This window comes from Schistocerca serialis, chromosome 6, assembly GCF_023864345.2.
Source record: "Schistocerca serialis cubense isolate TAMUIC-IGC-003099 chromosome 6, iqSchSeri2.2, whole genome shotgun sequence".
NCBI classification, from domain to species: Eukaryota; Metazoa; Arthropoda; class Insecta; order Orthoptera; family Acrididae; genus Schistocerca; species Schistocerca serialis.
Window position 1 is genome coordinate 718,415,639 of NC_064643.1, and position 288,358 is coordinate 718,703,996.

A 288,358-nucleotide genomic window follows, 5' to 3' on the forward strand; every position below is an offset into this window, starting at 1 on the left:
TTTTCAGAACATGAAAAATGCAAGAGACTTGAAACAAGACAGTGCAGCTGCTGCGAAAAGTTCTAACCCCTTTTTTAAAATAAAAAAATTACAATCTATTTACTGCGGCATATGCCCTTATAACAAAAGTTATTTACACGAGTTTCCTTTCAATACCAGAAATCCATACCTTGTATAGTAATGGAAAGATGATTTCATATCAGTTACGCTCTATAAGTATGTAATTTATGTGCCATTCAAGCTACTGAGTTGAGAACTCCTGGGATCACTTTCCTTCTTGGGGTTTCATAAAAAAAAATTTTTAAAAATCCAATGCATTTTTGCTTAGCACTAATGTAATGTTGTTTCTGATATATGAAGGAAAATTCCACATTTTAAATGACAGATAAATTAATAGTTTCTTACAGACTACACATATTATTTACTTACGCAAACTATGAACAGCCATAGGCGGATCACCTGATCCTGTATCAAAGGATTTTGCATCATTCAGCAAAGGAACATTTCCAATAATGACAGGAATCTTTATAGCAACATTTTCCACTTGAGACACTTGGACTGCTGTGAACTAAGAAGCAAAAGAGATATAGCACTTCTGGAAGCAACGCACTTCAAATACATGGATTACATTCATTAAGCTACAAATTAGTATTGAAAAGTTAATCTGAAATCTCATTATGTGAACAGTTGGTAGCAGCAAAATGGTAAGCTTTATCACATGCCTCTCGCATGCAACAGCATATAAGCAGGACAGTTCTGAAATTAAATATAGACTGCAGGGTAGCTTTTGAAAGACAAAAATTCTGCCTGGATCAGAGACAAAAATAAAATGATGGGTAGCACCTTTAACTTTTGTTATCCTTTCAACCTCAGTCATGAGTAATGTTCTATTTATTTGTTTATTTATTTATTTATTTGCAACGTTGGATTATAATATTTGTAATACTGCATATATGTACTGTGTGTGTGTGTGTGTGTGTGTGTGTGTGTGTGTGTGTGTGCGCGCGCGCGCGCACGCAGAGTGGAGTGTAATGTTTGTGTTGTATGATTACGATGATGATAGATAGGAGAGAGCAAAAACCTGGTAATGACACACAGATGCACTCCTGGCAAATAGCACCCCAAGGGCTACCAAGCTTAGCGTCCCCATCTGACGGACGGATCACCGTCAACAGTGTCACATACCCTCACTTCATGAGACACTGGGGACAGGTTTTGTATTTAAACTAGGTCATTGGTGTGGGTTGGTGATCAGGAACTTTATGCCACGACACCTCCTCCCCTTGCCAGCCAAATTCTGACTCTGAACATTTTTTCCCACTGCCAGGGTTCGAAGCAGCTTATCCTCAGGTCGAGCACAAGCATGCATTAGTGACCGTGACCACAGGAGTGGGGCTGTGTGTAATATTACATTGATAATTATGACTTTGGATTGCAACTGAATAAAACAGATTTTTCTTTTTCCTGTTTAACAACTGTTCTTCCACTGCTTATTGCCATACAAAATTTAGTCCCCACAGTACCAGGGAATGAACACTAATTTACTTGTTCAGTATTCACAGAAGAGAGTAATTTATCCTTCACTAAATTTCTATTCTAGTCAGTTCCTTCACTACCAGAGGTTCCTGTACTAGCTTCTGATATCGCAAGCTGTGGTTCCATTTCATTTTTAAATCCTGTAAGCATATCAACACTCTTATTTGTGACTTTGCACTCTATTCACTTGAAAATCATTTACTGATTTACTGGTACATAAATGCTCAACTTTTGTTTTTAAAATTTCTTCCACCATGTCTAGAAGATCATCTAAATCTTGAACGTATTTTAGCCCTCACTGCAGTCTTTTTCTAATTTTTTCATCCTTCACGTAATTGGGAACCCACATCAAGTTGTTTATCATCTGTGCTACAAAGTCTTCCATCCATTTTAATAATCTGTTACCCATTTCAGAAAATCTGTTATCTATATGTGACAATATTTGTATAATTTTTTCGATTGCTTCTTTGACCACTACAGGATTCACGCTCATCAATCTCCTCACAAATAATAATTAAAACGTCACAGAAGTTGTATTGACATTATTTAAAAATGTACTCAGAGTGAATGATATATGCCTTTTTATCTGTCATATACTAAGGAAATCCACTGACCAAGTTTACTCTCTAAACTGAAATTCATCTAACAACCTCACTGTATAATTTGAGATTCAACTAGCAAAGTCACTGAATAGACTGAAATTAATGATCCACTGCACAATAAACAGTTTCCTATCCAAACAGAACTCACTGGTATGAAACTTCGTGGTAAACTGTGTGCTGGACTGAGACTTGAACTTGGGATCTTTGCCTTTCAGGGGCAAGAGCTCTACCAACTTAGCTACCCAAGTATGACTCATGACCCATCCTCACAGCTTTACTTCTGCCAGTACACTGTCTACTCCTTCCAATCTTCACAGTTCTCCTACGAAACTTGCAAGACTAGCTCTCCTGCATGAAAGGATATTGGGAGACATGGCTTCGCCACAGCCTGGGGGTATTTCCAGAATGAGCTTTACTGTTGTCAGTACCTCACCATCTACCTTCCAAAGCTGTGAGGATGGCTTGTGAGGCATGCTTGGGTGGCTAGGTCAGTAGAGCACTTGCCCATGAAAGGCGAAGATCCTGAGTTCAAGTTTCGGTCTGACACACGATTTTAATCTGCCAGTACGTTTCACATCAACAAACACTGTGCTGCAGAGTGAAAATTTCTTTCTAGAACCTACTAGTTTTTGATAAAGTGAATCTAGAGTTCGTATAGGTCGCATCTGCAGGTCAATGCAGAGGCAACGTGAGCTCAACTGTCACTGGATGTCCCTGACATCTGGACGCAAATTGTCACGAGACAGGTGTAGCACACCCACTGCACTCTCTGTCACTGCTGTCCCGAACTATTGTTGCCAGAAAACGAGCTATTCACCTGTCATGCTGATAGTGCATACAAAGTTTATGTATGTAGCTCTGATTTTTAGCTTTTGTTGTCTTCATCTCTCAAGACCATTCAAATTACATTAAATTTTCAGAGAATCTCCTCTGTATTTAAAAGTGGCCACTAACTACTATGGAACAACAGTTATTGCTTTTTCTATTGAAAGTCTTGATGACTCCTTGTTGATTACTGTAGCCATGAAAAAGTCACTGTTTTATATTCCATGAATGTAATAATAATTACTTGCAAAATTACTACAATTCAAATCATGAAGTTTTTAACAACTTCTTGATTTATCAGTTAAGCATTAATCTAACATGGTATCATGTCCCATGGCTCATTCACATGATAAATCATAATGATGTGAAATGAGTCATTTTATACTCACATCATACATTATTTTGTAAGTATGGCAGCTACATGCTGATTTCTTTTACTTTTGTGGGTTAGTAAGTCCTACCCAGCATCTTTTACACATCACACTAACAGAAATTCTTCTGCAGAACAGGAGTTGCCAAGGAGAAACTTTTTCAGCTTGTTTTTCAATTTTACTTTGGCATTTGTCAAATATTTTACCTCAAAGAGTAAGTGATCAAAAATTTGGTTGCAGCATTGGACACCTCTTTTTGTGCTATAGACAACCTTAATATGGTGAAATGAATGTCATTTTTCCTTCTGGTATTGTAAGTATGTATATCATTGTCCCTTTTGTACTGCAGTGGGTTATTTACCACAAATTTCAGAAAGGAATAAATACACTGTGAAACAGCAGTCAAACTGCACAATTCCTTAAACAAACCATCATGGGTAAGGACCATTTATTATTCTTACAGACCATTTTTGAGCAATGAAGTCTTTGTTTCTTAAAAATGGTTATCCCAAAACACTACTACACATGATTTTGAATGAAAATATGCAAAATATGTCTAGTTATGGATTGTCCCTCCCCAAGACTTTCATTGACTCTAAGTGCAAATGCAACTCAATTAAGTTGCTTTAGGTGTTCCAAAACGTGCTTTTTCCAGTTTAAATTCTTGTCAGTATGGACATCTAAGAATTTTGAATTTTCCACCCCATTTATCATTTCCTCACCACGTGTTACATTTAGCACTGGCCCAGAACCCTTAGAAATGCAGAACTGAATATGCGGACTCTTTTTAACACTGAGAGTGAGACCATTTGCAGAAAACCAGTCAATGATACTTTTCAGAAAAATGTTTATCACTTCACCTATTGCTACTGTATGTTTTTTGGATTGATTACAATACTAGCATCACTTGCAAAAAGTACTAATTCTGCTTGTTGTGTATTAGATGGATGATTGTTTACACATATGAGGAACAACAGTGGATCAAAGATTCAGCCTTGGGGAATCTCATACGTGATTTCTCACCAGTCACAAGAATCTCCCCTGGCTACTTTGGTGTAATTATTAAGTACACCTTTCTGCATCCTTTTGATTGGGTATGAAACCCATCAGCTGGCTACCCCATTAATGCCAATAAAACCCCAGTTTAGCTAGGTGACTGCTGAACTGCACTATTTCATTATTTAATGCTTTTAAGATTTGATGAGTGAACATGTGAATGTCATTCCGAATACAGCAACTCTTCTGAAATCCAAACTGTGATTTATTGAGGATATTATTTTTGCTCAAGTGCAATAGTATTCTAGAATACATCACCTCAAAAATTTCGGAAAATGATGTCGACAATGACATCTCTTCTATCACCTCCCTTATAGAGAATTTAACAAGGGCACATTTCAATTTCTCTGGAAAAATACTTGAGTTAGTGATGCATTACATATCTGGGAGCAAACTGTTAGTAATCTATTGGAAAACCATCAAATCCAGATGACCTTTTATTTTTGAGAAAAATAAATAATTTTCTTAATTTCAGATGGAGAAGTTGTTGATACATTCATATGCTTGACTTTTATGAGAGATGCTTTTTTACCATACGGCTGTGATTTTTTGTTTGAACTGTTTGTCACTCTATTTTCTACTATATTTAGGAAATGATTGTTAAACATATTCACTACCTGACACTTGATTTGTGGGGAGATGCCTGTACAAGGTGGATGCTGTGGCTCTCACTGCTCTGATCTGGCAACTGAGTAAACTGTGATCTATCATGGTGCAGAAAAATTGTTGTGTTTGAAGAAATTGAGTACATGGCAACTCATCATGGTGCAGCATATTTGTCGTGTGGAGGAACTAGGCTTTGTCCTTTCATGGTGCAGCTGCTGTCAGTCAGCTGTCAGTGTTGTGGCTCTGAAAGTAGAGCTGTTTTTCGTTGTGAGTCATCTGGTCTGCTACCAACAAGTACCAGACAGAAACTGCCACAGGGTATCATCCCTGTTCCTCCCAGAATAGGGAAATTCCTACACCAGGGCCTGTCATTCTACCCGGATACCCACACGTAGTCTACGGTAGTCCTGACACTGTCGGGGCAACCTGATGGTGCTATCAAACAAGCAATCAGTGCCCTTGAGCAGTGAGAGCCTGAAACTGGAACCCACCAATGACAGACTGAGTAAATCCAAAGCCCCAGCCTTTGGATTCCTGCAACCAATGCAATACAGGTACAACCAAGGCTTTGCCACTATCCAAATGGGATGATGAAAATTATCGAAGAATTTTCCCCACACTTAAAAGGCAGCCTCAACACACCATGTTATGGCGCATAATTAAAATAATTTCAACCCCACCCCCTCCCCCTGATTACAAGTACCTGTGTAAATATAACACTGAAAAGAAAATCCCATTCCACACTTACCAATAATGGTAAGAAAGACCTATAAATTAGAGTTGAAAGGTCTCCATAGGGACACTGATCCTACAGAAATTAAGATGGAACTCTTCTGCAAATTCAAAGTGATAGGGGTCAAGTAACAAAACAAACCATTTGACCTCTACAAACCTGCTTAAAACCACAAAAGCACACTTCTTTCCCTTCACCATGACTAGAAGAACAGTTAGTTATACAAAATAGATTACTTCATGCACTGCAAGCTAATGAAGGCTACCTGATGGCCCTGTTCCCTCTTTCACAGCACAGCTCAGTGCCATCACTCTCCAAAATGTGCCAGCTAACTACGGCAGCTGCCCCACCAGAATTAAGCTCACGGTGAGCCAACCCTCACGGTCTGTTCCTGTAGCCATGAGAGTGGCCATTGGCAGCAGCAAAGCAACTGTGCCAGGGCCTGCTTCTTTCCCTATGCTTCCCCCACCAGGCACTAAGATGGCAGCCTGGATGTCACCCTCCCTACCACAACCTGGATCTACCAGACACACAAGAGTATTGAGGCTGCTGATGTAGAAATCAACATACATCAAAATCTCTGGCAAATCATTTTGGCTTAGCCCCCACCCTGTTTTCCACTGCCAAAACTTCAGGCTCTGCTATGTACAGGCTTTGCGTAGTTATAGGAAGGGACCTAAGTTCGAGGCATAAGAGTCTGAGACTGCTGCATTGGGAACACAAGTGGTGGGAGGCTGTTTCAGCTTATTGAGAAGCCTGCCACTCTTAGTGTCATCGCACCTGACAAGCCTACCCATATTCTCACAGATGTAAATAAAAATCCAGACATCCTAGACATTTGTGTAGCAAAAACCTTGGACACCAATTGGCAACCATGGTACACTATGAGCTGGAGTGTGACCACAGTCTGGTCGTTATGGAATTTGCCAGTCTTGAAGATGATGCCTGGAGGATGGAAAAAAAAAAAAAAAAAAAAAAAAAAAACCACACACAAACTGTAATGAAATGGGTCAGGTACAACTACCTGGTGGGGGACACATGGAAGAAATTCTGTCAATGCAAACAGAAAGTGGAACACTTTACTGGAATCCTCCAATTTTTTCTTAACCATCACTCAAAGTTTCAATGGTTCATAATGCAACATTATCATACCTGTCAATGACAGCTACTGATCATGTATTAACAGATTTAGATAAAGAAAACTAGTGTGGATATAGTAGATCTAGGACTGTCTAACCACTTCAGCCAAATTACAAATATGGAAGTGTCTGTAGTATAAACAATGCTTATATATATAGACAAATATTTTCTAGAGATTAGATTAGAGTAGTACTTGTTCCATAGATCATGAATACGACACTTTGTAATGATGTGGAATGTGTCAGGTTAATAAAAGGTGTCTACACAAGATATTACATTAGACAAAATATTACATGACACTCAAATTTTTTTTTTTTTTACTATATCAAAAAATTCACCTAATGAGTAGAAGGAGTTGCCATTAAGAAATTCATTTAATTTCCTTTTAAATGCTATATGGCTATCTGTCCGACTTTTGATGCTATTAGGTAAGTGACCAGAGACTTTTGTGGCAACATAATTTACCCCCTTCTAAGCCAAAGTTAGATTTAACCTTGAGTAGTGAAGATCATCCTTTCTCCTAGTGTTGTAGCCATGTACACTGCTATTACTTTTGAATTCGTTCAGATTGTTAGTAACAAATTTCATAAGTGAATATATATATTGTGAGGTACAGTGAAAATTTCTAGCTCTTTAAGTAAGTGTCTGCAGGATGATCTTGGATGAGCTCCAGCAATTATTCTGATTACATGCTTTTGTGCAATGAACACTCTTTTACTCAATGATGAGTTACCCCAGAATATGATGCCATACGAAAGCAGAGAATGAAAATAGGCGTGGTAAGCTAATTTACTCAGATGTATATCGCCAAAATTTGCAATGACCCTAATAGCATAAGTAGCTGAACGCAAACGTTTCAGCAGATCCTCAGTGTGTTTTTTCCAGTTCAACCCCTCATCAATGCATACACCTAGAAATTTTGAATATTCTACCTTAGCTACCGATTTCTGATCAAAGTCTATATTTATTAATGGGGTCATTCCATTTACTGTGTGGAACTGTATATACTGTGTTTTGTCAAAGTTTAATGAGAGCCCATTTGCAGAGAACCATTTAATGATTTTCTGAAAAACGTCATTTACAATTTCACCAGTTAATTCTTGTCTGTCGGGTTTGATAGCTATACTTGTATCATCTAAACCAAAAAGGCATGAGTTTATCAAATAAATAGCAGCTCAAACATGGGAAACAGTATACAAAGAAGTAGATACAAATGAAAAGTTCAAGAATTTCATGACTCTGTTCAAACTAAAACTTGAAGACATTTTTCCTAAAGTATTATGTCCATTGCCTAAAGTGGAACAAAACAAATGGGTGACAAAATGCATCAAGAAACATCAAGAAATCGTCTCAAACACTGAAGTACCTAAGTTCCATTAAAAACAGCCAATCTAATCCAACGTTCTCACACTTTTATAAACAGTATAGGCAAGCATACAGGAAAGTTCTGGTTGCAGCAAAGAAAGCTCATAATTCCAAACTGATACTGCATAAAACAAAACACAAAGCAGTAAGGATGACTGTAAAGCAGGAAACAGGTACATTCATCCTGTCAACAACAAAGGAGGAAGTCTATAAAGCAATTCAGTCTAGTGCTCTGATACATCTATGGACTCAAACTGAATACTGTTATTTAAGTACATCGCCACTCCCTCACTTCACAAGGAACTCCTTGAAAAACAGCCAGCTAATCTGTATCCTGGTAAAAGATGCCTCTGAATTGTCAAATTATTTAAGTGGTGCTACAATATACCAACAGAGTGATTCCTTGGTTAGAGGAACTTTCTTTAAGCAGGTATACTATCAGCTGACTTCAATCTAAAAAAGGTGCAGCTCTAACATCAAGTACTACAGAAATTTTTCCATGAGTGATCCCACCACCACCCACTAAACTGTCACCTGTAAGCTTTGCCAGCCGTCCCTTTCCATACCTACTGAGGTTCAGGCCACGCCTAGTGAAACTCAATCTACTGATAGACTCAACTGGCATCACTGCAATGTTACCCATGCTCTCTGCCATCAGTCCCTTCTCCAGCCCCAAGTTAACATGCCTAACAGCCGCATTCACATGGGGCCGATCATGATGCTGAAACAGTTGCACAAAATGTACACTAGTGCCACCAGTTTGAGTAGCTATCTTTACCAGGTCACCACCTATATCATGTTTCCCTTCCCTATCAAGACTATTCCCTGCTCCACCCACAATAGCTAGCTGATCCTCTGTACCTTTGACTTATGGCATATGGCAGTCACACCGGACGCTGGCCACCTGGCACCATTTATCCAAGCTGCGTTAACACGGGCACAGACATCCAATAGACTTTCACCGTCACTGCACATGAATGAGCCAAGATATTTGAAATGCTCCACTTTCTTCAGGTCTTCTCTAGTGACTTTGATGGTCCCATTGGTTTGAATACCACACTCAATGTATTCTGTCTTCTTGATATTTAGTTGGAGGCCAAATTTACCAAGTCATTGATTCCACTGCTGTGTCTGTTCCTGGAGGTCCTTATGGTGTTTGCTAGCCAGTAAGACATTGTCATATAGGAATGACCAAGGGTGGGGTGACTGTAGGACACATGTCACAGTGCCCATACAGAGGGTAAAAAGTAGAGGTGAAAGTGCTGAACCTTGAGATATTCTGACATTGATAGTAAAAGGGGATGATGTTCCTCTGCACATCAGAGATTGCTGGAGACATTTTGATACAGCAATTGGACCTATCGGACACAGGGTTCAGGGATATTGTGAGATCATAATGCTTGCCAAATAAGCTGATGTGGGACACAGGTGAAGGCAAAGCAGTTGGACCCATCTAATGAAGGCTTCAGGGACATTGTAAGATAGTAATGCATGCCAAATAAGCTGTTGTGGGACACGTTCGAAGGCCTTTTCCAGATCTAGGAATGACATATGAATATCCTTCTTCTTCTCAAGGCATTTCTCAGTAAGTAACTGAGTGGCATGAATGGCATCTGTGATTCCACTTCCTTTGGTACACATGGATTATTTTGGGTAGTAGAAACAACTGCGCTGAGCCGCTGAGCCTGGTGTCTATAACCCGCTCAAAGATCTTCGTAGTGTGACAAACCAGTCGAACTAGTCAATACTGCTAGTATACTGTCACATCACTTATTCTCTTCCTGACTGGCAGTGTGCCACTAGTCCAGATTGCTGGGACTATATCCTCATCAATGATTCTGTTGAAGAGGGTAGTGAGAATTGTGGCACCTGCATGGCCAAGGATCTTCATACTTCGGCTGGAATGTCATCAGGGCCAGTAGGCTTCCCATTCTTCATCTTCTTGACCACTCCCTTGACCTCTTGGATGGTAATTGGTAGTACAGGTCCAGCAACTGAATCAGCACTCAAGAGTCAACATCCTCAGTGCCGATTTTGGAGAAGTAATCACTCCATCTGTGGAGAATGTTGAAGGGTCTCGAAGGAGTCGATTGTCATTGTTCCTTATGTGTCTGATGTGACCAATGTCCTGCGTGGTTCAGTGACGAACCAATAAATTTTATTTACTCCTTCAAGTATGTCTAGTTCATCATATGTATGGTAGTAATAAGAAGATTTGGCTGTTGCAACTGCTCTCTTGGCGCCAATTTTTGCGTCCTGTAGGGTCTTGGACTGGAACATACTTGGAAAAGCCCTTTTCTTCTCCCTCAAAGCCGTCTGCACACCTTCATTCCACCACTAGACTTCTTTATTGATTGCTCCTTTTCCTAGTTTTATCCTGCCAAGAATGTTATTCGCAGCACAGTGGGCTTGGCTGGTAATGCTGTCCCCTATGCCTGATACTGGCTGGTGTGTGTCTACGTTGATAGCCTTAAGAGCAGTGGTGAGTTGAGCTTTGCATTCTGACATACACCACAATTTGATTCTCTGCACTCCAATGATCTGGGCCGATTTTGGTTTTGGATATTCAACTTGAGGACTATGACAAGAGGTTGATGCTGAGGGGCCACCTGATTCTGGGGGGGTTACTTTTACATCAGTTACCAGCTTCAGGTTGCGTCTTCTTGAAGAATGTGTTGTTGTTGTGGTCTTCAGTCCTGAGACTGGTTTGATGCAGGTCTCCATGCTACCCTATCCTGCGCAACCTTCTTCATCTACCAGTGCTTACTGCAACCTACATTCTTCTGAATCTGCTTAGTGTATTCATCTCTTGGTCTCTCTCTACGATTTTTACCCTCCACGCTGCCCTCCAATGCTAAATTTGTGATCCCTTGATGCCTCAAAACATGTGCTACCAAACGGTCCCTTCTTCTTGTCAAGTTGTGCCACAAACTCCTCTTCTCCCCAATTCTATTCGATACCTCCTCATTAGTTATGTGATCTACCCATCTAATCTTCAGCATTCTTCTGTAGCACCACATTTCGAAAGCTTCTATTCTCTTCTTGTCCAAACTATTTATTGTCCATGTGTCACTTCCACCCATGGCTACACTCCATACAAATACTTTCAGAAACGACTTCCTGACGCTTAAATCTATACTCGATGTTAACAAATTTCTCTTCTTCAGAAATGCTTTCCTTGCCATTGCCAGTCTAGATTTTATATCTTCTCTACTTCGACCATCATCAGTTATTTTGCTCCCCAAATAGTGAAACTCATTTACTTCTTTAAGCGTCTCATTTCCTAATCTAATTCCCTCAGCATCACCCGACTTAATTCGACTACATTCCATTATCCTCGTTTTGCTTTTGTTGATGTTCATCTTATATCCTCCTTTCAAGACACTGTCCATTCTGTTCAACTGATCTTCGAAGTCCTTTGCTGTCTTCGACAGAATTACAATGTCATCGGCGAACCTCGAAAGTTTTTATTTCTTCTCCATGGATTTTAATACCTACTCTGAATTTTTCTTTTGTTTACTTTACTGCTTGCTCAATACACAGATTGAATAACATCGTGGAGAGGCCACAACCCTGTCTAACTCCCTTCCCAACCACTGCATCCCTTTCATACCCCTCGGCTCTTATAAATCCCATCTGGTTTCTGTACAAATTGTAAATAGCCTTTCGCTCCTTGTATTTTACCCCTGTCACCTTTAGAACGTGAAAGAGAGTAGTCCAGTCAACATTGTCAAAAGCTACCTCTAAGTCTACAAATGCTAGAAACGTAGGTTTGCCTTTCCTTAATCTCTCTTTTAAGATAAGTCATAAGGTCAATATTGCCTCACGTGTTCCAATATGTCTATGGAATCCAAACTGATCTTCCCCGAGGTCGACTTCTACCAGTTTTTCCATTTGTCTGTAAAGAACACCTACTTTCTTTGGGATTGGAATTATTATACTCTTCTTGAAGTCTGCGGGTATTTCGCCTGTCTCATACATCTTGCTCACCAGATGGTAGAGTTTTCTCAGGACTGGCTCTCCCAAGGTCGTCAGTAGTTCTAATGGAATGTTGTCTACTCCCGAGGCCTTGTTTCGACTCAGGTCTTTCAGTGCTCTGTCAAACTCTTAACGTAGTATCATATCTCCCATTTCATTTTCATCTACATCCTCTTCTATTTCCATAATGTTGTTCTCAAGTACATCGTCCTTGTATAGACCCTCTATATGCTCCTTCCACCTTTCTGCTTTCCCTTCTTTGCTTAGAACTGGGTTTCCATCTGAGCTCTTGATATTCATACAAGTGGTTCTCTTTTTTCCAAAGGTCTCTTTAATTTTCCTGTAGACAGTATCTATCTTACCCCTAGTGAGATAAGCCTCTACATCCTTACATTTGTCCTCTAGCCATCCCTGCTTTGCCATTTTGCACTTCCTGTCGATCTCGTTTGTGAGACGTTTGTATTCCTTTTTGCCTGCTTCATTTACTGCATTTTTAAGTTTTCTGCTTTCATCAATTAAATTCAATATTTCTTCAGTTACCCTAGGATTTCTACTAGCCCTCGTCTTTTTACCTACTTGATCCTCTGCTGCCTTCACTACTTCACCCTCAGAACTATCCATTCTTCTTCTACTGTATTTCTTTCCCCCATTCCTGTCAATTGTTCCCTTATGCTGTCCCTGAAACTCTGTACAACCTCTGGTTTAGTCAGTTTATCCAGGTCCCATCTCCTTAAATTCCCACCCCAGTTTCTTCAGTTTTAATCTACAGTTCGTAACCAATAGATTGTGGTCAGAGTCCACATCTGCCCCTGGAAATGTCTTAGAATTTAAAACCTGGTTCCTAAAGCTCTGTCTTACCATTATATAATCTATCTGATACCTTCTAGTATCTCCAGGATTCTTCCATGTATACAACCTTCTTTTATGATTCTTGAACCAAGTGTTGGCTATGATTAAGTTGTACTCTGTGCAAAATTCTACCAGGCGGCTTCCTCTTTCATTTCTTACCCCCAATCCATATTCACCTACTATGTTTCCTTCTCTCCCTTTTCCTACTGTCGAATTCCAGTCACCCATGACTATTAGATTTTCGTCTCCCTTCACTATCTGAATAATTTCATTTATCTCATCATACATTTCTTCAATTTCTTCATCATCTGCAGAGCTAGTTGGCATAGAAACTTGTACTACTGTAGTAGGCATGGGCTTCGTGTCTATTTTGGCCATAATAATGTGTTCACTTTGCTGTTTGTAGTAGCTTACCTGCACTGCTATTTTTGTATTCATTATTAAACCTACTCCTGCATTACCCCTATTTGATTTTGTATTTATAACCCTGTATTCACCTGACCAAAAGTCTTGTTCCTCCTGCCACTGAACTTCACTAATTCCCACTATATCTAACTTTAACCTATCCATTTCCCTTTTTAAATTTTCTAATCTACCTGCCCGATTAAGGTATCCGACATTCCATGCTCCGATCCGTAGAATACCAGTTTTCTTTCTCCTGATAACGACGTCCTCTTGAGTAGTCCCCGCCCAGAGATCCAAATGGGGGCTATTTTACCTCCGGAATATTTTACTCAAGAGGACGCCATCATCATTTAACCATACAGTAAAGCTGCTTGCCCTCAGGAAAATTATGGCTGTAGTTTCCCCTTGCTTTCAGCCGTTCGCAGTACCAGCACAGCAAGGCCATTTTGGTTAATGTTACAAGGCCAGATCAGTCAATCATTCAGACTGTTGCCCCTGCAACTACTGAAAAGGCTGCTGCCCCTATCCAGGAACCACATGTTTGTCTGACCTCTCAACAGATACCCCTCCGTTGTGGTTGCACCTGCGGTGCGGCCATCTGTATCGCTGAGGCACGCAAGCCTCCCCACCAACGGCAAGGTCCATGGTTCATGGGGGGAGGAAAGAATGTGTTGGTCACCACAAAATCCAGAATCTGTGTCCCATCATCATTATCCATTTCCACCATGACATTGGTCACACCCATTTCTTATTGATCCTACATGACCATTAAGGTTGTCTCTTATTATTAGATATTCTTCAGGGTCAGTAGTGCATAGATGGCTATCTGAGTCCAAAATTCATCCTTCTCTTCATCAGGGTTTCCAGGTAGGAGCACATAGCGGGACACAATTCAAAATGTTGATGTCCCAGACTCGATTTTTACACTTATGAGTTGATAAGAGATTTGGTATACATTTGTGACACTGTCCTGATACTTATCATTAGTCACAACACCTACGCCACTACGAGTGCTGTTTGCGTCATTATAGCACAGTTTGTATGCACTGCCGATCTCCTGGGCCTCTGCTCCTTTCCAGTTCATTTCTTGGATACATGCAATATCCATGTGCCAGTCCATTTCTCACGTTTTCTGGGTGATGGGAGCGTACGTTGCTTGTGGGGTATGCCCTATCATTCATACCCAGTTTTTGAACAGACACACTCATTTGATGTGACTAAAATAGGCTCCAGCCGATGCATTGTTCCACCTGTTATTGCAGGCCTTTTGTACTTGCTGCCAAGTATCACAGACAGGCTGCTCCTCTGGAGAACAGATTCTTTTCGCAGCTGCCTCACTGAGGTACAGACGCTGCTGGATGAAGACAGTTCCTCCGCTTTATCCACTGATGGAATTTAGACCTCTTCTGCCTTCAAAACTGTTCACCATCTTCACATGTAACCTTTGGTAGGGGCTCTCACAAGGTACTAGGAGCCAGGCAAGCTGGGCCAAGGTTTTTTTAAAGAGGTGTTGCTCTCTTATCACTCCCCACTTTGTGCTGCCTTGTGACAGGCAGGGCTGGGCTTCCCAAATTTTGGGTCCAATTTGGCAAATCTGTGACATCCAAGTTTATTATATTTTCAATTTCCTTGCCCATCAAAGTATCTTTCCTCCAGCAGTCATCACACATTTTTTGGTGTGATACACAGCACTTCAAATCTTCTACTACCACATATTAAAAGCCAGTGTAAAGCAACAAAAGCATACTAGCCTCATGGGCTAGCTAGTGGGTAGCGATTTTGGTTCATATCAGCAACACCCTGGGCTTGATTTCTGACGGACACTTCAATTTTTTGCGGTGCACTGGTCTAGAAGGAGGCTCATGCAGCCTTATGATGGCAAATGAAGAGCACTGGAACATAAAAGCAGCATAATTTATGTGTAAGTCACTGAAGCAGCATTACATCGACAGGCTTTATTCATAGCAGCGAAAGCACCTGCCATTACTCTTTAGCATTAAAGAGTGAGATGCTTGATGATATATTATGGCTTTGGATATTATTCTAGAACAGTTGCGCGGGGTTTAGGTGTGCATTATATGGCAGTAGTAGGTAAGTATTCTTGTAAAATTATATCAGTGGAAGAAAGACGAGAAGGTTGGCACTTCTTACTTGCTGCCAAAAATTCGACTTTCCTCATCTCCATGTATTTTTAATTATTTTTTTTTTGTCCGCTTCTACAAAATATAGTACAAATTTGCCAGCTAATAATACATCTATCTATGTCATCAATTAAATGTGTATTGCATGCATTTTATTTGTTCTGCTTTGTGCCAGATATGTGAATCGCTTTAAACTCGGTAGCCCTCCTTCCAGACCTTTACATCACAAAAAAATTGAAATGATTGTCAGGAATTGAACCTAGGACCTCAGTGGTAACTAGCTGAAAACACTAAACACTAGACCAGTGGTTCCCAACCTGGGGGTGATTATCCCCTGAGGGATAAATGAAATTTTCTGAGAGTTAAAAACTAAATCATTCAATTTTGTTTCAGTCATGAAACTAAATTGTTTTCAAAAGATCATTACTATTATCACAATTTTGTAAGACTCTAATACTGATTTTATAAGTCATCAATAATTATTTTTTCTCAATTAGTAACATAAATGCGGTGGAGGTTATAGGTTCCTCACATAGTCCACTTACTACACACATATGTCCCGTACATTGCTGATGATAAAAGTGAGACATACACATAAAAAATAATAAATATCTCCAGAAAATGTCTTCTACAAGTTGTAGATAGTACCTGCAGTAGTCCATAAATTGCTTCATTACTCACTTCGAAACAGATAAATGAATTAATTGATGGTATGACACAGCAGTAATTACATAAGGGCTGCTGTAGTGCTGTATACAGTATTATTTATTATTATTATTATTATCAGAGTGGTTAGATACAAAGGATTAATAGTGTGAAGTCTTCCAACTGCTGCCATTTCTGAAGTGAGGAGTGCAGCAATCATGTGGTTTATGAACAATAAGTATACTGCACACATCTGAACTTGTTTTACTTTAAATGGGGTTGCAGCATGCAGATGAAGCAAATGGCACAATGGAGAAGAGTAATGCTGAGGAAGTATGTTTTGTAACAAGTGTATACCCTCACTGTGGATAGTTAGCTTTTCTATTTGAGAAGGAGTTGTGTGTAGCATTTGTGGTGCACCATAAATTCCTTTCTCGTTCGTTATTAACGACCACCCTCACCCCCCCCCCCCCCCCCCCCCCCCACACACACACATAAACTAAATATGATTATCTATCATAATTTTAAAAATAAGAAAAGTTTTTCACTTTACAGTTTAATTGAGAGCTATAGCTGGTGTGGTAATGCAGGGGACCAAGGGGGATTGTAACAGACAGTGTGTGTGTTTTTTTTTTTGGGGGGGGGGGGGGGGGGGGGTGTACTAGCTAAAGTCTGACTGCACTAGACCAACTGTCAGATCAATTTTACCCCTGTTATATTAGATTTTATGGTTGTGACATTAGAAGATGTGAATGAAAGACCATGTATCATGCTATAAAGATGTGTGCTGAGTACTATAGTAGAGGTACTACAACAGATGATGAAACTGAAAATATATATCGAAATCGGTCAGCATTGCGACCCTCCTTTTGTAATTTGCACGCCACTGACTTAGTTAACTTTTGCCTGTAAACATTTGCTTGCACCTTCCAGGGCCTACTCTGTTGGCACTATTACATCTTTTTAATTCTGACTGTCAGTAAAATTAATGACATTAACAGGATGTTGTCAAGGCTTCCCAAGAAGGTATTTTCCGCATTAGCTTTCCGTAATCACTTTTCATGCTCATACTGCGAGGTAACAATGCGCTTTACTTTTGAACTGGGGCATGACTGTACCTATTCGCATTGCCAAGTAGTTCCTACAACAGCCTAGTAACCATTTCACCTTGCCAAGGAATATATCGTTCTGTCAACGAATGTCAACCAGTTTGGTGACAAAACAATTTTGCAAAAGCCGCCAAAAATACATTTCCCGCTTTACTGTACAAACCAGTGTGGACACGTATGCACATAACACAAATGTAGGCATAGAAATGCTTAAAAGATAAAAGCAGGCAACTGTTCCATGCAAGTCCTTAAAGAAATATACAAATATAAAAAACAAACTGTGCAAACATAAAGTACAGAGTTCCCTTACTAACACACAGATTACAGTTCAGTTTCTTTTAACTGTACATGTTCTACCTTTTTTCCTGTAACTGTTTAACAGTCCATCAACATAAGGCAAATTACCATTAAAAGAATATCTTACGGCTTTAACTCAAAATATAACTTAACATTTTCTGTCTAATTTAATCAAAACAAAGAAAAGCTAAAGACAGCAACTAACCTTACAATGCGCAGAAAGAACAGCAGTCCACCATCTAAAAACTGATACCGACCTTATAATCCTATCTGCAGACAAAGGCTCCACTACTGTTGTTTTGAACCACAAGGACTACCTGGCAGAAGGACTCTGCCACCTGTCAGATACATCCACCTACAAATTTTGCCATAGCGACCTCATTCCAGAAATCCAGCAGGAACTCCAGTCACTCCTCAAATCCTTAGGCCCATCCCAGAACCTCTCCCCGGAGTCCATCTCTCTACTCACCCCTACCATTCCCTGTACTTCTACCTTCTACATGCTTCCTGAAGTCCATAAACCCAACCACCCAGGACACCCCATTGTGGCCAGTTACTGTGCCCCCATTGAGAGAATCTCTGCTCTTGTAGACCAATCCCTTCAATCTATTACCTGGAACCAATCCTCCTATATAAAAGATAGAAACCGTTTCTTCCACCAAATCTCTACAGTTCCTGTCCCTTTACCACTCGGTGTCCTGCTCGTCACTATTGATACCACCTCCCTTTACACTGACACCCCAAAGCCCATGGCCTTACCGCTATTGAACACTATCTTTCCCAATGCCTGACAGATTCCAGACCAACAACCTTCTTCCTAATCACCATGACCAAGTATATTCTCACGCACAATTACTTCCCCTTTGAAGGCTTTACCTACAAAGAAATCCGAGGTACAGGTATGGGCACCCGTATGGTACCATCCTATGCCAACCTATTCATGGGCCATCTAGAGGAATCCTTCCTATATGCCCAGAATCCTAAACCCCTCATTTGGATCAGATCTGGATCTAGGATGAGGACACCCTATCCACATTCCTCCAGAACCTCAATAACCTTCTCCCCTATTTACTTCACATGGTGCTACTCAACCCAACAAACCACCTTCCTAGATGTTGGCTATATCAGTACCTCCATCCATATCTAAGCTACTAACAACCAGCAATACCTCCACTTTGACAGCTGTCACCCATTCCATACCAAGAAGTACCTTCCATACAGTATAGCTACCCGTGGTCATCGAATCTTCAGTGACGAGCAGCTCCTCTTGAAATATACCAAGGTTTCACTGAAGCCTTCACAGACTGTAATTATCCTCCCAACAAAAGCAAATCTCCCATGCCTTATCTTTCCTGTCTCCCACCACCTTCCGAAGTCCCACTGTCTGGTTACAGAGGAGCATTCCCTTCATAACTCAGTAGCACCCAGTATTTGAGCAACTGAATTACATTCTCTGCCAGGGTTTTGACTACCTCTCGCCGTGTCCTGAAATGAGAACTGTCCTGCTCACTATCCTTCCCGCCCCTCTCACAGTGGTATTCCGCCGTCCACCGAACCTACACAATATACTTGACCATCCCTACACAACCACTGCTCCCACCCTCTTACTTCATGGCTCATACCCCTGTAATAGACCTAGATGCAAGACCTGTCTGATACATCCTCCCACCACCACCTACTCCAGTCCGTAACAAACATCACCTATCCCATCAAAGAGAGGGCGACCTGTGAAACCAGCCATGTGATCTACAACCTAAGCTGCAATCACGGTGCTGCATTCTATGTGGGCATGACAATGGACAAGCTGTCTGTCTGCATGAAAGGGCACCAACAAATTGGAGCCAAGAAACAAGTGGACCACCTGGTTGCTGAGCACGCTACCAAACATGACATCCTTCAATTTCAGTGACTCCTTCACAGCATGTGCCATATGAAACCTTCCCATCAACACCAGATTTTCTGAATTGCCTTCCAACCTGCCTGTTTCTATTCCACCACTACACAGCCCTCGTTCCACCATCACACCCAGTCTTTTTACTTCTCTCCTTTTGCCCTACCCTCTCTCCACCTCATCCCTTCACACTCCCCAGCAGCACTGCACTATCCACCACCCCTAACCTACTACCTCTCTCACTCCTGCCCCAGCATCCTCCTTGCCCCCCAGCCAGTCACCACTCCCATCATGCACTGGTGCTGCTGTTTGCAGTGTGGCTACAGTTGCCTGAGACTGCAGTCGTCTATTTTTGATGAAGGTCCTATGGGCCGAAATTTTTGTTTGCGACAGTCTTTTTGTTGTGCCTATCTGTTACTCAGCATATCTGCTATATGGTGAGTGGCAAATTTCCTTTTCATAATATTCTTACATTCAATCCTGCATTTTCCATTGTTTGAAAGTCTAAAGCACTTACATAATCAAAACATAAATTATGATGTTTTACTACCTTATCTTCTACTTCAGACTATTTAATATGAAACAACTGATCATTAAGTCTGAACAGTCTTTGTCCCTTACCTATAGAGTTCTAAATCAGCAGGAACTGATTCAAAATCAGCAGGAACTGAGAGACTTCTGATACAAGGTGTGCTTGACGACTTTTGCAATCCCACAACACTTGCTGCTGCAGTGCAATTAATTACTTGATTTTGAGCACAGAAACTGTTCCTAATATGTCATTAATATAGTTTGCAATGCACCTTAGGTTTCAGCTCCAACTGAATCAAACATTTAACATTTGCTACCTCTATGTGGCAGTTTCAACTCATTAGTTGCTTCGTAAAAATTGCAAAACAAATCTATTCTTGATGATAGATGGAAGTGAAGGTTGCTGTTTCTACTCACTGGAGACTTTTCATCAGAGGTGGAGCTTCCTTTCCCTGCTTTCTGCTCTGTCTATGATGCAAGACACTGATCACAAGAGATCAACAAATACATGGGTCATCTTTCAATTTTTACCAACAATCGCTAGGCGGCACCACTGAGATACAACATTAATACTGTTTTAAAATTTGTCATTTGTTACTGTTAAAACAATGGAAACTGGACAACTATTTGTTTATACTGAGCATTTAAAGGAACAGGATTGTGAAAATAATTTTCATAAATGCTTAACACAAGAACAATGCCTTAAATCACTTTGTTCAACTTTCAGTAACCCATCACCGACAAAAAAGAAGATTTGTAATCGGGTTGCATGATTTCATCAGTGATGAAATTCATGATGGCTGACCAAAATTAACCGCTGTTTCAAAATACTTATATTGTATATACAATATGATACAAGAGGATTACCTTATGATAGAAGAATCCTTAGGCGTATAAAAGTCTACTGTTCATTTGATTATGTATGAACATGTAACTGTGAAGAGGTTATATCCCTGATGGATTTCACAGTCTCATCAGATTATGTCAGTATTGGTGTAAGGAAATGCTCAATATATTTTCTCAAGGAAATCCAAAATCCCGTTGTTAGCAGGAGCTTGCCGTGGCCTACATGTCAGATAACATTAATACGTTACTGGGATTTAAATTAACATCACAATCAGTCTTGACCAAGGAGAGCACTGACTTCATGTCTACTTACATGGGATTCCTGATTAATCAGGAGACTGAGGTAGGTAGAAAGGCTAAGGATTGAAACTCCCTGGTAGATTAAAACTATGTGCTGGAATGAGACTTGAATTTGGGATCTTTTCCAGATAAACGCTCTGCCAACTAAGCTATCCATGCACAACTCATGACCCATTCTCTCAGCTGTACTTCCCTCCCTCCTTCCAAACTTCACGTAAGTTCTCCTGTGAAACTTCCATGACTAGTACTCTTGGGAGGAGGATACTGTGAGACATGCCTTAGCCACAGACTGAAGGATGTTTCCAGAATGATTTTTCACTCTGCAACAGAGTGTGCTATGATATGAAACATCCAGGTGGATTAAAACTTTGTGCTAGACTGATATTCGAATTCAATACCTTTGCCTTTTGTGGGCAAGTATCTACCAAATGAGCTACCCAGCAACACTCACTACCCATCCTCACAGCTTTACTTTTGCCAGTACCTCATCTCCTTTCACACAAGTTCTCTTACGAAACTTAAAAGATTAACAGTGGGATATATTCTGAGATTAGAGTAATAAACATTGAGCCAAGAGCAACCTACACTGATCAAGAACTAATACCAATTTACACAGAGTACATCAACAAAGACCTAAATGATAAATAGTCTCTACATAAAAAAAACCTACAATGGATGTATAACACTAGAATGGCAGAGTTTCTGACGTCCCTAAAACAGTTGATAGGGATCATTTTTACATACTTTGTTTTAGTGTTTGTTGATCCTTACCTTTTTTCTAGGAATCAAAATAATTATTTGACATGATAATTACTAATTACTTATTTATTTCAACAACAAAATGTCTCTCAAATTTATTGTGGCTAATGCTAACAAGTTTCCTAAACTATAGCTTTTCATTTATGAACTATTTGTACAACCTTCTAGACACGGTGAGTATATTTGGTCCATATTACTCTCGTATGTGTTCTACACACAGCTTTGTATTATTTTTCACTCAAGTCACGGGAATCTGCTACAGCTCTTACAAGGTGATTTCTGTTTCATTTGCACATTATCCACACTCGGCATTGTGGCACTTCACACACTGTTTGCTGGTCTTGTTCCTTTGCAGAGACTGATTGGACACTTCCCCCACTTTCTAGGTAATTTCAGTTCCGAATCCTCTTCCTTTGCCTGAGATTCTTGTTCTTCTGTTCTGTTGAACTCATTCGCCGGCTGAAGTATGAACTTCTTCCTTTCCATTTTCTTATTCATTACTATGTTGTAAATGACCCACGCATTTATTGCTGCCATGTCCACATTGCTCATCTCCTACATGCAACCTTTGTGGTACATTTACAGGTCATTTGATCAACCACTTCAACCCCACACTTTGTTGCATTGTGGAATGTTATGGTTTCAGGTTTCTTCTTTCCTTCATGCTTATTGCTACTTCAGCTTGCAGTGCGCTCAGAAGAATATTTTTATCCTTTTTCCCTTGGTATAGAGTCATGATGCTATCTGTGTTGCTATTATGGTGCAGAATTATGGTGGAGTATATTTCAGCATTCGGCTTCCTTACTTCATCCAGGATTTCATGACAGATCTTGTTCATTGAACCAACTAATGAAGTTTTCTTTTCTTTGAGTTTCTTAGTAAAATGAAGAGATGTGAAGAAGTTATCAGTCATCACATTTCTTCTTTAATTTGCAAATGGCTCCAAGAAAAGAAGAATGATGTACTCTCCAAGTGGTTGCTTCTCTCTATGCGTCTCCTCCTTGATAATGTATGGGAAAGCACTGCATGTGTACTTTGTCTCAACAGCCAACCAGAGTCTGAGACCATATTTGTCTGGTTTGTTGGACATGAATTGATTGAACCTGCAACTTGTTTTGCTTGGTAATAGTTGCTTGTCAATGGTTATTTTCTCCAGGCCAGTAAGAACAAATACTGTTTACAATTAACTTTCTCCAAATTTCAGATAGAAGAGCGAATTAGTTGGCTACCAGGCATTCAGCTTGGGTACATTTTTCATCGAAACAGATAAATCTGAGAAGCTCCTGAAGTCTGTCCCTTGGAATAATGTCCTTCATAAAAGTAGGGACCCATGAGTGTGCCAGAGATCACCCACAGACATACTTTTAGTACAATTGACATCATGAACATATATGGAGTCTATCAGTTTCTCCAGTTCTTCGAATGACACAGTTCATTGTTTTTAGTACTTTCTGAGCATTTGATTCTGTGTATTTCTTTATGCGATGTAGCATTGCTTCATCCAAAATACAACAGAAGGCACTTGTTTACTCAGTGGCAAGCACAGAGAGTGGGATCTCCTCCCTCCTTCAGAATGTTCACAACCGACATTCTTCCAGCAGATAAAAGATTGGCAATCCCCCACATGGCTCCATCCCTCAAAACCATCTTTGTAGATGCTTCCAACTGTGCCTGCTGTGATGACAGAGGTGATGATTGATGTAGATCAGCATATGACACCTCTTCCACTAGTCGCCACTTGTTCACAATGTCATCATCTTCACTTGTCTCAGGTAGATAATCTTCACCTCCATCAGTGAAGTCAATTTCTGACTGAACTTTGGAAGTCTCTAAGAGATGTAACACTTCTTCATCAGAAAGTCCACACTGATGAAACATGTTCCAAAATATGTTTTGTGGACAAAGATAACTACCTGAATAACATGATATAAACTGTGTGATAATGTACAGAAAGTTGAATATTATGAATTATTTAGTAATAAAGGAGTTGACTGACCGAAAGGCAGATGTGCTGTGTCGTTGATAGGCACACAAACAAAAGGTATGTAACTTAGGTAGCTTTCAAAATGCACTTCCTTTTTCTAGCTGTAGGATAAACACGCACACAAACACACCCACCCACTCACATTCATGTATGAGCTGGCAGTCGACTGAGCACAATATAGCGAGACAGCCATGTGTGTGTGTGTGTGTGTGTGTGTGTGTGTGTGTGTGTGTGTGTGTGAGCGCACATCTTTCCTACAGCTAGAAAAAGGAAGTGCGTTATGAAAGCTAGCCAAGCTCCAAACCTTTTGTTTGTGTGCCTATTGATGACACAGCACCCTGCTTTTCGATGAGACGTCTCCTTCTTCCTAAATAATAAAATATAAGCTGCGGTAGACTGCAATTTACATGTGTCAAGTTGCAACAATGAGCAGCAACACTCTGCATGGCTGCTGAATGTTGCCACTTCTTTGATGGATAATTTACATATATTCAGAAGAGAAACTACAGTGGGGTCAAACTGATTCCTTCCATTGTTCCATGTATATCGAATGAAATGTTGAAGAAAATGTAAATATTTTGTAAATCCTAATACAGCACTGTAAAGAGGAGAAAAAATTAGGAAAAGTAATATGATTTCATTAACAAAGTAAGTGAACTGGATATGACAATGAAAGAAAATAATATGAGGGTCATTTTGACAACTTCGGCCATTCTAGTGTTAAACCAAATCCACACTAGTAATGGATCTGACAGTGTGTGCATGAATAGTTTCTATCATGCTGGAGAGAGTACTGAACAAATGAGTTCGTGATCGAAGTGACAGTAGAGGTAGTTACTGTGATTTCCTACCACACAACTGGTACTGTTGGTGTATAGTTAAGGCACAATGTAATTGCATTTGGTGAGTAAAATTTATAATGTCTGAGCATGAATGGCATAGAGGCAATCTGCTCAAATTAATGAGCAGGCAAACTGTTTCTAGCAGAAAGGCAGCGAATGCCAGAAATAAAGCATGTCTCTGTTGGATGATCTGACTGCAAGCTAACAGCTGAGAGAGTGAGGAGGCTGCACTCTGGATTCTTATGACCTTAGAGATGTTGCACTTTGATGAGCTTTCAATCCTAAAAACTAGGACTGTTGCCAAACACAAGGAGGAGAAGAGGCCAAGGATTATCTGCTGTGGCAGAGGGAACTCACAGTGCCTGTTACAGACTGAAGTTTCCCGTTCTGCATCAGCTGTATCTATTGAAAACAGTTTGCCTGTATCCATGGCCTCCAACTGGGAAGAGAAGAAGCAGTCTGAAATTTTATGTACTTTTTGATGGTTGTTGTCATTTTGAGCAAGTTATGTAATTTTCTCTGAATGACCCCATTTAACACCTGATTTCGAATTTCATTTCCTTGGCACATGGTGACAGTTTATTCCAATCTTTCTTCCCTTTAAATTTTTATGAACACTTTGGAGACAAGCAATGTAGCTCCTGCATCACAGGGGTTATATTCTATAAACACAATTGATGTATCACCAATGTCAACAGTTTATCAGCTTTGTAAATGATTTCCAATGTTTGCCCTATGTCTGTTATCTGTGAATTGGGTACTCTATGGCACTTGTAAAAATGAATAAATAAAATTAAAAAAAAAATTCAAAATAAAAGGAGTAAGTGGGGCAATGTCACAAGGAAATCAGACAACATTTGGTGTTACTTGCTTTGCAGCATTCACATTCACCTTGTTGCCATGCAGAGTGCCTCATAATGTCACACACAGCACAAGGTGACTCAATTGATGTTTGCTACAAACTAAGTATTTCTTTTCAAAAAAATCACATTACAATACAGTACTGAAAAAAAACCTAACTGCCCAGAAGCTGGGAAATAAAAAACTTTCATTTCAATGTTAAAAGCATTTGCTGTTTGTGCAATGGACTGGCATAAGAATGTATTTCTTTTGATGGCAAAACATGAAATTACTGCATGAAGTGACAATGTCAGAACAAATATCGAGAAAGAAAGAGGTGATGAAACCAACCTATATTTTGAATTATAATAAAAAGGCTGGTGTGGCCCACAGGAATCAGCAGTTATTGAGTTACTACCCTTATGAGAAGAAGCAAATGAAGTGGTGGAAGAAACATTTTGTTTCACATTTTCATGGTGATAGTTGTATTTACAAAGGTTTTATATAAAAAGTTGAGGCCTACTACCAAAATTTATTGAATTTATTACTGAAATGGCAGAGCCTCTGGCGAGCAAAGAAGGCCTGGTGGAATCAACTTCCTTTCATTCAAAATAGTTCTTCTATAAACTGAGTAAGGGGAAGACATTTTCCTAAAATAATCGATTCAAGTTATAAAAATGTCAAGATGGTCTCAGAGGATATGTAGGGTTTGTGCAGAACAAAGCAAGTGGGATCTGGGAAGTGGTAATACAAGACACCAGTAGTGCAGTGAAAAATGTGATATAGGACTTTGCTTTCCAAGCTACTTTGAAATTTTTCATATTGGGGCAAACTTCACTGAGTTATATTCAATTTAAAGAACAAAAATTCAAACAGTATTATTTTTATTTCCAGTTAGGAAATAAAAGGTGAAAAATGTTTGTTGTAGAAACAACACATTTTCATTACAACAACAAAAATTGTCACTCATGTAACTGTAGTAACAAGGTAATACATGAAACTGATCCAAGTAAAACAAATATCACTTTATTCATACACCTCTGAACAATAATGGAAACAAGCCTCTCTTGACTACACACGTTACAAGTCAAAAGAATTATACAGATGGTGCATCATAAGTGATACACAGAGCAACTGTTAGCTGTAATATTAATCAACATGCCGAAAAGGAAGGTCGGCTATAAATGCCATAGAGCTCTTAGTCAGAGAATTTTAGCAGCATTCGAGGACCACGCTCACACACAGGTAACCTTATGTGATCTGAGTAAAGCCTTTGACTGTGTTGACCACTCACTTTAGCTCTCTACACTTGAGTACTATGGAATATGTGATAAAAGTTTAAAACTCATCAAATCATACCTCAATAAAAGGAAACAGGTGGTGAGTTCAGGAAGTCATCTGTCAAACACACTCAAGGTTCAACACCAAGTGCCGCAGGGATCTAAATTGGGACCACTTCTCTTCCTTGTACACATAAATGACTTACCAGGAAATGTAGACGTAAAGATGTATACGTAAGCAGATGATACAACTTTTCTATTTGTAAACCATGTATTTGATAACCTTGTAAGTGGTATAAAATTGGCAAAAGAAAATGCAACATCATGGTTTAGTGCAAATGGTCTACCATTAAATGAGGAAAAGACCCAGCATATGTGGTTCAGTCTATCAAAGACTACAAAAATAGAAAAACAAAAGGCAAAGTTTTTAGGTATTGTACTTGACAACAGTCTAACATGGAACTCTCATGTTGATCACATAGTGGTTAGGTTGTCAAGAGTTATATATTTGTTGAAGAGACTGATGTGCTGTGTGACATCTGAGTAGGTAAGGACAGCGTACTTTCCCTTTTTTCAATTTGTTTAAAGATATGGGGAAACAGCAGAAAAATAAATGAAATTATGGTGATCCAGAAGAAAGCAATCAGAGTAATGGCTAAGGTAGATAATAGGACACATTGTAAACTATTGTTCATTAAATATAGAATTTTAACAGTTATTAATTTATATATTCTTGACAGCGTTAACTACATACATGCTGAACTAAATATTTTAAGTGTAACAAATCAAAGGCATGACTACTGTACAGGAACCTGTACTTCTCTGCTGTTGCCACAAAATAGATTAGCTAAAACTAACAATAGTCATAAATATATGGCAATTAAAATATATAAGAAACTGTCTAAGAATGTGTCAATCAAGCCTGACAAATTATTTAAAGAAAATGAACATAACTTCTTGCTAACTAATCCATTCTATTCATTAGAAGAATTTTTAGAAATGCCCAATATCAACTTAAATATGTAAAAATTTATTTTGTAAAATTAATAGGTTAAGTGAACTGACGAAGTCTATCGCATGTAATAATGCCGAATGACCAATAAAGAGTCTGAATCTGTATTGTTACAATAAAGGTATCAATGGGATCAATATATTCAAAATAAGAATCTGAATAATGGATTCCAGTGAAATTCAGTTTCAATAAGAACATGAGGTTTTTATGTAAGATAAATGTACTTAAAATGAGATAAAAATTTGGTTATTAATAGGAGTAGAGAAACATAACTGTTGGAGAGAATCTACCTGCTATGTCGCAAATTCCACAAAGAACTGAAAGCAACAAAAGTGGTTAGTTCATGAAGAAATTCCAAGAAAACCACCAGTTCTTTCCTAGGTACACTGAACATGTCATGGTAGTGGGTTTAGAAAGAAAGGAAGGGAGATTGGGTTTAACGTCCCATTGACATCGAGGTCATTAGAGATGGAGCGGAAGCTCAGATTGTGTCAAGGGCTCGGAAAGAAATCAGCTGTGTCCATCCCAGCATTTGCCTGGAATGATTTAGGGAAATCATGGAAAACCTAAATCTGGATGGCTGGGCAGGTAGGGGATTTAGAGGATGGAAGAACAGTTAATGGTAAATGGTATACAACAACGTTTTCTACAAGTTAACTGAAGAAAGTGGTGAACACAACTGAAAATCACACATCATCCTTCATCATGATAACGCTGTCACAGAGAATATCAAATATTTGATTCTTTAGGGAAGAAAAACATCAGATTAATCTCTCATTGCCCATAATCCCCTGTTTTATAGTCAGACTTCTTTTTGCCCCCATATCTCAGGCACAAAATGTGTGGGCAGCAATTTTCAGTAATTTTCGTCATCCCAAGGAGCTGCTGAATCCTTTCAAAACAGAGTTTTTGAGATACCAACAACAAAACTTAAAAAAAAGTTTTTATAATTGCTTCAAACATATGGAAATATGTACAAATTATAAAGGTGAATATTATGAGAAACAATATGTACAAAAATTTTTCTCCCACTGCTTTTGTAAAAACTTTAAAAAGGCAGCCCTTACACTCCACATACTGTCAGTGCTCCTTCGTCAATGGAAAAACAGACAGTTACTAATGTTCCACAAGCAATTACCAAGTAACCCACTAGCATTAACAACACTTGCCCCAGTTTACTGTCTCTACACTTCGTTTCTGTTTGAAGACATTAACTTAAACTAAGCCATCTGAACCGTATCTAACACTTGTAGTACTGCATTCAAAATTCTAGGTGCTCTACCCGATAGAAACCTGTGGTTATCGATGGTTTTACCTTTTATTCACTGCTTTTATTTACCTTATATTACAAAATAATGCTCAGAAACTTATTGGTAGATTAAAACTGTGTGCCAGACCAAGAGTTGAACTTGGGACTTTTGCCTTTCGGGGGCAAGTGCTCTACCAACTGAGCTACCCGAGCACGGCTCATGACCGCCCTCAAAGCTTCAATTCTACCAGTACCTCATCTCCGCATTGTCCATATTCCCGAGTTCGAGTCTCGGTCCGGCACGCAGTTTTAATCTGCCAGTAAGTTTCATATCAGCACACACTTAGCTACAGAGTGAAAAATCTCATTCTGAATGCCCAAGCTCTTTTGCATGTTGGAGAGACATGTAAGAAAAGGGGAGAGGGGTTACAGGAAACTGGCCAGAGAATAGAATTTAGTGCATGATGTAATTAAGGATGTAATGAAGCAGGTAGGACAGTTAGGCAAGTGAAATATATGATAGAAGTAACACAAAGTTCTTTACTGCACTACAAGAGGCAATAAATAACCAAAATAATGACCTAATGGAAGATAAGTAAATGTAATGGTCGAGTTACATGCACTGTTTTATTTCCTGCTAAATCTCAATAAATATTAATTTCAAACTGTTGCTAGGTGATATGAGACACCTGGTTTAGTGAACTGGCACCAGAAGAGTACAGTATGGGAATTCTGAAGCTCGTGACCAGGTATGTAAGAGGTGATCATTTACAGAAGTGAAGGAAGGTTTATGTATGTAATAGATTTTTTATGTTTCCCCAATGAATATTGTGTTTCCCATTTCATATCACGATGTGGTATTTATTTTCTCAGTGATGCTTGCATATCTTCTCAATGTGACAAGCTACAGTGGCTAGCATGGGTTCAGGAAAAATCCAACCATGGGCATAGTTTCCTGATCAATGAATCACAGAACACACTGGGACGTACAATGAATGGGTATGAGTATTTTAAAAACCACAACACATGATACCTACTGCTTGCCAACGGGGCACTGTTCACACAAGCGGAGAAGATATTCTCCCGCGAGAATGCTTACAAGGAATGAAATGAGGCCACCGATATTCAATCTGGTGAATGATACAAAAAACATATTGGCCAATCATGTGAATCTATTTATTGGCACCACCACTGATGTGTACCTTTCAGAAAGGCACTTACCACCCTTCCACTTTCAAATTTGCCGAAATTGTTAAAGGAACAAACAATTGCTTCTATGGTATCTCAAAGCAACCTAACCAATCCCGTCCATCCAGCGCTGGCCATCTTCGTGGGATGTGTGACGGTTGTTTAGTGACCACGGATCCATCTTCCCAATGTTTTCAGTGTCTTGTGGAGTAAATAGTCCATATCATGATCTGCTGGCAGTATCATCACAGTAAAATGGAGTACTAACTGCTACTAGACTGATGTCTCTAAATTGCTTTCTCATATGTACTTCCACCTCTAAACAGTTCTACTTGGTGAGTGGTTATCTTTCAATTATAACTGACATTTGCTAATTTCACTGAAATATTTATCCTGATTACTGAAGCAAATATGTAATTATGCATGTTTCTAACAAACTGTCATCACTCCATATGGTTACAGGATAACTGGAAAGTTTCTGCTAAGTACTACAAGACTTTTATACAGTTTCCACAACTCCGACTGACAACATGGGTCTGTTATATACTTTTAACACACTTCCCACTTAGAACTAATGACAGACTTGCTAATTACATCTAATTTTTACAATTCAAATGTGCATAATATCACCAGACAGACTAAAACTAAATCTTAAGATGAGTGTTCTGATATTTTGTAACACAAAGTATTCATTCCAATGGCGAGTGAGTATCTAACCTCCAACTAGAAGAAAATATTCTATTTTGAGGTATTTATCTGACTGGTACATTTAAGGTATGATTTTTGAATGTTAATGACCAGCTATTAGGAATTCAACTACCCTATGAGATCTGCACTTGTTACCTCCATGTGATCTTCTTTTTTGTGTACCACATTTATCATCTACCAAGGAATCCACTTCTTTTTGAATAATTCAACAAAGAAAATCTTCTGCTACAAAATGAAGTCTTTCCTTAAGGCTTCATCTCTAACCAACAACCAGTACACCTGTTAGTTCTGGATATCAGCTCAAAGCATGAGCTTCACTATCATTCGGTATACATAGCCTGATGACTACCATTTCACCTGCTTAAAAGGAGGATATCTTAGTGATTTGATGCAATGTCTCACAATGAAAACATGTAACTACGCTGAAACTTCTAAATACAGAAAATCTGTGTACCAGCCAGCCAAATTTGGCCCCATGTTTCTTCTGCAGAATTTGTAAATTAATGGGTGAGGTAGCACATTTGCAAAATGCTTGTCTTGTATTCAGGAGGATCTGTGTTCAAATCCTAAAGCAGTGATACGTATTTATCTTTGTCAAGGCTTCAGTGATACTCTTCAGATAAAAGATATGAGTCCTCAGTAAGTCATTTCATTTCAGCTGAGAGAGAGAAAGAGAGAGAGAGAGAGAGATAGAGAGAGAGAGAGATATGATATGAGACATGTAGAGACATGGACATCTAATGGAAAAGTTCAAAAGATTAGTTTGTTCATCATGACTTCCAACTCAATATCAGACAGTAATACTACTACAGGCAAAAAAATATGGCTTACACACACCTTGTGATCAACATTAATGAGGTTCCCACATATATATGACATGACACATGCATATCTGATGATAAAGTTCAAATGATTAATTTGTATACTCTGATTTACAGTTAAACATTAATATTACCACAGGGAAAAAAGTATGACTTACACACATCTTGTAATCGACATTAATGAGGTTCCCACTCAGCAACTGAGAAGTTACAACTGGTGGAATAAGAAGTTTCTCATTTCGCCATATTTGGGATTCACAGGGCATAACTGGCCCTCTAACAATTTCTGCTACTGTGCCCTTCAGTTCACTTGAATAATTCTTGAAATTGTATTTCACTCTCTGGAACAGTCCATAAGCATTAAAAAAACCTTTGTACGCATTGCGACTTTACTGTAAAATATAACATTTCATCAATAAAAAATTTTTGCAAAGCTGGTGGAATCACTGAAGAGGATAAAATATAACTGCCTATTGTACATTCAATATAATAAACAAGTAGAAAGAAGTCACAACAATGGTAAAACCTGTACTTTGCACAGTCTTTTATACGCTCCTTATTCATACTTAGTTTCTTCTTCTCATTACGGAATGTTGGTAAATTCCTGAGGTGAGAATGTATGTTAAAAGAGAGGATGAATGGAGATGATGTACTGATTGAATTATTCTTCTATTGCATTGAGTAGATAGCTGAAAATGTAGTTATCTATATAACATGATGTGTACTGACTCATAAAGACTACAAAAACTTTGGTTAGCTTACAATCTAAGTGAAGAAGTTAAGTAGAGAAATTATAAGCAGTGCCACACTGCATGGCTTGCTATGCTGTTTATATCTGTCATTTTGTGTGTGCATATGTGTGTTTGTGTTATGTTTCTACTCACCAATATAGCGGAGATGCTGAGTCGCAGGTAGGCACAACAAAAAGATTCTCACATTCCATCCTGAATTTTCCATTGTTTGTATTATGTTTGAGTGTCTTCGATTACATATCTTTGGTAATATTTCCACTGCTAGGCACACACTATCACAGGGGTATTCCCTGAGGTGTGACCGAAAAGTAACGAGAATTTTTTAACTTCTTGGGCTTTCACACATCCAATTTTCAAAAAACAAATTTACACTGTTAGTACATATGTTCCCGACGTATGTTTGCCTTTTCTGCTGATTTGAGTATTTAGTTTACTGTTGGCAGCTCAAAAGGTTATATGTGTTTTCGAGTGCTTGGCAAAGTTTTACTTTCGAAAAAGATGGATCAAAGAATTTGTATTAAATTTTGCTTGAAAAATGGAATGAAATGCAGCACATCATTCGAAATGTTGACTGTGGCTTTGGACGAGTCTACTACGAGTAAGACAGGAGTTTACAAGTGGTATAATTGTTTCAAAGAGGGTCAAGAAGACACAATCAATTTTTTCAATGGGCATAAAATGTTGAATTTTGATCACAAGCAATGTAGACATTACTCAGTAACTGGTGAATGAAGTCAACATTGATCCAGTACTTCTAAACAAGGTTATAGGTACATCTACATCTAGACCATGCAATCCACTGTGAGGTGCATGGCAGACCAGCTAAGAAAACAAGGGTATATGGGTATGGCATCGAAGCTGCCTGAAGAGCCATGACTAAAAAACATATGACTTGTTTGATCACAAGTAAAGGATGTTCTCAATGTTTTCTTTGAATACAATGGGATAGTGCATCACGAATTGCTGCCTTATGGTCATATTATCAATCCGGAATACTACCTGGAAGTTATGTGCCATTTGTGTGAAGCAATCCGAAGAAAATGACCAGAATTGTAGCAAAACAACTCGTGGAAATTGCTTCATAATAATGTTTATACCTCAATGCTTGTTTGCTATTTTTTGGGAGAAAACAAAACCATTATGATCCCTTAGCCACCGTATTTGCCAGACGTGGTCCCCTGCAAGTTCTGTCTATTCCCCAGGCTCAAGAAATCCATGAAAGGATGTCATTTTGCCACCATTGATAAGATAAAAAGAGAATTTCTGAAGGAGCTGAACACCATAACAAAAAGTGAGTTCCAGAAATGCTTCCAACATTGTAAAAAGCACCGGCACAAGTGTATTAAATCTGAGGGGACTACTTTGAAGGGGACAAACTTGATGTTGATAAATAAATAAAGATTCTTTAAGAAAAACAAAAATTCCCATTATCTTTTGATCACACCTTGTATTTGTAACAGCAAGTGAAGTATCTGACGTAATTATGTGATATTGTAACTAAACAATCTAATTCATGTTTTGTAAGTCAGTTATAACTTACTAGCACTCTAGCAAAAACCAGAAATGCCAAATTCTTTTGTAACTGAATGGATTTGGAGTAAGAATTGAACATACATTTCAGAAAATTCTTCAAGTATGCCAAAGTAAATTTCAGGTCGATAGACACACAAACAAACACAAACATACACACAAAATTCAAGCTTTCGCAACAGACTGTTGCCTCATCAGGAAAGAGGGAAGGAGAGGGGAAGACGAAAGGAAGTGGGTTTTAAGGGAGAGGGTAAGGAGTCATTCCAATCCCGGGAGCGGAAAGACTTACCTTAGGGGGAAAAAAGGACAGGTATACACTCGCACACACGCACATATCCATCCACACATACAGACACAAGCAGACATATTTAAAGACCTATATGTCTGCTTGTGTCTGTATGTGTGGATGGATATGTGCGTGTGTGCGAGTGTATACCTGTCCTTTTTTCCCCCTAAGGTAAGTCTTTCCGCTCCCGGGATTGGAATGACTCCTTACCCTCTCCCTTAAAACCCACTTCCTTTCGTCTTCCCCTCTCCTTCCCTCTTTCCTGATGAGGCAACAGTCTGTTGCGAAAGCTTGAATTTTGTGTGTATGTTTGTGTTTGTTTGTGTGTCTATCGACCTGCCAGCGCTTTTGTTCGGTAAGTCACCTCATCTTTGTTTTTATATATAATTTTTCCCACGTGGAATGTTTCCTTCCATTATATTGATAAAGTAAATTTCAGTATACATTACAATTATGTACCACAATTAGCTGATGCAGATTGAAATAAGTTGTTACTGCTCACAAGCAAAGTATGTTATATATGGAAGAGAAGAGGAAATTATGGTTGATGCATTAGTTTTAGAATGAAGAAAAACAAAATGAGAAAATGAAAGTGATAAAAAGTAGATCAAATCAAAAACAGATTTAGTAGCAGTAATCAAGTGCCCTGATAAACTGATGTCTTTACAGGACTTCTGTAACCTACTACAGATACTGCTGTACAAAGGAATATTGCTAATGCAGCTGCAGTGGCACCACGTGATATCACTATGGAAACTGAATAGATGGCACAATACTACTGTTGACTGCCCTGGCACCAACAACCAAATGATATTTATCATCTGGAGCACCTGATGATAATACCACACCACACTCCTACATATAAACTGGCCCGGGGCCGGTCTTTGTCAGTTTTATGCTACCAGAGAACTGTGTGCCCATTGGTATATAGTCTGGTTTATGGTGTTTACATTGTGGACTCTGGTTGTTATTAGGAGAACGGTGACACTGCATTAACCTGGAATTGAATTGGATTGGTTTCCCTAAGACAACTTATACAGCTATAGAAGTATACAGTAACAAATCTCAAACTGGCGAATAAATCGTGGTGAGTCCCCGCTAGTCTGTGTCTAACTGCCTTTACAAAAGTGGCAACAATTTGGGAGCTGTGACACGCAAATTGGACTTTGAACATTTTTGCAATTAAATAAGAGAGTGATTCTTTTAAACTTTGGAAGAACTACAATGACTACTACTGCAAACTGCAGAGTGTTCTCACATGCTAGTGGCAGTAATATTACAGGCACTGCAAGTGTTAGCGAGTGTAACAGGTACATCTTCCATAACACTCACTGTCTATGGATTTTCCACAATTTAATGAGCAAAGTTAATAGTAGGATGCTTACTGCCAGCAATGCAGTTATAGTTTATGACATGCAAAATTTCTGACATGGAAAGACAAAAGGTCATGTTCTTGACAATCCCAAACTGTATTATCTAATACAGAAACTAGAGCTGTTCATGAATCCAGTGGAACTTGTTGCCTAGGATATTTTCTTTACCGTTAGAACATTTTTAGGCAAAGAAACACATTTTTGCAGGTATGTAAAACTTTGGCAGTGGAAAAATGGCCCCAGTCAACCTTATGTAGGCCAGACTGCTGACCTACAGATATTGAAATTTTAAATGTTTGTGTGGGGAGAACTATGCAGACGCATTAATCAGGGATCCTGTTGTGTGTCTAGTTCTAGATCCAGAGGTGAGGAAAATGCACAGAGGAAATCCAATCCTTCTCTGATGGAAGTAATGTGAATAGCTGAAGCCAATGAAACTTTCCATGTAGCTCAGAGTTTATTCATGATTACAGAAAACATTTTGGCAGTCTACGTGTGCCCTCATTAGGACACAGCAGGCCACAGGTGTGACAAAATCGGACGCTTGCTAAAGGTATGTTGAAGCAGTTTTGATGCAAATATGCACCAACCTGTGGAAGTGTGCCAAGTGAGTCGTAAATCTATGGAAGTACAGACTTCTTAATATGCAACCCAACAAATGTAGTTAGATGTGTTTGTAGACAAACACTCAGTGAAGTTTTTCCTTGATACTGCTGCTTCTTAGTCCTTGCTAAACAAAACCACTTACTTAATTGTATGAATTGGATACTGCTGTAATATGATCCACGAGAATTGCTTATTTAAATTTTATTTGGCACTACTGGTTTTGAGGAACAACTCATTCTCAAGAGGTACGTTAGAAGATCTTATATGTTATTTTTGAAAAATTATCTTGTAACATATTGGCTGAGAATGGGCCGTCACTCAAAAGCGGTTGCAGCAAATAAAATATATAACAAAGCAGCTGTACAATTATACTGAACTTACACAAACATCTTACTGACATTTGGAATACTGAGAAGTTACCAGAGGAATGGAATGTTGCAATAATCCATCCACTACACAAAAAAGGAGATAGATTGGATCCAAATAATTATAGGGGTATATCCCTGCTGGATATTACTTTTCCAAGGTTCTGTATTTCAGAATTCATGAACAGCTTGATGGTGAACTAGGCAAATATCAAGGAGGCTTTTGTACAGGACAAAGCTGTTCTGATCAAATTATTAGTCTCAAATGGATAATGAAACATCAAAGGGTCAGGGACAAGAAACTAGTGATGACGTTTGTCAATTTTAAAAAAGCCTACGATAGTATCCATCGTGAATCTCTACTGTCAATTCTTACAGAATTTGGTTTACATCAGAAACCTGTCAACCTCGTTGCAGTCACCCTTCGAAATACTAAAGCTAGAGTAAGGTTCAGAAATGAATTCTCTGAACCTTTTGAGATTCATACTGGCCTTCAACAAGGCCATGGATTGTCTCCATTATTGTTCAATTGTGTGCTGGAGAAAATCATGCGTGAATGGAACAAGACATGCCCACCATCTGTTAAGATTGGAAGAAAGATTCAACTTAACTACCTTGCATTTGCAGATGATTTGGCACTGTTGGCAAACAATATTGATGAAGCAAAGGTTCAGATAGAACAACTAGAACGATTAGCGGCAAAGGTTGGATTGCAAATTTCATTTGAGAAAACAGAAATGATGCCCAGCTTCCCAGTTGACACATCATAATGATCAAAAAATTTTGATAGTAGAAAAGTTTAAATATCTTGGTGAGTTATTACCTGGAATTTTAATGAAAGAGCATCAATAGATAGTAGAACATTAAAACGTCAGCGAGCGCAGAGAACCATGTGGCAACCTACAAAAAACGATCTCTCTCAATAAATGCTAAATTTCGACATTACTCCTCCATTGTTAAACTGGAAGCAAAATATGCAAGTGAAACACTATTCAGACTAAATACTCAAGCAACAACTGACAAATTGCAGAAAGTTGATAGAAGAATACTCCGAACAATTATCAGTAAGAAACACCAAGTTAATGGACAGTGGAGACTTTTGCCCAATTCAGAAGTGTATAAAGAAAGTGAATCCATTATTGATACAATGCAGAAAAGAAGGATTGCATTTTTCATCCACATATCTCGCCTACCAAATACTAGAATCCTGAAGCAGCTTTTTGACTACTTCTGGAACAGTAAAACCAAAAACATCTGGTTTAAAGAAGTACAAAGTGATCTGGATGAACTGGACATCACCACACACCAAATTCAACAAAGAGAAGAGAAACTGCTTCTGAAGAACAAATACACACAGCTGGCATTCAAACCATCAGAATGGAAGAAGTATGTCATATCTGCAGAAGAACGAGCAGCCAGATCACAGCGAATGAAGAAATTTTGGGAAACGAAGAAATTGCTGACTGCTAAGACTTAAACTTAATTATTGTAGACTCTGTTGTATTATGTTTGATTTTAGTGCTCCAGTATGGGCATAAACTATGTAAATAAATAAATAACAAAACAGCTGTGATGGATTGTATTACAATAGTAGGCATTTCAGACAATTTATTGAGGCTGCAGAACAGTATACATAAGAAATATCCACTTAGTGTAGTTTAGGGTCGCCACCCTCACAGATTGATGAAACAAACCTCTGGGACTATGTATGCAATCAGCAATCATGTGCTCTTGCTGGAATGACTTCAAGTTTTACTCACAATTAAGTCACCCATCCAGTAAATTTCCTTGTGACAGTGACACCAAAGTGTACAATGTTTTGGTATAGACTCTTTCCACTCTTTTGGATTTATGGTTCATGAAACATTACATACTATGCAATCCAAATTGACTTGTACTGCCCTAAGACTTTCTATGATAGATATGCTCAAATTTTCTCACCTGGATTAGGGAAGGCAACTGACTTTGAAGTTAACATTACTCTTAAGGTAATGGCTGCCCCGCACTTTATTAAAGCTTGTCCTGTACATCCGTCTTGTCTGTAAAGGAAATCTTAAAAAAGAACTGGACAGACTCACTAATGAAGACATGTTAATGTCTATTCTAGTGGGTCAACCCACTGATAAAGAGTACCGAAACCCAATGAAAACTAAAGACTTTGTGGAGATTCCGAAGTAATGTTAAGTGCACAGTCAGAACTGAAAACTTATTCCCTAACAACTCTGGACAAACTCTTTGGAAAATTGAGTCACAGCACCATATTCAGTACAATAAAGCTCACAGGCATATTTTCAAATTCTCTTGGATGCAGGATGACGAGCTTACCATACAACCTCTACCGTTGAATTGGTTGCCTTTCGAAATCTTCTCAATCACTGATGTATTCCAATATTTTATAGATCAATCACTAAAAGGTATTCATAACTTTGCTACATTCCTTGGTGATACTTTGGTTACACATGCAACCCCAGAGGACCACCTCCACAACCGCAAGCTGTGGTTCCAGAGGCTGGCAGCAAAAGGACGAAAATGCAACTTGTGCATATCTTTTTTCATGCAACCATCCTTGACATATTCAGTACTGAACTACTCAGCCAACAGATTCAAACAAATGGGACATTATACTGCAGCTGCCACCCACAAGGAAATGACGTCCGATGCCACACCTAATGTGCTCTGTGGTTTTCTAGCTACTTACAAGACACTCTGATTGAATGCCACAATCCAGTGGAGCAACTTAATGGCTTTCCTCAACAACACCAACTAGGACCTATTGCACCACCGCCAGTACATGTCACTGTTGAGGACTCTTTCAGATGGGTGTCCCTGGTAGGAGCCCTAAAGTTTGCACCCAACCTGGATCTGCTTGACAATCTCTGTCTGTCACAGATCTATGACTTATACAGTGTCCTCTGCCTACAGTCTTCTGTGGTGCTAACAAACTCAACTTTGCCCCCACAATTCTGCCCAGAAATCACCTCTTTCTCCATCCCTGGTTGTCCCTGCAGTCCCATCGGGAATTGTACTGTCTGCGCATTCAGCTGTGGTGCCCATCAAAACCAATCCACCCACCATCTAGCCATGGATCACCTATGTTTTTCTCCCATGTTGGTTGCTGCTGGGGTGGAAAGGGATGTAGTGGCACCAATTGATGTCAATATGGAAACTGAGTAGCTGACCCAAAATGCAATAAATGAACTGCACACTAATCAGTATATTGGGTTTAGTTTACAGAGTTTACATTGCAGACTCTAGTTTTTATTGGTGGAAGTCTGATAACGTGTGAACTGAACTTAGACTGAATGACTTAAACAAATTTGCAAATAAATGATAGTGAATATGTGCTAGTTCATAACTCACCTTTGACAAGAGCTGACTAATGAACAAAGGACAATCCACAGAGTTTCTGCCAGTGTTTAGAGACCACATGAGAGAGAACTTCAGGTGTGCATTCCCAGGGGTATTTCTAGTGCCTTAAATATGTGAGACTTGAATTGTTGTTTTATCTCATCCATGACATGCTGAAATGTTTGTGCTGGACTACAAAGTCCTTATGGGATTCAGGTAAATTAAAATAGTCTGAATGGTGTGCAAACAGTAATAATTGAAGGTCCTACAGAGCTGAAGAAGCAAATGAGACTGACTGTTTAAAGTCTCTGGTTGCCATAGATACTTACGTCTAAGTCCTCAATGAGCAAGATGGTGTGGTGGTCTGGTACTGCAGCTTTTAATTGTCTCTGCCACAAGGGCACTGACCCTCAAGATGTTTTGACCCTCTCTGTCACTGGTGATAGTGTCTTCACCTTTCAAAGTTCCTATTAACACTAGAACCGCAGCTGGGTCACTCGTGACCCACTTGATAATTCCTTTGTTTGTCACTTTTTTGTATTACTGCCTAGAGCATTACATTTCTGTGACTTTTTATGAAATAAGGTAATTAGTGATTATACTTCATTTCACATTTTATGGTGAAAACACAAAAGAAAAATATGAAGATTCACCTAGAACTGCGGAAGGGTCAGTTCTGATCCGCCTAGCGCACTCGCTATAACAATTGTATTTTTCATGTAGCTTCATGCCTATTGTTAGAGTGTGTTTGGTCAACAATCGCAAAACTCATTTTTACTTCACTTCCGGGCGACGTTCCAGTTTTCAGCAGGGGACGAGAGGGAGAGAGGTTCAAACGAGTCTGACCTTGTATGCAGATATTGCGTACCCAGAGTTTTGTGCCATGAAAACGGGTTTCGTAGTGCATTCTGTCTGTGTAGATAGTGCTTGTAACTTATGAATATATTATGGCCAAATTTCTATTCTACGCACAGCAGAGGACATTATAAATGCTCTAAATGAGATTTTAGATAATGAATCTGAGGGCGAACTGCTGGAGTCTTTATCTGAGGAAGAATTTCCATCACCAATAGTTCCGGATTCTTCATCAGAAGACGATGTTACTCCTGAGAAGGTTCTACTGAATGCTGATGAGAAAGGTATGCTTGTTTATGTATTTGTTTTATAATAATTTTTGTTTATGTGTATGTTGCGTAGACACTAATTTCAATTGCAACACTTATGTTTATACTTTGTTTCGTGTTGAATTTTTACAAGTTATATATTACATTTATGAAGGTGTTTTTTGTTCTAATATTACACAATATATTCAATATTAAATCGCTTTCTAATACGTATAACTACTATTACAGGAACAGCTGCCACACTAGACTAAGTCAACTCAAGGAAGTGGACGTCCTCAAGGTCGGCGTGGACAACAAAATGCCCAGGGTTCTGGACTACTTCAGTTTCCTTCAGGTAGCGATATTGTAGCACCCGATGGAACAACCTGGAAAGTTGGAGTAATAGGTGACTGTTCAGATGGAAGATATGGACAACAGAATGTTTTCAAAGATAGGACAGGCCGGCCATGGTGGCCGTACGGTTCTAGGCGCTGCAGTCCGGAACCGCGGGACTGCTACGGTCGCAGGTTTGAATCCTCCCTCGGGCATGGATGTGTGTGATGTCCTTAGGTTAGTTAGGTTTAAGTAGTTCTAAGTTCTAGGGGACTGATGACCTAAGATGTTAAGTCCCATAGTGCTCAGGGCCATTTGAACCATTTTGATAGGACAGGACCATCTCCGCAAGCAAAACGAAATGTGAATGAGACCTGTTGCAGTGCATGGCATCTAATGATAACGGACAAAAGTTTGAAACATACTGTAAAATGTACAGAAACTGAAGCACGTTGTGTACTGAGCTCAGATGAGTGGACTATAAAAATTGAAGAACTGGAAGCTTTTATAGCTATATTGTACGTCCATGGTGCTATTGGAGCTAAGAGCTTAGAACTAGACACATTGTGGTCAGTGAAGTGGGGAAATAATTTTGTGAAATCAACAATGGCTCATGACATATTCAGAGAGATAATGTATTATCTCAGATTTGACATTAGATCCACAAGATCAGAACGACTAAGAGAAGACAAGTTTGCTTTGGTATCAGAAATCTGGAGTGAGTTCATTGCTAATGCACAGTCTAGCTAAATACTGGGTCCATATATAACAATCAACGAACAGCTTTTTCCTTCAAAGTGCCGTTGCAGATTCACACAGTTTATGGCCTCAAAACCGGACAAATATGGGCAAAAGTATTGGATGGCGGTAGATAAAGACTCAAAATATATTGTGAATGCTATCCCTTATCTAGGAAAGGATGACACTAGGCGGAGTGATGAGCATCTTGGTGACTTTGTTGAAAAAAAAAAAATTGATGCAACCTTACCTCAACAAAGAAATAAATGTCACATGTGACAATTTTTTCACCTCCTTAGCGCTCTCTGAGACACTGAAAGCTAATTCTATGAGTCTTGTGCACACAATAAATCGATCTCGCAGGGAAATACCAGTCTGTATTAAGAAGGCAAGAGAACAGTTATACATCACAGTATTGTTGAAAAAAAATGATACCACACTGACTGTTTATCAGGGTAAGAGCAACAAGATCCTGATTCTGAGCACTATGCATCCTTATGTGATGATTGAGGATGGTATAAAAAAGAAGCCAGATACAGTTTCATTTTATAACTGCTCTAAACGTGGTCGACCAAATGGCTCACAAATACTCTGTCAAAGCACCATCGAGACGTTGGCCTGTTCACACATTTTACAACTTGCTGGATTTGGCTAGGATAAATGTGTGGGTATTGTTCGATTCTCTAAATGATAAAAAATTGAACCGCAGGGATTTCATCCTGCAGCTGGGGGAGGAGCTTGCTGAGAAGTACGCAGCAACTAGAAAGACTAGCATCCATGTCAGACCTGAAGAAATTCCTGACAGATAAAAAAAGCAAACATGTTGCCTAGTAAAATCTAACTGTGAAGGAAACAAATCATTTGTAAAGTGTCACATCTGCAAGAAAACTGTGTGCAACAAATGTACATCAAAAGACTATTATTTGTGTTCATTATGTAATGGTAGCCAGTAAAAACACTCAGCAAATACATGTAAGTTTTAAAATATAAAATTGTAATTTGTGTAAACCTTATTTATTTTTGTTAATTTCATTCTAAATTTCCTAGTGCTTCTAGCTATAGATTCATTGGCAGTAACAATAAGCCATTGACATAGGGGAAATAAAGGAAAAGATTGCGGGTCATTAGTGACCCAGCCGCGGTTCTAGGTATCCCCAAATATCAGTGGTTCTAGTGTTAAGGAGTGGATGGGTCTTTAGAGCTCCTTTACCCTTGCATAAAAATTATTTTTTTGGGTGACATTTGTGTGCCAGCTTGTAAATCGCAAACGTTTCCACATCACATTGTGAATTAGTGCAACTAAATTCTATTCACAGATTCTAACAACTGATGAAATTATAAATCAAATGACCACAATCATAGGTTTATCAGATGTATATATGTGCACAGACTTAATATGTAAATCTCTTCCAATAAATTAGTTGTATTTGATATTCTGAAACTACTAATGTGTTGTGGAAAGATAGGACTATCGGACAGTGATGCCCAAATATTTATGTGATTACAATGTATAATTTTCATTAAAAACCGAATATGGTATTGATCATTAGGAAAAGATGTTTCCACTCAAATCTTGTTTGTGTCCCACAGGATCGGTGAGGGAGATAAGTTATCTATTTGTCCTCTCACTGGCGCCATATTAAGTGGGCAATCCCACATCAACAAAAGTCCTCACCCATGCCATAAAGACATACTACGGTTAAGTCAGTGCAGCTCCTCTACAGGAATGGGAATGCAGACTATGTTTTTGGCTGTGGAGGCACACTACCCAGGTGATAAAGTAACGGAAGACACCATGCGCCTGCAAACATGTCTGCTTCAGAGGGTGAGTCCCGAGCAAAAGATAGACAGGCTGCTCTTTTGATACTAATGAGAATAATAAATTTATTATTACTTTCATTAAACAGTTATGTCTTTTCAGCTGATTATATGATGATGTTCCAAAGTGTGGTCAGTTATATTTACTTCTTGACTTAAGTGGGTGGTAAGTCAGCTGGTCTAAAATATTATTATCAAGAGGGCTTCATGGAACAGATATGAGACTCTTGGTGGGTAGGAAACTCCAAGTGTTACTTTACCTTACTACCAAAATAACCTTTGCAGCTAATTCGTACATGACATTTTCAATGAATGGGGTTGAAGCATGGGTCCATGGCGTTCAGCTTAGAAAAGAAAGACCAATGTCAGTAGAATATTATGTTCAGATGGTCAATTAATAATTGCAGCAGGCAGAAAAGGAGAAGCAAACATGATTTATCTGATAAAACAATCCCACCAACATATCTAAGTGCTAAGCACATCTTTATCTACATACACACTCCCCAAGCCAATGTATGGTGCATGGTGGAGGGTACCTTGTACAACTACTAGTCATTTCCTTTCCTGTTCCACTTGCAAATACAGTGAGGGAAAAACAACAGAATGTATACCCCAATGTAAGTTCTAATTTCTCTCATTGTGTCCTCGCTGCCCTTAAGCGGAATGTAAGTTTGGGTTCACAAAGCATCTTCACAATTCTCATGTGTCAATCAAGCCTACTGGCAACAAATCTGGCAGCACGCCTCTGAATTGCTTTGATGTCTTTCTATAATGTGACCTGACAGGGATCCAAAGCACTCAATCAGTGTTCAAGAATGGGTCGCAATAGTGTTCTATAAGCAGTTTCCTTTAAAGATGAGCTACACTTCCCTAAAATTCTCCCAATAAACCGTAGTTGACCATTCACCTTCTGTACTACCATCCTCATGTGCTTGTCCATTTAATATCACTTTGTAACATTACGCTCAGACATGTCTGCTGATAAAACAATCCCACCAACATATCTAAATGCTAAGTACATCTTCATCTACATACATACTCCCCAAGCCAAGCAGCACAGCAAAACACTGTTTTCAAAAATTACAGGAGTGTTTTTCCTACTCACCTGCATTAACTAACATTTCCTGCATTTAGAGCAAGCTGCCATTCATCACACCACATAGAAACCCTGTGTCATCCTATATCATACTAAAATATAACTGGATACATAAAATATAAGGTTGCAGTAGGTACTGGGAGATGAAGAAGCTTGCACAGGATAGAGTAGCATGGAGAGCTGCATCAAACCAGTCTCAGGACTGAAGACCACAACAACAACAACATAAAATATCTACTCACCAAGTGTCACCAGGAGAACACACATACAAAAGGTATTAAAAGTTTGCAAGCCTACCAAGCCAGTGGCTCGTGGCAGAAGGGTTGAAGGGGAGGGAAGAGGTCTAGGAAACAGGTAGAGTACAGAAAGTCGGATAGAACCCTGAGTCAGGGGACACCTACCAGATGGGATATACAAGGTGTGACAATAAGGTAATGAGACTGATGTGAGAAAAAAAAAAAAAAAATGTTGCTTACCATTTTAGTCAAGTTTAGTGCTGTCTCCTTCAAAGTAGTTTGTTTCTGATTGCACACACATTTTCCAGCGCTTCTGCCATTGATGGTAACATTTCCGGAACTTATCTTCTGTAATATCCTCCAAGACCCTCGTCACAGCTTTTTGGACATCTTGTGTTGTTTGAAAGTGGTGTCCCTTGACCACCGTTTTGACCCTTGGCAATAGAAAAAAGTCGCACGGAGCGATATCTGGTGAATAAGGTGGCTGTGGTAGTACTGAAATTTGTTTTGTGATGTAGAATCCAATTATTAGCAATGTTGGCACGGACACGAAGAACTCTTTTATGAAGTCTTTCAAAAATTTCTTCGTAGTAATATTGGTTAACTGTTTGTATAGGAGGCACCCACTCTTTATGAAGAATTCCCTTGGAATCAAAGAAGCACATAAGTATGCATTTCACTTTTGACTTTGACATGCGAACTTGTTTTGGTCTGGGTGATCCATTTGAGCACCATTGCGAACTTTGGCATTTTGTCTCTGGATCGTAAAAACCAACTTTCATCACCAGTGATAACACAGCTCAACAATTCTCGATTGATTTCCGTTTGTTCTAACAGATCGGCTGCCACATTTTTCCATGTTTCTCGCTGCTGTGGTGTGAGGTTTTTGGGGGGCAATTTTGCACAAATCTTTCTCATACCAAGATCTTCAGTTATTATTAGACGAACTGTTTCTTGATTGGTGTTCAGTTCTTCTGCAATCATTTTCATAGATAATCTTCAATCAGATTGTAAGAGTTCATGCACCCTGGCCAAGTTGACATCCGTCCGTGAGGTTGATGGTTGTCCACTGCAGTCTTCATCTTCAACATTCGTTCTGACTTCACTAAACATTTTATGCCAACAAAAAACTTAGAGCTTTTGACATAACCTCCTCTCCAAAAGCCTTCTGAAGCTTACCGTAAGTTGTCATCACGTTTTCACCCAATTTAACGCAAAAAGAAATGGCATACTGCTGCGCAACATTATGCGGTTCCATTTCCGTGACGTGAGACATGAACACGTGTTAACTTATTACAGCATAACTCACGACTGAGCAGTTGCATCACTGTGCCGCTTGGACTAGAAGCAGCTTATAGACCAAGGTCAAAGATATTGTGCCAATGCAAGCCTGCAGGGTTGCCACATCTTGCAAAGAAAATCAGTCTCATTACTTTATTGTCGCACCTCGTACACACACACACACACACACACACACACACACACACACACACACACACAGAGTATTCGGAGTGCACTTTTCTGAACTGTACCCCTCTTCTCAAACTTCATCAATCCTTTTTCTTTACTCCTCTTCCTTCCTCTTCAACCCTTCTGCCAGAAGAAGGAGCCACTGGCTCCGAAAGCTTGCAAACTTGAATAACTTTTTTATATGTGTCCTCCTGCTGCCATTTGGTGAGTAGATTTATCTATTCGGTTACATTATATTTTCAAAAACTGATTATTTTTATTGACATATATCCTGCTACAGTCACTCAATGATGATACTTTCCTGTGTATTACAGCATCATCAGCAAACAGTTGCAGATTGCTGCTCAACCTATCCATCAGATTATTTATGTATGTAGAGAACAAGTGGTCGTATCACACTTCCCTGGGAAATTAATGATAATATTGTTGTCTCTGATGGAAACTCACCACTGAGGACAACCTATTGGGTTTCATTATGTAAGAAGTCTTCGAGCCACTTACATATATGGATATCTATTCCATACGCTCAATGGGGCACCATGTCAAATGCTTTCTGGAAGTCTATGAATATGCGATCTGCCTGTTGCCCTTCATCCACGGTTCGCAGGCTATCATGCAAGAAACAGGCAACCTGAGTTCTGCACAAGTGATGCTTTCTAAACTCGTGTTTATTCATGGACAGAAGCTTTTCTGTCCACAGAACTTTATTCTTCTCAAACTTAGAATATGTCCAAGAATTCTATAGCAAACCAATGTTGATGACAGTCACCAGTGATTTTTTTCAGTCACTTGGATTCTTGTGCTAGGCACGAGATTCACAATAAAAGCAAATCAAGTAATAGGCCAACACTGTAGTGTACTCTCTTTAAAACTGGCCTGGGATTTGATCCGAATATGGTGAAGAACAATAAACTTAATAGACACAGTCTAATGTAAGTGGATGAAATAGCCGTGACCTGGTCTGATGGATCAGATGACAACTACAACTATTTTACACAGAATATGGATGTTGATGAATGTCTATAGAAAACAAAACTCTTGTCAACACCCCTCCTCCACATGTCTCAAACTCGCCACACATGGAGAAAGATAAAGAGAAGAACCCCATCACTAAGATTGACCGCACTGTACAGTGAAATGGAAATGAACTCATGGTACACATAGGTGAACTAAGGCTTCTAGCACTTCACCAATGTTGTGGGTTTGCTCTCCACCTTCAAACTGTTGTTATATGCTCCAGCCCACATACAAATTGATCAGCATAATGCAGCCATCGATTGACACTCCAATAACCACTTCTCAGTCTGGGAACATTTGTCAGAGTAGTGACTGGAAGTAATCTGAGGTGGTCAGAGAGGCAAACTGGATGCTGTTATAGCCAACCGAACAGTTGAAATTTAGAGACACCAGTCAATGCTGGGTGGTTCATATCACCAACAACATCCACCAAGCTGATGAAGCATTCTTTAGGCAGATTTTTAGTCAGTATGGATTGGTTAGCACCTGTCTGCAGTCTAAGAGAGGTAGATGGCTCTGCTGAGGTTAAAGTGCAAACCAACTGCTGAAACCTTGCTGGCAGTTGGATGATAAAACAAAATAATACCATATAACAAAAGAGAGCAAGAAAAGATCGAGAAATTCTTTAACTCTACAAATCCTCATTTGTATTAGAATGTCAAGTGGGCATTAGGAAGAAGTGCAAGGTGCTGTGTTAATGCTGTAATGAGAAATGAGATTGAAAAGTGGCAATGTGCTGTGCATGAATGACCACGCTTCAGATATGCAATAGTTTTAAGAACTTCATGCGATACCTAAGGATACGAGGTGGCTCCATAAAGAATCCTGGTGGTTGTACATGTAATAAAACTAGAGTTCCAGCCTTTTTTTAATTAAGCAAGCACCAATTAGAACGCAGCAGGATGGCAGACAGACAGCCAGAGTAGAGGTAGCATGCAGAAGGGTTATGATAAGAGCTGAGTCGAGCGCGGTAGGTCAACATGGTGAACTGCATGAACATGAAGGCAGAAGGACACAGATAAGCCAGGGATAGCTTAGAAATACGACACAGCATCCACAGGCAAATAACCCTTGGGGATGAAGAAGGTGAACTGGTCTGACAAGAGGCCGTCAAGGGTAAAAAAAGTAGTTTATTTGGAAAAAAACACTAAATTAGAGCAGAGGGCCAGAGTAAAATTTGCAGAAGAGTGAAAATCAAAAATTTATTTGCACAAAAAGGAAATGGGAAAGTATAAGGTAAAATGTGTCTGTTTTAAGGGCAGAGATAGTGGCTGATATCACAAGCAGTTTAGTGTGGGAGAAGAAGCGCACAGCTCACCATTGTTGAGGACTAGCGGTTAGACCGGTCAGCAGTACGGATGGCCACAAGAATACCAACTAAGCTTTGGTTTTTGTCTAAATATGCATAAGACCGTGACAAAGTAACGTTCGTGTATGAGGTGAAGTTATTTTGACTGTGCATGAATGATTATCTTAATTTGTGACAATTACTGAGGTATAGACCAAACCGATAATTGAGCAAAGCTTAGTGCATGCAACCACATGACAGTCATTGAACAGGGTAAGTCAGCTGCTGTGCTTGTTCTTGCTGTTGCAATTCTGTTTTTGTTTTCTGGCAATGATCATTATGACCAAGTGGTTACGATCTTGCTTATTTTTATGGGGATATCATGTGTATGTACAAACTGAGTTTCATGGCAGCCAGTCAAGATCCTGGCCTTGTGCACTAAAAGACCCACGTGGCAGCTGAGTGAATGATATTAAAACCATCAAAATTCGGATTAGCCTGATTGAGACAACTGCGTAAGCAGGCACCGCAGTCTGGTAAGCTATGCTGGGCGCGACGAACTGCTGCACAAAGAGGAATGGCAGCAGCGTGCGGCGGAAGCAGAGTACCAGCAGACAGCAGACCATGCGAAGTTGGAGCCACCAGGCAGTACACTGGAGAAGTCGTCGAAAGCTAAGAAACCGAATTCTCTACCCACTGTTGAACAGCATTTTAACTTCAGAAAAGAGAATGTCTGAGCAGGATAAAAGTAGCACAGCAGGGAAAACCGAGGGTGATACTGACGAGGTTGTTAAAATGGGAAGTATAACGAGGGAATTAGACAGTGCAGAGGTGTTTAGCCGAGATCTGCATTCAGGGAGAATTTTATTGGCAGTTGAGTGCAAAGTAGAGACCGAACAGACAAAAGAGGTACCACTGAACTAGAGTGATTCAATCTCTGAAGTGGTTAATGCTACTCAAGGCAGGCCAGAATCAGAAGTAGATCAGATGATTTTGGCAGTACTAGGGGAAGAGAAAAATGTCTTCTTGCTGTCACTTCTTGCAACTTTGACGTAATATTGGAAAGAAATCAGTCGAGATATTAAGCAAGGTAATGGACAAGTAAGCTCCAGTATTGCATTGGAAATGTCGAATTTGCACGAGGAGGTGAAGAAAGACATCACTGAGCAGTTCACCCAGTATAAGTTGCAATTGGAGCAACAAGTAGTATATAAAGTGGGTACTGAGCTGGGCCAAGTGAAGAAGGAATGTGCTAAACGGCACAAGGAGGGATTAGATTAAGTAACCAAAGCATTGGATGAACATACTACTGCATATCACTACTTCACAACTGAGTTGGAAGTTAAAACAGAGTTATTTTGAAATGAAAATAAATACTGAAGTGGGTAATATAAGTGGTAAGATAAGATCTGAACAAGATACTAGGTTTAAGTTGTATGTTAAGGATACGATTCAGGTGTTGCCCACTAGTCGAGCAATGTGTGACTCGTTTGAGAAAATGAGCAAGCAATTGTTAAACTGGCCACAAGGGCAGGCCATGGTTTGTCGAACAATTCGACAGAAGCAGTGTTTACTCAGTGTCATAAGTTTAATATCTTTGAGCCAAAGGGAACCATTTATCCCAAAGTATTCCTTAAGGAATTTGATGGGATCATGCAAAGTACTAGACGGAACGAGAGTGAATTTTGTACATAGGAGTGATGCCTTTCAGTGGGCTCATTAGGTGGCTATTGACTGCAAAGATTTCATAGATTTTAAGAAAAGGTTTTTAGAAGAATATTGGTCTGGAGAAATTCAGCAACAATTGTTAGTGGATTTTTGGGGAGGCACGAAGTACCAAGCAGAGTGTGGCTCAATGAAACAGTTTTGTGATTGGTGGTGGCGCCGCATAAAGCATGTAGATGAAGGTAAGGTGGTCGAGTTGTTTGTCACTGGGATAGAGTGGATGTTGCCTTTTTATGTTAGGAAGAAACTGGTAGCAGCACCACGGGACAGCTATGAAAATTTATGTGAGTTTCTTGGACAGACTCAAGCATTTACATTTGTGCGACGGTAATCAGCCACAGCGGCCTTCGATGCGAGAAGGTGTACAGCCAGTAAGATTTGTTAGGAGAGGCGTTCTGGCCCAGAATGTGAGAGACAGGTGTAGGGAAAAGAAAGGAGAGAGTTTTAACTAAATTGTGTCTCTGTGATAGGCTGCTTACAAGAAAGCCCCATATAGAAACAGGTGTTCACATCTGAACTGGTGGGGGGGGGAGAAAGTGAAAGAAAAGAGCTAGAAGGCCATAAGAGATGGCCTTGGCACTCGGCAAGGTGCACTGGAGGGGAGAGAGACAGCTGGTGCTGGCTGGATGCACGTGTCAGCGGATGCACACACAGTGAATATAGAAGGAGAGAGTGAGAGAAGACTGGTAGGAGGGGATCCCGAGCATGGGGAAGAATGTGAGCAGTGGACAGGCAATCGGCAGTGCCATGAGCGCGCCGGAGATACTGAAAACACGTTAAGTGCAGGAGGTGGGCGAACTTATGGAATAGCTTGATTGTTTGAAGAGACGGCACCCAGACATGAGGGCAATAAAAATAGTAACATCCCGTTAGGTCAAAGAGTGTGGGAACCAAGGCATACAAGAGTAAATATGGAATCTGCAGTACAGATAGTAATGTTAATGTTGCATTAGCGGAACCATTAGAGGAAGGTGACAGCAGTGAAGAGCAAGAGAGCAACATTGTTTTTGAGTTCATGTTTGTTAGGGATAAGCAACGTAGACAATCCTTAAGGTTAAATGATGGAGAAGTTGAGCTCCTCGAATCTCACACTGAATGGGCAGAAGTTGAGCGCATGTGCGAACTGTCACTTCACAACAGATTGGTTGAAGGTTCCTCAGGTTGGCAGGCAGGTAAATTTCAATCCAGAAAAGTTAGAGTTGTTCCAGAATTTGGCCAATGAGAGACAATTGCCAATTTGACAGCAGAGGAGGAAGCCATTCCCATGGTCGCAGATAGTGAGTCTATTGTCGAGGCGCAGGTTGGAGGAGTGATAAGTCAGGTGTTAGTGGACAGAGGATCAAAAATTTCCAGAATTTTGGAAGAGTACTTTGCGAGTTTGCCAGGAAAAGAAGATATGGCAGTGTGGTCAGTGTCCCCAGTGAAAATATTTTGTGCTACTGGAAAGTTGTCAAAGGCTATTAGACACGAAGCAGTGATGCCAATGCAGTTAGGGGGAGTAATGATAGACCATTCCTTTCTTCTCATTCCTGGATTGAATGTAGAGTTATTATAGGGCATGCATTTCCTGAATGTGTTTAAAGGTGAATTAAATTTTGAAGACTGTGAGTTGAAACTCCAAGTAGAAGGCAGAAAACTAGTGGTTCCCCTTGTTAAGAGAAAGGAGGTATTTAATAGTTCTAAGGAGGATGAGATTTCCACTCTGCAGCGGAGTGTGCGCTGGTATGAAACTTCCTGGCAGATTAAAACTGTGTGCCCGACCGAGACTCGAACTCGGGACCTTTGCCTTTCGCGAGCAAGTGCTGTACCATCTGAGCTACCGAAGCACGACTCACGCCTGGCCACTTCTGCCAGTATCTCGTCTCCTACCTTCCAAACTTTACAGAAGTTCTCCTGCGAACCTTGCAGAACTAGCACTCCTGAAAGAAAGGATATTGCGGAGACATGGCTTAGCCACAGCCTGGGGCTGCTGTGTTCGGATGCAGGCTGAGTTGGCATCCCTTCGCTCCCAGCTTCAGGCAGTGTTGGCTTCAGTCACAGAGCTTGAGGCTGTGGGGGTCCGTATGGGGGTTTGTCGGGGACGGCCAGCTTGTCCCATGCATCCCCCGATCGGACTACAACTGTGGCTGCCCGGGATATTGCCCACATTGAGGCTGATCCCTCACCTGTTGTAGAGTGGGGGGTCATCTTGAGGTGTGGCAGGGGATGAAAGGCATTCCGGAGGGCTGAACGGAAGGCCTCTCCAGTTTGTCTGACGAACCGGTTTCAGGCTCTGTCTCCGGCTGATACTGATGTTCGGCCGGAGATGGCTGCTTGTGCTGTTCCAGAGGTTGCCCCTCAGTCTGCAAGATCCGGGCAGTCGCAGAGGGTGGGGTTACTGGTAGTTGGGAGCTCCAACGTCAGGCGTGTAATGGGGCCCCTTAGGGAAACGGCAGCAAGAGAGGGGAAGAAAACCAATGTGCACTCCGTGTGCATACTGGGGGGGAGTCATTCCAGATGTGGAAAGGGTTCTTCCGGATGCCATGAAGGGTACAGGGTGCACCCATCTGCAGGTGGTCGCTCATGTCGGCACCAATGATGTGTGTCGCTATGGATAGGAGGAAATCCTCTCTGGCTTCCAGCGGCTATCTGATTTGGTGAAGACTGCCAGTCTCGCTAGCGGGATGAAAGCAGAGCTAACCATCTGCAGCATCGTCGACAGGACTGACTGTGGACCTTTGGTACAGAGCCGAGTGGAGGGTCTGCATCAGAGGCTGAGACGGTTCTGCGACCATGTGGGCTGCAGATTCCTCGACTTGCGCCATAGGGTGGTCGGGTTTCGGGTTCCGCTGGATAGGTCAGGAGTCCACTACACGCAGCAAGCAGCAGGGGTTGTGTGGCATGGACTGGGCGTTTTTTTAGGATAGATGGCCTCAGGCAAGTACAGAAAGGGCAACAGCCTCAAAGGGTGCGGGGCAAAGTCAGGACATACGGGGACCAAGCAGCAATCGGTATCATAATTGTAAACTGTCGAAGCTGCATTGGTAAAGTACCGGAACTTCAAGCGCTGATAGAAAGCACCGAAGCTGAAATCGTTATAGGTACAGAAAGCTGGCTGAAGCCAGAGATAAATTCAGCCGAAATTTTTACAAAGGCACAGACGGTGTTTAGAACGGATAGATTGCATGCAACCGGTGGTGGCGTGTTTGTCGCTGTTAGTAGTAGTTTATCCTGTAGTATAGTAGAAGTGGATAGTTCCTGTGAAATATCACACAAAGTTAGGAAGCTACTGTGAAAGCAAAGAGAGCTTCACTCCAAGTTTAAACGCAGCGAAAACCTCTCAGACAAACAGAACCTAAACGATGTCAAAGTTAGCGTAAGGAGGGCTGTGCGTGAAGTGTTCAGTGAATTCGAAAGTAAAATTCTATGTACCGACTTGACAGAAAATCCTAGGAAGTTCTGGTCTTACGTTAAATCAGTAAGTGGCTCGAAACAGTATATCCAGACACTCCGGGATGATGATGGCATTGAAACAGAGGATGATATGCGTAAAGCTGAAATACTAAACATCTTTTTCCAAGACTGTTTCACAGAGGAAGACCGCACTGCAGTTCCTTCTCTAAATCCTTGCACAAACGAAAAAATGGCTGACATCGAAATAAGTGTCCAAGGAATAGAAAAGCAACTGGAATCACTCAACAGAGGAAAGTCCACTGGACCTGACGGGATACCAATTCGTTTCTACACAGAGTACGCGAAAGAACTTGCCCCCCTTCTGACAGCCGTGTACCGCAAGTCTCTAGAGGAACGGAAGGTTCCAAATGATTGGAAAAGAGCACAGGTAGTCCCAGTCTTCAAGAAGGGTCGTCGAGCAGATGCGCAAAACTATAGACCTATATCTCTGACGTCGATCTATTGTAGAATTTTAGAACATGTTTTTTGCTCGAGTATCATGTCGTTTTTGGAAACCCAGAATCTACTCTGTAGGAATCAACATGGATTCCGGAAACAGCAATCGTGTGAGACCCAACTCGCTTTATTTGTTCATGAGACCCAGAAAATATTAGATACAGGGTCCCAGGTAGATGCTATTTTCCTTGACTTCCGGAAGGCGTTCGATACAGTTCCGCACTGTCGCCTGATAAACAAAGTAAGAGCCTACGGAATATCAGACCAGCTGTGCAGCTGGATTGAAGAGTTTTTAGCAAACAGAACACAGCATGTTGTTATCAATGGAGAGACGTCTACAGATGTTAAAGTAACCTCTGGCATGCCACAGGGGAGTGTTATGGGACCATTGCTTTTCACAATATATATAAATGACCTAGTAGATAGTGTTGGAAGTTCCATGCATCTTTTCACGGATGATGCTGTAGTATACAGAGAAGTTGCAGCATTAGAAAATTGTAGCGAAATGCAGAAAGATCTGCAGTGGATAGTCACTTGGTGCAGGGACTGGCAACTGACCCTTAATATAGACAAATGTAATGTATTGCGAATAGATAGAAAGAAGGATCCTTTATTGTATGATTATATGATTGGAGAACAAACGCTGGTAGCAGTTACTTCTGTAAAATATCTGGGAGTATGCATGCGGAACGATTTGAAGTGGAATGATCATATAAAGTTAATTGTTGGTAAGGCGGGTGCCAGGTTGAGATTCATTGGGAGAGTCCTTAGAAAATGTAGTCCATCAACAAAGGAGGTGGCTTACAAAACACTCGTTCGACCTATACTTGAGTATTGCTCAACAGTGTGGGATCCGTACCAGATCGGGCTGACGGAGGGGATAGAGAAGATCCAAAGAAGAGCGGCGCGTTTCGTCACAGGGTTATTTGGTAACCGTGATAGCGTTATGAGATGTTTAGCAAACTCAAGTGGCAGACTCTGCAAGAGAGGCGCTCTGCATTGCGGTGTAGCTTGCTCGCCAGGTTTCGAGAGGGTGCATTTCTGGATGAGGTATCGAATATATTGCTTCCCCCTACTTATACCTCCCGAGGAGATCACGAATGTAAAATTAGAGAGATTTGAGCGCGCACGGAGGCTTTCAGACAGTCGTTCTTCCCCCCAGCCATACGCGACTGGAACAGAAAAGGGAGGTAATGACAGTGGCACGTAAAGTGCCCTCCGCCACACACCGTTGGGTGGCTTGCGGAGTATAAATGTAGATGTAGAACTTCGTTAAAGTTTGGAAGGTAGGAGACGAGATACTGGCAGAAGTAAAGCTGTGAGGACTGGGCGTGAGTCGTGCTTCGGTAGCTCAGATGGTAGAGCACTTGCCCGCGAAAGGCAAAGGTCCCAAGTTCGAGTCTCGGTCGGGCACACAGTTTTAATCTGCTAGGAAGTTTCAGTTCTAAGGAGGCACAGTACGTAGGAGAGGGAATCTTTGCAGCGCAGATGAAATTAGTAATGATACATAGCTTTAGTTGGAGTAAGGACGTGGTGCAGATGATTCAAGAGAAAATATGAGAGAGAGTGTCAGAGTTGGTGAGTTTGTCTGAACAATAGAAAAAGGAACTGGGTGAAATTTTAAAACAGAATTCTGGAGTCTTTTCTGATGCACCAGGGGAGGCACAGAATTTCGCTTGTGCATTTTAACTATTAAGCCACTTGAGATCTATGCCCCCAAGACTTATGTAATACTGTTTGCCCAGAGAAAAGCAGTACAAGAAGAGATAGACCGCATGTTGTCACGGGAGGTAATTGAAAGAGCAAGTAGTGAATATATCAATCCATTGTTTGTAGTACCCAAGAAGGATGGAAGTGTGTGACTTGTCTTGGACGTGAGGAGATTCAATGCAATTGTGAAACGAGAGAGCGATAGGCCAATATAGATTCATGAATTTTTCCAGTATTTCCACGGAGTAAAGTTTTTTTCATCCATGGATGTGACCTGTGGATATTGGAAAATAAGGTTAGCACAAAAATCTAGGAAATAGACAGTGTTCCTGCATAAGTAAATCTGTTATACTGTGTATGTTGATGATGTATTAATAGCCACAGAGATGTGGGAGCAGCATTGTGCATTATTCGAAAAAGTACAGGCGACCATTCAGAAAGGAGGTATGAAACTTAAGTTTAGTAAGACAAATTTCCTGAAGGAAAAGATTAAATTTCTGGGGCACATCATTGATAAAACAGGAATACACCCAGAGTGGGGAAAACTAAGGGCCATCGATGAGTTTTGCAGCCAAAGAATAAGAAAGAATTGAGGGCTATGTATGGACTGATTGGGTTCTATCAGAGTTTTGTGTCATCACAAGCATTTAATAACCCAACACTGAATCAGTTATTGAAAAAGAATGTGACAACACTAAATCAGTTATTGAAAAAGAATGTGACCTGGAAGTGGTCAGAGGAATATGAGGTGGCTTTTCAGGAACTGAAGACGCAACTATTAAGTAGCAAAATTATGTATCATCCAGATATCAGTACACCTTTCTACATGGCTTCTGACACTTGTGGCTATGGCATTGGAGTAGAATTGTTTCAGGAGGGAGAAAAGGAGGGAGAACCCCACAATCAGACCATTGCATTCGCTAGCAGAAGGGTTATTTGTTGTGTCATCACACAATAGTGCTTACTGACCATCGGTCATTAAACTTTATGAAGAGATGTCGTTTGCGTACTAGCAGACTGGGACTTTGGGTGATGTATCTACAGCATTTTGTTATAGAAAGTAGATACATTAAAGGAAGGGATAACATTATTGCAGATGCATTTTCCAGAATGCCAGTAGGGAAATTGCTGTAGATACATCATCCAACAGAGCTTCAGAAAAAGGGAGACTTGGATGGTTTGTGGGTGTAGATGATGAGAGGACTGAAGCATGAGGCCATAATTAGGTGAATATGTAAGGATACGAGGAGACAGCAGAATCAGGATGAACATTTAAGATGTTAAGCAAATTTTAGGGTCAAAGCAACATTGCAAAGTGAAAATATTTTATAAAATTCATCATGGGGTGTTGTTTAGGAAGAGGAGAGAGGATCAGGAGAAGTGGAAACTCTGTTTTCCGCAGTATTATGTAGATGAATTAATAGACCTAGTGCACAAAAAGTTTGGACATTATGAGGCACGAAAGTGCATTGCAAAGTTACAAGAAGTGGTAATATTTGACAACATGTAGCGAAGGGTGCAGAAACAAGTCCAAGCTTGTGATTAATGTGAAAAGATGAGAGCAGTTACGGTTCCCATTCAAGGTTTGCGACAGAATGTGCCAGCAGAAGGACCTCAAGAATTGATTGCAGTGGACTTGTTTGGACCTCTCCCAATATCCAGGATGGTTGTACTTATAGTTTTGTAGTGTTAGAGAAACAAGTAAAGTTGTATACAATGAGGACGGAAAATGCCAGGATATTGACTGAAAAACTGGAGAAAGATTATTTTGTGCAGATGGGGAAGCCAGCTGTTTTATTTCCAGACAATTGTCCTCAGTTTACAACCCACAAGTTTACAGAAATGTTGGAGTGACACGGAATTTTGTCATATTTCCCTCAAGGGAATCCCAGTGAGCGGGTCATGAAGGAGTTGAACAGGTTATGTAGGACTTATTGTCACAGGAGAAACACAACTTGGGCAAACTTTATTGTAAATTTTGAAGAGATAATCAATAATGTAGGGCATGAAGCAACAGGGGTTGTGCCATGTGAATTAATGTTTGGGCATAAACCAATGAATGTTATTGGGGGTGAAGCAGTTTCTCCAGTGAGCACAGTTCTAACTAAAGATGAAATAGTGAAGTAGGCCAGAGAAAGAATGCATCGACGGGCAGCTGAAAGATAGAAAAGGCATGATGCAAGGGCTCAGGCAACTGTGTTCAAACCAGGGGATTTGGTACTAGTTAAGACCAAAAACCGATCGAAACAGGTCTCCCAAGAGATAAAGAAATTTCTGTTAGTGTATCATGGCCCATTTTTGGTGGAGAGTTCATCACATATTAATGCCTATCGACTCATCTGTCCTGGTTCTAAACGAGTTTTTGGACTAAGGAATGTAATAGAATTGAAGAGCTACATGAGTGGAGAGAGTGACAATTAAACTTAGGGAGTCTCTCAGTCTTGGAGAGACATCACAGTTTGTGACTGTGCGCACCTCAGCACTCTGAAGTAATTCTTCCTTTTGGTGCTTTGGTCCCTTCTACTAACCATTTGTCTATCAAAAATTCTTCACAGGTGTACAAGGAGAGAGGACAATAGACCGAGTGGAGAGAAGTAGTTGTGGAAACGCAAAGTAACACAATTACATGCGGTAAAGGGGTATTTTCAGTTAAAGAAAAGGTTTAATTTTTAAGATGAAGGAAGATGGCGTCTAGTACTATATGCGAGGCACTACTGGAATGTGAGACGAACTGAAAGTAGAGAGCAAAGATGAGGAATAATGATCAGAGCCCATAGAACGCACTAACTAGTAAAGAAGTGTTATGTTTAGTTTTTCTGTAATAGTAGTTAAGAGAGCAAGAGACAATGACGTAGTTGTAAGATGTGAAAGGAGAATCCTGTTAGATGTGTGGAATGGACTGAGCAGCCATGAGTGCCAGACATACAATATAATAGTCTTGTACATCTATTAAGTATGTTAAAGTGATTCAAAAATTTAAGAGCACAAGAGAGTAAATGAAAGTGCAGTTCTGGTACACATACAAAAGTAATATGCCAGTGTGAAGGTTGTGAATAAAGGGGTATTATATAAGATAAAGTAACAAATACAAGCAAACAGAAAAAGAAGAGTAAGAGGTCTCATGAATAATGCCAAGGCGTCACATCAGTAGTTTTGTAAGTTCAAAGTTAGTGTGATACTGTTTCTGAAAAAGACAAGCTTTTTTTTATACAAATAATGGAGGCAGGGTGAAATGTGGCAATGTGCTGTGCACAAATGACCATGCTTCAGATAAGCAATAGTTTTAAGAACTTCATGTGATACTTAAGAATATGAGGTGACTTCAAAAAGAAACCCGGTGGTTTTACAGATAATAAAACTAAAGTTCTAGCATTTTTTTTAATTAAGCAAGTGCCAATTAGAATGCAGCGGGATGGCAGACTCACGGACGGCCAGAGCGGAGGAAGTGTGCTGAAAGTTTATGATATTAGCTGAGTCAGGCATGGTAGGCCAGCACAGTGACTTGCAAGTCACAAGACAAGCCTATTCTCAAGAAATGTTCTCTAAATTGCATCTGTCAATTTCCCGGATTTGGAGCAAGTAATGTAAACATTTTTCAATGAGTTGGTTAAGCGATTGACCTCTTCTATAACCCAAGGACCAGATGTAACATTGGTTTCTTGTAAACACAGCAAAACCTTAGGGAACACTTTTCCAAAGGCTGTGATGGCATATTGCGCTTTGTACGAATGTGCTAGTTGTTTTTTACTAGCAACTGCAACAAGGGTTTGTTATACTCTCTTATGCGGTAACGTGCATCGAATGTTCACCTGATACTCACATCCTGTTTAATTGGTGTTGATAACAAAATCACGATTAAAGCTGGTCATAAATGAAGACATTTGCGTGCTGAAAAGAGCCACCACTTTCTGTATATCTTCTCTATTTTTCACCTCCTTGTTGGAGACGTATTTAGTGATGTGCCAAGATAATAATGCACCAAACGTAAAATCCTTGTTGGTTGTATATTGAAGCGCTGCACTTGCAGCCCACTCCAGGAGTATTCTCATTGTTATATTTTCGTTACGATGATGAGATTTGACAAATTGGTCATATGTGAACCTTCCTTTTCAGGGATGTTGTTGCTCCATTCTTTTGCAGTATTTGTAGGTTCCAATTTGGATGATGCCTGGCGAGCGCTACCACCGTTACTTTTACTTCAAGGTGTATAGTGCTGTAGTTCAATCGTTTAGAAACAGGTTTCTAATACTCATTGGGAACAGATGGAGCACAGATTGCCTGCGTCATTGACATTTCAAAAGTGTTATGACCATTTTGCAATTCACTATTCGTGATATCTTCTACTGAATCACCTTCCACTTCGCCTTCATGGTATAGTTCTTCAGTATCAACAAAAGTCATTTCATCCGTCAGCTCCAAAAACTGTTTGACAATAGCCACTCCTATCAATCTGGAATGCTGAGAAACAGAACTGCCTAATTCTTGTAGTGCACTGATAATACATCTGTTTTGCAACTCTTTTACAAACCAAAACACAGCATCGGTAACTTCCCGCTTGCCATCATCTGTGACTGGCAAGGGTGTACATCCTCCATTATTCAGATTATGCAACTGAAAGATATGACACAACAAGCAATAACTAGTTACGATGGCTTAAACAAAGAAGCTAATTACTACAAACTACATACAGTACAAGTCATATGTTACTTACGGAAAATCACTTTAGTCTTTCACGAAACATATTTAATCAGTGGATTAATGATGAAAAATAACTACATGTATCCTCGAGCTTCGCGGCAGCCTAATGACAGAAAACAACTCTTTCTTATTGACTTCTATAAGCTTCGTGCTGCACAGCCTCATTCTTCAAGGTTCACAACTATGATATGATGAACAGGCAACTGCGACGACTTAACTCTCCCCTTGTGCATTCTGTCCTGTGCCTCACTGTAAACAAGCATCGCACGGTTGGCTATCTGTGGTCCTTCATGAGGAATTTGCAGCACTCTTACCCGAGAGTTGTTTTCATGTGACAAGGCTTAAAAGTTTAATTCTTTACTAATTCATGTCCTTTGGGAAATTAGTTTGCCTACCTTATTACTACTATTATTCCATGTTGAGTTGCATACCTTATTAATCCTCCTGTCCCTATGAATTCTGACACAAAGAACTACAATTTAAAAAAAATGAAAACCACAGTTTACTCAAGATTCGAACCTGGGTTCTCCATTTCCCAGCCAGTTACCTTGGTCATTGCGCTACCTTTCTTTTCCTTTTCTTATCTCAATTTGTTCATTTATGGTCATTGTATTTGCTTCGAGCAGACGTCCTGTGATGCTTGTTCAAGTTCATCGTTGATCCATTAACTCAGTTTTACCACCACTTTCAGTGAAAAGCATTTACAATGTTGGTACATAAGCGGCAGTTGTAAACGTTTCTTTCCTCAATTTCTGGAAAAATATGCATTTGCAGACCCCATACTTGATGATTAAAAATGCTCTATTTATGATTACCTATCGATCCCACCAATTTTGAGTCAATTGCAAATCATAACCTGTAGGGGTGATTTTCACAAAAACGGGTGGCTGTTTGCAGGAAGGGGAGGGGGGTTGAGCGGGGAGGGAGGGGGGCGCTGGGGGGTGTTGAGCCAAAATATCTTAAGAGTCCTTCGTTTTAGGTTGTACACAAGTGACCTGCCAAATTTGAGCCGAATCAATTGGCCGTTCCCCGTGTAAGGCTGTTGCGCCTACAGTCTCTGACAATCAGATCCAAACAAACCACTCCTCATGCCTCTCATTGACAGCTACGAGGCTAGCGACAAGAAGTGAAGGCAGCACTGACTGCAAGCTGAGGGAAGTGGTAGGGGGGGGGGGGGGGGGAGAAGCAGTAATAATGAGGGAGTATGGAAGCAGCACAAGTGCTCAGCTGCACCTAGCCAGCATCTTTTTTTTTTGCCCCCCCCCCCCCCCCCCATTAGTTTGAAGAACCAGTGTTGCCACAGGTTCTGTAAAGAACAACTGTGCCCCGACGTATTGTCATCCATAAAAATTCCATTGTTGTTTGGGAACACAATGCCCATGAATAGCTGCGAACAGTCTCCAAATAGCTGAACACATGCATTTCCAGTCAATAATCAGTTCAGTTTGACCAGGAGCCAGTCCATTCCATGTGAACATAGCCCACACCATTATGGAGTCTTCCACCAGTTTCCACAGTGCTTTGTTGACAACTTGGGTCCATGACTTCATGGGATCTACACAACACTCAAACCCTACCACCAGCTCTTACCAACTGAAATTGTGACTCATCTGACCAGGTCACAGTTTTCCAGTTGTCTAGGGTCCAATCGATACAGTAACAACCCCAAGAGAGGTGCTGCAGGCAATGTCGTGCTGTTAGCAAAGACTCTCGCATCTGTCATATGCTGCCATAGTCTATTAATGCAAAATTTTGCTACGGATATGTTTGTTATATGTCCTACATTCATTTATGTGTTGTCAAAATAGTTCATGGACGGAATGCTGGATATCGGTGTCCAACAGGCATATTATTTTGACAAATGACCATGTTTTCATCATCAGGTGCACTGATGAACTGAATGACAGGGGGCCAGTGCCACAGTTTTATCTCTTCCCCCTCTCCTGATCAGCATCTCCATAGGCCACATCCCTTGACCCCCTGCTCCCGATGACCCAGAGTTCCGTCCTAGGTTCACTCCTCTGATGTTCCCCCGAAGTCTGTTCACTGTCTACTATCGCATTCCTCTTCTTGACCATTCTATTAGCGGGCTCCCATGCCTTGCAAAGTATGTACCTAGTATCATGATTTATCTGCAGTTCCCTTTCTCAAATCCCAATAGATTCCTTAATGACACAGTCCCAGAATTTGAATGTCTAAGTCAGAACTTTGGAGTGGTTATAATCCATTCAAGGCAATTCCATCAGGCAATGTTCTGCAACTGTTAACTTGTTATGCTGCTGCAATCTGGTATCGCTTTGGTGTTCTCGTCGATGTTCTTTGACAGTACGCACTGTCTGACCTACGTTAAGTCTTACAACATTGCCTGGTTATCTGATAGATCTCAGATTTCCATAGTCCAAAGTCATTTTTCACACACCAAGTAGTACCTGTGTTTTGGCTGGTGGGCGGGTGATGGTCTTCATTTAGTGTTCCTGAAGAATTTGTCTTATCTTGCTGGATAATGCACAAAATGGAATAAATGCAATGGCCGTGCCCTCCTGAGAATCTCCTTCTGGTTCCTCTGGTTGTACAGAGTGTGTAGGATGTAGGGCCATCCGAATTTGCCACTCCTTATAACTGTTCTTCAGGACAATCATTGTGTTACTTTATTCAGGTGTTGCTTGTCTGTTACCACTGACAACTCTATGCAAACACCACTGCTCTCGGTTGTTAAGTGAAGGCTGTCGGCCACAGCGTTGTTCATGGTGAGAGGTAATAGCTGAAATTTGGTATTCTTGGCACTCTACTGACACTGTGTTCTTGAAGTACTGAATTCTCCAATGATTTCTGAAATGAAATGTCCTATGCATCTTGCTCTAACTATCACTCCACATTCAAAGTCTTTTAATTTGCAATGTGAGTCGGACACCTTTTCACAGGAATCACCCATGTACAAATGACCCTACGTCAGTGTACTGCCCTTTTATACCTTCTTATGCGATACTACCACCACCTGCATACGTGCATATCGCTGTCCCATGACTTTTGTTACTTCAGTGTATAGTTGAGTGTAGACTGAGGTGTACAGCATTTATAATATTTCACTGTTTTCAAACAGACTGATTTCAGCATATGCACCTGTTAGTAATAGCAACCATGTAGGAAAAGACAGATTGCTAGTTACCATAAAGACAACACACTAAGTAGCAGACAGGCACAATTAAAAGACACTTACACATAAGCTTTTGGCCACAGCCTTTGTCACCATTTATTCACACAAGCAAGCACACCTCACACACACGTGACTACCAACTCCGGAAGGTGAGCGGGTGCGTTGGTAGAGGGTGGCAAACAAAGAGTGTAGGAGACAGGAATGGGAAGGAGGCGATAAGACAGCAGGCAGTGGAAGCTGTTGGGTGGAGGCTCTGGGGACATTATGTTGAGGCAAGGATGATTATGGGAAAGGAGAACGTATTGTAAAGATAACTCCCGTCTGCGCAGATCAGAAACACTGGCCATGGAGGGGAGGATCCGGATGGCCCAAGTAGTGAAGCAACCACTGAAGTCATGGATGTTACGTTCAGCTGCATGTTGTGCCACAGTGTGGTCTACTTTGCTGTTGGCCACAGTTTGGCGGTGGCTGTCCATCCTGATGGGCAGCTGGCTGGTAGTTATACAAATACAAACAAGCCACGCAATGACTGAAACAGAGCTGGTAAATGATATTGCTGCTTTCACAGGTGACCCGGTCTCTGATGGAGTAGGATAAAGCTGTGACAGGACTGGAATAGGAAGTGCTGAGGGGGTGGATTGGGCAGGATTTGCACCTGAGTCTTCCGCAGGGCATGATCCTTGTGGCAAGGGACTGGGATTGGGAGCAGAATAGGGATGGACTAGGATGTTGTGGAGGTTGGGTAAGCGATGGAAAACCACCCAAAACTACCCTGGACTAAAACAACTTAACCACATTCTTTGATAAGGCTTTGATTACGTATTGTCATGTCCTGAAATGAGGGACATCTTACCTGAGATCCCTCCTACGCCTCCAAAGGTGGTTTTCTGCTGCCCCCAACCTCCACAACATTGTAGTCCATCCGTATACCACTCCCAATCCCAACACATTGTCACAAGGATCATATCCCTGTGGAAGACCCAGGTGCAAGACCCGCCCAGTCCACACACCCAGCACTGCCTGTTCCAGTCTTGTCACAGGTTTATCCAACCCCATCAGGGGCCAGGCCACCTGTGAAAGCAGCCATGTTATTTATGAGCTCTGCTGCAATCACTGCACAGCTTTTTGTATTGGTATGACTATTAACGAGCTGCCCACAAGGTTGAACAGCCACTGCCAAACTGTGGCCAAGAGCAAAGTAGAACACGCTGTGGCACAATATGCAGCCCAATTTAACATCCTTGATTTCAATGCCTGCTTCACTTACCTGAGCCATCTGGATCATCGCGCTTCATTACAGGATCATTTAGTAATCGCGAAAGCATTACGGAGATGATAGATAAACTCCAGTGGAAGACTCTGCAGGAGAGACGCTCAGTAGCTTGGTACGGGCTTTTGTTAAAGTTTCGAGAACATACCTTCACCGAAGAGTCAAGCAGTATATTGCTCCCTCCTACGTATATCTCGCGAAGAGACCATGAGGATAAAATCAGAGAGATTAGAGCCCACACAGAAGCATACCAACAATCCTTCTTTCCACGAACAATATGAGACTGGAATAGAAGGGAGAACCGATAGAGGTACTCAAGATACCCTCCGCCACACACCGTCAGGTGACTTGCGGAGTATGGATGTAGCTGTAGATGTAGATCCTCTCCACCACCAGCTTTTCTGTACTGCGCAGATGGCAGTTAGTCTTACAACACATCCTCTGCTCCCGTAATTATCCTCGCCCCAATCTACTGTAACACATTGTTCCTACACCCTTCACCCAAAAGTTTCCACCCCTGCTGTTATATCGCCTCCTCCCCATTCCCATCTCCTACACTCTTTGTTTACCATTCTCTACCAACGCACCCACCCATCATTTCCCGCTCCTCTACTTTTTCACTCCATTTTCCCACTTCTCTGCCCCACAATGTCCAGACGCTGCACCTGTTGGCATTCTAGTTCCTACACACTCCGCCAGGCAGTGCACCTCTCTTCCCCACTACTATACCTTCTGCTTCCCCTTCCCCTCCAGATTGCTGCTACCACCCCTTCTGATATCTGCATTCTCGTCCGAGCTGCCAGAGTTGGGAGTCATGCATTCGTGAGGTGTGCTTGGTTGTGTGAATGAAAGATTATGGTACGTGTCTTTTAATTGCGCCTGTCTGCAACTTGTCATGTTATCTTTATGGTAAGTAGCAATCTATCTTTTAGTACAGTATTCATTTTAACGTATTTTGGCACAATACTACAGACTAAAACTCAGGTGACTGAAAGTCTATTATGATCATCATCATTTACTTTCATGATTGTTACGTGATTAAACATGATATATACAAAATTAATGAGACTAAACTCAGTGTTTTACTACAGGGCGAAGTAATTAAATATTACAACAGAAAAATGAACTTGAAGTTGCAAAATGTAGTTGCTAATCTCACTCTATCTTGGATAGTAAGCACAAATATGTATTTATCGATGATGCTGCTGTACATCTGTATAGTGACAAAGTGCCCAACAATGCTTGGATAGTAAGCACAAATATGAATTTATAGAAAATACATATGCTGCCATATATCTGAGTAGTCACAAAATGACCAACAAAGTGACATGCTTTCTGGTACCTTACTGAATAAACAATTTTACCTACATTTGTATTTTCAATTTCTCTGTCCATTTCATAGGATTACTGATTTCAGGTGTTATTACTACAATTCGGTATTAAGTCATTTGTCAGGAAAATTTACACTAAAGGGAAAATACTGCTGCTGCAAGTAAAACTGTTTATACTGTGAAATCACCAGCAGCTCACTACTTCCTGTAGTGTACACCTTACATGCCAAGTGAAATGTATATACTGAGTGTTCACTTTTCAGTATTCTAAATACATAATTGAGAGCTGGATATGGTACCACACTCTGTAGCAATACTGCAACTCTTTATGTATGTTACTGGAGAAATGGTACTATGTAAGTAGTTAAATTCACTCATTCATTTAGAACAGACAAAACACAGTGGAAGAGGTTTCAACAGATAAAATAGAATTTTATCATGCTGTTTTTCAAATTGGCACATTACTAATTATTATCAACAGATAAATAAAATCAAAATTATTTTACCTGTACCAGTTTAGCTTCAACACGTGGAATTACACTGCTAGTTCCATTATAAATAACTGCATTTATTACAATATTTTCTCCAGGCACAAAGCCTCTTTTCATTAGACTAAGAACCACAGAAACAGTTCGAAAACGTATACATAAACAAGACAGTTCGTCATGTTTGAAAACAGTTTTTGGGCTCTAAACAAAAAGAAAGCAAATAATTAAAACACTGTTAGTTTATAAACAGATTATAAATAAAAGACTCATGAAGTTAATTGATTTGAGGATCAAACTGAATAATTGATACTCAGAAACTGTGATTTTTTTAAAAAAATTTCACTGCCTCGGCCAATAAACTGATTCTGAACAAATGTGCCAAAGTAACCCAAACTCGACACAGTGAAACTCCTATTTTACATTTTTGGGTGGTCCACACTTAAAAAACACAAACTTGGGGAAAATGAAGAATCAAGGAAAATAATAAAAAACCCCAAATACGAGCAAAAACACACGCAATTGGTATATACTTAGCATGAAATCTGTCTAAGTGAAGGAAATTAAATGTAAAACAAAGTGGTTAAACCATAGGCATAAATGCAGACATCTGCTTAATGATGAACTTTGTCACCATTGCTGTTATTGTTTAATGCTTTTCTTATCAGCTGCATTTCATATCCTCGCCATCATTAAAGTGTTATTTTAGGCCTGATGAGAGAAACAGTGATGCGAAAAAATGAGTTTACTTCTCCATATGACATTACAAGCTTATTGGAAGTCTGTTCAGTCAATTTCTGTACACTTTGTACAATGTCAATTTGAAAGAAAGCTCAAGTGTAACAGTTCCGCTTCATGTCCTTTTACGATCTACAGTGTGTGGTGCAGTGTATACATAGTGTATGTAGTTGTGTCAGATTTGAACACAAAAGTGCTATTGCAAAACCCTTGTTGTTATAGCACATCATCTGCACAAAAAGGTCACAAAATGCTTTCACGACTACCTGCTCTCCCTTTGTTGAAATGGCCACTCCCCCTCTCCACACATTCAGTAGGTGAGCTCATTTTATGTCTGTTAGTGTGGTGTGGTGGCTGCACTGGCTAATGGGTGGCTTAACAAGTCGCCAGCCAATAAGATTTCAGGAGCCAGAAATGGGCAATGTTTCCTATATTATGAATGAGCATATTCCTCAAGGCTTAGTGTTTGAATTTAAAAGATTAATGATTGATATTGTTGCTGAATACAGTACATCGGAATTACGTGCAAATAGATGAGACCGAGTTATATCTGACACAAGAAAAGGTGGTGCCTGGGCTTCTTCATTATGTACTGGCTCAGTCTGGAAAACTTTGTGTCAACTGTCTTGTTTTTCCGTTACTGCCGCAACCTAACAATACTTGTATCATAATTGCATGGTGGAGCTAAATATTGTAAGTCGTGTTGGCAACACTGATCATGGATTACATCACCATTTCCTCTCTCACCATCTTCCCTCTCCACAATGGCCTAAAATATTACCTTAACTACACCACCACCCATGGTGCGAACCACTGTCTTTTTTGTCACTTATAACTTGTTCAGACACATCAAATATCAATAGGAAGAAAATGAGATGAAGTCAAGCGAGATGTCAAGTAAGAACATAGAATTGAGGTAAACCTTACTAAGAAGAAACGTAAAATTGAGGAATTTTTAGCATTGGTCTGATGTGTTTTTCACAGGAGGATGGTGTAGGATTGTTAAAAACAACAAACAATAACATTAACATCATAATCTCAATTCTGCTCGAGACAACATTTCAGTATGAAAAGAGTGGTCCACTATATTTTCACTTGTAGTTTGTAAATTTTATTGTATTGTATTGTAAAATGTATTGAACAAGCAGTAAAGGAAACAAAAGAAAAATTTGGAGTAGGAATTAAAACCAATGGAGGAGAAATAAAAACTCTGAGGTTTACTGATGGCATTGTAATTCTGTCAGAGACAGCAAAGGATCTGGAAGAGCAGTTGAACGGAACGGACAGTGTCTTGAAAGGAGGATATAAACAAACGTCAACAAAAGCAAAATGAGGATAATGGAATGTAGCTGAATTAAATCAGGTGATGCTGAGAGAATTAGAGTAGGAAATGAGACACTTGAAATAGTAATAGATAAGTTCTGCTATTTGCGGAGCAAAACAACTGATGATGGTCGAAATAGAGAGGATATAAAATGTAGACTGGCTATGGCAAGGAAAAGTGTTTCCGAATGATTTGTGGAACAACCTGACTAGAAGAAGGGATCAGTTGGTAGGACATGTTCTGAGGCTTCAAGGGATCACCAATTTAGGATTGGAGGGCTATGTGGAGGGTAAAAATTGTAGAGGGAGACCAAGATGTGAATACACTAAGTAGATTCAGAAGGATGAAGGTTGCAGTAGTACTTGGAGATGAAGAAGCTTGCACAGAATAGAGTAGCATGGAGAGCTGCATCAAACCAGTCTCTGGACTGTAGACCACAACAACAACAAGAGTTTGTAAATCAACAACTAACTGAGTATGGGCTTATCTTAGGTCACAGACTGAGCACAGATGCTTCTTGTGCAATACTCCCTCAACAATATGAAAGAATGCAATGTTTTAAATTAATTTTAATTCACCAAGGTTTTATTTTGAGCACTTCTGGTACCCACACAAATGTCATAGCAAATTACAAAACTCCGTAAGATCCAACTTGTTCAATTCATGTCATGTTGCATTCCAAGCATGTAGCGCTTCTGCCTGGCTGCTACAGCCCATATACTTGCCATGCCTCCCTCCTGCATTCCTAGCTGGCAAACCAGCCACCTTCCTCTGAGCTGCTAGCCATTTACCCACAGTCCCTCTCCCTGCCACCCGCTACCCTCTCTCTTTACATATTCCACCCAACACCACCCCTCCATAACTAGTTTGCCTGCCAAAAAGTAGCACTGGCACTGTTAGTGGAGCTGGCATCATGCAGGGCCACAGGTGTGTGTATCTTTGTGTGTGTGTGTATTTTACTCTAGCTCATCAAAGGATAACTCAGAAAACTAGCATGTTTCTTTCCTTTGTGTGCTTCAACAACTCAATGGTTCTGCTTTTTTGTGAGTGGTCTCCTTTAATCCAGAACTGTTTACAATCATCTGCGTCTGTCACTTTTATTTTCTTTGATGATAATGAGTGACTTCAGTCTTAATGACTTCAGTCTTATATTATGAAAACAAGTGACATAATAACCAATTCACAGTAAAATGAAGCATAAGGCAGACCACCTGCTACAGCCAGGAAAAGAAATTTTCATTTAGTCCATGGATCCACCAAAAGATGAGGGTTAAGAGCCCTCTAAATGATTCATGGAAGAACATAAATTTGAGTGACAAAGATAATGGCTTTAATTTGTCCCGTACATGACAAGTGGTTCAAATAGTATAACAATGGAAGAGTAATACATTACCTCTACCTGAAGTGCACTGACAGAAATGCAGCTGTTCACGAGAATTGCATGTAGTTACAAACACAGTTTATTATGTGGGGCATCTTTATGATTTCCAAATTTACATTTTTCATAATATTTCAGAGTATATATAGAAAAAATACATTGTTGAAAATATTGAAGTTATGTACTTAAAGTTTGAATAAACTAGTTATTTCATGTCAGCTTGTAATGCCAATATCAACTGCCAGTGATGTTTAATGATAAGCACATGAGATTGCGATAAAATACATGTGCAAATTTCATCACAAAATCAAAGAAGCTGACTGTCACATTTTCAAATGTTACACCAGGAATGATGTATGATGAAAAAATTATCCTAAGGTGCAAGACTTTCACAGACAAGCCCACTTTTTCTGTGGTCTAGAAGTAGTGCCTTTGACTACTAATCCAAAAGTCCTAGGTTCAAACATCACCACTATTTAATTTCTGAATAGAAAACATCAGCAATGTCGGCCAAGATGCCTGGCATAAGAAGTCACACTTCTGCTGCCAACAACCTTGTCAAAGAGGGCGGAGGAACGTACGTAGGTTCAAGGCACTCTCTTGCCCTTGGGCTGGGGAGCTGTCGCTAATAGGTGGAAGAATCAGCAATGATCAATGGCCTGGGGATGCTGAGGACAATGGAAACCACAGGAGTTGGCTTTCATCCATCATATGGTGTGAACAGGCTCGGTGTGATGAACAGTGCTCCACAGGCATGCTTATTTACCTCTCTGTACACAAGACCGATGGCCCATGGAATAGAATGCTTTCTTCGAGATGCAATGTATACAGAACCGCAAAAACTGATAAGCATCCATTTGTCTATTATATCCAGCACAATAAGCTCAAAGTCACTGACTAAGCAGCCCGTGACAGACTCCTCCATCAATCTATCAATGCCTTCCATTACTACCACACTGATGGTAATGTGAGCATTGTTGCAGTTGACCATATCGATCTGGGGGTGCATACTATGCCCATCTTTGAACTCCTGTTCAAAGTTCCTGCCACCCTCACTGTTGACGTGCTGTACCCATATAGTACAGTTTAAGCCACACTAAAGAGAAATAGAATACCTAGGAAATGTATGACATACCTGATGGGGTACGGCAATTATGCATGGAATTTAAGAAGCACAGTCCATCATAAGTGTTCATTGGAGGCTGCCGCTTGATTGCTATGTATGATGGACAACTAGAAAGTGCTCAGGCTGCAGCCAGGAGGACCATGTCCAATCTGAGTGTCTGTAGCAACGTTCCATTCAGGTGCCCCATGTGGAACTTCCCCGGTGATCCACACTGACCCCACTATCATATGTGGAGGCATTACGACATGATATGATGGATGATCAAAATCTGATACCACCTCGAGCCACTATGAGTTCCATCACTGATGGTAATGCCACCGCCCCAGCCCCACATGGTGCAGAAGTTCTGAAAGCCTCTGAACATAGCAGTGCTGAGGGCACCCAGCCACTATCACTATCAGGATTGGAAGCACGGATTCATAACGTGTGGACTCCTATGAAAGCAGTCAGCCACCACTGATCTCCCACTCCTCTCCTAGTGATTAGGCAGATGACATGAAAGCAGATGACGCACAGCACACAGCAATAGTTACTCTGACACCCATAGCTGGTGTTAATTCTGGAGGGCCCTCCCTGCTGGGAGACCATGCAGCACAGTAATGCATATCATGCAGCTGGCTGGATGCATTGTTCCGACTCTGCCATGAGCTTGCACTCGCGCATTGCCCTCTGCACATGAGATGTCTCAATCCTATTGTGTGCGAACAGTCAATGTCAATGGTATTAACTCCACCGTCAAGATCTGCATATTACACAACACAATAAGAGTGGCAGACTTGGACATTGTCCTTCTCCAGGAGAGCTGCAGCTTGACCTTTATGGTAAAACAACCTACAACCTGCTGTCTGGGAATGGCGCAGATGGAACGGTCACCCTTCTCTGCGACGGCATAAAAGAGACTGACTTGACGTACTTGTTGAATGTGCGAGATGTAGCAGTCACAGTTGGCACGGTCTGCCACATATACGAGAGGGGACCCAAAAGAAACCAGATTGTTGCCATAAAAAATTTATTGATGAACCTTTTTACAAAATTACTTCAGTCACCTTTAAAATACTCTCCATTACATGCGATTCACTTGTCAAGTCTCTTTTCCCACTGTTGGAAGCATGTTTGGACCTCTTCAATGTTGATATTGTCCAGTGCCCTTTGCAAAGCTGTTTTTACCACCTCCACATCGTCATAACGCTCCCCTTTTAGCGTTTTTTTCATTTGTGCGAATAGGAAAAAGTCGCACGGGGCTAGGTCTGGCGAATACGGAACATGGAGAATGACAGACGACCTCTGAGATGCCAAATAGTGGGTCACTTGTAAGGCCGTGTGTGCTGGAGCATTGTGATGCAGAAATGAGTCACCTGATCACCAAAGTTCCGGGAATTTCCTCCTCACATCCTCTCGCAGACGCCTTAAAACATACAAGTAAAAGTGCTGGTTAACAGTCTGGCCAGGGGGTATGAATTCCCGATGCACAATTCCACAAACATAAAAAAAGACAATGATCATCGTCTTCACATTTGACCTTACTTGCCTTGCTTTTTTTGGTCTGGGAGAGTTGGGAGTCCTCCACTGGCTTGACGCTTGCTTGGTTTCTGGGTCATACCCGTTAACACCAACTCTCATCCCCTGTAATGACTTTGTTCAAGAAGTTTGGATCACGTGCAATCTCTGTTTTCAAGTCCTGACACACATTGATGCAGATGATTTTTTGCTCCTGTGTGAGAAGGCGCGGAACAAATTTAGCAGCAACACGTCTCATGTGCAAATCCTCACTCAAAATCCGCTGGCACGAGCTCCAACTGATTCTTGTCTCTGCTGAAATTTGGTCGATCCTTTGGCGACGATCCTCGTTGATCTTCTGGCGGACCTTTTCAATGTTCTACTCATTTCACGATGTTGAAGGGCTCCAGAACGAGCTTGGTCTTCAACACACATCTCACCACGTTTAAAGCGCCCAAACCACTCGAAAACCTGTGTGCGGCTCATAGCGTCCTCCTGGAAAGCTTCCTGAAGTATTTGGTGTGTCTCCGTTGCAGTTTTTTTAAGCAACAAACAAAATTTCACACACACTCTTTGTTCTTTTAAAGTTGCCATAACGACTTCGCAGAGGTAACCAGCCAACAGCCAGAGAAACACAATACCACACTTGCACGTTCAGCTCTACACTAACACCATCTGCACAGCTGTTTCATGAAGGTCTCTACTAACACCATCTAGCAGGAGAACCCCGCACTACGTCTACGAGTGGCAGCACCCTCGGAGTCCGATTTCTTTTGGGTCCCCCCTCGTATATGCCCTCCAGTACTTCACTCCATAGTGACAGGCATGTCTTCTGTTTGAAGGAGATGGTGCCACTTTTGCAGGGAAATAGTGGATGTCATGCGGCCTGAGGACTTGGTAACACATCACGTCCTGTTCCTGGCACTGCGCGCACTGGTATGTGAACTGCTACTTCAACTGGATAGGTCATATGTCTCACATGGCCTCCGCACAGTGACCAGTAGTACAGAAATCTGGCCAATAGCCTCCAGAGATCATCTGGCATATACCTGCACTGCGACCCTGCTCTGTCAACTCACCCAAGACAGCAGAGGCCTATGGATGCTAAACGCCAGGAAGCATGTTGGCAAGTGGTTGTTGACACATGGCGCAGTCGTTTCAGACGCCTGCCCACATACGCTTCCATGTTACAGTGGTGGCTAGGATACATCAAACCTGAACTCTGAAAGACTCTGATGGCATATGGATGAAACAGATCAAGCTGGCAAAGAGCGACACGGGAGTTTTACTATACAGCATTACACGAGCTTGTACTGCAACTACCGTCATCCAAATGTCATTTGGTCATGTGAAGCATCAGAGTCCGTCTACTCTGCATCACAGTGGCGCAGCTAGAGGACATTCACATCCATGCGGGAGTGTGAGACAAAATCTGACTAAAATGGTGTCAGTCTATCATAAAGTGCACCACAGCTAATGTCAGCTCTTCACAATGATCAACACAGAGGCATATGGGCACACCATGACACAAAGAGACATAGCACACATGTTCGCCTGGTACTGTGGGACATTTTACATCGAAGATCCTTTGATTACGAAGAGGCACTGCACAATTTGTCTGCTCCTAGAGTCATGTCACCTGACGATACCCTGCTGGTGCCCATCACATTCAATGAGTCGACTCTGGCTCTGGCGTGTGGACCACAAACAAATCACCAGGGCCAAATGGTTTAACCTAGGCATTCTATGGCACTTTTTACGACGTGCGCAACAAGTGGCACCCAATGTTTGAAAAACTGACCTGCCCAGATTTCACTGTCATCACAGAATTCACAGGCAGCATCCTGATCCCAACACCCAAATCGAGTGGTGGTTGTCAGTGGAAGGGCTTTTGCCCACTCATGCTCCTCAACACTGATTACCAGATCTTCACCCTTATCCTTCATGTGCGTCCCGACAGCACTATCAAGAAAGCAATTCACACTGACCAGACATGCTTAGTTGGTGTCAACAACATTCATACAGTGTTAGAAGCATACTGAGATGTAACAGCATGATTCCTACGCATGGTTTTGGGATGCATGGGACTCTCTCCGGTGTCCACAGGGGTGGTCCTTTGACTTATCTATAAGGTGCTTTCTTGCATTATGGTGAACGGTTACCAGTCTGGTCACATTGTTATTGGACAGTGGTCTACGTTGGTGATTGAAAGGCATCTGCAGATGGGATGTGACTTTCCTTTGTGGTGTACTCGCTGATGATGTGGTGTTCCTGGTTAGATCAGAGGATTGAAATACACAAAGCTTTTCAAATGCTTCAACACTACGGGACTTCCACTGGGAGGCGTGGGCTCCCCCAAACAGCAGTGCCCTTTGATAAGATGCCCACACTTAAAATGTTTGGGGGTGCTGTCCTGTAGAGTGGTTTCCATCACAGACACTCTTGTAGATGCTTGTTTCGAAAGATGGGGATCCTTACCACCACCTCACAGCATATCTTTTCTTTGTTGACTTTTGTCTGTAATAACCCTTCTATCTACACTCCTGGAAATGGAAAAAAGAACACATTGACACCGGTGTGTCAGACCCACCATACTTGCTCCGGACACTGCGAGAGGGCTGTACAAGCAATGATCACACGCACGGCACAGCAGACACATCAGGAACCGCGGTGTTGGCCGTCGAATGGCGCTAGCTGCGCAGCATTTGTGCACCGCCGCCGTCAGTGTCAGCCAGTTTGCCGTGGCATACGGAGCTCCATCGCAGTCTTTAACACTGGTAGCATGCCGCGACAGCGTGGACGTGAACCGTATGTGCGGTTGACGGACTTTGAGCGAGGGCGTATAGTGGGCATGCGGGAGGCCGGGTGGACGTACCGCCGAATTGCTCAACACGTGGGGCGTGAGGTCTCCACAGTACATCGATGTTGTCGCCAGTGGTCGGCGGAAGGTGCACGTGCCCGTCGACCTGGGACCGGACCGGACCGCAGCGACGCACGCCAAGACCGTAGGATCCTACGCAGTGCCGTAGGGGACCGCACCGCCACTTCCCAGCAAATTAGAGACACTGTTGCTCCTGGGGTATCGGCGAGGACCATTCGCAACCGTCTCCATGAAGCTGGGCTATGGTCCCGCACACCCTTAGGCCGTCTTCCGCTCACGCCCCAACATCGTGCAGCCCGCCTCCAGTGGTGTCGCGACAGGCGTGAATGGAGGGACGAATGGAGACGTGTCGTCTTCAGCGATGAGAGTCGCTTCTGCCTTGGTGCCAATGATGGTCGTATGCGTGTTTGGCGCCGTGCAGGTGAGCGCCACAATCAGGACTGCATACGACCGAGGCACACAGGGCCAACACCCGGCATCATGGTGTGTGGAGCGATCTCCTACACTGGCCGTACACCACTGGTGATCGTCAAGGGGACACTGAATAGTGCACGGTACATCCAAACCGTCATCGAACCCATCGTTCTACCATTCCTAGACCGGCAAGGGAACTTGCTGTTCCAATAGGACAATGCACGTCCGCATGTATCCCGTGCCACCCAACATGCTCTAGAAGGTGTAAGTCAACTACGCTGGCCAGCAAGATCTCCGGATCTGTACCCCATTGAGCATGTTTGGGACTGGATGAAGCGTCGTCTCACGCAGTCTGCACGTCCAGCACGAACGCTGGTCCAACTGAGGCGCCAGGTGGAAATGGCATGGCAAGCCGTTCCACAGGACTACATCCAGCATCTCTATGATCGTCTCCATGGGAGAATAGCAGCCTGCATTGCTGCGAAAGGTGGATATACACTGTACTAGTGCCGACATTGTGCATGCTCTGTTGCCTGTGTCTATGTGCCTGTGGTTCTGTCAGTGTGATCATGTGATGTATCTGACCCCAGGAATGTGTCAATAAAGTTTCCCCTTCCTGGGACAATGAATTCACGGTGTTCTTATTTCAATTTAGAGGAGTGTATAAAGATAACAGCCAATTTCATGACTACACCACAAGGACCAAAAACGGTCTGCACATTGAATTGGAAAGTCTCACTATGGTTCAAAAAGGAGCTTACCACTCCAGTATTAAGCTGTTTATTGCTCTCCCACCACACATTAAATGCCTTAACAATAGATTGCTAGCATTCAAACAAACTGTCAAGGAGTACCTGATAGAGAAATCTTTTTATAGAATTGATGAATATGGGAAAGAAAATGTATATAATCACTAAAATTGTAAGTGTTGTATAAATAGAGTAATTAATTTTGTTTTGAATAGGCGTATGAAAATTGTTTATTGGTACTTCTGTATTTCCCTTGGAATAGTGAACTTATTTGACTCCTGTATATATTACTCATCCTTAACATGTGAAACAAAACCTTTCTGTCAGTTGAATGTGTCGTTGTTTAGTTGGTATCTTATTTACACTGTATCTTTTTGTTGCATTTATGTAAGATATATTTCAGGTGTGCACAATCAAACACATTCCATATATATATATATATATATATATATATATATATATATATATATATATATATATATATATATATATATATATATATATATACAGGGTGATTCAAAAAGAATACCACAACTTTAAAAATGTGTATTTAATGAAAGAAACATAATATAACCTTCTGTTATACATCATTACAAAGAGTATTTAAAAAGGTTTTTTTCACTCAAAAACAAGTTCAGAGATGTTCAATATGGCCCCCTCCAGACACTCGAGCAATATCAACCCGATAATCCAACTCGTTCCACACTCTCTGTAGCATATCAGGCGTAACAGTTTGGACAGCTGCTGTTATTTCTCGTTTCAAATCATCAATGGTGGCTGGGAGAGGTGGCCAAAACACCATTTCCTTAACATACCCCCATGGGCTGCGAACAAATGCTTGCTGGATGCGTGCTACATTTTCATCACTCGTTCTCGGCCGTCCAGATCTTTTCCCTTTGCACAAACACCCATTCTCTGTAAACTGTTTATACCAACGTTTAATACACCACCTATCAGGAGGTTTAACACCATACTTCTTTCGAAATGCACGCTGAACAACTGTCGTCAATTCACTTCTGCCGTACTCAATAACACAAAAAGCTTTCTGTTGAGCGGTCACCATCTTAGCATCAACTGACGCTGACACCTAGTCAACAGCGCCTCAAGCAAACAAATGTACAACTAAATGAAACTTTATAGCTCCCTTAATTCGCCGACAGATAGTGCTTAGCTCTGCCTTTTGTCGTTGCAGAGTTTTAAATTCCTAAAGTTGTGGTATTCTTTTTGAATCACCCTGTATTACTTATCCTTAATATGTGAAAAACAATTTTCTGTTTATTGATTGTGCTGTTGTCTATTGATTTTATTTACATTGTATCTTTATTGTATGTATTTACACAAGTTATGCTTGAACTATGTACAATTTGACACGTTCCATATCCTTGCGATTCACTCACTTCCAGGATCTACGGAACATGAAATAAATAAATAAAAAAATAAATAAAAAAGTAATGTTCACCGCATGTACCAATTACTACTACACCAGACACACTCTCTGATACAGGGCAACAAACTGCATAGAATGCATATACTCCTATGGACACAAGATATGATATCAACACCTATCTTGTCTCAAAACTGAATTATTTCCCACATGTCCTTCCCTTGGTAGCTACGATGATCGACAGATTTCAAGTAGCATATGGACATTTAATGAGTGCCAATCTCATTTTTAAAGTCTGATATGCTACCATGACACTACCACAACGAGCAGGTGATATCGGTCTAATTCGTGTCTACAACTGCACGCAAGCTCTCTCTCTTAGCACTAAGTGTCGCCAGTGGACCTCTGCCCACGGGCAGTGGTTTAATTCTGGTAGCTGAAGTGGCAACATGCTCTCTACAATCATGGGTTTCCAAAGGACACATTTCACAGTCACTCGCTCACATAATAGAGCTCATGACTGCCATCAGCTTACTTAGTAGCAGACCTGCAATTGACATAGATACCCAACACAAAAGACTACTATTGCCTTACCAACAGTAACGACCCATCAATACGGTCGCACTGTGGCACCCCCAATTGACTGGAACATGGTGTGTATTACACATGCCTTTTTTACCTATGTCAGTGCATTAATTGTGGTACATGGTGGCGAATGGGGAATTCATTATCTATCAGAGGCTACACTCCATTTATGTGACAGATGACTCCTCCCATTTGAGATGCAAAGCTGTTGATTCAGATGTGCACTGCCTGAGTTGCGGTGACTGCTGGTGGCTCTCACAACCCATACTGGCATTACTGTTGTCAACTGCTGGAATCCATCCCTCGTGAAGATGTATTGTGCCCAGTTACAGTATATTTCCCAACAGCCAAGACAAGTGTCATTAACTGGCCAAAACGCATGGCTGTTTACTACATCTTTCATAATGCACACAAAAATACACTAGACGTTTGCTCCCTACTGATGATGACATATGTAGTTTTTAGTCACCACTCGAAGTACACGATGTCCTTCACTAATTACTTGGGTTCATTATTTGCGGACCATCCTGCTCATTCTGACGTTCTGGGTATGAGACTCAGTTATGAAGGTTCCTGGAGCATACCGATCCCCTACAGACGGAATAGGGGGAATCCCTACCAGCAGATGCTGATGACTTGGATACTCATTACTGGGGAAGGGGGAATCTGAAGGTCATGAGTTCAATCCTCACAAGGTACTGATCATAACTTTGGAATTGAACATTGGTAACTACTAGTGTGTTCAAAAGGCACTACTAGTAGTGTCCTTCAGCTCTATGCTCATGTTCTTTTATATTATACATGCATGTAAATTTCATGAAAACCTGTTATATATTGTGCTTTATATCAATGTGGTAAAAATATCATCATCTGTTCCCCTACCTGTTGAGAGGTGCTTGCCTTGCTAGGCAGCTTTTTCCTTGTAGGACGGGAGGGGAGGGGGGGGGGGGGCAGGGAGTAGCGTCTTTGACTGGTAGGCACACGTCTGAACCTCACCACTGCTTAAATTTTGAATAAAAATCATAAGCTATGGTGGTCAACGACTTCTAGCATAAGAAGTCACCCTTGTTTTGGAGGATCAGAGATACTGAGCATTCTCTTGTCCTTGGGGTGGGAAACTGCCTCTAAAAGTTGGAAGAATCCGCAATGATCAATGGTATTAGGGTGCAGGGAACAATGGAAACCACTGCATTGAAGACACATAATATGTATCCGCAGGACATGTGGCCTGTAAGTGAAAAAGTATCATGATGATCTTTCCATTGCAAAGATTCTGGAGTAAACTCCCATTCGTATCTCCAGGAGAGGACTGCCACATGGGAGGTGACCATGAGAAAAATACTGAATAACCAACAAAAGGGTAATGTTCAATAAACCTGGGTGTGGAATTTCAGACGTTTGAACTTCGTAGGGGACCTAGAAAATTTTAAAAGAGAAATGCTTAGGCTCGGTCTAGATATATTTGATATCAGTGAAGTGAAACGGAAAGAAGACAAGGATTTCTCATCAGATGAATATAGGGTAATATCAACAGCACCACAAAATGGCTAACTGAGAGTAGGACACATTATGAATACGAAGGTGGGCAGAGAGTGAGTTATTGTGAACAGTTCAGTGATAGTGTTGTTTTCATCAGAATTGACAGCAAACCAACAATGACAAAAATACTTCAGATATACATGCCAATGTCGCAAGCAGAAGTTGAAGAGATAGACAAAATATATGAGGATATTGAAATGGTAATTCAGTATGCAAAGGGAGATGAAAATCTAATAGTCATGGGAAATTGGAACGAGGTTGTAGGGAAAGGATTAAAAGAAAGGGTTATGGTAAAATATGGACTTGGTAGTAGAAATATTAGAGGAGAAAAAATAACCGTGTTCTGCAATAAATTTCAGCTAGTAATAGCAAATACCATGTTCAAGATTCACAAAATGAGAAGGTATGCTTCAAAAAGGCTGGGAAATTCCATTTAGATTACATGACGGTCAGGGAGAGATACCAAAATCAGATATTGGACTGTACAGCATACCCAGGAGCAGACAGATATAGAGTCAGATCACAATTTAGTAATGATGAAGAGTAGACTGAAGTTGAAGAGAATAGTCAGGAACAATCAATGCGCAAAGAAGTGGAATATGGAAGTACAAAGGAACGAAGAGATATGCTTGAAGTTCTACGAGCCTATAAATACTGCAATAATTAACAGCTCAGTAGGTAGTTCAGTGGAAGAGGAATGGACATCTCTAAAAAGGCCAATCACAGAAGTTGCAAAGAAAAACACACTTACAAGGAAAGTAACTGGGAAGAAACCATGGATAACAGAAGAAATATTTCAGTTGACTGACGAGAGAAGGAAGAACAAAAGTATTCAGGGAAATTCAGGAATACTAATACAGAAGTCACTAGGAAATGAAATAAACAAGAAGTGCAGGGAAACTAAGGCGAAATAGTTACATGAGAAATCAAAAAAATAAATTAATGTTGGAAGAGCTGATTCAGCATATCAAAAAGTCAAAACAACCTTCCGTGACATTAAAAGCAAGGGTGGTAAATTGAGAGTACAATGGGAATTAAACTGTTAAATGCAGAGGAGAGAGTGGACAGGTGAAAGAGTATACAGAAGGCTTTCTTGTATGGGAGCCTTGCTTGGAGATGTGATAGAAGAACGATCAGGAGTCAACATGGGAGAGATAAGGGAGTCAGTGTTACTGAGTCAGAACTTAAAAGAGTTTTGGATGTCTCAAGATCAAATAAAGCATAAGGAATAGATAACATTCCATTAAGATTTCTAAAGCCATTGGGGGAAGTGGCAGATAAATGATGTTTCACAGTGGTGTGTTGAACGTGAGGTAGAAGTTCGGGTTGGTTACACCAAACAACACCCATTTAGCAGCAGTTCATTTATTCACCTAAACACATGCACGGCTCACAAAGAACTGAACATGGCGGACCAGCCCAAAAACAATGCTCAGAGTCCAAAGACGATCGCATATCGATGCTGGTGTCGACCTCATCAGCGCCACAAATGTCACAAATTCCGTTGAACAGGGCCGACTCAAATTGTCTGCCCTGCTCAGTCGTGATGATAGCTGGACATCTGAAATGCGATACCCATGACTCGACGAAAGCTCAAGCAACAGTTTCTGCCATAATATTGGGGAGGGGGACAGCCTCGACCCAGCGAGTTGTTCGGTCGATAGACGAGAGAACATAACAAAATCCGTTAGAGGGGAAGAGAGGACCGACAATGTCAATATGAATATGCTGGAAATGCCCAGGAGGGATCGAAAAGGCGTCGAGGGGGGATGAAGTGTGCTTGTGTACTTTGCAGTGTTGGCACGCGACGCAGGAGCGTGCCCATTGCTGGCAGTCCTTGTTGACTTTTCTGCACACAAAGTGCTCCGCTACGAGGCGGGCGGACGCACGAACACCGGGGTGGGCTAAATTATGCAATGTGTTGAAGACAGCCCGATGAAGTGTGGTTGGGATGAGGGGGCGTAACGTGCCTGTGCTTTCATCGCACCAGATCTCACCAGAAATGCCAGGGAAGGTGGTGCAGACAAAGTGTAGTGAAGAAGTAGAGTCTGAAATCAGGTTCTGTGTTTCCTCATCAGTGGGTGGGAGGTTAGGCAATTCAGAGAGGCCTAACAGTAAATGGACGGCGTCGACTCATGAAAGGAAATCAGCAACTATACTGTCAGCACCCTTTATGTGTCTGACATCGGTGGTGAACTGAGATATGAAGTCCATGTATCTGAAGCGGCGAGGAGGCGGGTCAACTGGCGGGTTTGTGGCCGCAGCCAGGGCTTTGTGATCAATTAAAACACAGAAAGGGCGTCCCTCAATGCCAGTCTTAAAATGCTTGATCGCTTCGCAGACCGCAGGCAACTCCCTGTCAAACGCGGAATATTTCCGTTGCACATTGGTGAGCTTGCGTGAGAAGAACTGCAGAGGCAAAGTTTGGCCGTCAATCGTCTGGCTAAGGACAGCGCTGATGGCAGTATCATTCGCGTCTGTGGAGATTAAAAGCTGCGCATTGGGATGAGGATGCGCGATGGCGCAGGCCTCGGCAAGAAGATTTTTGAGGGCAGTCAAAGAGTCAGTCATAGCAGGGGTCCATGGAATGGGCCGAGATCCAGAAGTGTTGGTGCCTGCCAAGGCGTCCGTCAGTGGAGCCTGAATCTCCGCAGCCCAAGGTAGATGTCGGCAATAATAATTAACCGTCCCCAGAAAGCGCTGGAGCTCTTTGAACGATGAAGGTCTGGGTAGGTTTAATATTGTTTGTACTTTCTCAGGGGGCGGTGAAATGCCATTGGCAGAGACCTGAAAACCAAGAAAAGTAACAGCGGGTTGATGTAGCTGCAATTTTTCCTGGTTGGTCTCGATGCCTGCAGCTGCGAGAGTGTTCATAACAGTTTGCACATGTCGAACGTTGTCCTCGATGGAGGAGCTGAACACAAGAATGTCATCAAGATATGCAAAGCAGAATTTTAGGTCGAATAGCGCTTCATCAGATGAAGCGTTGCCCGGTTGGGTTGCGTTTTTCAGACCGAAGGACATGAATCGAAACCGAAATAACCCGATCGGGGTGGTGATTGCTGTCTTCTCGGTGGAGCACAGGGGAAGTGAGTCTTGGACGGATGATGAAACACGGTGTTTCGCACTAGGTCTGGTGAAAGTTTGTGGTGTCGCAAGAAGTCACTGCCTAGTATAGGTTTGTCAATTTCGCACACTAAAAAAGTCCAATAGAGTTTGCAGTTTGCGGAGAGTGAGACAACGTGGGAAGTTGAACCCGAGCACTGTAGTTTAGTTGAATTCATGGCTTGCAGTGAAGTATGATGAGGGCGGATGTTCGAAGACACAAAGGACGTAGGCAGCAGCAAAACATTGGCGCCTGTGTCCACTAGGAAAAGGTATCCCGACGAAATGTCTTTAATGTAAAGTCATCCACAATTACCCGGTTGTTCCCGGACAGAATGGAGCACTGGGGGGGAGAGGGGGGGGGGGTGCCTGTCATGTTGTGCGCAGGAGGCGGCACCCGCACCTACCTGCGATTGGCATTTGGGAAGTAGCAGGGTGGTCTGCAGTTCCGTGCCGCCTCACCAAACTGTGTGTGGAAGTAACAGTACGGGTAGTGCAGTTGCATTTCCTGCGGAAAGTTCATTGCTAGTGGCGGTGGCTGAGGTTCAGTGGCCGCAGCAGGTTTGGTTGCAGGAGGTGGTGTGACCATGGACGGAGCCGGTGACGTCCCAGTTGCTTGTTTACTGCTTCCCAGAGCGAGCGGAACGGTCAGCACAGTATGGCCCCGGCCGTGTCCGGCCGCAGGGCGATGACCCTGAACCTGAGACTTGTCAGGTAGGCAGTGGCTGGCGAAACAGAGCAGTGATGCATCACGTAGCTTGTCAGCAACTGTCATTCTTTGCTCGACAGCTTCAGGAAACCTTTGAGCCAGAGCAAAACGGATGTGAGGAGATAGTTTATCTGACGAGATGGTGAGGAGAGCTGCGTCAGAGAATAGATCGGCGCTGACCAGGGCACGTAGCCGTCTCCAATGCTGGGAAGGTTTGTCATTGCCTAGTTGCTCGACGTGGAGCACTTGCCATATTGCTGCCTCAGTTGAGCGTTCAAGCCGACGTAAAACTGTCTTTTTGGCTAGAGTGTACCGGGTAGATGAGTTTGGGGTGTCGACCAGGTCAACAATCAAGTCCTCCTGCTCGTGCAGGTGGGTGATGAGGCACAGAAACCTGGTTGACTCGTCGAGTTTGTAATGGTCGAACACTTCGTCCACAATTTTGAACCAGGTTGTTGCTCTGTCAGGATTAAACGGCGGCAGTGTCGGTAAGTGTTGTAGAATGTTCAGAAGAACAGGTTGAGTTGAGTTTGTCGGGGCACTGCTTGAATTGAGCTGTTGTTGCTGAAGTATTCCAGGAGAGTGTGCCTCCAGGGGATGTGGCAATGACAGCTGTTCGGGTGGCAGCGTGAAGGTGACACGTTGTGGTTGAGCGCGATCCGTCACGGCGCGGAAGCCTGACACGGGTGAGACACCGTAATGTGTCGATTGCAGTTGCAGAAGCTCAACACGTTGCGAGATGTGCCACGAACGGTGGCAGAAGCTCGACTGGAGGCGGCGCGGGGGCGACAGGTGAGAACAAGTTCAAAGTTTGAGAATGCGTGTTAGTCTGCGGAGAGCTTGACGTATGATCATAGCCTGGGCCACCTGTGTTGCAGGGAGGCTGCGGAGGTGCGGGCTGTCCAGAAGCACAGTGTGGAAAATGATGTCGAACATGGGATGGAATGTGTAAATGTTCACTGTTCATAGTCGCTCCACTCAAAATGGTGTGCGGATAAGGTGAATGTCGTGGCACAAAACACTGAGGCCTAGCAGTGGGACGGAGGTTAGGCACAGATAACAAGTTATTGTTCCTGTTGCAGGACAAGGTATCGAAGTAGGAAGGCATCTGCTGATGCTGAACTGAGGCAGGCGCGGGCGTGGTCGGATGCTGAGGAGGTAGACCTGTGAACGAAGCAGTTCTGGTCACGTGGCAGGTATCCGTGTGGTACTGCACGGATTGCGGCATGGCAAATTGTTGTCCTGGCGGTAGTAGGTTGTCCAACGAAGCATTTGCAGAAATCGGCATTGGTCCCGCACTGTACGGAGATCTGTGAGAGATAACTGCACAGTCCATGAGGGAGGGCACATGTGGCGGGAACAAAGGCGTTTGATAGCCGGAGTCATGTGCACTCCTAACCTCACTTATTGTTGCAGGCTTGAAAACGTCTGGCGAAATCGGCGGAATCATCGAGTGAGAGGCATCGTGTTGCAGTCCTGGTGGGTGTACATCGCCCGCAACACGATGCATGTCAATCACAAAATCCGGCATTAGGCACTGGACCGAAGCCATTGTTCGAATGCTGAGCTTATGAGACATATGGGTACATTATCCCATGCTGCTTCACATCCATCCCAGAGATCATTAACTGCAGTGAATGGCAAATGAAGACATGCTAGTCTCCTGGCAACCTCTTCAATTTTGGTAAATCTGGAGAACTAGCTGGCCAGTGCAAGAATCAAACTCCTTCTGTACTGAGTTGGTCAGGCTTTGGCTTACATGATATCATGTGACAAAACTGAGAGTTAAAAAGTTTAGCATGAGAAATATTTTTAGACTCCGTGATCGATGGCATGGAGGTCATTCTATTCGAGATACTCATCATGTTTAAGCTTAGAATGTGTCCTAAGATTCCAAAAAAGGAGGATGTCAAAGTCATTGGATGTTCGTTCTGTGGATCACTTCTGCTAGACATCTAGCAGACGTGTGATCTGTGCTTTCTTCAAACTACTGCACAAAACTTCTTGTATAAACGAAGGATGGCCTCCCCCACCCCTGGGGATACAATCTTGTCAAAGGCATCCTATGTGCCAGGTGGGGTGGGAGGGGTGGTGGGGAGGGGGGGTTGTGAGCTTTGAGAAGCTCTGGGCCATGGCAGCAGTAGTGTAGCTGCTGGCAGGGTCGCCCAAACCAAATTGGTGCCAGTGGAGGAGTCAGAAAAAGGGCTGACTGCACCAACATTGATTAATAGTTTAACTGTGGTTTTGTTGGCATTAAATCCCGGCTGATGTAAAATTCAACTGCACCACTTTCGGTTCAAGTTAAACGAGGAAGCTGACCATGGTTAAAGTTGACCGAGATCGGAGGCTCATTTATCTTTAACTAATCATGGTTAAAATATTAAGATGCTGGCACCTTTTGATGTTTTAAATGGCACAGAAGATGAAAAATATTGTATCTTGACCACACAAATCATAGCATAACTGTGCTAGAGTACTTGTGGAAAGGGGAAATCCTTTCAAGGATTACAGGGACTGGAAATCTGGTAAGAGATTTTGTCTTTCAAAAGAGACAATGTGATTGTTATTAGGTCAAATTAACAAGAGGTTGAAATTTCCTACTTTTTGGAATAACCCTGTCTCACTCCATGAACAGACTTCTATGTCATTAAGGGCATATGCAGCTGGTGCATTTAATACTGTTACTGGTGATAGTGCTAATGCACATGAATAAAACAGCACAAAGAATTATCAATGATCATGCAATGTCTGCACATTACATAAAGTTTCCTTCTTGAGCAGAATTACATGTTGTGATAGACGGCTTCAGCATACTGGATGGGTTTCCTGGAGTCATTGGTACAGTAGATTCCAATGCTACGACACAATGATGATCTATCAAAAGTGCATCACTTTGTTACAATTTATAATAGTTACATATCAAATAATGACATTTGTAAATATGGTCTTTACACCGTGTATATCGATTTGGAGAGATGGTTACCCTTTTGAAGTCATAGCCTAACTGATAGCACTGTGAACTGTGAAGAGAAGGGTAATAGGTTTGTGTCCACCTCCCTATAATTTTTTTCCCTTTTTTTTTTCACCTTCTGTTTTCTAACAGGTTCTGGGTCTTCCCTCTTAATTTAATAGAAGTTTCATATGCAGTAGTCGATGTGATTTATTATAAATGGTGCATTTGCTGCAATTCTTGTTGCAAAGGCCAGTGTTTGGAATGTTACCCCAGTGGCTAGTAATCTTAACGTACCAGTCGGTCCACATCATAAAGTAAACACAACTCACGCACATCATCATCATCATTTAAGACTGATTATGCCTTTCAGCGTTCAGTCTGGAGCATAGCCCCCCTTATACAGTTCCTCCATGATCCCCTGTTCAGTGCTAACATTGGTGCCTCTTCTGATGTTAAACCTATTACTTCAAAATCATTCTTAACCGAATCCAGGTACCTTCTCCTCGGTCTGCCCCGACTCCTCCTACCCTCTACTGCTGAATCCATGAGTCTCTTGGGTAACCTTGCTTCTCCCATGCGTGTAACATGACCCCACCATCTAAGCCTGTTCGCCCTGACTGCTACATCTATACAGTTCATTCCCAGTTTTTCTTTGATTTCCTCATTGTGGACACCCTCCTGCCATTGTTCCCATCTACTAGTACCTGCAATCATCCTAGCTAATTTCATATCCGTAACCTCAACCTTGTTGATAAGGTAACCTGAATCCACCCAGCTTTCGCTCCCATATAACAAAGTTGGTCAAAAGATTGAACGGTGCACAGATAACTTAGTCTTGGTACTGACTTCCTTCTTGCAGAAGAGAGTAGATCGTAGCTGAGCACTCACTGCATTAGCTTTGCTACACCTCGTTTCCAGTTCTTTCACTATGTTGCCATCCTGTGAGAACATGCATCCTGAGTACTTGAAACCATCCACCTGTTCTAACTTTGTTCCTCCTATTTGGCACTCAATCCGTTTATATTTCTTTCCCACTGACATTACTTTCGTTTTGGAGATGCTAATCTTCATACCATAGTCCTTACATTTCTGATCTAGCTCTGAAATATTACTTTGCAAACTTTCAATCGAATCTGCCATCACAACTAAGTCATCCGCATATGCAAGACTGCTTATTTTGTGTTCACATATCTTAATCTCACCCAGCCAGTCTATTGTTTTCAACATATGATCCATAAATAATATGAACAACAATGGAGACAGGTTGCAGCCTTGTCTTACCCCTGAAACTACTCTGAACCATGAACTCAATTTACCGTCAACTCTAACTGCTGCCTGACTATCCATGTAAAGACCTTTAATTGCTTGCAAAAGTTTGCCTCCTATTCCATAATCTTGTAGAACAGACAATAACTTCCTCCTAGGAACCCGGTCATATGCCTTTTCTAGATCTATAAAGCATAGATACAATTCCCTGTTCCACTCATAACACTTCTCCATTATTTGCCGTAAGCTAAAGATCTGGTCCTGACAACCTCTAAGAGGCCTAAACCCACACTGATTTTCATCCAACTGGTCCTCAACTAACACTCGCACTTTCCTTTCAACAATACCTGAGAAGATTTTACCCACAACGCTGATTAAAGAGATACCTCTATAGTTGTTGCAATCTTTTCTGTTTCCATGTTTAAAGATTGGTGTGATTACTGCTTTTGTCCAGTCTGATGGAGCCTGTCCCGACTCCCAGGCCATTTCAATTATCCTGTGTAGCCATTTAAGACCTGACATTCCACTGTATTTGATGAGTTCCGACTTAATTTCATCCACCCCAGCCGCTTTATTGCACTGCAATCTATTGACCATTTTTTCCACTTCCTCAAATGTGATCCTATTTCCATCATCATTCCTATCCCATTCTACCTCGAAATCTAAAACATTACTGATCGCATTTTCACCTACATTGAGCAACTCTTCAAAATATTCCCTCCATCTGCCCAAGGCATCCACAGGATTCACCAGCAGTTTTCCTGACCTGTCCAAAATACTTGTCATTTCCTTCTTACCTCCCTTTCGAAGACTGCTAATTACACTCCAGAATGGTTTTCCAGCAGCTTGACCCATAGTCTCCAATCTGTTTCCAAAGTAATGTTACTTTAAATCCGTCTTGATTGCAAATTTTTTTATTATTCATATGACCGGTTTCGGTTCATTCAGAACCATCTTCAGATCTGATATTTAAGTTACAGGAGTAACCCGTCCAATTCAGCAACTTTCACATGCTACGTCACAATATCAGATCTGAAGATGGTTCTGAATGAACCGAAACCGGTCATATGAATAATAAAAAAATTTGCAATCAAGACGGATTTAAAGTAACATTATAAAATCACTGATTGCTGTTATCCCATAAGACATTATGTCTGTTTTTGCAAATGTTTCCAAAGTCTTCCCACGATTTCTTCTTGGATGCTGCAATTATCTGTTTGCCTTTGTTTCTTTCTTCAACATAACTTTCTCTGTCTACCTGGGTTCTGGTTTGTAGCCATTTTTGATACGCCTTCTTTTTCCTTTTACAGGCTGCCTTGACTGTATCATTCCACCAAGCTGTTTGCTTCATCCTACTTTTACACACTACTGTTCCAAGACATTCTTTAGCCACTTCTAGTACTGTGTCCCTGTACCTTGTCCATTCCTTTTCCAATGACTGTAATTGACTACATTCAACTAACTGGTACCTTTCTGAGATCGCTGTTATGTACTTGTGCCTGATTTCCTTATCCTGAAGTTTCTCCACTCTTATCCTCCTACAAATGGACCTGACCTCCTGCACTTTCGGCCTCACAATCCCAATTTCACTGCAGATTAAATAATGATCAGTGTCATCAAAGAATCCCCTGAATACACGTGTGTCCCTCACAGCCTTCCTGAATTCCTGATCTGTTATTATATAGTCAATGACAGATCTGGTTCCCCTGCCTTCCCAAGTATACCGGTGAATGTTCTTATGTTTAAAAAAGGAGTTTGTGATTACTAAGCCCATACTGGCACAGAAATCCAAGAGTTGTTTCCCGTTCCTGTTGGCCTCCATATCCTCTCCAAATTTACCCATAACCTTTTCATACCCTTCTGTTCGATTCCCAATCCTGGCGTTAAAATCACCCATGAGCAGAACATTGTTCTTGTCCTTTACTCTAACAACTACATCACTGAGTGCCTCATAAAAACTATCCATCTTATCTTGATCTGTCCCTTCACAATGCGAATATACTGACACAATCCTAATTTTCTTGCTAGACACTGTCAAATCTATCCACATCAGTCGTTCGTTTACATACCTTATTGCAACTACGCTGGGTTCCATTTCTTTCCTGATGTAAAGCCCTACACCCCATTGTGCTATTCCTGCTTTGACTCCTGACAGGTAGACCTTGTATTCTCCCACTTCCTCTTCTTTCTCACCCCTTACCCGGATGTCACTAACAGCTAAAACGTCCAGCCCCATCTTACTTGCAGCCTCTGCCAGCTCTCCTTCTTCCCACAGTAGCCCCCATTGATATTAATAGCTCCCCATCTCATTACCATGTGTTTGCCAAGTCGTATCTTTGGAATCCCTGGTTTGTCAGTTAGAGGTGGGACTCCGTCACCTCCAAAGGTCCGAGGCATTTTGCTCTGATTGTTGCCAGCATCATATTTAAAGTACCAGGGAAGCAGGTTGCTAGCCTTACTTGCCCCGAGTCCCATTGGGTTTTACCCCTAACAGCTGAGGGACTAACCGGTGGATTTGGTAGTCTTTGCCATATGAGCACAAAGGTGACCACAACTCAGAATATGTCCGAGATGCCCAGCCTTATTCCAAAGTAACTGGTATCCCGACTGTCGGGACCACTTGCTTGGCCACTCATACGTTGCCCATGGTTCATGAACTAGGACATGACTACAGGAACCCATACCATGAACCACGCACAGGAAGTTTTAATTCTTGTGAAACGTTGTATAAAATATATTTATACCTAGTCTTGGTTGGCATGGATTGCCAATGTTTGTACCTTGTCAGAAAGTATCTTTTTTGATGGAGATGAGCATCTCTGAAAAGATCTCCTCTTCCATTCAAAAGAAATCTTAATCTCAAAATCCATGTGATGAAGCATGTTATTTCAGAGTGATGGTAGTCAATGCAACAACAGGAATATGGGCATCATGCATGTGCAAACTGACATTAGACTCTACAGTTTAATGATAAAGAATTTAAAACAAAAAATGGGACGAAGATTCTAGTTAAAGAATAACTTCTACTTGTATGTCTCAGGTTGTTCACTGTTCAAGCCATTGATGAGTCCTAAGTCTTCTTAACACAGCACCAGCCCATTTTTTTGCATTATAAAATTTTCGTATTACAGCCAACCAGCTCCAAAACGATACCAGTTTGAAATTTTGAGAAATTAGGCCTCATTTTCCTGTTCTCCACAGCACAGTAACCATACCCACATTATGATAAAAAACTGAAAAGAGCGCATCAAGTACCAAGGACAGCTATTATCATTGGCTTTGCATGTATAATGAGCACTTTCCTTTGTAACACATGGAGTCAAATTCCCTGTTAGCTAAACATGTTCCACTATCCAACATTTAATGTTGGGTGCAGTGCAGAGACAACTTAATCTTAATTAAGCTTTAACTGTGATCACGAGACCCTCAGTTATCTTGCTTTTTAATTGATGTTGGTGCAGTTTGCGAGAAGTGTGTTACGCTACAGGGTATGGGGACCTCTACAGACTATGTCGTCAAAGTGAAAGCCTGGTCCTCCAGGCTGGAGGTTGCTTGCAGACTCACCCCCACCTTGCAAAAAGTCTTTCATTGTGATAATTTAATAGCTAATGCTGGACTGCCCTTACAAAGACGAATTGCACCAAGGAACAGGAATGTGGATGTACTGATGCTTAAATTTGCAATGTGTATTGTACATACACTGCTACAGATAGCAGTTATGAACAGTATTGTGGAAGAGATGCTAAGTTATGGAAAAGGAGTTGTTACACTTTGGGAATCAGGTGGAAAGGAAGGGGTGAGATTCATAAGCATAAATTCTCCTTACATTATTCAGGAAAAGACAAAAGACAAGGGGAGCGTTGAGTTGGATTTATAGTCTCCAAGGATATGCATAGATCTGTTATTGCTTTCAGTCCACATAATAAAAGAACATGTACTCTGCACATCAAAGGCAAATTTCACAATGTGACCTTTGTGGCTGTATATGCACTAACAGCAGAATCAAATGAAGACATAGTAGATAGATTCTATGATTTTCTACAGGAGGTTTTGTGCCGGAATACCTAAACATGACCCAAAAAATAGTCCTTGGTGAGTATAATGCCAAACTGGGCAAAGAAGAAGCTTTCAGCAGCATCTTTGGTAAGGAAAGTCTGCATGATGAAATTATTAATAACGGTATGAAGATTTTTGCCCAGTTTGCTTCTGCAACGAATTACAGTAAGTACCTGTTTCTCAAGGAAAAAAATCTACAAAGGGGCCTGGGAAACATCAGGAAGAAACAAAGCAAACCAAATAGACCAAACGTGGGTGTTGAAGAGGTGGGCATCTGATCACGGTAAGCATGCACTTTCTGAAGAGCTAATTACAATTCTGGCCATTACCTATTAGGAGCCAAAATGAGGCATAAACTTGCTATGGTTGCCAAAGGAAATAGTATCAAAGTAAAGAAATGGAATATAGAACATCTGAAAGATATGTTTACTGTACAAGAGTATCAGAACAGATTGAGATATGAGTTACAAACAAAAGATGATGAAAAAATGCCATTTTGACAATGCACATGAAATACTGTGAGAGGCAAGGAGACAGAAATGAAGACTGTTATGATGATGTATGTAGGCAGACAGTGGAACAGAAAAGGAAGCAAGACTGAACAAATGAGGTGTTATATAATGAAAAAAGAATAGAGGCAGCAAAGATACGCAGGAGGGAAAAAAAGTGAAGTTGCAAGGGGAAAGAGAGGAGATGGAAGGGCACTACCAAAGGAATAAGAGCAGAGATGTTTATAAGAAAATTAAAGAACAATCTCAAGAATACAGAAAAAAACATATGCAAGGAAGAAAGAGGGAAATTAGCTGACAGATAGACGAGATGTTTTGGATAGATGGAGAACATACTTCAAGGAAATTCTGAAGGGCAGTCCTATCAGGGGTGAGCAGCTACTCAGCTACACTGCACATGCGATACAAGAACTCACATCAGAAGACGTACAGAAGGTATTGCACTGATCAGAAAACTACAAAGCCCAGGAACTGACATTGATAACTGCAGAACTGTTAAAAAATGGGAGAATTGGTCTCCATAAGTGAAAGCATAAACTCATCAAGTTGATATGGAATCAGGAAAGAATCTCCAGAGAGTGGACCTTGGAATAACCCAACCAATCCATAAGAAAAGAGACAAGACTTGTTATTCGAATTACCCAGCTGAATGTAACCTGTAAGGTTCTCTGTAGAGTTACAACAGGGTAGTTCTATATGTAGAAGAGATTCTGGAAGAATACCAGTGTGGATTTCAGCCTAATTGGTAAACAACAGATCAGATATTTGTGCTGAGGGAATATACGAAAAGTTATATGAGAATAATATTGAGCTTCATAACTGCTATCTAGAGTTCAAGCATGCCTCCGATAGTCTTGATAGGGCAGAAATGCTAAATGATTTGCTATTGCTTGGTATACCATCTCAGTATGTTTTATTTATCTAAGCAACATTGGCTCATTCCAAGGCTGCAGTGAGAGTGGATAGAGAACTCAGTAAATAGTTTAGCATCAATAAACAAGTCAGATAAGATGTCCTTCTCTGCAATGCTTTTTAATCTGACTCTTGAAGCAGCCATTCAAAAGCTTCAAATATATAAGGAAGGAAAATAATAACTTAGATAAACTATCAGCAGCTGGTTTCAATTTTGAACAAGTGCTGAACTTTGACTATCTGGGTTCTAGTATTAATAGGACAAAATCATGTCAACTGAAATAAAACAGCATATCCTAAGTGCTAACAGGTGGTTCCAAACTTTAAGAAATTGCTGGTCTCTAGATTATTAAAGAGGCAACAGAAACTTCAAACTTACAAGTTCACGATGAGAGCAGTTGTAACCTACAGATGTGAACATGGACACTAACTACTACTGATGAGCAGCAGCTCAGGATATTTGCACACAGGGTTCTATGCAAGGTCTATGGTCACTTCAGGATAGCAGTGGTTTCTGGAGGTCTAGAACGAACACCAAGCTGGACTGCCTCATGCAAGGGGCTGACAGTGAAAAAAAAAAAAAAAGTAGTGGAACAGCCTGGCATGAACTTGTCCTTAGGGTGGATACTGGACAAACAACTACGAAGTTTTTAACTGTGGCCGACTGGAAAAAGACAGAGAGGAAGACCACAAAAATGTTGGATGGATGATGTGGAAAGAGATATAAAATCCCTTAGAGTGATATAAAATATCTTACAGGGTCAGGGAGTGGCAGAGAACTGCACTGGAGAGGGCAGAATGGAAGAAAGTTGTTACATCATAAAAAGAAGAAGAAGAATGGCCCCTGAACCTAAGTGCAGATGTCATTTGCCCCAATAGGAGCCATAATTTACTTCCGAATCTCGGACAAGACAGAGTGGACATTAGCATTCCTTTATGATCTTTCTCCTATTTCCCTAAATGACTTCATCACCTGCCTAATGCTGGAGCTCCTAACACCATCAAACCCACCCTCTGTCATAATCAGACCTATTGGGAATATTAGCTCCAGTCCCAAAAGATGAGGCATCATGTGCTGCATGGGGTCAGTATCCATCTGCACCTAGGTTCAGGGACCATCCTTCTTCTTCTTCTTCTGCTTATGATGTAACAACTTTCTACAGATTCATGGCACCATCAATGTCTGTCTTGCACACTCAAGTGAATGGGGACCGTCAAGATCAAGTGCATCTGATAGTGCTGAGAGACAGGGGATCCCAAGCAATGCCTTAGGCTTCACAGGAGCCACAGTTTTTACATTCAATGTTTCAATGCCACTGCTGCCCAGGGCAGCTGCCTGCAGGCTGCTGAGAATGGCCACCACAACTTCCAACTGTTCCTGACAGATGGTGCCCAATTTCTACTGCACCTGTACACAAGCGCAATCGCTACCCATACTTAATCAACATTTGTCTGTACAAGTAATACAACACTCAACCAAGAAGTTGCTAGAAGCAATTTAAATATTGCTGGTACATTGCCTTTGGCTATCATTACACTACAAAGTCAGCTCATACAATGGAAGTGCCATAAAAATACAAGAACATTCAGAAAAAAGTAAAGAGACACTAGTCAACACAGAAACACACACCAACACTATGCATTTTTTTCATAAAAGCATGTGAGAAAACATTAAACTGAATGCTGCGTAGAAACTGGTACTGATACTGATAGTGGCATGTGCACTCTACCCCGCAGCTGGAACTCTACTTAGTACAGAACTTATTAAATAAAGAAAGTTGTGTAGAGGAGAAAACAGTTTCAGTGCACTGAGGAAATATCTGAAAGAAGTATTTTAATGTATTGGCTAGATAAATTCTCTCCAGGATCCTGTTACTATGATTAACTGCAACAAGGAAACATAGCAAATGAAAATATAGTGATAAATTCCAATAGAAGACAAAAAAAGGAAGTCATATCTGCTGGTATACTCATTTGTACTGTTTGTCTATGATAAGCTAATGATTCACAAGTGACTGTTGGGAACAGCAAGAGGCATGTCTTGGCCCCACAGTACGGCTGCCAAGTGAGGAGAGGTGAAAGGCAGTGTCATCTGCTTCCGACAATGCTGGTGCTGTTATCCTCAACATTGTGCACTGCAATGTTACACATCTAAGCTTGGGGATAAATGAATGTCTTTCACCTAGTGCCAATTTTTTCTGCTTCTGTCAGCACCAGTAAATCATCGAGTTAAGTGGACAAGCAATAATAAGGTTACTAATACTGTCAGATGGAAGTACAGATACAGACATTACGAGATCAGTGAGGCATGGTGTGATATTCTGAGTCAACACCATAACAGACACACCATAATTACTCATGCAGCACTTTCTTTTTCATGGCAGATGCTTCTAATGTTACAAAGATAATGTCAAAATACTATTTAGAATTTTATAGTATCAGTGCTTAAGAATATGATTTAATACAAAAATATATAGAAATGTAGCCAACAACAAATTATAGTCACACAAATGGCAGGCCAATATCAAAAATTAACAAATATATGGCATTCATAAATATGGACTGTAAATCATCGAGTTAAGTGGACAAGCAATAATAAGGTTACTAATACTGTCAGATGGAAGTACAGATACAGACATTACGAGATCAGTGAGGCATGGTGTGATATTCTGAGTCAACACCATAACAGACACACCATAATTACTCATGCAGCACTTTCTTTTTCATGGCAGATGCTTCTAATGTTACAAAGATAATGTCAAAATACTATTTAGAATTTTATAGTATCAGTGCTTAAGAATATGATTTAATACAAAAATATATAGAAATGTAGCCAACAACAAATTATAGTCACACAAATGGCAGGCCAATATCAAAAATTAACAAATATATGGCATTCATAAATATGGACTATTGCTTAATGTTAAGTGTAGCAAAAAGACTACTGGCTAAAGGAAGTATCCAGTTACATGTGTTGCCATGACATGACAACATTATGGAACTACACATGAACACTCCCATAGATAGTACAAGTTGCAGAAGCATACCCCTTTTACCTCATAATAGCATGGATTTTATAATTCCTTAGGTAACAGTGGCCACCACATATTATAGCAATTATGTCAGCAACATAAAAAGCAGTTAATGGGGCACTGCACACATGAAAGTTTGAAGTACCATATTAAATGAAACTTAAAGGCTGTAGTAACACTTAAACTTCTTTGTTACTGACAACTGGCCTTCACAGTGTAGCTAACTAGGCTGTGAGATTTAACAGTAAGCCTACTAACATAACTTATAGGCTGTAGCATTTTTCTTGGACAAGTGCTTGGCACTTTGTCTTTAGGTGTATTGTTTATGGTAGTCAAATGTTAAATATGTAGGCCTTATTACCCAATTAGATTTAAAAAGGTACCGGGTAGTTCTTGCTAGACTTAAATGTCAGTTATACAGCTTTTCATTTTCTTATCTTTTACCTTGTAGAATACTTGAAGTGACAGTATTACACACCATTAGTTGAACTGTAAAGAAAGGAGAAGCACTGGCACACTGAGTTAATGAAGAGCATGAAAAAGTAACTAATAAGTAGATCTCTAATAGAATGCTTCTTCATTAAGTAGCCCTACCAGTACTGAAACGTCCAATGAAATGCAAAAGTATATTCAACATCAACAAAGTTATACACACCGATATTTTGTTGATTCCATTTAAATTCAAAACACTGTTGACACAAAAGAATCTCATATCTGTCAAGTTTTGGTTCTGTGTCTCGGCAGCATCAACAAAGGCACAAATTTTGTACCTCATATGGCCATCAGGAGACTCAAATGAGGATGGGATGCCTTTTGGAAGCTTGTATGTAAAATTATATTTATGTGATCCTTCATTCCAAAGTGGATTTTTATTGTTTGCTCCTGTGGAAAAAATTGGACTTAATTGCTATAATTTCTCTGATCAAAATTTCGCGAACTGAAGCAGTAAAAATGTGCCTTAACAATTAATAAAAGAATTTATTTTAAAAAAGAAAAGAAAGTGCTCTGTATGAATGAACAATTACCACATATGTTACCCCTCGATGCACTAATTACTATAACTCAGTGGGGCTAACTATGATACCTATCAAAAAAATTCTGAACGTAAACAAGGAAATCAAATTCTTCATTCACGTCATGAAGAAGATCGAATGACCATCAATACGTCCTAAAATTACAACCATGTAGGCCAAAAGTAAATTATTCACAGGTACCGGCACTTTTCTGGTTTACCCAAAAGGGAAAGTGTCGCATACACAGGATGTTTTCAACGTCTAATCATGATTTTTACAATAGTGTGTGCAAGCTCTCATACAGTAATTCCGCCGACTGAAGTGCTCGAATACAATGACTACACTATTGGTGGTCCTCCCTTGCGGTATAGGTAGTTACGTACGCTTACAAAATATGTATCAAAATACTAGTCGGGGACCTGTCCATTACTTAATTTTTCTGAATTTACCTTTCAACTTTTGTTTTTATGACGAAAAGTGAGTTGAATATGTCAAAGTAAGTTTACATATGGCGCGAACTAAATCATACACAGGCCAGTCTCTTATTATCAAAACCTTATGTGGCATTCACATTCGTTGGCTTCGCCAATCACCTTTCAACCAAACCTCAAACTCGAGCTACGCTACATAACAGTCGTTCAACAAAAACAAAATTTCTGTGAGGATGGGAGGTCCAAAATCCCACTCAAGACTGTACTTCTGTCAAACTTTATTTTTCTGACAAAGTAACTTACATCAATACGAAAGAAATTTATAGTCCGGTTCAACGAACGAAACTGTTTAATCCAAGCAATGGTGAGCAAGAGTTCAACAAATGCGGAAGCATCTCTTCTTTATTTTTGTTAAAAAAAATCTTATGAATACTTAAATGATCCTTACCATTCGAGACGCAGCAGAACTGGAAAACCTTTTCAAAGTATACTCGAACTCGTTTATTCCGTTGAGGGCTACCTTCTGTACCATTTGTTTTAATGGTGGCAATTCCAGAAATAGATGTTATAATGACTGAAACATAAAAAGCGTTTTATTAAAATCTTTCACACGGAAAACATTGTCCCTTACATTATCCTTCATTTACCTGAGAAGCTCAGCGGTTCATTTAAATATAGTTCCACTTCACCGCGTACAACTTGTCCTGGAAAGTATATTTTCGAAGCGTTGGATAACGATATCTGGAGTTTAGAGTTCTGCATCTTCTCAAATAAACCAGATCTGAGTGTCTCGCAAGATTTAACATACGCAGCAAAGTACAACTACGACTTGAGCGCCCTACCACCTGAAGGATTCCCCAATCACGTTTCACCAAACTCTCCGACTCTCGCCGCCACTACCTATTGTTAAGGCGCGGTTATTCAAACCATCACTGCCGATTGTTGTAAACTACAATGCCTCTGGGAAGCTCACAATGAAAAACAAGATAGGCAACAAGATAGTTTTAAATTTCTGATTTTTTTACATGAATTTATGATGTGTATTTCCCATATGTATAAGATAGAGCACAGCAAGATTGTGGATTCCAGATTCGTTTCTTGACTTCGACACAAGTTGAAAGGAGTAGCATCAAAACAAATAGTTGCTTTTCCTTGCGACTGTAGTAATCTGACCACCATGTTTAATTATTTGCTTCTTTACATGTGAATCATGTATTTTGTTCTCCTTCATTTGCCATGATTTAGGTGATCACTTAAGCATATTGTATACATGTTTCATATTTCTCCTTGATTTAAAACAGTGGCCTGCGGAGCAGTTTCACATGTCTGTCCGACGCCTGCCAGGACGATATTACTGGAAAGTGGAGAACCAAAATCAGTAGGAAAAACACGAACACATTCATGTTTCGTAGCTCCCATATTACTGGGAAGTGGAGAACCGAAATCAGTAGGAAAAGCACGAACACATTCATGTTTCGTAGCTCCCATCTCGGCGGAAAGGCGGAGGGCGAGGAGTGGGGGGCAATCCATGGCAATGTGGAACAAGACAAAGTATACATAACTGCACACTTGTAACAGCGATGGGGTTCATCTGTAGATTACATTTGTGACCAGTGATGATTAAAGTCCATCGGTTGATCTTATTTATTGAGGGCTAACTTCTGTAATTTATTTTAATGGGTAATCAGTGTGTCATACAAATTTTTTGGTCAATTATTTCAGCGGAGTGAAAACAAGACTCCATAGAAATTACATAACCGTTACAGGGCGGTAGCGCTTAAGCAAATACAATAGACGCTCAGTAAGTAATGCAACACATTTTTATTCTGAAAGAGGTTTGGTGTTATTCAGGATTCCAAAACTTCATTTTATTCCCACTCTTTTGGCTACAAAACCTTATTTTGCAACATAGTCTCCGTTCAATGCAATAACTTTACGCCACCTTCGTGGGAGGGCCTGTATGCGCGCATAGCGCTACCCTTTTGGTCGACGCGTCTTGCTTTCCCTTATCTTCCACGTACTGCTTCCTTTAATGCGTCAAACAGATGGAAGTCGGAAGGTGCGAGATCTGGGCTGAAAAGTCCAATGATGTTTTGTAAGCTCCTCTCGGGTGTGCAGACCTGCGTGAGGCCTTGCGTTGTCATGGAGAAGGAGAAGATTGTTTGCCTTTTAGTGGCGGTGAACACGTTGAAGTCTATTCTTTAATTCCCTGAGGGTAGTACAGTGCACTTTAGAGCTGATCGTTGCATCATGAGAGAGGACATCAAACAGAATATCTGAATATGCTTTCATACATGTCCGAAAGAACAGAGACCATAAGCTGCCGACAGGCGTTGATATACATCAACGGCGACAGTTGAAAATGTGTGCCCCGACCGCAGGTCGAACCCGGGATCTCCTGCTTACATGGCAGACGTTCTATCCGTCTGAGCCACCGAGGGCACAGAGCATAGTGCGACTGCAGGGTATTATCCCTTGCACGCTCCCCGTGAGACCCACATTCCCAACTTTATGTCCACACACTACATTCGTAATGCCCCTGCCCATTACACTCATTACTCGTGGCAGACAATCTTACCGTGTCCCGTAAGAGTTCGGGCAATGTGTGTGCATCCGCACAGAAGAATGTCAATGGCCGGTTGGCCTTAACTATATGAAGACGCTATCTGTTCTTTCGGACATGAGCAATGCGTGTGCATCCGCACAGAAGAAGGTCAATGGCAGGTAAGATTGTCTGCCGCGAGTAATGAGTGTAATGGGCGGGGGCACTACGAATTTAGTACGTGGACATTAAGTTGGGAATGTGGGTCCACGGGGAGCGTGCAATGGATAAATCCCTGCAGTCGCACTATCCTCTGTGCTCTCGGTGACTCAGATGGAACGAGCGTCTACCATGTAAGGAGGAGATCCCGGGTTCGAGTCGCAGTCAGGGCACACATTTGCAACTGTCCCTGTTGATGTATATCAAGGCCTGTCGGCAGCTTAGGGTCTTGATTTAATTATCATTTCAAACAATAATTTCTTCTTATTCCTAGAAGACCGTCGTCATGATTTTACCGACTGAGGGTACGGTTTTAAACTTTTTCTTCGGAGGAAAGGTGATATGGCGCTGCTCCATGGATTGCCGTTTCATTTCTGGTTCGAAGTGATGGACTCACGTTTCATTGCCTGTGACGAAGTTCGACAAAAAATTGTCACGATCAACTCCGTAGCGAGCAAGCAATTCGACGCAGATGGTCCTTCGTTGCTTTTTATGGTGTTCTGTTAGGGGCGAGGAACCCAGCGGACAGACGCCTTCGAGTACGCCAACTTATGGACGGATGATGCTGTAATTTATCGTCTAGTAAGGTCATCCGAAGACCAGTATCAGTTTCAAAGCGATTTAGAAAAGATTGCTGTATGGTGTGGCAGGTGGCAGTTGACGCTAAATAACGAAAAGTGTGAGGTGATCCACATGAGTTCCAAAAGAAATCCGTTGGAATTCGATTACTCGATAAATAGTACAATTCTCAAGGTTGTCAATTCAACTAAGTACCTGGGTGTTAAAATTACGAATAACTTCAGTTGGAAAGACCACATAGATAATATCGTGGGGAAGGCGAGCCAAAGGTTCCGTTCCATTGGCAGGACACTTAGAAGATGCAACAAGTCCACTAAAGAGACAGCTTACACTACACTCGTTCGTCCTCTGTTAGAATATTGCTGCGCGGTGTGGGATCCTTACCATCGAAAGGGTGCAAAAAAGGGCAGCTCGTTTTGTATTATCACGTAATAGGGGAGAGAGTGTGGCAGACATGATACGCGAGTTGGGGTGGAAGTCATTAAAGCAAAGACGTTTTTCGTCGCGGCGAGATCTATTTACGAAATTTCAGTCACCAACTTTCTCTTACGAATGCGAAAATATTTTGTTGAGCCCAACCTACATAAGTAGGAATGATCATCAAAATAAAATAAGAGAAATCAGAGCTCGAACAGAAAGGTTTAGGTGTTCGTTTTTCCCGCGCGCTGTTCGGGAGTGGAATGGTAGCGAGATAGTATGATTGTGGTTCGATGAACCCTCTGCCATGCACTTAAATGTGAATTGCAGAGTAATCATGTAGATGTAGATGTAGATGTGTCAGCACTGCCAACAGAGACATCCAGTTGGGTAGCGAGGTGTCTGATTGTGATCCGTCGATCACCTAGAATGAGAATGGCCGCACGTTCTAACATTCAGGAGTCACAGCTGTGTGCTGCCAGCCGTCCGCGGGAAATCGGACATTTTGGGATGGTTTCAGACCCCTCGCCCAACGACTTACCGTGCTTTTGTGCACTGGCAAGTCTCTGTAGACATTCTGCAAGCGCCTATGAATATCTGCGATGCTCTGATTTCCCACCAAAAGGAACTCAATCACACCTCTCTGTTTGGAACATATCCTACTTACAGACGCCATTTCGAAGGCTACCATCTAACGGAACTTCATGAAATTAGAAGCGCTGATGTGGGAATATTCAACGATGTCCCTCAATAAATTCCTCAGTTTTCTTAACCGAAATACGCCGAGGAAAAAAATGCGTTGCATTACTTATTGAACGGCCCTCGTATGTCTGAAAAGTCAGCGCGGAGAATCGCGGTTGGGGGAGGGGAGTGGTGTCTTGGTGCCCAGTTCCTATTTGAGCTACTAACAAGGGCTTTAAAGTTTTTGGTTTAACCAGAATCAGCGGCCATTTTTGTACCTATCTGTCTTACTGGATTAAAGTATGTCGAGCAAGTTTTGAACGACGAACCTGAGCTGGCGCCCAGGCAAATTGTGCGAATCGATTGATTCCTTTGGCAAAATATTTTAATTGGAGTAGAATTAATGCTCAGCCAGTAGCACCGTTTGTATGTGCACCGTTCGCATTTTACACTGCAAACACGTAAACAAAGTTCTTCCTGGGAGGATTTTTGGCACTTATCGAGTTTAGGGGGACACCATGAAATCTTTGACGGCACTTATCGAGTTTAGGGGGACACCCATGAAATCTTTGATTTTTTTACCGATTATCGTCAATTTGACTATCCTGATCACGAATATGACATATTTTTCATCAGTTTTGAAACAGTAAAACAACACATTGTCATTTAATCAAAATATAACAATACAACAACATGACAATGTGATTGAAACAATAAAACAACATATTCTCATGTAATCGAAATATAACAATGCGTAAAGATCATTCAAGCAAGCTAAATCGCAGCATTCGGAGAAACGCGCCCGATTTGATCAATCAAATTGTGAAATGGGTTTGATCCAAAGCGTTGCCGCCATAGAAACTCGACCAAATAGTTGGACAGCATTTTGCGATGAGTTTTTATCGGGGATGAAAATAAATAACACCTTCGAGATCAACATAGTCTAACTGATCAAAGAGTGAGAAAAAATATTTTCGAAAATTTTGTCCCCCTAAAATCGATAAGTGCCGGAATTTTAAACCCGCTACTTTTATACTTTAAACTTGTTCTAATCGGTTCAAGCTTTACACGGAGGTAAAGAAATGGATAAAGTTGAAACAAAATTTTTTCATCCCATAATCTTTATCTGTCGTCTAGACACGAAGATTGAAGGTGGAGCTAAAGTAGCACGTAAATTTTGTTCTTACGTGGAGTGACTGCGCGGAAACAGTTTAAAGCAAAATCTAATAAATAAAAAATGTATACTTACGATAAAAATGAAGTCACTTTCAAAAGGTTTTCTTTCGCGTGCCACTTCTATGTCTCAAACTTGTGCGACTCGGTTCAGATTTTGTAAGGAGACAGACAGATACATGCCATTAATTGTCGTCCCATTGTTTTGTGAAAGCTTTATACGTCGCCACGATATAAGCAACATGGTTCGCAAAACAATAAAAAATCCTATACTGGATCGGTTGTTGCCCGCGTCAACAAAAAACTAACCGGCTGCCAAGCTATGCCTATCTAATGTCAAAATTATGATAGAGTAAGGGCTGGAAACGAGAATGAAAAATGTTCTTCTGTTATGGCACAAAAAAGACTAATATTTCCTGGGCAGAATTAGGGATGTAAAAGAAGGGAACTGGCTTTTCGACTTATCTCACAGCTTCAAAGATATTTAAATCGATACATCTTGACATATTCGTTCTTTTTTACGAATTATCCCTGTTTCCTGAGCCCAGTGAGCTCTCTTAGCTGCAAGGTGTTGGTACACCTGCATCTTGCAGTTGATAGGCTAAGTCCCTGAACCTGTACCCAAAATCCAAAAGATTCGCTAGCCATTAGTAAACAACGTAAAATATCATATGGCTGAAGTGCATGCGTGCAAGAACTGAAAAAGTTTTCTATGGGACAAAATTTAGGGGGGTGGGGGTGGATTTGATCCTGGGGTGGGGGAAGCAAAAATTTGGTTGCTGCATGGGCGAGCGTGAGGGGAATACACATTCCCCGTTACATGTATGGTGTGGGGTGTAAGAACAAACAGACACAAATTTATGTGCTGTTAGAGTGTGGGATGCATCTGCAATAGGAAGTATCTAAGAGTGGGGGTGCCTCTGTAAAGGGAAGTATCCCAGACCTGTGATGCATCCATCCTATGTTTTAATGACATGTTGTGTCTTATTGCACGACGCAGCAAATACCATGTTGGATGACATAATAGCATGTGTCATGAACCACGTATTGGTTCAAATGGCTCTGAGCACTATGGGACTTAACATCTACGGTCATCAGTCCCCCAGAACTTAGAACTACTTAAACTTAAATAACCTAAGGACATCACACACATCCATGCCCGAGGCAGGATTCGAACCTGCGACCGTAGCAGTCGCGCGATTCCGAACTGAAGCGCCTAGAACCGTTCGGCCACCGCGGCCGGCTGTCTTGGAACAGTTTTACAAAGAAGAGAACTGGCACGAAAAAGTGGAATAGGACAAAATACTACCGTTTAGTGACCAAAGCGTTGTGGCTGCAAATTTCTATGTAGAAATTGTGTTAAACATTTCAATTTGATCTTGTGGTCGAAAATTTTTCTGTGGAATCCCTGCAATTTGTACTTTGACCATATAAAAGCTTAGGAAACTGGACTTGTTTCTTGTGAAATGAGAAGAACTGCAGAAGACGATCAGTTCCAATCGCTACTGGTCTATGTCTTCTCTGTGTGTCTACGACTAGGTTATAGCGCTGCCAGACAACTCGCAAGTGAGAATGGTCAGATATCATGTGTGTAACCCTGTGCAAGAACCATCCAAACTTGGGTCTGTTGATCATACAGGAACAGATAGCAACCAATTAAAACGAGCATGCTCCACTATGAAAGAAGTAGACCTCTTTCTGTGTTTTATAAGACTGAATGTGATGGGGCCTTTACTGAAGTAGTTTTAAAAAGAAAGGGACAGACTTCAGTCCACACAGGCTCACTGAACTGGGAACAGGACTGGCTGAAATACTGTCCACACTACAACTATTTAACAAACAAAACCTTGTGATAACCATCATAACAACGGCCAACAAGCTCCGCGCAGCACAAGACAAAACAGCAAAGGCAGTAATCCCGCTGGAAGCAGCCATAATATTGGAACGCAAACGGCATCAAACGAAAAAAGACTGAAACCCAAGCGTTCATTACCGAAAATGATATCATGCTGGTTACAGAAACCCACCTGCAGCCATCAGACAACTTCCGACTCCGAAACATGACCTGTTATAGATCCGACCGACCAAACCAACGAGGTGGAGGCACAACAATATTCATCAAAAACACAATAACCCACGACCCGGTGAGCAGCCCAGAACTACAGCAGATGGAAGTTACGCTCGTCAAAATAAACACCGATGACGGCGCGATGCTAATCGGAGCCACATACCTCGCCCCAAACCGCCAGCTTCTAGAAGAAGACATATGAACAGCGATAGATCTCCACCCCAGAATTCTGTTGGGGGGAGACCTAAACGCAAAACATCCGTTTTGGAACTCCCGGATAGTGATCACGAATGAAATAAACTGCAATCACTAGAAGAAACGCTTCAGTTTATCGTCTATGGGCCAGACGACCCCACACATATACCACTCCTACCCCAACAGAGACCAGATGCCCTAGATATTGTACTAACCAAGGGCCCAATAGGCAATGTGACGATGACAGTCTGCAACAACCTGTCATCCGACCATCACCCAGTACTCGTCAACTTCCGTAAGATCAGGCTACCATCTCAACCCACAAACAAAACCACTGACATAAACTGGTATCAATATAGAACAGCATTAACAGCCACCACCCGACCAACCACCGACCTCACCACCTTCAACAAAGTAGATGAAGCAATACAGAAGCTAACCAAAGATATCCAAATAGCCGCAAAAAACGCCACCATACCAACAACAATGGAAAAACAGCAAGACAGTTTTCTCCCACTACTGCAAGACCTCCGAAACCTGAAAAACAAGGCGCAAAAACGATGACAACGAACTCGTGACCCTAGGGACCGGACCGAAATGAACAAGCTAACAGGAGAACAGCAAAAACGTCCCACAGAAAGGCGCGCCGAAACATGGGACGACCTGATGGAAACATTCAAGCTCCAGTCACAGGTTGAATGGAAGTTAGTCAAAAACCTAAAAAGCCAGCCAACAGGGTAAAGGGCTCTAGTGGGCCACCAAGGCATCGTGATCGATGCCCTGGCAAGAGCCGAACTACTGGCGGACACCTTTGTAGATCAAAACTCTTTACCCCAGTATGACGTTCGCACACAGGAAGACCGCGAAAAAGACAACTTAACCAGACGTGAAACCGAAGCACTCAGGTATACAGTACCAGCCATACCATCAAAACTAGCCACACCCAGTGAAATAAGAAAAGAAATACGGAAAAAAGCGGAAAAACAGCACCAGGCCTTGACAGAATAACGCACATGCATCTCAAAAACCTCCCTAGGAAACCCATGGTCCTCCTGACCAGAATAATAAACCGATGTCTACAACTAAATTACTTCCCAACAACATGGAAGAAAGCGAAACTCATAACAATTCCGAAAGCAGGCAAAAACCCCAGCCTACCAGGCAACAATAGACCAATAAGCCTCCTACAGACCATTGGGAAAATCCTAGAGAGGGTCATACTAAACCGCATACAAAAAGCTCTTATTGAAGATAACACCATCCGGGCAGAACAGTTTGGCTTCCAAGGAAAGTTCCCGCCGAGCTCCAAGTGCTTCGGCTAACAGAACACATCTCCCAAAATATGAATGCACCACAGGTGGTTGATGAAATCGCTGTTGCTCTGGCAGACAACACTGCGAGCAATTCCCGATCATCAGGCAGTGCACGTGCTGTGTCACGGCAGCTGAACATCCCGTGGTCCAGCATACAGAAGGTGCTTCGAACCATTCTCATACGGTATCTGTACAAGATCCATATCGTACAGCAGCTTGCACCACAAGACGCACAACGATGTGTTGACTTCACTGTCCACTTTCTCGCAAGGAGTGGCCCTGGAATATCCTATGGACAGATGAAACTCATTTTTTTCGCACAGAATTGCCGAGTGTGGGGATCTTCACCGTCAGTCACTGTGCATGAAGTTCCTCTGTACGGTGAACGTGTCAGCGTATGGTGTGGTTTCATGGCTACATTCATCATTGGCCCATCCTTTTTTGAACAGGTTGGCGCTCAAGGACCAAAGACGTGCTGTGTGACTGGCCAGCGTTACAGCGATATGCTTTGCCAGCATGTCATGTTTCAAGTGAATTGATTCTGCATTATTTCTCTTCCACATGTCCTTGATATTAATGCTACCAAGTTTGGTCCAAGTACAGTAATTAGTTTCCGTGTTATAACGTGTTAAATAGCGAAAGGTTAACTATAACCACACGGTATAAAATAAATTCAAATAAAAATATCTACTAAGAGAGAGAGACAGTCACTACAGTTTATATTCAGTTTTTTTCTCGGATATCATGGAAAACTACTTCCAAAATTTTACAGGAAAATCCAACTTTTTAGGATAAAGTTTGTGAAAATAATAAACGATTCACTAGACATTGACAATTCGCACTCATTAAAAATCTATTGTTAGAATCATGTGAGAACGAAAAAAAGTAGTGGCAGGGAAATTAGATCATGAGACTTGACACTTATGAGACTAAGCGCTTACTGGCTTTGCTTTCTTTTTGTTTTTGAAAGGGACTTGAGAACTTTATTTCAAAAAGGACAGCAAATCACCAGGTAACATCAGAAAATGCAAACTGGGAAAACTGAGCGTTCCTTGTATGCGAACAGAAGGTAGGGACAATGGGAAAAGAGCACGTGTGGGGCGTCTCTGGCTCGATGATATGGTGGGGGATGGAGAGGGCAGGGGTCGACCACACGAGGCCTGGTCATGGTACCCCCAATACCACCACTCAACTGGAAGTCGGCAAGAAGGCACAGTTAAAGAAGGAGACTCTCAGTTGTAACCATGGAAGTAACTGTGTTTCACAGCGGTGGTAGGAGAGCGAGCAAATCGATCGTCCACCCTTTAACCCAGACTACCATGAGTCCTAGCTGCAGGGAAGTACATGTGTTCTGGGTGAATGCAAGCATACAATTCAATCATGGATGGAGGAGCGCAGAAGAAACAGGCTACCATTTGCTGCCACTGCATCCAGACTTCATGAAAATGGGCGCAGGTCAGGCGATGGGCGTCCACTAAGTGACAGATGGAGCATAAAGGAGTGTCCATCAAACCAGTCGCGTGTAAACACTGCTAAGTGGCGGATTATCCACAGGCGACATGATATTTTGCTCAAACTGATGTTGGGAGGTTTGACTGATGAAGATTGTGCCATACAACAGTTCACCTCATTAATGGATACTTGTTGTTGCAAGGTGTGCTGTGCAGTAATTGAATGTAAAATCCTTGCAGGGTTGGGAGGCCAGTATGTACATAGCTAAGGTGCATGAAGAAGACAGACAGAAGCGAAAACAGAGTTCCTTGTGCCTGAGCACTGTTTATTCGTGGTGCTCAGATACAAGGCCGCAGCACGGCACTGGACGTTGGTGAGTACAAGTCTCCTGGCCTAAAAATGTTACTACTCTTCAGGAAGTAGCCCAGCGGCACCTGTAGGCTGCGACCAATTACTGGTGACATCAGAAGGACCTCTACTACATACAACAGCTTGGAAACTACATGGACGTTCAGATATTCCACACATGCATCAACGTAATGGATGCATTGTTGCTGAACAGTCTCTCAGGTGACTTGGAGGGCATGCTGGAAGTTGACCACTGCGATGTGGTGTTTGGTGTATATAAACCTGATGCCAAGGTAGTGGAAGTTCTGGATGCAGGATAGTGATGCCAATTCTTCTCTGGTGAGTCTGTGGCCAATTGGTGTCACTGTAGATTTGTCCATGCTAGAGCACTGCCTGCTACATCCCTGCACCTAGAGATCAGACTGGCAGCAACAGGCCGTCCGCATAGGCATGACAGTGGAATGTGTATTGCTGCAGAGTGAATCCAGACAAGTGCTTCGTAAGACTCCCAATAAGTGGCTCCAGGGCGGGAGGGAAGAGGAGTATCGATAGCAGACATGTCTGACGCAAGGAATGGTGGATTGGTACTGATCTGGCGACACAACCATTAACCTGGAAAAGGGAGTTCTCGCAGCATAGAGATATATTTCGCATCTGATCAAAAGCGCAGTGAAATCTGACAGCAACCAATGCTGTTTAGAGATTGCACATAGCCACTAGAGCGATTGCATGTCGACATTCACCAGTGGTCATCTGAGCATTGATTGGTGATCATTTGTTTGGTGGTTATCTTACTCTGAAGGATCCAATGGCAACGTGTAGCCATTATACATGTAAATATTTTGTAGTCAGCATTGAGTCAGGTAAGGGGGCAGTAATGGGCAACTATAGTCTCCAGCGTTGGATTATGTACTGGGAGGATAATGCATTTGACAAATGCCAACGGATCCATAGTGGCCATCGTCAGTACTTCTTGGAACATCGCAGTCACCCTTGGTGCCACCAAATCTTTGAATCCCAGTAAAATTTCACAGGAAGACCATGAACACTAGGCGACTTGTTTTGAGTACCCTTCACATATCCATCCTTGACATTGGTGCCCTCCATCAAGGTTTCTGCTTCGATGACTGAGATGGTGCGAGCGATATGGGGCAAAACTGGCTCCAAATCATGAACTTGTGTTGCTCATAATAGTGAATGTGGTAAAACTGTTCCACAAAGCCAGCCATGATATCTGCCTACGTAGTGGCCTGATGACCTCTGTGAGTGATGAGCTTTGAGACCAGTTGTTGCTCTCATTTCTTCCTGTCAGTCAAAATATAGAGCATTGAGTGTTTCTCCTGCCTGATATCCCCCTATGTAGTGGCCGGATGGCCCCTGTCAGCTATGAGCTTTGAGACCAGTTGTTGATCTCATTGTTTCCTGTCAGTCACAACATGGCGCACAGAGTGGTTCTCCTGCCATGCAGTGCCTTGACAGTTGGTCCTCATGACCTCTCTCTGAAGTCTGCAATGGGTCAGCACCACTGTGTGAACTTTGATCCGTTTGCAGTCCATATGAATGGTTAGAGAGGGTGGCTGCATATCAAGGTCATGGAGTAGTCTGCTGTACAGCAGTTTCATTCAGACACATCCTTACCAAACTGCATCAAGACTCACTGTAATGCAGTCTTGGCTTATCCAGCCACCAAGCCATCGTCATCAGATGTTCTGGCCATTGGAGTCTGCATTTTTCCAAACGTCTGCCACACGCCACCAACAGTCAGGACTGATAAGGTGAGTGGTGTTTAATTTCTCGTCACATGACTGTGCCACGCTGCTTGCTGTGGGAGGTAGATGGTACCAGCATTCTGCGTCTTGGATAGCACCAATGAGCTCCTGAGAGACATAAATCCTATCCAGTCGACTCAGAGAGTGGCCCTTCTGATACGTACAACCCTGTGCATTGCCATGTTGACTCTCCAAATTGGCTCAGAGGGAAAGGTTGTAGATGACGAAGCACAGTTCTGGGCAGGGGTTAAAGTGTGGTTGTTGATCCCTCTGATTTAAAACACAATTGAAGTCACTGTCAAGCAGACAATGTTCATAGCCACTGAGAAAGAGGGGAATGATCTCCTCAGAGCAAAATCGAGCTCTGTCACCCCAATGTGGGTGCCCACCATGGTGTGCGCCATAATTCTCAGGGATGGCAAGTAACTGATGTCTTCAACAGATATGCCCTCACAAACATATGCAACCATTCTGCATCTGAGGTTGTCACCAGGGGGGGGGGGGGGTGAGGTGTAGCAGCACATTCGTCAAGACATCCAAGAGCATCTCCTGAAGCAGCGTGATGTCAGTGCCAGGAGCCCAAATCAATTCTCGCTGAAGTTGGAGTTTCACCTGGGTTAATCTTATCCACATGGTACATCTAAAGGTGTGGCCCACTGTGTGGGGGGATACCATCGTCAGGCATCAGAAAAGGGGCACACCAGGTGTCCCTAGAGTCCACCACTGTTGCCATGTGTTTATTGCACCATCATGGGCACCTCAAGGCCCTGAAAGGGGTCTGGCACGTCCTCAGATGTGTCCATATGATCCATTTTGAGCGTCGCTGATGGTGTCACTGGAATAACCAAGCTTCCAGTGGGACGAAGCTGTACTAGGTCGTTGGTCTGTGCAGGCAGCGCATGAATCAGTGCTGGTCCATCGGCTGTTCTCTTCATCTTGAGAAGTCGCCAAGATGCAACCACGGTGGCATTCATGGAATCCCTGATGGAAGGCGAGCCATCCCAGTTAGAGGTCATGCAGTGCCTCCACTTGTGCTTCTTGGGCCACTGCTGCCTGTGTACCTGACCTTCAGCTCCAGAAGACAGGAGGGTTTTACGACGTTCTGAAAGAAAAGTCTACGTAGGATCGATGAGCGATGAACGTTAAATCGAATCGTCCAGCACAGCGACGAGCGTCGATGCGGTAGGGGAGGGAGGGATGCAGGCGCTTCCATTCCCTCGGACACTGCAGATAGGCGTTGGGTGGCAGAGTGAGGGCCGTCACATAGATGACAGGCAGTACCGTTGATGGAGTCCTTCTCGGCACCTTTAGTGGGCGGCAGTTGAGTGATGCGCCGTATTAGGTATTGCGAATGGAGATGACCTACCTTGCCACACCCAGAGCTGGCCATTGTTGACCGTCGTATACAACAACTGCACGACACCTGCTGATGGTTAAATAGGACGGCACGTGACAACAGCCGGCCGATGTGACCGACCGGTTCTAGGCGCTTCAGTCTGGAACCGCGCGACCGCTACGGTTGCAGGTTCGAATCCTGCCTCGGGCATGGATGTGTGTGATGTCCTTAGGTTAGTTCGGTTTAAGTAGTTCTAAGTTCTAGGGGACTGATGACCTCAGATGTTAAGTCCCATAGTGCTCAGAGCCATTTGAACCATTTGAACCAACGTGACAACAAAGATCAATCGTGATCTGACGCACCTCTTTTGTAATGGGTACGTATTGATCTGCGATTTGATCGTGAACCACGCCATAGGGCCTGAAGGCCGCTACGACATCTTTGCCGGCAGCTTGACAAGCAGCTTAAACACACGCCCAAGTCACAAGCGCCACCGAGACCGTGTCGCCGTTGCCGTCAGTGTGATGAAACTGCAGGCCATGTTGAGCAGATTTCAGTATCCTGTCACACGCCGTTTTGTCACCGACCTTGTCATGTACGACACCCGGTGGTGGTATCTTTGCTACATTCTAGAGGAAGTGTTCTACTTCCAGTGCTTATAGTCTTGCGTATTCATTATTGAAGGTGAATCGAAGTGTTGCTTTCCTAAAGCGGTTGACCTTGTTCTTGCGCACAGTCAAACGGAGAGTGTGAGTCTATGAAGTACACAGGGCAGGCGGCGTGCGTCGCAGGCTGGAACTCAGTGCATGTACGTACCTCTCGGCTTCCACAGCCAGACTGCCCGGCTACGGACTCGTTGAATACGAGAAACCATATAAAGTGTATAAACAAGCTGAAATTTTGAAACTAGATTTTCTCGAAACAACTTGACGGTTGTGTCTCCCCTTTTAAATATGTTGGTTCTAGTCATGCCTATACAACTTATCCAAATGAATCGTATTGGCGAGGGGACATTCGTATGGTATCCCTATCAGATGACACGAAAAAGTAACTGTCGATATCAACTGTGTTGCAACTTTTTAACTGGTTTTGCATCTACACGATTAGGATCTCAAAATTTGCTGACTTCTGTGAATTTGTGGATACTTGCAGTAGAGAACTTTTGTCAAACTGTCTTTAATGGCTATAGCCGAGAGAATCTCACGACTGCGGGATGCTCTGAAATTTTTTTTCTTGTCTGAAGAAAAACCACCGAATATCTTGGTACAATTTTTCCCTGCGCCTTTAAGCGAGTCTTACTCTTGGTTTATTCACCTTCACCTGAGTTTGTTCAGTAAGCAAATAAAGAAAGTTGAGAGTAGAAACGTATCTGTGATTGAAGTGAAGGTCATGATTGCGAATACAATAATTTCACTGCAGCGGAGAGAAAACGGCTATTATTTGGGTATGAAAGATTAAAAAATTTTTAAAAAATGACGAAGGTCATTGCTCTGAACTAACCACCGAAAAGTTTCTGTGACGTAATAGTTTTATGATACTACCATTACTTGTCTTACGGAATGACCTCATCAACTATCAGGTTTCGATATTTTTGAGTGGCTATTTTTGACTAAATTGCTGGAATGGGAAGCACATTGGTTTGTATAAAAGGAAACGAAGTAGGTGCTTCTGAGTCATCAATGTTTGATCAGCATGTGCATTTGAAAAATTTTCTGGCTTCAAAAGTTTCAGAGGATAATTGGAAGTCAGTATTACCAGCCCAGAACAAATGGCTAGAATCTCTCAGAAACAGAGTTCAGCGTTCAGAAGTCAGAATTAATGAAGATATGCCAGTATATGTTTTCATTTGTAGGACATAATTTTAATTTTACGAGAATTTTTTCATCGATAGGAGCTCAGTGGACTGAGAAACGTAATCTTTGGATATATCAACGGCTGAGAGCATCTTACTTCACTTATAACTTCCAAATGAGCTGTATAAACTTTTTTGATTATGAAAATATGCAAGCTGATCTTCTGAAAGCTGTCATCTGACAAGTGTGATTGGTCCATAAAATAATCTGTGTAAGAATTATTAAGTAACATGTTCTACTTCGTTCTTCTCGTACATACATTCATACAAGCATTGTGCTCAGTAGTGACGCGTTGGTTAATTTTTCCGGGCGTTTGAAGTTCCTCCTCACATGCATCTTATGGTTGTATTTATGTGGATTTTGTTCCGATTTTAGTATCAACATCTATGTCAACCCCAGCTATGCATGAACACTGAATAATCGTTTATTTTAAATTCAGAATGTAGAGCTTTCGTCGACACAAGGGTGGTAACAGGACTGTGGTCAAACTACGTATCTGTGAAACATTCGGTTCTCTCATAGAATAATATCATTGTAGCCAGACTGCAGTTTCGGCTAACGCAGTGTCCAGTAGGCATAACCGAGAACTGCCGTCTGTCGAAAAGCAGATAAGGTTGTGGTGCCACGTTGCGGCGCTCGGGCGTACTAATCCGCTCGCGCATGCGCATTTTGACTAGGGATTAACTGGAAAGTCTGGCGCCAGATATGGCACGGAAGGTTCTGGTAGTTAGTTAACGGCCAAAAGGGATCCACTTTCATGAGCTTGTGCGTGGTCAGCCAGTCACTTCACGGCACTCTCTGACGGAGCTAAAACCTTCCTTTACAAGGCACTATGCCATCGACGCGCTTTGAATTTGTTAGCTGTTTACTACAATTAGTACAGAAAAGTATCTGTTTGGTGTCTCGGTCCAACCACATGTGGCCAAGTGTGACTAGTATTAGTTTTAAATTAAATTTGCCTCCACAACTGCGCTTTTTAAGTAAATTCTTTTAGCTGCTTCAAGTCAAACTTGAAGGGACAGTTGCGTTTAGCACATAAGCCAGCAATCGATGTCAAGTTCAGAACAGATGAAGCCTAAGTTCTAAATGTGGTAATTACCCGAAAACTAGTAACCGGATTTTGAAGAGTGAAAAGTTGTTGAATTCCTCTCTCGTAGAGCTACGATACCATCAGCAGAAATTATCATAGTTTCACCTGCAAAAGCGAAGTTCATTCCATAATCTCTGTAATTAATATATCTATGGAAAGAGGCTACATGTCGTTTAGTGATTTTGTGCTAAAGAGCGCAGTTACTGATTAAATTAGCTGGAGATAATGATCTTATTCATGGATTCTTTTGTCACCTTTTTGGTAGAACAATTTCAAATTTGAGATTGAATAACAAGCACACTGTTTCTGTTCTACTGATTTTTATTTGATTCTTATTAGTTTTCGGCTTACTGCACCATCTACAGGAAACAACTGACTAGCGCGTGCATGGGATCGTAGTTCTTGGGTAACCAAGCATTAAAGCAAAGATACAATCCACTTGCACCGAATGTTATGTAGCAAACTTGTTTTTAATGTTGAAATTATACTTTATGCAATGGACAATATTAAGAGCAATAAAGAATAAAACTACTGGGCTTAATATTGTACATTGTGTGAAAGTGTAATTTCAATATCAAAAGCAAGTTTACTGCACAAATTCTTTGCAAGTGGGTTGTATCTTTGTTTATATACTGTAAGTAGGCTATGTAAGTAGGCTGTTTATGTTTTCTCTATGTAAGTAGGCTGTTTATGTTTTCTTATTGGCAACGTTACGTAGCGCTCAATATGAAAATCACTGGCTGTGCTGTGTGCAGTCTGTGGCTAGTTTGCATTGTTGTCTGCCATTGTAGTGTTGGGCAGCGGCAGCTGGATGTGAACAGTGTGTAGCGTTGCGCAGTTGGAGGTGAGCCGCCAGCAGTGGTGGATGTGGGGAGAGAGATGGCGGAGTTTTGAAATTTGTCATGAACTGCTATATTTATATATGATGATATCAAGGTAAATACATTTTTGTTCTCTATTAATATCTTTCATTTGCTAACTATCCCTATCAGTAGTTAGTGCCTTCAGTAGTTTGAATCTTTTATTTAGCTGGCAGTAGTGGAGCTCGCTGTATTGCAGTAGCTTGAGTAGCGAAGATTTTTGTGAGGTAAGTGATTTGTGAAAGGTATAGTTTACTGTTAGTCAGGGCCCATTCTTTTGTAGGGATTATTGAAAGTCAGATTGCGTTGCGCTAACAAAATATTGTGTGTCAGTTTAAGTCCAGTCATTTGTAATTGTTCAAAAGGGGACGTTTCATATGGCGACCCTGCCAGGATAACTCACTGGAATCTTCTGATTTATTTCTTGTAGTTTGTGTAATTAGTGTAGCTTTTGTTTATTGCTAGCGAGTAATTAGAGAGAGAATTTCCTTTGTAGTTGTAGTTTTTCATTGTTGTACAGTAAAGCAGTTGTGGCATGCATGTAGATTTGCAGCAAGTATTTTGCAGCTGCGCTTGCAATTAATGAACAGACGACACAGTGTTATTGTGTTTGTGCATTCTTGCTTGTTAGTTGCACGATTGCGTAACGACTATAAGGATCACATACTTAGAACATATACCGGCAACGCTAATGAGATTTTAATGCAAAATTTTGGTTTACTTGAAAATATATTCTGGATTTAAAGTACTTTCTGTGAGATACCAGATGACACAGTGGTTAGTTTATGTGGCAGCTACACGATTTTATCATGACGCTACTAATGAGTGATGATATACAATGTTGCTTTTGCAGTGTTTCTGTTTTATTTCTGCACAGTTTTTCTGTATTATTCTGGAAAGTAAAACATGTTTTAGTAGTAACTTTTGTGCTATAGCTACAATGAGACAGCCTTTTTCGTAGCACAACAATACGTTACATTATAGTACTTTCTTGATCACGGTAAGGTACGTAATAACTACGATATCCATACGCAAAGCATTTACTTTCGTTTATGATGAGGTAAGTATATTGACTTCAGCAGAACTTTGCTTACAGAGGACGATAACTACGACACTTCCACAGAATTATCTTACAGCAAGACGCACATTTAGCGCTACAGGAGACGCATTTGAGAGATTTTGTACTTAAGCCATTTATTTTTCAAGATTTTTGAATTACAAAGAAAGTTTTCCATGATATATTTCATCCCATTGCTGTAATCTGTAACACCTGAGGGTATAATTACATTAATCCTCAGGGGGGTACACGCTTACTTTGTGTACCATGTGTGTGGCAACCACAAGGAACCCTAGCTAAAATGGTATTTGCTTATACAACTTTACACATCGGTACCATATTTCTCTAACACACAAATTACACAGCTATCTGATCATGTAACTGAGAGAGACAAACATTTATTTTACTATATCAGTGACAGATGTTTACGGAATTACACAGTTGGATAACTTCACACTTACGAAATTGTATTTTGTCTGCACTGTGTGAACTCTTCATATTTTTTCGGAACCATTGTGATACTATGAGAGCTTTGAATGATGTATTTGGTATGAGATCATGATTTTTAAAGTACGTTTGAGGCAGCTGACACTTTTGACATGAGCAGAGAATTTTTTTTAGGCTTAGAAATTATTGGAGGAAGTTACGACGATTTTGAGATTTGACTGAAGTGTTATGATGTTATTATTACGACGACGATGTGTATTATGTTGTTGAGGAATGTTTATTATGCTACGTATTTCTCATGATGAAATATTGAAGAAGTGTCGACGAATATGTATATGTATGTAGTGTTTAGGGACTCTGATTTATGAAAAGGATGTTGGAAACCAAGAAACGTACTTTAAGAGTTAAGAAATGTGTGTGTATATGCGTGAATGTATTACAATGCAGACGAAAATTTTTTGGACACTGTTATATCAATAGGAGTTTGTTTCTACAGATTTGTAACGCAAATTTTCGACCTGTGAAATTTTTATGTGAGACTGTCACTGTAGCGGAAACTGCTGTTGTAAATATTTCCGTACGAAAGTTAAGTGACCACCTGCACGTAATGCGTTGTGGCGCCCAGCTGGGCCAGCCGCCCGGAGAAAAAGCCATTAGGTGGAGAAAAAAAAAAAAAAGAGGCCATTAACCTCGCTTCTGACATTCCTTTGTAGAAAACATCGCAAATACGACACGCTAATTACTTGGAAACATATCGTACTTTCTGATATTTACTGAAATGCCTAATGAAATGACAAGAAATAGTTTGTCTACACACCTGACTACGACTACTGTCTTTCTAGATGAGAGATTTTTCTACTAACTTATGAAATGTCACATGACTACTGAATGATATTTTTATGCTTTGCTTTTCATAGTTGCTTATTTCATTTGATATCTGGTTTCCAGCTGTGTTGCAGCATTGCTTTTATAAAATGAAATGCATTTGCTAATGTGAACACTTTCTGTCAACAGATCTATTAAATAATTATTTTATGATCCACATTCTTTAAAAAAGGAGCACTTGGAAAGGAAAGAACAATAAGAAGGAACTAGTAACAGTAACACATAATTTTCTTTTCAAGTACATGGTAATATTTCCTTTTACAATCAGTTGTTGTGGTGCACCACTTTAATTACATAGACATTAAGATGTGAATATACACTTCCCTTATCTGCATTGTTGTTTTTACTGTAATATCTTTTCTGCTTGAGCTATGTCATGTTTAGATATAAGTTATTTCTGCTGCTATTTGCCAGGCATAGTGCTACTAAATTTCACTTTGTATTACTCTGTTAAGCTAGTTTTACTATTGATTTATTTTTATTTTTGCTGCTCATTGCATTATATCAGTTGTAATTTATGCTGCTTGCTTTGCCTTTTGTATTTTTTATCATTGCTGTTTGTGTTACTTATTTTGTGCTGCTGCATTGCCTCGTCCCTTAGTTTAGCATCTGAGCTCAGTAGATTTAAGTTAGCTTAAGAGGGGGTAGCCTCTAAGAGAATGAGTTGCGATGAATTGGAAGAAATGCATTGAAAAAACAGGTTTAAGTAGGATTTTCTTGGAAATAAATGTTGAGGTAAGAAATGTGTGAACATATAAATACAGAAAGCATGCTTAGATAGAATTTTTTTGGTGGAAACAAAGGATGAAATAAGAGGAAAGATATATGAAGTTTTGGGTTGGACTGCAGTACCACATGTTACACTGAAAACGAACCCTGTAGTTTCCTATTGGTGTTATCCCACTATATGTTTGTGCACCCTTGTGTATTTGTTTTCTTCCTGTCTCTGTGTAGTTTCATAGAATTTTTTCTTCTTTTAATATTAAGCTACATTCACTATGATGAGGAATACTGTTATCCTCGAATATAATTGGCATTAATAATATGTTATTTACTTTGTAAAGATGTTAGACATTATTAATTCTGTTCTGTTTAATGCTCATGTGTGAAGTTGATGTTTCAAAAGTTATTGTGATCCTTTATGTATGTACTCATGTCATAATTCCACTGACGTATATGTTTATTTCTATTCTGTTGTAAAACCTGTACTACAAATGTTATCTGTATTGTTATGTTCTTTAATGATGTATTTTGTACCTTTGTTATTGTATTCTTATGTTATAAAATTGTAATTGTCACCAGTTCATGATATTATTAACTTGTTAGTTACATTTCACTGCACACGTTTCTGTTGGTCATAGTATATGGATAATATGTGAGAAGTTGGGACTGTGAGTGTTTGCACGTGTGTTACTAATTCAGCAAGGGACTGGATAACAGCATTGCTGGTTCTAAGGACAATTCCAAAAACTTTGTGAGTGCACAAGTGGTGGTTTATGGACTTGCTATATTCTCCGCAAGACTCTTTGATGGTGAATGTGCACCTGCACAATCGCAACAGATGGCTGCTGGCCATCTCTACAAGGACTACAGTGGGTCTACACCTTTGCTGACTCACCAGTACCATTATTTCTACAAGGCCTGCAGTGGGTCTGCACCTCTGGTGGCCCACCAATACCACAATCTCTACCAGGACTCCAGTGGGTCTGCTCTGTGATGACCTACCTACTAATATTCTTCAAAACTTCGAATGACACTGCTGTGGGTTTGCTCCATTGTGGCCCATTACCTGTCTGCATGTCGAGTCAGCACTGTCTTTCCGTTGGAAGGACAACACTACTTCTTCAAGACTGCATGGAAATCCACTACTTCTGTGTGCAATTTCTTTTACTAATGAGACTTTGTGAAAAAAACCTGTAATTACTATTATGATGGATGATCTGGACTATCTTTATGGACTGTGAGAAAATTTTAGCTTCTGACCAACATTGTATCAATAAGTGTGTGCATTTGATTTCTTTGTTATTGTAATTATGAAAAATTTTATCAAATCATTATTGGCCACTGCCCAAAAAAAATTTGTAAAATTTTTTTGTGGGGAGCATGGGGGCTATGTAAGTAGGCTGTTTATGTTTTCTCTATGTAAGTAGGATGTTTATGTTTTCTTATTGGCAACGTTACGTAGCGCTCAATATGAAAATCACTGGCTGTGCTGTGTGCGGTCTGTGGCTAGTTTGCATTGTTGTCTGCCATTGTAGTGTTGGGCAGCGGCAGCTGGATGTGAACAGCGCGTAGCGTTGCGCAGTTGGAGGTGAGCCGCCAGCAGTGGTGGATGTGGGGAGAGAGATGGCGGAGTTTTGAAATTTGTCATGAACTGCTATATTTATATATGATGATATCAAGGTAAATACATTTTTGTTCTCTATTAATATCTTTCATTTGCTAACTATCCCTATCAGTAGTTAGTGCCTTCAGTAGTTTGAATCTTTTATTTAGCTGGCAGTAGTGGAGCTCGCTGTATTGCAGTAGCTTGAGTAGCGAAGATTTTTGTGAGGTAAGTGATTTGTGAAAGGTATAGTTTACTGTTAGTAAGGGCCCATTCTTTTGTAGGGATTATTGAAAGTCAGATTGCGTTGCGCTAACAAAATATTGTGTGTCAGTTTAAGTTCAGTCATTTGTAATTGTTCAAAAGGGGACGTTTCAATACTAAGAACTAGTGTTTCTTGTAGACGACAATTAGTTGCTTTCTCCATTTCCTACGGTTTCACAGTGACTAAATTTGATGTGACATTCAGCTCCACTCACGAGAGTGAGCTGTCCTTGGTCTGCACTTTACCTTTTTTGACTTGAATTCATATAAAAGGCAGACTGGCTATAGCAAGGAAAGCATTAATGAAAAAGAGAAACATAATATATAAACTACTGAGTACACAGCATTGCTCGGGTAAGTGTTTATTCCATTAGCCCATCTCCGTTTCTTGCTTCCTGCTCTCTCTTTCCATCTACTCCTCTCCCCCCCCCCCCCCCCCCCCCGTGTCCATCGCCATCCCCCCTCTCTCTGTCCCCTTTCTCCACCAACTCCCTGTCCATCTGCTCCTGCTACTTTCCCTGTCCATCTCATGCGGCCCCTCTCTTTGTTCGTCTGCTCCTCCCCTCTTTGTCCATTTTCTCCATCACCCCTGCATCTCCTCCGCCCCTCTCTCTTTATTCATCTCTTCCTTCCCCTCTCTCTTCCCATCTCCTCCTCAACTCTCTTCCACTTCATCTCCTCCTCCTCCTTCCCACAGTTCAACTCCTCTCTCTGTCCAGCTCTTCCTCTTTCCTTTCTCTTTCAGCCTCCTCCTCTTCCCTTTCTCTGTGCATCCCCTCCTACACCTCTCTGTGCCCATGTCTTTCTCCTCTGTCTGCCCGTCTTGTCCCCATTCCTTTCTCTGCATCCATCTCCTCCTCTTTCTGTGTCCATTTCCCCCAACCTCTCTCTGTCAGTCACCTCCTACCCCCCTATTTGTATCCACCTCTACCTTCTCCCACTCTGTCCATCTCTTCTGGCCCATTCACTCTCCGTGTTATCAGCCACATGCGAACAGGAAGTTGCTGATTTTATTCCCACTGTGTTTCTTTCCAGACAGTAAGTAATATATGTACCAAAGTTGGTTGAAATCGATTGAGGATGAAAGAGGAACTTGTACCTGTGGCTTCACCCACCTATGCACATATCACACATATTTGACTTGTATGTAACATATTTCACACATATTTGTCCACATATCTCACCTGTATCTGTATCGATTTTCGCCCTGTTTATGACGTCATATCTCCTGAACTATGAGTTGCACAGCGAAATAATTTTGCAGCTATATCCAGTAGTATGTGTGCGAATAGAGTAAGTAACAAAGAAGTAATAAATGAGGCAGTTTTTCACGCTTTTCAGTTTTATGACGTCATCTCCTCAAGAATGTGTCGTGCAGTGACTTTCAATGGTATATGTGCATACTACTTGCAAAATGTGTCGCGAATACAGTTTGTGGCATGGAAATAAATAATAAATTAAAAAGGCGTACCCTATGCCGCAGCTTTACTGCATGAACAGCGAAAATTTAGTAAACGATAAACTTTTTTCCTTTCATCATTTTGTGGGGATTGTCAGCGAGAAGACGCTTGTTAAGGATTTGACATAATGTGTGAAGTTGGCTGAAAGTCACTAAGTCCTGTCATTCTCAAATATTGTGTGACTACAGTATGGCTACTTGTGCATCGTGAGCTACGCACTTCCACCTCCACTTCTTTGATAGGTAGGTGGTATAGGTGGCACTTACCGCCACAGCAGTTGCTTCCTGACAGTAAGTCATATGTGTACCAAATTTGGCTGAAATCGGTCCGCTGGTTTAGAAGGAGATGTGGAAAAAACGTACATATACATATTTTTTTTACTTTTTATGAATGTAGATTATATGTATAAACCAGTAAAGTTTCCGAAATGGTGTCATTTCATATATACAGGGTGGTCCATTGATAGTGACCGGGCCAAATATCTCACGAAATAAGCGTCAAACGAAAAAACTACAAAGAAGGAAACTTGTTGTCTAACTTGAAGAGGTAAACCAGGTGGCGCTATGGATGACCCGCTAGATGGCGCTGTCATAGGTCAAACGGATATCAACTGCGTTTTTTTAAATAGGAACCTCCATTTTTTATTATATATTCGTGTAGTACGTAAAGAAATATGAATGTTTTAGTTGGACCACTTTTTTCGCCTTGTGATAGATGGCGCTGTAATAGTCATAAACGTATAAGTGCGTGGTATCACGTAACATTCCGCCAGTGCGGACGGTACTTGCTACGTGATACATTACCCGTGTAAAAATGGACCGTTTATCAGTTGCGATATCGTGTTGATGTGTAGCTATGGTGATCAAAATGCCCAACGGGCGTGTGCTATGTATGCTGCTCAGTATCCTGGACGACATCATCCAAGTGTCCGGACCGTTCGCCGGATAGTTCCGTTATTTAAGGAAACAGGAAGTGTTCAGCCACATGTGGAACGTCAACCACGACCTGCAACAAATGAGGATGCCCAAGTAGGTGTTTTAACAGCTGTCGCGGCTAGTCCGCACATAAGTAGCAGACAAATTGCGCGAGAATCGAGAATCTCAAAGACGTCGGTGTTGAGAATGCTATATCAATATCGATTGCACCCGTACCATATTTCTATGCACCAGGAATTGCATGGCGACGACTTTGAACGCCGTGTACAGTTCTGTCACTGGGCACAAGAGAAATTACGGGACGACGACAGATTTTTTGCACGCGTTCTATTTAGCGACGAAGCGTCGTTCACCAACAGCGGTAACGTAAACCGGCATAATATGCACTTTTGGGCAACGGAAAATCCACGATGGCTGCGACAAGTGGAACGTTAGCGATCTTGGCGGGTTAATGTATGGTGCGGTATTATGGGAGGAAGGATAATTGGCCCCCATTTTATCGATGCCAATATAACGGTGCAATGTATGATGATTTCCTACGTAATGTTCTACCGATGTTACTACAAGTTGTTTCACTGCATGACAGAATGCACTTGCAACATGATGGATGTCCGGCACATAGCTCGCGTGCGGTTGAAGCGGTATTGAATAGCATGTTTCATGACAGGTGGATTGGTCGTCGAAGCACCATACTATGGCCCGCACGTTCACCGGATCTGACGTCGCCGGATTTCTTTCCGTGGGGAAAGTTGAAGGATATTTGCTATCGTGATCCACCGACAACGCCTGACAACATGCGTCAGCGCATTGTCAATGCATGTGCGAACATTACGGAAGGCGAACTACTCGCTGTTGAGAGGAATGTCGTTACACGTATTGTCAAATGCATTGAGGTTGACGCACATCATTTTGAGCATTTATTGCTTTAATGTGGCATTTACAGGTAATCACGGTGTAACAGCATGCGTTCTCAGAAATGATAAGTTCACAAAGGCACATGTATCACATTGGAACAACCGAAATAAAATGTTCAAACGTACCTACGTTCTGTATTTTAATTTAAAAAACCTACCTGTTACCAACTGTTCGTCTAAAATTGTGAGCCATATGTTTGTGACTATTACATCGCCATCTATCACAAAGCGAAAAAAGTGGTCCAACTAAAACATTCATATTTCTTTACGTACTACATGAATATGTAATAAAAAATGGGGGTTCCTATTTTAAAAAAAACGCAGTTGATATCCGTTAGACCTATGGCAGCGCCATCTAGCCGGCCATCCATAGCGCCATCTGGTTTCCCCCTTCAAGCTAGACAAGTTTCGTTCTTTGTAGTTTTTTCGTTTGACGCTTATTTCGTGAGATTTTTGGCCCGGTCACGATCAATGGACCACCCTGTATATAGAGTTAATGAGAAGGTACTAACCAGAACTGAGGAGAGAAGAAATTTATGGCAAACTTGACTAATAGAAGGTTTCAGTTGACAGGACACATCAAGGAATCATCAGTTAGACTTGGAGGAAAGTGTGTTTCTATGTGTGTGTTTGTGTGGAGGAAAGTGTGTGTGTGTGTTTGTGTTTGTGTGTGTGTGTGTGTGTGTGTGTGTGTGTGTGTGTGTGTGTGTGTAGGAAGGGGGGGGAGTGGGTAAGAATTTTAGATGTAGGCTGAAATTGTTATTCGGAGATGAGGAGGCTTGCTGAGGATAGAGTAGCATGGACAGCTGCATCAAACCAGTCTCCCAACTGAAGACGACAACAACAATTCTAATTCATCAGGTTCCGTGGGTCGATGTAAACCATAGCTACTTGGCCATGGAAAAAGGCCACCATGAGAATAAAAACAAAAAAGCCTTAGAACTACTTAAACCTAACTAACCTAAAGACATCGTACACATCCATGGCCGAGGCAGGATTCGAAGCTGCGACCGTAGCAGCAGTGCGGTTCCAGACTGAAGCGCCTAGAACCGCTCGGCCACAGCGGCCGGCCTCGACGATCCACGTCCATCTTAAGACCGACTCACATGCAACGATCTGTCTGTATAAATCACTGTCTACGTCACATCTGCCCAGACAGATTCCCGCGTGTGGAACGGAAATTTGCGCAGATATTAGACGTGCTCTGAAACGGAAATTTGGGTTGGAGGTTTCAACAAAATTGCTCAAATCTGTCGACGTCACCTATATCTGTGCAGACAAATCGTTGCGCGTGGGATGGAAATTCCCAGTAGTAATGGTAATTACGCAGCGATATAAATGGACGGATATTCGAAGCTAAATGTTTAGTAAACATGGGCTCTAAAATGCATACCTTCTGTCCTAGTGCTATCAGCACTTCATCTTCCATACTGTGTAACAAATTTCTTCTGCTGCAAAGTATTCTCTTTCCTTATTTTGAGAGGTGGAAGTATGCGTCAGAAGAAGAAAAGGGTGTCCAGTATACATGGACTCTAAAAAGTGCATGCCTTACGAACTGTGAACACTTGTTCGTCTTCCTACTGTGAAACACATGTCTTCTATTGCGCAAGTGCTCATAGCTCGTAACGTATGCATTTTACAAACCCATGTTTACTACACAATATATTCTTTTCTTGGTCCATACTACATCCTCCCAGAATATGGAGAGCAAAAAGCTAGTAGATATTTGTTCCACAGTATCGAAGATTAAGAAGTGTTGTTAGTCATTGAGGTACACATTTTAGAGCCCTTGTTTACTGGACGTTTTTGCTTCGAATGATCGTTCCAGTCTTATCCCTGGCTAACGACCATTTCCACTGGGAGATCCTGTCTGTAGCTTCGTGTATGTTAGGTTTTATTCCGCTCAGTGCTTACAAGAACGCTGCAGTCGAAAATTCTAAATATTTATAACTTCTTGCTGTTACCAGGATTCGTAATGTTGCGATCAGCAGCTTATATGCTGTAACTGTATTCTCATAGAAGTATTTCGCCGCATTGTGAGGAGTTACAAGCGTCAATAGAAATTTTTTAAGTCGCAACGTCCATTCGCAAATAATTCCATCAGTCGCAAGGTTCGTTCTGTTACTCGTGACGTAAATTAATATGCGAGAACTGCCGTTGTTTAAACAGCCACTGGCTTGACCCTTTGTAACACATAAAATGCAGATAAAATACTTTCTGCACCGTCCAAAACTCTCGCCGATTAGTATCCGTTGGTAACTTGGATTGTACTTCTGATTCTGAACATGTAAGCTTTATTACAGAAACTATATTTTATGTAGTCGACATACTAGTGCATTTATTTTTGACTGCATAAAATTGATTGTAATTATAATGAAAATGTTGTAACTTCATGGATAGTAACCAATGGAGCTTTATTGAAATGTATCGATAGCAACGACGAAACGGTAGTAGGTGTACCGTTGCTTAACTTTTCGTTTGAGAGTCTGTCGCGTTGCGAGCAGAGAGGAAGCAGAGCAGCTTGAATTATGAAAGAGTGCGGAAGTGTGTGTTAGACGCTCCCGCTGACGCGGTGTGCAGCTACACTATGTGATCAAAAGTATCCGGACACCCAGAAACATACGTTTTTCGTATTAGGTCCATTGTGCTGCCACGTACTCCATATCAGCGACCTCAGTAGTCATTAGACATCGTGAGAGAGCAGAATGGGACGCCCCGCGGGACTCACGGACTTCGAACGTGGTCAGGTGATTGGGTGTCACTTGTGTCATACGTCCGTACGCAAGATTTCCACACTTAGAAATATACCTGGACCACTGTTTTTGATGTGATAGTGAAACGTGAAGGAACACGTACAGCACAAAAGCGTACAGGCCGACTTCGTCTGTTGACTGACAGAGACGGCCGACAGTTTAAGAGGGTCGTAATGTGTAATAGGCAGACATCTATCCAGACCATCACACAGGAATTCCAAACTGCATCAGGATACACTGCAAGTACTACGACACTTCGGCGGGAGGTAAGAAAACTTGGATTTCATGGTCGAGCGGCTGCTCATAAGCCACACATCATGCCGGTAAATGCCAAACGACGTCTCGCTTGGTGTAAGGGGCGTAAACATTGGACGACTGAACAGTGGAAAAACGTTGTGTGGAGTTACGAATCACAGTACACAATGTGGCGATCCGATGGCAGGGTGTGGGTATGGCGAGTGCCCGGTGAACCTCATTTGCTAGCATGTGTATTGCCAACAGTAAAATTCGGAGGCGGTTGTGTTATGGTGTGTTCGTATTTTTCATGGAGGGGGCCTGAACCCCTTGTTGTTTTGCGTGGCACTATCACAGCACAGGCATACATTGATGTTTTAAGCACCTTCTTGTTTCGCACTGTTGAAGAAGGATTCGGGGATAGCGACTGCATATTTCAACACGATCGCGCACCTGTTCATAATCAACGACCTGACGGAGTGGTTACACGACAATAACATCCCTGTAATGGACTGGCGTGCACAGAGTCCTGACCTGAATCCTATAGAACAACTCTGGGATGTTTTGGAGCGCCGACTTCGTGCCAGGCCTCACCGACCGACATCGATACCTCTCCTCAGTGCAGCGCTTCTTGGAGAATGGGCTGACATTCCCCAAGAAACCTTCCAGCACTTGATTGAACGTATGCCTGCGAGATGGAAGCTGTCATCAAGGCTAAGGGTGGGCCAACACCACACTGAGTTCCAGCATTGCTGATGGTGGGCACCACGAACTTGTAAGTCATTTTCAGCCAGGTGTCCGGATACTTTTGATCACATAGTGTATGCTCGCGCCAATGTAGACGCGCTTGATTCATTAAATTGCGATTATTGAGACCACGGTAGGAGTGGACAGGCGGAGGAAGTTGGATTCCAGCCATTTATTGCCTGTCCCATAATTATCCGTGGCTCTGGATACGACTTGGGGTTCTCGTCGGACACCGGCAGCAGTAACAACGGCAGCTCGGCATGTCGCCGGCTACATTCTTCGTCGTCCGCACAGCTACAACATACTAACACCGTTAAGTGAAAAATTGCAGACTTACGTTGACATTGCCCAGCAACATTTCCTTCACAAAGTATGTATAACTTGAATAATAAATTGCAATACTTAACCCTTGTAGGTGTTGTCAATTTCGTCAGACATTATTGGCAAGGAGGGTCCCTTTCCTTTCCATGCATTCACCGAGTATCGTAAGACTATGAAAGTCGATTACATATTTACTGCCAGTTTTGTGTGTTTGCTAATGACCAGTTTCAGTCAAAATTTTCTGCCTCAGTGACTGCTCATTCTTGTATTTAATGACAGAGGCTACTTAAAGTAATGTAAAATTTCACTGGCGAAACTAATAACTAAAGATACAGTTCAAATTAAGAGCGCTCAATTTCATTTATTCTGTGTTTAGCTTAGCCGGTGACTTCTGCTGGCTTGGTATGTATTTTATTGTTAGAAAATGAAAAGCAACAGTTTGCTTTTGTTCTACAATACTGTAGAACAAAAGCAAACTGGCGCTTTTCATTTATTATAATGTTGTTCTACCGCCGCGCGGGATTAGCCGAGCGGTCTAGGGCGCTGCACTCATGGACTGTGCGGCTGGTTCCGGCGGAGGTTCGAGTCCTCCCTCGGGCATGGGTGTGTGTGTTTGTCCTTAGGATAATTTAGGTTAAGTAGTGTGTAAGCTTAGGGACTGACGACCTTAGCAGTTAAGTCCCATAAGATTTCACACACATTTGATTTTGTTGTTCTACCAAGAACCGACTTAAGATTCTGTCAACATATTTTATTGTTGTTATTTTAAAAGTAAAACCAATTGCTCATTTACTTAAAGTAAATTCAGATCAATCTTTCAGTAAGCAAAAGTAAGTTTGCTTGCCTTTTTCTAAATTTTGCGTTACGATACTCTGAGGTTACTGAAAGTAATTTATTTACATAACAGTTTAAGTTAAGCTAGTCATGCATTTAACCAGTAACTCCATTTAACTTTACTTCAAAAAATCAGTATTTCGGAATAAGTAACCGCAAACTCAGTGCTTTCTGATTCATTTATTTTCTTGTGAACTGTTGTGCTGTTGAAAAGCGAGACAACCTTCTGTTGCCATACCATTGATTATTTGCTTAAATTTATTTGCAATTTCCTTTCTGAAGATGCTGGAGATTCATTCCCTAGCGGGCTGGCGACCGTTTAATTATCCCCTTTTTTTGTTAATAAATGTTTTCTTTGTGTTATCAGTGATTTTTGTAGTAAATATTACGTGGTACCCTTTTTCCCCCCCTGTGCGGTTCGTGAGCGATTGCAGTACACTCCATCCGTAGCAAAATTATCATCAGTATTTAGCTTAATTTTAGAATAGGTTCTTCGTTCAGAAGTCTGTTGTAGTCTTTTCCTCAACTAACCGACGTTATTTTCCTTCGGTAACGACAGCTTTACCCACAGTAAAATTTCATTAGTCATATGTGATCACAGTCAGTTACATCGCAATCCAGTAGACCGATTAAGTAGGGAGAGCATAGACCTTTCAATCATTCGTTCTCGCTTTGACACTTTGCTTGCCACTTTTCTCTCTTTTAAGGGTTCGGTTCCTCAATCAGTAAAAATGGAACCATTATAGGATCACATTGCTGTCTTTCTCTCTCTCTGTCGACTGTTAAAATACCTTTTTCTCAGAAACCGGTAGAGGTACCAAGTAAAAATTTGAGCCACATGTTACGATCTAAGGCCTCTTAGGCGTGTGAGTCAATGTACTCAGAAGATACGTTCCGACGGACTCGGGCAATTCCAGCAGGACAACGCAACACCCCACACGTCCAGAACTGCTACAGAGTTGCTCCAGAAACACTCTTCTGAGTTAAAGACTTCCACTGGTCAGACATGAACATATTGAGTATATCTGGGATGCCTTGCAACGTGCTGTTCAGAAGAGATCTCCACCCCCTCATACTCTTACGGATTTATGGAGAGCCCTACAGGATTCATGGTGTCAATTCCTTCCAGCACTACTTCAGACATTAGTCGAGTCCATGCCATGTCGTGATGCAGCACTTCTGCGTGCTCGCGGAGGCCCTACACGATATTAAGCAGGTTTACCAATTTCTTTGGCTCTCCAATGTATATGCTCAATGGGGACTCACTACTTTCCAGACTCGGATGTTTTCTCGTCTTTTTTCGCAGCTGTAGACCTCGTTTCCATACTATGTTGTGATTTACTCACCAAGTTTTTCGATCAGGCGGCGGTGATGTGTTGACATCTTGCTAAGGGGTGAGGTTTGAAGTCGGTGTTGACAGCACACATACGCCGCTGGTTGTCGTAATTGCTGCGAAGGCATCCTGGTTTGCTTACTACTACCAGATGATGGCTGTGTCTCGTAATTCTTCGACACGGGACGGTGGCTTCTTCTCGACTTCTTCTCCCTGCCTCGTTCCTGCTGTACACTAAAAAGGACTACTTTGTCTGTGCCCCATATCTGGGCACCCCGAAAGCTGAAACGGGTTCGTCCTATGACAGGGCTTCCTATGTCTCCTAAGAAAAAATGTCTTCCATACTCTAAAGCACCTTACGTCTTAGTAAAAGTACTGGGCCAGGAATCGATGCCTGCACACTGCACCTCAAACCAATTTAATATGTCATAACCCGACATGGATCGCGACGTAAGTACTTTAGAAGCTCAGTCTCATATCAGACGTGACGCCGGAATTTGTGGTCATCCGTTTCCTGGTACATGATTGACTGCATACAGGAGTGAATGGAGATGGAGTTAAGCTGAGATTTTTCCGATCTGTATGGTTGGAGATAGCACAGGAAATGAGACTCTGTGTTGGCTTACTGGTCTGCTTTTTATTGGTTGTTCACATGCTAGCAAGGAGCTTCCAGAAGAGCATAGACACTGGTTTATAAGGACATAGATCAGGCTTATTAGATTCTATAATCAGTTACCAGAACAAATGGCCACCCCAGCCTATAACTTCCCTAAGACTCGGGTACACCAGTAATGCATGGTACTACAAACCACAAATCATAGAAGTGCCAGATTCTACTACTTTAATGGAACCCTTGAGTTCCTTACCACAACGTAAGTGACATACAGACATATGTACATGTAAACAAACGTACGATGAGAAGTAATAAACCTAGCCCAGAGGTATGTGCAGGTGAAGCTAACTGAGTCTGACTACCCACTTATCTGCTGTAGGCTCATTCATCTGAGGCAGCTGTTGCTAGATCTCTCCTGTCCGCTGGAGCTCTCCAACTCTGCCAAACTTTCAATCTCGAACTCTGCCTTGCTTGGCGTTTGAGGGTTCTCTACATATGGCATTGAGGCTGTTTTCTTGCAGATGACATGTGACTGCGTAATTTTATTACCTCCAGTTTGCAGTTAATGAGTGTGAAATCAGAGGTTTCTCACTGTGTATGAACTCTTAATGGACTGACGAAAGTGTCTTGCACTACGCACCTCTGTCTAAATTACAAGGCTCTGTCCGCCCCGGTAGCTGAGTGGTCAGCGTGACAGACTGTGAATCCTAAGGGCCCGGGTTCGATTCCCGGCTGGTTCGGAGATTTTCTCCGCTCAGGGACTGGGTATTGTGTTGTCCTAATCATCATCATTTCATCCCCATCGACGCGCAGGTCGCCGAAGTGGCGTCAAATCGAAAGACCTGCACCAGGCGAACGGTCTACCCGAAGGAAGGCCCTAGCCACACGACATTTCCATTTCCTACAAGGCTCTATAGTGTCCCCAGTGCTATATTACGAAAAGAAATAAAAAACGGTATTTATAAAGAAGAGACATTTAAAAATTGAATATATATATATATATATATATATATATATATATATATATATTCAAGGCTCTATAGCGTCCCCAGTGCCATATTACGAAAAGAATTAAAAAACGGTATTTATAAAGAAGAGACATTTAAAATAAAAATTGAATATATATATATATATATATATATATATATATATATATATATATATATATATATATAATGTACCCGTTTCGAGTGCAAAGAAATATAACAAAATGATCTAAAGAGACGACAAGATACGCTCTTTTGTTAATTTTTTAGTCGTCTTCACTTCTTCTCTTGTCTTGGTTATGTGTAGACGGACACCTTGCGTGTGCTGGCAAATGTAAGCATATTTGTACTAATTAAGCATATAATATATTCATTTAATATTATTGTGCACTTTTAATTTGTAAGAGGTGATCCAGATTTAATGTCCGCCTTCCTTGAATTAACCTGCATTCGAGTAATTTACAGTTCAACAATCGCAGCGGCCGATGCAGCCAACGACGCCATTACGTGACGATATTAGCTTATAAAAAATAAGCGGAAGCGAAAGACTCGCCCGCTATTAACATAATATTCATTTTTCTCCACAGTCGCACGAAGTTGCAGAAATACGTAGCTTTAAGATTCTTATTTTCAGTATCATAGCTTAGAGCCAGAGCCAGGACTCCGACTACAATACAATGGTTAACGGAGGTAAGAAAAAATACTCTCGCGCGTGTGTGGGCCGCAATTGTAATTAAAAACTAAAGATTTTTTGCTTTAAAGTAAACTGACTAGCCGAGGAAATTAATATGAAAAGTTTATTCCATTGTTCAACGTATATACTAAAATCTTAAGATTCAGCGAGTCTAACATTCATTAACGTAACAAATAATGTAAGATTAATATTGTTAAAAAGGAGAACTTCACAAAAGCATTTAATCGTAAATCAAAATTGAATGAAATATCATTTTTATTAAGACCCACCACGTAAGTCGGCAACAATCAAAATAATAATAATAATAATAGTATATTAATTGACGACGGCCGACGGACGCGAAAGCTCACAGCTAATATTCGTACTTGGATGATTTTTTTCTTTTTTACTGGCAACCTTTCATGATTCGGTCACTACACAGGATCGGATTGCCAACGCCCAAGCATTTTTCAGTCTTTGCCTTAAACCAGTCTTCAGCTCTGAACAACGTGAAGAGCAGTCGGAACAACAAGTGGTTTGGCTTTCACGTTCAACAGTAGATCCCCTTGCCCGGTTGGATAAATAAGCTAGGTTAGGGACTCACAAGTCGCCGACGCGGCGTCCAACAGAAATACTTGTACCATGCTATTACATATATGTATAATAAGTCTGTACGATACCCTCAGACTGCGAGTCTTTTTTTTTTTTTTTTTTGTAATTTCTCAACCGAAATCTCTTTTGTGAGAGCGAAGTTATTTGTCACTGAAATTTCTTACACAGTCCAACAAATGATGGGGCATCAGTAGCCTGAAACTGTATCATATGGACGGACGGGATTTATGGTAATATCTTGTATGTGCACTTATTTGCACAGATATTTGCACACATGGATCGTTGCATGTGGACTGGTTTTTACACCAACACCAGGTATTGATACAAAAGTATCTTAGATTTCTTTGGCTGCTTTCAGGACTGATTTAAGGTCAAAGTGACACAAGCCACCACTTGTGGTGCCAAGCTGAGAGGGGCGTCAGCGACGCTGCAACTGTAAGATTTCTGTGCAGGACGTACCACAATTAGTAGTGGGTGCTTAGGACGCCAAGATGAGGGGAACGCCAGGGGAGCTCAAGAGCAAGATTTGTATCTACGTTTCTAGATCTACGTTTATACTCTACGAATCGCTGTGAAGTGTATTGGAGAGTATAAAGTGTGTACCACAATTAGTAGCGAAAACTGACGTGGGTGAAAGTATAAGAGGGGAAAGACAGGAAGGGGAAGCCCAAATAATACACTCTAAGAAAAAAAAGGACCCATCACAAAAGAAATATTTGAATGGGATGGAAATCAGTAGATCTAAAGTACACTAACACACAATAAATGATTAATATTCCAGAAAAATTGGATGACTTATTCTAGAGGAAGAGTTTCACAAACTGAGCAAATGAATAATGTGTTGGCCCACCTCTGGTCCTTATGAAAGAAGTTATTTGGCTTGGCATTGATTGATGGAGTTGTCGGATGTCCTGAGGGTTATCATGTCAAATTCTCTCCAACTGGAGCTTAGATCCTAGAAATCCCGAGCTGGTTGAAGATGCCTGCGCATAATGATCAAACGTTAGCAACTGGGAAGAAATAGTGCAGCCTTGCTGGCCATGGTACGGTTTGGCAAGCACGGAGACAAGCTGTAGGGACTCTCACCATGTCCGGGTGGGCAGTGTCTTGCTGAAATGTAAGCCCAGAATAGCTTGCCACGAAGGGCAACAAACCAGGGCGTTGAATATCGTCGATGTGTCGCTGTGCTGTAAGGGTGCCGCGAGTAACAACCAAAGGGTTTCTTTTATGAAACGAATTGACTCCCTACAACATCACTCCTGGTTGTTGGGCAATATCGCAGCCGATAGTCGGGTTGGTATCTTATCTCTGTTTGCAGCGTCTCCAGACACATCTTTGCTGGGTTCGGGGCTCAATTCGAAGTGGCAGTTCTGCTCCAGTCAATGAGATTCCAGGCCAGTGACGTGTCTGGAGACGCCCTAGTCAGCATTGGGATACTATCCTAACTGTCGCCCGCCATACGGGCCGACCACTTAGAGTGACGGTCTGGGGTGCCATTTCATTTCACAGCGGTACGTCGACGATATCCTGCGCCCCGTTTTGTTGCCCTTCATAGCAATCCATCCTGTGCCAACATTTCAGCAAGATAATGCCCGCTCGCTCAAGGTGAGATTTTCTACTATTTGTCTTTGTGCTTGCCAAACCATATCGTAGTCAGCAAGGTGGCCAGATCTCTCCCCAACTGAGAATATCTACATCTACATCCACAAGCTACCTGACGGTGTGTGGCGGAGGGTACTCTGAGTGCCTCTATCGGTTCTCCCTTCTATTCCTGCCTCGTATTGTTCGTGGAAAGAAAGATTGTCGGTACGCGTCTGTATGGGCTCTAAGCTCTCTGATTTTATCCTCATGGTCTCTTCGCGAGATATACCTAGGGGGGAGCAATATACTGCTTGAATCCTCGGTGAAGGTATGTTCTCGAAACTTCAACAAAAGCCCGCACCGAGCTACTGAGCGCCTCTCCTGCAGAGTCTTCCACTGGAGTTTATCTCTCATCTCCGTAACGCTTTCGCGATTACTAAATGATCCTGTAACGAAGCGCTCTGCTCTCCGTTGGATCTTCTCTATCTCTTCTATCAACCCTATCTGGTACAGTTCCTACACTGTGAAAGGTGGCTACACTGAGTCACAGCGCCAGAGATTGCGCCAAAGAGTATTATTCAGCCGCCTCCACTGGCAGTAGTAGTTCTGAAGTTGCCGTGGGCAGTGCTTTTTGAGACGATGTTGATAGCAGTACTAGTCGTGAGCATGTCGTGTGCGGTTGTTCTGATGGGCTAGACAGCCGATGCTGTTCGATTGGGGACGTTGTACATCAGAGTGTATTTTTCGTAGATATATATGAGGTAACAAAAAAATTTTGTATTTCAAATTTCCTAAATAACAATGTCTCTTGGTCACAGGTTCAGTCAACAAAGCATCTGGCTTGTGTTCATGTATTAGAGTGTAATTCAGCTTTCTATGTGCAATCATAGTATTTCTGTTTTTTTTATTACTTCATTGTAAATGGCGTTTAAAGCATCTTGTCGTATTGAGGAAGAACCGTGCCAGATGTGTACGTTGAATCACACTTCCACACACAGAACAGTTACACTTGTGCCTTGTTGTTTCGTAGCTTTCATAGTTGTTGGGGACTTAATTAATTGTGTTAACGGAAGTTTCCTTTCATTCTTTGTTGTTATTCTATGCAGTCAGATTGCGTACTAATACTAGTCAGGGCCAACCGGTTACGAGACTGCGTAACCGGACACACAGCTACTAAAATTAAAATTATTTGCATTTTATTTAATTAAGCCCCCATGCAACTGCCGAGCAGTTTCAAGCAGTGGGCGAACAAGTGTACTGTAACCTACTTCCTTTGTTTTCGGACTGCATTTCCTTAGGATTCTTCCAATAAATCACAGTCTGGCATCTGCTTTACCGACGATTAATTTTATATGGTCATTCCATTTTAAATCACTCCTAATGCCTACTCCCAGATAATTTATGGAATTAACTCCTTCCAGTTGCTGACCTGCTATATTGTAGCTAAATGATAAAGGATCTTTCTATGTATTCGCAGCACATTACACTTGTCTACATTGAGATTCAATTGCCATTCCCTGCACCATGCGTCAATTCGTTGGAAAGACCACACAGATAATATTGTGGGGAATGCCAGCCAAAGGTTGCGTTTCATTGGCAGGACACTGAGAAGATGCAACAAGTCCACTAAAGAGACGGCTTACACTACACTCGTTCGTCCTCTGTTAGAATATTGCTGCGCGGTGTGGGATCCTTACCAGGTGGGATTGACGGAGGAGATCGAAAGGGTTCAAAAAAGGGCAGCTCGTTTTGTATTATCACGTAATAGGGGAGAGAGTGTGGCAGATATGATACGCGAGTTGGGATGGAAGTCATTAAAGCAAAGACGATTTTCGTCGCGGCGAGATCTACTTACGAAATTTCAGTCACCAACTTTCTTTTCCGAATGCGAAAATATTGTGTTGAGCCCAACCTACATAGGTAGGAATGATCATGAAAATAAAATAAGAGAAATCAGAACTCGAACAGAAAGGTTTAGGTGCTCGTTTTTCCCGCGCGCTGTTCGGGAGTGGAATGGTAGAGAGATAGTATGATTGTGGTTCGATGAACCCTCTGCCAAGCACTTAAATGTGAATTGCAGAGTAATCATGTAGATGTAGATGTAGATCCTCTTGCATTTCAGTACAATCCTCCATTGTTACAACCTCTCGATATATTACAGCATCATCCGCAAAAAGCCTCAGTGAACTTTCGATGTTATCCACAAGGTCATTTATATTGTGAATAGCAATGGTCCTACGAGACTCCCCTGCGGCACACCTGAAATCACTCTTATTTCGGAAGACTTCTCTCCATTGAGAATGACATGCTGCGTTCTGTTATCTAGGAACTCTTCAATCCAATCACACAATTGGTCTGATAGTCCATATGCTCTTACTTTGTTCATTAAATGACTGTGGGGAACTGTATTAAACACCTTTCGGAAGTCAAGAAACACGGCATTTACCTGGTAACCCGTGTCTATGGCCCTCTCAGTCTCGTGGACGAATAGTGCAAGCTGGGTCTCAACATGTTTGAACATTATGGGCAGGGCCGTCCAACCAGTCTGGGATTTTGACGATCTACCGCGCCAATTGGACAGAATTTAGCGTTATATCGCTCAGGAGGGCATCCGACGGCTCTCAATCAATGCCAAATCGAATAACTGCTTGCATAAGCGCCAGAGGTCAACCAACACATTATTAAGTTGTTCAATTTGTGAAGCTCTTTCCCTTGAATAAATCATCCAACTTTTCTAAAATTGTAATCATTTGTTTGTCTGTGCATATACTTTATATTTACTGATTTCCGTCCCATTCGGATAACTCGCTGGTGATACATCGCTTTTATTTATCAAAGAGTGTAAGTCGCTTGTGTGGGAAACGTTCTCAAATCGGCCCTGGGTCTTTCTCTCGTGTGTTGGCGTGGACGAGAGCGCCTGCCTCAAGGTCACTGTTTCAGGGAGCCTGCCTGTGACCCCCCCCCCCCCCCCCCGTCCTTTTAAGCGTTTATCGGTGTCCTCAGAGTGGGGGCGTTGAGCGTGACGGACGGCAGGTACTGGCTGCACGCTTTTCGTGACCTCGCTGAGAAGGCATTCCGCCCGTGGACAGTTTTATTGTTTTATGACTCTCTGTCGGTCTGAAAACAGTCCTGGCCGTTCCTTCGTACCCCTCAAAGAGAAAAAAATGCAATAGATAGGCCACAGTGCCAGTGAAGCGCGATGAAGAAGCTTAGTCGAAGCAAAGAAGGGATGTGCAAGCTGACAGCGAAATAACATGCAACTATTAATTCTTCGACGTTACAGCCAGAAACTAAATTTTGGTGATGCTTGCAGTGGACGAATTCGTTTTTCAGCAGTTTCATTAGCACGTATTAAATAAAATTAATTCTACATCCATACTCTACGTATCAATGCGATGTGCGTGACAGAGGTAACTTTTTGTTGAAATATATCACGGGGTTTCTCCTCGCATCTTTCATGGATGGAGCGTGGAAAGGCTAACTGTATGTACACCTCTGTGTACGTCACCATTTGCCTAAGTTTATCTTTACGATATCAACGTGACAGATATTTAGAGGGCTGAAGAATATTCATAATTTTCTTCCCTGAAGCAGCATCTCGTGAGGAGTATGGCGTCTTTCTTCGAGTGTCTGTCAGTTAAAATTTTTCATTTCTGTTACCTATGAGCCTTCAGCCTTTCGTGGCCGTTTTGATTAACGTAAAATCTTCTAGGCTGTTGGGCTGCGTCATGTTATTCTTCAGATTTTTTCTTCAGACAGTCGATATTTCAAACCTTCTGCTGGTGTCTCTTTCAAGATTCGTCCTTTGTTCCCTATTGGTAGAAAGCTTTCGAAAACTAATGTCGCGTTCACTTATAGAAGGGAAGTTTCCGCGCATGTTCTGAAGAAGTAAGAATATTAGGAGATGATTGTCCAAATATTATTATCATACCGACGAGGTGGCGTCTTGCGTTCCTAGGGGACCGTGGGTGATAAACACTTCCTTGATAGCTGAAAGCTTCGAAGATTTTGTTGCAGTCAGTTGCCAGGCAAATAAGAGTGCAACCGTTAGCACTATCCTCTTTTATGTATGCTCTGTGTCTTCCGTTATTCTGACTTGATGTAGGTCCCATACAACTGAGTAGAATTACATTATGAGCCGTACATATGTTTTGAATGCGGTCTGTTTGAATATGAGCTTCTGGTTTCCAGTATTTTACCAAAGATAGAGCCCTGTCCTTTACTTAACTATAAATGAAGGGCTTATTTCAATAGTGCTACAAGTCCATTACCTCCACTTTTCTGTCTATAATGCTACTGAAATTAATGGTCGAAACAAACAGAAAGAAAGATTCATCTCTAGCAAGAAGCCATATGCTTGAATGTTTCTGGTATCTCAACTGCAGATTTTTCAGGGCTCATTTAACTTTAGGACTCTGTATCTCAGAATGAACAAAAATGGACTTGTACCACTATTGAAATAAGCCCTTCAAATACGGCTACTTGATGTGGCACCTCATTTCTCAACACATTGTTGCCGTCAAACATTACTGTAACATGACTGACTATTCTTTGACTCACTTATCTTGCAGTCAAACGACACCACGGTTTTACATTTCGTGAAACACACAATTTTACATTTTTTCTCGTTGACACTGTTTGCAACCAGCTGATGTTTCGTCTACCACCCTCATTAACCCTTCTTCTTACATTTTCTACAGTAGACAACAGTGCTGGTACAGGATGGATAGTTTACCCCCCTCTAGCAGGAGCTATTGCACATGGAGATGCATCTGTATCTAATTGGATGTTTCTGAATTTTTACCTGATAGATCATAGATTGTAACGTCATCTGCGAAAATCCCGAGTTCGTAAAGAATACTAACGACAAAGTCATTTTTCATGATTAATATGAACATCAACATTCCAATTAGACACCTCTGGAGAGCAACAGATATAAATATTGTAGTCTCAGACGACCAGCTGTTTGATGTTCAAGGGTAGGACACAGCCTGTAACATTTAGTTTAGTTTCAACCGTTATGTGCTTTCCTGTACAATAGACGTATAGAGTGCAAGAAAAAGAAGTAGGAGATACGTGTATTTCACAACTTTTACAAAAGAATAGACAGTGAAGAGAGGAAAGTTTTTTATCGTAGCGTAAAATTTATGGCGATTTTGATGAAATAAATAAGGGTTAAGCCTGAAAATTCTGAATCACAGGTGATTATGACTTAAAGGCAGTCGGTCATTTGAATATGAAATGAAGCTTTTGGTAAATCATTAGATCGCAAATTTATGAAATTAATAGCTAAGATACTATCTTGTGCAGCTAGCTGAAACATATTTCTCTTGGATCAGTTTTGCATTTGCTGATTATGTATTATCGTTACTGTTGTGGCCTTCAGTGGCCTGCAGTCCAAAGACTGGTTCAAAATGGTTCAAATGGCTCTCAGCACTATGGGACTTAACATCTGAGGTCATCGGCTCCCTAGAACTTAGAACTACTTAAACCTAACAAACCTAAGGACATCACACACATCCATGCCCGAAGCAGGACTCGAAGCTGCGACCTTAGCAGTGGCGCGGTTCCACACTGAAGCGCCTAAAACCGCTCGGCCATCGTGGCCGGCTCCCCCAAACAATCCAAAACGATAGGAATTTAAGGAGATGGGACCTGGATAAACTGAAAGAACCAGATGTTGTAAAGAGTTTCAGAGGGAGCATTAGGGAACGATTGACAAGAACGGGTGAAAGAAATACATTAGAAGAAGAATGGGTAGCTTTGGGAGATGAAATAGTAAGGCAGCAGAGGATCAAGTAGCTAAGAATACGAGGGCTAGTAGAAATCCGGGGGAAAAACAAGAGATATTGAACTTAATAGATACAAGGAGAAGATATAAAAATGTAGTAAATGAAGCAGGTAAAAGGGAATACAAACGTCTAAAAAATTAGATCGACGGGTAGTGCAAAGTGGCTAAGCAGGACAAATGTAAGGCTGTAGAAGCGTATATGGCTAGGGGTAAGATAGATGCCACCTACAGAAAAATTAAAGAGACCTCTGGAGAAAAGAGGACTTCCTGTATGAATGTCAAGCGCTCAGATGGAAAACCAGACCTAAGCAAAGAAGGGAAAGCAGAAAGATGGAAGGAGTGCGTAGAAGGTCTGCAGCAGGTAGATGTACTTGAGGGCAATATGAAATGCATGATGAGATGGGAGACATGAAGAATTTGACGGAGCACTGAAAGATCTAAGTCGGAACAAGGCCTCGGGAGTAGACAACAGTCGGTTAGAACTACTGATAGCCTAGGGAGAGCCAGCTTTGACAGAACTTCCATCTGGCGAGCAAGATGTATGAGACAGGCGAAAAATCCTCAGACTTCAAGAAAAATGTAGTAATTCCAATTACAAAGAAAGCAGGTGTTGACAGGTGTGAAAATACAGAACTATCAGTTTAATAAGTCATGATTGCAAAATACTGTCACGAATTCTTTGCAGAAGAGTGAAAAAACTGATAGAAGCTGACCTCAGTGACCCTACGAATTCTCATAGAAGATAGATTAAGGAAAGGCAAACGTACGTTTCTAGCATATGTAAACTTAGAGAAAGCTTTTGGCAATGTTGACTGGAATATTCTCTTTCAAATTCTACAGGTGGCAGGGGTAAAATACAGGGAGCGAAAGGCTATTTACAATTTGTACAGAAACCAGATGGCAGTTATAAAAGTCGAGTGATACAAAAGGGAAGCAATGGTTGAGAAGGGAGTGAGACAGGGTTGCAGTCTATCCCAGATGTTATTCAATCTGTATATTGAGCAAGCAGTAAAGGAAACAAAAGAAAAATTTGGAGTAGAAATTAAATCCAGGGGGAAGAAATAAAACTTCGAGGTTTGCCGATGGCATTGTAATTCTGTCGGAGACAGAAAAGGACTTGGAGCAGCAGTTGAACGGAATGGACATTATCTTCAAAGGAGAAACTAAGATGAAGATGAACAGAAGCAAGACGAGGATAATGGAATGTAGTCCAATTAAATCAGGCGATGCTGAGGGAATTAGATTAGGAAATGAAACATTGCTATTTGGGAAGAAAAATATCTGATGATGGTCGAAGCAAAGAGGATATAAAATCTAGAATGGCAATGGCAAGAAGAGAATTTCTGAAGAAGAGAAATTTGTTAACATAGATTATAGATTTAAGGGTCAGGAAGCACTTTCTCGAAGTATTTCTATGGAGTGTAGCTATGTATAGAAGTGAAACACGGACGATAAACAATTTAGACAGGAAGAGAAATGTGGTGCTACAGAAGAATGCTGAAGATTAGGTGGATAGATAATGTAACTAATGAGGATGTACTGAATAGAATTGGGGAGAAGAAAAATTTGTGGCACAGTCTGCTGACTAGAAGATGGGATCAATTGGTAGGACACAATCTGAGACATTAAGGGATCACCAATTTAATACTGGAGGAACTTATGGGGGGGGGGAGATCGTAGAAGGAGACCAAGAGATGAATTCAATAAGCAGATTCAGAAGGATGTAGGTTGCAGTAGTTACTCACAGACGAAGAGGCTTGTACCGTATAGAATAGCATGGAGAGCTTCTAAGAATACTACCACTTGCAAAGTAGGTTAGAAATCAGATTAATAATGTTGCTCACGCAGCATATGTTCGCTTTACCGGGCAACAACAAAGTTATTGACTGTGGATGGTATCGTCAGAATGGAAATAATGAAGTCACTGTAAAAAAGTCATTAATTTTGGGACTTATCTTGAATGGATTCCCACGTAGATTTTGTCGAAGTTGTTATGGCTCATCTTGTTGATTCTAGGGTGATTCCACTTTGACTGCTAGAACGTCCAGATCTGTATTTTAGCAATATTTTAAGACCTAACAAATGGGTTTTTCAGGAAATTCTTAATGATCGGACAATCCCAGATAACAATGGTATGGTAGAAATAATTTTTGACTTGGTGTTCACGACCCACATTTTTATTAAACTTCTTGTAAATTCACATATACTCCTTAATTGTCACATGATCAAGAAAACAGTTTTGTATCAGAGTCTTCATATATTTAATTTCCACTTTAACCAAACACAAGACTTGACTGTTCTTTTACAAAGCGAAATAACAACTTGACTTCTGCAAAGTGAAACAATGACTGCTTTGTTCCCATTCACGCCAAAACGGTTACAAGTAAGTCAAAGATTATGGCAGTCTCACAGAAATGAATACACACAAGAACCATATCACTGTAATATATCGATACATTGGAGTACCTGTACATTAATAAAACCAAATGTGAATATTGTCACAAAAATATGTCTGTTACTTCGCAGAAAAGTAGTACGATATTACTGGTATCGAGAACTGGGGTTGGAGTGCCTTAATGGTCACGTAAATAAAGAACCATTACAAGCAGCAACAAACCAGTCTTTGGACTGAAGACAACAGCAACATGTGCAATAAGAGCAGCATACTTTAACCACGAAAAACACCCCGCACTGAAACGATTGCCGGACATTTGCCACACCGGACATTTGCCACGCCGGACATTTTCTACACTTGCCCCTTCGCCAGGTAGCTTGAGTAGCGATCCCTCAGGTAAAGGACGCCCTTCCTCGTACTTCTTCTGTCCGCTTTCAAACCGCCGTCTCCACATCTTACTCGATACAACCAGTACGTAAGGAACCTTCTTCTTCGACATCTTGGCCAAATACAGAGCTTCTTTCCCGAAATCGAAATATTTATAACTTTTGGGAAACGAAAGCAATACCGACGATTATGTCAGTATGTAATTAGTTCTGCCAAGTATAAATATAGATTCCTCTGTCTGTACGGTAGCTTCCTTTCACGCTTACTGATTGCGATAGAAACAGTCCATCGGCATGGGAGCAACAAGAAAGGAACGATGAAACGAGAATGCAAATGTACGCTAATCATTTCTTTTTTTTATCACTGCATTTGAGCCTACTTTAATTACTACAACTGCATACACAAAACACAACAGGGAAAGAATAAATTTTCTCTCTAAAAACATTACTTGATAAAGTGTAGCGGGACAATGTTCAAAACATAACTGAAAACACGTTCACTAAATAGAGATAAGAACATCTATGATTGACACGTCATCTAAAGTCGACTTACAATTTTAAAATGTTAGAAATAAGGAAATGAAGTAATACAGAATGCTACGCTTGTAACGTACGTTGTTGTTCTACATTGTTTAGCTCTGGTATTTACAGGGTCACAGAGAAAGCATCTTAGGTTCTGGAGGGAAAAGCCGTAATTGTAATTATCTGCGCTACAACAGAAACAAGAAGTACAAATGAATTTTCTCCTGCAATTAGGGACCTCAGTAGCTTTGTCCAACAACATGACTCCTGGCCCCTGAAGAGTTCAAAATTTTCTGATACCTAGTTCAACTACTATAGTAGTAGTAGTAGTTCAACTACTATAGAATATGACATATTACTACAATGCAACAGTAGCTGTCAGCTCAAATTTCAGTTCGTCGCCGTTGACATAGGGGCACACTCTCCAACTTTTGTTTTTGTAGTAGATCCACTATCCACTCTTCTGTGAGGCCTCTGACGCTGTGTTCAATGTCCAAACGAATACATGAGACATGCACCTGTTACGTTGGTCACCGAGCTCCTCTTTGTGTCAGCGGAGTTATACAGTGTTGATTGATTTCAGCGCACAGAATTTGACGCCGGTTCTTAATACGTGCAAATTCGTGACTTTCGTCTGCGAGTGAGTTGCCGCTGTTATGCACAGATGTGTATGCTGGTTGAATTGGCATCGGACATTAATCGTGCAACACAATACAGTATGGTCAGTAACCAGTTTCCATGCGATAACAGGTAAGAATTCCAATGTAACGTGATAATGTGAAGATTAATTGGTTTGTTGTGGGGTCAGAGGTTGAACCCAGGACTCCAGATGGCCGAGCTGAAGCCGGGACTCAGCACACCATATTTTGTCAGGAGGCCGAGCAAGAGCGTTGAGGGGCAGTGCAGAGTGATACAGCGGTATTCGGTAGCATTACTTTATTCAACTAATTTACAGTATTCGATGGGTGTAGCATAGTGTCAGCGTGCCGCCCGCAGCGCCGTCCCACAAGTCCAGCCGGCTCAGCAACTCCTGGTATGCTGATGCCACTGTTGTTGTCATCAAGGCCGCTCAGCTGAAGTCGGCCGCACTCTCCCTCGTCTCCGCCCGCTGATGTGTTGCGTCTTGCGCTGCGTAGCTGCCTGCGATTCCGGAGATTGCTGCAGTCCCTGGTCCTCACCGCCCTCCACCTGTTTGGCCTGCTCTGTCCGACCATGGGACGAAGGTGGATGTACTGGTCTCCCGTAGCCATCTGCTCAGTCACTGCAGTCCCTATTATTGACCTACTACTATTGTCTGAAAAGCAAAGTAGAAATATTCGTTATCAGCAATGCAAAATTCTATCTGTACCTCTATATAACTCAGATACAGGCATCAAAAAATGTTTTGCATCACCTCGGTTCCGAGAGTTCCGGAACCTGTACAGAAAACTGGTATAGAGATTAACATAAACATCATTTCCGCCATTTTTTATTACTCGTGAAAACCACACATTGCGAAACCTTCAGAGGTGGTTGTCCACATTGCTGTACACGCCGGTACCTCTAATACCCAGTAGCATGTCCTCTTGTGTTGATGCATGCCTGCATTCGTCGTGGCATACTCTCCACAAGTACATCAAGGCACTGTTGGTCCAGATTGTCCCACTTCTCAACGGCGATTCGGCGTAGATCTCTCAGAGTGGTTGGTGAGACACGTCGTCCATAAAAAGCCCTTTTCAATACATCTCAGGCATGTTCGATAGGGTTTATGTCTGGAGAACAAGCTGGCCACTCTAGTCGAGTGATGTCGTTACCTTGAAGGAAGTCATTCACAAGATGGGCAAGATGGGGGTGCGAATTGTCGTCCATGAAGACGCATGCATCGCCAATATGCTGCTAATGTGATTGCACTATCGGTCGGAGAATGGCATTCAAGTATCGTACACAAGTTACAGCGCCTTCCATGACCACTGGCGGCGTACGTGGGCCCCACATAATGCCACCCCAAAACAACAGGGAATCTTCACCTTGCTGCACTCGCTGAACAGTGTGACTGAGGCGTTCAGCCTGACCGGGTTGCCTCCAAACAGGTCTCCGACGATTGCCTGGTTGAAGGCATATGCGACATTTATCGGTGAAGAGAACATGATGCCAATCCTGAGTGGCATGTTGTTGGGCCCATCTGTGCCGCGCTGCATGGTGTCGTGGTTGCAAAGATGGACCTCGCCATGAACGTCGGGAGTGAAGTTGCGCATCATGCAGCCTATTGTGCACAGTTTGAGTCGTCCTGTGGCTGCACGAAACGCATTATTCAGCATGGTGGCGTTGCTGTCAGGGAGCCATAATCGGTCATCAATTGCCGTAGTAGCCCTTGGGCGGCCTGAGTGAGGCATGTCATTGGCAGTTCCCGTCTCTCTGTATCTCCTCCATGTCGGAATAACATCGCTTTGGTTCACTCCGAGACGCATGGACACTTCCCTTCCTGGCAGAAAGTAATAACGCGGACGCGACCGAGCCGCAGTACTGACCGTCTAGGCATGATTGAACTACAGACAGTACGAGCCGTGTACCTTCTTCCAGGTGGAATGACTGGAACTGATTGGCTGTCGGCCCCCCTCCGTGTAATAGGCGCTTCTCAGGCATGGATGTTTACATCTTTGGGTGGGTTTAGTGACTTCTCTGAACAGTCAAAGGAACTGTGTCTCTGATACAATATCCACAGTCAACGTCTATCTTCAGGACTTCTGGGAGCCAGGATGATGCAAAACTTTTTTTGATGTGTGTATATTCCCAGAACCATTTTCTATGTCACGAGCCCGACTTTGTAACGGTACTCCTCATTGTAAAACAGAAATTAAACTTGAAAATCAATCAATGATCATAACACAACACCTGTAATTTTCACGTACATGTCTTGAACCTTCTTCCCTCCGATCCCCTTACCGTCCTTCTCGTCTAACAGTTCTCTACTGAAACAGTCTGCTACTTATTCCCTATCATTATCATATCTTTTTTGTCCTATGTCATTATCCATTTCGATTCTGACTGTAAACACCGCTTGAAAAATGATCAAACAATTACTGTTATTACTGTTATTAATGAGCGCAATTATTATTATTGACATTGGTAATTATAATTATCCTTATAACAATATGTCAGATGTACACTGCTCAACCAAAACACATACAGATATTGTGGCTGACTCTCGACTAACATAATAAACAGTCCCCAAAATACCAAAGGACGATGGCTTGCAGACATTCAGAATGATATTAAGGATGTCGCTGTTGAGTTACTGGCAAATTTACGGATGATATACAGACAGGATATCAACTCTCATAATTTCCCTCCCAAGTAGCTAAAATAATGAATTCTGAAACTAAAAAAAGCAAGGATAATAGAATTATGACCGACCCATAGAGACAGGATGAAGAAGTTCTGGGAAGATACGAACAACAAGACTGTTTGCTATGTTGAAAATTACTTTAGGATTGACAACTACGAAGGAAATTGCGGGCTAATTACGCAGAAGGTATGGCATGCATTCAGCACCACTTTCCCCCCCCCCCCCCCCCCCCTCCCAAATCAGTTTGCATTGCGGGATAGTCTGTTGCTTGCTAAGATTTTGTTTGTTTCAATTTCTTACAGCTGCAAAGTTTTGTCTGCTGTTACGGTTGTTGGTAACGTGTTGTGGATAAGAACAATGCGAGAAGCAAGCAGTGGGGGAGGTCGACGTGGCTCGCTTGGCCAGGGGATTACTATCAACGTCAGTCCAGATGGTTTTGGGCGTTACGTCTTCCATCACTTTTCTCTTCTCGATACTGCTACCGAGCCTTTTGTTGTTGTCGACAAGACGCCTATCAATGTAAACACAAACGAGGTAATAACTGGTTTCAGTGTCGAAGACAGGCGTAACTGGAAAAGGTGGTGCTTATGGCGACACATTTCTCCAAATACGAAATAGAAATGATGAGATAGACAGTTTACCGACTATATGATCATATTTCTTCCTATAAATATGACCATATAGTCAGTAGACTGTCTCTTTTATCATTTCCATTTTAAAGCAGTAGAACTGATATGCGGCAAAATTAAAAGTTAGGTTGCCAGTCACAATGACAAAATAATTACTCTGTCTGCAGTCACATCGCTCATCGACTAAGCTGTTGAGGTAGTCCCCTCTGTACACTGGATGTCCACAGCTCTTCATGGGAAAATCCTGACAGAATGAAGCTGCATTAGAAAATACTGCGTCACTTCGTATCTGTTAGATTAACGAGGGTCACCACAAAAAAGACACGCAGGCGAATTCAGCTGAATGTTTGGTTGTCTGGTTTAAATACCCATATTTCCGTGGCTTTTATCAATAAGGAGGGTGTTATCAGCAATTGCGTCTTAATGAAGTTTATTTCAGCAATCCATTCTTCATCGTCTGATCGACGCTTTTTTTCTGTGTCAGCTTTAAAAGTGTTTAACTGCCAGTGAAAAATTCTCCTGTCGGAGCACAAAAAAGTAAAAATGTCTCTCTTTAAAAGACTCTGATAAAAGTGGGGAACCAACTGCATCAATCCTCAAACCGCCTTCCTCACCAAAAATTTTGCTTGCGAACGTAAGAGTATGCGGTCTTTTAATACAGAACATTTTAAATTCCAGTCTCTCTCTGTAGTGAAGCTTTCATGCTCAGCATCTCCCTCTCACTGCCACCATATAGATACATCTCTCTCCCACTGACTCCGTGTTCTCTCGCCTATTTACAGTATATCCCATTGCCACTGTCTGCTCACTCACGTACACTGTCTCATTTTGTCTTTCTTTCCCAGTGCCACTGTCTCCACCATACTTCAGCAGCTTAAAAATTGCGGGGGTCCACTTATTTTTTTCCGTATAGCTACGATTTTCAAAATTTCGGTCCAAATTGCGCCCTCCCCTATACCTACGTGTTACGTTTTTTGGTTGGGAAGGGTCCAGACCCACCAAAGCTATGTATGCTCTATATTTATCTGTTTTTTTTTTTCATTCTGCTGTTTCCTCTCTCGTTTTCCCTCACTGCTTCTATCTCCGCCCATCTCTCCTTCCCTTTTATTGCCATTGTCTCTCACTGATCATCAAAACCTCCTCTCTTTTTGGCTGCCACTGTTGCTCTTTTCATCCATTCCACCTTAACTTTCATAGCCACTTCCTCTCTTCCACCATCACTGTCCTCCCTTTCTCTCATACTAGCACTATTTTCTCTCCCTTCCACTGTACTCTTTCTGTGCTACTGTCTGTCATCACAAAAATGCGAATATGTTCAGAAGCCAAAATCTTTGATGATAGAGGCGGCTGCTTTCCCATTTCTCTATCAGAGTCTTTTGAAGAGGAGCATTTTTCCGCTGTTCCCTTCTTTTACCTGCTACAGCAGGGTGCGCTGCTTACATAAAACGGATTCCATAGGTCAGTAACGTTTCGGCAGTTTATTTACATACTTCAACACACTTGTGTAATTTGACACATGTGTAAGTAGCCTGTTTGTATGTTGGCAGCGCTATAGACTGTGTTAATATCGCTGACAGAGCTGTGCACCCTCGGCAAGAGGTTCTGTGGTTGGATGGACTAGCAGTTAGCGAGTGGTTAGGGAAGTGTATGGGCATGACATTCTTAGTGGAGACTCTGTGTTCGTAAGACATGCATTGTAAAGTGAGATGAAACGATGTGTTTATAAGAAAATACTCAAGGAAATGTATGAGGATGAATGTATGGTTGATAATGTATGGGTAGTGGAATTATTGTCAACTATATAATTTTAGGAACTGGATGTCACATGAATAAAGTAAAATCTTCTAAATACATTGTTTGCTCTTCAACAAACTCTTTCTTTTGCTAACCAAATGCCTCCTAGTAATTAGAATCTTTTTATTTAGCTGGTTGTTGTTGCTACTTGCTGTAACTGCTATGGTTCGTGTTATGAAGATTTTCTGTGAGGCAAGTGACTTATGAAAATGAATGGGGTTTGCGCTATCGTGATTCGTGATTGAAATGAGTTTAGGCAATTAACGGAGTTGGAGATAGTGTCATATTTCTTTACTTTCATATTTTCTGTATTTGTATTATTAGTAGGATTTCTTGCAATTCAGAGCCATTCTTTTGTGTTAATTATTGGAAGTCATGTTGTCAATATATATCAGTCAGATTGCGTTGGGCTTGTATAATGTGGGTAACAAATGAATAGGTTGAGTTGTCTTTGTCATGGAAAATTCTGTAGGTCAGCGTTTAATAAAAAAAAGAAAATTGAAGAGCTAGTTCAAATGTAAATAACAAATAAGTGTGCACAATACAAGGTTAACACAAAATTCTTTGCTTTACGTTGTTTCTGGACACTTTGCTCATGGATTGCAATTAATCGAAAACGGCCAGCTTATGATTTGTATCTTAAAAGTGTAAGAATGTTTTCAGAAATAGGCCTATGTTACTGAATTTGCAATCTTTCTGGTTTTATATAATTTTTGACACTAATTTTAATTTCTTTACAGGCAGCTTATCTTTTTGTCTCTGCAGTACCACTTTTGGCATCTTTGTATGGGCATAAAGTGTCCATTACACAGAGGCAGTGCATCATAAAGTTTTGTTGGTGAAACAACAGCGCCTAGAAACACAATTAGGTGACATAAAAATCCTTGCAATGACCCTAAAACCCTTGTCTGGGGTTAACTAGGTCAATTAAAACTATATTTATGCCTCAGACCGTGTATGAAGTGCATGTGTTAGGTGCTTTGACCCTCTAGATCTCGGTAACAGATGATATCGAAAATAGTTTAACGTTTGCCCGAAAACATCATCTTAAGAACTTATGGTAGTTCTTTCGATGATTTTACGTGAATAAAAATAGGCATCCTCACAATTGGTAATTTTGATAGCCAAAAAAATTATGGTTTTTCAAGGGTATATCTTGATAACGGATACAGATCTCCGAAAATGGGTAAATGGCGTTTCTAGATAAATGTCTAAAGAACGTAAAGTTAAAACTGGAGCCATTTTCTAGGATTAGTTATTTAGATAATTGCGACACAGGATGCAAAAACATCTAAAGACCGGTTTTTGTGGTTTTCTGCGGAAGTAAGGTACTCTGAACATCTGGAATCCAGTAATAAACAGAACTCCAGTTTTGAGCAGACGAAAAGATGATTCATTCTCAGGGGCTTGTTCGCATAATGTGCTCACTTGAATAAAAAAACAAAACAAAACAATAAAAGTCTCCCGTATGTAGAAAATCTGGTAATGCCACCAGGAAATATGTTTTCCTAAACTCTCCGTAAATCATTTTCAAAATTACTGCCGCAAATACACCGAAGAGCCAAAGAAACTGGTACACCTGCCCAATATCTTGAAGGGGTCCCGCGAGCACCCAGAAGTGCCGCAGCACGACGTGGCATGGACTCGGCTAATGTCTGAAGTGGTGCTGGAGGGAACTGACAGCATGAATCCTGCAGGGTTGTCCATAAATACGTAAGAGTACGAGGGGGTGGAGATCTCTTCTGAACAGCACATTGCAAGGCATCGCAGATATGCTCAATAATGTTCATTGGGGAATTTGGTGGCCACGGGAAGTGTTTATACACTGCCGTCGGGAAACATGATCGTCATGAAGCGCTGTACATGGTCTGTAATCAGTACATGACACTCCTTGGCCTTTTACGAGATCCACAGGACTAATGGACACCCACGTGAACGTTCAATGGTGCCGCTGCCAGCTTGTCTCCGTCAAGGCCACCCAACTCCATGACGTCTAGACGTGGTTTCACCTTGGTTTAGCCACGTGGTTGAGACACTCACCACAGCATTTCTCGAACACCCGACAAATCGTGCAGTTTCCGAAATACTCGTCCCGAGCTTCTTGGTCATCAAAATCTGCCCTCGGTCAAACTCAGATAGATTGCGCGCCTTTTCCGTTTTACACGCGAACAGAACGCTCATTGATATTAGATGCACCGTAGGTGTGTGTGACTAGCAGTCATTCCTCACTTGGTGACGCTGCTATCGCTTGGACGGGTTTCTAGCGGCACTAGATCGGTGGCCAGAATGCTGTGGCTGATCAGTATATGGGAGACTGAATTAATATCACCAGACTAAAAGTGCGCTGTTATACACCCTTACATAAGAAAGGAGGTAGGACGGACGTGAACAACTACAGAGGGATATGTTTACTGCTCGTCAGACACAAAATCCTATCACGGTGCCTGCTCGAGAGGACACAGTTCCAAACGGAAAACAAGATAGGAGAAAACCAAACCGGTCCTGAGATACCAAGCGATAAGCAGGGAGACTCTGTGTACCTTGCTAGATATAAAAAATGCATATGACCCTATAGGTAGATCATCATTGGTCCAAGAACTGAAAGAGAGAGGCTTCGACGAGAAGGCAGTGAACATTATCAAACAGACACTAACGAACACCAAACAAGAATTAAGTTAATGGAATAATTATCAAACTCCTTCGAGATTAGAACAGGAGTGAGACTGGGCAATGGTGTATCACCACCATGATTCGATATACAATTAAACGAAGTTGATAGGGAACAGGAAAAAGAACTGAAGGTACAGAGTTTTCATAAATCAGTCGGAAGGAGAATCAAGGACTAGATATTGGCTGGGTGACATTTGCTGATAATCTGGCTGTGCTCCCAAACAACACAGAAATTGCAGTAAAGCATGAAGAGGTCCTGAAAGAGATGTCTAAAAAGGACAGACTGCAATATTTTTCGAGAAAATAGAATACATTTCAGTCTAAAAAGATGCAGCAAAAGGTCATGAAAAATGTGAAGGTCACGGAAAAAAACCCGTCATGTCTACTCAGGTCTGTTGTGAGTAGACAAGACAGGTTACTGATGCAATTACAACACTCGCCATTAAAATTGCTACACCACGATGATGATGTGCTACAGACGCGAAATTTAACCGACAGGATGAAGATGCTGTGATACGCAAATGATTAGCTTTTCAGAGCATTAACACAAGGATGGCGCCGGTGGCGACACCTACAACTTGCTGACATGAGGACAGCTTCCAACCGATTTCTCATACACAAACAGCAGTTGACCGCCGTTGCCTCGTGAAACGTTGTTCTGATGCCTCGTGTGAGGAGGAGAAATGCGTACCATCACGTTTCCGACTTTGATAAAGGTCGGATTGTTTTCTGTCGAGATTGCGGTTTATCGTATCGCGACACTGCTGCTCGCGTCGGTCGAGATCCAACGACTGTTAGCAGAATATGGAATCGGTCGGTTCGGGAGGGTAATACGGAACGCCGTGTTGGATCCCAACGGCCTCGTATCACCAGCAGTCGAGATGAACGGCATCTTATCCGCATGACTATAACGGATCGTGCAGCCACGTCTCGATCCCTGAGTCAAGACATGGCGACGTTTGCAAGACAACAACCATCTGCACGAACAGTTCGACGACGTTTGCAGCAGCATGGAGTATCAGCTCGGAGACCGTGGCTGCGGTTACCCTTGACGCTGCATCACAGACAGGAGCGCCTGCGATGGTGTACTCAACGACGAACGTGGGTGCACGAATGGCAATACGTCATTATTTCGGATGAATCTAGGTTCTGTTCACAGCATCATGATGGTCGCATCCGTGTTTGGCGACATGGCGGTGAACGGAGAATGGAAGCGTGTATTCGTCATCGCCATACTGGCGTATCACCCGGCGTGACGGTATGGGGTGCCATTGGTTTATCGTCTCGGTCGCCTATTGTTCGCACTGACGGCGCTTTGAATAGTGGACGTTACATTTCAGATGTGTTACTATCTGTGGCTCTACCCTTCATTCGATCCCTGCGAAACCCTATATTTCAGCAGGATAATGCACGACTGCATGTTGCAGGTCCTGTACGGACCTTTCTGTATACAGAAAATGTTCGACTGCTGCCCTGGCCTGCACAATCTCCAGATCTCTCACGAATTGAAAACGCCTGGTCACAATACGCCAGTCACTACTCTTGATGAACTGTGGTATAGTGTTGAAGCTGCATGGACAGCTGTAAATGTACACGCTATCCAAGCTCTGTTTGACTCAATGCCCAGGCGTATCAAGGTCGTTATTACGGCCGGAGGTGGTTCTTCTGGGTACTGATTTCTCAGGATCTATGCACCCAAATTGAGTGAAAATGTAATCAAATGTCAGTTCTAGTATAATATATTTGTCCAATGAATACCCGTTTATCATCAGCATTTCTTCTTGGTGTAGCAATTTTAATGGTCAGTAGTGTACTTATATCTGAAGACCAGAGTGGTCGAAACACGCAATCGAATTAAAAAAAAGTGTGCCGCTGAGACAGAACAACAAAAGGGAATTTTCTTAAATATGTATAGCAGAATTTATCAGCATCGCTCACAGCTAGGGCGGCTGCAAAGACACCGCTATTCGTTATGAGCAGCCGGCGGTTGACTGGTTGGCACAAAGAGAGAGAATGTCGAATTAAAGCAACCTGTTACAGCTTTTGGGTCCACACGGGAGTCGTGTAGTGAAACTGGTTAGCCGACGTGACGCAGGGGCGGCCTTTTTGCAGAGGATGGCGACCGAGCAGGGTTGGCTGGGGTCTGGATGGGGGGGGGGGGGGGGGAGGGCAGCGGGACATCGGCGGACGCGACTCGCCGCTGAGGCTTCGGAAGACGGGCGCCGCGGCTGGCAGTCCGAGGGTTATAAAAATCCGCCTCTATTGCAGCTCCGCATCCATTGTGAGCACTGCGGGCCTTCTCCCGCTTCTTTTTTGCCTCTTTGCGTTGGCTAAAGTCCGACCCCGGCGCTTGTAAAAGCCGGGTGAGACGGCGCAGCGGCCGAGTTATGCTCTGGTGTAATGCGCTAATGCAGCCAGCAGCCCGGGCGCGGGGGACGCGCCCTTGTCGCCGTCCATCACGGCCGCAGCCGCAACTCGTCTCCAGGCCCGGCGACCGTGACCTCCTCCCTTGTCATAATCAGCGGCGAGAGAGCTGCGACTGCTTTGTTAACGTCCCCGCGCCCATACAAGATTTAAAATTAGCTGTGTGCTCGTTTCTTACTTCCACGTGCTTTTGTCATTGTTAAGCCTCAAAGGGTGCGGGGCAAAGTCAGGACATGCAGGCACCAAGCAGCAATCGGTATTGTAATTGTAAACTGATGTAGAGGCTTATCTCACTAGGGGTAAGATAGATACTGCCTACAGGAAAATTAAAGAGACCTTTGAAGAAAGGAGAACCACTTGCATGAATATTAAGAGCTCAGATGGAAACCCAGTTCTAAGCAAAGAAGGGAAAGCAGAAAGGTGGGTGGAGTATATAGAGGGACTATACAAGGGCGATGTACTTAAGGGCAATGTTATAGAAAGGGAAGAGAATGTAGATGAAGATGAAATGGGAGATACGATACTGCGTGAAGTGTTTGACAGAGCACTGAAAGACCCGAGTCGAAACAAGGCCCTGGGAGTACACAACATTCCATTATAACTACTGACGGCCTTGGGAGAGCCAGTCCTGACAAAACTCTATCATCTGGTGAGCAGGATATATGAGACAGGCGAAATACCCTCAGACTTCAAGAAGAATATAATAATTCCAATCCCAAAGACAGCAGGCGTTGACAGATGTGAAAATTACCGAACTATCAGTTTAATAAGTCACGGCTGCAAAATACTAACGCGAATTCTTTACAGACGAATGGAAAAACTAGTAGAAGCCGACCTCGGCGAAGATCAGTTTGGATTCCGTAGAAATATAGGAACACGTGAGGCAATACTGACCGTACTACTTATCTTAGAAGAAAGATTAAGGAAAGGCAAAGCTACATTTCTAGCATTTGTAGACTTGGAGAAAGCTTTTGACAATGTTGACTGGAATACTCTCTTTCAAATTCTGAAGGTGGCAGGGGTAAAATACAGGGAGCGAATGGCTATTTACAATTTGTACAGAAACCAGATGGCAGTTATAAGAGTCGAGGGACATGAAAGGGAAGCAGTGGTTGGGAAGGGAATGAGACAGGATTGTAGCCTCTCTCCAATGTTATTCAATCTGTATATTGAGCAAGCAGTAAAGGAAACAAAAGAAAAATTCGGAGTGGGAATTAAAATCCATGGAGGAGAAATATAAACTTTAAGGTTCGCCAACGACATTGTAATTCTGTCAGATACAGCAAAGGACGTGGAAGAGCAGTTTAACGGAATGGACAGTGTCTTGAAGGGAGAATATAAGATGAACATCAACAAAAGCAAAACGAGGATAATGGAATGTAGTCGAATTAAGTCGGGTGATGCTGAGGGAATTAGTTTAGGAAATGAGACACTTAAAGTAGTAAAGGAGTTTTGCTATTTGGGGAGCAAAATAACTGATGATGGTCGAAGTAGAGAGGATATAAAATGTAGACTGGCAATGGCAAGGAAAGCGTTTCTGAAGAAGAGAAATTTGTTAACATCAAGTATAGATTTGCGATTCAGGAAGTCGTTTCTGAAAGTATTTGTATGGAGTGTAGGCATGTATGGAAGTGAAACATGGACGATAACCAGTTTGGACAAGAAGAGAATAGAAGCTTCCGAAATGTGGTGCTACAGAAGAATGCTGAAGATTAGATGGGTAGATCACATAACTAATGAGGTGGTATTGAATAGGATTGGGGAGAAGAGGAGTTTGTGGCACAACTTGACTAGAAGAAGGGATCGGTTGGTAGGAAACGTTCTGAGGCATCAGGGTATCACCAATTTAATATCAGAGGGCAGCGTGGAGGGTAAAAATCGTAGAGGGAGACCAAGAGATGAATACACTAAGCAGATTCAGAAGGATGTAGGCTGCAGTAGGTACTGGGAGATGAAGAAGCTTGCACAGGATAGAGTAGCATGGAGAGCTGCGTCAAACCAGTCTCAGGACTGAAGACCACAACAACAACAACAACAACAACAACAATTGCAAACTGTCGAAGCTGCGTCAGTAAAGTACCGTAACTTCAAGCGCTGATAGAAAGCACCGAAGCTGAAATCGTTATAGGTACGGAAAGTTGGCTGAAGCCAGAGATAAATTCTGCCGAAATTTTTACAGAGGCACAGACGGTGTTTAGAAAGGATAGATTGCATGGAATCGGTGGTGGTGTGTTTGTTAGTAGCAGTTTATCCTGTAGTGAAATAGAAGTGGATACTTTCTGTGAATTATTATGGGTCGAGGTTATACTCAACATCCGAGCTCCTTTTACCGACCTCCCGACTCAGCAACATTAGTGGCAGAACAACTGAGAGAAAATCTGGAATACATTTCACATAAATTTCCTCAGCATGTTATAGTATTAGGTGGAGATTTCAATTTACTAAATATAGACTGGGACACTCAGATGTTTAGGACAGGTGATAGGGACAGAGCATCAAGCGACATTATACTGAGTGCGCTATCCGAAAATTACCTCGAGCAATTAAACAGAGAACCGTCTCGTGGAGATAACATCTTGGACCTACTGATAACAAACAGATCCGAACTTTTCGACTCTGTAAGCGCAGAACAGGGAATCAGTGATCATAAGGCCGTTGCAGCATCCCTGAATGTGGAAGTAAATAGGAATATAAAAAAAGGGAGGAAGGTTTATCTGTTTAGCAAGAGTAACAGGAGGCAGATTTCAGACTATCTAACAGATCGGAACGAAAATTTCTGTTCCGACACTGACAACGTTGAGTGTTTATGGAAAAGTTCAAGGCAATCGTAAAATGCGTTTTAGACAGGTACGTGCCGAGTAAAATTGTGAGGGACGGTAAAAACCCACCGTGGTTCAACAACAAAGTTAGGAAACTACTGCGAAAGCAAAGAGAGCTTCACTCCAAGTTTAAACGCAGCCAAAACCTCTCAGACAAACAGAAGCTAAACGATGTCAAAGTTAGCGTAAGGAGGGCTATGCGTGAAGCGTTCAGTGAATTCGAAAGTAAAATAATATGTACCGACATGACAGAAAATCCTAGGAAGTTCTGGTCACACGTTAAATCAGTAAGTGGATCGAAACAGCATATCCAGACACTCTGGGACGATAAAGGCATTGAAACAGAGAATGACACGCGTAAAGCTGAAATACTAAATACCTTTTCCAAAGCTGTTTCACAAACGAAGACCGCACTGCAGTTCCTTTTCTAAATCCTCGCACGAACGAAAAAACGGCTGACATCGAAATAAGTGTCGAAGGAATAGAAAAGCAACTGGAATCACTCAACAGACGAAAGTCCACTGGACCAATTCAATTACACACAGAGTACGCGAAAGAACCTGCCCCCCTTCTAACAGCCGTGTACCGCAAGTCTCTAGAGGAACGGAAGGTTGCAAATGATTGGAAAAGAACATAGGTAGTTCCAGTTTTCAAGAAGTGTCGTCGAGAAGATGCGCAAAACTATAGGCTTATATCTCTAATATCGATCTGTTGTATAATTTTAGTACATATTTTCTGCTCACGTATCATGTCATTTCTGGAAACCCAGAATCTACTCTGTAGGAATCAACATGGATTACGGAAACAGCGATCGTGTGAGACCCAACTCGCTTTATTTGTTCGTGAGACCCAGAAAATATTAGATACAGGCTCCCAGGTAGATGCTATTTTCCTTGACTTCCGGAATGGGTTCCATACAGTTCCGTATTGTCACCTGATAAACAAAGTAAGAGCCTAGGGAATATCAGACCAGCTGTGTGGCTGGATTGAAGAGTTTTTAGCAAACAGAACACAGCATGTTGTTATCAATGGAGAGACGTCTACAGACGTTAAAGTAACCTCTGGCGTGCCACAGGGGAGTGTTATGGGACCATTGCTTTTCACAATATATGCAAATTACCTAGTAGATAGTGTCGGAAGTTCCATGCGGCTTTTCCCGGATGATGCTGTAGTATACAGAGAAGTTGCAACATTAGAAAATTGCAGCAAAGTGCAGGAAGATCTGCAGTGGATAGGCACTTGGTGCAGGGAGTGGCAACTGACCCTTAACATAGGCAAATGTAATGTATTGCGAATACATAGCAAGAAGGATCCTCTATTGTATGATTATATGATAGCGGAACAAACACTGGTAACAGTTACTTCTGTAAAATATCCGAGTATGCGTACGGAACGATTTGCAGTGGAATGATCATATAAAATTAATTGTTGGTAAGGCGGATGCCAGGTTGAGATTCATTGAGAGAGTGCTTAGAAAATATAGTCCATCCACAAAGGAGGTGGCGTACAAAACACTCGTTCGACCTATACTTGAGTATTGCTCATCAGTGTGGGATCCGTACCAGGTCGGGTTGACAGAGGAGACAGAGAAGATCCGAAGAAGAGCGGCGCGTTTCGTCACAGGGTTATCTGGTAAGCGTGATAGCGTTACAGAGATGTTTAGCAAACTCAAGTGGCAGACTCTGCAAGAGAGGCGCTCTGCATCGCTGTGTAGCTTGCTTGCCAGGTTTCGAGAGGGGTGCGTTTCTGGATGAGGTATCGAACATAGTGCTTCCCCCCTACTTATACCTCCCGAGGAGATCACGAATGTAAAATTAGAGAGATTCGAGTGCGCAGGGAGATTTTCCGGCAGTCGTTCTTCCCTGCGAACCATATGCGACTGGAACAGGAAAGGGAGGTAATGACAGTGGCACGTACAGTGCCCTCCGCCACACACCGTTGGGTGGCTTGTGGAGTATAAATGTAGATGTAGATGTAGAAGTACGAGAGAGAGGTGTGGACGCAGGGGAGTGGGGTGGTCATCATTCTTTAAACTGGTTTTATTCAGCCACTGTGATTACCTCTCCTGTGTCATTCTCTTGATCTCAGAGTATAATTTACACCGAGAGATCATCCGAGTGGGATAGAAATCGTTAGATGTAATGTACGTGTACAGACAAACAGATTATAACAATTTTAGTAAAATTATATGATTTATTCAGGAGAGAGTTCCACAAATTGAGCAAGTCAGTACTACGTTGGTCCACTTGCGACCATTACGGAAGTAATTATTCTATTTGGCATTGACTTAGTGTCCTCCTGAGCGATATAGTGGCAAATACTGTCCAAATGGCGCGGATGATCGACAAAATACCGAGGTGGTTAGAGCGCCTTGCCCATAAAACTCAAAACTTTCTCAATTGGGGACAGATCCGACGACCTTGCTAACAAAGGCAGGGGAAGGGAAGCACGGAGACAATCAGTAGAGAAACTCACTGTGTGTGCGCGATCATTATCTTCCTGAATGTAAACCCAGGATGACTTGCCATAAAGAACAAGGAAACGGGGAGGAGAGTATCGTCCACGTCCCACCGTGCTGTAGTGGTGCCGCAGATGGAAACCAAAGGGGCTGTAACAGAGGCTGAAAATACCGCTTAAGTTGTAAGGTCTTTATTTTCAAATGTGTAAAGCATGACCGGTTTCGGGCTCTTACATGTCCATCATGAGGTGTGATAACTTTGTGCCCTGACCACCAGTACACCGTGTCCTATACTCATCCATCACGGGGCACAAAGTCACATCGCAAAGTTATCACACCTGACGATGGGCATGGAAGAACCCGAAACTGGTCGTGGTTTAAACGCTCGAAATAAAACTAGCTGTAAAACAAGAACTTCCACGAACCCTTTCTCTGCTGCCGTCATTCAACTTTGGAGCAAGTTACTCAGCACACTGCACACGTTTCAATACCATGCTAGCTTTAAGAAAAAACTGAAATGCTTTCTTTTGTCACCATCATAACGGTTCCCCCCAAAATTAACGAATACCGCCAGTTTACCTTCTGTCAAACAGTGACCTAATTCCCCCCATCTTTTGCCATTTGCACTGGTTGCTGTTTTCATTTCTCAGTCGGCCACGTCACGTTCTTTCCCCTATCTTCACGATATTGTGAGTAGTAGGACAACCTTTGTATGGCCCGACTCTCCATTGTTGCCAAATGCATTCAAGATGGCGCATCCAAGATGGTGGCAATAGATATAGCAACATCACAATGACGTCACGGTGGGAAGTTCAAATATTGGTGGGAAAATAGGTCAATTGGGTTACCTCCACTAACCTAACTCCCTTCCCCCATCCCCTCCCCTCCCCAGAAAATGGTAGGACAGTGCAACACACCACAGCTACCTCCACTAACCTAAGAAAGTTGTGGGAAAAAGGTCACTTGAGCTACCTCCACTAACCTAAGCCATCTGACCGCCACCTCTTCATAGGAATTGGCGGGAAAAGGACTCAGCCTGAGATGGGCTGTTGGATAGGATTATTTTGCATGCAGTGTTTATTTAAACAATTTGACGCAGTAGCTCCATCCAGTGTGTCCACCATGGGGTCCGGAGTCCAACTGACCTAGTACACAGTACTGCCACCAGAGGGCTCTGTCGTCCCTTCAGTGACGTAATCCAAGATAGCGTTCTGTGGGAAAAATGGCGGGAAAAGGACTCAGCTTGTTCTGGACTGCTGGAGAGAAGAAGGAATGTACTTTATTTATTTTGGAACAATTTGTCCAGTGATGGATTTGACATAGTGTATTTGTTACGCTCTGATGTGCTTGAGGTCACAATACGCAGCCTACAGACCTGCAAACTACAAGTAAATTGTCTAAATAATGCAGTACACTTATGTTCAGACACACAAACAACTCGTAAATTACCGAAATAATGCAGTACACTGATGTACAGACAAGAAAACAACACGTAAATTACGGACATAATGCAATACACAGCATACAGACCAGCAAACTACTCATAAATCACCGAAATAATGCATATGTAACGCTCTGCCAACACGCTCACAATTCTTAAACAGCCGAAACTAATGTAGTGCATAAACACTCAGTACACGTAAAAAACACTAAAACACTTTCGAAATATCGTCAACTGCAATGTGTCAGAGGCTCCAATGCATGCACATGTCGACGCCACCTTGAGCCTCCTCCGGACAGACGAGTGCAGGGGCACGAGCCATTGCTCTCAGGCTGCTATCACCTACAGCCAGCAGGTGAAAGTTGTATCTATTTTTGGGTATACAGTTAGAGTTCTTAGAGTGTTGTACTGACGTCACATGTCTATGTAAATAAGAACCAAGTCACCTCCTGGGCTGCACATGCGTGTTTACCATTGCTGGCACGATACCTCTCTACCTGTGAATACTGACGTCACAGTTTGCATTATAGAAATCTCTCCCAATGCTTCCCAGAATAGCACAGGGTGCATTGTTCCTAGCGATCCTAGTGAGGCATGCAAGCTGCACCTAACATGCACACATTTACCTGCTCAACACGGCTGATGCATCGCCGTGAAATGTTAGCGTAGCAACTCACCATCGCAGGCGCATCTAAAAGGTTCTCAAGGTTATATGGACATCACATTGCTATGTAAATAAGAGCCAAGTGGACCTCTTGGAAATTGCAAAATGTCAAAGAAATAGTTAATGGTCGCTTTTGTAGGAGATTTCATGACGTGTATGCTTGTCCGCATGGAAATTCTTATACCTACAGAACCTGTTTATGAAAATAGCCCAGAATAAGACCAGATGCATTCCTCCTGATGGTCCTAACATGGCAACCCTTCCATCATGTATTACCCTTCATGGAAATCATTAAGTCCTGCTTTCAACAAACATCTCTGAAACACAAATGTTCTCACCAGTATGTAGAGGCTCCTATGCCCCAGCACAAAGGATGTTTTGTGAATGAATGGAGCATTCTGATTGGCTCTTGTTGTATTTAACCGCCAAATTAGTGATGTTGCCAGTGTGGAAGCACTGCCCGCCATTTTTTCTGCAGACGAGACCTTCAGTGACAAAACTATTTTGTACAGATCACCATATTGCACTGACAGTTAAAACCTGCAAAAGTGATCTACAGATGGTCATTTACATCTCACGTATTCACTGTGCCACTGTGCAGCAGCGACGGGGGAAACTACCGCCGTAAATACGGCCCATGACGACAACCATGGAAGAGCATGTCAACCAATGAGAGGCCAGCCGGCCATGGACGAACCCACATCCTGGGAGAACGTTATCAATATCCCCAGCACAAACACTCACCATGCCAATGGCGACTCAATGCAAACTGAGTATTAGTTCACTATTCACGTGTCGAAGGGAGGCGCAAGCCAAATCATTGTAAGACAGAAGCTTTCTCGGACTCTCTGAACCAGTGTTCAAAGGATGGGCAAGTACCAGCTGTTTCAGGCGCCAACCTGTCTACATCTACATCTACATCTATATGATTACTCTGCTATTCATAATAAAGTGCCTGGCAGGCTGTCTCTCTACCATTCCACACTCGAACAGCGTGTGGAAAAAACGAGCACTTAGATTTCTCTGTGCGACCTCTGATTGCTCTTATTTTATCGTGATGATCATTTCTTCCCATGTAGCTGGGTGCCAACAGAATGTTTTCGCAATTCCAGAAGAAAACTGGTGATTGAAGTTTCATGAGAAGGTCCTGTCGCAATGAAAAACGCCTTTGTTTTAGTGATTGCCACTACAATTCAAGTATCTTGTCTGCGGCACTATCTCCCCCATTTCGCGATAATACAAAACGAGCCGCCCTTGTTTGTACTTTTTCGATTACTACTGTCAGTCCAACCTGATGCAGATCCCACACCACACAGCAATACTCCAGAATAGGGCATACAATCATAGCGTAAGCAGTCTCTTTAGTAGACCTGTTGCACATTCTAAGTGTTCTGCCTATGAATCACAATCTTTGGTTTGCTCTTCCGACAACATTATCTATGTGATCGATCCAATTAAGGGTTACAATTGTAATTGCTAAGTATTTAGGTGTGAAAGAATTGGTGGCAAGTTCAAATTCCAGCAGGATAATGCAATACACGATGTTTACCTAAGAAAATGGCGTGAAAATAGTTCATTTGGGCTCCCCCCACTAACCGAAGTCACCTGAGCGCCACCTCATTCAATGAACTGGCGCTAAGTTTGAATTTTTGCGGGAAAATAGGTCAATTGTTGTATTTCTATCAACCGAAGAAAATGGCGGGAAAGAAAGGGCAGTTGGGCTACCTCAACCAACCTACGTCACCCGACCGCCACCTGGGGATTGATGTGGATAGGAGTTGACCTGTGCTTGACATAAGTCTTTATTATTTTGCATGCATTATTTTATTTAAACAATTAGAGGCCATTACCACCATCCAGAGTGTCACCAAGGTGTCCAGACTCCAACTGACCTAGTACGCAGTACCACCACCGGAAGCTGCTGTCATTCCTACTGCGATATAATCCAAGATGGTGGGGGAAATGGCGGGAAATAGTATGGTCACCATGGCGTCCAGACTCCAACTGGCCTAGTACACAGTACCACCACCAGAGGGCACTCTCATCTGTGATGTAATTCAAGATGGTCACCATGATGTCAGCTGATGATGCAAGTACCATTATCCAAGATGGTGGAAAACAGTGTGTTCACCACGCGGTCTGGCCCTAGTACACAGTACTGCCACCAGAGGGCATTCGGAAATTGTGTAGTGTCCCAGAAATAGTTAATGCTCACTTTCTTTACGTCTAAGCTTGTATGCATTGAAAGTCTTGCTGTAACAGAATCTGTTTACGAAAATAGCACAGAATAACATCAAATGCGGTCTTCCTCACAGTCCTAATGTGGCATCCCATCCATCATGTATTACCCTTCCTGCTTTCAACATAACACAAAAGTTCGTACCACTATGTAGAGCCTCCTATATTCCAGCACAAAGGATGTGAATCAATCGAACATTATGATTGGCTCTTATCGAATTTACCCTCTGAATTACTGATGCTGCAGTTGTGGAAGCACCATCCACCTTTTCTTTCTTTCTACAGACAAGACTTTCAGTGGTTATTTTACACAGATCGCCATGTTGCACTGGCAATTAAATCTTACAAACTACCATACATACATGAGCTTGAATATTAGAATGTGAAACTGACCTGGTAACCACTATATATCACCATGTACCCTACAGATCATCAAATACAGAAAGACTCTTACTCAATTACTCTGCTCTCCCACCGAGGACAGGAGCATGAGTATTAGAAAGTAAAACTGATCTCCAACCCATCAATATATCACTGCCTACCGTCTCGATGCAGTAAACATGCAATTCTGTATGTAGTCTGTGGGATACAGTCTTCCTCTTACAGTATGAGTGATGAAACCTTAAACTGCACACTGCAATGGCCAAAAGCTGTATATTTAATAGGATCGTCCCACATCGGCAGCAGCAGCAGTTTAACAGGTACATTCGATGACAGATGGGGTGTCCCATTAGAAATGGTATTCTGGGAATCATCACAACAACTCTCTCTCTCTCCACTGTATCCACATCACAGCTATGGGTCATTGTGCCTGCAATGGCGCCTAGGTGAGTTCTATATGAGATAAAGTTAGTGGAGCTTTTATAGTTCGTAACTTTTCTGTGTTGTATGGTACAGAATAATGATGATAGAATGTTGGGCACATAGATATGAATGGATGTGGATCTGCTTCAGACAGTAGTATCTGTATCTAGTTTGGAGACGTGCCACAATATGCACATTTCCACCAAATGGTCAAACATCTGTCTTGTTGCACTAACTCATCAAGACATCAAGAAAGTGAGAGTTAACTATTTCTGATACACTATACAATTTCCGAGAGGTCGACTTGGCTCTTATTTTGCATAGCAATGTGATATCAGTATAAGATTGAGAATCTTGTGATGGTTTGTAGCTATGCACACGCACTTTGTAGCGTTGCCTCAGTTACGCTGGGCAGTTAAGCACAGATAGATGTGTCTCGAATGTTGCACTAGGAACAATGCACCCTGTGCCATTCAGTGACGTCAGTATTCACAGGTATCACATCAGCAATGCTAAGACATATGTGCTGCGTGTAGACTGCTCACATATGGGATCGGCATGAGCTTGCATTGGAGTTCTGTGACGTTAGTATAACACTCGAGAACTCTACCTGTATACCCGAAAATAGAAGTAACTTTCACCTGGTCGTTGTAGGCAGCAATGGAGTGATAATGCTGGGTCGCATTGGCTTGTGTCCAGCGGTTGTTTGCGGCGGCGCAGGCGCGCTCTGCAAAAAGATCTTAGCTCCTGTCTGGTCGAGTCACCAACTTGCCTAGGTGAACACGTATTTCGAGAGGAATTTCTCAGGTACCAAGTATGAAAGGGATGTCGCCACCTCATGCTAGTGGGACCTGAATGGGTACCTGTGCGTGGTTTGACAGCTGATGGCTGTGTCACTTTGTGGGGGCTGCCTGTAGCCTCCTGTGCAGTCTAGTGAACAGGAGGTGGCGGATGGTGTTTGAATGCGTTGATTGTGTGTCTGCTGCATTATTTTTTGAGCAGGCCTATAGGCTGTGCTATTCGCTATTTGGATAGTTTACGAGTTGATTTAGTGTCTGCATGTCTGTGTACTGCATTATTTAGGAGTAGTTTGCATATCTGTACTGAAATTATTTCAGTAATTTAGGAGGTGTTTGCATGTCTGCAGAGCATTATTTAGAAGTAGTTTACAGGTCTGTGGGCTGTGTGGCGTGGGCCCAAGCATGTCAGAGTGTGTGTTCTGTATCAGTGTGATAAATATACTCCATCCCTAAATTAACTGTTCCAAAATAAATAAAGTACACTCCTTCCTTTATCTCTCCAATGGTCCAGTGCAGGCTGAGTCATTTTTGCGTCATTAACCCCCCCCCCCCCAGATCACCATCTTGGATTACATCATAGGAGGAATGACAAACCCTCTGGTGGCAGTACTGTGTACTAGGTCAGTTGGATTCTAGATCTCGTGGTGGAGACACTGCCTGCAAAATAATGACTTATGTCCAGTGCAGGCAGAGTCCTTTTCTCGCCATTTCCCCCACCCCAGACCGCCATCTTGGGTTACATCACAGAATAGACGAGAGTGCTCTCTGGTGGCAGTACTGTGTACTAGGGCCAGACCTCGTGGTGAACACACTGTTTTCCACCATCTTGGACAATGGTACTAGTGTCATAGGCTGACATCATGGTGACCATCTTGAATTACGCCACAGATGAGAGTGCCCTCTGGTGGTGGTACTGTGTACTAGGCCAGTTTGAGTCTGGACGCCATGGCGACCACACTGTTTCCCACCATTTCTTCCACCATCTTTGATTACATCACAGTAGGGATGACAGCAGCTTCCGGTGGTGGTACTGTGTACTAGGTAAGTTGGGGTCTGCACTCCTTGGCGACCATACTGGATGGTGGTAATGCCTCTAACTGATTAAATAAAGTAATGCATGCAAAATAATAAAGAATTATGTCAAGTACAGGTCAACTCCTCTCCCCACAAATCAGTGGGTGGTGCTCGGGTGACTTACGTTGGTTGAGGTAGCCCAACTGCAGTTTATTTCGCACTATTTTCTTAGGTTAGTAGAAATACCCCAATTGACCTATTTTCCCGCAAAAAATCAAACTCTGCTCCAGTTCATAGTATGAAGGGGCGGTCAGATGACTTAGGTTGGTAGGGGTAGGCCAACTGAACTGTTTTCGCGCACTTTTCTTAGGTAGACATCGTGTATTGCATTATCCTGCTCGAATCTGAACTTGCCGCCAATCCCCTGGGGAAGGGGATGTTACAGGGGCCTAAGTTATTGGAGGTTGCACAATTTCATATCTTCTGGCCTTGAATGACGTCACAGGCACCATCTTGGATGATATCATTCACTGTTGCCAAGCCTACAGACCGCCATCTTGGATGACGTCATCTCCGCCATCTTGAATACATCTGGCAATAATGCACCCCCTTGCCCCAATACTAATTGCCAATTTTCGCACCATCTTACGTAAATCATTTTGCAGTTCGAGAAAGGTGACTCGTTTCGAGATATGAGATTGCCAGAAATATGATTCACTAATGGCTGTAATCATTAAAGGACTTCTCCATAGGATCCAACGCATGTATGTGTTTGAATGGAAAGACTTGATTCCAAATCCCAAACAGAATTTCTAGTGGACAGCGTAACACTAGGGATCTGAAAAGCTAGTGTACATTTCTTACGACCCCAATCAGCACATCGTCTACTCTTTGTGATCCATCTCAATCAACCAACGCCTATAACCCAGTCGATATATCACCGAACCTCTGACATGGCATCGAGACAGAATGCATTACAAATAATGGAGGAATATCTAGCGGCGGCATGAGGGAGTTGCAAATACTGGTTTCGTGCCACTTTCCTTAGCCGAGTCACTTTCTAAATTTGGTTAATTTTATTACGAGTTTACACCATCGGCGTCGTGTAACCGCGCTATTGGTCTGATAATATACATTCTGGCGATCACTATCTATACTCAGTGTCGCAGTATTTTTCAGGAAAAACCTCTTCATTTGGAGGTAACGCCATACCTCGATTTATAAAGCCAGTATAGGTTTTAACATGGACTCTTGTCTGCACCTGTAGAACCAAGATTGCTTGTGACAGTAATATGGTCGTTGCGACTGTGTGTGTGTGTGTGTGTGTATCTTTTTTTTTAACATATAGCGGTTTGTAAGACGATTACGTCTCTCTTTCTAAGACACATTAGTACCACTCACAAGCATAATTCATGAAACATGTCCACCCATCGCTGATAATTGGTGAGTATTAATTCTTATCGCCGGCAATCAATTTCTGGAGAAGTATTATACTTAGTGGTAGGGGATGCATGATAGGTTTGCCTCGAGCATCAGGCTTGTAAAGTATGTGTTTGTGATCCGACATGTGCAAAGGAAATTGCTATGTCCAGACGTAAGGAAGGTATGGATTTGACGTATAATACTGTGACAGCAAAAGGGAGAGCATGTCAGGTCATAAGAACGGCACAGGTTTTTCTGTTTCCAGAGGCACAGCCGTCAGCATGGTGTACTTCCGATACGTCGCCCATTGTCGAACGTCATTCAGTTGAGACTGCAGTCGTAACATTTAATTATAAGTATAGCGATCAAATATATATGTGGCCGGTTTCCTAGGAGGATTCTGATTCTATCTACGCGTGCTTGGCGCAGAGCGCCGGTGGCCCGTGGCAGTAATGATTCACGTTTCCCGCTAACAGCAGGAGCTGTACGAACGGAGAGGCCTGTTGGAATGCAGGAATGTAGTTGGCTTAATCGTGTCGTCCTCTAGGTCTAGAGAGCAGAATAGCGAACTAATGTTTACTGTGTGTTGGAGAGATTTCGTGATCGTGTGGAAATATGAGAAGATTGAACATGGAGATGTGTTTGCGCTTGGCTATTATTCTCTTCCATGTAAATCGTCTGGTTGACTGCTTCTGCACATTTTCCATCTTTATTTGGTTGAGAGAACATCAATTGTGATGTGCGAACCTAGCAAGCGAAAGACGGGTGGAAGACACGTTTTCTGGTTCTCTAGACATGAGAAACACCTTAGTTGACTTTGAAAATTATAAGGATGATTTGGGATCTGTTATATCAACGTCACAGCTGCAAAATACTAACACGAATTCTTTACAGACGAATGGAAAAACTAGTAGAAGCCAACCTCGGGGAAGATCTGTTTGGATTCCGTAGAAACACTGGAACACGTGAGGCAATACTGACCTTACGACTTATCTTAGAAGAAAGATTAAGGAAAGGCAAACCTACGTTTCTAGCATTTGTAGACTTGGAGAAAGCTTTTGACAATGTTGACTGGAATACTCTCTTTCAAATTCTGAAGGTGGCAGGGGTAAAATACAGGGAGCGAAAGGCTATTTACAATTTGTACAGAAACCAGATGGCAGTTATAAGAGTCGAGGGGTATGAAAGGGAAGCAGTGGTTAGGAAGGGAGTAAGACAGGGTTGTAGCCTCTCCCCGATGTTGTTCAATCTGTATATTGAGCAAGCAGTAAAGGAAACAAAAGAAAAATTCGGAGTAGGTATTAAAATCCATGGAGAAGAAATAAAAACTTTGAGGTTCGCTGATGACATTGTAATTCTGTCAGAGACAGCAAAGGACTTGGAAGAGCAGTTGAATGGAATGGACAGTGTCTTGAAAGGAGGATATAAGATGAACATCAACAAAAGCAAAACGAAGATAATGGAATGTAGTCGAATTAAGTCGGGTGATGCTGAGGGAATTAGATTAGGAAATGAGACACTTAAAGTAGTAAAGGAGTTTTGCTATTTGGGGAGCAAAATAACTGATGATGGTCGAAGTAGAGAGGATATAAAATGTAGACTGGCAATGGCAAGGAAAGCTTTTCTGAAGAAGAAAAATTTGTTAACATCGAGTATAGATTTAAGTGTCAGGAAGTCATTTCTGAAAGCATTTGTAGGGAGTGTAGCCATGTATGGAAGTGAAACATGGACGATAAATAGTTTGGACAAGAAGAGAATAGAAGCATTCGAAATGTGGTGCTACAGAAGAATGCTGAAGATTAGATGGGTAGATCACATAACTAATGAGGAAGTACTGAATAGGATTGGGGAGAAGAGAAGTTTGTGGCACAACTTGACCAGAAGACGGGATCGGTTGGTAGGACATGTTCTGAGGCATCAAGGGGTCACCAATTTAGTATTGGATGGCAGCGTGGAGGGTAAAAATCGTAGAGGGAGACCAAGAGATGAATACACTAAGCAGATTCAGAAGGATGTAGATTGCAGTAGGTACTGGGAGATGAAGAAGCTTGCACAGGATAGAGTAGCATGGAGAGCTGCATCAAACCAGTCTCAGGACTGAAGACCACAACAACAACATAGCAACGACATCGGTATTAGTGAGTGGAAATATCAGTTTCCTCTATTTTTTTCGAGGTCTTCGCAGACCAGATCGGTTTCTAGTCACTCAGTGGTTTGCAGCACGCTCCACGCCGCTAAAGTTTCGGGTGTCTAGAGAAATAATTTCCACTCTATATCTTCGGAATTATGTTGTGCGAGCGATCGGTAGCATACTGCAATGTGCTTGATATCGAGAAGTATCGCGAAAATGGTATGATATTCTGGCAAAGCATGTGAAATTAGATACGTTCTTGCAATCCAGAGTCTGGAGATTGGTGTAGAAAACAAGCAAGCAAGCAACAAGGCCGGGGTCAGTAATAGTGACGCCTTTGTTCCGCGCGGAAGCGACCCAGCCTTTCTGCAACAATCTTCGCGATGTACATACGAGTGTCTAGTGATCGTTACTGCGTGTCCTATTGTGAGGCAGGTATAGATTCTGCACATCGATAGCCGTAAGGTGAATAAAAGATTGTTTTTCTTAAGTGGAAAATTATGTGTACTATAGATACTGAGATTCGTTCCAGACCCACGGTCGTAAAAAGAAGATATATCCAGTACATTGCTCAGTATTAGACTGCGGCAGCAATCGCAATATTTAATTTTCGTTAGACTGATAAATATGTGGCTGGTTCCCAGTATTCTTGTGAGTCTGGAGAAGGTCGTAGAAACCACAGCAACTTGCAGCACTGATGACATTGCCACGAAAGCAGAGTTATTATACACGATTTTCCGAATCTCCTTCACCAAAGAAGACGATATAAATATTCCTGAATTCCAATCAAGAACAACTGCCAAGAAGAGAACGAAGTAGATATCGTCGGTGTTGCAAAGCAGCTTAAATCGCTTAATAAAGGCAAGGCTTCTGGTCCAGATTGTATACCAGTCAGGTTCCTCTCAGAGTATGCTGATGCAATAGCTCCATATTTAGCAATTATATAGAACCATTCGCTCACAGAATGATCCGTATCTAAAGACAGGAAAATTGCTCAAGCCACACGAATAACCATAAAGGGAAGTTGGAGTAATCCGTTGGATTACAGGACCAAATAACTAACGTCGATTTGGAGTAGGGTTTTGGAACATATGCTGTTTTCGAACATTATAAAGTACCTCAAAGAAAACGATTTATTGATAGCTAGTCAGCATGGATTAAGAAAATATCATACTTGCGAAACACAACTAGCTCTTTATACTCATGAAATAAGAGTGATAAGGACAGGGTATGTCCAATTGATTCCATTGTTTTTTTTAAATTTCCAGAAGGCTTTTGACACCATTCCTCACAAGCGTCCTCTAACCAAACTGCGCACCTATGGAGTATCGTCTCAGTAGTGTGACTGGATTCGTGTTTTCCTGTCGGAAAGGTCACAGTTCGTAATAATAGACGGAAAGACATCGAGTAAAACAGAAGCATGAGGGAGTTGCAAATACTGGTTTCGTACCACTTTTCTTAGCCGAGTCACTTTCTAAATTCGGTAATTTTATTACTAGGTTGCACCATTGGTGACGTGTAACTGCACTGTTGGCCTGATAATGTACACTCTGGCGATTACCGTGTATATTCAGTGTCGTGGTATTTGTCTGGAAAATCCACCTCATTCGGAGGTAATGCCATACCTCGATTTATAAAGTCGGTATAGCTTTTAACATGGATACTTGTCTGCACTTGTAGAACCAAGACTGCTTGTAACAGTACTATGGTCGTTGCGACTGTGTTTTTTTTCCAAACATGTAGCGGTTTGTAAGACTATTACGCCTCTCTTTCTAAGACACATTCGTGCCGCTCGCAAGAAAAACTCATGAGACATGTCCACCCATCGCTGATTTTTGGTCAGTATTATTTCTTATCGCCGGAAATCTCTTACTGGCAGAGTACTATACTTAGTAGTAGGGGCTGCGTGATAGGTTTGCGTTGAGCATAAGGCTTGTAAAGTATGTCGTTTGCACATATCGGAACACAAACAGGCTTGTAAAGTATGTGTTTGTGTTCCGACATGTGCAAAGGAAATGGCTGTGTACAGTCGTAAGGAAGATATGGGTTTAACGTGGAATACTGCGATAGCAAAGGGGAGAGTATGTCAGGTCATAAGAATGGCACATATATTCCAATTTCCAGAGCCACAGCCATCAGTAGCGTGTATTTCCGATACTTCGCTCATTGTCGAATGTCATTCAATTGAGACTGCAATCGTAACATTTAATTGTAAGTATAGCAATCAAATATATATGTGGCCGGTTTCCTAGGAGGATTATGATTCTGTCCATGCGTGATTGGCGCAGAGCGTCGGTGGCCTGTGGCGGTAATGATTCACGTTTCCCGCCAACGGTAGGAGCTGTCCGAATGGAGAGGCCTGTTGGGGTGCAGGAATGTAGCTGACTTAACCATGTCGTGCTCAAGACGGTGAATTAGCGAACTATTACTTAATATGTGTTGGATAGCTTTCGTGATCGCATGGAAATTTGAGAAGATTCAATACGGACGTGTGTTTGCGCTGGACCATTATTCCTTCCCAGGTAAATTGTCCCATTGACTCCTGCTACAAATTTCGCGCCTTTATTTAGTTGAGGGTACAATGAACGTGGTGTGCGCATCTAGCAGGTGAAAGACGGGTGGAAGACACGTTTGCTTGTTCTCTAGACATGAGAAACACCTTAGTTAACTTTGTAAATTATAAGGATGATTTAGGAGCTTTTATATCACCGACCTCTGTATTCGTGAGTGGAAATATCAGTTTTCTCTATTTTTTTCGAGATCGTCACAGACGAGATCGGTTTCTAGTCACTCAGCGGTTTGCACCCCGCTAAAGTTTCGGGTTTCTAGAGAAATAATTTCCAGTCTATATTTTCGGTATTACATTTCACGTGGGATCGGTAGCATACTGCTATGTGCCTGATATCGAGAAGTATCGCGAAAATGGTATGATATTCTGGCAAGCAATGTGAAGTTAGGTATGTTTTTATAATCCCAGAGTCTGGAGATTGGTGTATAAAACAAGCAAGCAGGGGCTAGAAATAGTGATGCCTTTGTGCCAAGGGGAATCAACCCACCATTTGTACAACAATCTTTGCAGTATATGTACGAGTGTACGCTGATCGCTACTGTGTTTCGTATCGAGAGGGATGTGTAGATTCAGCACATCAATAGCCTTAAGTTGAATGAAAGATTGTTTTTCTTACGTGGAAAATTATGGCACTATTGATACTGAGATTTGTTCCAGAATCACGTATACAGGTTGTGTCAGGATAAGAATTTCCATGCTGACAAGCTGACACATTACGAAAGCTCCTACAAAAGCGACCATTAACTATTTCTGTGACACTTTACATTTTCCGAGAGGTCAACTTGGCTCTTATTTACATTGCCATGTGATGTCAGTGTAACCTTGAGAACCTTTCAGATGCATCTGCAATGGTGAGTTGCTACGCTAACATTTCGCGGCGAGGCATCAGATGTGCTGGGCAGGTAAATGTGTCCATAGCTAGACACAGCTTGCATGCCCCATTAGAATCGCTAGAAACACTGCACCCTGTACTATTCTGGGAAGCATTGGAACAGATTTCTATAACGCATGCTGTGACGCTGGTATAATATTGAGAACCTTTCAGCTGCGTCTGCGTGGATGAGTTGATCAGCAATTAGGTCTTCGCTGGACCGCAGGTAGAGAGGCATTGCGCCAGCAATGGTAAACACGTGTGCCTCCGGAGCGTTTTTTACATGCACTGAGTGTTTGTACACTTGAGAGGTGGCAGAAGCCCCCTCTCATATTTCTATCTTAATCTGAGTTAATTCGATTTTCCTCTCTGATTGCATGTGGTGAAAAGTTGCTATTCCTGCACACACGGACTTCCCACGCAGCGTCTCTCGTCACCCGGGTGGTCCGGTGACAGGCGGGCACTGCTGATCTTGAAAGGGTTAAGCCGACGGGTGTGAGGGAGTCGAGTGAATGCTTTCCAGACGCCGAAATTGTCATAATAGCGGCGGCACAGAACTGTCATTCTGTTAATCGGTAGAGCAACCCTTTCATTTCTCACTACGTTAATGAAACTTTACTTTATTTAACTTATTTATCAAATTAAATTATTGCAGGTGCCAAACTCTTTTCTACTTCACTTGCAGGATCGATTACAGTCAGTTTGCGTTTCTTTTTAATCCATGTGCAACAGCAAAAGTAGGAGTTAGAATAGGAGGGGCTTAGAGCATCATTTATATATGAAGATTCTAGAATAATTTAGTGTTAAACACACTGCTAGCTCCGGCATCTCGCAACTACATTATTTTCGGCTGTTTAAGCGTTGTGAATATGTTGGCAGAGTATTATATATGCATTATTTCAGTGATTTATGAGTAGTTTGCTGGTCTGTGGGCTATGTACTGCATTATTTGGACAGTTTAGAATTAGTGATCGTGTCTGCAGAACGTTTTACATGCGTTATTTTGATAATTTACGAGTTGTTTTCGTGTCTGCAGATCATTGTACTGCATTATTTTGGTGATTTGCGAGTACTGCATTATTTAGATTATTTCCTTGTAGTGTGCTGGTTGTAGGCTGTGTATTGTGATCCCAAGCACATCAGAGTGAGTGTTTTGTATCAGTGTAATACATATACTATGTCAAATCCATCGCTAAATAAATTCTTCCAAAATAAATAAAGTACATTCCTTCCTCTCTCAGCAGCCCAGAACAGGAAGAGTCCTTTCTCCATCATTTCTCCCACAGAGGAAGGGATGACAGTGCCCTCTGGTGGCAGTACTGTGTACTATATCATTTGGACTCCGGACTTTGTGGTGGACACACTGGATGGGTCTACTGCAACAAATTGCTTAAATAAACACTGCATGCAATATAAAGACCTATATCCATCCTAACCAGCAGCCCAGCACAGGCTGAGACCTTTTCCTGCCAATTTCTAGGAAGAGGTGGCAGTCAGATGACTTAGGTTAGTGGATGTAGCTCAGGTGACCTTTTTTCCCGCTATTTTCTTAGGTTAATGAAGGTAGCTGTGGTGTTGCATTGTCCTGCTGGAATTTGAACGTCCCGCCATTTTCTGGATGAGGGGATGGGGTTATGTTACTGGAGGTAGCACAATTGACCTATTTTCCGACCAATATTTGAAATTCCCACCATGACGTCCTCCTGCCATTGCCATATCTACTGCCTCCATCTGGATCCACCATCTTGAATACATTCATCAGCAGTGCAGTGTTGGGCCTTATGAAGACTGCCCTACTACTACGTGCAATCGCATTTCTCTGCATCCTTTCCTTACATCTTTTCCCTCATGTGCTTCGTAGTTTGAAGCAACATCCATGTATCTTTTTTCTCTCTCTGCACTATAATAACGACCAAATGTTTTTTAATATTCTATACCAGATATAACTTGCGCTTAGCATAATAAATATAACGCTAAGTGTGTAGAATGCAAGGTTACGTGTAAGACGGGGCCTGGTGGCTCTAACGTTGCAGGTTCAGTAAATAAAAAAATAATCATTCGAAACAACTATGATAACATAACATAAGGCTATGATCAACCGATCATTTTGCTTTGGGTCCTCGACTTGGAAAGTTCTGGGAGTGAGGACCCAACTAGAATTATGGTCACCTATACTTACTGTTGTGCCACAAGGTAGGCTCAGGGCCGAATTCAGATACTACTGCCACTCACCATACAGTAAAAAAAGTCTTCCTCCGATCTGATGTCCTTCTTTTCAGTCTCAGTATTGTGATTGGTTTGATGCAGTGCGCCACTAATTCCTCTACTGTGACAACCTCTTCCTCACAAAGTAGCAATTGCAAACTACATCCTCAATTATTTCCGGGTTGTTTCGCAATCTCTGTCTTCCTCAACAGGTTTTACCCTCTAGTACTATGGAAGCTATTCCGTGATGAATTAACAGGGGTCTTATCATCCTATTTCTTATTCTTGTCAGTCTTTTCCATATATTCCTTTCCTCGCCACTTCTCTGGAGAACCTTCTCATTCCCTACCTTGTCAGTCCAACAAATTTTCAACATTTGTCTACAGCATCACATTTCAAATGCTTTGATTCTTTTCTGTTCCAGTTTTCCCACAGTCCGTAACTAACTACCATACAATGCTGTGCTCAGAACGTACAGTCTAAGAAATGTCTTCCTCAAATTAAGGCTTATGATTGATACTAGAAGACTGCTCCTGGCCAGGAATGCCTTTTCTCCCAGTGCTCATCTGTTTTTCACGTACTCTTTGCTCCATCCGTCGTGCAGTATATTGCTACCGAGGTAGCACAATTTATTAACGTCATATACTTCGTGATCAACAGTCCTAATTTTAAGTTTCTCGCTGTACTCGTTTTAGTTACTTCTCATTACTTTCGTATTTCTTCGATTTACTCTCAATCCATAGTCTTTACTCACTAGATGTTCATTGCATTCAGCACATCCTGTAATTCTTCTTCACTTTCCCGGACGATAGCAATACCATCAGCGAATCTTATCATTGACATCTTTTCACCTTGAAATTTAATTTCTATCTTGAACCTTTCTTTAATTGTTGTCATTGCTTCTTCGGTATGTAGATTGAATAGCAGAGGCGAAAGACTACACGCCTGTCTTACTCCCTTTTTTATCCGAGCACTACGTTCTTGATCTTCCACTGTTATTGTTCCCTCTCGGCTCTTGTACATATTGCATATTACCCGTCTTTGCCTACAGCTTACCCATATTTTTCTAGAACTTCGAACATATTGCACCATTTTACATTGTCGGGAACTTTTTGGAGGTCGACAAATATTATGAAAGTGCCTCCAATATCAACCACAACGTCAGAACTGCCTCTTAATTATTTTACCTTTCCTAAGGCCAAACCGACCATCATTTAACAGATCCTCAGTTTTATTTTCCATTCTTACTCTTGTAAGCAATTTGGATGTATGAGCTGTTAAGCTGATGTGCAATAATTGCCACACTTGTCACTTCTTGTGTGGATGATGCTTTTCCGGAAGTCAGATAGTATATCGCCTAACTCATGCATTCTACACACCAACGTGAATAGTCTTCTGTATCGACTCCTGCTTCTTCTGCTGTCGTGTCATCAGACAAGTTTTTCCCCTCATAGAGGGCTTAAATTTACTCATTCTACCTATCAGCTCTCTACTCTACTTTTGACGATGATATTCCCATTGCACTCTTAATGTTACGACCCTTGCTTTTAATTTCAACGAAGGATGTTTTGACTTTTATCAGTCATTTCTTTCTTGATTTCTTCCTCTTTTTCATGTAACCATTTTGCCTTAACTTTGCTGCACTTCCTGTCTGTTTCGTTTCGAAGTGACTTTCGTTTCTGTATTCCGGAATTTCTTTAAAAATTTTCGTATTTCCTTCTTTTGTCGATCAACTGAAGTATTTCTCCTGTTATCCATGGTTTCCTCACAGTTATCTTCTTTGTACCTATGTTTTTTTCTTTCCAACTTCCATGATTCATCTTTTAGGAGATGTCTATTCCTCTTCAACTGAACTGCCTGCTTAGCTATTCCTTATCGCAGTATCTACAGCCTCAGATAACTTCAAGCATATCCCTTCACTCCTTAACATTTCCATTTCGTACTTCTTTGCTCATTGATTCCTGACTAGTCAATTAAATTCTACCCAACTCTTAGTCACTACTGTGTTGTGATCTGAGTTTATATCTGCTCCTGGGTACGCCTTACATTCCAGTATCTGATTTCGGAATCTCTGCCTGACCATGATGTAATCTAACTGAAATCTTCTGATGCCTCCTGGCCTTTTCCAACTATACCTCATCTTCGTTTGTTTCTTGAGCAGAGTATTTGTTATTACTAGCTGAATTTAATTGCAGAACTCAATTAGTCTTTCATCTCTCTCATTCCTACTACCAAGCACTTGTTCTTCCGTAACCATCTCTTCTGCGCCTTCCCCCACAAATGCATTCTAATCTCCGATGATTCTTAAATTTTCATCTCCCCTTATGTACTGAATTAACCGATCAGAATCCTCATATAGTTTCTCCATCTCTTCATCTTCGGCTTGTGATGGCGGCACTTATACCTGTTGGTGTTGGTTTGCTGTCAGTTCTGATAAGAACAACCGTATCACTGAACTCTCTTCCGTACCTTCCTATTTATAACGAATCATACTCCTGTTATACCATTTTATGCTTGTGTTGATGTTACCTTATACTTATCTGACCATAAATTCTTGTCTTCTTTCCATTTCACTCCACTGACTCCCACTATATCTAGACTGAGCGTTAGAAGTTCCTTTTTCAGATTTTCTAGCTTCCATACTACGTTCAAACTGCTGACATTCAACACCCCGGCTCGTAGAACGGAATGCTTTTGCTGGTTACTCAATGTTTTTCTCATGGTCACCTCTTCCTTATCAGTACCCTTCCGGAGAACCGAATGGGGGACTAGTCCGCAATCTTTTGCCAATGGAGAGAGCAGCATGACGCTCTTCAGTTGCAAGTCACATGGCCTATGGATAGAAATTACGTGTCTTTAATGCAATGGTTTCTAATGCTTTCTGCATCTTCATACCAATGAGCATTGCTGATTCTTCCGCCTTTAGGGGCAGTTTGCCACCCCAACGGAAATAGAGTGCCCTGAACCTCTGGCCACTCCTCCGTATTAATATATCAGGACTCCCGACAATTCGCTATCTGACAAAGGTGTAATACGTGTAGAAAGCTTAAGAGAAATGGGAAAGACAACGAATTTATTTTTCGTATAAGTAAGTGCAGAACCAGGTGTGGCACAAGAGAATCAAAAACGGCTCTGAGCACTATGGACTTAACATCTGAGGTCATCAGTCCCCTAGAACTTAGAACTACTTAAACCTAACAAACCTAAGGACATCACACACATCCATGCCCGAGGCAGGATTCGAACCTGCGACCGTAGAGGTCACGCGGTTCCAGACTGTAGCGCCTAGAACCGCTCGGCCACACCGGCCGGCACAAGAGAATCTTTTAACAAGATGTTGTGGTCTGTGACACTCATCTTGAAATACGTTGTAGTTTTGACGTAATCCGTGGTGGACAATATATTACAAAAGGCCATCACAAATATCCATAGTTAGAACATGCCTTCCCAGCTGGCTCTATACAAAGTTATGGAACCCATGGAAATTATAATCTTTACAGTAGTGTGTATGAAACCTCGTTCACGATAATTCAATGCTGTAAATACCTTTTGTCCTATGATGATTTTTACATTAAACTGTAGAGGGTTCAGTATACCGCACCTATCATAAGAAAGTCCACTTCATACTATACGACAATAACATTGTCATTGAGAAACGGAAACGACTCCAGCAAAGCTCGTGGCATAGGCGCACTTGGTTTGTCTTGTGAGAACTGAAGTCTTTCAGGAGCAAATTAGTATTTAGTTTCGTTATTCAAGTACGTTCAAGAGCAGCTAACCACAGGCGTCCGCAGTAGTGGGCACTAACCTTCTACTGGAATCTGGAGCACAGACCTTCAATTAATTAGAGATGTTTGTAGGTGGACAACAGTTAGGACATCCTATAACGACCGCTCATGCAAGTAAGTGAGGTGCGGTGAGGAAGAATTTTTAGTGAAAGGCGCCGAACGCAGAAAGTCGACTTTTGAGAAGGATTCTGATGATAAGTATCTTGCACGTTGAAAGGGAACGCCAAGCTAGGCCTTTGAAAACTGTGAGACACTGCTTAACTTGTAGATCTTACAAAAAATATTGTTTAAGGATGTAAGACCTATGGACATTGGTTCATATAAACTTTTTTCAGTTAGACTGAGAATCTTGACAGTGGCAACAGAAAGCTGTGTCATTGGTCAAGGAGAGAGATAAGAATAGCAAGGAAGGGTTTTTTCACAGGAGAATTGTAGAACGGACGAACTAAGCATATAACGAAAAACGTGGCGAAACGAGCTTGCTAGTTGGAAGCTTTTGCACAGAGATCATTTGTCTTGTTTCATCTCATCTGATCTTATCTTTCTCGGCATCAGCTTCAGTGAGAGTCTTTTCTTGGAGCACTGTTGCTACTGCTCTGCCATTTTCGTCAGTTTCAGCCACCAGACGATCTGGTGTGTCTGGAGGACTTGGATAATTTTTCTGGCCTTCCAACACTTCGATGCAGGAGAGGACCGCTGTTGCTACCATTGTTTCAAAATGGCTCTGAGCACTATGGGACTTAACTTCTAAGGTCATCAGTCCCCTAGAACTTAGAACTACTTAAACCTAACTAACCTAAGGACATTACACACATCCATGCCCGAGGCAGGATTCGAATCTGCGACCGTAGCGGTCGCGCGGTTCCAGACTGTAGCGCCTAGAACCGCTCGGCCACCCCGGCCGGCGCTACCATTGTTTCAAACTGCAGTATTTTAGTCACTGATAGGTACAGTATGGTGAGACCAACCCGCTACTGCATGAGACATGGGGAATTTGAAATCATAATTTTACAGTCTTAGAGCCACACGCTGAATATTTGCCTTGAGAAGTCATGAAGAGTTTGCCTCCAACATCTACAACGGGTCTGACGCATTGCCTTCTATAGTTCCACATAGTACCTTCAGTACAGGGTTATTACAAATGATTGAAGCGATTTCACAGCTCTACAATAACTTTATTATTTGAAATATTTTCACAGCGCTTTGCACACACATACAAAAACTCAAAAAGTTTTTTTAGGCATTCACAAATGTTCGATATGTGCCCCTTTAGTGATTCCGCAGACATCAAGCCGACAATCAAGTTCCTCCCACACTCGGCGCAGCATGTCCCCATCAATGAGTTCGAAAGCATCGTTGATGCGAGCTCGCAGTTCTGGCACGATTCTTGGTAGAGGAGGTTTAAACACTGAATCTTTCACGTAACCCCACAGAAAGAAATCGCATGGGGTTAAGTCGGGAGAGCGTGGAAGCCATGACATGAATTGTTGGTCATGATCTCCACCACGACCGATCCATCGGTTTTCCAATCTCCTGTTTAAGAAATGCTTCTGCTTTAGCCTTTTCCGTAAGATTTTCCAAACCGTCGGCTGTGGTACGTTTAGCTCCCTGCTTGCTTTATTCGTCGACTTCCGCGGGCTACGCGTGAAACTTGCCCGCACGCGTTCAACCGTTTCTTCGCTCACTGCAGGCCGACCCGTTGATTTCCCCTTACAGAAGCTTTAAACTGCGCATACCATCGCCGAATGGAGTTAGGAGTTGGTGGATCTTTGTTGAACTTCGTCCTGAGGTGTCGTTGCACTGTTATGACTGACTGATGTGAGTGCATTTCAAGCACGACATACGCTTTCTCGGCTTCTGTCGCCATTTTGTCTCACTGCGCTCTCGAGCGCTCTGGCAGCAGAAACCTGAAGTGCGGCTTCAGCCGAACAAAACTTTATGAGTTTTTCTACGTATCTGTAGTGTGTCGTGACTATATGTCAATGAATGGAGCTACAGTGAATTTATGAAATCGCTTCAATCATTTGTAATAGCCCTGTAGTTCTATTCCATGCTAAGCAATTTCACACAATCACTAAGTAATTGTGCGATTACTCTCAGTTTTCCCCATCACCCTCATGTTAGGTTCGTCCGATTTCCGTTCTACAGGTTGACTTTATAAAACGTTTTTAAGAAGTTGCCACAGATGGCCAGCAGGGTATATGAAATATTACTTGTCATTGCGAATATTTGAATATTATTTTGCCTTAACTGCTAATTGTTTGACGTTTGCTGTGGAAATAAACTCAAGTAAAGACGAGCGGCCTGAGGCGCCTTGTCACGGTTCGCGCGGCTCCCCCTGTCGGAGGTTCGAGTCCTCCCTCGGGCATGGGTGTGTGTTGTTGTCCTTAGTGTAAGTTAGTTTAATTAGTGTGTGAGCCTAGGGACCGGTGACCATGACGGCCAACTCAAAAGATCTATTGCCGTCTCTGCATAAGGGTTAGTTTTCACTAAAGTGAGGTATCGCAGGTTGTGGGTACTGCGATGTTTGCGTACGTCTGGTTAAAGTTACCCATTAATATGCGCTCGTCTGGAGATAGACTGGGTCGGAAGTTGAACGAAGGGTAGCGCTTTGAATTGCAGAGGGTGCAAAAAACGACCAACGCAGGAGCCAAGGGAAAGGAAAAAACCCCTGCGATAGTTGAGACGAGTTGTAGGAGCGGTAGCGGTTTCCTTGCCGTGTGCGACATGTCGTGCAAGGATAGGCTTTACTAGTAGTGGGTCTGACGTTGTGCGATGGTGTTACTCGGCGCCTGCTGCTGGATGCCGGTGTTGGTTTCTCGGACAGCGTCAGCATACCTGTAACAGTTAGGTTCATCATCGTTTTGTGTCCGATAAGTCATATATTGGGTTCACAGTGTAGGGTAGTGTTGGCGGTTTGTTTGTGTTTAAGTGTGAGAGCTTGTCGGCTTCCCTGCTATATATCTGTTGATCGGCTTTAATAGCAGCTGGCATATCCAGTCAGCGTTGCTGATGTACAGGGGCTTGCCGCTGTTGTCGCTTGTGGATGTATGCTAGCTCGCCATAGATGGTTATACCCTAGCTACTAGAGTCTTACGCTTCCATCTACAGCTATGATCATGGTTTCCTAGAGTAAGGATCAAATGATTATTCGAGTATCTCGAGTTCCTGTACGAGGTGCATTCAAGTTCTAAGGCCTCCGATTTTTTTTCTCTGGACAGGAAAGAGATAGAAACATGCGCATTGTTTAAAAATGAGGCCGCGTTCATTGTCAATACGTCCCAGAGATGGCAGCACCATACGGCAGATGGAATTTTACCACCAGCGGCGAGAATGAGAACTGTTTTAAATACTTAAAATGGCGACGTTTTCCTTACTTGAACAGTGTGCAATCATTCGTTTTCTGAATTTGCGTGGTGTGAAACCAATTGAAATTCATCGACAGCTGAAGGAGACATGTGGCGATGCAGTTATGGATGTGTCGAAAGTGCATTCGTGGGTGCGACAGTTTAATGAAGGCAGAACATCGTGTGACAACAAACCGAAACAACCTCGGGCTATCACAAGCCGGTCTGACGACATGATCGAGAAAGTGGAGAGAATTGTTTTGGGGGATCACCGAATGACTGTTGAACAGATCGCCTCCAGAGTAGCCATTTCTGTGGGTTCTGTGCACATAATCCTGCATGACGACCTGAAAATGCGAAAAGTGTCATCCAGGTGGGTGCCACGAATGCTGACGGACGACCACACGGCTACCCGTGTGGCATGTTGCCAAGCAATGTTGACGTGCAACGACAGCATGGGTCAAATGGCTCTGAGCACTATGGGACTCAACATCTTAGGTCATAAGTCCCCTAGAACTTAGAACTACTTAAACCTAACTAACCTAAGGACATCACACACACCCATGCCCGAGGCAGGATTCGAACCTGTGACCGACGACAGCATGAATGGGGCTTTCTTTTCGTCGGTTGTGACAATGGATGAGACGTGGATGCCATTTTTCAATCCAGAAACAAAGCGCCAGTCAGCTCAATGGAAGCACACAGATTCACCGGCACCAAAAAAATTTCGGGTAACCGCCAGTGCTGAAAAAATGATGGTGTCCATGTTCTGGGACAGCGAGGGCGTAATCCTTACCTATTGCGTTCCAAAGGGCACTACGGTTACAGGTGCATCCTACGAAAATGTTTTGAAGAACAAATTCCTTCCTGCACTGCAACAAAAACGTCCGGGAAGGGCTGTGCGTGTGCTGTTTCACCAAGACAACGCACCTGCACATCGAGCTAACGTTACGCAACAGTTTCTTCGTGATAACAACTTTGAAGTGATTCCTCATGCTCCCTACTCACCTGACCTGGCTCCTAGTGACTTTTGGCTTTTTCCAACAATGAAAGACAGTCTCCGTGGCAGCAATTTCACCAGCCGTGCTGCTATTGCCTCAGCGCTTCAGTCTGGAACCGCGTGACCGCTACGGTCGCAGGTTCGAATCCTGCCTCGGTCATAGATGTGTGTGATGTCCTTAGGTTAGTTAGGTTTAACTAGTTGTAAGTTCTAGGGGACTGATGACCCCAGATGTTAAGTCCCATAGTACTCAGAGCCATTTGAACCATTTTTTTGCTATTGCCTCAGCGATTTTCCAGTGGTCAAAACAGACTCCTAAAGAAGCCTTCGCCGCTGCCATGGAATCATGACGTCGGCGTTGTGAAAAATGTGTACGTCTGTAGGGCGATTATGTCGAGAAGTAACGCCAGTTTCATCGATTTCGGGTGAGTAGTTAATTAGAAAAAAAATCGGAGGCCTTAGAACTTGAATGCACCTCGTATAATCTTGTGGCGTGTGTTTTGAATACTTCCTTGAGTGTTTCAAGGCGGTATTGATTGTGAAGCTCTGTGGTGCTAATGTAACGTGGAGCGTTGCTAATGATGCGTAGCACTTTGTTCTGTATGGTCTCCAGGGGGGATTTGCGTACATCGAGGCCTTTACGAGATGTTCATAGGCCACAAATATTTATTTGCTCTTCTCTGTATGCAGGGTGGTTAAAAGCAGTCTGTAAACCTTGTAAGGCTGTTGCAAGACAGGTTGGGCTGAGAAATAAATCTTATGAAAAAAGTTTGATACGCTGCACCTTTTCCGATTTAATTAGCATTGAAGTTGGTCAATTAGGACGTTTCGCGTGCAAATTCAAGCAGCACGACAGATACAATTAGCGTAAGTTGTTCTCATAGCGTAGGTGATAGCGGACGAGAGTCCATTCTCACTAACGTCTCATGTGCAATTTTTGTATCTCTCTCTTGATCAGGAAGTCGTTTCTGAAAGTATTTGTATGGAGTGTAGCCATGTATGGAAGTGAAACATGGACGATAACCAGTTTGGACAAAAAGAGAATAGAAGCTTTCGAAATGAGGTGCTACAGAAGAATGCTGAAGATAAGGTGGGTAGATCACGTAACTAGTGAGGAGGTATTGAATAGGATGGAGAAGAGAAGTTTGTGGCACAACTTGACTAGAAGAAGTGATCGGTTGGTAGGACATGTTATGAGGCATCAAGGGATCACAAATTTAGCATTGGAGGGCAGCGTGGAGGGTAAAAATCGTAGAGGGAGACCAAGAGATCAATACACTAAGCAGCTTCAGAAGGATGTAGGTTGCAGTAGGTACTGGGAGATGAAGAAGCTTGCACAGGATAGAGCAGCATGGAGAGCTGCATCAAACCAGTCTCAGGACTGAAGACCACAACAACAACAACAACTCTTGATCAGTTTTAGGAAATAAAACGAAGAGGACGTTTGGCGACTCCGTCTCTGGCGGCCCACTTGAATCTGCGTTCTCTTCGGCCTGACTGGCTAACTTCAATGCTAATTAAATTGGAAACGATGCAACGTATCGAACATTTTTCATAATATTTATTTCTCAGCACAGCCTAGCCTGTAACACCGTTACAAGGTTTTCGGACTGTTTCTGACCACTATGTATACGTTTCACCAATACTAGTGTCAGTAAACAGTGAAAGAGCAGTGCAAGTGTGAGGTCGACTGTATCGATAGCCCAATGAGACATATAACCTGAAGAATGTAGAGGGTACAGCTCAGGCGAAGGGTGGTGTCATGTGTGTACTTTTCGTACCTTGACTTGGGTCCACACGTTCATTGTAAGGATACCATGACCTATATATACCTTTGCCAGCGGACTACGTAGCAGCAGGTGCTAGCTGGCCAGCCTTACCTTCTAGGACTATCTGTAGCCTCCTGACTATCGACAGAAACGTCATTGCCATGTTGCGTCGACAAATGTGTCAATACTGAGGGCGTGAGGGCAGTACTGGCGCAGACAGTCGAATGAACATGTAATGAAAGAGTTGTGAGCCAGAAATACGAAAAGGTGGATTATATGTCGTTTAATAGTGCACTTATAGAAATATTTGGTTGAATTGGGAATGTTGAATCGTCTGTGGCTTATTAGAGTGAACAAGTTTTGGAATTTGTCAGTTTCATCAAAGTGAATGAGTTCAATACAGTTAGGCGTATTTATATCGTTTGGTAGTTGAATAAACTAAGTTAAAGGACATTATCTTTTATTTCAGAAGAATCTTGCCAAAACTTACGATAATTTTTGCAGTCAACGGTGACGGTCTCGTAAAATACAGACAGGCTAGAGTTCAGTTTTCTATGCTGTTGTGGCTGAAGTATCTCTCTCCCTGAACTCTGATTGCCAGCCATTAGCTTCACGGTTAGATGTCTTAAAATTACTAGGGTGAGAGATTACATCAGATTATCCCGAATATGAATCAGGAAGTTGATACATTCTCGGTGACCGAGTATTCCTCTTTGTTTTAAAAGCTTTATAATGAGTATGCTTGGCACATTCCTGTCTTCTAAGATAACGATAGTCCTTTGCGCAAGTTGCATGCATGAGTTCCTGATTTACGGAACACATACATGTGCGCTATCACATCTCGACTGACCCGCTAAACCACCTGATATCAATTCCACAGAAAATGTATGAATCAGTGAGTGAAATACAGCAATAGACAGCCTCGCTGTTCGGTAGATCTATGAGATCTACTAATCAATGAGAGGCTTCAGCTGGATCTGTCCCCTTCCCGCCGGAAGTTCGAGTCCTCCGTCGGGCATGGGTGTGTGTGTTGTTCTTAGCATAAGTTAGTTTAAGTAGTGTGTAAGACTAGGGACCGATGACCTTAGCAGTTTGCTCCCTTAGGAATTCACACACATTTGAACATTTGTTTTTTGGATCTACCCTTTCCGGAGAAACTTGTGGATTCTGTTTCTCACCAAGCTGAAGCTATTATGAAACAGCAGGCGTTCTCACATTTCTCCTGCGAGAAACTAATTTTTTTGTCCAGCGTACTTGCAGTGGTGAACCTATTGCTCCACAGCCCTCGTCCTCTCCAGAGGAATTCTGTGTAGGAACATTTCAAGCGATACCAGTCCGTAGCACGTATTCCGGTACCAGAATCGTGAGTAAACAGCCGAAAAGCAGTACAAGTATAGCAGTAGTCAGAGATACTGTGTAATATCCACGACACTATGTTCTAGCCACAAGATGTTAAAATGAACTGAGTGAACAAACCTCAACAAATATTATCGATACTACGTATAAAAGGACTGTATAGTGTAAAAATGACGATAATTATTTCATTATTTCTGTAATAATTTAATTTCTGTGTGAATTAAAATTATTATCAGAGAACTACACACATGGACAACGACAATTATAGTTCTTTTTTTTTGTTATCTGTGATAATTGTGGTTCAGTTGTTCTTCCTGGGCTAACCGGACGTGAGACGTGTGAGGTCTGTAAAGAGAAAACCTGTAATTATATATTGTTAATTATTATTTGAAACATAGAGTCGCTATTGTCTAGACGTGGATTTGTATTTATTTCAATTGTAATCCAATCTACTTGATGTTTTTTAAGTGTTAATTTTCAGCTCCGCAATTAGGAGCGCAGCCGTTAGCGCTAGTAACCTACAGCGGAGTTTACTAGTAGCTGGTATAAAAAATATGACGGTATTTATTATTAAAAATGATTTTAAATACTAAAGAATAGAGATAAAAGGCTTAAAGAGTTTTATCTAAATATATTACCTTGATATAAAAATAAATCGAGAATAACAATAGACAAATTGCCTATCGTCTGTCTGCCGCCATCTTAGCAAAAATATCTCCGCGGCAGTTTTGAATCGAGAATTTTAACTAACATAAATGTTGTTAGATGTAAATGAATGGAAGTAAATGTGCACTGGTGGCCCCGAATCTACTTTAAAAGAAAGAATTCAACTCAGATTGAATCCTTAAATACAGTGCTCACAGCACGTTACGTAATATCAATTTCTCATTTGCTGATGTACGAAGCCTAATTATTTCGGACGATTTACACGAAAGATTTTAATAGGATACATACGTCAGTGTTGTGCGCGGGTAGTATTTTGTGACTAAATGTTCCTTTTGCTAGAGAAAAGTGCTTCCATCTTAAGTAACAGTTGTGTAAAATCTGATAAATTATATGCAATTTAGTGGCACTCACACGACTTTACAGACAACATTTCTGCACAACGTCAAGTGGAGATTTCTTTAGCAGTGTGACAAATATTAGCCGGGATAATCATTTTTGAGATCAAACGAATTGTTACTCTGACAATAGGTAACTGGTTTTATATTTTTTTGATCTACCTGAAATATCATTTATAAGTAATTAAAGTCACGAAATACTATAAACCGGTTCCGCCACAACTGACATAGCAAGGAGGTAGCGGTAACATTCGTGATAAGAACAGCACAGTCTTTAGGCTTTGGTTTGTGCAAGAAACATGACGGAAGGGGTAGGTAGGGCGTTGTTCTAGTCTTGCCCCTCGGTGATGTAAGAATAGATGTGAGCCTCCCCTGACGATATTACCAAAATAACAAGTGCCATAATATCAAAATGGTTATCTCAGTATCTGAATTAACACGATATTTGAGATCAACTGACCAAATTACCTCTTTAACTGCACCTGACAGGCACATCTGGCCAACAGCGCCACGTGGTGCAACGCCACTCCCTACCACCCGCCTTTTTACCTGCTCACCACTCTAGCAGGCGATCACAATGACGTCACTCGACAGCCTGTGGTATGCGAGACTATCTGACAACGTAAACTGACCAGTGTTGAAAATACTTTCTTGTAATACTCGTTTTATAAATGGGAGACGCCGTCTTACTAAAGCGCTGTCCTTGTGGGCGAGAATGTTTGTCTGTTGTGACGAAGCGGAGGTCTATAGGGGCAGCAGCGTATCTGCTAATAGGGCACCCCAAACCGACCACGCCTGTTTGCAGGACGCAGAAGAAGTCTCATAACGCTCCGTCTCTCCTTCGTCCTGTCCTGTTTTTCCTCGCTATCTCATTGGGAAAGCGCTCAAGAGCCAGAAAGGCATTCTGCCTAGGGGATGGAAATCCAAAATATTGCCTGGTCCTCCGGGGGGGGGGGGGGGGGCTGAATCGTTGCGGCAGCTTAAGGATGGGGAAATTTATAAAAACATCGACATGTATTGTATCGATGTTTATGAAATACTCAATATTATCGAGATGAAAATATCCATATTCAAATATTTCGGTCGATATTTTCAATATTTACAGGAGAGCATAAGGGAACCATTGACAGGAACGGGGGAAAGAAATACAGTAGAAGAAGAATGGGTAGATCTGAAAGATGGAGTAGTGAAGGCAGCAGAGGATCAAGTAGGTAAAAAGACGAGGACTAGTAGAAATCCTTGGGTAACAGAAGAAAAATTGAATTTAATCGATGAAAGGAGAAAATATAAAAATGCAGTATATGAAGTAGGCAAAAAGGAATACAAATGTCTTAAAAATGAGATCGACAGGAAGTGCAAAATGGCTAAGCAGGCATGGCTAGAGGACAAATGTTAGAGGCTTATCTCAGTAGGGGTAAGATAGATACTGTCTACAGGAAAATTAAAGAGACCTTTGGAGAAAAGAGAACCACTTGTATGAATATCAAGAGCTCAGACGGAAACCCAGTTCTAAGCAAAGAAGGGAAAGCAGAAAGGTGGCAGGAGTATATAGAGGGCCTATACAAGGGCGATGTACGTGAGGACAATATTATGGAAATGGAAGAGGATGTCGATGAAGATGAAATGGGAGGTACGATAATGCGTGAAGAGTTTGACAGAGCACTGAAAACCTGAGTCGAAACAAGGCCCTGGGAGTAGACAATATTCCATTAGAACTACTGACGGCCTTGGGAGAGCCAGTCCTGACGAATTTCTACCATCTGGTGGGCAAGATGTATGAGACAGGCGAAATACCCTCAGACTTCAAGAAGAATATAATAATTCCAATCCCAAAGAAAGCAGGTGTTGACAGATGTGAAAATTACCGAACTATCAGCTTAAAATACTGCAAAATACTAACACGAATTCTTTACAGACGAATGGAAAAACTGGTAGAAGCCGACCTCGGGGAAGATCAGTTTGGATTCCGTAGAAATGGTGGAACACGTGAGGCAATACTGACCTTACGATTTATCTTACAAGAAAGATTAAGGAAAGGCAAACCTACGTTTCTAGCATTTGTAGAATTAGAGGAAGCTTTTGACACTATTGACTGGAATACTCTCTTTCAAATTCTAAAGGTGGCAGGGGTAAAATACAGGGAGCGAAATGCTATTTACAATTTGTACAGAAACCAGATGGTAGTTATAAGAGTCGAGGGGAATGAAAGGGAAGCAGTGGTTGGGAAGGGAGTGAGACAGGGTTGTAGCCTCTCCCCGATGCTATTCAATCTGCATATTGAGCAAGCAGTAAAGGAAACAAAAGAAAAATTCGGAGTAGGTATTAAAATCCATGGAGATGAAATGAAAACTTTGAGGTTCGCCGATGACATTGTAATTCTGTCAGAGACAGCAAAGGACTTGGAAGAGCAGTTGAACGAAATGGACAGTGTCTTGAAAGGAGGATATAAGATGAACATCAACAAACGCAAAACGAGTATAATGGAATGTAGTCGAATTAAATCGGGTGATGCTGAGGGTTTTAGGTTAGGAAGTGAGATGCTTAAAGTAGTAAACGAGTTTTGCTATTTAGGGAGCAAAATAACTGATGATGGTCGAAGTAGAGAGGTTATAAAATTTAGACTGGCAATGGCAAGGAAAGCGTTTCTGAAGAAGAGAAATTTGTTGACATCAAGTACAGATTTAAGTGTCAGGAAGTAGTTTCTGAAAGTATTTGTATGGAGTGTAGCCATGTATGAAAGTGAAACGTGGACGATAATTAGATTAGACAAAAAGAGAATAGATGCATTCTTAATGTGGTGCTACAGAAGAATGCTGAAAATTAGATGGGTAGATCACACAACTAATGAGGAGGTGTTGAACAGAATTGGGGAGAAGATAAATTTGTGGCACAACTTGACTAGAAGAAGGGATATCTTGGTAGGATGCATTCTGAGACATCAAGGGATCTCCAATTTAGTATTGGAGGGCAGCTTGGAGGGTAAAAATTGTAGAGGGAGACCAAGAGATGAATACACTAAGCAGATTCAGAAGGATGTAGGTTGCAGTAGGTACTGGGAGATGAAGAAGCTTGCACAGTATAGAGTAGCATGGAGAGCTGCATCAAACCAGTCTTCGGACTGAAGACCATATGGAGCAAGTCAATAGCGCGTTGGTTCATCTCTAGTCTTTATGCAAGCTGCTATTGGACTTGGCACTGATTGGCAGAGTTATTGGATGTCCTCCTGAAGAATATCATGCCAAATTCTGTCCAACTGGCGCTGCAGATCGTCAAAATACGAAAATGGTTGGAGGGCTCTCCCTACCCAGAATGCTCCGGTCGTCCTCAGTTGGGGTGAGACCCAACGGACTTACGGCCCAAGGTATGGTTTGGAAAGCACGAAAACAAGCAGCAGAAACTCTCGCCGTGTCAGGGCGGGCATTATCTTGCTGAAATGTCGGCCGAGGATGGCTTACTATGAATGGTAACAAAACGTGGCTATAAGGGTGCCACGGATGGGGTCCAAACGTGTCCTGATATGGAATGAAACTTCACCATAGACCATTGGTCCTGCTTGTCGAGCCGTATGGTAGGCGACAGTCACATTGGTATCCTACCGGTGCCCGGAGAATCTCCAGACATGTCCTCACTGGTCATCGGGCAGCGGAATTCATCACTGAAGACAATTATACTTCAGTCAATGAGATTTCAGGCCCCGATTACCAGCGAAACCGTTTCGCATACTATGCATTTTATTATTTATGGTTCTGAATGCGCACTGAAAACGAAACGAGCCGGAGGCATTAAAATGAAAAGGCTGAAGATATCGTAATGCCTTTGAAGGTGAGGTCCCTGTAAGAGGACTGACGCCCCAAGCTCGCCGCTCCAGGGACACGAGTGCACCTCCACATGATGTCACAGAGGGCACATGAACTTGTCAACCGTCCGTTGCACTCAGTCGTGCCGAAAGAAGACGAACTGAGGCTTCAGAGCGAGAACAAAGCCGTGTAGTTCGTTTCGTGACAGCGAAAGGAGTGCAGGGAACGGAAATTCATCAAATAATAGCACAAGTGTATGAAGAGCGCAACATGTCCGTTGCAAGGATCAAGCCGTGACACAACCGAGTCAAGGAAAGTCGGAAGTCGCTGACAAATGATGTGCGACCTGGGAACCCAAATCGCATTACCCATACCATTTTCCAGCACCTGGACGCTCTCGTTATTAAAGAACGGCGACTTACGGTGCTAATAAGCATCCCTGGCGTAGAGAAACAATTGAAGCAGTTGAAAACAAATGAGTCACCAGGTCCGGGGCCCCTTCTTAGCTTGCATTTATCGCGAATCTCTCGCCCACGCCAAATTCCCAAGCGAGTGGAAAAAAGGGCAGGTTACTCGTGTGTATAAAAGGGCAAAAGAACAGACCCGAAAAATTACAGTCCAATATCTCTGATATCGGTGTGATGCAGAATCCTTGAACAAATTCTGATTTCGAATATAACAAAAATTCTTGAGACCGAGAAGTTTATGTCCACGAATCAGCATGGTTTCAGAAAGCATCGCTTGTGTGAAACTCATCTTGCCCCAGGAAATTCTATAATTCTTGGAAAATGTGGTTCATCTGTAAAGGAGATCGCAAATAGGACGGTAGTGCGACCTATTCTTGAGAACTGCTCGAATGTTTTGGATCCGTTCCAGGTCGGATTAAAGGAAGACTTCGAAGCAATTCAGAGGCAGGCTGCTGGATTTGTTGTTGTTTCCATGCGGCTTTTCGCGGATGATGCTGTAGTATACAGAGAAGTTGCTGCTTTAGAAAATTGTAGCGAAATACAGGAAGATCTGCAGCGGATAGGCACTTGGTGCAGGGAGTGGCAACTGACCCTTAACATAGACAAATGTAATGTATTGCGAATACATAGAAAGAAGGATCCTTTATTGTATGATTATATGATAGCGGGACAAACACTGGTAGCAGTTACTTCTGTAAAATATCTGGGAGTGTGCGTACGGAACGATTTGAAGTGGAATGATCATATAAAATTAATTGTTGGTAAGGCGGGTACCAGGTTGAGATTCATTGGGAGAGTGCTTAGAAAATGTAGTCCATCAACAAAGGAGGTGGCTTACAAAACACTCGTTCGACCAATACTTGAGTATTGCTCATCAGTGTGGGATCCGTACCAGGTCGGGTTGACGGAGGAGATAGAGAAGATCCAAAGAAGAGCGGCGCGTTTTGTCACCGGGTTATTTGGTAACCGTGATAGCGTTACGGAGATGTTTAATAAACTCAAGTGGCAGACTCTGCAAGAGAGGCACTCTGCATCGCGGTGTAGCTTGCTCGCCAGGTTTCGAGAGGGTGCATTTCTGGATGAGGTATCGAATATATTGCTTCCCCCTACTTATACCTCCCGAGGAGATCACGAATGTAAAATTAGAGAGATTAGAGCGCGCACGGAGGCTTTCAGACAGTCGTTCTTCCCGCGAACCATACGCGACTGGAACAGGAAAGGGAGGTAATGACAGTGGCACGTAAAGTGCCCTCCGCCACACACCGTTGGGTGGCTTGCGGAGTATCAATGTAGATGTAGATGTAGATGTAGATGTTGTTGGCTTCAGCCAACAAGCAAATGCTACGGAGATGCTTCGGGAACCAAAATGGCAATCCCTGGTTGGAAAGCGACATTTTTCTCGACGAACACTATTGAGAAAATTCAGAGAACCCCTTCAGCAACAACTAAGGTCTGTAGATGGCGCATTGAAGGTCCGAAACGAAGTTATACAATAAATAAGATGACAAGGACGGCTGAAGGCGTTTCTTTTTCTTACAATAGTGAACGCCCGTGGTCCCCCAGACCTCCAGTCAAAAGGATGGACATACAAAAATTTAGAGAACCATCATTTGAAGCTGACTGCAGAACGATCTTTTTGCCTCCAGAATACAATGCGCGCAAGGACCACGAAGATAAGATGTCGTGTCCTGACATAGGTGGGAGGGGGAAAAAAGGGGTTACTGGTCAGTCTGCGCTCCCGAGCGGTACAGAGCAGAAGGCAGAAGGACAATTCACAGTGAAGGCATTTGATTGTCTTCTTTTATCTGAGCCAACACTGGTACAGGCATTTACTAGAAATGCAGGTGGTGAGACTCGGTAGGGACCTCGTTGTGGAGGCTCTTGGACAAACAGGGTTTTGAAATAGTTGTTTATTCCAGACAGGACTAGCTAATAAACTGGAGGCTAGTTCCTGGGTTAGAAAAAGCATGATTAACACTGTTGAAGTCCCAGGAGTGGATGCTAACCGCAGCAGCAAACACTAGCAGCATCTTAAGGCAACAACTTAGTTGCAAAACAGAATATACGGAATGTGACACTGTTCAATGAGGCACGCCAATAGAGAGAGAGCAGACTTACGCGGAGCTGGACCGAGGCTGGAGTCGACGGACGCGGATTCGGTTCTCAGACCGTCTGACTGAGAACTCCGCCAAAATTCGGAATCTAGTGGTTTTAAAGAGTCGCGTGGGGGAACTGTTTTTCCCACTTAAAGCCACTCAGCCAATCCCGTAGGTCTCTTGCAGTTGCCTGCCAATCATGGTTTAGCTAGGTCCCCTCTACTGCTCCTAAGGCGTGGATGTTAATGCAGTTGCACTAACTAAGTCCGTATTTGGTATCAACAATGTTCAGCTGGAAGCTAAACGTAACTGCTCTGCCAAATAAGGCTTACAACATTATTGTTATACGTCATTTACCCCACCCCTAGGTAAACAGTTTTTGGCTTTTTGCTCTCTTTCTAACCCTTGTGAGCCTACTGACGTTGCTTTTATGAGGGCTGCTATTAAGCTGGCTTTATATGGTAGTACGTGCCTGTTGGTTACAAAGTTCTACGGTGGCAACCTACTACAGCGCCTAGACGACATATGAAGCTACATGTTAATTCCTTGAAGAGTAACTTACGCCCTGGGACCACGTCTGGGGGCGTCTGCATTTTCGCAAGGCTCTCCCCTTACGGGTTACTTCATGTAACAATATCTCTCCTAGTTTCGTCTGCCCTCAGCATCGTCTCTGCTTCCGCGTCTTGGAACGCCTGTCCTCCTTTCTCACAGCTTCAAGATAACACTACAGTAGCAAGGAAAAATCAATATATTAAAAAGATACGAGAAATTAGGCTTCATGGGGGCATATGTATAGTAATTTTTCCCTCGTTTGTGGGTGGAACGAGAAAAGAAATGACCGTTAATGGTACCGGGTATCCCCCGCCACGCGCCGTAAGGTGGACAGCGGAGTGTCAATAGAGATGTAGAGTATTGCAAATGTTCACTGTGAAGTTTTTGTTCATAGGATGACCTGCTATACTAGTAGGTACGGCAACAGGTAGTCACTAGACAAAATAGAAGTACGACTTTAGGCTAAACTACTCTGTTACAACTCTTAGGAATACGAATGAGGAAAACAATCGTCACACGGTTGCAACGAAGTACCATCCGCTAGTAGTCTCACCACAAACGAGTAATTGCGACACTTCGCTACGGACAGGTCTTTAAAGTGCAGAAATGTAGGAAGATATTTGCGCCCTCAGCGCCCTCGTTGCCGGACACAGTGTGGCCAGAACTGGAAAGGGCGAGGGTGGTTTTATTGGCCCCTAAAATAGTTCGAATCGCCGCTTAAAATCGCATCTGGCCTGGCTTAAGCCGGCGGGACGGCTGATGGCGCCGGCTAACTACCTGGCGCCGTTTAACGTGCGCGTTTACGAGCCGTCCCGGTTACTGCGGCCACTCATTACGAGATCGCAGGAGCACACGCTGCGGCGCTGCAGTTGGCGCGCCGCTGCGTTAGGCCACCCGCCGCACGTGAGCGTTTACCTGGCGGCCTGAACCTCGCCTGCAACACTGCGTCACTTGCCACCAGCATCCTGGTCCCGTTCCGCTCGTGTGCATTAACGGTATAAAACATAAAACCTGAAACTCTGAAACAGTAATTAAACACTGTAATGATAAAACCTTTCTTTATGCAACATCAGGTAACATACACATCATTAATCAGGAAAAATTTTAATGACATATTTGGTATAATGACAATATTGAGTTATTTGAGAGTCCCAGATTTGTGGTTTTTCTCCCCACTTTCTTACTCAGTAATATTTCTTCTAAAGTCAATATTCAGTTTAATTATTTTTACACACATTTAGGTCGTCACATATGTCAAGATCAGGACAATAATTTTATATCCTATTGTAAGTGATTTCTGCCTACTTTTTGTGGCACTAGACACATATCTCTCATATCTATTTTACACACATTAATCAAGTTTATCTCCACAGTTTTGAACACTCATTCAGTTTTTCAACATCATATTTGCCCCTTTTTTCAAAAACATTTACATTTAGTCATATTATAGCATTAATTTACCTTGTTTTCAGTATCCTTATCTTTTCTCATCCATATTTTTTTCATATACTTTCCCATTACATTTTCCCTTTATAATACCCACTATACTTACATTACTCTTGGTCATTTTCCAGTGTGCCCAATTTAATTATTCATTTACTTGTCCACAAACAATACACAGTATCTTACATTATTTCCACACTATTCAGTTTACTCTGATAGAGAAGAAGGAAAGAAGATAGTAAAAGTTACGAATGATGAAGAGGAAGGTTGACAACACGAAAAGAAACGGAAGTAGTGATGGCATCGACTGAGGTACCCGGTGCTCGTCAGGCACCTGACAATGCAAAAGAGTGCATGTCCCCTGAGGATTTAACATTTCGTTCATCACTGGTTTCTGCGGACATACAGCTTCAGGTCAACTATATTTCAAACTTCTAAAGGCTTTCTTGATCTAGGGTACAGAAGAAAATAAGCATTTGCATGTGTAGTTCCTTGCACTTCAAAAGGCCCATTGTAAATGTATTTGAATTTAGAAATTACATTATTAATTTCACTAGATTTTTCATGGGTCTTGACTAACACAATCTCCAATCTTAAATTTAGTTGTTTTAAGGTTATTATCATACCTTTTAGATCCAGCGGCTGCTTTCTCTTTCATAGTCTTCTTAACCAATTCTTTTTTCTCATGCAGGTTGTAACGAAACTGAAATGATGGTGGGCTGACAGTAATTTGGAGCCCGCGCGTCGGAAACGGGAGCGCTGGTGTGAGACTGCCAGGGAGTGCACCCTGATGCCATCTATTGGCGAAACTGGGAATTAGCGCTACCTGTCAGACAATGCACTAAGCTCTCGGAGTCAAATGTATTCTTTTTCTTGGTAATTATAAGTTATTACTGTATGATTTAATGTTATAAAGCGCTAGTAGTAAATTATTATGACTGGTATGAACTCCAGGGTAATAAATATCAATATTCTTAAATACTAAATGATTTCGGTGAAAAGGTGGTAGGGGAACGCCCCCACTCTTGGTGATACGAGCGTAGCTAGAGGTAGCTGGAGACACAGGGACTGAACAATGGAATGGCCTGGGGAGTGTTGATGTGATCGGACGTGCGTAACTGTGCTCACGCAAAAGTGATTGTGCAACAGCAAAGAGGCGAATATCGTCGCCGTTTGTGGAGTGGAACGCGACGAATGGTTGTCGAAGCCGTCTCTATGCCACTGGTGCTGATTGTAAGAGTTCCTGCGCCCAGATTTTATGGCGGACGTGCAGTAGCTTATACAAGTGCTACAGCTCGTAGTTCCAGCCGCCATTAAGGGCATGAGGCGTGAAGAGCTGCGTTAGCCACATGCATCTCACCACCAGCACCGACACGTCTACCCAAGGCAAGACTGCGTGCAATTGTTAAGTCGAACTTTGTATACATGTAAAAGGAGAATACCAGTTTTCTTTTATGCAAGTGCAGAGGACAGAATATAGTAATGAGTAAAATTACGACGCATGTTGTTCATTGTAAAGTGTAGTAACCTCAAACATAGTGTAGTGAAATCAGACTGAGGCCACCATCGCCTCTTTGATTTACAATTCTTTTGGTTGTAGAATACTTTAGCGTATAAGAATGTTGAAAAGAGCAATGGTCACACCAGAATGAGTCGCCTATTTGTAGTTACTTAAATTTTTCTGAGTAACCTTTCAAGTAAAGTCACTTAACTAATTCTATATCAATTGTCCAAAGAGTAATATCCAAAATCATTAAATAAGTTGAAGGATAGAATTTTGTTAACCTAAGTTGCATAAATTGTCTTGGTGGTAATTACCAAGCCAACTCACAAAAATTGAGAGAGTATTTGCTTTGTAGAATCACCTAGAATGATCAGAAATAGTAATATTCAGACTTAAGTTTAAATTCAACTCAAGCCGTTTCACTTTGAAACGAGCCAAAAAATTGATTTATTCTTTTGCTCCTTCAGAGCTGGCGACCGTAGTTATAAGTATTTTCAGGAGGATTCGACGGTAAGTCTGCTGCTCTCGTCGTGCTGATAGGATTACCTACTGCTGCTAGCAGTGGTGATTGGATACATAAACTCACTACCAAGTTTAGTGGGTCAGGTAGGCAGTGTTACCGTGTGAACTGTAGGGCACTGTAGGCCGTGGATCGAACCCGTTCAATCATCACAGCTCTTTGGGAAATAGTCCGGTTAGGAGTGTACAAATCATTAGGTAAATACTGGCGAGTAACGGTCAAAAATTTATACGCAAGTGAATTTAGCAAGGTCCATGTAGCACCTAGTTAATGTGGTGCAATGGCGAGGGTAGGAGTGGAGTAAAAGTGAGCTGAGCGTGTGGCAGCTGTGCTGTATTCAAAGATTAACAACGTGAATTCACTACTACCTCTTACCATTAGGACTGAGCTATTTACAGTTAAAATACGTAGCAGTAAGCGCAAAGGCGTGACAGCTACAAGTCCGTATTGGCTTTATACATACGGAATTAGGAAGCGGGTCATTCCATCAGTGGAGGGGGTTAAAACAACCGAGTCAGTTGAGAACATACCCCATTTACTGATGGAAAGATTCGGCGGTTCGGTCGCAAGGTTAATTCCTACAATAGGTGGGAATTGCAAGATTTCTTCAATAACTCTTTTACTTTTACGGTCCAACAGGATTTCTTCAGGGTTAAAACCGGTGGTTTCATGGTATAAGGTGTTCATGGTCTTTTCAAAGTCAGTTACAAACCTGCCCCAAGGCTTATGGTTATGATGACAGTAGGTTCTACCTAGTCTTCCTAATTCACGCATGTATCTTTTGACAGGGTTACTAGCCAGGTGGTAAGCCGAAATATATTTAACTTGAACATCATGTTGCTTCATACCTTCCTTCCAGATTTTTGAGATAAATTGCGGTCCATTATTAGACAAAACTGCTTTAGGTGTTAAAATACTCGGTCATCTTACTAAAGACTGCTTTAGCAGTGGCTTTCCTGATAGGATATAATTTAATAAATTTGGAGAACACTTGCAACACTACAACAATGTAAGACCAATTCCCTGAGGTTTTAGGTAAAGGACCATACAAATCCACTGACAGTAATTCTAATGTGTCCTCTGGTACTGTATTCTGCATAAAACCTTGATTTACTCTATTTGTTACTTTTCCCCTCTGACATACATCACTAGATCTTATTCTGTCAGTAATTTTCTTAGCAGCACCTACATTAATCATGAACACATCAGTTAACTTCTCAATACACTTTTGGAACCACAATGCCCTAAGGCATAGATAAAGCCAAGGTTCAGGATATTTCAGATCTTGAACTGCACTTATTGAATGGTGATACGCTTATACGAGTAATTTGCGAGGAGACGTATTGAGGACATCAGAGACTAAAAAAGTAATGAGAGAAACTGACCGTTTGAGAATCACGCCCATCCGTTTGCACACATCCTTGCTCAGTATAGGGTGGAGTGACGTGATTTAAAAAATCAAATTTTACAACGTGTCTAAAGCAAGCAGTCATAACTAACTCAACTCGTCTGGGAATTTTATTCTTTTATGTATTCAGCTGCATCACAACAGTAAGAGTCAGCAGAACTACAGACCAGACTAATTTTTGTTTTATTTTAGATGAGAAGATTTTCTACTTCTCTGGAATCCAAGTACGCAAGAGAGACATTTTCTACACGCTCTGATAGATTGTTTTCCACAGTTTAGATGAGCATCCATAAATTATGTAGGATTTTCTGTTTTTTAAATTTTATTTTGATTTTTATGGTGTAACAGGATATCTTTGATAAAAGCATAGATTTTGAGATCTAAGCGAGAAACTGAATAAAGTGCAAAAATTTTGAGGTTTCTTTGGGTTTTTCGTTGTGAAACCGACGTCTTACAAGGCAGCAAACATGAAAATCGAATTCAGCACTCCAAAAAAACGTATAAAGCTGTTGAGAAAAACACTTCTGCAATTTTGTTATGGAAACGTTAGTTTTTAACACCAACTGCTTGGACAATGCAGATTTTGTAATCTTGATACTAATGATGAGGGCACTGCTGCTACCTATTAAGCAAAAGAAACAGTAACAGAGAAAAGCTTAAATAAAATTAGTGAAATTAGTATCCAACTGCAAACGCCGTATAAATTGTGCATTATTTATTTTCTGTAGGAGCATTCCCATATGCCCTAAGAACACTGCTGCTGTCACATTAGGCTTGAATGATGAAACATGTTCACCGTTAGGATGGGTACAAAGGCTGTGTCTCCATACGAAATTAAAGTAGACAAAATTTCCTGCAAAATGCACTAGTGATAGCTGATTTTCTGACGAGGGGTACCCTACTAGAGTGCGCTGAAAAAAATGGCTCTGAGCACTATGGGACTTAACATCTATAGTCATCAGTCCCCTAGAACTTAGAACTATTTAAACCTAACTAACCTAAGGACAGCACACAACGCCCAGTCATCACGAGGCAGAGAAAATCCCTGGCCCCACCGGGAATCGAACCCGGGAACCCGGGCGTGGGAAGCGAGAATGCTACCGCACGACCACGAGCTTCGGACTGCGCTGAAAAGGCGCGGTTGTTAGTCCTTCCGCAAAAACGTCGAACTCGCCCATTCCCGCCCCTTAAACTCGAAAAATAGACAACTCAACTACAAAAACCCACGTGAAAGTACATTAAATTTCCTACAAGAGACATCTGTTGTAAGATGGACGCACCGACGCATCTCGTATGCCCCTGAATACGTAAGAGGTGGACAGCTATGCGCAGTTGCGTGAATTAGCGCACCCAGTGCATGTTAAAATGAACCGGATGTAATCATCTACAGAGCGAACAGCAGCATTAATACGCCAGGAATACTTGTTAATACCAAGAGAGTGTAACAACTGCGAGGGTGAGCAGTGAGCTACATTAGTGTTGTGCCATTGTGACATTGCTAATCCGAAACATGTTCACAGGCCTTGTGAAACCATTCGCGGCAAAAGGAGAAAACGGGAAGAAAATAGAGGAGAGAAGAGGTGTCGCAATAGAACACGATAAAGGACGCTATCCAAACTACCAACAAAAAATCTTGGTAAGATTGACACATGTCTAAGTTTGTTGTGTTTTATACATTTTCGCAGGCACAATAAGAGGGACGTCTGCCACATAGGGAATTCAGAAGAAAAAACAAGATTAGAGATAAAAAGTAGTAAATAGTATATATGTAGTCGGGTTGGCCAACACCGTGTTAGTCGTAGGAATTGGTAGTTAGAAATGGTGATGGGATCCTGTCCAGATAATCTTGATTCCCTATCCCTTGACTGTGTGTGTGTTTGTGTGTGTGTGTGTGTGTGTGTGTGTGTGTGTGTGAAAGACTGTGAAACAAGTTGTCTTGTACATTTTTATGTTTATGTACAAAAAAGTTCTGTTACATTTCTGTTTTAATTGATCCTGAAGTTGATTTACAAACAAGTAAAATTATTCCTTTTGTAATGAAACAATTTCATTGTCTTCAATCAAATGTTAAAAAAAATGTATGGTACTGATGGTTAAACATGAGCACTATCCATGTACTAAAATTAGTTGTCTTAGTGTGTTAAGGTGGCGTGACTGAGCAAGAGGGAGTTGAAGCTACGACACCTGGCACACCACACACGAGCTGACAAGGAACGAGGACGACAGCAGTGAGGGGAGCACACAGCTGACGATGCTGTTGGCATGCAGACCATGCCCTGAATCGACGGGGATGGTGGTCAGCTCAACAGCCAAGGAGAGGTGACATCCAGCACCTCTGTGTACGACAAAGAGGTCGGTCCTGGTCTCTGTACATGGTGCTGATCGGGGCAGCAATGAAGAGGTCCGAGAAGGTTTCTATATTTGTTGCTCGCCAGGTCAGGTGGAGCGACAGCCCAGCTAACCTTTTGTGCCTAATGACACCAACTTTGAAGGCCTGAGCAAAAAATAGGCTCTTGTCTGATCACGGTCCCTCCCTTGTCCTAAACTGTCTATAGAACGAGCAATGACCTGTGGCTGAGCCGCGAGAGGTCACCGATCATAGATGCACCGATGGGGTCTTGTGCCTGTCGGACAAGATGTCAACAACGAGCTCTTAGGTGAGAGCAATCCTGCCTCAAGAAGATGCGGGTGCCTGTGGCGCCATCTCGGTAATCGACGTTGCTCTCTTCTCAGCCATTAGTCATCCCTCAACTTGCTAGTCAGAACTAATGTCACTTCCGTTCCTGCAAGAAACTTATGCCGTGTGTGTGAGTGTGTCAGTGTGGATTCAAATGAATAACATGTGCCTCAACGAATGTAAAGTACTCGTTTGTTCTGTTTATGAATTATGTTATAAGAAGGTTATGATTTTATAAATGTGCCATTTGTTAAAACGTCATATATTTGTCATGCCATGTCTCTTTGTGTTAGAATAAGGTTTCATACTTATACCTTGTTACAAATACACAACAGTGGTTGCTCAATACGCAATGATTGTTGTCATAAAAGGTACATGTGTGTACACAGTCCAGACACTGGACTGGGCCAGACCTTGTTGAATTGAAAGATGACACTTACACCAAGCACAATATAAACGCCCAGAGACAGTGAGACACAAAAAAAACCTTTATTTATAAAATGTCAAACGGGCGTTCACATATAATTGAATGAGAGCAACCACTATGAACTTCACAAAATGTTACACGAATATTGTTCATGTATGTTTTTAGTAATTTAAGTCGAGTAGGGGTGGATAACTGAGAGTGAATGGACCTTAAGTTATAATTGCGGGTCTTGCCATTCAAATGACAAGCGCAGAGGTGCTTAAACATGTGTATTTGCCCATTGCGACATGTATACCTATAATATAATTGTAGTTTTCTTTTGCGTACTGTGACCAATAATTGTCTCAGGAATCGGCAGAGATTAAACTAAAATTAAGACTAAATAATGACCATGTCTTTAATAGTAAATCCAGTCATTGAAGGCAGGTACCCTAGGAATGAGTGGGAGTTTGCATCAGAGAGAAGGCAGTGGTCATGAATCGCCTGTAAATAATCACGTGAACTGATTAAAATACCAGTTAAGGAGATATTAATTTTGTACCACAGGTGGTAACACCATAGGAGTCATCACCTGTACTACAAAATTGATTTGAAGAGAGCGGCTATGTAAGATGGCAAGAACTATGCCCCTTGCAAGAAGTCATTAAAGATCACCTAACTCACGTTGAGCGAACAGTAGGGCTGAACAAAAATGACTGACAAGGTACAATGCATCTTGTGGAGGGTATAGTATGGAGGTATTGGAGTAATTAATGTCGGATGATGGCTTTAAAGTAATTCACACGACATGAAAACTTTGTGGAAACGCGTCGATTTACTGGTGGCTGGTTTATCCCACAGAAGTATTCAGAGTTGACCGTGGCCGGCCGGCTGGGGGGCGGCGAAGGGAAGCGACAATAGGCAGCTTAGGGCGGCTCAAGCTCTGAGAAAGCTGCCTTAAGATGAGTGACAGTGAGGGGAGGTGGTTGACCCGATGCTGGTGTACCGGGAAGCAGACGGAGAACTTGTACGCCTGTTGGTAAATGTCCGTCGTCTCGTTTTCAGTGAAACACGAGAGAAAGCCGCGCAAAGCTATGGTGGAGCGGTCAACAGAGGCCAAAATATGCGTGTTTGTGACTATAGCAACTTCACGCTGAATTCACGGTCCACAGAGTCTGAAGTAAATCAGATGAAGAGCGACAGAATGAAATACGCCAGTCTCTGATGGGAATGTAGGACCAAGGAATTTGAAGTAATCTCCTGGGAGTCAGAATTCCGGAAAAATTGGTGTTTTGTGCAGACGCTAACCTTGATGGGTGGCCTGGGAGGAGCTAAATAGCAGAAGTTGAGAGGAAAGGAAATTTTGTGGGAATTTGTTCACTTCCCAGAGCAGGCATTGGTCAGCGCTGGGAAGCGACGCATAATTAACGCGACTTGCATTGCAATTGGCGTAAGTGATTTTTCTGGGGGGGAAATCGAGGCGAAGAGCGGACTGGGAGAAGTCTCTGTAGTGGTCTTCTGTTCCCAGCTTGCCTAGAGTGCGGACATGGCGTGTTTTACTCAGCTTGCCTGAGAAAGAGTGAGCATCTCTGCAGTTTAGAACTTAGCAAATGGAACGATTGAGTTTGGAGATAGAAAGTTTTGGTTCGGCTATGTACTGAGCAAGATAGCTAGGAGTGAATAGACGAGCGCAGCCTTGCAGCACCACGAGGCCGGCCGATGTCCTCACAATGACGCCGCCCCCCCCCCCCCCCCCCCCCCCCCCCCCCCCCCCCCACGCTGAGTTCGGTGATATTGCGCCTGCTCCGGCTTGAGTTAGGCCACTGATTAATTTGTTGGATCACGCCGGCAGAGTTTCCACGAGGGTTTCATGGGCCGTGTATTGTAGAATTCTTCTCGCACTTCGCATTACGCCTGGGTCAGCCGATAGGAATTAATTTTGATTTATCGCGCTTTACTCCACATAAACGCAATTTATTCGCACTGCCTATTAGGAGAGTCATGTAATGTGATGATTGAAGGTCGTGAGTTAAAATAAATTTGTGCTAATCGACTGCATCTGTTTTCAATCAAGTAGTTGAAATCCCAAGTCATTTTCTTAATTAATTTTATGTTCAACATTTGCATCTGCTGTTCAATAGCTGAATATAACATCAATGTGGGCCCCTTTTTAATTAAAAGTGATCAATTCTGAATCAATTAATGTCAACACGGCCATCGCAGTTCAATCAGGAGTCACAGGGCCTTATTACTTTCTTTGCGTTACCTGATATTGCAGCAGTTTTGCACTCTCTGTTGATCTGTTAGTCAATTACTGGGGTGAACACACGCCAACACCAGATAAGTGGCATCAATCGCTGGTATATCTCACATTGGCGCTATACTTTCTGTGTATTGCGCTTGATAGAGGTTTCTTTGAATGAACTGATGGGAAAGAAAAATGGCTCTGAGCACTATGGGACTTAACTACTGTGGTCATCAGTCCCCTATAACTACTGAAGCCTAACTAACCTAAGGACATCACACACATCCATGCCCGAGTCAGGATTCGAACCTGCGACCGTAGCGGTCACGCTGTTCCAGACTGTAGCGCCTATAACCGCACGGACACCCCGGCCGGCTGAACTGATGGAAAAGCATGCTTGACGAAAACATCAACAAATTATATTTACGACATATTAGGTACATGACACTGAATAGAAAGATGAATATGGAATCTATATGTAGTAATGTACATATGTCATGGAATGAGTTAATTTGAAGGCCAGGATTGGATCATCACTTCGAGAAGGTTGTCCATATGAAAAATAGAGAAGGCATTTAGGGATGGAATATGGATAAAAAAAACATTAAACTGTAAAATGGACTATCGATGTATGAAAACATATATACACTCGTGTCATGTGCGCAGTTTTTTTTACTCATTTCGATTTGACAGTTGCTGATACAAACAATGTTTCTTGGCCACTAGAAGGTCCAGGTGAAGGGTCTTCGGCAATAGAAGGTCGAAGCATAGAGTCAATGGCTGTGGAAAGTCCAGGTTGAACAGTGAGTCGTTGATGTTCTTCAACTGAAAAAATTCTAATTGAGTAATTATTGTTATGATAGAGAAAAAACTGATTAGCGAAAATGCACAATGATGCAAAATATTAAATTTATTAATACCATCTGTCGCCTCAGCTGCTCCAGACAGTGGTACTGCAAGGGGTCGTCCAGGTCGTTTTCGTCTTCAGTATCAAAATTGTTGTTAGTGTTCGAACACCACCCCTCACACTGCTGGCACACTTTTATGCTGAACAGTCCTGTTCGCCTGCACCACACACACCGACCTCGGCAATCTGTCTTGCATTTGCATGGTATAAACGGAAGAAGTCTCTCAGGAACCGGGGATTTCAGAGCGGTAATGGGACTCAACCCGATCAAAGTCCGAGAAATGTGTTCGCTGGGTACTAGGACCGACAGAAAACTACGATATGGAACACAAGAAGTGGTTGATCAAAAATCAGTCCGTGGAGATAAATTCGGCAGCACCATGACACCAGCAGTTTCACAAGTAAATTTTCTATCGGATGAAAAAAAGGGTAGAGTAACGACGATGACGATATCGAAATGCAATGAGACTCGCTTCCAAGCAAGCAGGTAATGATGGAGACGGCAGAATCCACGACTTTGGTTCACAAGAGAGTGGCAATAGCGGGGGCAGATGTAGACTTTCTGGTTATAATGATGGATCTACAAACTCCCCTCAGTGTATTACCTAAAGCGAGGGAGGAATACTGCTCCTCAGCTCCAGTATAATCCGGGAAGTGCAGTGGGGAAGAGTACTGTCAACCAACCAATGGGTGGTTGTGACTCTACATCTGCGTTATTCAAACAAGGCAATATTTAATTTCTGAAGATATACTGCAATAATCCGGGTCTATACATTATTAAATTCTCTGTTCGTTCAGCCCATCCAAAGGCAATTACAGCTCCTGTTGACAAATTTCTGATTGCCCTTTATGGTGGTAACCACCAAACCACAAAACGCAATAAACTGACGTATAGGCAGTACGTGACATCAGCGTACAAAGCATCAGCAAAAATGGCCTCCATACCTCTACTGAAGCTGTAGCTCAACAAAACACTACAAAGTTTTTCAAAAGGTGCAGCAGGGATCGCAAACTACTTGGAACCAGAACAGGGTGGGGGGGGGGGGGGGAGGGGTGGAAGTTGACAAACATAGGTTGGCTCCGATTACCAAACTGAATTCCCCGCCTCCAGAGAGGCTTCTTCAGCTTATGTGTTGTAAGTGCAAGACGGGCTGCCAAGGACGGTGTGAGTATAGGCGAGCAAGACTTGTGGAGGGATCTGTACCTGCAGTGTGAAGACTCGTGCTCCAACATCGATGATAATTTTCATACAGAGGATGAAGACGACTTCGACGAGCCGCTTGCAGAACCAATCTCAGAAGCAGCTGAGGCGACAGATGATATTAATTCATACACTACTGGCCATTAAAATGCAGATTATAAACGGGTATTCATTGGACAGATATATTATACTAGAACTGACATGTGATTACATTTTCACGCAATTTGGTTGCATTGATCCTTAGAAATAGATATCTCAAACAACCACCTCTGGCTGTAATAACGGCCTTGATACAGCTGGGCATTGAGTCAAACAGAGCTTGGATGGCGTGTGCAGGTACAGCTGCCCATGCATCTTCAACATGATACCGCAGTTCATCAAGAGTAGTGACTGGCGAATTGTGACGAACCAGTTTCTCGGCCACCATTGACCAGACGTTTTCAATTGGTGAGATATCTGAAGAATGTGCTGGCCAGGCAGCAGTCGAACATTTTTTGTATCCAGAAAGGCCTGTACAGGACCTGCAATTTGCGGTCGTGCATTATCCCTCTGAAATGTGGGGTTTCGCAGGGATCGAATGAAGGGTAGAGCCACGGGTCGTAAAACATCTGAAATGTAACGTCCACTGTTCAAAGTGCCGTTAATGCGAACAAGAGGTGACCGAGACGTGTAACCAGTGGCACCCCATACCATCACACCGGCTGATACGCCAGTGTGGCGATGACGAATACACGCTTCCAATGTACGTTCACCACGATGTCTCCAAACACGGATGCGACCATCATGATGCTGTAAACAGAACCTGGATTCATCCTAAAAAATGATATCTTGCTATTCGTGCACCCAGGTTCGTCGTTGAGTACACCATCGCAGGCGCTCCTGTCTGTGATGCAGAGTCAGGGGTAACCGCAGCCATGCTCTCCGAGGTGATAGTCCATGCTGCTACAAACGTCGTCGAACTGTTCGTGCAGATGGTTGTTGTCTTGCAAACGTCCCCCTCTTTTGACTAAGGGATCGAGACGTGGCTGCACGATGCGTTACAGCCATGCAGATGAGATGCCTGTCATCTCGACTGTTAGTGATACGAGGCCGTTGGGATCCAGCACAGTGTTCCATATTACCCCCTGAACCCACTGATTCCATATTCTGCTAACTGTCATTGGATCTCTACCAACGCGAGCAGCAATGTCGCGATACGATAAACTGCATTCGCGATAGGCTACAATCCGACCTTTATCAAAGTCGGAAACGTGATTGTACGCACTTCTCCTCCTTACACGAGGCATCACAACAATGTTTCACCAGGCAACGCCGGTCAACTGCTGTTTGTGTATGAGAAGTCGGTTGGAAACTTTCCTCATGTTAGCACGTTGTAGGTGTCGCCACCGGCGCCAACCTTGTGTGAATGCTCTGAAAAGCAAATCATTTGCATATCACAGCATCTTCTTCCTGTCGGTTAAATTTCGCGTCTGTAGCACGTCATCTTCGTGGTGTAGCAATTTTAATGGCCAGTAGTGTATTATTGTTTGCATCACGATGCATCTTTACTAGTAGATTTTTCTGTATCAGAACATTAGTCAGTCATTTAAAATTTTTTCAGTTGAAGAATAGCAACAACTCGCTGTTCGGGGTAGACTTCCCACATCCCCTGATGCTTCACCTGACCCTTCAAGAGCCCAAAAAACATTGCCCGAGGAACTACAGCCAAAAGAGACGAGTAAAAAGACTACCCACATGGCTCCAGTACAGGTATTTCTTTATACATCGATAGTTCATTTTACAGCTTGTTTGTCTTTTGTATCTACAAAATATCGCTGAATACCCTCTTTCTTTCCCTGATGGACAAACTACTCGATGTGATGTCGCAGTCCTGGGCTCGAAATTCTCACACTTTATGACATCTGTACATTACTACATACAGATTCCATATTCATCTTTCTATTCAGGGCCGTGTACCTAATATGTTGTAAATGTAATTTGTTAGTGTTTTCGTCAAACATGCTTATCTATCGGTTCATTCTAAACCTTTTTTAAGATTCCATATTCAGTCTTCTATTCAGGTTCGTGTACCTAATATGTTGTAAATGTAATTTGTTAGTGTTTTCGTCAAACACGCTTATCTGTCGGTTCATTCTAAACCTCTTTTAAGATTCCATATTCATCTTTCTATTCAGGTTCGTGTATCTAGTATGTTGCAAATGTAATTTGTTAGTGTTTTCGTCAAACATGCTTTTCTATCGGTTCATTCTAAACCTCTTTTAAGATTCCATATTCATCTTTCTTCTCAGGTTCGTGTACCTAATATGTTGTAAATGTAATTTGTTAGTGTTTTCGTCAAACATGCTTTTCTGTCGGTTCATTCTAAACCTCTTTTAAGTGTAATCCACAGAGAGTACAGCGTCGATGAGAGATAGACATATATGGCGGTATCTTTTGGGTGTAGGGCGCACAAGGCATTTTTCGTAATTTTCGCTCTGCACCCTCTCTGCTTTTGAACAAAATTGGAAGTCACAGTCGGCTCTTGTAGGAAATTTAATGTAATTTCACATGATGTAGCGGTTTTTCCTGATAACGTGTCTATTTTTCGAGGGAGTGGGTATGGTCGTTACCGCTCGTCAGAAAATCAAAATTTTGTGTACTTTAATTTTGTGTAGTATGGTCATCTATGAAAAACGCGTAACTTTCGAGATCGAAACGAAAAAGTGAAAAAGTGCGAAAATTTTGAGGTTTTTTTTTCGTTGTGAAGCCGACCTCCTACAAGGCAGCAAACCCCCACTGAAAATATATGGAACCGCAGAAAGAAAACTTTCGCAATTTTGTTAGGACAAAATCGACATTTGACGGCTTAGGGTATTTTAACAGCGGTGAAAGTTGTAAGTTGAACGGAGGAGGAGCTGTTGTCAACGATGTCACTGATATTAAATTCTTCGGACAGCTAGAGTGCGAACGAAGTTCTGATACAGCTGCCGAATGTTCCTGTAATTGTACCTGTCAGCTGGGTGGTATCTCATTTCGGCTCGATTTTGCTATTCAACAGCGCCTCATTATGCGCAGCGAATTTCATTTGATTCTCCCTCACTCCACTCCCATTTATAAATCGTTATTGCGCTTGAAGTAATATGATTCCCAGCTGGAAGTTTGTTTGTATCAAAATGGAAAGCTGAGCGCAATCTGTTCGGGGCATTAATGACGTATTGAATGACTCCTCGGAGCATGCATGATTACATCGCTTTCAATTTTCCAAAACACGAGACGTTCGATCCTTGGGGAAATTTCAAATGTGCTTATTTCATTCGTGTTAGGGAAAGAGTAAAGCTGTGATCAGTAGAAAGATTGATTTGAACTCCATAGTACTTTACTATACTGGCTGTAGTACGCCGTTTCCCCGGCCTTACCCAGCCATAGGGGGACCTACAGTGTAACGTGGATTCCGAACTACGACACAGCTCTGCATTTTTCACATCAACAGACACTGTCAGGAATGAAAAAAAGTGATGACAGATAAAACCATAGAACTGGCGGGGTTCGACACCGAGACCATCGGTCTATAGTAGGGCACTACGTGGATTCAGTACCAGGCACTTCAAACATGAGCGCCTACTTCGTCTTTCCTTACAAAGTTATCTGTCACACTCGCTGCAACTCTAGAAAGTGCTTTACAGTTTTTTTACAAGTTGTAGATAGCCTTTCGCTGCCTGTATTTTATCTAGGATGCTTTCAGAATTTCAAAGAGAGCATTCCAGTCAACATTGTCAAAAGTTTTCAATGAATCTACAAAGCTAAGTGAAAAAAATTGAGCCACTGAATTAGAAAAATATTTCTAGTAGTCGAGACATCCACACAGGTAGTGACGAGTGATTAAGTGTTTCTGTAGATGCTTAATTACGAGTTTTCGCTGATGTTGTCTTCTTTGATATCGGTGAAGAAAGTATTAGAGCAGTTATGTCGCATCATACTCCTTTTCAAAACTCGTTATTGAGTGACGTTTCGACTCCTCTGCCAGGAACTTCTTCAAGATTCTACTGCTGTTCCTGAATGACAGAACAATGTGGGAACACACTGTCACCTGATAAGAGGCCATTTTTCAGCGCTTTTTCGGGGAAGTGGAGTTGCTGGGTGAAAGTCTTCAGGCTGCTTCTGGTGGCAAATACTGAAAGCAGATACTAAAAGAGAGGAAAGGAAAGGCAAGGGAGCCCGCGATTAGGCCTTGAAAACCACGTGACAGTCGACCGACCACCATGTCATCCTCAGTCGTGCACTCATGGGATGCGGTATGGAGGGGCATGGGGCCAGCACACCGCACCCCCGCCCGTCGTCGAAGTTCCGACGATGGAGCCAAAACTTCTCAATTATGCAGCTCCTCAACTGGCATGATCTCGAGTGCACTCCAGTCCTGTCTTCCCACCAAGGGAGAATCCCTAGCAGTACAGCACGAGGGCCTGTCGCGTTGATCAATCGGCTAAGAGGCTGACCTGAAAGATAGGCTGAATCCAAAATACTACTGCAGTTGTGTCGCCTCGGTTGCTCCCAGATAGTTGTTTACGTTCCTCGCTCGCCGAGGCTGGATGTTTATTTCTAAGACAGCGGTAGACGGAAGCCTGTAGCTGTCGCCTCTATTGATACTGTTCTCATTGTTCGAAATTTCCACTGCTTCACGGGCTTCCCTTCTATAAATATTACTCTATCCGGCTAGCACGCGTATGTTCTTAGAATCCAAAACGTGGTGCCTTTCCTCTTGATTTTCTGCTACTACAGATTTTACATTTTGTCTTAAATGTGTTTATCGTTCTTGACCTTTAAAGCGTTCTCGGAAATTACCTGTTGACAGGGATACAATACGATATTCTCTAAGGATTTTTTGCCATCTAAATAACGAGAGTGCCTGAGAAACGTGTTTCAATAACAGCTGGCTGGCTACAGCATCAATTTTTGTTTGGCAGGAATCTGCCACTGAATTGCCATTTTATGTACTATAAAACTAGAGTGGCGTCCAAAGTTTCGTTGGATCGATTAGTTCTTTACTCCAGGAATCGTAGTTTCTAATTTGTTCCCCCCCCCCCCCCCCCCTTGAACCATGGACCTTGCCATTGGTGGGGAGGCTTGCGTGCCTTAGCGATACAGATAGCCGTACCGTAGGTGCAACCACAACGGAGGGGAATCTGTTGAGAGGCCAGACAAACGTGTGGTTCCTGAAGTGGGGCAGCAGCCTTTTCAGTAGTTGCAAGGGCAACAGTCTGGTTGATTGACTGATCTGGCCTTGTAACAATAACCAAACCGGCCTTGCTGTGCTGGTACTGCGAACGGCTGAAAGCAAGGGGAAACTACAGTCGTAATTTTTCCAGAGGGCATGCAGCTTTACTGTATGGTTAAATGATGATGGCGTCCTCTTGGGTAAAATATTCCGCAGGTAAAATAGTCCCCCATTCGGATCTCCGGGCGGGGACTACTCAAGAGGATGTCGTTATCAGGAGAAAGAAAACTGGTGTTCTACAGATCGGAGCGTGGAATGTCAGATCCCTTAATCGGGCAGGTAGGTTAGAAAATTTAAAAAGGGAAATGGATAGGTTGAAGTTAGATATAGTGGGAATTAGTGAAGTTCGGTGGCAGGAGGAACAAGACTTCTGGTCAGGTGACTACAGGGTTATAAACACAAAATCAAATAGGGGTAATGCAGGAGTAGGTTTAATAATGAATAGGAAAATAGGAATGCGGTTAAGCTACTAAAAACAGCACAGTGAACGCATTATTGTGGCCAAGATAGATACGAAGCCCACACCTACTACAGTAGTACAAGTTTATATGCCAACTAGCTCTGCAGATGACGAAGAAATTGAAGAAATGTATGATGAAATAAAAGAAATTATTCAGATAGTGAAGGGAGACGAAAATTTAATAGTCATGGGTGACTGGAATTCGAGTGTAGGAAAAGGGAGAGAAGGAAACATAGTCGGTGAATATGGATTGGGGCTAAGAAGTGAAAGAGGAAGCCGCCTGGTAGAATTTTGCACAGAGCACAACATAATCATAGCTAACACTTGGTTTAAGAATCATGAAAGAAGGTTGTATACATGGAAGAACCCTGGAGATACTAAAAGGTATCAGATAGATTATATAATGGTAAGACAGAGATTTAGGAACCAGGTTTTAAATTGTAAGACATTTCCAGGGGCAGATGTGGACTCTGACCATAATCTATTGGTTATGACCTGTAGATTAAAACTGAAGAAACTGCAAAAAGGTGGGAATTTAAGGAGATGGGACCTGGATAAACTGAAAGAACCAGAGGTTGTACAGAGTTTCAGGGAGAGCATAAGGGAGCAATTGACAGGAATGGGGGAAAGAAATACAGTAGAAGAAGAATGGGTAGCTTTGAGGGATGAAGTAGTGAAGGCAGCAGAGGATCAAGTAGGTAAAAAGACGAGGGTTAGTAGAAATCCTTGGGTAACACAAGAAATATTGAATTTAATTGATGAAAGGAGAAAATATAAAAATGCAGTAAATGAAGCAGGCAAAAAGGAATACAAACGTCTAAAAAATGAGATCGACAGGAAGTGCAAAATGGCTAAGCAGGGATGGCTAGAGGACAAATGTAAGGATGTAGAGGCTTATCTCACTAGGGGTAAGATAGATACTGCCTACAGGAAAATTAAAGAGACCTTTGGAGATAAGAGAACGACTTGTATGAATATCAAGAGCTCAGATGGCAACCCAGTTCTAAGCAAAGAAGGGAAAGCAGAAAGGTGGAAGGAGTGTATAGAGGGTCTATACAAGGGCGATGTGCTTGAGGACAATATTATGGAAATGGAAGAGGATGTAGATGAAGATGAAATGGGAGATACGATACTGCGTGAAGAGTTTGACAAAGCACAGAAAGACCTGAGTCGAAACAAGGCCCCCGGAGTAGACAACATTCCATTGGAACTACTGACGGCCTTGGGAGAGCCAGTCCTGACAAAACTCTACCATCTGGTGAGCAAGATGTATGAAACAGGCGAAATACCCTCAGACTTCAAGAAGAATATAATAATTCCAATCCCAAAGAAAGCAGGTGTTGACAGATGTGAAAATTACCGAACTATCAGTTTAATAAGTCACAGCTGCAAAATACTAACACGAATTCTTTACAAACGAATGGAAAAACTAGTAGAAGCCAACCTCGGGGAAGATCAGTTTGGATTCCGTAGAAACACTGGAACACGTGAGGCAATACTGACCTTACGACTTATCTTAGAAGAAAGATTAAGGAAAGGCAAACCTACGTTTCTAGCATTTGTAGACTTAGAGAAAGCTTTTGACAATGTTGACTGGAATACTCTCTTTCAAATTCTAAAGGTGGCAGGGGTAAAATACAGGTAGCGAAAGGCTATTTACAATTTGTACAGAAACCAGATGGCAGTTATAAGAGTCGAGGGGTATGAAAGGGAAGCAGTGTTTGGGAAGGGAGTAAGACAAGGTTGTAGCCTCTCCCCGATGTTGTTCAATCTGTATATTGAGCAAGCAGTAAAGGAAACAAAAGAAAAATTCGGAGTAGGTATTAAAATCCATGGAGAAGAAATAAAAACTTTGAGGTTCGCTGATGACATTGTAATTCTGTCAGAGACAGCAAAGGACTAGGAAGAGCAGTTGAATGGAATGGACAGTGTCTTGAAAGGAGGATATAAGATGAACATCAACAAAAGCAAAACGAGGATAATGGAATGTAGTCGAATTAAGTCGGGTGATGCTGAGGGAATTAGATTAGGAAATGAGACACTTAAAGTAGTAAAGGAGTTTTGCTATTTGGGGAGCAAAATAACTGATGATGGTCGAAGTAGAGAGGATATAAAATGTAGACTGGCAATGGCAAGGAAAGCTTTTCTGAAGAAGAAAAATTTGTTAACATCGAGTATAGATTTAAGTGTCAGGAAGTCATTTCTGAAAGTATTTGTATGGAGTGTAGCCATGTATGGAAGTGAAACATGGACGATAAATAGTTTGGACAAGAAGAGAATAGAAGCATTCGAAATGTGGTGCTACAGAAGAATGCTGAAGATTAGATGGGTAGATCACATAACTAATGAGGAAGTATTGAATAGGACTGGGGAGAAGAGAAGTTTGTGGCACAACTTGACCAGAAGACGTGATCGGTTGGTAGGACATGTTCTGAGGCATCAAGGGATCGCCAATTTAGTATTGGAGGGCAGCGTGGAGGGTAAAAATCGTAGAGGGAGACCAAGAGATGAATACACTAAGCAGATTCAGAAGGATGTAGATTGCAGTAGGTACTGGGAGATGAAGAAGCTTGCACAGGATAGAGCAGCATGGAGAGCTGCATCAAACCAGTCTCAGGACTGAAGACCACAACAACAACAACAATTTGTTTTCCACTGGTGTACGTGATTTTATAATTCTCACTTGGCAATGGTAACGATTATTCATAAAATGTTTTATATTGGTAATTTTCCACTATCTCTACTGTTCAGTATGAGACGCCATTACTATGCCCTCACGGCACCTATGCCCACCACGTAATTTCCCTATGAAGTATAGTCATTAGCAATTTTCGTATGGTATGGGGCCTTCCTATCTGTCGTATGCTGATGTTTATGGGCAGTACGTCATTCGCAAGCGATTGTCGAGCATTGAACTGCCTGATCTGGTGCTTTATAATCGTCTTATTCACTGCTGCAATGCGTTACCCGATGGTTCCCGTTTTCATCCATACATTGATAAATGCGACGACTGACCTCGGTTTTCCCCGAACTGTGATATCCAGTCTGGCATTGGCAGCCAGAGACTGTGATCATGTTGCATTTTGCGTATATATATATATATATATATATATATATATATATATATATATATATATATATATATATATATATTGTGTGTGTGTGGTTCTGTTCTTATGAAGGACTGTCTGGGCGGAAGTTTGACAGTCTTTTTGTTGTGCCTGTCTGTGACTCAGTATATCCGCTGTATGGTGAGTAGCTACTATCTTTTTCATAGGATTGTCAGCGACAGCAACAGATTACTTTTAAGAAGGAATGACACGTGATATGCTTTAAGGAACTTTCATACATCAGATGATGTTATTACTCAGAGGATGAAATTCCTAAATCTGCATGTTAGATCATCAGTCAGCTGTTGTCTGATTAACGGTTTGCATTAATTGTGAAATTTCCATAGACTCCCACAAAATGGCGCGGTTTCTCAGTTGCCAATGACCATTTCAGAACTCTCGTTGCCAGGGATTCAGTGTACTTCTGGAAGTTCTGATAAAGAAGCCTGTGCTTCGAAACGTAAATTGACGACGGATAAGAATAAAATTATTTTTACGACACTTGACCCAATATGCTACCTAACATTTGATATGTTTCCTTCGGCGACCAAGAATTAAAAAGATCACTGGAAGAAAGAACTAATCTTAAACTTGGTAAGAATTTGTTTGATTACACTCTCTGATGTGTTTTCGTGTCACCCCGTGGTGGTAAAACGTAACTCTATATGTATCACCAGACAGCGCTGTGTATTACATAAATTGTTTGGTATTACATTTATCTTCTTTTTTCTGAATTTATGCATGTAACGTGCAATGATTCAAAATACGCTCTTGCGGGTTTCTACGTTCTTCTACAGTCCCCTTCAATTGGCATTATAATTTTCGCAAAAGATAAGTTACTATCTCTTAACGTAACTCTATATTAATGCGAAAACTATCGCGCAATCGCCTTAACGTCTCATGCATCCAAGTTATCCAGAAGAATCATTCTGAATGGCAAAGATAATTGAGTATCTGTTAGATGACGATCATTTTGGATCTTGAGAAGGTAAGGTACCAGAGAGGCAGTTCTGTCGTTTAGCCTGATAATGGAAGCAAGACTTCGAAATTAAGACGTATTTCAGAATTTGTCAAGCTAGAAAAAGTATTTGATAATATAAAATGGTGCACGAAAATGGTGTGATTTATAGAGAAAGGCTGGCAGTATACAACATGTGTAAGAATCAATGCAAGGCCTAGACCAATGTTCTCGGGCTAGAAAGGATGTAAGACATAGACGTCGTCTTCCACCCCCACTGTTGAATCTCTACAGTGAAGAACTAATGATGGAAATAAAAGAAAGGTTCAGGAGTGGAAATAAAATTCAGCGTGAAAGAATATCAGTGCTAAGATTTGCTGAAGACGTTGCTATCTTCAGTGAAAATGAGGAACAATTAGAGGATATACTAAATGTCTACTGAGCACAGAATATGAATTGAGAGTAAACTGATGAAATACGAAAGTAAAGAGGAGTAGCAGAAATGAGAACAGTGGGAAACTTAATATCAGAACTGGGTACCAGGAAATTAATTAGTTCTGCTATCTAAGCAGCAAAATAACCCGTGATGGACGAAGCACGGAGGACATGAAAAGCAGACTACCACAGGTAAAGGTAGTATTCCTGGCCAAAAGAAGTCTATTAGTATTAAACATTGGCCTTAATCTGAGGAAGAAATTTATGGGAATGCACTTCTGGAACACAGAAATGTACGAAAGTGAGTTCCGGGCTGAGAGAAAACTGCAAAAGAAATGAATCGAAGCGTTTGAGTTGTGGTACTACAGAAGGATGTGGAAAATTAGGCTGACTGATGACATAAGAACTCAGGAGATTCTCTGCAGAATTGGTAAGGAGTGCAATATTTTGACCTCATCGAGAAGAAGAGACTGAATAATAGGACGCATGTTAAGACATCAGGGAATAACTTCAATACTACTGTAGGGAGCTGGTAGTACGTAAAAACTGTAGGGGGGGACAAAGATTGGAACAGCTCGAACAAACAAGTGAGGACGTAGGCTGAGACTACCACTCTGAGATGATGAAGTTGGCACAGCAGAAGAATCTGTGGCGGGCCGCATCAAACAAGCCAGAAGATTGATGACGCACAAAAATGTTGACCACATTTTACAGAGATAACTGGTGGGAATTTAAGGAGATGGGACGTGGATAAACTGAAAGAACCAGAGGTTGTACAGAGTTTCAAGGAGAGCATAAGGGAACAATTGACAGGAATGGGGGAAAGAAATACAGTAGAAGAAGAATGGGTAGCTTTGAGGGATGAAGTAGCGAAGGCAGCAGAGGAACAAATAGGTAAAAAGACGAGGGCTAGTAGAAACCCTTGGGTAACAGAAGAAATATTGAATTTAATTGATGAAAGGAGAAAATATAAAAATGCAGTAAATGAAGCAGGCAAAAAGGAAAACAAACGTCTCTCAAATGATATTGACAGGAAGTGCAAAATGGCTAAGCAGGGATGGCTAGAGGACAGATGTAAGGATGTAGAGGCTTATCTCACTAGGAGTAAGATAGATACTGCCTACAGGAAAATTAAAGAGACCTTTGGAGAAAGGAGAACCACTTGCATGAATATCAAGAGCTTTGATGGAAACCCAGTTCTAAGCAAAGAAGGGAAAGCAGAAAGGTGGAAGGAGTATATAGAGGGCCTATACAAGGGCGATGTACATGAAGACAATATTATGGAAATGGAAGAGAATGTAGATGAAGATGAAACGGGAGATATGATATTGCGTGAAGAGTTTGACAGAGCACTGAAAGATCTGAGTCGAAACAAGGCCCCCGGAGTAGACAACATTCCATTAGAACTACTGACAACCTTGGGAGAGCCAGTCCTGGCAAAACTCTACCATCTGGTGAGCAAGATGTATGAGACAGGCGAAATAACCTCAGACTTCAAGAAGAATATAATAATCCCAATCCCAAAGAAAGCAGGTGTTGACAGATGTGAAAATTACCGAACTATCAGTTTAATAAGTTACAGCTGCAAAATACTAACGCAAATTATTTACAGACGAACGGAAAAACTGATAGAAGCCGACCTCGGGGAAGATCAGTTTGGATTCCGTAGAAATGTTGGAACACGTGAGGCAATACTGACCCTACGACGTATCTTAGAAGAAAGATTAAGGAAAGGCAAACCTACGTTTCTAGCATTTGTAGACGTAGAGAAAGCTTTTGTCAACGTTGACTGGAATACTCTCTTTCAAATTCTAAAGGGGCAGGGGTAAAATACAGGGAGCGAAAGGCTATTTACAATTCATACAGAAACCAGATGGCAGTTATAAGAGTCGAGGGATATGAAAGGGAAGCAGTGGTTGGGAAGGGAGTGAGACAGGGTTGTGGCCTATCCCCGATGTTATTCAATCTGTATATTGAGCAAGCAATAAAGGAAACAAAAGAAAAATTCGGAGTAGGTATTAAAATCCAAGGAGAAGAAATAAAAACTTTGAGGTTCGCCGATGACATTGTAATTCTGTCAGAGACAGCAAAGGACTTGGAAGAGCAGTTGAACGGAATGGACAGTGTCTTGAAAGGAGCGTATAAGATGAACATCAACAAAAGCAAAACGAGGATAATGGAATGTAGTCGAATTAAGTCGGGTGATGCTGAGGGAATTAGATTAGGAAATGAGACACTTAAACCAGTAAAGGAGTTTTGCTATTTGGGGAGCAAAATAACTGATGATGGTCGAAGTAGAGAGGATATAAAATGTAGACTGGCAATGGCAAGGAAAGCGTTTCTTAAGAAGAGAAATTTGTTAACATCGAGTATTGATTTAAATGTCAGGAAGTTGTTTCTGAAAGTATTTGTATGGAGTGTAGCCATGTATGGAAGTGAAACGTGGACGATAAATAGCTTAGACAGAAGAGAATAGAAGCTTTCGAAATGTGGTGCTACAGAAGAATGCTGAAGATTAGATGGGTAGATCACATAACTAATGAGGAGGTATTGAATAGAATTGGAGAGAAGAGAAATTTGTGGCACAACTTGACTAGAAGAAGGGATCGATTGGTAGGGCATATTCTGAGGTATCAAGGGATCACCAATTTAGTATTGGAGGGCAGCGTGGAGGGTAAAAATCGTAGAGGGGGACCAAGAGATGAATACACTAAACAGATTCAGAAGGATGTAGGTTGCAGCAGGTACTAGGAGATGAAGCTTGCACAGGATAGAGTAGCATGGAGAGCTGCATCAAACCAGTCTCAAGACTGAAGACCACAACAACAACTGGTTCACACACATACATACAAACATGCAAACACAAATTTTTTTCTGAGAAGTTTCATTTGATGAGGTTTTACGTGGCGTTGAGTTTTTGTTTCATTTTTCGCCGATGCAGCAGGTGACCGGGAGAGTAAATCAGCTAAAAACCTCTACTCGAACCGGAAGCGTCGAGCTATGCACTTTAAGCAGGTATCGTTTTCTTGGCAATGAAGAATTTATTCACCACGTGAAGGAGAGAAGAAAATTATGTGCACCCCTCAACTTCTTTACGAGCTCGCAAGTACAGAAACGCGTTCCCCTTCCGTTGTAACGGGGGCTTTTTATCACGCTCCTGAGATCGCTACTGGCTGACGTCCCGTTTGAGGAAATTTTATGTCACCTGCAGGCGGCCGGGGAGCGGGGACTGCTCCGCGACGAGGAAGCGTTCAGTGCGGTGCTTGGGAGCGAGATAAAACTAAAAACTAATTTCCGCCTCCTTGGGCGCGGACAATGCGCAGCCGGCAAGAGAGGATGCTGTCTGCGAAACGTGCCGCCCTCTCGCCCCGGCGTTGTTTATTGTTTTGCGCGAACTTTTAATCTCGCGTTGCGAGCCGCAGGAAGTGTGCGCTGCGCGTGCGCTAAGGTGCCGGCAACAAATCGCGGTCCAGAACTAAGTCGGAGGAGGCGGCCTAGGAGTCGTCAGTTCGTTTACAGATATTACAGCACAGGAGCCAATAGCTGAGCCCGGATGGAAAACGTAGATCTTGTGGTATAGTCACAGTACGCATGTCAGCAACTGAGCGACAGATACTCTCACAGGAAGGAACGGCCTCAACGTCATTAGGTACGGAGTAGCACTGTGAATATTCTTAAAAATATCGGGAAGCCGGTATATTGATATTAAAAAACAATCATTATGGCCCTCGATATATCGAAACAACTATCGATACATCGACAGAAAGAGTATCGACATACCGACATAAGAAATATGGGCTGCACGTCGTAAATATACTGCCAGTTTTAGAGCTGTATATTTAAGTATTCACTTTTTAATTGATACTCTGTACATAAAAAAAACTAGCAGCCTTGTTATCCCCATTGGATCAAGAATTGAAAGGTAAACGATGCACGTTCATGCTAGGTGATAACCACTTTGCTGACAGTGGTAACTGCATGTAAGTGGCACAATAAAAGATGTCCGATGGGTCTGTCATTCGGTTTCGTCACATATCGGATTTGTCTGGAACATCTCCTGCCAACGCCACCGATCTAGCAGTCGTAGTGTCAAAATTGCGTGGTGAAGTCAAACGTTGCAGTTTCGATTGGTAGCGCCGATTACGTCAGCATTTCGCTTCATACGTCTTCGCCCACCGAGGAGACCAGTCTTCTCATTTAGATGATTTTTGTTCATCGGTTTCAGCAACTGTTTTTGTAGAATGCCGATGTGAAGAAATAGCATACTAATTGCGTTGAAAAACGTTTTCGACGCAACTGATGTAGTATTTCTTCACATCAGAAATCTTTTTATTCCAATTACCCCCACCCCCTACACCCTACTCCCCCAAGTGCAATAGGACTACCTCTTGGTGCCATTTACACTTGCTTCACACAGTTAAAGAGAGAGACCGGACGTGATGAGAGCTCAAAAGCAGTAAGACTCCTTCACACTGTGAAAGTAAAATAATGTTTTACTACGATTTCAAATGTTTACAAAAACTGGGAAAAAATTTAGTATAAAATAAAAACATCGGTACTCGGTGTTGTCCTTCCAATATCGATATATCGACGAAAATATCGATATTTTTGGGAGAACTGTAGGTATAACGATGTTTTATCAACAGCCCTAATACAGAGTACGATCTAAAATTGGAAAGGACATCCATTGTGGTCTTGTAATATCCTCCCCTTACTAACAGTTTAACGCGATAACGTGACCTTGCTCGTGTGTACGTAATGAACTTGATTTTGGATGTGGTTACTGTCTCCGAAGAAAGTTTGACTGGTTAATGGAGGGAAATGTATGACAAATCGTTATAAAGAGTAATCTATTCTACTCCTGAACTTTCTGCTTTTGTATGGTACTTGAACAGAGCCATCTCTCATATAAAACACAAAACGGAAAGGGTATCATAGGACTCAATGAGCTCACAACCAAAGTAACTGAAATAATGCACAAATTAATTAATACGGTGACCAGCGCAATGAGGCCCTGCCCGTCCACTATCTGGTCAATAGTGCGGACAGCAATGAGTACATAACCGTTTGTACGTGTCACATCAGAAGGTTGTCACACGTTTCTGACAATACAATATGTTACGCAATAATTATGAATGAAGAAAGCAATTACCTTATATCGTTAATTCTCAGATATGTTGATTTGGAAAAAGTTATTTAAATTCGTTAATAAAAAAGTATGTGACTGACTGGAGAGAGCTCTGTTGTTACGACAATAGTTTACACATTTTCAATTAACGTATACTTAAGTGCTTTAGATTCCTGGACATGGCAAGTTACGTACTTTGAATGGATTGTAACATTTACTGGATCAAATAATCAACTGTTGGCTTTCAACAGTGCCAAAATACGAACCATGCCATTACACAATAGCATTATTACAGCAGAGAGGAGAGAGAGATACGAAATATGTGAACTTACGTCATTCTTTTCTTTGACTTGAGGTTGTCAGAATTATTTTAATATTACTTGCTTTACTTTATGAGCCGTAGCGCCGTTATGTTAGTAGACTGTTCTGTCTGGCGCCACTAGCTCAAGGGTAGTATCGACTATTCACTTGCGGCCCTATTACCAGTGTCTATGAGGAAGAGTTGGTGTCTGTGGGTTGTGAGAAACTGTTTGCTTGCCGATATATATACGCGTTAGCTGGCCCTAGAGAGTCCTATGTCACCATCCATAACACGGATTCCTACACCTTCTACCCCTCCGCTGGTGTGCCCCAAGATTCCGTCCTCTCCCCTCTTCTCTACCTTCTGTATACAGCGGACATGCCGCCGCCTTCACTCCCCGTCCACCTTCTCCAGTACGCCGATGACACCGCCTTCCTTACCCTCGCCCCCACCCTGCAACGCTACCAACACCTTCTCCAATCCCATTCTGACCGGTTCACCACTTGGTGCAACCAGTGGTTGCTCAAGACCCAGGCGATCATTGTAGGCAAAACCACCCCTTCCTTCCGTCTCCTCGACTTCTATATCACCATTTATGGCCGTCCTGTCACCCTCATCCCCACCCTCAAGTACCTTGGCGTCACCCTTGACCGTCGCATCTCCTGAACCCCCATCTCCGGACAATCCAAGCCAAGGCACGCTCCCGCCTCTGCCTCCTCAAGCTCTTTTCTGGCCGTACATAGGGTCTGGACCCCTCCACCATCCTCCACACCTATAAATCCCTCATCCGCCCTATCCTCTGCTACGCCCACGCTACATGAATCTCCGCCCCTCCTACCTTTTAGAAATCCCTTCAAATCCTAGAACGCCATGCGCTCCGCATCGCCTATCGCATCCGTCTCCCCTCCCCCATGCGGATGCTATATGACCTTACTCCATCCCGCACCTCCTTCTTTTCCTCGAACAGATACAGATCCTGTACACCTCCCGTAAACTTGATCCCCATCACCTGCTTGTCTCTCCCACCTCTGTCTGCTGCCGCGCCATATTCCCACGTCCAACCTACTCTCCATCTCTCCACTCTCCATACCCTCGCCCAAGGTGGCTTCCACCAACTCCCCCTCCATGATAATGCCCTCAACCCCTCCATCTACCCCTCCTATCAACTTTGATTCTCCCCTTCCACACCCTGTGTTTTTTCCTTAGGGCACCCTCTCTCCCTTCTCTCCCTGCCCCCTTCTTCCCTCCCTCCTCTCCCTGGGCTTCCCCTACCCCCTGTACCTTCTTTCCTCCCCCTCCAATCTCCTCTGCCACTGGCATCTACACCCTCCCTGCTCCCCCACCTTTTCCCCCTTTGGAAGGTCCTCGGACTCATACACGTCAAGTGAACATTCGCGTGCTGGAGATCATCGCCATTGGCTCTTTGTGTATGCCGTCGTGCTAGTGCTTAGTGTTTTCACTGCCCACGCTCCATTGTTCACTTGTGTCATTTCACTCATCGGTGTCCGTGTACGAGTGCTGAACGTTTTTTTTTTCTTTTTATTTTGCTACACCTGTGAACGGCTCCATGTTTTTTACTCAAGTGTCTACTGTTTTTGTCTACCATTATGTTTTGTTTTTCTGTGTCTTCCTTGTGTCTACTTGTACTATCTGTGGCCGAAGAGCGGCGTAATATTGCCGCTGCCGGCCCACCTTTTGTATAAGGTATTGAAATAAGAATAAAGAAAAAAATCCCTAGAGAGGAGGCACCAAGTTTGGGGATTGGCGGTAGCGTCGCGACAAGAGGCGCTCACGAGGTCCGAGCGGCCGAAGCCACGAGCTACGCAAGAAGGGCCTGCGCTGAGTAACGATACAGCAGTACTTCACCGGGGTCAGCTTCGACTACAAGTAGCAAGCCGACTTCTCGTCGGTTGGTTGGCAACATTCGTGTCGGATGACCGCTCGTGGCTTGGCTGTCCCCTTCTACCTGGCTTTCTTCGGCACCAATCAGTAACCGCTGTGACGCACCGTGGATTCATGGAACTGCTTGCTGATAAAGGGGAGCAACATTCTGTAATCCTCGTGGTGATTTTTTTCATTGTCTACCTGCCCTCCTTATTATTTTCTGGTTTGTACCCACCCTCAGACTTTTACTCGGTCGGCTCTTTGGTCATAAATATAGACCGTAGTATTGTTTGTAGTAGACACTAGTTGTCGTTTGAAAATTTGTTCTGATATTATATTGCCCTTCCTTTCTAGTTTATACCCGATCATTTATGTTTTAATGAATCAACTCCTGGTTGGAAATACAGTCGGAACAATTGTACCAAGATACAGGTTGCCGTTAAACAAACAGGGGTCTTGTGGTTAGATTTAGATGTTAACCGGTTCAACTCCTTGATTGTAATTGTATTTGAGATAATCTGAACTATCTGTTGTACTAATCTGTGTGTTCCAGTCTTTGAAAGACAGGGTCATTATTGGTGTATTTTTAACTGGATTTTGTGGTTCCACCGAGTGAGTTCTCTTGTAATAAGTGCTCATGCTTAATGTTTTAAAACGTTCCTTCAGAGCAGCCTTCATAACTGAAAAGCAATTTAACTTTTGACATATTAACAGCCAGCTGTCACCAGGGCTTTAGTCAGGATAAGACTGTCAAAAGGGACAGGTTGGGGTACAGTCGCACCTTGGTTGCTGACTGAAATGAAAACGCTCGCTTTGAAGCAGTCCTTGTCCTTGCCATGATTGATTCCTAATTTTTTTTAACCTTTAAGCACAGGTGCGCATTTTAACCCCGAACCTTTCGACATACAGCTTCCAAATAAAAATATTAAAATTTTACGTCTGTTTGAGTAATTGAAACACCCTTGTCAGCAATATTACTTGTGTTTACAGGTGTTGCAGAAGGGCATTTCATAAGAGAAACTGTGTCCAGCGCGATAGTAAACACCGCTCTTTCACCCTATAACGGGCGGGCTGCAGGTCCGGACCCTTGTAGTTATTGTCATCTTGTTCTTGTTTTGATTTCTCTTGTAAAAGCCTATTAATTTCATAAATTTGTTAATTTGTAAAGATAACAAATTTATTATGTTGTTAAGTAAACAGATTGTGTGAAAAGGAAGTTACATTGGTGGGTCCTCCCTTCCATGTTTTCCTTAATACCGGAAAATACCACGTCTCAATTTATATTGTATTCAATAAATTAGCAAGAATAACTTTGTGATGTTTAAAGCTTTCCCGGCCTACTGATTGTTCCATAAAAACACTCCCCTGGTGGCCAATCTTTTTATGGAAGATTTTGAGGAGAGAGCACTCGAGTCTGCCACTTTTAAACCGACAGTATTTTGGCGATACATTGACGACACTTTTATAGTGTGGCTTCATGGTCTGGACCGTCTCCAAGAATTTTTACGTTACATGAACTCCATACACGAAAACATAATGTTTACCATGGAGATAGAGAAAGATGGTTGTCTGCCATTTTTAGACGTCTTGGTGCGACGGAAGAGTGATGGCACACTTGGTGTACAGAAAGCCCACTCATACAGACCTGTATCTACAAGCTACTAGTTGCTACCATCCAGCACAAACAATGGGCGTTCTCAAAACCTTGATCCGCCGTGCCCATACCATCTCTGACGCCGACAGTCTTCAAGCGGAACTAGAACACCTGCAAAAAGTATTTCTGAAGATTGGCTTTTACCTAGGCAAGTGAACAGAGTGATACAGACCTTCAAACGACGGAACAAGGAAGAGGAAGAGGCCTTCAGGTCGACTGCTTATGTACCCTTTATTGGGAATATTTCTTCACAGATAGGCAGAATATTGAGAAAGTATCAAGTGAGAGTCATCTTTCGTCCCCCTTCCAAAATTTCATAACTGGTGGGATCCGTTAAAGACGACCTGGGCCTGTGTAAATCAGGTGTTTACAAAATTCCGTATGAATGCGGCAAATCATATATAGGGCAAACAACACGAACTGTGCGGGAACGCATTGTTGAACACCAATGGCATACTCGCCTTCTCCAACCCACCAAGTCCGCAATTGCCGAACACTGTATTTCCGCAGTCCATTCCATGAATTACACCAAACTTTTGGAGCTCGATTATCAATGAATCTGTGGAAATAAGATTGTCTGACAACGAGACTCTCATCAATCGACATAGCGGTTATCAGCTAAACTCCGCTTGGAATGCTGTTATAGAGAAACTTCGTAGTCGGCGTAGTTATCTGCATAAAGATGAAAATCGACCTGATATCGATACGCCAAGCTTTCACCGTGGAGGGCGCGAGGCGCAGCGCACGCAGTTGTTATGAACACACACGCTGAGCAGCGCATGCGCAATGTCACCTCAGTATGGCTTTAACTAGAGGAGCTCAGAGCGTACTCGCCCCCCCCCCCCCCCACCCCTGAGACCCTGCACCCCATACTTGCCTCTCTCCTTCCCACATCCCTCCCTACTTGGCCCTCTTCCGCGCGCCCCCCGCTCACATCCCCCATCTCTTCCCCTCCTTCCCTTCTTCAGGTCTCCCTCATCTCCTAGCCCCTGGCAGATCCTCTGTTTTGATCATCGTCAGTGTGCCACATCAGTGTTGTGTTTAGTGCTGTTTCTCCTGTGCGTCAAGAGGTGTAATTTTAATTGTGTACTGCCTTGAGGTTCGCCGTCAGTGTTGCGTTATGTGCTATGCCATCCGTCAACACCTTTATGCTCCAGTCATACTGTGCCTTGTGTTCTTTTAATCGTCGCAGTGTGTGGCTTTTTGTGTGTGCTACTTTTAAACAGTTTTTTATCTCCATTTTACAGTCACCCCGTTTTTTGTCTATTGTCCATGATGTTCCCCCTTTTATATATCTATGTTCACCTTATTCTCTCCTTTGCTGTTTTTAAATGTCTTCTATTGTTTTGTTCTATGTCTTTCGGCTGAAGAGCAGCGCCTATGCTGCTGCCAGCCCACCCCGATGGGGAATTGAAATACAATAAAGAAAAAAAAAAAAAAGAGCGTACTCGCCAGTACTACTACAGCGGTACTCACCTGAAGATGGCCAGAAGACTCTGCATCGAACTATTCTGGCAGGACGTTACTGATATCCGGCTGTTCTCCCGTGTTTTTGTGCAACAAGAATAACTTTGCTTCTAAATACTGTTATTCAAAAACGCCTTTGACTTATTGAGGCTTCATTAGTAATTTCTTTCAATTATTTTTTAGCAAACAATGGACACTGGCAGCGATAGTCTTTTAATACTTTTAATTACTTAGCGACAACACTCGTGTTTTCGATAAATGGAAGGGAACGGGGCGCTAAGAGGCGCTGCAGCCACGAACTATGCGGCTGGTCCCGGCGGAGGTTCGAGTCCTCCATCGGGCATGTGTGTGTGTGTTTGTCCTTAGGATAATTTAGGTTAAGTAGTGTGTAAGCTTAGGGACTGATGACCTTAGCAGTTAAGTCCCATAAGGTTTCACACACATTTGAACATTTTTTGGGGCGCTAAGTAGGTGATGTTCACTGAGGATAATGAATAGATCGGACACATACAATTTTTACATAGAACACTTATTACTCAAACAAAATTCATTGAGAATGTTACTGGGTAATGCCTCACAGTTTATAACGTGAACGATAATGAAAGAACCTTGCAGTTCGTTGCAGGTGTTGAGCCGTCGTCTTCGTTGTCGTCTACAATGCTTCCATTGCTCCATGTAATACGCGGGCACACCTTGATTCGCAATGACCAATTAGGGAGCAGGATTTTGATGTTACTGGAGCCTCTGCTCTGACGTCACACACGCGTCCAGAGACAGCGGTCCTGCAGCAGTCTCTGTTGACGATATTCCTTTTCCTAACTATCCCTAGTGGCGTTAACCCACAGTAAACACATCACAATGTAAAATTATTTATACAGGCTACAGCACATATCACATTTCTAATTAACACACAGTATTTAAACATTTACTGAATAAAACAACAACATCATATTTGCAATAAATATAATGGGCAAAAGTTGTAGGGCCCGCAGCTCGTGGTCGTGCGGTAGCGTTCTCGCTTCCCACGCCCGGGTTCCCGGTTTCGATTCCCGGCGGGGTCAGGGATTTTTCTCTGCCTCGTGATGGCTGGGTGTTGTGTGATGTCCTTAGGTTAGTTATGTTTAAGTTGTTCTAAGTTCTAGGGGGCTGATGACCTAAGATGTTAAGTCCCAAAGTGCTCAGAGCCATTTGAACTATTTTTGAAAAGTTGTAGGTAGCGCATGTGTATTGTACTATCACAACATGTCTGAGAAAAAAAATCATCCCAGAATTCACTTGCAGTAGTTCACAGCACACACTTTGCCGACGTGGAAGCCGTAACCGGGGGAAACTGTGTGCACTGCTGCGTCATTAACATATTTGAAAAAAATGATCGTGTGGCATTATCGGCCTGGACACCCCATCTGGGAGTGTTTCACCGCCTAGTGCGAGTTTTTCTGCCTGACGCCACTTTGGGGACCTGCACGTCGATGAAGACGAGATGAAATGATTACGACAACAGAAACATCCAGCCTGAGGCGAAGAAAATATTTGACCCGGTCGGGAATCTGACCGCGGACCTTGCGATCTAAAGGCAGTGACGCTAACCACATTTAATTTTAATTTAATTTAATTCTTTTTTTGCGACTAAACGAGGAGGTGCGGACAAAAAAATTAGAAAACTAAATTTTCTTCTACAATTTGATTCCTGCATCAAAGCAATTTCATAGATAGAAATATATCTACAAACGACTCTACAGTGCCATAAATAATCGCTAAGAACTGTATACCATTCGACGATGAGAGGCTAGGTGACTAGAAAACGGAAATGGTAAAATGAAAATTTTCTACCATCACAAAAGGCGACTGGCAGCATTCACTTCTGAAGACTGTTATTAATTACAGTCGCAGTGTTCCATAACCGTATCGGATATAAGTTCTAAATAAGAATGGCACCATGCGTATTTTGCGACCGATATTCTTCAATACGACTGTAGTGTCTGAACCACTACGCCATTTTGGGGTGACATGATACTGAGAAGAATCTTGTCCCATGCTGATGAGAGTGGTTGCAAGGCAATCCAATCCTCTAGAATCTAATATTGTCTGTACATGTCTGATGCTGTATAACCTTTGATGAAAGTTATTGCCTGTAAGACACCATTCGATTGTGTTACAATTTCCTAACGAAAGTATCAAAAATGCCGAGAACGAATCTAGGGGAGTGTTGACGCAGTTTTGTTTTTGTCTCAAAACATATAAAATTCATATTCTTATCAACTTTCTCACATTTTGTCTACATGTATTTTTCATATATTACACGTATAAGACTGTTATTAACAATAATAATTTACAGACAACCTTGTAGGCGGGGAAATCACAGCTGTGAGTATTCATCTTGGGGTATCAATAACCGCTTCAGCTGTATTTGGCCCTTTATTACTGGATCACTACCGGTTCCGTGGCGATAAACGCCACGTCTTTAGGTGAACATATGATTAAAATATTAGAGCGGAAAAGCTTGGCATCTTTTTCCCCAACATTCGTTGACTGTCAAACCAAAACACCGCTAAGAGACGGTATGTCATAGATTAAAAACTGCAGATTCCAATATAGTGGAAGGGTCCAAAACAAATCGTACCATAGTGATAGCTTCTCCGAACTATACAGAATCCTGTACGCCATGTGTACAATATCTTCCCAGAAAATACACTACTGGTCATTAAAATGTCTACACCACGAAGATGACGTGCTACAGACACGAAATTTAACCGATAGGAAGAAGATACTGTGATATGCAAATGATTAGCTTTTCAGAGCATTCACACAAGGTTGTCGCCTGTGGCGACACCTACAACGTGCTGACATCAGGAAAGTTTCCAACCGACTTCTCATACACAAACAGCAGTTGACCGGTGTTGCCTCGTGAAACGTTGTTGTGATGCCTCGTGTAAGGAGGAGAAACGCGTACCATCACGTTTCCGACTTTGATAAAGATCAGATTGTAGCCTATCGCGATTGCGGTTTATCGTATGGCGACATTTCTGCTCGCGTTGGTCGAGATCCAATCACCGTTAGCGGAATATGGGATTGGTGGGTTCAGGATCTCAACGGCCTCGTATCACTAGCAATCGAGACGACAGGTATCTTATCCGCATGGATGTAACGGATCGTGCAGCCATGTCTCCATCCCTGAGTCAACAGAAGGGGACGTTAACAAGACAACAAATATCTGCACGAACAGTTCGACGACGTCAGCAGTAGCATGGACTATCAGCTCGCAGACCATGGCTGCTTCACAGACAAGAGCGCCTGCGATGGTGTACTCAAGGACGAGCCTGGGTGCACGAATGGTAAAACATCATTTTTTCGGATGAATCCATGTTCTGTTTACAGCATCACGATGGTCGCATCCGTGTTTATCGACATCGCGGTGAACGCACATTGAATGCCTGTATTCGTCATCGCCCTACTGGCGTTATCACCCGGCGTGATGGCATGGAGTGCCATTGGTTACACGACTCGGTCACCTCTTGTTCGCATTGCCGGCAGTTTGAACAGTGGACGTTACATTTCAGATGTGTTACGACCCGTGGCTCTACCCTTCATTCGATCCCCGCGAAACCCTACATTTCAGAAGGGTAATGCACGGCCGCATGTTGCAGGTCCTGTATGGGCCTTTGTGGATACAGAAAATGTTCGACTGCTGCCCTGGCCAGCACATTCTCGAGGTCTCTCGCCAATTGAAAACGTCTGGTCAATGGTGGCCGAGCAAGTGGCTCGTCACAATACGCCAATCACTACTCTTGATGGGACCGATGACCGTTGCAGTCTGATCCCTTTAATCCCACAAACCAACCAGCCAACTACTCTTGATGAACTGTGGTATCGTGTTGAAGCTGCATGGGCAGCTGTACCTGTACACGATCCAAGCTGTGTTTGACTCAATGCCCAGGCGTATCAAGGCCGTTATTACGGCCAGAGGTGGTTGTTCTGGGTGCTGATTTCTCAGGATCTATGCACCCAATTTGCATGAAAATCACATGTCAGTTCTAGTATAATATATTTGTCCAATGAATACCCGTTTATCATCTGCATTTTTTCTTGGTGTAGCAATTTTAATGGTCAGTAGTGTATCAATTACCCGTGCTGTATGAGGTCGATCGTTAGCGTCCATCAATACGAAGCCTGGTCCAACAGCACCTCGCAACAAGCGCACATGGCGTCCCAAGATCTCGTCACGACACATGACACCAATTAAACCTTGTCTATTCACCTGTACAGTTTTCTGAGGAGGTGTCTGAGGATCAACTTAATCCCTTCCTACAACATCAGGGATCCTCTACGATATCGGCTCTTTCCACAATGTTTGGGTCCCGAAATTGTGTTCCACACTCCCTCCGAATGCGAATCTGTCGAGAATCACTCTCCAGAACAAATTGGGACTCGTCCGTGAAAAGCACATTGGCCCCCAGTTCTACCGTCCTGGTGCCATGTTGACGATTCCACTCTAGAAGTTCTCTTCTGTGAAGAATCGGCTGAGGCGCACCTACAGCAGGTCTCCGACACTCTGTCGAAGCCTTCTGTACATTGATTGCCTCGATATAACGCATCCAGTGTGTGCTGCGAGGTCAGATGCCAGCTGCCGTGCAGTACTGAGGCGGTAACGTCGTGCTCGTACAGCCAAATAACGGTCCTATCTTTCTGACGTCACACGTGGTCGGCTCTGCCCTGGTGTTCGGGATACAGTTTCGGCCTCTATAAACTGTCGCCACGTCCGAGAAACAACAGAACGATTCACATTGAGCCATCGTGCCAGATCAGTTTGCGACTGTCTTGCTTCCGTTCTTCCCACGGCCCTCCAAGAAGAGAATCTGGTAGGCGTCTTCTCTGTTCCATACTGCTCAGTCTGTGACTTTGTACATAGCGATTGTGGATGCGGGACTGTTCGGCAGACACTATCCCGTTTGATAGGTGCCCTGACGTCGTCGTTGGTGTAGCTGTCCGTTGACCGGAATGCTATCTTCCGTGTAGAAACAATCGTATGAGCCGGCCGCGGTGGCCGTGCGGTTCTAGGCGCTGGAGTCCGGAACCGCGGGACTGCTACGGTCCTTAGGTTAGTTAGGTTTAATTAGTTCTAAGTTCTAGGGGACTGATGACCTAAGATGTTAAGTCTCATAGTGCTCAGAGCCATTTGAACCAGCCACAATCGTATGGTCATCTGTTGACAGTTTGTACGATTATATCATGAATTAGACACAGGAGTAGTGGTTTGTTGCTTTAATTTTGGACACCAGTGTATTTTGTATATTGGGAGATCCACAGTGTCAAGAGTGTGTCGAGGATACCACGTTCCAGGCATGACTTCTCACTACGGACAACGTAGTGGCCGCTGGCCTTTACTTAACGACTGAGAGCAGAGGCGTTTGCGTGGAGTTTATCAGTGCTAACAGACAAGCAACATTGCGTGAATCAACAGCCGAAATGAATGTGGGACGTAGGATGAACGTATCCGGTTGGGCAGTGCGGCGGAATTGGCGTTAATTGACTATGGCAGCTACGTTACTTTGCAGTGACATACGTGAAAGTTACTTCCGCACTTAAGTTTCACGTGCCAGTGTACTTCACGCCAGAAGACGACTTTAAGAACGAAGCCGGTGCACAGTGCGATACACGGATGGCGGCCGTGTCAGGTCGTGCGCACAGTATTTCACGGTCGCCTTGTCTCGGCAGAGCTCTACCTGGCGCTGCCGGACCGCCGCTTCGGCCCGCGCGGTTTCGGCCCTTCTGCTGGATTAGCAGCTGCCGACCACAGGCTTCTAACCGGGCCGGCGGCCTAATTAATTATTGGCCGGTCTGGAATTACCGCCGCGCAGACTTGGACCGACGGCGGGCGGCGCTCTGGGGCCGACCGGCGAACAGAGAGCGCGGGGTCGCGTGGCAGGAACCGAGCCACCGCGCCCCGACACCGCCGAGCTCGCTGCAGCGATAACGTACGGGGCAACGGGCCTGTGAAGTGACTGTCGAGCCGTCCTCTCACAGCGTGAGCTAGCTGATGCTGACGTCGAATCGTGCGAGTTTTCTCACGTCACTTGCAGCTATTTCACTTCAGGGGGCCATTTTCTCGCCTGAAACTCAAAGTACACTACTGGCCATTAAAATTGCTACGCCAAGAAGAAATGCTAATGATAAACGGTTATTCATTGGACAAATATATTATACTAGAACTGATATGTGATTACATTTTCACGCAAGTAGGTTGCATAGATCCTGAGAAATCATGACCCAGAATAACCACCTCTGGCTGTAATAGCGGCCTTGATACGCCTGGGCACTGAGTCAGACAGTCCATGCAGCCCATGCAGCTTCAACACGAGACCACAGTTCATCAAGAGTAGTGACTGGCGTATTGTGACGAGCCAGTTGCTCGGCCACCATTGACCAGACGTTTTCAATTGGTGAGAGATCTGGAGAATGTGCTGGCCAGGGCAGCAGAGATCTGGAGAATGTGCTGGCCAGGGCAGCAGTCGAACATTTTCTGTATGCAGAAAGACCCGTACAGGACCTGCAACATGCGGTCGTGCATTATCCTGCTGAAATGTGGGGTTTCGCAGGGATCGAATGAAGGGTAGAGTCAGGGGTCGTAACACATGTGGAATGTAACGCCCACTGTTCAGAGTGCCGTCAATGCGAACAAGAGGTGACCGAGACGTGTAACCAATGGCATCCCATACGATCACGCCGGGTGATACACCAGTATGGCGATGACGAATACACGCTTCAAAAAAATGGCTCTGAGCACTAAGGCATTTAACTTCCGAGGTCATCAGTCTCATAGAGCTTAGAACTACTTAAACTTAACTATCCTAAGGGCATCACACACATCCATGCCCGAGGCAGGATTCGAACCTGCGACCGTAGCGGCTGCGCGGTTGCACACTGATGCTCATAGAACCGCTCGGCCACTCCAACCGGCAATACACGCTTCCATTGTGCGTTCACCGCGATGCCGTCAGACACGGATGCGACCATCATGATGCTGTAAACAGAACCTGGATACCCAAAAAAATGACGTTTTGCCATTCGTTCACCCAGGTTCGTCGTTGAGTTTACCATCGCAGGGGCTCGTGTCTGTGATGCAGCGTCAAGGGTAACCGAAGCCATGGTCTCCATCGTCCATGCTGCTGCAAACGTCGTCGAACTCTTGTCTTGCAAACGTTGACTCAGGGATCGAGACGTGGCTGCACGATCCGTTAGAGCCATGCGGATAAGATTCCTGTCATCTCGACTACTAGTGATACGAGGCCGTTGGGATCCAGCACGGCGTTCCGTATTACCCTCCTGAACCCACCGATTCCATATTCTGCTAACAGTCATTGAATCTAGACCAACGCGAGCAGCAATGTCGCGATGCGATAAACCGCAATCGCTATATGCTACAATCCGACCTTTATCAAAGTCGGAAACGTGATGGTACGCATTTCCGCTCCTTACACGAGGCATGACAACAACGTTTCACCAGGCAACGCCGGTCAACTGCTGTTTGTGTATGAGAAATCGGTTGGAAACTTTCCTCATGTTAGCAGGTTGTAGGTGTCGCCACCGGCGCCAACCTTGTGTGAATGCTCTGAAGAGCAAATCATTTGCATATCACAGCGTCTTCTTGCTGTCGGTTAAATTTCGCGTCTGTAGCGCGTCATCTTCGTGGTGTAGCAATTTTAATGGCCAGTAGTGTAACTTCTGCGATACTGCAACGTGCTACCAAAGTTGCAGTAGTAACATACGAGAACGCTTGTAGCAAACTAAGCGGAGACTCATTCGCATTTTGTTTTGTTATTTGAGATGTGGTGCTACAGGCGGGTGTTGAAAATTAGGTGGACTGATAAGGTAATGAACGACGAGCTTCTGCGCGGAATCACAGAGGAAAGGAATATGTGGAAAACACTGACAAGGAGAAGGGACAGGAAGATAGGATATCTGTTAAGACATGTGGGAATGACTTCCATGCCACTAAAGGGGGCTGCAGAGGGTAAAAACTGTAGAGGATGACAGAGATTGGAATACAACGAGCAAATAATTGAGGACATAGGTTGAAAGTGCTACTCTGAGATGAAGAGTTTGGCACTGGGGAGGAATTCATGGCGGGCAGAATCAAACCAGTCAGAAGACTGACGGAAAAAAAAAAATGCCTCCTTAAATGATTTTTTTCTGCTTTCTTAATTTATCGTCAGTGTTAGAGATGTGCCATAAGATACATCTCACCGCCTGTAATTCCGAGTAAAAGACCAGGCCCAACTTTGATAAACTACATTAGAGATAATTTCCTAATTAATTTGAACCATTTGAAGTAAGTAGTTTTACTAACGCTTAGTTCAGTTTGTAATACGCCCCGGAGGAATGGGGGTAGATATGCAGTACTAATATAAGCTAGCCTTTAGGACTCGAGACTGTATAACACTCCCTAGACACAGGAACGGGGCTAGATATTTAACGACCGTGTGCTCAAACCCACGTACCTGGTCCTTCCCGCGGCTGTTGATCTGCTGCTTTCTGCACTGCTTGCTATGATGTGTCCTCTAATAAGTACTGTCTAGCAGGGAGAGGAGCCACTCACACCAACAATACCAAATTGATCTGGTAGGATTCACTGTATTCTGTGAAACACTCGCACAGGGTGTGGTTGCACTGTTCACAATTAACATTATTCCACAACGGACGTGATCGATATTTGTACTCAAACTACGTGTCCGTTGTGACGTATAAGGCTGCTATCTAAATTATGGCATCCAATGCAAAAACACGGTTCAGAGAACAAAAAATAATCACTGTTCAACGGATGTTTTATCAGTCGCCGATTGGCACAGTTCTTCCAACAGTACTAAACAATTCAATAGCTTATAACACGAGCGTGAGCGTGACCGAATCGCGTGCTCCATAAAATTTCGGGTACAATATACGAACGAGAAAGTATGTGCGCTCGTGATATTCAGTCAGTCAAAACGATATGTGTTTCTTTCCCATAAAACTTGCAGTTGGGATCATACCAGTCTACATTATTTTTCTGTAACAGTCGCGACGCGGTTGATCGTTGTTCTCCCGACACGACACACGAAACCGAGAAACATCACCTTTTGGATAAACATTGATACTTCGTCGTGAACACAGAAATTAAACGCAAAACTTGTATCGCAAACATTTTCAATTACTTCACCATAACTTTTGAGATACGCGCTGCGGCCACGGCATCAACACAACACTACGCCCACGATCCACGAAAGCTACGCCACGACGTCCGCCTGTTGCTCTGTGCTCGGCAGGGAGGCGACTATCGATAGTTAACGATACCATTCTACGCTTATAAATTAACTAAAAGTAATTATTTCCTACCCCGCTCACATTGTTGGCATGTAAACAGATGTAATTACTACTCGTATATTACTGATAAAGTTAGGTAAGTAACCCATAGAAGTCCTTAACGTATTCATGTAGCTAATTTCCAAAACATGGTAGAAACATGAGCAGTTAATTACTGAAATAGATTGAAAAAAATCAGGCAACCAGTTGCAAATAAAGGTTTACTATCCCTTGACCATTGTAAAAATATCTTCTTCAGAAATATTGGCCGTATTGCGTCACATGACGCAATTGGCATCACAAGATAAAATATTTGCGTACGTTACATGTACCTCACGTCAGAGACTAAGACCGGCTGCGTCAGTCAGTCAAATTTATTATTTTCTGGGTAATTAACACTTTGCTATATGCTATTGTTTATTTACATATTTTTGCTGTTTTTGTCACCAAGAAGACTTATTTCAGCCTAAACTCTTATTGTAACGTACAGTTCCAATCGAAACAGATTTTTCTGCACTATTAAATTAACCTGAGATGTAAAATTCCAGTTGTAAAGTATTGAAATTAACTGTTTAACAATGAAAACTTTAGTAGCCATTTTTGCAAAGTTATGCAAAGACTGGCCCTGCAGCCATTTGGAGTGTCAGTCTGTCCTGAGATTTCGAACGTGGAACACGTGTCAGTTAAAACAGCTATAATGTAATGGTGCAGTGATGTGTTGTTGTGAATAAGAAGACGAATAATGAAGTAGGGTAATTAACAATGATTAATGATTAACTTTAACATGAAAGTGACACATGCATTATTCGTCTGAGTGTGACTGTTGTAGGTTGGTTAGGTTATACTGCACAGTGCACTATTATTGTATAATTAGAGGGTGCATTATGTGCATATCTGGTAAATGAGACTTAACAACGTAATAAAGAGATGGACTGATCATAACAAAATCAGTGAGAGGGGTCTGTTGTTTATGATATATATATATATATATATATATATATATATATATATATATATATATATATATATATATATGTGTGTGTGTGTGTGTGCGTGTGTGTGTGTGTGTGTGTGTGTGCGTGTGTGTGTGTGTGTGTGTGTGTGTTTGTGTGTGTGTCGATCACATTATTGGATGTAGGCAGTGCTGTACCCACCCACAAGTACAGCCATTTCTTCGCCGTGATCGCTGCCACCGAGGAACTACAAGCTGATTTACGACCAGGTATGTTACACGCTCTCTATGTAACAAGCAGAATTGGTGATAGGCCATATTGGTCTTCATCGTTTTCAGTCGAAGCGATGGTTTTAACTTACGCCCTATGAATATATGCTGTTTCAAAGCACCAGCATGTTGATGACCTCTCGAAACCAAGTCGTTAATGGATACGATTTATTCTAATAAACTGATGGGAAACGTCATATTGGTGGTGAAAGAATTTTCATATTTAATTATTATCTCATAACATCATGCATGTTGCGAGAGAGTGCCGTTTCCAGGCAATGGGACATTGACAGATGTATAAAAAAACGAGGTGTTCTTGATAGGATTTGTTATAATCAACTATCGGTCAATACCACATCGAAAATTAAAACCTTCAAGAGATGGTAACATAAAATAGGAGAAGGCAAGTCGAAATACACTCCTGGAAATTGAAATAAGAACACCGTGAATTCATTGTCCCAGGAAGGGGAAACTTTATTGACACATTCCTGGGGTCAGATACATCACATGATCACACTGACAGAACCACAGGCACATAGACACAGGCAACAGAGCATGCACAATGTCGGCACTAGTACAGTGTATATCCACCTTTCGCAGCAATGCAGGCTGCTATTCTCCCATGGAGACGATCGTAGAGATGCTGGATGTAGTCCTGTGGAACGGCTTGCAATGCCATTTCACCTGGCGCCTCAGTTGGACCAGCGTTCGTGCTGGACGTGCAGACCGCGTGAGACGACGCTTCATCCAGTCCCAAACATGCTCAATGGGGGACAGATCCGGAGATCTTGCTGGCCAGGGTAGTTGACTTACACCTTCTAGAGCACGTTGGGTGGCACGGGATACATGCGGACGTGCATTGTCCTGTTGGAACAGCAAGTTCCCTTGCCGGTCTAGGAATGGTAGAACGATGGGTTCGATGACGGTTTGGATGTACCGTGCACTATTCAGTGTCGCCTCGACGATCACCAGTGGTGTACGGCCAGTGTAGGAGATCGCTCCCCACACCATGATGCCAGGTGTTGGCCCTGTGTGCCTCGGTTGTATGCAGTCCTGATTGTGGGGCTCACCTGCACGGCGCCAAACACGCATACGACCATCATTGGCACCAAGGCAGAAGCGACTCTCATCGCTGAAGACGACACGTCTCCATTCGTCCCTCCATTCACGCCTGTCGCGACACCACTGGAGGCGGGCTGCACGATGTCGGGGCGTGAGCGGAAGACGGCCTAACGGTGTGCGGGACCGTAGCCCAGCTTCATGGAGACGGTTGCGAATGGTCCTCGCCGATACCCCAGGAGCAACAGTGTCCCTAATTTGCTGGGAAGTGGCGGTGCGGTCCCCTACGGCACTGCGTAGGATCCTACGGTCTTGGCGTGCATCCGTGCGTCGCTGCGGTCCGGTCCCAGGTCGACGGGCACGTGCACCTTCCGCCGACCACTGGCGACAACATCGATGTACTGTGGAGACCTCACGCCCCACGTGTTGAGCAATTCGGCGGTACGTCCACCCGGCCTCCCGCATGCCCACTATACGCCCTCGCTCAAAGTCCGTCAACTGCACATACGGTTCACGTCCACGCTGTCGCGGCATGCTACCAGTGTTAAAGACTGCGATGGAGCTCCGTATGCCACGGCAAACTGGCTGACACTGACGGCGGCGGTGCACAAATGCTGCGCAGCTAGCGCCATTCGACGGCCAACACCGCGGTTCCTGGTGTGTCCGCTGTGCCGTGCGTGTGATCATTGCTTGTACAGCCCTCTCGCAGTGTCCGGAGCAAGTATGGTGGGTCTGACACACCGGTGTCAATGTGTTCTTTTTTCCATTTCCAGGAGTGTAGTTCATGGTAGCGTAAATAACGGCCATTGGTTATGGAATCAGGGGCTGCGTATTAGGCGTCTTGCTTAATCTATAGTTTTTTTAATTCATCTTCACGTTTTCTAAAACCTTGTACGGTGGATGGAAACAAGTAAGTACACTATTATTTAAAAAATAGTCGTCATAACAGTTAATAGATACGCTTATCCCGCTGTTAGACAAGACGCTCAATGTCTTCATGAGAAAATAAAGAATGTTTATAGTTGCCAACGGTACCAAGATTCAACACAGTCGAGCACCTCTTAGTAAGAAGCAAATGGACGGCCAAAAATGTCTTTGCTTAGGGCTCCAAAACCATGGAAATCGCTTGGGGAGAGAGGAAATGTAATGGATTGCCAGCGTAAACGAAACAACCTTGGCAACCTGTGGGCTAGCGAACATTTTTCCATGCAGGCACTGACCGTTTTCTCTCATTGTAGGATAAATCTGTTAACAGCTATGGCGATCAGTTTTGAGATAAAAAAAAACGCTTTTCTGCTTTTTTTACATATGTCTCGTTATCATTTGACTGCTCATCTACATAAATAAATATCAATTTCCGCATATATGAAGGATCATCACCTGAGAACGGTTTGACCGATTTGGTTGATTTTTTTGTTGTGTTCGTAATTCTGGACGGTAATCGTATTTTTGGTACGAAAAAGAAAATAAAAAACAAATGTGATCAGTTTCAAAGTTCTGGTGCCACATGTTTCCATAGCAAAAATTCACTTTGATATACAGCTGTAACATGTAAAGGGGAAGCAGGCCGGAGTGGCCGACTGGTTGTAGGCGCTACAGTCTGGAACCGCGCGACCGCTATGGTCGCAGGTTCGAATCCTGCCTCGGGCATGGATGTGTGTGATGTCCTTAGGTTAGTTAGGTTTAAGTAGTTCTAAGTTCTAGGGGACTGATGACCTCAGAAGTTAAGTCCCATAGTGCTCAGAGCCATTTGAACCATTTGAACTCCTATCAATAAATGTTTCACACATTTGCTAGTATCTTAATTATTTCTGATACCTCCAATTCCGTTTCGGAGAGCCTTGCCAGTTTAATGTCCGCCTGCTTAGCTCGGTGGCAACGTGCTCACCTCCCATGCAAGCGGGCCCAGGTTCGATTTCCGGCCCGGTTTGAGATTTTCTCAGCTGAGGAACTGGGTGCTGTGTTGACCTCGTCATCATTTCATTCTCATCACCGACGCGCAAGTCGCCAAATGTGGCGTCGAATGAAATAAGACTTTCACTTGGCGGCCGAACTTCCCCGGATAGGGCCTCCCTTCCAACAATGCCGTACGCTCATTTCCATTTGCCAGGTTAATTACTGCTTCTCGCATCTAATGTATTTTTCCTAACTAAATATTGCTTTTGTCGTATGATTGGTTAAGATCCATGTTAAATTTATTTTTTTAACTTGTGCACCCTGAGAATGGTTATAATAATTGAAACTTCCCCTTTGAACAATTATACAAGACTGTGCTTAACCTGACACACAATATTTTTTAGCGCAACGCAATCTGACTTTCAAAAAAATCCCTACGAAAGAATGGCCCTGACTAACATTAACCTATACGTTTCACAAATCACTTACCTCACAAAAATCTTCGCTACTCAAGCTACTGCAATACAGCGAGCGCCACTACTGCCAGCTAAATAAAAGATTCAAACTACTGAAGGCACTAACTACTGATAGGGATAGTTAGCAAATGAAAGATATTAATAGAGAACAAACAATGTATTTACCTTGATATCATCATATATAAATATAGCAGTTCATGACAAATTTCTAAACTCCGCCATCTCTCTCCCCACATCCACCACTGCTGGCGGCTCACCTCCAACTGCGAAACGCTACGCGCTGTTCACAACGAGCTGCCTAACACTACAATGGCGAGTATTACAACAATGCAAAGCAGACACAGACTGCACACAGCACAGCCAGTGATTTTCATACAGAGGTGGCATTACCAATAAAAAAACCTAAACAGCCTACTTACATAGCCCCCATTCTCCCCACAAAAAATTTTACAAATTGGTTTGGGCAGTGGCCAATACAGATTTTAAAAAAAATTATCATAATTACAATAACAAAGATATCAAATGCACACACTTATTGATACAATGTTGGTCAAAAGCTAAAATTTTCTCACAGTCCATAAAGACAGTCCTGATCATTCATCACAGTAAAATTGCAGTGTTTTTCTTTCTCAAAATCTGAGCAGTAAAAGATAATTCACACGGAAGTACTGGATTTCCATACAGTGTTGAAGAAGTAGTGTTGTCCTTCCAACGAAAAGACAGTGCTGACTCTCGACATGCAGACAGGTAATGCGCCACAACAGAGCAAACCCACAGCAGAATCAGTCGAAGTTTTGAAGAATATTGGTGGGTAGGTCATCACAGAGCAGACCCACTGTAGTCCTGGTAGAGATTACGGTATTGGTGGGCCACCAGAGGTGCAGACCCACTGCAGTCCTTGTAGAGACGCCAGCAGCCATTTGTTGCGACTGTGCAGGTGCACAATCACCATCGAAGAGTCTTGCGGACAATATAGCAAGTCCATAAACCACCACCTGTGCACTCACATTGTTTTTTGGAATTGTCCTTAGAACGAGCAATGCTGTTATCCAGTCCATTGCTGAATTATCAACACACGTGCAAACACTAACAGTCCCTACTCCTCACATATTGTCCATATACCATGACCAACAGAAACGTGTGATGTGAAATGGAATTTACAAGTTACTTAATTTGATTAACTGGTGTCAATTACAATATTATAACACGAAAATATAATTACAAAGGTACAAAATACATCATTAAAAACATAACAATACAGATAACATTTGTAGTACAGGCTTTACAAAAGAATAGAAATAAACATATACATCAGTGTTACAGGAATTATGACATGAGTACAAAAATAAAAGATCAGAATCACTTTCAAAACATCAACTTCACACATGAGCATTAAAACAAAACAGAATAAATAATGTGTAAAAAATAAAAGATCAGACTCACTTTCAAAACATCAACTTCACACATGAGCATTAAAACAAAACAGAATAAATAATGTGTAAGCATATTTATAAGGTAAATAACATATTATTAATGCCAATTATATTTGAGGATAACAGTATTCCTCATCATAGTGAATGTAGCTTAGTACTAGAAAAATTCTACAATTCTTATCAGATAAACACATAAAGACAGGAAAAACACAAATACACAAGGGTACACAAACATATAGAGGGATGACACAAAAGGAAAGGACAGGGTTTGTTTTACTGCAGTATTTTGCATGGAGATCTCCCTTTGTTCATCATTATTCCCAAAAGTACTATCTAAGCCTGCTGTCTGTATTCTGTTCACATCCACTTTCAAAATAGTTTTTCTCCACTGCACAATACTCATTTTGGTCCAAATCTTTTTCATATAACTTCTCAATGCATTTTTTTCCTATTGTCCATAGTCAGTTTCTTATATAGTCTACCCCCTCTTAAGCTAACTTAAATCTACTGAGCTCAGATGCTAAACTAAGGGACGAGGCAATGCAGCATCACATAAAACAATTAATATAAACAGCAATGAAAAAAAAACGCAGATTTGCGAAGCAAGCAGCATTAAGAAATTAGCAAAGCAATTGTAATATTACAACTAATCTAAGGCAATGTGCAGCAAACAATAAAAATAAATGATTAGTAAAACTGGCTTAACAGAATAATGTAAAGTCAAATTCAATAACACTATGCCTGGCAAACAGCAGCAACTTATACCTAAACATGACATAGCTCAAGCAGAAAAAATATTACAGTAAAAACAACAATGCAGATAAGGGAAATGTATATTCACATCTTAATGTCTATGTAATTAAAGTGGTGCACCACAACAACTTATTGTAAAAAAAATATTACCATGTACTTGAAAAGAAAATTACGTGTCCAGTTACTGTTACTAGTCCCTTCTTATTGTTCTTTCCTTTCCAAGTGCTCCTTTTTTTTAAAGAATGTGGATTACAAAATTATCATTTAATAGATCTGTTGACAGAAAGTGTTCACATTAGCAAATGCATCTAAGTTTATTTTATAAAACTAATGCTGTAACACAGCTGGAAAACAGGTATCAAATGAAATAAGCAATTACGCAAACCAAAGCATACAAATATCATTCAATAGTCATGTGACATTTCATAAGTTAGTAGAAATTCTCTCAACTCTCGTAGAAAGACGCTTGTCATAATCAGGTGTGCAGATGTAAAAATATTTCTCATCATTTCATTAGGCATTTCAGTAAATATCATAAATTACGAGCTCCACAGTATGCTTTCAACAAGGAAATGTCAATAGCGAGGATAATGGCCTCCCCCTTTTTTTTTTTCCTACCTGTGCTTCCGGAAAGGCACACCCTAATGGCTTGTTCTCCAGGTGTCTGACACAGCGGTGTGCCGACGACGCACGTGCAGGTGGTCACTTAACTTTCTTACGGAAATATTTACGACAGCAGTTTCCGCTACAGTGACAGTCTCATATAAAAATTTCACAGGTCGAGAATTTACGTTGCAAATGTGTAGAAACAAAATCCTATGCATATAACAGTGTCCAAAAAAATTTTCGCCGGCATTGTGATACATTCGCGCATTTACACACATTTCATAACTCTTAAAGTACGATTCTTGGTTTCCAACATCCTGTTTCACAAGTCAAGAGTCCCTAACTTCTATTCATTATTCATATACATATAAACACATAATCACATTCCTCATATATGGTAGCATCATCTTATTGACATAAACATACCTCAACAGCATAATACATATCGTCGTCGTAAAAATAACATCATAACACCTCAGTCAAATCTCAAAAAGGTCGTAGCTTTCTGCAATAATTTCAAACCATAAAAAATATTCTCTGCTCATTTCAATAGTGTCATCTGCCTCAAACGTACTTTAAAAATCATGATCTCATACCAAATACATCATTCAAAGCTCTCGTAGTATCACAATGGTTCCGAAAAATATGAGCAGTTCACAAAGTACAGACAAAATACAATGAAACTTCCCCTTTGAACAATTATACAAGACTGTGCTTAACCTGACACACAATATTTTTAGCGCAACGCAATCTGACTTTCAAAAAATCCCTACGAAAGAATGGCCCTGACTAACATTAACCTATACGTTTCACAAATCACTTACCTCACAAAAATCTTCGCTACTCAAGCTACTGCAATACAGCGAGCGCCACTACTGCCAGCTAAATAAAAGATTCAAACTACTGAAGGCACTAACTACTGATAGGGATAGTTAGCAAATGAAAGATATTAATAGAGAACAAACAATGTATTTACCTTGATATCATCATATATAAATATAGCAGTTCATGACAAATTTCTAAACTCCGCCATCTCTCTCCCCACATCCACCACTGCTGGCGGCTCACCTCCAACTGCGCAACGCTACGCGCTGTTCACAACCAGCTGCCTAACACTACAATGGCGAGTATTACAACAATGCAAAGCAGACACAGACTGCACACAGCACAGCCAGTGATTTTCATACAGAGGTGGCATTACCAATAAAAAAACCTAAACAGCCTACTTTCATAATATCAGATTCATTTGGGCCAAGATTTTAAATCGGTAATAAGTGAATCCCTTTCTCCTTGCAGCATATTTTTTAGGATTTTTATCAAACCTAACACCCAGGAGTCATTTCCAAGGACCACCCCGGTGATGTTGTTAACTGTGTTGCACGCAATTCTCAACTGAGTGTCTGAGTACTTTGGCGAGCGGATCTTCCTCTCAGTATTACGACTGCTGATGTTTCTAAAAATATTTGGAATCCGATACATCGATATTTTAAAAAATATTTTCAGCCCTCTATATGTCTAAGAAAAGTATCGATATATTCACGTACAAAATATCGACGTTCCGGCCTATGAAAGAAATCGGCTGCACATTGTAAAATACTGCCAGCTTTAGAGCTGTATATTTAAGCATTGATTTATAAACAGATATTCTGTACTCAACAAGCTAGCAGCCTCCCTTAGAGCAAGAACTGAAAGAAAAATGATGCACGCTCACGCATGGCGATAACCACTTTGCTAACAATGGTAACTGCATGTAAGTGGCACAATAAATGGTGTCCGATGGGTCCGTCGTTCGGTTGCGTCACGTATCGGATTTGTCTGGAACTCGTCATATCGACTTCCCTGTGTTTTTTATTTCTGCCAACACCAAGCGACCTAGTAGTAATAATGTTAAAACTGCGTGGTGAAGTAAAAGCTGCAGTTTCTGCTGCTCCGATTATGTCAGCATTTCCCCTCACACGTCTCCGCCTATCGCAAAGACAAATCTTGTCATTTATATCTTTGGTCATAATTTTCAGCAACTTTTATTGGAGATTGCTGATGAAGAAACAGCAGTTAAATATCGTTTTTTAAGGCAGTTGGTGAGCTGTTTCTTCACATCGGAAATCTTATTATTCCATTCAGCTCCCCCCCCCCCTCCCGCCCCCCCAGTGCAATCGGACTTCTTCTTTGTGCCAACTACAATTGCTTCACATTGTCAAACTCGAAGACTGGACGTGATGGGAGCTCAAAAAGTGGTAAGACTCCTTCACACAGTGAAAATAAAATTACGTTCTATTACCATTTCAAAAAAACAATTTCAAATACTTACCGAAGACAGCGAAAAAATATAAAATAAAAGTATCAGCCCTCGATATTGCCGTTTTGATATTGATATATCGATTTTTCGGGGAAGCGTGTCGACGATAAGTATCGAATTTTCTTGGAACAACATCATTAAATACATAATCGATACTTTATCAACAGCCCTGCTCAGTATCCCAGTCGGTGCAGGTCCTTACAGGGGCCTGAAGGCTCGTGTTCATAGCTAGGTTTGCGCTCGGAAATGTTGCTGTGTTTTTGTGTGGATAATTATGAGTGCATGGCAATTCTTATAGAAAACTAGGTGCATACAGGGCCAACCGAGATTTAAAGCAAACATTTGAATTTTGACACCACATTGCCCAATGTACATTTAGTAAGCCCAAACCATTTTGGTTTTTAATTTATTGGAATTATGTAATTGTATTTTATTGATTATAAATGGCTGGTTAAAACCTGCTACTTAAAAACAATAGCTTTGTTTGTTCTAAAATATCGGTTGCTGCTGCCAGCTACGAGTTTCCCTTACTTATTTTCTGGATGACGCATTTCGGGATATAAATGCCATTATCAAGTGCGTTTTTCGTGTGTTACAACATTTTTAGGCGCTCTGTTTGTAGAGTGTGAGCTACCGCATTAGTCTAGTGCCTTTAGGATTTATTCTAGCTTTCTAACGTAGAAACCCAATACACATCACTTACACAATGCTCAGTAGAAATTCAGAAATATACGGTAACAACCACGCAGTTACGTTTTTAACGCGTTCTGTGAAATGTGAACTGTGTAAACGGAAAGCTATATGTGTACTTGAGAAGAGAATAAGAAATACTAAAGGCCGCAGAATAATGCAGTAGCTCACACGTAGCAAACATCACTCCTAAAAATTTCGTAATACAAAGAAAAACGTACATGATAATGACAATTAGTTGCCGCATTACAGGCCAAATACTGCTGAGTCTACAGTCTACAATATGAATATACACATGAATCGAATGGTCGAAGGTTCCTATCATTCAGAAATTGCGAATTTATAACGTAACAAAGACGTTTATAAATGAAAGATTGCAATTAAATAAAATCTGCCGGCAGTTTCTTCACGACTCTAAATTTTGAGTACGACAGTAGAGGTACTTTTGAGAATGCGTTATATTTCTGCAAAACACTTCTTGGTGTCGATGGTCCAGCAATTAAATAAAATACGAGTTGAATTACAGGGAAACAATAGATTCCTTCTTCACATAATTACACTACTGGCCATTAAAATTGCTACACCACGAAGATGACGTGCTACAGACTCGAAATTTAACCTACAGGAAGAAGATGCTGTGACATGCAAATGATTAGCTTTTCAGAGCATTCACACAAGGTTGGCGCCGGTGGCGACACCTACAACGTGCTGACATGAGGAAAGTTTCCAACCGATTTCTCATATACAAACAGCAGTTGACCTGCGTTGCCTGGTGAAACGTTGTTGTGATGCCTCGTGTAAGGAGAAGGAATGCGTACCATCACGTTTCCGACTTTGATCAAGGTCGGATTGTAGCCTATCGCGATTGCGGTTTATCGTATCGCGACATTGTTGCTCGCGTTGGTCGACATCAATGACTGTAAGCGGAATATGGAATCGGTGGATTCAGGAGGGTAATACGAAACGCCGTTCTGGAACCCAACGGCCTCCTATCACTAGCAGCCGAGATGACAGGCATTTGCATTTTATCCGCACGGCTGTAACGTATCGTGCAGCCACGTCTCGATCCCTGAGTCAACAGATGGGGACGTTTGCAAGACAACAACCATCTGCTCGAACAGTTCGACGACGTTTGCAGCAGCACGGACTATCAGCTCGGAGACCGTGGCTGCGGTTACCCTTGACGCTGCATCACAGACAGGAGCGCCTGCGATGGTGTACTCAACGACGAACCTGGGTCCACGAATGGCAAAACGTCATTTTTTCGGATGAATCCAGGTTCTGTTTACAGCAACGCGATGGTCGCATCCGTGTTTGGCTCCATCGCAGTGAACGCACATTGGAAGCGTGTATTCGTCATCGCCATACTGGCGTATCACCTTGCTCGATGGTATGGTGTGCCATTGATTACACATCTCGGTCACCTCTTATTCGCATTAACGGCACTTTGAACAGTGGACGTTACATTTCAGATGTGTTACGACCCGTGGTTCTACCCTTCGTTCGATCCCTGCGAAACCCTACATTTCAGCAGGATAATGCACGACCGCATGTTGCAGCTCCTGTACAGGTCTTCCTGGATGCAGAAAATGTTCGACTGCTGCCCTGGCCAGCGCATTCTCCAGATGTCTGGCTCTACCCTTTATTCGATCCCTGTGAAACCCTACATTTCAGCAGGATGATGCACGACCGCATGTTGCAGGTCCTGTACAGGCCTTGCTGGACGCAGAAAATGTTCGACTGCTGCCCTGGCCAGCGCATTCTCCAGATGTCTCACCAACTGAAAGCGTCTGGTCAATGGTGGTCGAGCAACTGGCTCGTCACAATACACGAGTCACTACTCTTGATGAACTGTGGTATCGTGTTGAAGCTGCGTGGGCAGCTGTACGTGTACACGCCATCCAAGATTTGTCTGACTCAATGCCCAGGCGTATCGAGGCCGTTATTACGGCCAGAGGTGGTTGTTCTGGGTACTGATTTGTCAGGATCTATGCACTCAAATTGTGTGAAAATGTAATCACATGTCAGTTCTAGTATAATATATTTGTGGAATGAATACCCATTTATCATCTGCATTTCTTCTTGATGTAGCAATTTTAATGGCCAGTAGTGTACTTGTGAACAGCAATATAGCTAGCAAGATATTCACTTCTAAACGCACACTATGTCTTCACTGTAGAAACCTCGGAAATCTCACAAGTTCACAAGTTCGCACTCCGAAGTATTTCAATCCCTCGCGACCACACGCAAACCGCTTCACACTCCAAGTCCTTCCTCGCGACCGCCCGTCCGCCGCGCCATCCAGCACTTTCCGTGTCCTGTCCTTTACTGTCCCGAACTGCCGCCTGCTCAGAACTACCGCGTGTCCTCTCCGGAAACTCGCTTCCATCCAGTCTCCCAATTTATGGGCGCTGTGACTGGCTAGAGCGCTCACGCCAAGTCTTCATTCCAACGCACAGTCACATAATGAAACATATTCGAAATACTGGATTTACATTTAAATACTTGAAATTAAATAAATATTCCTACGGATGGACCATAAACACGCTCTAACACACATTATTAAATACATAAACAATTAAATAAACATATATCAAAAGAAAGGAAGCAAAAAGTAGGCCAGGAGCCTAATGTCTCTGTCCTTTCTAAATTGACCAGTTTCTTGATGAGTAATATACGAGGCCTGTTCAGAAAGTAAGCTCCGATTGATTGCCAAATTGAAACCACAGTGAACATCAGAAATGTTTTACTTGTAACAATTAGCTACACCTTTCAGCTACTTCTCTACGTAGTCGCCGTTCTGACTTAGACTTTTGTCATAGCGTTGTACCAACTTTTCAACAGCCTCATCATAGAAGGCAGCCGCCAGTGCTTTCCGCCAATTCTCCACGCTGGCCTACACCTCGTTGTCTGTGTCAAAATGTTGTCTTCAAAGACAGCGGTTCATGTGACCAGAGATGAAACTCAGGGGGAGACAATTGCGGACTGTATTGTGGGTAATCTCACATTTCCATTTGAAAACGATGCAGGAGCATCTTCATTGCCCCTGCAGAATGCGGCTGAGAATTGTCTTGAAGAAGAAACAGCACGACAGTTATGTAATGTTAGCTGCATAGCTTCAGGCGAAATTTCTCACCAGGCCCTCGTACTTGGCGGCAGACACTATTTTCTAGACATCTTTACGCACTCACTGCGAGCTCAGAAATGAGAAGAGCGACGTGATGCTAACTGGGGTTATACTAGAGACACTACCCAACACATCTGTGCAAAGCTTTATCGGATTTTCATAGTCGTTTCCATTTCGCGACCGATCGGAGCTTACTTTCTGAACGCCCCTCGTATATAGGCTATTAACAATGACATAGATGAATCAATATGTTTATAGGCATGCTGCTACCGTTTTTTCGTGCAACTGTGGAGTACTTTTTTGGCCTCCAATAACTCATGTACTATTGAAGTTACATGCCTGTAATTCATACCAATTTAGGTTTACACTAATAGCTTTCTAAAGACATGTAGATCGACGAAATCGGATGAACCGTTTAGATGTTGGAAATTCGTTGCTGGGTGTTACTTGTGTAATTTATCGTCGTATACTAAACTTTAAACTAATAAATATATTGAAAGTCTGATTACACCATCAGAATAGTCGTGCAAATAATGGTAATGTACATGTTTCTTTTTGAGGTATCATGAGCCATCTGACTACTATTAATTTCTATACGAACTGTGAAATGTCTGCTATTATGGTTCACAAAGTCCGCCATCTTTGGCACTCCCAGCATAGACATCTCCTTCGACGCAAAGCGCCGTCCTCGTCGCAGTGTCAACATGGAATTCCCAGCCACGCGGCCGATGGAGCACGTGCTCGGGCCACCCCTCTTATTCACCAAAAGTTCGGCACCATGTTTTTGCTGCCGAGCTGCGGCTTTGACGAGCATTCTGCGCGGCACGCCAACTTAGAATATTTTCTGGGCTCCACAATTCGCCCGTTACCTCGCAACTATATGAAAAAAAGAAACTTAACTTAGTTACAAACTACGGCGCGAACACACTTTATTCAACAAGTAAACGTCACTACAGATATTCGGGTTATGTTATGACATGCTCGATATGCTTGCCATCTTTGGCAACGATGTGGTGCAGAAATTCTGCATGGGCCCGCAGAAGTGTCGGGACATCGATGCTGTCGATGACATCCTGGATGACTGTTTATAGCTCAGCAATGGTTTTGGGGCTATTGCTGTCCACTTTGCCTTTAATACAGCGCCACAAAAAAGAGTTACATGTGTTCAGATCCGGAGATTATGGCGGCCAATCGAGGCCAATGCCAGTGACCTCTGGCTACCCCAGAGGTTCGACCAAAGTGCTCCTCCAGGACATCAAACATTCTCCTGTTGCGATGCAGTTGAGCTCCGTTTTGCATGAACCACATCTTGTCGAAATGAGGGTCACTTTGGATAATGTGGATGAAATCATCTTCACACCTACCTGTACATTTACGTGATTACTCTGCTATTGACAATAAAGTGCCTGGCAGAGGGTTCAATGAACCACCTTCAAGCTGTCTCTCTACCGTTCCATTCTCGAACGGCATGCGGGAAAAACGAGCTCTTAAATTTTTCTGTGTGAGCCCTAATTCCTCTAATTTTATCGTGATCATCATTTCTCCCTATGTTGGTGGGTGGCAACAGAATGTTTTCGCAATCGGAAGGGAAAACTAGTGATTGAAATTTCATGAGAAGATCCCGTCGCAACAAAAAACGCCTTTGTTTTAATGATTGCCAGTCCAATTCACGTATCATGTCTGTGACACTATCTCCCCTATTTCGCGATAATACAAAACGAGCTGCCCTTCTTTGTACTTTTTCGATGTAATCCGTCAGTCCCACCTGATGCGGATCCCACACCGCACAGCAGTACTCCAGAATAGGGCGGACAAGCGTAGTGTGAGCAGTCTCTTTGGTAGACCTGTTGCACCCTCTAAGTGTTCTGCCAATGAATCACAGTCTTTGGTTTGCTCTACCCACAGTATTATCTATGTGATCGTACCAGTTTAGGTTATTTGTAATTGTAATCCCTAAGTATTTAGCTGGATTTACAGCCTTCAGATTTTTGTGTCTTATAGCGTAATCGAAATTTAGCTGATTTCTTTTAGTACTCTTGTGAATAACTTCACACATTTCTTTATTCTTCCAAAACCTTCATGCACCGTTTGGTAGTCAACGTGCCATCAAGGAATATCGCACCGATTATTCCGTGACTGGACACTGCACACCACACAGTCACCCGTTGAGGGTAAAGAGACTTCTCGATCGCGAAATGCGTATTCTAAGTCCCCCAAAACCTCCAATTTTGCTTACTGACGAACCTATCCAAATGAAAGTGGGCTTCGTCGCAAAATCATATTGAATAAACAATTCTAATTCCCGTCATGACCTACGGCCAACCGTGCCGTTTGAACGTCCTAATGCGAATCGTTTAGAAGTTATGATGATTTTATTTCATATACTTCAATAATTGGCAGCCTGTACATCCTTCGTTCACAATGCACCTGTCCTTCTTGAATCGTGGAAGTTGTATGTTTAAGTGTGTATGATAAGTGTAGGTGCTTGTAATGGGAAAGAAATGTCTGAAATATATTCAGTATTGTAAATAAATATTTGAAACGTGCAACAAGCATTTTTTAATGTGGTCAGTTATATAATCCCTTCCTTTCTGTGGTTATTAATTATTATTAAGATTTTAAACATGGCTGCAGCAGCAACTGTTAAAATTCTTCACAATAAAGGATGGCAGCCAAAAACAGTTGCAGGATAGAATTTTTTTATTAAAATTCTTGACCAAGGTTTCGGTACATATAAATATACCTTCATCAGAAGTACATTTCCTGAATAGAAAGACACATTCATTAGAAAAGCCATATCAACGAAAGTGAGAAACAGAAGCTTAAATAACGGTGAAATTGCTAAAGTAATACAGGCACACAATCTTTAGTACTTACTAAAATTACATCATGCACTGGAGAATAATGAAACAATTATGCCAAAAGGCGTCGTCAGTAATTAAAATATCATCTCCATTTGTACGACATGTGTAATGGGTACAGGATCAAAGCGAACAGTTTAACAATGTTACTTCGCCTATGAACTGTTGAGACACGAGTGTGAAGGCACTAAGGTAGATTGTTTCGCCGAGAGAGGGCACTTGCATGTGCCAGACTCGCGCATATTACAATCCATAAATACATACATAAGCGCATCAAAATTATTAAAGGTTGTGTTAATTCAAACTTTGTCTTAATAAATAAAGCATATCACGCCAATTAAAGACATTTATGTAAACTATAAATATAGAACCAAATTTATCTGTGTCCTAGTGTCAAACGGATAAAGCTTGCGCTTGGAACATCTAACGAGAGAGGGCACTACTGTAATGCGCGAGAGTCTCGCGTAATGTAGGCAGTGAAATACATACTAGCGAAACAACCAAAATGTTATAATAAAACGAAACCATCTGTCTGTATGAATAAAACATAGTAGTCATTTAACCACACATACACATTGAAATTCATAATTAACAAACATCACAATATGTAGATCCCACCAAGATAGGAAAAGCGCATTTCACCGGCATCAACAAGCAAGAAAATAACTCCTAGTCAGCCAGACTATATTACATTAAGGCAATGAGGGGTTTGAAACTGTCTAAAAAATTTTTGTTTCGAAGCTGCACCTGTTCATTAAGAACAAAACCATCTTTTAGAGACAAATGCTTGAAAATCTCTAATTCTTCGAGCAAGTCTAGTTTGTCACCTTTATCAGCTTCATGAAGCAGCTCTACGTCGTCCAGTTCTCTTGGCGTGTGCTGTAAGAGCCATAGATGTTCAGCAAAAGTGGAATTATATACGTTTTCCCCATTTTTACCTAACTTGTGTTCTTTATACCTAACTTTAATGGGTCTACCTGTCTGCCTTATGTAATAGTTTGGGCAGTCGTTACAAGTAATTTTGTATACACCAGACTTAGTGCTGAGTTCTTCTCGTGCTCCAATATTATGAATTACTCTACGTTTGAGGCTATTATTTACGGAAAAAGCAACTCTATAACCGTATTGTTTCTGTAAAAGTCTTTTAATCTTATATGAAACGTTCCCTAAAAATGGAATAGAAATAAAGTTATTACTCTCATAGTTCTTTGCCCTGTTATCTCCTAAAGTAGAAAATTTTACAGCTGTTTTTTTCTTAGCAATTTGGTCAATTAATTTAGGGTCGTATCCATTGTTAGTGGCTACTGATTTTAATAAAAATATTTCATTCTCAAAACAATTCTGTGCTAAAGGTGTGCTCACAGCGCGATGAACTGCAGAATGAAAAAAGGCGATCTTGTGAGTTTGAGGATGACAGGAATCTGCTGGAATAATATTATCAGAAAAAGTTTCTTTACGGAAAATGTCGAAGCTAATGGTGTTACCCGATAACTTAAGTTTCAAATCAAGAAAATTGAGTTCTCTCTCGTTATTTTGTATCTCTTTTGTAAATTTCATTTTCTCGTGGAAACTGTTGAAAACATGAAACAGTTGTTGTAGATCTTGGTCACAACCTTGAAATAGTATGAGTATATCATCAACATAACGAGCATAAAAAGAAATCTTATTGCCTAACGTAGAGTTGTTTTTGAAGAAATTTTCTTCTAGTGCATTCATAAAGATGTCAGCAAAGATGCCAGCTAACGGGCAACCCATGGCTAAGCCGAATGGTTGCTCATACATTTTACCATTAAACTGAAAGTAATTGTAATCTAGTACAACTTGCAGTAGTGACATAAGTTCCGACAACTGTAGCTCACTTAAAGTTTTATGTTGTCGAATGTTACCTTCAATAATCTTAAGAGTGATATCCACTGGAACATTGGTGTATAAACTTACGACGTCAAAAGAAACCAAACGAGAGGAAGAAGTGATCTCTATTGATTTTAGCTTGTTTATTACCTCAGCACTATTTTTAACAGAGTAATTGTTTTCAAAAACAAAGGCTTCTTTAATTTTAGTGTGTAAAAATCTCGCTAATTTGTGATGTGGGCTCTTTATTCCATTAACAATGGGACGAACTGGGTGTTGACTTTTGTGTACCTTAAACTGACTTCTAAGCGTAGGTGCTCTAGGGTTCATGTTAATTAAGGTTTTCTTTTGAAACTCTTTCATAAGATGTTTACTTCTCCTTAACGTATCTCTAATTTGCTTTTGTAACGTAGGGGTATGATCTTGCTCAATTTCAAATATACCATTTTCTTCGAAAAAAGCCAAAGTTTTAGCAATGTATTCACTTTCATAGGCTACAACAAGCGAATTTCCTTTGTCTGATTTAGTGATGAGAGCCTCATTATTTTTTAATTTACGGTTAATACTAGTAATAATGTTACCACCTCTCTGTTTTAAATCACTGTTTTTTACCGACTTGACCTCTCTTTCTATAATTGCGCTACATTCATGAGCTATCCTATTTTGTTGGGATTTTTCAGTTTTTACGGAGTCAAGACCAACTTTAAGGTCAACAATAAAATTATCTATCACTTTAGGATCGTTAATATCAGGCATGAAATTGTATTTAAAACCTCTCGCTAGCATGGCGCTTTCTTGAGGGGTAAAGCTTATAGAAGTTTTGTTTAGTACTCTGTCGAAAAATTGGTGTTCGCAATTGACAGTTCTTTTTGCATGAACAACATTAGATTTTGGGGTAACATTTTCCAGTTTATGAAGTTTAAAATCATGTCTACACTGAATTTCAACCTTACGATTGTGTAACCACTCATTAACACTATGCCAAACACTGTCTATGTGAAAGTTAAAATAATCTTTAAAAGTTCTAGTAATATAGAGATACAAAGAGTAAGCTTCTTCATTTAGTTTATCTTTCTTCTTATAAAGGTCACTGATTCTGTCACTCATAATTTGTTTCACCAGTTTAGCTTTAGTAGATGGAAACTTCTTACACTGTTTCACGTTGATAAAAGCCTTCACATAATTCGGTGTCAAATGGCGTCTCTCACACTGTTTAGTGAAGTCAATAGCCATACCTGTTTTCAGGATTTTAAATGAGATGTCCATGTATTTTGAAACAGCCTTTGAAACCTGGGCAGGTACATATTTCAAGATTTTAAACATGGCTGCAGCAGCAACTGTTAAAATTCTTCACAATAAAGGATGGCAGCCAAAAACAGTTGCAGGATAGAATTTTTTTATTAAAATTCTTGACCAAGGTTTCGGTACATATAAATATACCTTCATCAGAAGTACATTTCCTGAATAGAAAGACACATTCATTAGAAAAGCCATATCAACGAAAGTGAGAAACAGAAGCTTAAATAACGGTGAAATTGCTAAAGTAATACAGGCACACAATCTTTAGTACTTACTAAAATTACATCATGCACTGGAGAATAATGAAACAATTATGCCAAAAGGCGTCGTCAGTAATTAAAATATCATCTCCATTTGTACGACATGTGTAATGGGTACAGGATCAAAGCGAACAGTTTAACAATGTTACTTCGCCTATGAACTGTTGAGACACGAGTGTGAAGGCACTAAGGTAGATTGTTTCGCCGAGAGAGGGCACTTGCATGTGCCAGACTCGCGCATATTACAATCCATAAATACATACATAAGCGCATCAAAATTATTAAAGGTTGTGTTAATTCAAACTTTGTCTTAATAAATAAAGCATATCACGCCAATTAAAGACATTTATGTAAACTATAAATATAGAACCAAATTTATCTGTGTCCTAGTGTCAAACGGATAAAGCTTGCGCTTGGAACATCTAACGAGAGAGGGCACTACTGTAATGCGCGAGAGTCTCGCGTAATGTAGGCAGTGAAATACATACTAGCGAAACAACCAAAATGTTATAATAAAACGAAACCATCTGTCTGTATGAATAAAACATAGTAGTCATTTAACCACACATACACATTGAAATTCATAATTAACAAACATCACAATATGTAGATCCCACCAAGATAGGAAAAGCGCATTTCACCGGCATCAACAAGCAAGAAAATAACTCCTAGTCAGCCAGACTATATTACATTAAGGCAATGAGGGGTTTGAAACTGTCTAAAAAATTTTTGTTTCGAAGCTGCACCTGTTCATTAAGAACAAAACCATCTTTTAGAGACAAATGCTTGAAAATCTCTAATTCTTCGAGCAAGTCTAGTTTGTCACCTTTATCAGCTTCATGAAGCAGCTCTACGTCGTCCAGTTCTCTTGGCGTGTGCTGTAAGAGCCATAGATGTTCAGCAAAAGTGGAATTATATACGTTTTCCCCATTTTTACCTAACTTGTGTTCTTTATACCTAACTTTAATGGGTCTACCTGTCTGCCCTATGTAATAGTTTGGGCAGTCGTTACAAGTAATTTTGTATACACCAGACTTAGTGCTGAGTTCTTCTCGTGCTCCAATATTATGAATTACTCTACGTTTGAGGCTATTATTTACGGAAAAAGCAACTCTATAACCGTATTGTTTCTGTAAAAGTCTTTTAATCTTATATGAAACGTTCCCTAAAAATGGAATAGAAATAAAGTTATTACTCTCATAGTTCTTTGCCCTGTTATCTCCTAAAGTAGAAAATTTTACAGCTGTTTTTTTCTTAGCAATTTGGTCAATTAATTTAGGGTCGTATCCATTGTTAGTGGCTACTGATTTTAATAAAAATATTTCATTCATTTAAAATCTTGAAATATGTACCTGCCCAGGTTTCAAAGGCTGTTTCAAAATACATGGACATCTCATTTAAAATCCTGAAAACAGGTATGGCTATTGACTTCACTAAACAGTGTGAGAGACGCCATTTGACACCGAATTATGTGAAGGCTTTTATCAACGTGAAACAGTGTAAGAAGTTTCCATCTACTAAAGCTAAACTGGTGAAACAAATTATGAGTGACAGAATCAGTGACCTTTATAAGAAGAAAGATAAACTAAATGAAGAAGCTTACTCTTTGTATCTCTATATTACTAGAACTTTTAAAGATTATTTTAACTTTCACATAGACAGTGTTTGGCATAGTGTTAATGAGTGGTTACACAATCGTAAGGTTGAAATTCAGTGTAGACATGATTTTAAACTTCATAAACTGGAAAATGTTACCCCAAAATCTAATGTTGTTCATGCAAAAAGAACTGTCAATTGCGAACACCAATTTTTCGACAGAGTACTAAACAAAACTTCTATAAGCTTTACCCCTCAAGAAAGCGCCATGCTAGCGAGAGGTTTTAAATACAATTTCATGCCTGATATTAACGATCCTAAAGTGATAGATAATTTTATTGTTGACCTTAAAGTTGGTCTTGACTCCGTAAAAACTGAAAAATCCCAACAAAATAGGATAGCTCATGAATGTAGCGCAATTATAGAAAGAGAGGTCAAGTCGGTAAAAAACAGTGATTTAAAACAGAGAGGTGGTAACATTATTACTAGTATTAACCGTAAATTAAAAAATAATGAGGCTCTCATCACTAAATCAGACAAAGGAAATTCGCTTGTTGTAGCCTATGAAAGTGAATACATTGCTAAAACTTTGGCTTTTTTCGAAGAAAATGGTATATTTGAAATTGAGCAAGATCATACCCCTACGTTACAAAAGCAAATTAGAGATACGTTAAGGAGAAGTAAACATCTTATGAAAGAGTTTCAAAAGAAAACCTTAATTAACATGAACCCTAGAGCACCTACGCTTAGAAGTCAGTTTAAGGTACACAAAAGTCAACACCCAGTTCGTCCCATTGTTAATGGAATAAAGAGCCCACATCACAAATTAGCGAGATTTTTACACACTAAAATTAAAGAAGCCTTTGTTTTTGAAAACAATTACTCTGTTAAAAATAGTGCTGAGGTAATAAACAAGCTAAAATCAATAGAGATCACTTCTTCCTCTCGTTTGGTTTCTTTTGACGTCGTAAGTTTATACACCAATGTTCCAGTGGATATCACTCTTAAGATTATTGAAGGTAACATTCGACAACATAAAACTTTAAGTGAGCTACAGTTGTCGGAACTTATGTCACTACTGCAGGTTGTACTAGATTACAATTACTTTCAGTTTAATGGTAAAATGTATGAGCAACCATTCGGCTTAGCCATGGGTTGCCCGTTAGCTGGCATCTTTGCTGACATCTTTATGAATGCACTAGAAGAAAATTTCTTCAAAAACAACTCTACGTTAGGCAATAAGATTTCTTTTTATGCTCGTTATGTTGATGATATACTCATACTATTTCAAGGTTGTGACCAAGATCTACAACAACTGTTTCATGTTTTCAACAGTTTCCACGAGAAAATGAAATTTACAAAAGAGATACAAAATAACGAGAGAGAACTCAATTTTCTTGATTTGAAACTTAAGTTATCGGGTAACACCATTAGCTTCGACATTTTCCGTAAAGAAACTTTTTCTGATAATATTATTCCAGCAGATTCCTGTCATCCTCAAACTCACAAGATCGCCTTTTTTCATTCTGCAGTTCATCGCGCTGTGAGCACACCTTTAGCACAGAATTGTTTTGAGAATGAAATATTTTTATTAAAATCAGTAGCCACTAACAATGGATACGACCCTAAATTAATTGACCAAATTGCTAAGAAAAAAACAGCTGTAAAATTTTCTACTTTAGGAGATAACAGGGCAAAGAACTATGAGAGTAATAACTTTATTTCTATTCCATTTTTAGGGAACGTTTCATATAAGATTAAAAGACTTTTACAGAAACAATACGGTTATAGAGTTGCTTTTTCCGTAAATAATAGCCTCAAACGTAGAGTAATTCATAATATTGGAGCACGAGAAGAACTCAGCACTAAGTCTGGTGTATACAAAATTACTTGTAACGACTGCCCAAACTATTACATAGGGCAGACAGGTAGACCCATTAAAGTTAGGTATAAAGAACACAAGTTAGGTAAAAATGGGGAAAACGTATATAATTCCACTTTTGCTGAACATCTATGGCTCTTACAGCACACGCCAAGAGAACTGGACGACGTAGAGCTGCTTCATGAAGCTGATAAAGGTGACAAACTAGACTTGCTCGAAGAATTAGAGATTTTCAAGCATTTGTCTCTAAAAGATGGTTTTGTTCTTAATGAACAGGTGCAGCTTCGAAACAAAAATTTTTTAGACAGTTTCAAACCCCTCATTGCCTTAATGTAATATAGTCTGGCTGACTAGGAGTTATTTTCTTGCTTGTTGATGCCGGTGAAATGCGCTTTTCCTATCTTGGTGGGATCTACATATTGTGATGTTTGTTAATTATGAATTTCAATGTGTATGTGTGGTTAAATGACTACTATGTTTTATTCATACAGACAGATGGTTACGTTTTATTATAACATTTTGGTTGTTTCGCTAGTATGTATTTCACTGCCTACATTACGCGAGACTCTCGCGCATTACAGTAGTGCCCTCTCTCGTTAGATGTTCCAAGCGCAAGCTTTATCCGTTTGACACTAGGACACAGATAAATTTGGTTCTATATTTATAGTTTACATAAATGTCTTTAATTGGCGTGATATGCTTTATTTATTAAGACAAAGTTTGAATTAACACAACCTTTAATAATTTTGATGCGCTTATGTATGTATTTATGGATTGTAATATGCGCGAGTCTGGCACATGCAAGTGCCCTCTCTCGGCGAAACAATCTACCTTAGTGCCTTCACACTCGTGTCTCAACAGTTCATAGGCGAAGTAACATTGTTAAACTGTTCGCTTTGATCCTGTACCCATTACACATGTCGTACAAATGGAGATGATATTTTAATTACTGACGACGCCTTTTGGCATAATTGTTTCATTATTCTCCAGTGCATGATGTAATTTTAGTAAGTACTAAAGATTGTGTGCCTGTATTACTTTAGCAATTTCACCGTTATTTAAGCTTCTGTTTCTCACTTTCGTTGATATGGCTTTTCTAATGAATGTGTCTTTCTATTCAGGAAATGTACTTCTGATGAAGGTATATTTATATGTACCGAAACCTTGGTCAAGAATTTTAATAAAAAAATTCTATCCTGCAACTGTTTTTGGCTGCCATCCTTTATTGTGAATTATTATTAAGTGAAATACAAGAAAGGGGTAATATAAGAAATATATATATTGACTTGTAGGTGGCTAAAGATAAATATTAAATTATGTTTCAAATGAGCACCAGGCTCCGTAAAAATTATTTCTAATGCTTTCAGCGAAATGTAATGCCGGTTAAGTTCACTGACCTAGAATAAATAGTATCTTTGAAAGTATGAATTTTTTGACGAAATAAAATTAGTGAAGCTTTGCACTTTAGTTAATTGAATAACTTAAAATGATTCTTTCTGCTCCGGCTGTGGTGATACGCTACACAAAAAAATAAATTTAAATATGCCGCGTAATGGCGGCCAATTGTTGCCAATCAAAGATCACCGCTGCTCGCTTCGCACAGACTGAAAAATGCTAAATAACTTCTTGCAGTTATTAATTCAGGAAGAATTGTTTGCATGGGTTCTTTAATTAGCACAATGCACTCACTTTTTGTAAATATATTTCCACTAAGCACAGACTACACACTTGAACTATTCGCTACGTACGAGAACAAATAGAACAAAAGCTACCGCTTTACAATAGCAAACGTACCTTACATACAGCAGAAGAAATTATCTGACTCGAAGTGATTTTAAATATATTTATTCTCTTATATATAATGACAAAGATAATAATCTTAATGTCGAGAACGTTATGCACTACGATCTCATCTAATATAAATGTCTTTTTATTACATTGGAATCGATAGTCTTTCTTTGAAGCTAATTTAACACATTTTGATAATTAATTTGTCGTTTATGTCCATATAATATTATTCAGAGTCCTTTTACCATTTACTTCAAATATATCGGCTTGAATATTTCAAAAGGGACACTATACAGTCTATAATGACCTCGGCGTCGACGGGACGTTATACCCTAATCTTCCTTCCTTAAAGTGGTATACGATGGCACAGTCACAAAAACAACATAGGAGTCGTGTTTTTTCCCATTTTGCATACGGAATTAACATCTTTGATGATTGTTGGTAACAACGAGACCACACTATCAAATGGAGTTTCCTCCACAGAAACGAGTGGAAGGTAATATGTTATGTGACTAAAGTGTTTCAATAATTCGCGAACAATAAAAGCATGGGGTAAAATGTTTATTTCAAAAATAAGAACATCGTGCGCAGGCAAATGACTTCTGTCAATAACTTTTTCTAGAAGGTAACGCAAGGCTCCATGTTGCTCGTGCTGTCCTGTCTTACAGGGGGTGGACAAAAATACGAAAACAGCAAAAACACAACAAATTAACATGTTTGATACAATGCAGTAAACCCGTTGGAATACAAAATAGCTACCAGTCATATCGGAATGGATAAACACAGGTGCTGCCCGGTTTTCAACGGAATCTTATACCATTACTCCCACAAGTGCCCAATTCAGTTGATGACGATCGAAGTGGATGGTGATCACGCACCCCTGTCTCCAAAGCAGGACACAGAGGCTCAAATATATTGAGGTCTGATGACTGTGATGGCCAAGGGAGATGTGATGATTCATCTTTGTGCTCACAAAATCAGTCCTGGAACATGTGAGCTGTGTAAACTGGGGCCCTACATTCTTGCAACACATCATCACAACTGGGGAACTAACATTGTACCTTGAGACGGATCTGATCAACCAAAATGGTCGCATAATCCTTGGCATAATGCGACCTTATAAAGAAACCATGGGGCCCATGAAATACCACGATGTGGCTATTCAAATCATCACCAAGTCCCCACCATGTTTCACTCTTGGGACGTAAACTCGGCCAGAAGTTGGAAACGATGTGCCACAAGATTCATCCGGCCAACTGACATTCCTCCATAGTCCAGGTTTTATGGCTTCGGCATCACGTTTTCCTGCTAAGGGCTTTAGCATCACTGGTGAGTGGTTTCGGAAATCGAGCTCGTCCTGAAATTCGAAGTTAATGGAGCTGCCTCCGCGTTGGTTTTATGCCGACAGCGTCCGATAATGCGACATTCAGTTCTGCAGTGACTTCTGCAGCTGTCTCCTTAGTTTTCGTCAGAATCCTCTTCAATGACGGTCTGTCACGATCATTTCCGTCCGCGTTGTGACGTAGCGGGTGATGTTTTCCTGCTTTCCTTGTTCGCTGTGTAGATCTTCGGTATGGTGCCTCTTGAAACGCCAAACGCTTTGCTTATTTTGATTACAGAAGAGTTCATCGTACGAGCACCAACAATTTGCCCATGCTCGAAGTCTCTAAGTGACTTAGCTCCGACATAATTCATTCGAACTACACAGAACAGTGTTCTGACCACGGATATCAGTTGCAACGTTTTGATGACATTGCAGAGGTGTCTTTGGTGGTCACATACAACAGCGCAGCCTGCAGGATTGGCCAGGATCTGCATTTATATTCAAGTATGCATTTCTCACTATGTTTCTACATTTTTGTCCAACTCCTGTACCTCAGAGGGTGTCCAACCGTTGACCTGGGCAGCGTGTCTTCAAGACCTCTCACCGGGTGAACACAAATAGTGACTGGTAGCAGAGCGACTGACATGGCACAACCCGTCAGCCGCTGTGACTGATGAACTCGGCACGAAGTTGACCAATTGTGGAATGAGATACTCATATATGCCATCCAAGGTCCGTCCTAATGGGTGCCCAGGCAGGTTAGTACCAGTACTGAGTACTGAATTTCGCACCATATTTATCCCCAGACAACATAAAAATTTAATTATGTATTCTCCTTATGATACTATATACGCACAATAAGTAAAATTTCCTCATTTTCTGTCCTTTTAGGTGTTGCAGTTTTAATGGCTAACAGTGCAGTATCGCATACGCATTGTCACTGCACTTTCTTTTCCTCTAGATTAACGTATTCGGCTATGCAGCTGCTGTGTGTACACACGTCGAAAGTTTTCTTTCAACTGCATCCCTTTTCTTTAATGCGGAAAAAAGACCAATACTTCTCAGGTTTTCGGCATACGATACAGGTCTATTTTCTGGTTGTTGCTTTCGATTTCAATGACTGTGACGCTGGCCGCGGTGGCCGAGCGATTCTAGGCGCTTCAGTCTGGAACCGCGCGAGTGCTACGGACGCAGGTTCGAATCCTGCCTCGGGCATGGATGTGTGTGATGTGCTTAGGTTAGTTAGGTTTAAATAGTTCTAAGTTCTAGCGGACTGATGACCTCATATGTTAAGTCCCATAACGCTTAGAGCCATTTGAACCATTTTTGACGCCGACACGGTTACTCAGCGTGTTCGGTCAGAGGGTTAGGTGCCCTCTGTAATAAAAAAAAAATGAGTTAATGGATCAAAGACGAACAGAAAGGGGTGTCTTGCGACGTCCGCCACGAACAGATACAACTAACGAAAACGAACAAAATGAGATTAAAAAAAAGTGGTAACGTGCTAGGCTCCCATGGAGCGCGCCTGGGTTCGATTCCCGGCCGGGTTGGAGATTTTATCCGCTCGTGGACTGGGTGTCGTGTTGTTCTCATCATTTCATCCTCAGCAGCGACACGCAAGTCGCCCATTGTGGCGTCGACTAGAATAAGGCTTGCACTCGTCGGCCGAACTTACTCGGTTGGGGCCTCCCTGCCAACAATGCCACACGATCACTTCATTGTTTGCGTAATAATTTTTCCAAATAACCACGTCGTGTTACATAAAGATACGTTTCTTTTCTTCCTCATGGTGTTCGGCAACTATCACAAAGTTCTCGCGAAACATTTGCCTCTTTACGAGCTCATTACATTGTACTTTCTCACGTGTCCACTGCAAGCCCCAGAGGTAGTTAACTATCCGTTGAGTTCGATGTGGTCTGCTAGCATGTCCTTTATCTTAACGGTAGAGGAATCACCTTTTAGAAATGTTTCGTGCTATTTGGGATTTATATTGAAGGTAAAGCATAATGTCCAAAATACCGACTAAATACCGCAAAAGACTTTCTTTCAGTCCAAATTAAATTACGTACCAACCGTATGTATCGGTCGGCAGCGTTGTCATATCCTCGCTTAAAATCAGCACACGTTTTCCGCGCAGGATGCCATATCTTTCTTATGAACTGTTGGCAAGATGTTCTGTTCGTCTACAAGAAAGTACAGCCTTATGAATTCATACAATATTTTCTATTGACGCTGTTTATTAGCTTAATATTGTGAAGACTTTATTAGACTATGATAAATTTTCCAACATCTTGGACTTTTTTAATTTTCTACGTAACTTAGTCGAAGCCACATAGGGGAGAATGATGTACCTAGAGGGTAGTGTACCTGGGAACTCATGGTGCTTAATGGTCTGTGCTTCACACTAGAGACCCACCATAAGCAGCTTCAAAAAATGGTTCAAATGGCTCTGAGCACTATGGGACTTAACTGCTGTGGTCATCAGTCCCCTAGCACTTAGAACTACTTAAACCTAACTAACCTAAGTACATCACAAACATCCATGCCCGAGGCAGGATTCGAACCTGCGACCGTAGCGGTTCCAGACTGTAGCGCCTAGAACCGCTCGGCCACTCCGGTTAAGCAGCTTCCGCCATTTTTAGCAGCTTTGTTGTTAATACGCAGGAGATTGCATACTGCGCAGCAATTGTAAACGTTTCGTGTTGTACACATTTAAGTGTGTATAACATATTAAAGCTAGTTGGAATCTATTGTTAATTCTTCAGGTAAAGAATTTTATGGTCGATAAAATTTTTTATGTTTTTAGAACTGTTTACATATCTTATGGATGGCAAAGCCGTACTTCGTCGGTCGCATACCAGCTAGTACCTTGAAACAGAAGAAGGTCTTTTCCCATAGAACATAGGATATTTGCAAATTAACTCATTCTGTTTAAAATAATAACAAACTCTAAAATCGAACTTTGTATCAGTTTCCAACAGCTTCAGTTTCAAAATGTATTTAACTTGAAACTGGTTTTTGATCTCCTTAATTTGGTTTCACTTACCGATTATTGGAGTGTGGTAAAGTAATAATGTAAGCGACAGACGACTAAACACAGTTGACAAGATATTGTCGATGCAACGCTGTTACTTTTAAGCGGAATATTTTGTTGCTAGATGCATAACCATGTAGTTCCTTAGAACATAGTTGTACAGGTGGAGAACCCTTAATTTTCTGGAGTAATTTTTGTAATTTCAGAAAAAGACTGCAGCAAATAAAAAGTGAACGCCACCATTTAAATATGGAAAAAGAAAGTAAATTAAACTTCTGTTAAATAAGGAAAATCAGAAGCTTTAAATATGTGGTAACTGTTCTAAACTTCAAAACGACCTATGATTCAGCTGACAGAAATACACTGTTTTCGGCTTATGACTCACCTGACAGAAATACACTAATCAATACTATACAGGAATTTGGTCTCGATAACAAAACAACAGAAATAAGTGAAGACACTTTAAGGACTAAAAATATCAGTTGAAAGACGACGGTACTTGACAGTTAAAATAACGATGTCCCCCAAAAATCTTAAAATTCATAACAACACAACATGTAAAAGAAACTATTTGAAATAATATGAGAATGGATAATGATCAATAGTAAAGCAAATATAGCAATACAAAATAGAGTACATAAATGGAGAGGGCATTCCATTCGACAAAAAAACGTATATAATAAAAAATCTTTGTCTTGTAACACAAAATTAAGAGACTGTCAAACAGTGGTAAGGAGTTAAACACTGTATGCAGCAGAAACACTTAAAATAATAAGATTTGGGGATCTTGAAAAGCTGAAATAAGGAAAATGCTATGACATAAAACTAATAATTCTGATTATAAATTAAGATTAAACAGGGACAACTGTTTGAAAATGGAAAAGCTAACTGACGTAATGAGGAAAAGAAGGCTACAATTGTATGGATACATATATCGAATGGGTAAACTAACCAAGCAGATGTTCAACATACTAAACAGCTACAAATTCAAACGCACATGGTTCACTGAAACTGACAAAGACCCGAAAAACATTGAAATTGGAATGAGCAGCCGTCCTGAGTGGCCGAGCGGTTCTAGGCGCTGCAGTCTGGAACCGCGCCACCTCTACGGTCGCAAATTTGAATAAGTAGTTCTAAGTTTTATGGGACTGATGACCTCAGATGTTAAGTCCCATAGTGCTCAGAGCCATTTGAACCATTTTAGAATGGGCATAATTGATAACAGAAAGAGAACAGTCTGAAAATGGAAGGAAGTAGACCCAGGATGAAGAGGAACGACATTCTCGAAGAACGAAGGAAGTCTAGGAGCAACGAAAGTTAACCACAAAGAAGCAGAATCGAAGTTGTTTTATCGTACCCTCTGAAAGAATTATTCGAATGAATAAAAAAAATAAACATTAAACTTGTATTACAGAGAATGTCGAAAAGTGTCTTAAGGTACAACACTCTCCAGCGTACTTAATGTGACCTTCATTGCACTCGCGTATTATAGTTCAACAAACAGACCGCACTATGTTATTTTTTGTCCTGAATACCTATTGCTGTAAAAAAAGGCCGGAAGCCGGCAATCGGCTGCGACTGGAAAGAATGAGGCTGTAAAGAGAGGAACGATGTAATGGTGGAAGGAAAACGCGCTCCCTAAGGGGTGGAAACATTTTGCAATTAAAATTCCTCGCTTGTTTTGGAGGTCGTACTGCCGCCTCAATTAGGGCCCAGCGCGAACGCGGTTAGACGACCATTAGCGGTTCTGAAGCCCCCGCCTCCCCGAGGTGGCTTTGTTGCTTCTAGCAGGGATCGCGTGCAAAACAGTCACCTAACGTAAAAGTCGCGATTTCGGCAGCAGCAACGAAGACTGTGACATTATTCATGACGAAAAACTAGATCCTGTAGCTTAAGGAGCCACAAAAGTGGAACTCTGATCGACCGCAGATTTTCACCGTCTGACTCGTACTGAGCGTTTAGATGGCGTGCGCTCCAACGATGGCAAGACGGCTGCATTGTATCTAGATTGTTCGGCGGTCGACGGTAAGCCCGCATTCAACCCGTTATGTCACGCAGCCCTGCGTTTCACGAAATCCAGCATCAAGGACTGCTGATATCAAATTCTTGTTTATGAAATTTAACTGCGGAGTTTCCCCGCCACACTTTCACCTTTAGAATCACCCCACCTTCGTGCTATGACTGTGGCAACGCATGATCTGCGCACGGTTTGCGTGCACAAAATGCGGAGCAAACAGCTGATTGTTCTTGCAACGGTTGCGTAGCTTTCAGATGGAGTCTCCTATTCTGTTCTGAGCATACCACTATAAATAACGAGTTTTCTTTTTTAGTATATCTCCATAGTTCCAACAAAACACTGGGGGCAATATGAGCCATCGTTAAACTTTTATATGTACTGTACTGTACCCACTTCTGACACCACTTCTTACGTGATGGGAAGAAATGTTGGTTGTGGTGGGGGAAACGTAAGTAGGAGGAGTAGGCCTCAAACAGGCATCAATCATTTAAAACAATTTTATTGGGCAAAGATAACAATGAAATATAGAATTGCACTTGAAAACTGCTCCAGTCACAGTACCGGGTGATCAAAAACTCAGTGTAATCAGTATAAATTTGAAAACTGAATAAATCACGGAATAATGTAGATAGAGGTACAAATTGACACACATGCTTGGAATCACAGGGGGTTTATTAGAACCAAAAAAATTCAAACGTTCAAAAAATGTCCGACAGATGGCGCTTCATCTGATCAGAATAGCAATAATTAGCATAACAAAGTAAGACAACGCAAAGATGATGTTATTTACAGGAAATGCTCATTATGTCCACCATCATTCCTCAACAATAGCTGTAGTCGAGGAATAATGTTGTGAACAGCACTGTAAAGCATGTCCGAAGTTATGGTGAAGCATTGTCGTCGGATGTTGTCTTTCAGCATCCCTAGAGATGTCGGTCGATCACGATACACTTGCGACTTCAGGTAACCCCAATGCCAATAATCGCACGGACTGAGGTCTGAGGGCCTGGGAGGCCAAGCATGACGAAAGTGGCAGCTGAGCACACGATCATCACCAAACGACGTGCGCAAGAGATCTTTCACGCGTCTAGCAATATGGGGTGTTTTTTTTGGTTCTAATAAAACCCCATGTCATTCCAAGCATGTGTGTCAATTTTTACCTCTCTATCTACATTATTCCGTGGTTTATTAAGTTTTCACATTTATACTGACTTTTTGATCAGCCGGTATATCAGACTATAAAGAATCGGTTAATCTGCGTGAAAATATCAAATGGAACAGGACTGAAACTGACCCATACACTCCAGTAACTAGACGCCCTGTAACACGTAACAGCAGACCAATATAGAGCACAGATAAACCTTAGTAGGGTCTTAGCAGGCTCGATTAATTAAGAAAAATTTAGGGAACTACAAGACCCTTTACACACATTACAATGACCTCCGTAGGCAATAAGGCATACACTTTTACTTTAAACTAATATAGAAAAAGGGGTCAGACCATCATGGGTAAAATTAATATTATAAAAATGCTCTTCGATTATTGGGCTTCTGAGTGCCTGCACTTTTGGTAACGAAATCTTACAAGCACTTGACAGTAATAGGTAAACTAAGATACACACACATACACAAGATTTTACATAGCCAAAATAAGACAATGGTGCACTGCCTACTTATGCGCTCAGAAAACTTTAATAATGCATGAAAATCGGGGAGCATACCCACAAGAAAACAGCTTAATCAAAAGATGCGAGACTGATACCAAAAACACAGTCAGGCTGATGCTTGCATAGGGAACAAATTAAACAAAAATGTGAGCAAACAAACTTGTAACCGGACGAGCGAAATCAGTCAGTAATCGAGTAGCTTTTTCGTAAACAAGACGAAGCAGCTGCACCAACAAAAATGTACATTAAAAACAATAACCAAAACAGAAACAGGGTGGTTCCTAAGCCTAATTGACAATGAGTGTCATTCGACTCTGAGCTTCGCAAATCCGCCAATTAAATAGACAGACAGTGGCGGACATAAACCGTCTAAGCTGTGTTGGGAAAGCACCAGAGCTCCAAGGGCTAATAGAAAGCACTGATGCTCAAATCATTATAGCCACTGAAAGTTGGCTAAAGCCGGATATAAGCTCAGCCGAAATTTTTGCGGAGAACCTAACGGTGTTCCGAACAGATAGGCTAAAAACGGTTGGCGGAGGCGTGTTTGTTGCTGTCAGAAGTAGTTTAACTTGTCGCGAAATTGAAGTAGATACTTCCTGTGAGTTAGTATGGGTAGAGGTCATTGATGGCAACCGGAATAAAATAATAATTGGATCCTTTTACCGACCTCCCAAGTCACATGATACAGTTGCTGAAAGGTTCAAAGAAAACTTGAGTTTGATTTCAAACACGTACCCGAATCATACGATAATTATTGGTGGTGACTAATTAACCCTCGATATGTTGGCGAAAATACATGTTTAATTCCGGAGGTACGCATAAAATATCATCCGAAATTGTGCTAAACGCATTCGCTGAAAATTATCTCGAGCAATTAGTTCATGAGCCCACGCGAATAGTAAACGGTTGTGAAAACACACTTGAACTCTTAGCAACAAATAAGTTGAGTTAATAACGAGCGTCAAAACCGATTCAGGGATCTGTGAACACAGGGCTGTCGTAGCAAGATTGAATATTGTAATCCTCAAATCCTCCCAAAATAAACGAAAAATATACCTATTCAAAAAAGCAGATAAACATTCACTTGACGCCTTCCTGAGAGACAATCTCCACTCATTCCAAATAAATAATATAAGTGTAGACCAGATGTGGCTTAAATTCAAAGAAATAGTATCGGCAGCAATTGAGAGATTTATACCAAATAAATTAACAAACGATGGAGCTGATCCTCCTTGGTACACAAAACGGGTTAGAACACTGTTGCAGGAACAACGAAACAAACATGCCAAATTTAAAGAGACGCAAAATCCTAAAGATTGGCAATCTTTTACAGAAGGTCGAAATTTAGCGCGGACTTCGATGCGAGATGCTTATAACAATTTCCACAACGAAAGTTTGTCTCGAAACCTGGCAGAAAATACAAAGCGATTCTGGTCGTATGTGAAGTATGTTAGCGGCAAGAAACAATCAATACCTTCTCTGCACGATAGCAATGGATATACCATCGAAGAGCCGGCCGAAGTGGCCGCGTGGTTCTGGCGCTGCAGTCTGGAACCGCGAGACCGCTACGGTCGCAGGTTCGAATCCTGCCTCGGGCATGGATGTGTGTGATGTCCTTAGGTTAGTTAGGTTTAACTAGTTCTAAGTTCTAGGGGACTAATGACCTCAGCAGTTGAGTCCCATAGTGCTCAGAGCCATTTGAACCATACCATCGAAGACAGTGCTGCCAAAGCAGAGTTACTAAACACAGCCTTCCGAAATGCCTTCACAAAAGAAGACGAAGTAAATATTCCAGAATTCGAATCGAGAACAGCTGCCAACATGAGTAACGTAGAAGTAAATATCCTCGGAGTATTGAAGCAACTTAAATCACTTGATAAAAGCAAGTCTTCTGGTCCAGACTGTATACCAACTACGTTCCTTTCGGAGTACGCTGATGCATTAGCTCCATACTTAACAATCACATACATCCATTCGTTCGACGAAAGATCCGTACCCAAAGACTGGAAAGTTGCACATGTCACACCAATATTCAAGAAAGGTAGTAGGAGTAATCCACTAAATTACAGTCCCATATCGTTAACGTCGATATGCAGCAGAATTTTAGAACATATATTGTGTTCGACCATAATGAATTACCTCGAAGAAAACGGTCTATTGACACACAGTCAACATGGGTTTAGAAAACATCGTTCCTGTGAAACACAACTAGCTCTTTATTCACATGAAGTGCTGAGTGCTATTGACAAGCGATTTCAGATCGATTCCGTATTTCTGGATTTCCGGAAGGCTTTTGACACTGTGCCACACAAGCGGCTCGTAGTGAAATTGCGTGCTTATGGAATATCGTCTCAGCTATGTGACTGGATCTGTGATTTCCTGTCAGAGAGGTCACAGTTCGTTGTAATTGACGGAAAGTCATCGAGTAAAATAGCAGTGATTTATGGCGTTCCACAAGGTAGTGTTATAGGTCCTTTGCTGTTCCTTATCTGTATAAACGATTTGGGAGACAATCTGAGCAACCGTCTTCGGTTGTTTCCAGATGACGCTGTCGTTTATCGACTAATAAAGTCATCAGAAGATCAAAACAAACTGCAAAACGATTTAGAAGAAATATCGGAATCGTGCGAAAAGTGGCAGTTGACCTTAAATAACGAAAAGTGTGAGGTCATCCACATGAGTGCTAAAAGAAACGCGTTAAACTTCGGTTACACGATAAATCAGCCTAATCTAAAAGCCGTAAATTCAACTAAATACCTAGTATTACAATTACGTACAGTTTAAATTGGAAGGAACACATAGAAAATGTTGTGGGGATGACTGCTTTTTATTGGTAGGACACTTAGAAAATGTTAGAGACCTACTAAGGAGACCGCCTACACTACGCTTGTCCGTCCTCTTTTAGAATACTACTGCGTGGTGTGGGATCCTTACCAGATAGGACTGACGGAGTACATCGAAAAAGTTCAAAGAAAGGCAGCACGTTTTGTATTAGCGCAAAATATGGGAGAGAGTGTCACAGAAATGATACAGGATTTGGGATGGACATCATTAAAAGAAAGGTGTTTTTCGTTGCGACGGAATCTTCTTACGAAATTCCAATCACCAACTTTCTCCTCCGAATGCGAAAATATTTTGTTGACACCGACCTACATAGGGAGGAACGATCACCAAGATAAGATAAGGGAAATTAGAGCTCGTACGGAAAGATATAGGTGTTCATTCTTTCCGTGCACTATACGAGATTGGAATAACAGAGAATTGTGAAGATGGTTCGATGAACCCTCTGCCAGGCACTTAAATGTGATTTGCAGAGTATCTATGTAGATGGAGATGTAGAATATATTTAACCAACGTTGCCTACCCATAACGTGCCTGAGTTTCAGTGCAAAAGCCCACCAGTCACTTCCAGTAGTCAACAACCAGACCAAAACCTTTTCTAGCGACGGAAGCTGAGCGTGCAATGTAGGCCCACCAAAGTCAACTGCAGCAATTCCAGAATATACTGTGGGGCTTTTGCTACTCGCGTCCACGACCAAAGCCCAGCACCTCTGGACAGGAGGGGCCTGCAACTCTTCGGCTGGCAGACTACAGTTGTACGGCGTGTGGTGTCGGTCACCCAGTTTGGCCTGCGATGCGTGTTATTGGTCTCGGAGTTGTTGGCCATTCGCTAGTGAAGCACAGAAGGCCCGCCTCTCACACCGCTGGTCTGCAGCAAAACTCGGAAATACGCCGCGTGCATCCTCTGAGCGGGCGGCCGCCGAGCCTTAATTACATACACTCCTGGAAATGGAAAAAAGAACACATTGACACCGGTGTGTCAGACCCACCATACTTGCTCCGGACACTGCGAGAGGGCTGTACAAGCAATGATCACACGCACGGCACAGCGGATACACCAGGAACCGCGGTGTTGGCCGTCGAATGGCGCTAGCTGCGCAGCATTTGTGCACCGCCGCCGTCAGTGTCAGCCAGTTTGCCGTGGCATACGGAGCTCCATCGCAGTCTTTAACACTGGTAGCATGCCGCGGCAGCGTGGACGTGAACCGTATGTGCAGTTGACGGACTTTGAGCGAGGGCGTATAGTGGGCATGCGGGAGGCCGGGTGGACGTACCGCCGAATTGTTCAACACGTGGGGCGTGAGGTCTCCACAGAACATCGATGTTGTCGCCAGTGGTCGGCGGAAGGTGCACGTGCCCGTCGACCTGGGACCGGACCGCAGCGACGCACGGATGCACGCCAAGACCGTAGGATCCTACGCAGTGCCATAGGGGACCGCACCGCCACTTCCCAGCAAATTAGGGACACTGTTGCTCCTGGGGTATCGGCCAGGACCATTCGCAACCGTCTCCATGAAGCTGGGCTATGGTCCCGCACACCGTTAGGCCGTCTTCCGCTCACGCCCCAACATCGTGCAGCCCGCCTCCAGTGGTGTCGCGACAGGCGTGAATGGAGGGACGAATGGAGACGTGTCGTCTTCAGCGATGAGAGTCGCTTCTGCCTTGGTGCCAATGATGGTCGTATGAGTGTTTGGCGCCGTGCAGGTGAGCGCCACAATCAGGACTGCGTACGACCGAGGCACACAGGGCCAACACCCGGCATCATGGTGTGGGGAGCGATCTCCTACACTGGCCGTACACCACTGGTGATCGTCGAGGGGACACTGAATAGTGCACGGTACATCCAAACCGTCATCGAACCCATCGTTCTACCATTCCTAGACCGGCAAGGGAACTTGCTGTTCCAACAGGACAATTCACGTCCGCATGTATCCCGTGCCACCCAACGTGCTCTAGAAGGTGTAAGTCAACTACTCTGGCCAGCAAGATCTCCGGATCTGTCCCCCATTGAGCATGTTTGGGACTGGATGAAGCGTCGTCTCACGCGGTCTGCACGTCCAGCACGAACGCTGGTCCAACTGAGGCGCCAGGTGGAAATGGCATGGCAAGCCGTTCCACAGGACTACATCCAGCACCTTTACGATCGTCTCCATGGGAGAATAGCAGCCTGCATTGCTGCGAAAGGTGGATATACACTGTACTAGTGCCGACATTGTGCATGCTCTGTTGCCTGTGTCTATGTGCCTGTGGTTCTGTCAGTGTGATCATGTGATGTATCTGACCCCAGGAATGTGTCAATAAAGTTTCCCCTTCCTGGGACAATGAATTCACGGTGTTCTTATTTCAATTTCCAGGAGTGTACATAGTCAAAGATACACAGTGCAGCCTGTCGATACTAGCCACAATGGCTCGATCTCCCCCTTCAACCTACAATACTCTGGCGCAGGGTTCACAAGGAGAATATTTAGTACCAGCACCAACCTTGACCTGATTTAGGTGTCCTCTGTACGGTTTCCCAGTCACTGGATTTTGGACCAACAGTCTAACTGGGGTACATACTTCCACAGCTCAACAAGGTCCCCGAAATTGAGGTAGAAACTTGCTGGCAATTTTATTATCGCTCTTACTTTGAGTGGAAAAGATCTTAAGAAAGACCATGTCCCCGACGTGAAACTTCGGCAGGACACTTACCCTTGTTATATCACGTCGCTTCTCTCCAATGTGCCTGGTCAATATTGGCTTCAGCCTGTCTCCAGTTATCTCCGATAATCTCAGGACTACTCAGTTACAAAGAGCAATCATTCACCGGCCACAGATTAGACTATACAGCGTTAGTAGGGCATGTAAACATGAAGATCACACGAATCGTCTGGTGAGCCTCATAGATTCCGGTATTAAAGGCCAAATTCAGCCCGGAATGGACCTGTCCCACTTAGTTTGTGTTAAATCCTTCCTAGTCGTCAACTATGGGGAGTCTAGGAAACCTGCTTTCTCGGATCGCTAGACAAACAATTGAAGCAAGTCGTATTAATGAGTTTTATTATGAAATTAACAATGACAATCCTTAAATTTTGACAACAAAGCAGAAGTGTCGCAAGCAAAGGGCGACATGCACATAAGAAATCTCTTCAGTATACAGGGTGGTCGGTCCATTGATAGTCACCGGGCTAAAATTCTCACGAAATAAGCGTCAAACGAAAAAACTACAAAGAACGAAACTTGTCTAGCTTGAAGGGGGAAACCAGATGGCGCTATGGTTGGTCCGCTAGATGGCGCTGCCATAGGTCAAACGAATATCAACTGCGTTTTTTAAATAGGAACCCCCATTTTTATTATATATTCGTGTAGCACGTAAAGAAATATGAATGTTTCAGTTGGACCACTTTTTACGCTTTGTGATATAAGGCGCTGTAATAGTCACAAACGTCTAAGTACTTGGTATCACGTAACATTCCACCAGTGCGGACGTTATTTGCTTCTTGATACATTACCCGTGTTAAAATGGACCGTTTACCAATCGCGGAAAAGGTCGATATGGTGTTGATGTATGGCTCTTGTGAACAAAACGCCCAACGGACGTGTGCTATGTATGATGCTGGGTATCCTGGACGACATCATCCAAGTGTCCGGACCGTTCACCGGATAGTTACGTTTTTTAAGGAAACAGGAAGTGTTCAGCCACATGTGAAACGTCAACCCCGACCTGCAACAAATGATTATCCCCAAGCAGGTGTTTTAGCTGCTGTCGCGGCTAATCCGCACGTCAGTAGCAGACAAACTGCGCGAGAATCAGGAAGCTCAAAAACGTCGGTGTTGAGAATGCTACATCAACATCGATTGCACCCGTACCACATTTCTGTGCACCGGGAATTGCATGGCGACGACTTTGAACGTCGTGTACAATTATGTCACTGTGCACAATGGAAATTACGGGACGATGACAGATTTTTTCCACGCGTTCTATTTATCGACGAAGCGTCATTCATCAGCAGCGCTAACGTAAACCGGCATAATATGCACTACTGGGCAACGGAAAATCCACGATGGCTGCGACAAGTGGAACATCAGCGACCTTGTCGGGTTAATTTATGGTGCGTCATTATTGGAGGAAGGATAATTGGCCCCCATTTTATCGATGGCAATCTAAATGGTGCAATGTATGCTGATTTCCTACGTAATGTTCTACTGATGTTACTACAAGATTTTTCACTTCCTGACAGAATGGCGATGTACTTCCAACATGATGGATGTCCGGCACATAGCTCACGTGTGGTTGAAGCGGTATTGAATAGCATATTTCATGACAGGTGGATTGGTCGTCGAAGCACCATACCATGGCCCGCACGTTCACCGGATCTGACGTCCCCGGATTTCTTTCTGTGGAGAAAGTTGAAGGATATTTGCTGTTGTGATCCACCGACAACGCCTGACAACATGAGTCAGCGCATTGTCAATGCATGTGCGAACATAACGGAAGGCGAACTACTCACTGTTGAGACGAATGTCGTTACACGTATTGCCAAATGCATTGAGGTTGACGGACATCATTTTGAGCAGTTATTGCATTAATTTGGTATCTACAGGTACTCACGCTGTAACAGCATGCGTTCTCAGAAATGATAAGATGACAAAGGTATATGAGTCACATAGGAACAACCGAAATAAAATGTTCGAACGTACTTACGTTCTGTATTTTAATTCTGTGACTATTAAAGTGCTATCTATTACAAAGCGAAAAAAGTGGTCCAACTAAAACATTCAAATTTCTTTACGAACTACACGAATATGTAATAATAAATGGGGGTCCTATTTAAAAAAACGCAGTTGATATCCGTTTGACCTATGGCAGTGCCATCTAGCGGGCCAACCATGGCGCCATCTGGTTTCCCCCTTCAAGCTAGACGAGTTTCGTTCTTTGTAGTTTTTTCGTTTGAAGTTTATTTCCTGAGATATTTGGCCCGGTCAAGATCAATGGACCACCCTGTATATAATTCCTAAGTCTTTGGTCTTCAAGTGCCCAATGTTGATGCTGCTTTAGAAAGTGGGCCCCGACCAGTCGGGAGCGACGCACGTGTCCTCTTCACTTAAGGCCGGTTCCCACTAGAGCGCGGCAGCACGTCGTGCGGCAACGCCAGCGGCAAGCGTTTTCCGCTTTGACGCGGCGGCTCGCGGAATTGGCGTTCCCATCTGGAAGCGGCAGACGCTAGCGGTAGCCAATGACGAACAGCCACTGAGGTACGGGGTGGGACCCACCGAAACGACCGGTGTGTTTGAATAACTGTATCTTATACCTACATGAAGGAAAGACGAAGTTGGGTGAAGACATACAAATTTTTCATTTTCTGTACAATGTACTCTTTTACATATTTCATTATTCATGTTTTCTTATTTCAACATAAACAGATTTCATGACTACCGTTCATGATTGTTCACTATCTCCTTACACATTGAAACAATGTACGATGAAAGAGATTATTCAGATAGTTAAGCGAGACAAAAATTTAAAGTGTGATACGGTAGCAGGTACAGGAGAACACTAAAAACACAAAGGCTTGGGGGAAGGGATGAAAGTGGAAGCCACCTGATAGAATTTAGCACAGAGCACAATGTAATCATCGCCAGCACCTTGCTTAAGAATCATGAAAGAATAATACATACTTGGAACAAAGTTTTCGAAACCAGATTTTAAATTATAAGATATTTCCTGGTGCAGACGCAAATCTACAATAATTTATTGGTTACGAGCTGCGGTTTACAACTAAAGAGACAGCAAATGGTAGCCAATTAAGGAAATGGAACTTGAATAAGTCAAGACCCACAGTTTTTCGATAATCTTAAAGTTACCGTAATGCAACAACTGACTGAAACAGACAAAGGAATCCGCTAGAATACGAATGGATATCTTTGAGAGAAAAAGTGGTGAATGCAGCAGAGTATGTGAACGGGAAGAAGGTACAGTAGAAATCGTTAGATAAAACGTGATATATTAAATTTGACACGAGGGAAATATATAAAAATGCAGCAAATAAAGTAGGCCATGGGAAATAGAAATGTCTAAACATGACGTTGACAGAAAGTCCAAAATAGCAACGCGATTTTGCACTTGGAAAACAGGGGAATGAAAATGAGAAAGAACAAAGAAAACTTTGCTCAAAGGAGAAGCAACTGCCAAGGACTCATCTGGCAAGCCAGAACTAAGCAAATAAGAGAAGGCTAGAAAGTGGCAGGAATATGTAGAGAGGAGAGGGGGAGGGGTTGTACAAACTAACATAAGCACAATGTTAGATTCCTGTGAAATGTCTGAACACGCAAGGCAATACTGATCCTACCACTTAGTTAAGTAGACACACTGAAGAGCTGCGAAACTGTGTTTATAGCATTTGCATGTTTAGAGAAAGAATTTGACAATCTTAATTAAAACATTCTTTGAAGCTCTAAAACATAGGGCCACAAGATTATCTACAACTTGTACAGAAACCAAACTGCATTTCTAAGACTTTAATGACTTGCAAGGGAAGCAGTAATTGAGAAGGCAGAAGTAGAGAGGATATAAAATGAAGACTGTGAATAGCAACAAAAGCGTTCTGAAAACGAAACTTTGTTCACATCGAATATAAATTCTAATGATTGGGTACAATTTTACAAAGGTATTTGTGTGGAGTGCAGCCTTGTATGTAAGTGAAACGTGGGCTATGAACATTTCTGTCAAGAAGACAATGGACGCTTTCAAAACGTGGTGATCAATAAGAATGCTGAAGATTAGATATGAGGATCGTGTAACTAAAGAAGAGGAACGGAATTAGAGCAGGAAGAGGAAGAGGAAATTACGGCACAACTTTGACTACAAGAGGGGTAAGTTGACAGGACATATTATGAGGCGTCAAAGAGTGAGGACAAAGGGGTTGGGTGATAGTATTCTGATAATAATCATCTGTTGAAATGCTATTCTGCTATTTTATCGATTAATGTAAGCAGTGAATTTACTATTCCATGCACTTCTCCACGAAACATTTAAACCAGAACTGAAATCAGCTGAACACCAAATCTTCAACCACTGTCTGACAACTACTGCATTCTCTTTCAACTTTCTATAACTATCACTGGCTAGCCACACACACATAAAGATATAAGGAGGACAGAAATAAACAAATATTAGTTTTCAGCATATAATTCTTTAGATTGGCAACATGCACATAAACAAACCAAACAGGAAGGGACATGAGGTGAACACACTGTAGTCATGACTTCAAATCAGTGTTTTCGGTAAAATGTCTACAGCTAGTGACAGAAGAAAAAAGAGCGAACATGAAAATGTGCTTATGTTCCATAATCTAAGTTTTAGTTCAACCTCCAGCATGTGACCAGGTGAGGGGAAACGCAGATGTCCGCCAAAAACTCGATTCACTGTAAGTAATCAGTTGTTGTTGTTGTTGTGGTCTTCAGTCCTGAGACTGGTTTGATGCAGCTCTCCATGCTACTCTATCCTGTGCAAGCTTCTTCATCTCCCAGTACCTACTGCAACCCACATCCTTCTGAATCTGCTTAGTGTATTTATCTCTTGGTCTCCCTCTACGAGTTTTACCCTCCACGCTGCCCTCCAATACTAAATTGGTGATCCCTCGATGTCTCAGAACATGTCCTACCAACCGATCCCTTGTTCTATTCAAGTTGTCCCACAAACTTCTCTTCTCCCCAATTCTATTCAATATCTCCTCATTAGTTATGTGATCTACTCATCTAATCTTCAGCATTCTTCTGTAGCACCACATTTCAACAGCTTCTATTCTCTTCTTGTCCAGACTATTTATCGTCCACGTTTCACATCCATACATGGCTACACTCCATACAAGGACTTTCAGAAACGACTTCCTGACATTTAAATCTATACTCGATGTTAACAAATTTTCTTCTTCAGAAACGCTTTCCTTGCCATTGCCAGTCTACTTTTATATCCTCTCTACTTCGACCATCGTCAGTTATTTTGCTCCCCAAATAGCAAAACTCCTTTACTACCTTAAGTGTCTCATTTCCTAATCTAATTCCATCAGCATCACCTGACTTACTTCGACTACATTCCATTATCCTCGATTTGCTTTTGTTGATGTTCATCTTATATCCTCCTTTCAAGACACTGTCCATTCCGTTCAGAGTAATCAGTTATTCACGTAAAAAAAGATGTGAACTGTTTTATAATCTGCAAGTATCACATATCAAAACAAAACTGAATCATTCTAGATTCCACCTAAGATGCCTTAAAGTAAAAGGCGAAACTCGTCTTGAACCAATAAAGTACACTGGATAAAGAAAAAAACGTTTGTTACTTCCAAAGGAAATAATCAATAGCTGTAGATAATTAGCAAATTACATCTTATGACATACCAGCAAATTAGTCTCGGTTTAACTTCTCATTACACATGCTATTAAATGCTGTTTAAAAAAATTCATCTATCCCTTCCGAAAAAACTGTAGTTTCTTTCATATCTTGGTAGGTAAACAGATTTAGGATATTTATCATGCAACGAAATATATGAGTTTTTACAAGTTATCGTTTGCAAAAAAACACGTTTCGATTTCTTGAACCGTTTACGAAATTTGCAGTTGATACAACCACACGGTTTACGACGAGCAGGACGAAAGTATCGGTCGCGTCGCGAGCGACCCGCGCGCGGCCGCGCGCGGTCACCGCACAGCCCGTCCGCCGACATATCATTCAATATCTCGAGAACGGTGATAGCTATCGTTCTGCTCTCAGCTTTAAAAACAATTTCGATATGTTGACTAAATTTCATACGCAATAATGTATTACCTAAAATGAACTGTACGCAAAGTCCACGCAATGCGTTTTTACCTCTGCACACTCATTCAAATTTCGTGTAAAGGTTTACGTAAATGCGATACAGCAAGTAACCACGACGAATAACGAAAAGAAATTCGGTCCTTTATCGAGAGAAGATATCAGGCTGTAACATGCCCAAGAATCAAATTTTTCTACCGAATAGTTTCCTTGGAATCGGATGATAAGTATTTCATAGCTGCCGCCGCGTCCGCGCCAGCGGTTCGGCGAAAGTTCGTGTGACCCGGGAGTCCGTACCTGGCGTCACGCTCAGCGAGTTCTGTGATTGGCGTTGCGCACCTGGAGCGCGGCACGCGGCAGCGGAAGCGGTTCGACATGGTCAAACCGCGACGCAGAGCCCGCCGCGCCTTGCCGCTGACGCCATTTCCATGGCAACCACGCCGCTGACGCGCCGTTTTGACGCGCGGCAGCCCTAGTGGGAACCGGCCTTTAGAGGCCGCCGCTGTCGCGTTGTCGTCCTGGAGAGGGGTCGGTCAGCGTGCAATTGGCTGACGCCTTCTTCACAGCCTTCTTTGCTCTGTCATTCGCGACTGGCGTTCCGGCGCTTGACTTTACGCCGCATCAAGCTGAGTTTGTGAAGGAAATATTCTTAACGCCGATTTTAAATTGCAGTTTATCCTTTCTGCAAAGGAAGATTGCGGATAGTATGGGTTACTACCGGTATAAAACATCCCATTCTGAAAACAAGAACTTCTGAATCATATTGTCACTATTCAAAGATTTGGATGGCCCAAGGACAGAAAATTTTGCTGACATGCCTGATTATTACTCAAGTCGTCATATCTCTGCTAGGCACCATCCACAAAAGACGCGGAAAGGAATCAAACATACTAATAACATACTAATAAAGTCATCAGAAGACCAAAACAAACTGCAAAACGATTTAGAAAAGATATCTTAATGGTGCGAAAAGTGGCAGTTGACTCTAAACAACGAAAAGTGTGAGGTCATTCACATGAGTGCTAAAAAGAACTCAAACTTTTGTTACACGATAGATCCTTCTAATCTAAAAGCCATAAATTCAACTAAATGCATAGGTATTACAATAACGAATGACGCAAATCGGAAGGAACATATAGAAAATGTTGTGGGGAAGGCTAACGAAAGACTGAGTTTTATTGGCAGGACACTTAGAAAATGTAACAGACCTACTAAGGAGACTGCCTACACTACGCTTGTCCATCCTCTTTCAGAATACTGCTGCACGGTGTGGGATCCTTACCAGATAGGACTGACGGAGTACATCGAAAAAGTTCAAAGAAAGGCAGCATGTTTTGTATTATCGAGAAATATGGGAGAGAGTGTCACAGAAATGATACAGGATTTGGGCTGGAAATCATTAAAAGAAAGGCGTTTTTCGTTGCGACGGAATCTTCTCACGAAATTTCAACTTTCTCCTCGGAATGCGAAAATATTTTGTTGACAACGACCTACATAGGTAGGAACGATCACCAAGATAAAATAAGGGAAATCAGAGCTTGTACGGAAAGATAAAGGTGTTCATTCTTCCCGCGCGCTATTCGAGATTGGAATAAAAGAGCATTGTGAAGATGGTTCGATGAACCCTCTGCAAGGCACTTAAATGTGATTTGCAGAGTATCCATATAGATGTAGATGTAGATACTAGAATATACCTATTACCCTCCTGCGTACGAGGTAACAGCCCGACATAATCAATAAAGATTTTGTCAGTGGGCCTCTTGGAATGCATGAAATGCAGAAAACTTAGTTGAGTATCCGCCTGGGGCTTAGTGACCTTACAAATCTCCAATTGTCTCACCTTTCTGCGCATGTTCTTACTTAAAAACAGCCAAGTAACAAAAGCTTTAATCTTTTGCATTAACTTAAATATCCTTAAATTCCCCCTAACACAAATTCATGAAAATGTTTAATTACTGTGGGAACTAATACTTCAGTCATTCATTCACTTCCAGCATGCTGAATGTCAATAGGCAGCAGTGTACTATGATTTAATGAAGTTACGAAGCCGTCGATGCAGATGATTGCCCGATACTTCATCTCCAGTTTTGGTGCAGGTAGCACTGGACTGACGTACGCAAATATTAGCCACTCACACAACCAACGTGGCCAGAGTACACAAGTTATGAGAGCACTTATATGGAGAACTTGATAATGGACAATGGTCGGAAATTGGTCGGCATTTAAATAAAAAAAAGCTTCTGTACAACTTTGACAGTTTCATGATTTCATTAGAGAGAAGTATAGTAGAGAAGAGTGCTGTACCCCAAAGGATAGTTGAAACATCCCCTTAGAAAACTTATGAATGAGAGTGCTGGTAAACCTCTTACGTTATTTGTTTTTCAAACAGCTGAGAAAAACTGAACGCACCCAGACATTTCTCTCTTTACTTATTCTGGTCATCACTAACTTGACACACAATATTTTTAGCGCAACGCCATCTGACTTTCAATAATCACTACAAAAGAATAGCCCTGACTAACAATAATCTATACCTTTCAAGAATCACTTACCTCACAAAAATCTTCGTTACTCAAACTACTGCAATACAGCGTGCGCCAATACTGAGAACTAAATAAAAGATTCTAACTACTGAGGGCGCTACCTACTGATAGGCATAGTTTGCAAATGAATGATTTTGATGGAGAACAAACAATGTATTTACCAATGATTTTGATGGAGAACAAACAATATATTTACCTTAATAGTATTCAAAAGTCATTATATATATATATATATATATATATATATATATATATATATATATATATATATATATATATATATATATATATCGGTTCATGACATCCGGTCTTACAAATTTCCTCTTTCTGACGGACACACGCCCAGATCGTCCGCTCTCAAACCTCTGCCATCTCTCTCCCTACATCCGCCACTGCTGGCGGCTCACCTCCAACTGCGCAACGCTACGCGCTGTTCACATCCAACTGCCCAACACTACAATAGCGAATATTCCAACAATGAGTCCAACCAGCCACAGACTGCACACAGCACAGTCAGTGATTTTCATACAGAGCGCCACGTGGCGTTACCAACATAAAAACCTAAACAGCCTACTTACATAGTGTACCTTGGAACATATGGCGTTTTGCAGGTCGGTACTTCAGTCCAGAGACTGATTTTGAAATCACACGTAGGAATGCGCACTTGAGACCTCCATATACAGCTTCCTCTATTTTCTACACTTTTTCTTGTTGCCGCACATGAGGTGTTTTGCGCAGCATTTGTAAATATTTCGCTTTCTACACATTTATCTACCGTGTAACAGATTAGAGCTATTTGGAACTTATTGTTAGTTGTTCAGGTGCACAGTTTTATACTGACTAAAAATCTATATATTTTTAGAACCATTTATGTAAGATGTGAGCAGCTAGAGCAGCTAGGCCATACTTCGTTGGTCATGTACCATCTTGTACCTTGAAACAGCAAAAAGTCTTTTACCACGGAACATGTGATACTTGGAATTGAATTGAGTTCCTTTAATGTACTAACAGTTTTACCTGGTCTTGAAAACGGACATTTCTATTACTTTCCAACAGTTTCTATGTCAAAATGTATTTAACTCGTAAGTGAGTTTTGATAATACTTCTGAGTCGTTTGATTTGACTTACTGATTGTTGGTGTGATAATGTAGCAGATAAATCATAAAACGCAATACTAACAAAATTTTCTAGATTTTTAACTCTTGGCTATTTCACTCTAATATCTGTTTGTAGGTACATGTTTATACATTTGGAAGAACCCTCCTTTTCTGTAGTGGTTTAAGTAATTTCACGAAAGTACTGCAGCGCATATAAACTGAATGCCATTAATTTAAAAATGGAATAAGAAAATGTGTGAAACTTCTGTTAAAGTATTGGCTAGAAGCTAAAGTATTATAACGTTACAAAGTAGGCTACAACATTCGCTCCTATTCTACTAGGCATGGTCCTACGCACATACATCCATCTCAATTGATACGTGTTTACACATTCAGTCGTAGAGGAATCCAACAGCGACAGCAGTGAAGTCAACCGACAATGGATAAAACTCTGTCCCTTCAGATTTGTAGCCACGGTCTACGATGTCCTCAGGCGACGAGGCGCCTTCTTACGAAGATTCTGCATATGTTGCCTGCTCTTTATATCGAGTGTCTATACCACTATTATTGAGGGATAAGTATGTTCTGGAAGACACAGGTACGTTATTGCTTCTAAAGTAATTTTTATCGTATCGAATAGGCGAATCGATTGTATCTTTCATTTTCCATTTCAGATGGTATCCTGTATAATTTTCTGGTTTTTAGTTCTGCAGTCATCATTCATCTACACACTTCACGGGACTTGATCCGCATTGGAGGTACCATTTTGGAACAGCAAAAACTGCCCGCTGTGAGGCGGAAGTTCTTATAAATATTTTTAAATGGAGGACATGACTTTGGAATAACAGGGATTTGAAAACGTATTTCAGAAATGTTATATCTACTACTAAACACACTGTGCATTAACATTACAGCTTCTTGGAAAATTTTTACTTTAGTTTTGTTGTAACTAGATTTTTAAGTGTCACAACTGTTACACTGATTTCAAGCTTTGCGCTCATTTGTCTTAGGAGTCTTGTCCTATCGAATCGATAGCCGACAATGTGCTGT

At 42.0% G+C, this 288,358-nt stretch overlaps 1 protein-coding gene across 1 annotated transcript; it reads right to left on the reverse strand.

The window, feature by feature from the left end:
• Positions 1–421: 421 nt before the first annotated feature.
• On the reverse strand, positions 422–131,585 carry LOC126485044 (arrestin domain-containing protein 1-like). Its single transcript, XM_050108646.1, has 5 exons — positions 131,549–131,585; positions 98,342–98,568; positions 67,551–67,733; positions 32,068–32,250; positions 422–568 (listed from the first exon to the last, which is right to left on the reverse strand). Exons 1-5 carry the CDS (start codon positions 131,583–131,585, stop codon positions 422–424), a joined length of 777 nt encoding a protein of 258 aa, XP_049964603.1.
• Positions 131,586–288,358: the final 156,773 nt, after the last annotated feature.

Coding starts and splice junctions, on each gene's coding strand:
- LOC126485044 (XM_050108646.1), bottom strand. CDS start 131,585: ATGTCAACACATCACCGCCGCCTGATCGAAAAACTTG. Junction 32,251..67,550: donor TTGAAGCTAAACTGGTACAG/GTAAAATAATTT, acceptor GGACTGTTCCAG/AGAGTGAAATACAATTTCAA. Junction 569..32,067: donor ATGTCGATTACAAGATGTGT/GTAAGTCATACT, acceptor TTTGCTTCTTAG/TTCACAGCAGTCCAAGTGTC.